The sequence below is a fragment of the Dipodomys spectabilis genome, unplaced genomic scaffold (genome assembly GCF_019054845.1).
Source record: "Dipodomys spectabilis isolate Male_0828 unplaced genomic scaffold, ASM1905484v1 ptg000108l, whole genome shotgun sequence".
Lineage (NCBI taxonomy): Eukaryota > Metazoa > Chordata > Mammalia > Rodentia > Heteromyidae > Dipodomys > Dipodomys spectabilis.
The window spans coordinates 20,010,590-20,250,621 of record NW_024870785.1 but is presented as its reverse complement, the minus strand read 5'-3'; the positions used below and the strand labels follow the sequence as shown (position 1 = coordinate 20,250,621).

Here is a 240,032-nt window from a genome sequence, read left to right as displayed (position 1 = left end):
GCTTTAATGAGCAAGGCTAGTGCCTTACTACTTGAGCCATACCACCTCTTGAACTTTTTGGTGGTTAATTGGAAGTGAGTCTCACAGACCTTCCTGCCTGAGCTGGCTTTGAACCTTGATCTTTAGGTGTCAGCCTCCTGAGTAGGTAGGATTATAGGCATTAACCACCAGTGCTCCCTAAAACTACTTCATTCTTAACTAGAACTTTGTGAGTGTGGTTATCTGACTTTGTTTACCTGTTACAGGTTGCTGGTGAGGAGATGGATTGTTGTTGAGGTTGATTGATTTTCCTCTTTTTTGGATGTCGCATTATCTAGCATAGGATTGGGCCTACATAGAACCTGGATGACTGGATGATTTACTCATTTAGTCTCCTATAATTTAGTTAAGTCTCACATAATTTATACTGTGTTCAACAATGAATAAGGCTGACATAACTGCATTATGTAGAAACTCTTTATTTTGTCAGTCATGGGCTTGAACTCAGGGCCTGTACACTATGCCTGTGCTGTTTTGCTCAAGGCTAGTGCTCTACCACTTTGAGCTACAGCTTCGCTTCCAGTTTTCTGGTGTTTATTTCAAGTTAAGAGTCTCATGGATTTTCCTGCCCTGGCTGGCTTTGAACTGCAATACTCAGATCTCAGCCTTCTAAGTAGCTAGGATTACAGGTGATGAAACACTTTTTTTTTAATGATATAAATTAATATGAAAAGTAGTATTTTGAGAATGTGTATACAACAATTTGGGGAAAATGCTTGTGTGTGTGTGTGTGTGTGTGTGTGTGTGTGTGTGTGTGTGTGTGTGTGTGCATGTGTGAGTGTGTACTGGAGCTTGAACTCAGGCCCTAGACTCTGTTCTTTTTCTTTTCTTGCTCAAGGTCGTTGCTCTATCACTTGAGCCACAGCTCCACATCTAGCCGTTGGTAGTTCATTGGGATAAGAGTCTTAGAGATTGCCCTGTGAGGCTGGCTTAGAATCTTGCTCCTCAGATCTCAGTCTCCTGAGTAGCTAAGATTCCATGCATGAGCCACTGGTACTTTGTAAAAATATTTCAATACAAGTAATCATTGCTGTAAGCATAAATCCCTTTGTGAGACTTATAAAAACACATGCCTTAAATGTTTGGATTTTCTAGATAGTTCTGATGGTGAGGATCATAACCCACTGTCAGATCATGTGCCAAAGTCCACATTTTCATTTTGGGTTTAGAAAATAAGAGTTTCTTCTCCACAGAGAGACTTCTCCAGACAGCATTCTATTAACCACTTAACTTCTTCCATGTTTGAGTCTTTTTATCTGGATGGAGCTTTCCTCAACTAATCAGAATAATGAAGGTTCACTATCTAATGACAATCATTATAATAGTGATAGCTAACGTTTATTGAGCTCTAGTCATTGTTCTGAGAGCTCTGGAAAGTCTCAGTAAATCCTACCTGGGCCCTAGGGGCTCACTCTTATAATCCTTGCTACTACTCGGGAGGCTGAGATTGGAGGATCACAATTAGATAGATGCCAGCCTAGGCAGGAAAGTACCTGGGACTTTTATCTACAACTGATCAGCAAAAAAACACAAAAATTGAAAAAAAAAAAGAAATGGATGTATGGCTCAGCTGGTAGAGTGGTAGAGCAGTAGCCTTGATTGAAAAAGCCAAGCAAGAGAAAGAAGCCCTGAGTTCAAGCCCTACTGGCAAAAAAAAAAAAATCAATGAAAAACACACACACACACACAAAACAGCCCAATAAATCCTAACAACTCTATATATTAGTATAGGCCCACATAAAAAACAGAATGTAAAGTACAAAGAGATAAAGTAACTTACCCAAGGTGATACATTTAGTATATACTGATTCTTACATAGATTATGACATGTTTGTAAAACTATCTTCTTATTAGTAAATTTTGTTTTGATGCCTCACTAAAAATAATGTAATATATCTTTACAAATGTTTGTTTAAGTATATGCTTATATATCAAAAGTTACCTGGTCTTGCAATCAAAATTGTTTTTTGTTGTTGTTCTTGTTGTTATTGTTTTGCCAATCCTGAGACCAGGGCCCAGTCACTGAACTTCTTTTGCTCAGAGCTAGCATTCTACCACTTAAGCCACAGAGCCACTTCTGGCCTTTTCTGTTTATGTGGTACTAAGGAACTGAACCCAGGGCTTCATGAGCAAGCACTCTACCACTATACCACATTCTCGGCCCCCAAAATTGTTTTTTTTTTTAAAATTAGTTTTGCAATTGTATTTGAAAAGTCCAGCAATTATATGGACTAGAAATATGGGAATGAATTTATAATGTATAACCTGAAAGGATTTTATAATGCAAAATAAATGCAGTTCAAGATAACTCAAAATGATGAGAATGACTCAGCCAAACTTTTATTAAATTTAATTTTATTATCTTCAATGGAGATGAATAAATTGGAAATTTATACTGAATATGACTATATGCAGTCTGATTTCACTACTCTTAAATTCTAGAGCAAATCTTGGCTGTATTAAACCTTTCAAGGGCTACTTATTAAGTAGATCTGTCCCCAGACTGTCAAAATAATCATCTTTGTTTAAGTAGAAAACAATATGCTTGATGGTCATAGAGATAATGGGTGACAGGTCATAGTTCAATATGGTAGATTGGTCCTATTTGAGAAGAAGAGAGATTAAGAAGTTGATCTCATTTCCTACCAAGTCTGGTGTAACATTTTGTATAGTACTTGTTGGTGATGCAATTATACAAACAGATGGGTGGTTATTAAGAAGGGAGGAGAAAATATCTGGCAGGAAAAGTAAAAGGCACTTGAGAAAGATTAAGGGAGCAATTTCATTCAATGAATCTTTAGTGAGTATCAGTTATGTGCAAGAGTTTGATTAGGTTTTTCAAACGAGAGAGGAAGATTAAACATTTGTCCAGTACCACAGTATGTGGCTAGCACTGTACAAGCAATTTACATACCATTTAACATGCCATTTTATTCTTGCCACCCTTCTGTAGCTGTTATTTATCTCCATTTTACAGATAGAGCAGTAAACATTTAAGAGGCTAAGTAACATTTCACATTTAATTTCTTAAGAAAAAGAAAGATTCTGGTTCATATATATTTAGAAACAAAGTTTACATTGATTCATTTTTTTTTTGTCAGTCACATAGCTTGAACTCAAGGCCTGAGTGCTGTCCCTGAGTTTTTTTGCTCAAGGCTAGTGCTGTACCACTTTGAACCACAGCACCTCTTCCAGTTTTGTGGTGGAAAATTGGGGATTTGAGTCTCACTGCCTAGTCTGCCTTTGAACCTCAATCCTCAGATCTCAGCCTTCTGATTAGCTAGGATTACAGGCCTGAGCCACTGGTGCCCACCTGATTCATTCATTTATCCTGAATTTTCATTCATAATTTCTAAGGAGTAGAGCAATTATTCTCCCTCTTTCTCTCTCCCTCTCTCCTCCTTCCCTCCCTCCTTTTCTCTCCCCTCCCCCCCTCCCTCTTTCTCTCTCCAGAGAAACTAGATCCAGGCACTGGTGGCTCATGCCTATAATCTTAGCTACTCAGGAGGTTGAGATCTGAGGATCATAGTTCAAAACCAGCAGAGGCAGATAAATCTTCTAGACTCTGATCTTCAATTAACCATAAAAAAGCTGGAAATAGAGGTGTGGCTCAAGTGGTAGAGTGCTAGTCTTGAGTGCAAAAGCTAAGCTATAGAATGAGGCCCAGAATTCAATGTTCCTTTACCTGTGAGTGTGTGCATGCATGCACACACACACACACACACACACACACACACACACACACAAATAACCCTAAAAACTAGAGTTCAAAAAATGTAGCTGATACATACAAAAATCATTTGACTAGTGTTAGAGCTAAGAATTATTTTTCAGCAGATTTTATTTTCTTTTATTTGTGTGGGTACTGGGGTTTTAACTCAGGGCCAAGGTGTTCCTCTTTAGCCTCCTTGCTCAAGGCCAGCACTCTATTTGAGCCACAGCTCCCTTTCCATTCCGGTAGATTTTATAAAGTTCTTGTTATGTAACAGTAAGGCCTATTTCATATGATTTTGAAACTCTTGTTATTTGCAGAAGACATACAGAAAAAAAAAACAACTTTTGACACCTTGGTGAGTAATCCAGTTCAGTTTTACTCCCTTGGGCAGTAATAGGCATAACTGCAGGAAGATATAGAGCTGCAAATACTAGAAAGAAAATAAGTTTAGAGGAAAGAACCCCTACCCAAAGAGTAGGGGCCTTCAACTGTCTATTGTATTGTTTTCAAACAATAGACAGTAAATCCATTTGTAGCAATAATTTGGACAAATCAATCGAAAGAAGCATATATTCATTCTTAGTTTTACAAAGAAATAGTAGGTATCTTCAGACACCAATCTGTGAGCCCCGAAGGCTTTACATGACAATTTGTGTTGTGTGCAAATGGCCAGATGTATCTGCCAGACTATGTTGCCCATCAGTGAAAAGATGCAAATTCTTATCTTTTGAATACAGTGCTTGACTCTGTGGGAATATCCCTTAGTAATCAATAACATGGGCTGGGATCAATATGTGAGTCCAGTTATACTAACAGAGAAAAGGTACCCATTTCAAAATGCCTGTAGCAACCCAGCCTGCAGATTGTTATTGGTGTGACTATTGCTGAAACAGGTGTTGGGTTCATAGATTTGCATAACAAAATGTTTTTCTTGTGGCAGCAGCCCATACAATAATTGGTGCCATCTGTATTTATCTGAAGTTTGGTTGCTAGCATGAAAATCTTGTTCCTGGTAGTTTCATAGTGCCCATTGGATTCTCAGAGTGCCTGAGATTGGAGTGAAGTTTAGCATTTCCAAGGAAAATATGCATTGAAGGAAAATGTTCAACTAATACTATATTGTTACTCCTTCATGGATTGTTTTCATTGCTCATTACATGAAATAAAATCAAAGCCATACCTTCAGAGCTTCTTCTTTAGCTCAGTTGAATGAGACAATCAAGGACAGAAAACCAGCATGTCCTGGTAGTACTCTGTGTGTGTGTGTGTGTGTGTGTGTGTGTGTGTGTGTGTGTGTGTGTGTGTGTGTGCTGCTGGCACTAGGGTTTGAACTCAGGTTCTAGGAGGTGCTTCTTAGCTTTTTTGCTCAAAGCTAGTGTCCCACCACTTCAGCCACAGCTTTGTTTCTGACATTTGTTGTTATGCTTGTGGTTGTGGTTTAACTGGAAATAAGAGTCTCACAAAAGCCAGGTGCCAGTGGCTCACACCTGTAATCCTAGCTACTAAGGAGGCTGAGATCTGAGGATTGCCATTCAAAGCCAGCCTGGGCAGGAAAATCTGTGGGACTCTTCAATAAACTACCAGAAAACCGGAAGTGACCCTGTGGTTCAAGTGGTAGAGCACTGGCCTTGAGTTGAAGAGCTCAGGACAGCACCCAGGTCCAGAGTTCAAGCCCCACAACTGACTCCCTGCTTCCCCCCCCCCAATAAAAAAAGTCTTGACATGGGGCAGCTGGGATACTCAAATCTCAGTCTAATCAGTAGGTAGAATTATTACTGTGAGCTACTGCATGTAGCCCTAATATTATTTTGAAAAGCTAGATTCTACTCAACCTTTCTTGCTGGAAGTTTTCCATTTTGTTACCTTAACCAATCTGTAGAACTTAAAGTCTAGTACAAATTTATTATTTCAGGCTCAACTGCTTTGAGATTTCAGAAGCCATTTCAGTTGTAGTTTTATCCTCTATTTCTAATAGTAGGGGAAATTGTATAAAAGCTTGTTTCTTCAAAATCTGAGAAAGAATTATGGAATATTTAGAACAAAGACTGTCCTAGAATCCCTGAGGTGATCTTTTTCAGTGAATACCACAGAATCATCTTCATGACTCTAGGAACCCAAGCATATTGCAGATTTGTAAAATAAATAACTGCTATAGATGTGTTCTGACAATATTTTGTATTTTTGTATAGATCCATGAAGATCTCCATCAATTAAAGGAAAAAATAACAAAATACCCAATTGATGAAAAAATACAGGCTCTAGACATTCAAAATCTTGAAACAGCCATCAGAAGGACTGAAAAAGGGTTAAAAGTAAGTAGAATTTGAGATAATAAGTAAAATACCAGAAAACAACAATGAAACCTTTAGAACAAACAACTTGTGATTTTCATAGGAGCTAAATCATTCTGTAGTAGAGGTGAGTTTAGAATTGAAATTCCTTTAGTTTTTTTTATATGGTAATGACTGCTATAAACTGACTGATTTACACATTTTATTCCACAAAATTTTTTTTTTATTGTAAAGATACTATACAGAGGGTTACAGTTACATGTGTGAGGTAATGAGTACACTTCCTCTTGACAATTGTTACCCCCTCCATAGTTTTCCCCCTACCATCCCCTCCCTCCCTCCCTTCCCCGAGGTTCTTTTTTTTTTTTTTTGATTGTGATTAAGTGATTACATAATTTCCGGAATTTCACAGTATTGTGGAATAATGATGCTCATTTAAAAAAGTTCATTCTAACTTTCCTGGAGCAAATTGTCTATCACAGTCTGTAACATATAACGGTGTTCACATGTTATATACCATATATATTCCACAAAAAAATTTAAAGAGAATAAATGCAAGATTCTGCAGTGGCACTTGTGACATGTGGTTTCAGTAAATAGAATTTTTTGGGGGGGGGGGGCGTGGTCCGGTCGTGGGGCCTGAACTCTGGGCCTGGGCGCTGTCCCTCAGCTCTTCACCTCAAGGCTAGCACTCTACCACTTGAGCCACAGCGCCACTTCTGGCTTTTTTTCCTTTTCGCTTATGTGGTGCTGAGGAATTGAACCCAGGGCCTCATGCATGTAAGGCAAGCGCTCTACCACTGAGCCACCTTCCCAGACCATTAAATAGAATTTTAAGAGTTTGAAATATAGTTTCTGTGAATCCAACAATATGCCTGACATCCCCAATAAAGCCTTTGTTGTTGTTGTTGTTGGTCATGGGGCTTGAACTCTGGGCCTGGGTGCTGTTCTTTAGCTCTTTAGTTCGAGGTGTGCGCTCTACCACTTGAGCTACAGCACCACTTCCGGTTTTGAGAGTGGTTTATTGGAGATAAGAGTCTCATGGACATTCCTGCCCAGGCTGGCTTTGAACCGAGATCCACGGATCTCAGCCTCTTGAGTAGCTAGGATTACAGGCTTGAGCCACCAGCGCCCAGTTCCCAATAAAGCTTACCAAAAGTAATAAAGATTACCAAAGTAATCTAGATCTACTGAGAGCTATGGCGATTCTAAAAAATAAGAGAGTTGACTTTTCTTAATAGCTTAAGTATTCTGAGCTATTTGTGTTTTTTTCAACACTTTCTTTTTTTTCTGTTTCTTTTTCTTTCTTATAGTACTAGAATCAAGCAGGTGAAAGTATTTCAAATCTGGAGTTAGATAAAGTAGTTAGAAACTTCACGTCATTACAAGCAGACCTAAAGACAGAGAAGAATTCAGACTTCAGGCAATGATAATATTCATTTATGAAACTAGTAGGTATTAGCTAATGGGGCTCATCTTCAAATAAGGCTCATTTCGATCGTCTATACTTTGACGCTTAAATTTTCAGTATGTCTGCTTTGGCTTTAGATCTGCACTCTGCTGTGTAATCAGCTTCATTGTTCATCTCCTGAGGCTGTGAGAAACGAGGAGTATTTTTAGTCTCACCAGACTAGCATGTCATTGTCCTGTGTTACCTGAATGTTACCTGAAGGCTAGACTTATCTGGAATATCTGAGTTGGCCATTTTAATCTAAAGGTCAAATGATGCAGGGTAAACCACTCACGCCTATAATCCTAGCTACTCTGGAAACTGAGATATCCTCATTTCCTAATTAAAAGCCAGCTCAAGCAAAAGAGTTTGTGAGACTCTTATCTTCAATAAATAAGTGAAATTCTGGAAGTGGAGCTGTGGATCAAGTGGTAGAGTGCCAGCCTTGAATGAAAAAGCGAAGGGACTGTGCCCAGGTTCTGAGTTGAAGCTTCAGGACCAGCACAAAAGAAATAAAATAAGGATCAAATGACTGCAAGTACATGGCTACACGTCTGTCATTCCTGGGAGATTTGATCTGGTTAATCCATAGCTTGACCATTATTTGCAGTTTTATTTGTGAAGAGCACTACAGGTGATTAACACTTTAAGTCTTTGTCATTTATTATGCTTTTGGGGAGAGTTGAAATAATTTGGCCTTAGGCATGTGGGTTGTTTATATTTTTGTTTTTGCTTAATTACATGATTCAGAGTGTTAATCTAAAGAAACAAATTAGCTGAGTATCTTAAGTCCAACCATAATGGCCTAAACTTTGACTTTCATTAACAGATTCATATTGAGAAGTATTTAGACGTTGTTAACCAGCATATGTCACTGACTCCTGTGGATGAAAACTTACGCGCTCCTCTGGTATCCAAAGGGTAAGTAAAATAGACAATTCATACTTCGAAGGTAAGCAAGAGAATGAAGTCCTGAGTTCAAGCCACAGACACACACAAAAATTGCTAGGCTTCTAAAGAAATATAAAAATAAACACTTTTTCAGATGATAACTACAAAGGCAACTTTTTAAGGCAACTTTTTTTCTTGGCTTTGTTCACATCGATTTTACCAATTGCAGTCCAAGTTTTACATGAAAATGCTAATGGCAGAATTTAGACTTGGAGTTCATTGGGGATTATTCCTGTTCAGTTGTAATGATTGATGTCACAGTTATTTCAGGGTCCTACATTTTGGTGTTTCTTACTTTATTTATTGCTTTTGGTGAAAGGCATTTAAAACTCAGCTCCTAAAAGAAACATTTTAATGCAATTTTGTTTTTACACTATTCAGAACCCATGGAACTCTGTTTAGTTTTTAGCCTGTCATGTGTGTTTTGTTGTAAAGATGATTTGAGTATCCATGGTAAGAAAAAAATACTAACGCTTGCTTGAATTATGTATCCCAAGAGATTATTTATTCAATTAATATTGAGTTAGAAAAGAAGAGGCCTTGTCTCATCCTAGATCCTTTTACACATAAGCCACCTGCATGTATTTTATATGTATTCTATATTTTTTTTAGTAAGGCTGACTTTGTTTTTCTGGTATTGGAGCTTGAACTCAGGTTCTGGGCAGTATCTCAGATTTTTTGCTCAAGGCTGGCACTCTACCACTTGGTCCACACCTCTACTTCTGGTTTTTTTGGTGGTTAATTGAAGACAACCATCTGATGGACTTTCCTGCCTAAGAAGACTTTGAACTTAGATCCTAAAATGTCAACTTCCTAGGATTACAGGCCTAAGCCACTGGCGCCTGGCTTTTTTTTTTTTTTTTTTTTGGTAGTTAAGTATTTTGTTTTGTTTTTTCATTTTAATTTTTTGTGACAGTCCTGGGGTTTGAACTCAGGGAGTGGGGGCAGAGGGGCTGTCCTTGAGAGGTTTTTGTTTGTTTGTTTTTTTTGCTCAAGGCTAGCACTCTATCACTTAAACCAAAGCTCCACTTCTGGCTTTTTTGGGTGCTTAATTGGAGGTAAGAGACTCATGAACTTTTCTGTCCTGGCTGGCTTTGAACTGTGCTCTTTAGATCTCAGTCTCTTGAATAGATAGGATTACAGGTATGAACTACTAGCACCTGGTTGTACTAAGTTTTTAAATCCTGTGCTCTTCTTTTTTTTAATTTTTTTATTGTAAAGATACTATACAGAGGGTTACAGTTACACGAGCAAGGTAATGAATACACTTCCTATTGAGCATTGTTACCCCCTCCATTGTTTTCCCCCTACCATCCCTTCCCTCCCTACCTTCCCCAGGTTCTCTTTTTTTTTTTAAATTGTGATTAAGTGATTACATAATTTCCCAAATTGTGGAATAATGATGCTCATTTAAAGTCACAAGTTGATTCTAACTTTCCTGGAGCAAATTGTCTATCACAGTCTATAACATATAACGGTGTACACATATACACCATACATGTGATCAGCAGCATGGGCATATTTAGTAGTGGTTCGACCAGATGAGTGAGAGTTCTTTGTTTCTTAAGTCCTGTTAATTTTGTCGTATCACCTAACATTTTGGATTTAACATCCACTTATCAGGGAGACCATGTACCGTTTGTCTCTTTGCTCTTGGCTTACCTCACTCAACATGATTCCTTCTAGCTCCATCCATTTCCCTTCAAATGCCATTATTTTGTCATTTCTAATGGCTGCATAATATTCCATTGTGTATAGATACCACAATTTTTGGATCCATTCATCTGTGGTGGGGCATCTGGGTTGTTTCCATATCCTAGCTATTGTGAACAGTGCTGCAATAAACATGGAGGTGCACGTGTCCTTGTATATTAGTTCCTGTTGTTCAGGGTAGATGCCTAGAAGTGGTATGACTGGGTCGTAAGGGAGGTCAATCTTTAGCTTTCTAAGGACCCTCCAGACTGCTTTCCAAAATGGTTGTATAAGTGTACATTCCCACCAGCAGTGTAATAGGGTTCCTCTTTCTCCACATCCCCTCCAGCATTTGTCGTTGGCTGATTTGTGGATGTGGGACATTCTGACTGGGGTAAGGTGGTATCTCAGGGTTGTCTTTATTTGCATTTCCTTCACCACCAGGGATGATGAACATTTCCTCATGTGTTTCTTTGCCATTTTTATTTCTTCATCTGAGAAGTCCCTCTTTAGTTCCCTTGCCCATTTAGTAATTGGTTTGTTAGGTTTGGGAGGGATTAGTTTCTTGAGTTCCCTGTATATACAGGATGTTAACTCCTTGTCTGATATATTGCTGGTAAATATTTTTTTCCCAATTAGTTGGTTGTCTTTCTAGCTTGGTTGCGATAGATTTAGCTGTGCAGAAGCTTTTTATTTTAAGGTAGTCCCATTTGTCGAGTCTCTTTCCAATTTGTTGTGACCCTAGGACTCTGTTCAGGAAGTTCCTTCCTGTGCCTATTAGTTCAAGTGTCTCTCAGAGATTCAGGTTTAATGTTAAGGTCTTTAATCCATTTTAAGTTGATGTTGGTGTATGGTGATAGGCTGGGGTCCACTTTTAGTTTTCTGCATGTGGCCGCCCAGTTTTCCCAGCACCAGTGGTTGAAGAGGCTGTGTTTCTTCCATTGTATGTCTTTGGCTCCTTTGTCGAATATCAGCTGGCTGTAGGCCTGTGGATTTATTTCTGGATCTTCTATTCTGTTCCATTGGTCTTCGGGTCTGTTTTTGTGCCAGTACCATGCTGTCTTTGTTATTATAGCTCTGTAGTAGAGTTTGAAGTTCGGCATGGATATCCCTCCCATGTTGTCTTTATTCCCTAGAATTGTTTTGGCTATTCTAAGTCTTTATCCTGTGCTCTTCTATTTGTGCCTTCTGCAGCAGAGGTGAATACTGTAGACAGTGAAGCCAGGTTTCAGGAACAATACCCAGAGAGTTATGGAAAGTTGGAATACCCAAAGCTCTGCTCCATACTACTGGGTGCTGGGATGTGGGTATGGAATCAGCCCAGATGCCTTTCAGTGGACAAATGGATCAAGAAATTGTGGTATTTTACTCATCCATTAGAAAGAACGATGTTACATCATTTGCAAATAAATGGAAGGACCTAGAAAAAAAAATGTTAAGTGAAGTAAGTCACACCAAGAAAGACAAAGGATACATGTTTTCTCTCATATGTAGAAACTAAAAGTATTTTACAGTGCATAAGTAAACACTTCAGGGTTGTATGTAGTGTATACAAATGTATTAACTGAGAATTATGAGAGAATTAGGGGGGAATTAGCCTTAGAGGGGCTCACAGTCCAACAAAATATTTTGCTTTTTGAGCTTGACTTGTTTCAATCTGATGTCTTCCAACTGCACCCATTTTCTGCAAATGACATTTAAATTTTCTTTATGGCCATGTAATATTCATACACACACACACACACACACACACACACACACACAACTATCTTCTTTATAGGTACTTTGGTTGATTGCATCATTTGGCTACTGTGAATAGTGCTACAGTAAACATAGTTATGTAGATGTCTTTCTGGTATATTACTCTCCTGTGGATATATGGTCCAATAGTGGTAGAGCTATAGGGAGGGTCTATTTTTAGTTTTTTGAGGAAGCTTCACACTGATTTTCATAGTGGTTTTACTAGTTTACATTCCCACCAACAGTGTATGAGGGTTCTTCCATGTCCTTACCAACATTTATTGTTGCTTGTTTCCTTGATGGCTGCCATACTGACTGGGGTAACATAGAATCTTAATGTGATTTTGATTTATATTTCCTTATGGCTAAGGATGTTGAACATTTTTTCCTGTATCTATTAGCTATTTGTATCTCTTCTTGTGAGAATATCTACCCAGTTCACCTGCCTAATTTATTAGTTGGATTATTTGTTTTCTTATGTCATTTAAAAAAAAATTTTCAGTGTATTTTGGATATCAATCCTTTATCTGTGGGATAGTAGAGAAGACTTTCTCCATTCTGTGGATTGTCCCTTGGTCCTGGTGACTATTTCTTTTGTGGTGTAAACGCTTTAATTTGATGTAGTCCTATTTGTCGATTCATGCTCCCATCCTCTGGGTTTCTGGAGCTAGAAACAGATATACAGAAGATATTTATCTATGCTACCAGAGTTTTTCCTACGCTTTCCTGTCATAGACTTAAAGTTTGCAATCCTACTTTGAGCTCTTTGATCCAACTGGAGTTGATTTTTGTACAGTGTGAGAAATTGAGGTCCAGTTTCCTGCAGAGACCCAATTTCCCCAGAACCATTTGTTCAAGAGGCTGTATTTTCTCCCTTGTATGCTTTTAGCTCCGTTGTCAAACATTATTTCTAGGTCTTTTTCATTGCTCTATTGATCTTCAGGTCTGTTGTTGTGCCAGTACCAAGCTACTATGTTTTTGCTACTATGGCTCTGTAATATAATTTGAAGTCTGGTATTGTGATAACTCCAGCAGTGTTTTTTTTTTGTTTTGACTTATTTTTGTTTTTGTTTTCAATTAGAATTACTTATGCTATTTAGGGTCCTTTATGCCTCCATATTTATGGATTGATTTCTCTAATTCTGTGAGGAATGACATTGGGATTTTAATGGGTATTACATTGAAGCTGTAGATTTCTTTGGCAGTATGGCCATTTTCATGATACTAATTTGTCCAGTCCATGATCACATGAGGTCTTTCCATCCTCTGATGTCTTCTTCAATTTCTTTTTTTCGGGGGGGTGGGGGGGTCCGGTCATGGGGCCTGAACTCTGGGCCTGGGCGCTGTCCCTCAGCTCTTCAGCTCAAGGCTAGCGCTCTACCACTTGAACCACAGCACCACTTCCGGCTTTTTTCTTTTTGCTTATGTGGTGCTGGGGAATCGAACCCAGGGCCTCAAGCATGCAAGGCAAGCACTCTACCACTGAGCCACCTTCCCAGCCCCTTCTTCAATTTCTTTTCTCAAGGTATTATACAGTTTCATTGTAGAGGTCTTTCACTCCTTGGTTACGCTAATACCTAAGTACATTATTGTTTGGGGCTATTACAAATTGAATTGTTTTCCTGATTTCTTTCTCAGCCTGTTCATTGTTGGTATATAGGAAAGCTACTGATCTGTGGGTATTGATTTTTGCATCCTGCCACCTTTCTCCTTTAACTTTTTTTTTTATTGTGAAAATACTGTACAGAGGGGTTACAATTAAATGGGCACTGCCACCTTTTTAAGGTATTTATCAGTTCTAGATTTTTTCTGGTGGGTCTTTAGAGTATGTAAAATACAGAATTACAGCTTCAGCAAATCAGGATAATTTTATTTCTTCTTTCCCTTTATGAATCCTTTTTATATCTTTATCTTGCCTTATTGCTCTGGCTAGGAATTCTAGTGCCATATTGAATAAGAGCGGGGAGAGTGGGCATCCTTGTCTCATTCCTGACGAGGGGAAGTAAGTTCCATTTTTCCTCACTTAATATAATGTTAGCTCTAGGTTGTTATATATAGTCTTTATTCCGTTCAAGTATGTCCCTTGCATTCCTGGCTTCTTCAGAGTTTTTAATCATAAAAGATGCTGTATTTCGTCAAAGGCCTTTTCTGCATTGTTCGAGATGTTCATGTGATTTTTGCTTTTGGTTTTGTTTATGAGATGTATTATATTTACTAATTTACATATATTAAGCCATCCTTATTTTCAATATCTTTAAATTCTTAAAAGAAATCATGATCAATCAAAATAAAAGTTAAAAAATGTGTGCTCTTGGCTTGAATATTAAAAATGTGCTAGTTCATACTGTTTAAATGTTTTGCTATTTTGTCTTTTCTTTTTTGTTCTTTTTTTTTTTTTGCCAGTACTGGGGCTTGAACTCTGGACCTGGACATTTCTGAGCCTCTTTTGCTCAAGGCTAGCTAGCACTCTACCACTTGAGCCACAGCATCACTTCTGGCTTTTTCTGTTTATGTGGCACTGAGAAATCGAACCTTGGGCTTCTTACATGCTAGGCAAACTACCACTAAGCCACATTCCCAGCCCTGCTATTTGGTCATTTCTATCTTTGGGACCATGCCTTGCAAATAGGTTAAAATAATGACTTGTAGATTGATCAATATACATATCCTTTGAAGACAAAGAATCTATAGGGAAAATTATAAAAGAGATTCTCAAAGAAGAAAATATTAGAAGTTACTTTGTCAACTCAGTATATGGACTCTTAATTTGATATCAAAACAATCCAATATGGCTAAGTATGGAAAAATACAGATGATAGCCAAATCAGCTATAGTAGAGAAAGTGTTTGTCAAAGGACCAAGCATGTAAGTGCCAAATCAACTGAGGTAAAGAGATGTCTGTAGCTGGGTGCCCGTGGCTCATGCCTGTAATCCTAGCTGCTCAGGAGGCTGAGATCAAAGCAGTTCAAAGCCAGCCTAGGCAGGAAAGTCTGTGAGACTCTCCAATAAACCACCAGAAAACCAGAAGTGGCACTGTGGCTACTAAGTGGTAGAATGCTAGCCTTGAAGAGCTGAGGGACAATGTTCAAGGCCCAAAGTTCAAACCCCATGACCAACGAGAGAGAGAGAGAGAGAGAGAGAGAGAGAGAGAGAGAGAGAGAGAGAGAGGTCTGTCACCAGCTGTAATGAAATAATCCAGTACATAAACTCCTATCTTCTTGTCTCAAGTTTTCTCTCTTCTTCTTCTTCTTCTTCTTCTTCTTCTTCTTCTTCTTCTTCTTCTTCTTCTTCTTCTTCTTCTTCTTCTTCTTCTTCTTCTTCTTCTTCTTCTTCTTCTTCTTCTCCTTCTTCTTCTCCTTCTTCTTCTCCTCCTCCTCCTCCTCCTCCTCCTCCTCCTCCTCCTCCTCCTCCTCCTCCTCCTCCTCCTCCTCCTCCTCCTCCTCCTCCTCCTCCTCCTCCTCCTTCTCCTTCTCCTCCTTCTCCTTCTCCTTCTCCTCCTTCTCCTTCTCCTTCTTCTTCTCCTTCTTCTTCATCTTCTTCTTCTTCGTCGTCGTCTTCTTCTCCTTCTTCTTCCTTCTCCTTCTCCTTCTCCTTTTCCTTCTCCTTCTCCTTCTCCTTCCTTCTCCTTCTCCTTCTCCTTCTCCTTCTCCTTCTCCTTCTCCTTCTCCTTCTCCTTCTCCTTCTCCTTCTCCTTCTCCTTCTCCTTCTCCTTCTCCTTCTCCTTCTTCCTCTCTCTCTCTTCCTCTTCTTCTTCTTCTTCTTCTTCTTCTTCTTCTTCTTCTTCTTCTTCTTCTTCTTCTTCTTCTTCTTCTTCTTCTTCTTCTTCTTCTTCTTCTTCTTCTTCTTCTTCTTCTTCTTCTTCTTCCTCCTCTCTCTCTCTTCCTCCCCCCCTCTCTCTCATGTACTGGTACTAGAGCTTGAACTCAGAGCCTCAGGCTCTTGCTTAGCTCTTCTTGCTCAATGCTAGTACTCTAACACTTAAGCAATATCTCCAGTTTGGGCTATTTGGTGGTTACTTGGAGATAAGTATCACAAAGACTTTTCCTCCTGGGCTGGTTTTAAACCAGGATCTTAGTTAGAACTTAGTCTCCTGAGTAGCTAGGAGTTTCAGGCATGTACCACTGGTACCTTGCTTGTCCTGTCATCTTGACATCTTGACATATAAAAAGAATCTGGCCTACAGGTTTGCAGATTATGAATGCTGAAAAGAGCTAACCAGATAACAATTGTTTCCACAGAAACCAAAACTTAATGTTTTGGGCACAGATCTTTTCTCATATAGTGCTTCTCACCTGACAAGGAGTTACCTTGCTTCCTTAGTCTAGAAGGGTAAAGGAAGACATTGACTATGGTGTGGAGTGGACACCCCAAAGTGGACTTTTGACCTCATCTTTCATTTTGAATATAATGTACAATCATTGGCCTTCCTCTTAGGAAGACGAGAAGCCTCTCATAAACCTGGAGAAGGTAGCAGGAGCATCTCTCATTCCTAGCTGTGGAGATGTGATGCCAAAGTGACATGTAATTCAAAATATACTAGTATCAGTCAAGGTAAAAAGCTGGAGAAAAGCCCGTCTAGGTCTTCAAGGAAATCCGACCTGTTCAATCTGATTTGTGTATAATCTCCCAATAGGCCACATGAGACTCTAGAACCAAACCTACTCATGATAGTCTTTTGGGGCAAATTCAGGACCAGCTGTGCTATCTACTTGTAAGCAAGCTGTCACTTACATGAATATTAAATACTTGTGCTAATTCTTTTGTCTTTGTCTCGTTCCTTCCTTCCTTCCTTCCTTCCTTCCTTCCTTCCTTCCTTCCTTCCTTCCTTCCTTCCTTCCTCCCTCGCTTTTCTCTTTGTTTCATTCTCTCTCTTCCTTTCATGCTGGTTCTGGAGCATGACCTGAGTGATGGCATGCTGGTCTTTAGCTCTTTTGTTCAAAGCTGGTGCTCTATCACTTGACCCACACCTTCATGTCCAGGTTTTTGCTTTTCAATTGGAGACAAGAGTCTGAAAATTTTTTCTAACCACACTGACTTTGAATCATGATCTTAGATCTCAGTCTCCTGAGTAGCTAGGGTCACAGGTAGGGTTACACCCTACCTATTACTGATTTTTATTTCATATAAATAGAAGTTCATACACTTTCCTCACACAACCAGTGCCATTCTATTATCATCTGGGATGTGAGAACCCTAATTGAGAGACCAAGGATTTAGGGTAATGGTTTGCAAACTTTGGTTTGTAATTCTCTTACTGGCTTCTGAGTGAGGTCCTTGGATGATCTGTGCCTGGAATCCATAGGATGATCATGGCTGTTTGTAAGCAATACTCTGTTGCTCACAGAGGATCTGCCTCTGGGTGATCAAGAGCCTGGTCTGTAATTCTGCTTCTTTGTTGCTAGAAATGCTGAGAGTAAGCTTCTTGCACTGGGACTAAACCAGGACTGGTACTGGAAGGTAGGTGGGCAGGAAGTACCAATGTCTGCTCAAACTCTGACAACAAGCATCCTGGGGTAGCAGGTCCTTCAAAGAATGATGATAGCTAGGCGCCAATGGCTCGCACCTGCAATCTTAACTATGTAGGAGACTGAGATCTGAGGAGCTTTGTTTGAAACCAGCTTTGCAGAAAAGTCTATGAGATGCTATCCAATTAACCGAAAAAAGTCAGAAGTAAAGGTGTGGCTCAAATGGTAGAGCACCGGCCCTTGAGCAAAAAAGCTCATGGATAGTGCCCAAGCCCTGAGTTCAAGCTGTAGTACCTGCACACACACACACACATACACACAGGCATATACACAGGAACAGACACATAGAGGCTCATACACACAGTCACATATACACACAAGCACACAGACACACAGACATAAAAGATATAAAGACACACACACACACACACACACACACACACACACACACACACACACACACACAAGGACTGTTGATCTCTATTGCTCCTGAGAATCAACCACTCGAATCTTTAAAGCTATCCTCTATCTATGGACACCAGGGAAATCAGAAAAGTCCATTCCAAGTGACAATTATCCTTGGTCAACCTATAAACAGTCTAGAACAGATGCACATGATAATTATCTTTGTTTTTTTAATACTTGACAGTTCACAAAGGACTTCCATTAAATGTATGAGATTGATACTCCCACCTTTTTTTTGTTATTTTTTAAAAATCTGTTTCCAGTCCCTTTTGAATGTATTGGGATTTGCTTTAAAGCCAATTGTTTGATTTATTTTGATGACCATTTTCTATGGTTAGCTGAATGGAATGTATATTCTCTAGATATTTCTCTTTCAACACTCAAGATGCATATTTCCCCTGTGAGGCAACTGAGGTATCTCAGGTGTGTGACCATCGTAAGTCACACAGTTGATCTATCAGTAGCAAGTCCACTTCTGTAATATAGTCCTTTCTTACTCTACAGCTGCCTAAAAACCAGGAAGTCCACTTTTCACCAAACATAGATTTCTTTTTTAGCAAGTAGTACTCAGAGAAAACCTGGTAGTTTTTCTAGTAGAAACAGAAACCAATTGATGTACAATGTGATCCTTGTTGCTAGCAATTGCAAGATTTTCCCGGCTGTCATCCTGAAAACAATGATAAGGATATTATCCAAAGTAGCATATTTTCTCCAAGCAACTCAAAGCATTTCTATATTGTTTTCCAAATAGATTAGTCCCGCTTTGGCAATGATTCTTCTTCTGTGGCACCACATGGCTCTTCCTCTCCCCTTTGCTAGCTCTCTCAGGTTTTATTGCTTGTGATATCTGCTCACACTGTTCTTAGTCACCATGCTCTGCTTGCTGACCCTAGGAGGGGGACTTCCATCTGTACCAGCATCATCAGAGCTGCACAGAACAATCTTCACTATATGCTCTGGAGTTGGTATTTGAAGGGGGTGGTGGTGGTGGTGGTGGAAAGAAACCAGAACAAAGCAAGTAATAATAAGAGCTGGTAGAAGGAAAGGAAGAGATTTCTGTTCAATGTTGAATATAGATGAGAAGGTTCATTGTCACTGATTTATTGAAGCACCTGGAGCCAGTTTATTCTGAGTTGTTCTAATACAGTACATAGAGTCTGGTAAGAATGAATGTAGCTATATTCTGTGCATGCATGCATGTGTGTGTGTGTGTGTGTGTGTGTGCATGCATGCATGCATACACACAAAGTCAGGCAGAAGATATCAACATTTGCTGTCACATGATGGACACATGGCTGTTCAGGGTTGGTTTTTTACAGATTTTTTTGTGGGTTTGAAAAATGGAAAAAATAATTTTTAGGCAGAATCATAAAAGATATTTTTAAAAAGGCATTTGCTGATATAATCCAAGAATGGCTAATACTGTGTTTTGTTTTGTTTTGTTTTTGTCAGTCCCAAGGTCTGAACTGTGGGCCTGGGCGCTGTCCCTCAGCTCTTCAGCTCAAGGCTAGTGCTCTACCACTTGAGCCACAGTGCCACTTCCAGCTTTTTCTGTTTATGTGGTGCTGAGGAATCGAACCCAGGGCCTCATGCATGCAAGGCAAGCACGCTACCACTGAACCACCTTCCCAGCCCTAATACTGCTTTCTTAAATATAAAGCGCTCTTGCCAAAATCAAATAAATGAAAAGAACTTGATATAGGTCAAAGGACATCAGACTACTCACAAAAAACAAAAGTGGGAATAACCAGAAAATAAGTGAGAAGTGTGTGACATCATTAGTAACTAATAAAATACAACTGAAACACAAAAAGTAAAGAGAAACTCAAATTGAACAATATATTTTTTCTTTACAAATAAGCGAAACACTCCAGTGCTGATGAGAGATGGGTATACTATTATTTTTATTTTATTTTATTAACTTTTTTATTGTAAAGGTAATGTACAGAGGAGTTACAATTATGTAAGTCATGTTATGAGTACATTTCTTTTTTAAAAAACATTGTGCTTAACATCTGTGTCTGAATTTGATTCTGAGGCATCTCATTACCCCACTTCCCTTACTCCTCCTGTTCATATGCACACTTTCATCTGAAAAACAAGAGCAAGAGTGACCTTTATAAAGTGCCTGCCACTTGAAAGCAACGGCAGCCATTCTGTGCTTTTCCAAGGACAATTATATACCAGAATGACTCTAAAGCATGAAGAAGCCATTAGCCCTGCTCCACTGATCAAACATTTTTGCCTCCACTCCAAATTGTTTTGCCAGTTACTTTTGCAGGCTCTTTTAGACTTCAGGTGGATTATTCCCTCAAAGCAGTCTCTTGTCACTACTGTGGGCTTCCTAAAGAAGGAATCGGTTGTTTTAGAGCTTACTTAACACTTGTATTATTCAAAACTCAGGCTCAAGGTATGGCTTGTGGCATTTTTTTTTCTAATGTACTTTATTGTTGTTTTAGAGGTGATAAACTTTAGCTGGGTTACATTTACATAGATCAGGTAATAAATACATTTCCTTTTGCAAAATGGCATCTGTTCCCCCAACTCTCTCCCATTCCATCCATACCATCTCCACCCATGAGTTGCATAGTTTACCTTCATCAATGCCCAGTGCACTCCGCTGCTATACTTTTTCACCCTTTCCCCCCTGATTCTGTGCCCTCCCTCTGCCTTCCCACAGAGTGCATGTGAATATACCATATATAAGGTAAAGAATTCAGTCATCAGAAAAAGAAAAAAACAATTTAAGAAAAAGTCCTTTGTGGGCTGGGAAGGTGGCTCAGTGGTAGAGCGCTAGCCTTGCATGCATGAGGCCCTGGGTTCGATTCCTCAGCACCACATAAGCAAAAAGAAAAAGCCGGAAGTGGCGCTGTGGCTCAAGTGGTAGAGCGCTAGCCTTGAGCTGAAGAGCTGAGGGACAGCGCCCAGGCCCCGAGTTCAGGCCCCACGACCGGACAAAAAAAAAAAAAAGAAAAAGTCCTTTGTTTCCATATCTTTGCAGTTCATCTCAGTATGTATATTATTTTATATACATATGAAGATGTGCTTGGGTACTGCACTTTTGTGATTCTTTCCTATGACTCTCCTCTTTTGTTCTCACTGTATGCGAGTATCTAGAATTCTGTGTAATCTGTCATATCCCAGTGCGTTTTAGATCTAACTTCCCCATATCAAGGAGAACATGCACTATTTGTCTCTCTGATCTTGGCTTACCTCACTTAACATGATTTGTTCTAATTCCATCCATTTCTCTGCAAGTAACATCATTTTATCCTTTCTAATGACTGTGTAAAATTTTCACTGAATATAGGGGATCCACTCATCTATTGTGGGGTATCTGGGCTGTTTCCATATCTTGGCTATTGTAAATAGCGTGGCAATGAACATGGCTGTGCAGGTGTCCTTAATATCCTGGTTCATAATGCTCAGGGTAGATGCCTGGGAGTGGTGTGGCTGAGCCATAGGGAACATCAATGTTTAGTTTTTGGGGGAACCTCCAGACTGCTTTCTAGAGTGGTTTACTAGCTTACATTCCCACCAGCAGTGAAGTAGAGTTCCTTTTCCCCACACCTCTACCAGAATTTGTTGTTGTTCAAATTCAAAATGTTGGCCAATCTAACTGGGGTGAGATGGAATCTCATGGTTGTTTTGATTTGCATTTCCTTTATTGCCAGGGATGATGAGCATTTCCTCATGTGTTTCTTTGCATTCTTGCCTCTTCTTCTGAGAAGTCTCTTCTTATCTCCCTTGCCCATTTAGTAATTGGTGTATTAAGTTTGGAAGGGGTTAGTTTCTTGAGCTCTTTGTATATATTGGATATTAGGCCTTTGTCTGATGTATTGCTGGTAAAGATCTTTTCCCAATTGGTTGGCCGTCTTTCTAGTTTGTGTCCCAACTGTGTCTTTAGCTGTGCAGAAACTTTTTATTCGAATGTAGTCCTGGTAGTCAGCTCTCTCTCCTATCTGTTGGGCCCCTAGGACTCCATTCAGGAAGTTCCTGCCTATACCTATAAGTTCTAATATCTCTCCTACTCTGCTTTGCGGTAGTTTCAGGGTTTTGGGTCTGACGTTGAGGTCTTTGATCCACTTTGAATTGATGTTAGTGCATGGTAACAAGCAGGGATCCACTTTTAGTTTTCTGCATATGGCTTCCCAGCTTTCCCAATACTAATTGGTGAAGAAGCTGTTTTTTCCACTGTATGTTTTTGGCTCCTTTGTCAAATATCAGATGACTGTAACTATAGTGTTTTATTTCTGGGTCTTCTAATCTGTTCCTTTGATCTTCAGGTCTTTTTTTGTGTTAATACCAAGCTTTTTGTTGTTGTTGTTGTTGTTGTTACTGTGGCTATGGAGCAGAGTTTGAAATCTGGTATTGTGATGCCACCCATATTGCTTGTTTTTGTGGCTAGAATTGGTTTGGCTATTGTAGGTCTTTTGTTGTTCCATATGAATTTTTGGATTGTTTTCTCTCATTAAAGAACATCATTGGGATTTTGATGGGGATTGCATTGAATTTGTATATCAGTTTTGGTAGTATAGTAATTTTCACAATATTGTTTCTACCTATATATGAACATGGAAGCTCTTTAAGTTTCCTGGTGTCCTCTTTGATTTCTTTAGATTTTTATAGTTATCTTTTTTTTTTCTTTTTTTTTTTTTTTGGTCCAGTCGTGGGGCCTGAACTCTGGGCTTGGGCACTGTCCCTCAGCTCTTCAGCTCAAGACTAGCGTTCTACCACTTGAGCCACAGCGCCACTTCCAGCTTTTTTCCTTTTTGCTTATGTGGTGCTGAGGAATCAAACCCAGGGCCTCAGGCATGCAAGGCAAGCGCTCTACCACTGAGCCACCTTCCCAGCCCCAGATTTTTATAGTTTTCGCTATAGAGATCTTTTACATCTTTGGTTAGGTTAATTCCTAGAATTTTTTTTTTTGAGGCTATTGCAAATGGGGTTGTTTTCATGTTTTCCCTTTCTGCTGGCACACTGTTGGCATATAGAAAGAGTACTTATGTGGGTTAACTTTGTATACTGTTACTTTGCCAAATGGTTGATCAGTTCTAGGAATTTGGGGGTGGAGGGTTTTTTGGGGGGTCCTTAGGTATACCATCAAGTCATCTGCAAATAGGGATAATTTAATTTCTTATTTCCCTATGTTATTCCCTATAATGTCCTTTTCCTGACTTATTGCTCTGGTAGAGAATTCCAGAACTATACTAAAGAGGAGTGGAGAGAGTGGGCATCCTTGCCTTGTTCCTGATTTTAGGGGAATAGTTTTAGTGTGATATTGGCTGTTGGTCCTTCATATGTAGTCTTTATTATTTTAAGGACTAGTCCTTCTATTCCTAGGTTCTACAAAGCTTTTAACATGAATGGACATTGTATTTTGTTGAAGGCTTTTACTGTGTCTTTTGAGATGATCATATGGTACTTGTCCTTGGCTCTGTTGAATTACATTTATTGATTTGCCGATATTGAACCAGCCTTGCATGTATGGGTTGAAGCTTACTTGGTCATATTTTGTGATTTTTTTTTTTTGTTTCTGAATTCTGTTGGCTAATATTTTATCGAGGATCTTTGCATCTACGTTTATCAGAGAAATTGGTCTGTAGTTCTTTTTGTTGGATCCTTACCTGATTTTGGGATAACTGTTTTATTGGCTTCATAGAATGAGTTTGGAATTGCTCCCTGTGTTTCTATTTCACAGAACAGCTTAGGGAGTATTGGTATTAGTTCATCTTTAAAAGTCTTATAGAATTCAGCAGTGAATCCATCCAGGCCTGGACTTTTCCTTGTTAGAAGACCTTTTTTGGCGGGTGGTGGTGGGGGGGGGGGGTTGGGTCCAGTTGTGGGGCCTGAACTCTGGGCCTGGGCGCTGTCCCTCAGCTCTTCAGCTCAAGGCTAGCGCTCTACCACTTGAGCCACAGCGCCACTTCCGGCTTTTTTCATTTTGCTTATGTGGTGCTGAGGAATCGAACCCAGGGCCTCGATCATGCAAGGCAAGCACTCTACCACTGAGCCATCTTCCCAACCCCTAGAAGACTTTTTGGTTATTTCTTTTACCTGGTTGTATGTTATTGTCTTGTTTAGCTAGTTTCTTGGTTCAGTTTAGGAAGTTTTTACATTTCTAAAAATTTGTCCATTTCTGATAGTTTTTCCTTCTTTTGTAAGTATAGATTTTGAAAATAGTCCTTTATACTCATTTGGATTTCTTAGTTGTTTTAATGTAATGTTGCTTGTGGCCTCTCTGATCTTATAGATTTTAATCCCTCTCTTCTTTTTTTTAATTAATTTCACAAATGGTCTGTCAATCTTGTTAATGTTTTTAAAAAACAAAACAGCTTTTGTTTCATTGATTCTTTTTTTTTTTTGCCAGTCCTGGGGCTTGGACTCAGGGCCTGGGCACTGTCCTTAAGGTTCTTTTGTTCAAAGCTAGTATTCTACTACTTGAGCCACAGCACACTTTCCAGCTTTTTTCTGTTTATCTGGTACTGAGGAATTGAGCCCCAGGGCTTTATGCATATTAGACAAACATTCTACCACTAAGCCACATTCCCACCCCTGTTTATTGATTTTATGTATAGTTGTTTTTATAGTTTCTATTTTTTTTATTTCTGCCCTAATCTTTGCTATCTTTTTCCATATAGTAGTCTCAGATTTGATTTTTTTTTTCTTGTTTCTCTAGTTATTTTAATTGCATCATGAGTTATTTGCTTGAGTTGTTTCTGTTTTATGTGTGTACTCTGGGCTATGAACTTTCCTCTCAGCACTGCTTTTGCTATATCTCAGAGGTTCTGTTGTGGTATGTTTTCATTCTTATTGAATTGTAAGAACTTTCTAATTTTTTCCATGGCCCAGGTATTATTATTCAGTAGTGTGTTATCAAAAGCCCACGTTTGAGTGCTTTCTCCACTCAAGTTTTGTAAAGAATTCTTTTTTTTGGGGGGGGGCATCCAGTTGTGGGGCCTGAACTCTGGGCCTGGGCGCTGTCCCTCAGCTCTTCAGCTAAAGACTAGCACTCTACCACTTGAGCCACAGCGCCACTTCTGGCTTTTTTTTTTCTGCTTATGTGGTGCTGAGGAATCGAACCCAGGGCCTCAAGCATGCAAGGCAAGCCCTCTGCCACTGAGCCACCTTCCCAGCCTCTTCATTCAAGTTTTGTTGTTGAGAACTAGTTTGATTTCACTGTGGTCAGATAGAATGCAAGGAATTATGCCAATCCTCCAGTATTTGCTTAGGTTCTTTGTGTGTACTATGATATGATCTATTTTGGACAATGTTCTATGGGCTGCTGAGAAGAATGTGAATTGGGTCATTGCTGAGTGGAATACCCTGTAGATGTCTGTTAAAGTCCATGTGGGTTATGGTGTCATTTAGTTCAGAAGCGTTTTTTGTAAGCCAGGTGTTAAAACTCCCACTATTATTGTGTTTTTATCTATCTTGCTCTATAAGTCCAAAAGTATTTGTTGCATGTATTTAGGTCCTCCATTATTTGTGAGTTCCTCTCTATGGATCATTCCCTTTATTAAAATGTAATGACTTTTCTTGTCTCTTTGTTTTAACTTTAATGAAAAGTCTATTTTATCAGATATCAATATGGCTAATCCTGCCTTCTTGCAGTGTGCATTTGCATGGAAGATCTTTTTCCATCCCTTCACTAAGGGTTTGTTTTTATCTTTGATTATGAGATGAGTCTCTTGGAGGCAATAAGTGGATGGATCTATTTTTTTCTTTTTGGTTGGTCGTGGGGCTTGAACTCTGGACCTGGGCACTGCCACTCAGCTGTTCAGCTCAAGGCTAGCACTCTATCTCTTAAGCCACAGCACCACTTCCTGGATCTAATTTTTTGATCCAATATTTTTCTTTTTCTTTTGACTGGGGAATTGAGTCCATTAATATTTAGGGTTATTATAGAGAGAAATGTCATGTTTCCTGCCATTTTTTGATTTTCTGTATTTTGCTTTCCTCTTCCTGTGCTTTCTAAATTGGTCTTCTAGTGATTTTTGTCTGATGTGTTTCCTTAATTTTGATTGTTTTCTTCAGATTGTTTACCTCCTGTTAGTATTCTTTGTAATTCTAGTTTTGTGTTCATGAATTCCTTTAAGTTTGTTTTTCATGGAAAGTTTCAGTTTCACCATCAAATGTAATGATAGCTTTGCTGGGTACACCAGTGTGATTGGCAGTTGCTGATCTTCAGGGCTTGGATTATACCATTCCAGGCTCTTCTTGCATTGAGAGTTTATGTAACGAGATCTAATTTTCTTCTCATTGTAATACAGCTGCTTCTTTGATTTTGCAGCATTTAAGATCAATTTCTTGCTATTCAAGTCTAATGTTTTTATTATGATGTGTTAGAAGTGTTTCTTCTTGGATCCTGTCTACTAGGGGTTCTATATGCCTCTGTTAGGTGAGTGAGATTTTCTCTCTTAAGATTGGGGAAATTCTCTGTTAATTTTACTGACTAGGTGTTTGATGCCTTTCATATTGAATTCTTTCTCCTTGTCGATCCCAATTATGTGTAAATTTGATTTCTTACCTAAGTCTGCCAATTCTTGGATTTCCCCTGGGTAGGCTGAATGTTTTTCTATACCTTTCTTTGACTTTTTGTTTAAGCTCCTCTGTTTTATCCTCAACTCCTGATACTCTGTTTTTTATTTCACTTATTCTGTTACCTATAGATTCCACTGTGGTTTGCATTGTGGAAATTGAACCATTTATGCTTCCAAGATCATTTCTTATAGTGTTATTTTTGTCTTTTAATGAGGTGTATAGCATTTCTATTTTTATTTCCATATGTTTTTGGTAATCCTGAATTTTCTTTGTCATTTCTTCTTTGTACTCTTGAAATTGTTTTTGCATCTCCTCTTTTATTTCATTGGACAATTCTGTCATCATTTATTTATTTATTTTGGGTCTAGTCGTGGGGCCTGAACTCTGGGCCTGGACGCTGTCCCTCAGCTCTTCAGCTCAAGGCTAGTGCTCTACCACTTGAGCCACAGCGCCACTTCCAGCTTTTTTCCTTTTTGCTTATGTGGTGCTGAGGAATCGAACCCAGGGCCTCAGGCATGCAAGGCAAGCACTCTACCACTGAGCCACCTCCCCAGCCCCTGTCATCATTTCTTTAATGATTCTTTTGTCCTTCATCTCTTCTTCTATCTCACTGGCATCCTTTCCTGGATTATTGTTGGCTTTTGGGTTTGATATGTTGTCTTAACTATTCATGAATCTTGTAATCTTTCATTGTGCTTTACACATTTGGGTCAGGGATTGTCAGGGCCATGGCCTGAACTTGGCTGGATATCATCTGACAGGTGGCAGCCCTTGTTTGGCCTGGATGAGTTCACACCAGGTGGTCTAGCCCACACTGGGTCCCCGGGCCAGAAAGAGCTTGTGTGTGCAGTTGGTCCCAGGCTAGCTGAAAGGAACTCAGGTCTTATGTACAGCTGGGGCTGGGAAGGATGACTTCAGGTCTCCAGGATAGGTGTGTACTTAGAAGTAGTGGGCTCCCATGGGTGCAAAAGCTTGTTTGTGCTTTGGCCTGGAGTTGGTTCTTGTCTCTTAGGTGGCCAGAGCTTGGCCTCTGGCTTGAGTGCATGTATGTTTGCAGCTCAGGATGAGGAATGCTTTGTTGGCAGCTAGGCACTTCGACCTGCTTGCTGTGGAGGGGTGCGGAGACTAACTTTAGGCCTCTGGCTGGGCACATGCTTCAGAAGGGGTGGCCGCTCACAGTTGCATGGGCTTTTGTCTGTGTTGTTTTCAAACAGGTCTAGTTTCCCTGCTGATAACCAGAGCTGTGACAGATGCAGGGTACTAGCACCCACCCAGTATGAGTCCCAGTGGCCTTCTCCTGGAAGCCAACAGGTGGAGAGGGAGGCCTGAAGAAGGGCTCTCTCCTCTTGGTCCTCTTCAAGTGTGGTGCCCCTTCTTGGGCAGGAGGGAGGGGTCCAGGTCAAGCTCTTTGTCACCACCAGTGCTGCTTTCCTGTGGAGGGTTGGGATCCCCAGCATAGTACTTACTGATCCTGGAATTGGTTGTAGGCTAACTGGTGATGCTGTGATAAATCTCTGTGTCTAAATGCTGCTTCTTGCTACATTGGTTATGTGCTGACCAGTAGTGCTATGGGAACTCTCCAGGTCTGGTTGTCGGGGTGTCTTACCAGTAGTCTCTGCATTTTTCTGCACTAACTGGGTCTGGTACTATGGGAGTTTTCAGCATCTGGATGTTGGAACCTGTCCTAGAATGCCAAGCAGCCACAGGGTGCTTTTGCAACTGCTGGCATGGGATGGAGGAATTAGGGAGGGCTCTTTGTGATTTTCCATCCTTATGTGTAGAGATTATGATTTTTTTGTTTTTTTTTCTGTTCCTGTGATTTATACATTTGTTGTTGTTGATCTCTTGGGGGAGAAGTGTGTGTTAGGATCCTAAATCTCTGTTTGGTTAGAGAGAGCTAGGGTTATTCCCTATTGATTCACGGCCATCTTCTTCTGGGTTGGAGTATATTCCTTTTGGACAGTGTCACCCCCCCTCCATGGGTATACTTTTATACTACTGGTAAAAGTATAAGTTGTGTGTGTGTATGTGTGTGTGTGTGAGCATGCACATGCATGCATCCTGGTACTAGGGCTTGAACTCAGGGCTTCACACCTTGTTTGACTTTTTCACTCAAAGCTACAACTTGAGCCACGCCCCCAACCTCTGGCTTTTGGCTGGTTAATTGGAGATAGAACATTGGCTTCAAACCTCAGTACTCAAATTGTAGCCTCTGGATTACATGCATTTTCTCTCTTGGCAAAGAACTTTTGTATTTTCTTCAGACGGGTTTCTGACAACAACTTCCCTTCGTTTCTGTTTGTCTCAGGATGTTCTTATTTCCCCCTTTGTTTTTTAAGGATAATTTTTCTGAATGTAGATTATAGGTTGACAAGTGTTTTCTTTCCACGTCTTGAAGATTTCAATCTATTCTCTTGGTTGCATGGTTTTCAAAAAGAATCCTCACTTAATTTTCATCTATGTTCTTCAATTGTAGTACTGTATTTTTAAAAATTAGTTTCTTGATAGCATTTCTTTTTCTTTAGTTTTCCATAGGTTGAATATGATATGCCTAGGTATAATTTTTTTGTGTGTTTTTCCTGATTGGTTTTTTGAACTTTCTGTGGTTCTATTTGTCTCATTTTTAGAAAACTCTCAGCCTTTATTCCTTAAATACTTTGCTGCTCTTTGTGCTTGTCCTCTTTTTCCTGGTATTCTCAGTATGTGTATGTTACTCCTTTTGTAGTTTCTCAGGGGTCTCACATATTCTGCTCTGTTTTGTTTGTTCTTTTGCTTTTTTTGCATTTCAGTTGTGGGAGTTTTGGCTTTGACATTTCTTGTTTTTTGTTTTTTTTGGTTAGTTGTGGGCCCTGAACTCTGGGACTGGACGCTGTCCCTGCGCTCTTCAGCTCAAGGTTGGCACTCTACCACTTGAGCCACAGTGCCACTTCTGGCTTTTTCTGCTTATGTGGTGCTGAGGCATCGAACCCAGGGCCTCATGCATGCAAGGCAAGCACTCTACCACTGAGCCACCTTCCCAGCCCTGGCTTTGACATTTCTTTAAGCTCATGGATTCTTCTACTGGCCTTGCCTGGTAAATTGATAAACACTCTGCTTTTCTTACAAGGCTTTCCATTTCTAGTAATTCCTTTTATTCTTTCTTACATTGTAAGCATATATACTTCCATTACCAATCTATTATTGTATATTGTCTATTTTTTCCCAGTTAGGGACCTCGGCATAGTGATCATGGCCATTTTAATTTCCTTATCTGGTAATTTTGAAGTACATCTGGTTCTGATGCTTTCTTTGTTACTTGAGACTGTTTCTTCTTGCCTTTTACTATATCTCATTTATTTTTTTAACATGAAATCTTGAACTAAGATAACTAGATCAATACTGTGGAGGTTCATGTTTTCTGACTAAAATTTAGGCAATGTTTATTATTTACTATAATTATAGAGCTCCAAATCTTCAATTTTCCTCAGTGTCTTTGATTTTGTCTTCTCTGTGGTCTTTGGGCTCCTCTAGAAATTCTTTATTAAATGGAGCCCGAACCTGCAGTTCTTTCCATTGTAATCCTCTATTACACTGGGGCTGTGTGGATGTGGTGGTGTAAGGTGTTTGTATGAGGAAAAGTGTCTACTTTCCCATGATTACATCCCATCTTTGTGAATCTTTGTCCCTACATAGTCACCTCTATAACTTTTTCACAGCATCTCTCTCATCCTTCATTCTAGCTTAAGTGAGAAGAGGGACTGAGGTTAATAAATTTCCATTCCCAGGATTAGATTAGACTTTGATAAAAATACTTTTCATTGATAGCTGACCTTCATTATAGGAAACTGAACAAAGATACTCTCTGGAGTATTTAACAAATAATTACTTCTTATTTCTCCTCCTAGAAGCAAGAGAGAAGATTTTTTTTCTTTCTGATCTTCATAGAGAACATAGTAGGGCTCCTGGCCTAAGATTTGCCCCTTCACAGGTTTTAGCTCACAAGCTTGTCTGCACCTAGCATTTTATCATTCAGACATTAATATATCTTGCCAAGACTGGACCCAGAAGCAGCTTCTGCTTTTCGGCTTCTGTCTCATTGAGCTGTGATTCTTTTTTTTTTTTTTGAAGATCAATTGGTTTTGTTTTAACATTTGCAGACACAATGCATCTTGATCTGAGTCACCTCTCCTGTAATTCTCTGTGTCCTACCCTCATTCAGTTTTCAGGGCAACATTTTGCCCTGTGACCTTGATTCTCTGGTGGGAATCAGAGAGATGTTCTTTTTTTGTGTAGGCATTTTTATTTAAGGAAATAATTTACCTTGATAAATACAAGAGATGTTTATGTATTCTCAAATTTGTAAGTAGCTAAAATAAGCATCCATTATTTTTTATTCAACAATATAATGTTACCAAAATTTAAAAATAAGTAGCTGCCGCACAATCTAGCTCTGTAGAGAGATGTTCTTCTTTTTTTTTTTTTGGGGGGGGGGGGGTCCGGTCGTGGGGCCTGAACTCTGGGCCTGGGCGCTGTCCCTCAGCTCTTCAGCTCAAGGCTAGCACTCTACCACTTGAGCCACAGTGCCACTTCCGGCTTTTTTTCTTTTTGCTTATGTGGTGCTGAGGAATCGAACCCAGGCCCTCAGGCATGCAAGGCAAGCGCTCTACCACTGAGCCACCTTCCCAGCCCGAGAGATGTTCTTTTAGTTTGTTTTTATTATTTTATTATTATTATTATCATTATAATTATTATTACAGGAGTGTCAACATTTAAGCTCATGATATTGTTAGGTAAAATCTCAGATGTGAATCCAGTCATGAGGAAACAGAAGCCACCTTTGGGGAGGTCGAATTGCAAGTCTTTATTGGAAGGTCAAGGTCTACATAGTAGATTATTTTCTCAAAGACCAGCAACCCAGAACAGAGTTTACACAAAGCTTTTAAAAGCAAAAACCACATGCATGGGCAAGAGGCACTCAAGCCCAACAAAAGCAGAGCTTATATGGACAGACTCAGGTAAAATCTCAGGTAGCAGCAGCAGAACTTTTCCATCTAGGGATTATACTGCCTCAACCTTCCATATAGGGGAAATCTTAGAGGCTACTCAGAGGTGGGTGATTTAAGCCTTTTAGGGTGGTTATCAAGGCAGAATCACAGCATTCTCTATGGGAAGCTTTCCTAAGGTTATAACATCTGCATTTCTCTGAAGCAGAATTCTCCTAGCTCACCTTGAGGTAGGTATCTGCAATTCAGTGAAGGGCCTCTTTCACTTCCAGGCTTTTCAGTACTGGGTGGAAAGTTCCCTCCACCCAGCAAGAGGCATCAGGATGGCTGTAAGAAGTTACTTAGACTCAGCCTCCTCACTTCAGTTGCATGTTGGGATAAACCAGAAGTGTACAAATTTCTTTTTAATTATGATTTTACAAGCTGGGAACTAGTGGCTCATGCCTGTAATCTTAGCATCCTCAGATCTGAAGATGCCACTTCGAATCCAGCCCAGGCTCATGGTCTGAAACTAGCCCAGGAAGACAAAACCAAGAGACTTTTTCTCCAATTAACCAGCAAAAAAATCAAAGTGGAGCTATTAACTAGTGGTAGAGTGCCATACTGATGCTAAAAAGTTAAATGAGAGTGTGAGGCCCTCAGTTTTAAGTCCCAGTTCTGACACACACACACACACACACACACGCACACGCGCACACACACACATACAAAAATAATGATTTTGCCAAGGTTGGTACCATAGTAGAATCGAGGTATTGAGTCATAGTGGTGGCTGAATTTGATTTATCTTAATATGTTGGCTATGTTAAAGAAAATGAACCCATTTTTAAGTTAAAACTTCTAGGATGTGACACAATGCACATACACTTATTTTTGTAAACTCACTTTGTTTTTACATTTCTCTCCCATGGAACTGTTCAGTACTTGGTAGGTGAAATCTTTCATAATCTTTGATCTTTAAATCTTTATTATTAAAATAGTAAAATGTAAACAATAAAAATATTGCATTCTTAGGGGCCACCTTTTGAAACATATATGCATATATGTAAAAATGTCTGTATTGTAGCAAAAATGTAAAAAATATAAGTATTATATTCTTAGGGTCCAGTGTGTGTGTGTGTGTGTGTGTGTGTGTGTGTGTGTGTGTGTGTGTGTGTGTATCACTTGAGCCATAGCATCACTTTGGGCTTTTTAGTGGCTAGTTGGAAATAAGTCTCACAGATTTCTCTGCCTTGGCTGGCTTTGAACTGAAATTGCAGCTTCCTGAATAGCTAGGATTACAGTGTGAGCTGCCATACTTGCCTTGAATATATTTAATATTGGTTATCCTGTAATTTGATTTTATTAAACAAAACACAACACTATAGGTTTTCTTCTACCAAGAAAGACTTACTGGTCTCTCAATATTATATTATAATCTATACTGAGCCAGAGATAAAACTTTTCATTTATATTATTATGGTCTTTATCAGGCTTGGAAGTTCTTCCACTTCATTCCACAAGTACAGTTTTACCATGGTTAAAAATGCTAAAGATTGTTCTCACTTATTTTAATCACCAACAGAATATTTCCTGGAGAATGTCATTTTCACTGGGGAGCATTGTTTCAAAAATCACAAATTGAGAAGCTTTTTAGATAACAAATTTGATTTTAATTTCTCTTGTTTTATTTAGTTTGGTTCCAAATGTTCTCGACCAGAAATCATTTACTTTCCCTCTGGAATCTGGGAGTAAACTTTGGCGACCCCATGCCTGGCACACTAACAGGCTATTGCCACATATCCCTCCAAAATCAAAGGTAGGAGCCCATGGAGACAGAAGGAAGTTGATGATTATGAGGTGCAGGAGGAGGGGAGACCAGGGAGTTGGCTTCCAGTTGGTATGAAGTTTCTTTTGGGAGATAATGAACATGTTCCAGAATTGCATTGTAGAAATGTTTACACAACTCTATGGATATCCTGCATACCTCCTCATTGTATATTTCAAAAAGATTAAATTTATAATTGTATCTCGATACAATTATAAAAACACTTTTTTTGGGGAGGAGGGTTCCGGTTGTGGGACCTGAACTCTGGGCCTGGGCGCTGTCCCTCAGCTCTTCAGCTCAAGGCTAGCGCTCCACCACTTGAGCCACAGCACCACTTCCGGCTTCTTTTTGCTTATGTGGTGCTGAGGAATCGAACCCAGGGCCTCAGGCATGCAAGGCAAGCGCTCTACCACTGAGCCAACTTCCCAGCCCCTTATAAAAACATTTTTAAAGAGTCCAAGTCGGGTGTTGGCTTTGTGTTCAAAATTGGAAAATAGGATGAATATATAGATCTGATCCTACAATTTATTACTGTTATTTCAGATCTATTCATGGTATAGTTTCTACAGAGAGAGAGAACTTTCAAAAGCGAAACAAATAAAAATATAAAACATTTAACTTTGTGAACAGAGAAACGGCTTTCTGACTTTGCATCCATTGGGTATTCTGACAACTTGCTTCCTGTCCTTCCTTGTCTTAGCTTAACCATTCTTAACAGAAGACCATGGGCTACCCAGACAAGACAACAGAAACCTATTTCTCAGAGTTCTAGAGGCTACAATTCCAAGATCAAGATGCTGACAAGATCTGGTATCCCCTGAAAGCACACATTCTAGTTTGGCTCTAATCCCAGTCATGAGAGCTCCACCCTCACAACCAAGTCACCTCCCAAAGGCCCTGTCCTGATGCTACCACACTGGGATTTAAGATTCCAACATTTCAGCAAGCTGTGGTGGTTACCCATCTGCAATCCCAGCCCTTGGGAGGCTGAGTCAGGAGGATCTCAAGAATGTATTTTGGTGAGGGCAGAGTATGAACACAAACATTCAGTTCATATAATTCCCTAACTCCTCCCAAAGTAATTCACTTATTTTGGGTACCAGATATTGTTGTCAGTGCTTTGGAAATCTCAACTAGTTTAACCTTGAGAATAATCTTAGGAGATATTATTATTAATGTCTTCAATTCAGCCCACTTTTAAGAAGAAAAGAGGATACTACTAATAATTATTTCCTTTAGAACCACAGAAACTTAACTTCCCGTAGCTACCAAAACTTTCATTCATTTACAAGTTATTCAATTATTCAGCAAATCAAATTACCTACTGGCCTCCAGCACTGTCCTAAGCATTAGAAAACTTATTCTCAGAATATCTTGAGGGAGACAGACAAACAGATGATTTCTTGGGTCATCAGAGACCGAGAGAAGCAGTCCACTTGTGATTAAAGGCCACAAGGTCTTAATTAATTTGGAGACTACAAGAGAGCAAGAGGATCCGTGATTACCCAGTGATTCAACCTAGGCCCTGAGTGATTGTGACACCATTCTCTGAGATGGGGATACAGGAGAAGGAGATGTAACAGTTCAGTGTTGGGTCTGAGGTAGCTGTGGAGCCTCCAAGAAATGACAAGTGGTAGCTGTGTGTACCCATAGACTGTGTGAGGATCAGAAGAAATTGTCTGAGAATGACTCTACATTTTTCTGGGGTGACATTTAGGGACTCAAGGCAGAGAACATAAGAACCCTCAAAGAGCGAGAGAGAAAGAGAGAGAGAGAGAGAGAGAGAGAGAGGCAGACCAAATTGAAGTGGCTAAATTGCTGCCTTGGAATCTTCACAAATTATAGTCAAACTCAGTTAATAAAAGGTTTTAGGTTAAAAGTGCATTAAATGAGCCAGCTTCCAGTGACTTACACCTGAAGACTAGCCACTCAGAGGGCTGAGCTCCAGAAGAACAAAATTTGAAATCAGCCTCCTAAAGGACCAGCAAAAATCAGGGCTGGAGGAAGGTTCAGGTAGTAGAGCATGAGCACCAGCCATGATCAAGAGAGCTGAGTGAGGGGATGAGGCACTGAGTTCAAGCCACAGTGTTGGCAAAATATTTTAAATGCAATGTATGCAAGATATTTCATATCACAAAATTTGAGTCTGAACTTTGATGCTTCTTACAATTCACTTGTGCCTGTTTGACCTTATTCCAGGCATCATCTAGCAAACCCTACTACAACTCTGATATGTGAGGTTCAAGTTTTTGGTCTCTTGATTTCTAAAAGAATTCTGTGACAGGGCTGGGAAGGTGGCTCAGTGGTAGAGCGCTTGCCTTGCATGCATAAGGCCCTGGGTTCGATTCCTCAGCACCACATAAGCCGAAAAAAAAAAAAGCTGGAAGTGGCACTGTGGCTCAAGTGGTAGAGCATTATCCTTGAGCTGAAGAGCTGAGGGACAGTGCCCAGGCCCAGAGTTCAGGCTCTCTACCGGACCCAAAAAAAAAAAAAAAATACACAAAAGAATTCTGTGACAGAAGGAAATAAATAATGGTGTTTCTTTTCATTGCCTTAATTGGTTGAGCTCATAATTTCATATTTTCCTTTTTTTTTGGTCAGTTGTCAGGCCTGAACTCTGGGCCTGGGCGCTGTCTCTCAGCTCTTCAGCTCAAGGTTAGCACTCTACCACTTGAGCCACAGCATCACTTTTGGCTTTTTCTGCTTTTGTGGTGCTGAGGAATGGAACCCAGGGCCTCATGCATGCAAGGCAAGCACTCTACACTGAGCTACCTTCCCAGTTCCTCATATTTTCCTTAATAGATGAGTTTCCCTGGAGTTAAATACTTCTTAAAATCAGCAGAAAACTTCTGTCAGGGAATTGCTCAGTACCTGATTGGTCGCATGAGTTACTGGTGCCAGCTCTCTGTGGTTTGAAAAACCTCAGAATCTATTCTACACATTTTGTTTAGCTGGTTTGTGACAGTTTCTGCTGCTTCTACAATAGCTTTTTGTCTTATGGCTGTATCCAAATGTAATCTGTGTGTGTGTGTGTGTGTGTGTGAGAGAGAGAGAGAGCATATGTCAATACTGGGACTTAAACTCAAGACTGGGCACTGTCCTTTCACTTTTCCACAAGGCTATTGTTCTGCCATTTGAACCACAGCTTCCCTTTTGGCTTTTGATGGTTAATTGGAAATTAGAGTCTCATGGACTTTCCTGCCCAGGTTAACTTTGAACCATGATCTCACAGTTCAGCCTTCTGAGTAGCTAGGATTATAGGTGTTAGCCACCAGTGCCTGGCTAAAATATAATCTTTTAAAAGGCATTAAAAAGATTAGAGGTCCTAGGTTAGTTTAAAATTTAAGCTAATTTATACTACTAGAGCACTAAACCTACTTGTCATGATAGCATGATTTTAATTTATTTGTAGTACAAGGAATTGAAATCCAAGGCCTGATCATATTAAGGCAAGTTACTGCCTCAGCCTTTTTGTGTTTGTTTTTTTTTTACTTTATTTTTGAGACAGTGTCTTGCTCCCTTTGTGCCTCCAACTGAAGATCCTCCTCCTCTGCCTCCCAAGTAACTGGAAACATAGGCATTGTACCACCACACCAGCCTACAGAGTCCTCATGTGTGGTTGAATTCTTACCTGCATAATATCACAGTTCACTTTTGTGACAGAAACATGCAACTTTCTTCTGACATGTAGGATATGGCAGGAAGATTTCAGAAATATTAAAGCTTGAATATACATGTTATCTTTGAATAGAAGAAATACAGCAAATATCAACACTGCTGTAGTAGATGCACCAAGGTGAAATCTCTGAGGCCCAATGGGAAGAATCTTCCACTTCAGACATTTAGATGCAGTTGAGAAAGTTATTTTCAAAATTTTATCAGAACTAAAAGGTGAAGATTTTTAGCATTCCATGGAACAATGTGATGAAAGGTAAAAGATGAAAAAAGAGTAGGTAAGAATTTTTTCAAAGATTTTCTTGCAAGTTTTTGACAGTACTTGGGTTTGAACTTCAAGCCTTGTGTGATTGCTTGGCTTGCTTGCTCATTTGCACAGTTGGCTCTCTATCAGTTGAGCCATACCTCTAGCCTGGCTTTATCCTGGTTATTTTAGTTAATTTTTCTCTCCTTTCTCCCTGGCTTTTTGGTGGTACTGGGATTTGAACTCAGGGCCTCCTGTTTACTAGGCTTTAACACTTGAGATGTTTTCACTTGAGTCATGCCTCTAGTTCTTGCTTTGGTATTTTGCAGATAGGGTCTCTGTCTCTGTATCTCTCTCTCTTTGCCTAGGCCTAAGCTCACATCACGATCTTCTTACTTACACCCTGTCTTCCACATAGCTGGAATTACAAAAATGTACCACTATTCCTAGCTTATTGACTGAGGTAGAGTCTCACTAAATTTTTGCCTGGATTGGCCTCAGATAGTGATTGCCTCTATCTCTGCTTCATTAGTATCTGGGATTATAGGTAGGAGCCATTATGTCCAGGTCCCATAGATTTTTAAAAAATTTACATATAGATTTTATTATTTTTAAGTAGCTGTACAAAGGATTTTTAATTCAACATGTCTTCATCAATGCTTCCATAGCTCTGTGTGTGTGTGTGTGTGTGTGTGTGTGTGTGTGTGTGTGTGTGTGTGTGTGTGTGTGTGTGTGTGTGTGTTTGTACTGGTCCTAGGGTTTGAACTCAGGGTCTGGGTGCTGTCCCTTAGAGTTTTTGCTCAAGGCTAATAATATACCATTTGAGCCACAACTCTTCTTCCAGCTTTTTTGCGATTAACTCATAGATGTTGCTTCTCAGTCTGGCTTTGAACCACAATGTTCAGATCTCAGCCTTCTGAGCATCTAGGATTATAGGCCTGAGTCACTGACACCTGGCTCTCCCATAGTTTAAAAAAACAAAAAAGCAAAACCCACACCTTTTTATTATGAAAATATTCAAACATCCTTCTAGCCAGGCACAGTGGCACCACCTGTAGTTCCAGCTGAAACTCCAGAGATCATGCAAGCAAGTTACTTTAACTAGGAGTTCAAAGCTATCCTGGGCAACATAAAGGGCCTCGCCCCAACAACAGAAGAAAATTTCTATAGAGTGAATATCTGTATTCCCTCATTCTCATGCTGAGACGGGGTCCTCTGGAAGGCCGTAAGTCCTACAGTAGAGCCCGCAGCAATGAGATCAATAAGTGATCTGGTGGAAGTATCCCCCACCCACTCCCTTTGCCCTTTCTCTGTGTGGGGATATGGTAGACAAATTGGTGCCTATGAACAGCATGTAGATCCAAATCTGCCAATGGCCTCCATCTTGTACTTCTGTCCTCTAGAACTGTGAGAAACAAATTCTGTTGTTGATAAGGCACCAGCCTATAACCCTTGGTTATGGCATTGCGAATGGACTGATAACATCGGAAGCAGTGAAGGATAACCAGTTCTCTATCACTTCAACTTCATTTGTGCTTTGTTTGTATCGAAGTGTTCACAGTGCAGACCCAGTGGCATTTTACCTCTTAATGTTTTTAACATGCATTTTTTAAAATGAGCTCCTTTTCTTCTCACATCACAATGGTCACACCTAATAAAGTCAGCAGTTCTCCAATAAGTGCCTGGTTATATTCAGATTCTCCCCGCCCCCCACCTTTTTTTTTTTTTTTTTTTTTCAGTCGTGAGCTTGAACTTGGGGCCTGGGCGCTGTCCCGGAGCTCTTTAACTCAAGGTTAGTGCTCTACCACTTTGAGTCACAACTCCACTTCCAGTTCTAGTGGTTAATTGGAGATAAGAGTCTCATAGACTTTCCTGCCCATGCTGATTTTGTGCCCTGATCCTCAGATCTCAGCCTCCTGAGTAGCTAGGGTTACAGCTGTGAGCCACCAGCACCCAGCCTGAACTTGAAAGGCAGACTCTATTTAATGTAGTACTCTAACCTAGACAGTTTGTAACTTTGGAGTGGACTCTGAATAGGCTAACATAGTGATTAGGATTATAGTTTTTTGTGGGGGAGAGAAGGAGAGGAACTGTCACTAGGTCTTTAACTTAGAGTCCCATGCTGTCACTTAGCTTTATTGCTGAAGGCTGGTGCCCTACCACTTGAGACACACCTCCACTTTGGCTTTTGGCTAGATAAAGGGAGCTAAGAGTCTTAGGAACTTTTACATCTGGGATGGCTTTGAATCTCAATGATCAGATTTCACCCTCCTGAGTAGTTAGGATTACAGGTGTGAGCCACCAGCACCCAGCAAATTCCCTTCATTTCCATGGGAAAAAAACAAGAAAAAAAAATCAGATGTCTTCTACTCCAGACCAGCCCTTAACAGCCTACATCTGGATTTCATATACATGAAAGGGCTAGAATTTGTCTCATTTCAACAACATTTGTTCATCATTCGGTGAGGCTCCTTTCCACTGCCAAATCTACCAGACTTTGTCTACATTTACCTTCTGTGTCTTCCTTCCTTTTCATAATGGGAGGAGCATTCCTCCTTCCTCTGAGAGTTAACTCCCTCCCTCTCTCCCTTCCTCCTTTTCCCCCCTCTCTTTCCCACTTTTAACAATATTATATTTTAAAAACACTCTTTTCAACTTCCATCCCATTTTGAGTACAAGTTATGAGTATGATAATGATTATTTGAAAGCCTTTCTCTATTCAGATCAATAATCCAAGTGCTCTCTGATTACTAGATGACAATAAGTGAGAAATGTAGGAGGAAGAGGAAGAAAGGATATAAGGTTTTACCAGTAAAGGTTTTCTTGCAATGAGTAATACAACTTGAACAGGAGATTTTTGAGCTGTAATCTAGAAACTGTTCCCCTGCAAAATACATTGTTTGTATTTGAAAATACAAACTCACAATAACTAGTAAAGATTAAAAGAAGGGCAACTTCTAGCATATCAGTTTGTAGTATTTTAAGAGAAGACTACATATTAAGGCCAGTCCTTCTGCACTTAGCCCATCATTAATCATCAGTCTCTTGCTTCTCTTTCATTCCCACATCTTGGTGTTCTCTCTCTCATTTGCTCACTCTCTCTTTCTCTCTCTCTCTTCTCCCTCTACCCCATGCCAGTAGTACAGCTTGAACTCAGGGCCTGGGTACTGTCCTTAGTTTTTTCACTCAAGGCTGGCACTCCAGCATTTGAACCACAGATCCACTTCCAGCTTTCGGTGGTTAATTAGCGATGAGTCTCACAGTTTATCCTGCTGGTCTAGCTGTGAACTACGATTTTCTGATTTCAGTACTTAGGATTACAGGAAGTGGTGCTGTGGCTCAAGCTGTAGAGCACTCTCCTTGAGCTGAAGAATACAGGGACAGTGCTTAGGACCAGAGTTCAAGCCCCACGACCGACAGGAAAAAAAAAAAGTACTTAGGATTACAGACCCAAGCCATTGGTGCCTGGCTCCCATTGTCTGAAAGCACTAATGGTTATCAGAAATATATATATGTCTATGTGTTTATTGGCTGAGACCTCTTGTTTCTTCAGGAATATGAGCTTTATGTAGGCAGGGACTTGAGCTGTCTTGTTCCTAACCCTTAGCAGGGTTGAGTGAGTGAGTGAATGAATGAATGTTTGGGAGCAGAAAAGTGGAGAGGGTTTGCAAGGCTGAGGAGTCAGGGAGGCTGTGCCTGATGACAATCAGGCATCAGTATAAGTGTGCCTAGAAGACTAAAGTGCAGAGAAGGCGTCCCCAGAAGACAGCAGCTTCACTCACAGAGACAGGAGACTGTTCATTTAGCATAAGTAGAGCATACAACTGTTTGGAGGAAGTGGAGGCTAGAGAGAAGGAATGGATCAGATCATTCCTGCTGTGGGAAACTTGCAGGATTTTAAAGAGGGAGGAGGTCATGCAAGAATGGATTGTGGCAATTCATGCAGTGATGGGTCGAGAATAGATTAATTGTATCTGTCCATTAAAAAGAAAAAAAGCAGGAAAAGCTGGGTGTTGGTGGCACTCGCACCTATAATCCTAGCTACTCCGGAGGCTGAGATCTGAGCATCACTGTTTGAAGCCAACCCAGGCAGGAAAGTCTATGAGATTCTCAGCTTCAATTACACTCCAAAAAGCTGAAGCTGGGGTGTGGCTCAAGTGGTAAAGTGCTAGCCTTGAACAGAAAAAGCTAAGCAAGACCTTGAGGCCCTGAATTCAAGCCCCAGGATTGGCACAAAAAAAAAGAAAAAAAAAAACGAAAGAAAACCTATTTCATGGTCTTAGCAACCACTGCTGCTGCTTACTTAAAGATATTATTTCATGAAGGACTGTAAAGCAGTAACTTTAAAATTCTGTCCTTTCAGCCTATGAAGAACTTTTCCTTAGTACTCTTTTGGCATGAATATGTATTTTTAAAGGAAAAGTAGGATAAATGCTTCATTCCATCTTTTGCATGTCAATTTTCAGATTAAAATAAATTTTGTCATTAGGTTTTTGAGGGAAGAAATTTTTATGCATATTTTATTGAGATTAGGTGATTATATAAATTTTACATATTTCACAGTATTGTGAAATAGTGATACTTAGTTAAAGTCACAAACACATTTTAACCTTCAACAAGGCAAATTGCCATTATCATGGTCTATAAAGTTTGTGAATTCTATGGGCTTTGACAATACAACTATTCCTTCCGCATCAGATGATGTTTACATTTCTTTCCTTTTGCTTAGTGTAAGCTGTTCCCTCTTTCCCTCTCATATCTTCCCTTCCCATCACTGTCTTTGGGTTGCTTAGTTCATTTTCAGCTATGTCCAGTGCAGCTGATGGGCCCCTCTGTTGTATGTTTTCCCATTTCCTTCTGATTCTGTGCCCTCCTCCTAGCTTGAGGGAAGAAGTTTTGAGAAGTTGTAGTTTTATATTTATAATGGTTCAATCCATTGCAGTTGTTATGTTTTGGCCCCTGTCAAGGTGTTCTTTGAATAGTATTTTATTATTTATAAGACACTTGACATACATCAGCCATTGGAACCTCACAGGTAATCCTGTGAAGTATGTTTAGAAATGACATTGAACTACAACTTGATGTCTATTGTTCTTACATTACAGACAAGAATGGCGACTAAATAATTTTCCTACCTGTCTTGTAACTGGATTCGAGATTTAATGCAGATGTCTTTTACCAGTAGGAATATGATATTAAGCAATATCCACTTTGAAAGACATTCCTTGTAGCAAATTCTGTTGAGAATAATGTTATTCTGATAATCCTGTAACTTAGTAACCTTGTTTGTGAAGCATTTCAATTTTGATTACTCTGTTTTCGAGCTACTGCTCAGATGTGTGTGGTTTTTATGGTCTGTCCGTGTCTGGGGAGCTGGTATTACATACTGCCTAGTGTTTTTAATTCAGAACTTCTTTCTAAAGAAACCTCAGCCTGTTATATTCCAACCCTAGCTTTAATAGCATAAGCTATTTCTCTCTTATATAGCTTTGTGGGCATAGTAATAAAATAAATACCACAAAATCACTGATGAGATGAAAATTGAGCTCCCTGCTTCTGTGCAGCCATGTAGGTAAAACGGTAATTGGCTCTGATAATAACTTTTGTTCTTACAAACCGAAATCTAAATGAGAGTCACATTTGATATATCTGCTTGTAATTACTATGAAGAGGAGAGAAAACAAAGTTTAGATTGTTCAGTACTCCAGATAAGTGAATAAATGACTGTCTTTTCTTGACCAATGTGAGAAAAAATTCTGGAATTATTTGTGATATTTATCTTACTGCTATTAAAAATATCATCTTCCATTGGATGCTTTTCTACTTAATGGAATAATTACTTACCTCTTTGGTTTTTAAACCTATAGTTGTTTTTCTTTAAAAAAAATCTTTATCGCCTGGCCTATATGGCTCATGCCTGTAATCCTAGTTACTTAGGAGGCTGAGATCTGAGTATTATGGTTTGAAGCCAGCAGGGCAGAAAAGTCTGTGAGACTCTTATTGTCAATTAACTACTAAAAACCAGAAGTAGAGATATAGCTCAAGTGGTAGAGCACTGGCTTTGAGCAAAAAAACCTAAAGGACAGTACCCAGGTCCTAAGTTCAAGCCCTATTACCAGCACACATATACAAAAATATCTTTATTGCCAGATCTGATAACAGCTCTGAAGCAGCCTATTCTTACAGGCATTTTCTTAACATCCCTGCTAATGTCTCTCTAGCTCTTAAGACAAATTTAGGTTCTGAATCTATTTGATGGTGACTGTCAATGAAGACATTTGATGTGCTAATACTGTCTAAATGTAAATGCCTTCAGGTAGCATCAAACCCAGGGCTTCTCACATGAATACCAGTACTCTGCTACTGTCCAATATGTTCTCAAAGAGAAATTAAAATATGCACACTATATATTATTATTTTAATATACATGTTTAATTAGGATGTTAATAATTAGTAAATATTAGGATGTTAATAATTTTAAAGACTTTTCTCATTGTATTAGAAGCCAACCATAAAGAATCAGTACCTATTGTTTCTGTTGGATTTCTATTGACATGTTGATCTATTTGTAGGATAAATGTGTCAGTGCCACAGAAAGGTAAAAATGGTAGAAAGCAACCCAATTTGAATGCCAGTTCTAACAGTGATCTGCTTTTGATCATTTCCTCCCTGTACCAGATCACCGAGCCAATGATCCCCGAATTACAAAGTTCTAACAAAGCTTACCCATGATAGATGAAGCTATTATCATCAACAGGATCCAGAATACACATTAAAAAAGCCCTAATTAAAGAAAGCACATCCAGTCGATATAATACATATTAGCAATTTCCTGATCCTTGGTAGAATAGAAATTATTCTGCAAGTTTAATTAAGAAGGAAAAAATATGTTCAGGTATTAAATTTCAATAAAAAAGAAGCACTCTGCTTCTCTGCAAAAAGGCTGACACAGTGCTGTGAGTGTGGCTTAGCCACAGAAGGAAACCATTTTTAAGTAGGAGCTACATTACCTTTAACTCGTTGGAGGTTCCTCATGGAGAGTTACCAGACTTGTCTTGTTTGCAGGCTGTGTCTCTGCGTTAGTTGAAGGAAGGCGACAGCCGAGAGCAGTTAGCTGGAGATTTGGTTATTAAAACACTATTTAAAAATAAAAGGAAGAGGGATATATGTTATAAAAGGCTGTACATCCAGAAGCCGGTGACTCATGTCTTATAATCCTAACTGTTCAGCAAGCTGAGGACATGTGCCTCAAAGCCAGTTTGAGCAGGAAAGTCCATGAGCCTCTTATCTACAATTCCAAAAAGTTGGAAGTAGATCTGTGGCTCAAGTAGTAAACTACCAACCTTGAGGAACAATGCCCAGGCCCTCAGTTCAAGCTCCAGGGTGTTGCACCTGTGCTCAAACACACAAAGCAGTCATACCAATATATTTGTTTCTTTGTGCTAAACACCATCACGTAAGTGAATTTTATTAATACAACGAAATTAAAAAGGAGTCCATTTTTGCTGCATCTATATTTCTTAGTGTTTGTTTAAATAGGCAATAAAATTATATATCAATATCCTAAAAAGAAAGATGCATTGTACTCATAAACTGATACGTTGAATTGAAACTCCTTTGTACTTAAAAATAAATTACAATGAGGAATAAGTTATTTGGAGGTTATTATGGAGGTGTTTTTACTTTTGTTTCTAAGGAAAACACAAATTATTTTTTGCAGCTGGCAAAATTCTCTATGAAGGAGTAAATAAATTTGTTATGGTAAATTTATCAGGTCCAGACTGAGATTTACCTGTTAAATTTCCCTGAAGAAAAGTGGCCACATTAACAGACCAAGGGAGCCCTCTACCTGTGTACTTGGAGTATAGATTTCCTACACAAGGTCTTTGACCTGGAAGCTAAAAATAAATGGAGATCAGGTATTCTTCTCCTTTGCCCACCTTGGTTGGCTTGTAGGATTATTTTTTTTTTTTTGAGAAAATAAATGATGCTTGAGCATGTATCTGTGGATATAATAGTGTGCTTAGGGGAAAATTGACAGAAAGTTCCCTTTCTTAAAGGACCGATTAGTAACCTAAAAGATCCAAATCTGTTTTCTTCAGTGAGAATTAAAAATCATTATTTTCAAAGAACTTTATGTTCTTCTCAGTATACAAAGGATTAGGAAGCACTTCTGTTCCTCTGGCATGAAAGTTTCATCGCTTCTTTGTTTCAGAGAAAGCTAGGCTTGAATGTGAAAATCATGCAGAATCCTGAAAACATCCACCACAGAGCTGCTGTGAATGCATACTATGGAATCAGTTTGCCACGTATTAACAAGAGAAAAGCATATGTAAGTAATGAGTTGTTTAAATGAGGTCTTAATTTTTTTCCAGAATTAAAAGTCGTTTCCTTAGTAGTAGAAGAGGGAATGTGGATTATAAGACTGTGATCCTTTTGTCCTTGGAATTTTATTTTTTTGTAAAATGAAAGGGAGTAGCTTTCATTCTGTCTAGAATTAGTAATAGTGAAGAAAATATAAATAAATCTGTTTTCAAAACTCTATTTTCATCTCATTCAGATTTCTCTATTTTTGGTTGATGAGCCTAAATAATCTAGAGCTATGATTTTTACAGGGAGTAAAATAATTTTACAGCCAAAAACTGAATGAGTAAGGCATTTTAAGTATTGTAGATCTTGAGATCTAGAATATATAAATAATAAATAATATAATATAGAATATATAAATAATCTAGAGCAACATTTTTATGAAGGAAATGACTTTACAACAAGAAAAAAAGAGAATGAGTACAGACATTTTAAATATTCTGTATCTTAGTTATAGGAGGCTAGAAAAACCCAAAGAAACAGCAGCATGGTGTATCCACCACTTCAAATGATGGATACTAAATAATAAGCATTGGATGCAAGCAGAGTCCAGCTTTTTATGTCAGCAAAATAATGAGAGGGAAAATAATCCAATGTAGGTTTGCATGACTAGGATCTCAGAATCTTTAAGTGCTTTTGACACTGACTTGCTGTTGTTAGTGTCCCAAAGCAAAGACTCTTTGTGTGTTGTTTGAAGTATAGTGCTTCATTTAAAATGGGAAATAGTTTGAGATCATTTCAGCATTAAAAATGATAATTAAGGTGCAACTTATACATTTAAAAATACGTTTTTCATTTTTGACATCTCTCAAAAGCTCTTAAGCATCTATTCTGACGAAATTAAGAATAACAGTGAGATGCGCTTTAGGATTAAATTGAAATGCCATTTCTAACTCCCCTAATAGTCTCAGATTAATCTTCCCAATTTCCTTCGTGAACATTTTCACCTTCTTTATTCCATTCTTGTAGCCTAGAAATATATTTTCAGTCTCTTTATGTGTGCTTTATGTTATTCTAGCAAGTTTAGCCTAACAGCATTTTATCATAGAAATACTTTCATAGCCTAAGAAATAGCCAGAAAGTTAGATCTTTTTATTCCTGCTGAAACTTTATTTAAAATGTCAGTGTGAATAATGTGAATGAGTTTTTATCTGCTTCCCATGGGTCCCAACACCTTTGAAATAAAAATATTTCTCTGGCTGTATAGACAGAAGTAGACTTCTCTTTTGTTGTGGTTGGTTTTCTCCTTGATTTAGAATTAATATTGACTTAGCTGATACAGTGCCAGAGCTTTGCAACCCCAGGCAACTGCTTTATTTCCTGAAAACTTTTCTTGATGAGTACTGAAGTTTTTAAAGACCTCCCTCAAGATGTAGTGAAAGTCATGTTTTGCTTATGACCAAGGTATAATTCAGAGTTAAATAAGGAGCTCAAAATTCAGGAAAGAATCTTAGATATTATATATATATATATAAAATTTCCAAAGAGAATGAGTACTTTGGATATTGTCCCCTGGTATTTTGAATAAAGAGGATTTGAGTAGGCACTTTGCCTTGTATGACATATCCATTTATTATAATATTCTTTTGAAAAAAATCGACTAAAAATCAACATCTGCATGCTTTATTTTTAATTTGTTTATTCATTCATTTGTTTATATTCTTATTAAGGTTAATAGAGTAAGTTTAGTTAAGTGAAAGGAAAGCTATGAAAGAAAGTAGTGAGACTCTCTATACTGAGAAGGGCCCAAGGAGGAGTCCCTATGTGAGCATAAAATAAGAGACATATTTTGCTCAAACTACTGGCCTGCCAATCACGAGTTAATCTTCTTATTGTTTGTTGTTAATCCATATATGTGACAACACCGAGAAAGTGTTTTCCTTTTGGATTTATAAAATAGAAGTGTTGTTTAAAGCAAGTCCTTTGAGGGAAGTGGAGTATTTGATTTTAAACAATCTTGTAGTGCATTTGGAGGTAAATACAAGTGATTTACCACTTACAGAAATATTTTTTAAAGCACTTATTTGGACTGAACCAATGTGTCCAGCATAGTGATATATAGTTAATTAGAAAAGCAGCATTGAGGCAAATTGCCTTTTAAATGGTCTCTTAATGCTCAAAGGGGATTAATATTATCTGGCTGCCGAGGGCCATGTATTTCCTCACTTCTTAGGAAACTTGTCAAAAACCCTGTAAATAATGGTAGGCATTTTTAGCCTAGCAAATTCGGATACATATCCAAGAGACAGGGTGAGTTCTGTGATTCTGGTGGTATTTTCTCTATCTGATGATCAGGTTCATCAGATCCCTGACCAGGAGCTGAGGGAAGAGTTTGGGCATTGACAACACACATACTCACTCCCTGGCCACCTCTTGCTTGCCTGGTAGTATTGACAATTTCTCAAAGAGTGTCATCTTACGTAACTCTGCTATATAAAATCCATAAGAAGCCATGAAAGTGAAATTCACTAATGATTTTTAAAATATCTTAAATCTTGCAAGTTAAAAGAGCCAAGTAATGTTCTAACATGCTTTTGAGATGGTTCTCATTGGCATGAGGAGACAAGTAGAAATTCAGGTACAGTTAACAATTAACAGTCGAGTTCCACGTAAGATTTCCCAATGAAGAAATACTAAAAGATCTACAGAAAATTTGACTTTGATTTATTATTATTATTTTTAATAAAAAAGTGTTTCTTAAAAGGCATGAAACATTAAATCTGTTCACATGAATTTAAAAATAACAATTATGAATGCATAACAAAATAGCCAAACCAAACATTGCTTAAATTGCTGCACAAATAACTCTGCTTCTGTTATGACCTAGAAAAGAATCATAAAAACATTTTTCTTTGTGGCAAGATCTGAGTTACTGTAGAATTATACCAGTTCTTTGGTCCCACTTTCCAAATAAATAAATAAATATACAATGCAATGTAAACTTAGAATCTTTTATTTATTCATGAGGTTGAATTTAATACTATGATGATTTCTAGGTTTTATGAGTCATATGTTATGGCACTGTTTTTCACTAACTTAGCTGGGTAGCGAGCACACTTCACAAATCATGCTTTCCTTCTTTACTCTTTCACTTGGGGTGTAACGTAGTAATCCTTCTCATGGAAAGCACTATTATTTCTCAGATGCTGGAGTAATGGGAAAGGAGGCAATTGTGTTAATGTCAAATGATTAGAAGAAGCACCAGAAGAAGGGGAAGGGAGGGGGGGGAGGGGAGAGACGATTTCAAAACATGATTGTGTTTTAAGCCCATGCATATGGCCACAATTACAGTCACAACATAATTTGGCAACGGGAGCAGAATTAGATTTAAACAAATTGATGTTACACTGCAGTAATTCAGAATGAGCTTGTTGCATTTATAAACCATAACAAGAAGCAGAGTGAATTAATAAAGCCTCTTGTCACTAAAAATAAAAAAGGGAATAATTGCTGAGATGGAGTTAACTTAACAGATGACTCTAGTCAGCATCCTCTCAGCCTAGCTGTGGGAAAAGTGAAGGTCACCCCCCAGCCATCTCAAATGACAAAGAGGGAACATTGCGTTGGTAAACAAATTAATCTTTTGAAAGGTCGCCATTTGTTTTAAGTTTTTATCCAGTCCTTGTCATCTGGAATCAGAGATTGACTGTCATTCTCACCAGGCAGGGGTGCAGTGGAGGCAGACAAAGCTGCTTCTGTACATATCAGCATTCCTTGACAAAACTCAGGGCCTGATTGGGATGCTATGGGCTGCTGGTTTACAGCTGTCTCCGGACAGGAACAGAGGCCCACCCTTGAATTCCAATAAGATAGGCCTGCATATTTCGCCTGCTGTAAGCTGGCCCTCTGCCCACAAGTAAAATGTATTGTAGTTCAAGCCAGCAATTATCTCTGTTACTTCCTTCTGTGCTGCTTCTGTTCCCTTTTTCCAAAAACAGATGTGGGTATTCACCCAAGTTCTGTGTCTATTCTTTCCCACACCTGCCAGGGCAGGATTTTGACAGAGGTAGAGTTGGAGGGAGGCAGCAGACAACGATCAGATGTAATTTCCTTGAGAGCAGTTTCAAAAGAAAGTGTTGATTTTTTCCTTTCAGGAAATGTGGAGTCAGCATCTTGATTCCCTCCCCCTTTCCCCAGGAGCATTTGGTAAATTAAATTAGTTGAACAAAAGGAAATAGCTTTAAAGACATTCTGAAATGCCACATCCTATTTATGACACACAGTCATTACCCAAGGTCTGAGATGGCATCCCTTCATCTATCCATCCTAGCCAGCCTTCTCCTCTGGTTTCATACAGGGAGTTTTTGAAAGCACAATGGCTCTTCAGAACTTTCCAGATTCATGGCCTCTAAAATGTATTTCAACATGGTAGCCGGGTGGTGATTGGTGGTGTGGTGCATTGCCCTTGTATGTTGTGGCCAAAGAAAGGGACTTGACATCGGCCAATGCACGGCTCTCTCACCAAGGCCCCCTGCTCTGAGATTGAGAAGAAATTGAAAGCATCTTTTCATTAAGTAATATTCATCATGCACTTGTCACCAGGGACCCGTGGCTCACACTTGTAATCCTTGCTACTCAGGAGGCTGAGCTCTGAGGGTCATGGTTCAAAGCCAGAAAAGCTCATGAGACTCTGATCTCCATTTAGCCAGTAAAAAGCCAGAATGGGGCTATGGTATAAGTGATAGAATGCCGGTCTTGAGGAAAAAAGCTGGTCCTGAGTTCAAGCCCCAGTAATGACCTCTGCCCTCCTCTGCCCCTGCCCCCATCTCAATCTAGCTGCAATGTGTTCGTTCACTTCTCTCAAACATTATGGCTCTTGAGCTTTTGTGCTAAAATCCCACGTACATTCCTAAAGCAACCCTCCGCTGAATTTGAAGCACTTTTCTGCACTCGGTATGGTGATGTTGTATCACTTTGCCTGGTTAGAACCCTGACTAGTCGAGCACCTCTTAGCATCAGCTTCCATCTCCTCATAAGTAAAATATCCTTAGGAAGAGTGTCTCATGGGATGGTATAGAGACTTACATGAGCTGATTCAAAGCATATAGCAGAGATTTGGGGGCCAAGAAGTGCTCTGAAAATATTTCTATTAGCAATCATCATGTATTGTACTGTTGTTTCGCTATTCCTGTGTTTGTGTTTGAACTCAGGACCAGAGTGCTAGTCTCTTAGCTTTTTCCACTCAACCACCCAAGCCACACTTCTGACTTTTTGCTGGTTAATCGGAGATAAGAGATTTACAGACTTTCCTGCCTGGGCTGACTTGGAACCATGATTCATATCTCAGCTTCCTGAATAGCTAGAATTGCAAGCATCAGCCACTGATGCCTGACTGGAATTTATAATCATTTTCTGTCAATTTTATATATTAAAAATAGAAGCAGCCACGCACTGGTGGCTCACACCTGTAATCCTAGCTACTTAGGAGGCTGAGATCTGAGGATCATGGTTTGAAGCCAGCCCACACAGGAAACTCTGTGAGATCCTTATCTCCTATAAACTATTTTAAAGAATTGGTGCTGTGGCTCAAGTGGTAGAGTGCTTGCCTTGAGCAAAAGAAGCTTAGGTACAGCTCCCAAGCTCAGAGTTCAAACCCCAGGCAACAACAACAAAAAGAAAAGAAAAGAAAATTGAAGGAGAAAACAGAAAGAAAAGAAAGGAAAAATAGAAGCACAGATAGCATCAAATTAGAACTCTCTGTGATAGACTATTTCACACAGAATACAAAGAATACATCAGAGCAAAACCCCTAAAAATTGCTGTATTTTGCATGTAAAAAACATCAACTTTTCTTAGTTGATGGCACAGAAAACTTCCCAAAAAGTGGGTATATGTAGACTGCTAATCCTAGATTTTCATAAGAATTGTTCTTTTATGGAACAAAATAGAGTTCATGCTTTTAACTATTTACTGTTTTCACAAGGAGGAAACGTGAACAGCCACAAAAGCAATAGTGCTTGCAATATTATAGTAAGTCTTCCATTTAAAATGAAGCAAGCAAAACACTATGGCAGGTTGCACAATATCATTATCCACAAGAGAAATGGGCCTAATAGAATTGTTTCTATCATGGCCCAGGTTAATTACCTACTAAGAGGTACTTGAGATGAGTAAATACAATGGCTGTTCTCCAGTTTGCTAGCCTATTGTTCCTTAAACTGTACTTGAGTTCAAGTGTACATTTCTAATCTTTAAAAAACACCTCTTTAGCAGAATAGAAGTAAGTACCACATATTAGAATGAGTCACCATACACTTTCTTGAAAACCTAGCCTCTGAATCCAAATGTGTAATGTAAACCCAGAAGATATTTATTTAGAGGTGGTTCCTCAGGCTGTCAACTTGAAGCAATGTGACTCTCAAACACTGCCTTATATAATGTTTCTCTGTCTCTCTCTGTCTCTCTCTGTCTCTCTGTCTCTGTCTCTGTCTCTGTCTCTCTCTTGTGCTGGTACTGAGGCTTGAACTCAGAACCAGAGCTCTGTCTCTCAGCTTTTTTGCTCAAGAAGGTTGGCATATGACCACTTGTGCCACAGCTCCCCTTCTGGTTTTTTTAGTGGTTAATTGCAGATAAGAATCTTATAAGCTTTCCTGCCCAGGCTGGCTTCGAACTGCTATCTTCATATCTCAGCCTTCTGTGTAGTTAGGAATACAGGCATGAGCCACCAGCAACTAAGAGGCTGTGAATACTTTAATAGAGACAGCCAAAGACCGAGAGTTCAAGGACCTGAGTTTGTCTTGTTCTCTGTCACTGCTAAACCAAGTTAGCCAAAGTATGGCACTTAAAGATTCCTCGTCTCCATCTGAGAAGGAAAATTGGCTCATTGAATGTCATCTTCTGGGACGCAGCCCTGGTTGTATGTGACTTTCAGCTCAGTGTTTGTTTGGTGCTTTGCAGATGTGTCTATGTCTTGAAGAGGCTGATGAGTATTAGCCTCCCAAGGATAGGGCTTAGGGGGACTGATGGGTGTGACCTGAGGAGCTATACAGCCAAGGTAGAGAATCAAGGAAGGTGGCTCAGACCTTTACCTAATCATTTTTGGAAGAATCAAAAGATGGATTTGGGCTAATTGATGGATGGCTTTGAATGAGCCACTGAAATCTAATTGTGTGATCACAGTCTGGATCATAAAAGGAAAGGCTTCAGGCAGATCTATGAAATTAGATCACTGCTCTGGCTGCTCTAACTGAAGGGCATCTTTAGAATTCTCCCAAACAATTCTCCATCCTTTGATATCCTCATTGATTATTACACTTTATTTCCTCTCCCTTTGGCTATAAAGCAATAGTACTTTTGTGAACCACATTATCTCCAGAACTTGCTAGATGTGCACGAAACTGCCTAATTAGAGTTCTTCAGGCAGTGCCTCTCCCTGACCATTTCCATACAGCTCTGTCTCTTTCCCACACACATCCAGTCTAGCTCAGTGGTTTGGATTTCCTTCCTACTTTCTGCCCTAATACTGCATGCCCCCACTGGGACCCCTAACCACAACCCCCACATTTCACTTCATTCTTTAACATCAACCAAAGCAGGACTTGTTAGGGTAGACTAGTGGTGACTAGAAAGCTGGATAGAGACTAGAGGTGGTTCATTGACAACCAAATTCTGTCCTCCTTACTCTCTCCCCTAGCACTACGTTCTGACCTCAAGCCCTGGTCAGCCTGACTCTCCCTGCCTCACCTCTCACCAACGCACTTTTAGTCTCAGTCACCTATACTCACCAATATCCAGGAGACTAGTGTTTCTGCCACATATGTCTTTCAAATTGTCACCTCTTATGCTCAGTGGGAAGGAAAAGTGGTGTTCATGTGAAATTTTTTTTTTTTTGCCTGTCCTGGGGCTTGAACTCTGGACCTGGGCACTGTCCCTGAGTTACTTTTGCTCAAGGCTAGCACTCTACCACTTGAGCTACAGTGCCACTTCGGGCTTTTTCTGTTTATGTGGTACTAAGGAATTGAACCCAGGGCTTGATACATACTAGGCAAGTACTCTACCACTAAACTACATTCCCAGCCCTGATGGCTTTTTATTTTCTGACTTTTTCCTGCTTGCAAGGTATAAAAACGTTTAGAAAATGTCTAGAGTTTTCTCCTTCTTTCCTCCATCTCTCCCTCCTTTCCTTCTTTCCTTCCTTCCTTCCTTCTTTTCTTCTCTTCCTCCCTCCCTCCTTTCCTCCCCCTTTCATTCTTTCTGTGTGTGTGTGTGTGTGTGTGTGTGTGTGCACCAGTACTGAGGCTTGAACTCAGCCTTTTGCTTAGATATTAGCTCAAGACTGGCACTCTACCACTTGAGCCACACTTCTATTTCTGGCGTTTTGCTGGCTAACTGGAGATAAGAATCTCTTGGATTTGACTGCCCAGGGCTGTCTTTTGAACCAGGATTTTCAGATTTCAGACTCCTGACTAGCTAGGACTTTAGGTATGAGCCACCAGTGCCCAGTGACATTCCTGTCACAACTGGGTACACCAGGCCAGACCTGACTGGGTATAAAGGCTGGATCCAGTGGCTGAGGCGTTGAACTGTGGAGTTCCTATAGGAGGCAGCTTACCTCAGCTAGATCTAGAGCCCTTTGCAACTACAAGATCAGGTTTCTTTTTCTTTTCTCTTTCTGAAAATCTCTTGACTTTTAAACATTAGCTGAGATAATTTTAGAAAACTTGTGTGGTTCCAAGAAAGAGAACTTCAAGTTATCCATATCTGTTAGGCCAATGATTTATACCCAGTGCTTTGGAAAGAGGAGGCAATATTGTGTGGGTTGTTTTTTGTTTTGGTGCCAGTACTGGGGCCTGAACTCAGGGTCTGGGCACTGTTGCTTAGTTTTTTTACTCTAGGCTGGCACTTTACCACTTGAACTATATCTCTGCTTCCAGCTTTTTGCTGGTTAATTGGAAATAAGAATCTCATGGACTTCACTGTTTCGAACTGCGATCCTCAGATCTCAGTCTCCTGAGTAGCTAAGATAACAGGTGTGAACAACTGGCCCTTGGCTAGAATGGCTTTGAATGTAGGAAGCTAGCTGGTAGCTCAGAGCCCTCTATAGTGCTTCTACTTTAGGACAGCCCAAGGTATAAACCTTTCAACGTTACAGGATGAGGGTTTGATTTTGCCCTGTGTGTCTAAATGAATTCTGAAGTGACTGATGGGTAAGCCGGAATGTGGCTGCATGTATTCTAAGGAGGGTTGTAATGGCCAAAAGCCCCATCAGAAGGCAGCTTTGTGAACAGGGAAATTGACTAAGGATAACAAGTTGGATGATTTTTGCAGCAAGCAGCATCACACATTGATATTCTGATGTATCCATCTGTGAAGCTACACCAGTCACAGGACAGGACTAGGTCCCTGCAAGGTGAGTGCTGTGTGAACACTGGAAATCCTGACTCTCATTCAACCTTTTATAAGTTGATTGATTTCATTTTGTGCTGGTACTGGTCTTAAACTAAGAGCTCTGCACTCTCATTTGACCTTTTAGTTCAAGGCTGGTTCTCTCCTACTTGAGCCACACCTGCACTTCTAACTTTGTGGTGGTGAATTAAAGTTAAGAGTTTCAGGGACTTTACTGCCTGGGATGGCTTCAAACCTTGATTGTCAGATCTCAGCCTCCTAAGGTAAGAGGCATGAGCCACCAATGCCCTTTTAAACCTTTTAAACAAATAGCTACTGGCTGCTTGGGTTGATCATGTGAATTACATTGAATTGTGCTGAGCTCCTTAATCCTCATGATACTGATAAAGAAACTTCAGCATAGAGATTTGCTCCAGTAATACAATTATTAGAAGAGTTGAATCCTGTCTGATTCCAGAGCACAATTGGCACCTGGTGCTCTTGACCATTGCCTTCCTGTTGATTGATTTCCTACTCTAAAAGACTCCTAGTTGATCTGTCATTTAAATCAGCTTCTACACAGAGCTGACCACTCAAGGTGGGAATGAGGGACACATCTAGTAACAAGTTTGTATTTACTACTTAAATATTGTACTATTGAGAGGGTGAGGAAAACCATAACGATATAAGAGGAGAGAAGCAAAGAGAAAGAGAAAGGCAAGAAAAGAGGCAAGAAGTCAGGTACCAGTGGCTCACACCTGTAATGCTAGCTCCTCAGGAGACTGGGATCCGAGGCTCGCAGTTTGGAGCCATCCTGGGCAGGAAAGTTGAATTGTTATCTATAATTAATCAGCACAAAGCTAGACATGGAGGTGTGGCTCAAGTGGTAGAGCACCTGCCTTAAGTGAAAAACCCAAAGGAGAGAATGAGGCCCTGAGTTCAAGCCTTAGTACCAGCACAGAGAGGGGGTTGGGGAGGGAGGGGGAGAAAAGGGAGGAAAGGGAGAGAGAGAGAGAGGAAGGGATAAAGAGAGAAAGGGAGAGAGGAAGAGAGAGAGAGGGAGAGAGAGAGGTGCCCTATGTGCGTAGTGGTCAGATTTAAATGTACTTGCACCTCCCACGAGCTCATCTGGGAACTGACCACTTTAAGACTGTTCTTAAGAAAACGCTTTTTTTGAGCTCCAAATGCCCTATTCCATTCCTAAGTTAAGGTGAGGCCAGTCCTTATAGAAGGCTCCTAAGAGAATCTGTAAATAAAAACAGTGACCTGGGAGACTGCAAGAAGCCTTCTAGCTTCCACCTCTCCCTGCATAGCTAATGCTGGTGTACTTAAATATGGCCATACTTTGGGGGAGAGCTTTCTCAGTAAGTGATTTTCAAAACTATATAACTCTCTTGCTTGTGAAATTGAAGCCTTACACTTTCTATTTCTTTCTACTGCTTTGAGTTTATTATTCTGTTCACCTGCACTTCAAGTGTAAAGCCTAGACTTTAATAGGACAGAAGGTAATTCCTTCAACATCCTCTACTTTCTAAACTTAAATACCAAGACACCTGGCTGTGCTTTTGCTCCAGGCTGTGTTGTAAACCGAAGCTCAGGGAGCACTGTCTAAGTGTTAAGCAATAGCCAGCAATCCTAAAGGTTTCTTCTGGGTTGGGCATGGGGTTTAAGTGCCCTTTATACAGGGGTGATCTCTTGAGTTAAGTACCTCTACTACTTTCATTTCATATTTGGGGAAACTGAGGCAAAAGTGGTTAAATGAAACTTGCCCAAAGTCACACAGATGGATCATATAGTTCAAACTCAACAGCCTGATTCCAAAGTGACCTTCTCATTTACTCCATATTGCTTCCCAAGTAGCTTTGAGGCTGGTGATTTGTTTGTTTTATTTATTTAATTAGGGTTTGTTGCTGTTTTGTGGTGTACAGGTGTTTGAACCTCAGGGTCTTGCCCTGGCTAAGCAAGGGCTTTACTGATAAGCCCCCTACCTCCAGTCCTTTTTCATGTTGGTTGTTTCTTTTGAGACAGAATCTCACTTCTTACTCCAGGTACACTCCTGGGCCATGATCTGCCTTTTATTTATTTGTTTTTGGTCAGTAGGGGGGGCTTGAATTCAGGGCCTGAGCACTGTTCCTGAGCTCTTTTGCTCAAGGCTAGTGCTCTATCACTTTGAGCCACAGCTCCACTACAGGTTTTCTGGTAGTTAATTGGAGATAAGAGTCTCACAGACTTTTCCTGCCCATGAACTGTGATCTTCAGATCTCAGCCTCCTGAGTAGCTAGGATTATAGGTGTGAGTCACCAGCACCCAGGACAATTTGTCTATTCTAGGCTTATGGGTCACATCTCATACCCAACTTTTTTTCCTTTGTCTCATGGACTTTTCTGTGTGGGAACTGTGGGCCTCCTAATCTCAGCTTCTCACATAGGTTAGAATGACAGGTGCATACCACCTTGCCAACTACGTGTAGAGGAGGGATTTATGAACTGTTTCGTCTGTGCTGGCCTCTGCCTCAACCATTATCCTTTTGTTTCAGACTCCCAAATAGCTAAGATTACAAGAGGGAGTCACAAGTGCTTGGCAGAGTATGGTGATTTTGACTTAAATTGGAGGGATAGCTCAGGTATTGAGTCTAGAATTTCTTCTTTAAGTGGCAGAGGAATTAGATGCAGAGATTTCTCTGCTCTGGTCGAGGATAGACATAAAAGAGCTGCAGTCACCAAGGTCTAGAATATGAGGAGCTAGTTCTTTTAAGATGGAAACTTTTCTACCTAGATTGTAAGTAAGCCTCTGTGAGGAGAAAGGATGGTATCTACTTTCAAGCATAATGCCCAGCATGGACAGGATCAATAGAAATTTGCTATTGGTTTGGGTGCATTGATTAATAACTTTGAATAATAACTTTGAATAATAACTTTGAATAACAACTTGTTCAAGATCCCTATAATTAGCCAGGCGCTGGTGGCTCACGCCTGTAATCCTAGCTACTTAGGAGGCTGAGATCTGAGGATCGTGGTTCAAAGCCAGCCCGGGCAGGAGAGACCGTGAGACTCCTATCTCCAATAAACCACCAGAAAACCGGAAGTGGCGCTGTGGCTCAAGTGGTAGAGCGCTCGCCTTGAGCTGAAGAGCTGAGGGACAGCGCCCAGGCCCAGAGTTCAAGCCCCATGACCGACAAAAAAAAAAAAAAAAAAAAAAGATCCCTACAATTAAGTTAAGCTGTTAGGTTAATTTAAGTAATAAAATACCATGGACTTCATTTGAGTACTCCTCTGTTGAACAAAACAGAAAAGTTAAACCTGTAATCCTAGCTACTCAGGAGGCTGAGATCTGAGGATTGCAGTTCAAAGCCAGCCCAGGCAGGAAAGTCTGTGAGACTCTTGTCTCCAATAAACCACCAGAAAACTGGCACTGTAGCTCAAGTAGTAGAGCACCAGCCTTGTGCTGAAGAGCTGAGGGACAGTGCCCAGGCCCAGAGTTCAAGCCCCACAACTGGAAAAAAAAAAAGTCTTCTCAGATCTCTTCAGGTAGATTTAATTTTCCCTTGCCTAGATCATCATAGTATGCTTTACTACATTTGCAGTAATACCTTGACTAGAATGGGTTTGCAGTAATACCTTGACTAGAATGGGAATTTTATATCTTTTTCCCTTGCTAGACCTCTGAGCAATCTCTTCTCATGTTCATATTCCCTATAGAGCTTTGTAAAATGCTTGTGCATAGGAGGTTCTTAATAAATGATTGACTTAATTGAATGTAATCAAACTAAATGTTTGAAGAGGAAGCTTTATATAGAGAAGCAAGGGTTAGGGAGGGTCTAGTCTCACTGGGCATGGTTTTGGGTAATATTTCTCCCATCTCTCCATCTCCAGCCCCAACTTCCAGCCCTATACTCAACTTCCCTTACCATTAATCCTAGAACTCATTTTTTGGGAGTGTGCACAGAGTCCAGGCAGTCACCATAGAAATATGAGTCTTGGGCTGGGAAGGTGGCTCAGTGGTACAGCGCTTGCCTTGCATGCCTGAGGCCCTGGGTTCGATTCCTCAGCACCACATAAGCAAAAAGAAAAAAGCCGGAAGTGGCGCTGTGGCTCAAGTGGTAGAGTGCTAGCCTTGAGCTGAAGAGCTGAGGGACAGTGCCCAGGCCCAGAGTTCAGGCCCCACGGCTGGACCCCCCCCCAAAAAAAAGAAATATGAGTCTTTGTCTACCCCACCATCCGTTTTCTGATTATGATATCCTTTCACATTCTCATAGTCTCTTAAAATATATATGACTTTGATCTCTTTAGCTTGGAATAATTATAAACATATAAGTAGATTCGTTTCCCATGTGTATATTCCTCCCTCCCTCCCTCCCTCCCTCCCTTCCTTCCTTCCTTCCTTCCTCCCTTCCTTCCTTTTTTCCCCCTTCCGTCTCTTTCTCTCTCCCTCCCTTCCTCATTTTTCTTCCTCTCTCTCCCATTCCCTTCCCTTCCCCTTCCTTCTCTCCTCCCTTTTCCTTCCTTTACCCTTTCCCTTCCCTTCCTTTCTCCTTCTCTCTCCTCTTCCTCCTTCTTCCTCTCAAATCATCACATGTAATGTACAGGATCTGCATGAACAAAACTCCAAAACTTTAATGAGTGATATCTATGAACATTTAAATAAATGTTAAGTTATATCCTGTTCCTGAAACAGAAAAAGATGCTTATAATCAAGGTATCAGTTCCCTCCATGTTAACCTTTGTATCTAATGTAATTCCAGTGGAAATTCTTATGGGTGTTATTTGGTTTGAGTGGAATATTAATCCTTTTCAACCTGCCACTGTTTATCATCTAGAAGAATAAATGTGTAAAAGACCTCATTTTTTTCCCTAAGGAAGATGAATGAAAGTGAACTTTCCCTACCACTCACTAAAGCATATGAGAGGATTACAGTAATTATAATAGCCCTCTACAGATATAAAAAATTCACAGGCAGATCAATGGAATAGAAAAGTGAACCTAGATATTGGCCTTTGTGTAAAAAACAATTTGAGTGCAATAAAGATGACACTACAAGTCAATGGGAAAAGGATGAATGGTGCTAAGTCACTTGGTAAATTATTTGGGGAAAAACGCACTAAGTTAAACCCCAACATTGCATTCTATACCATAAAAAATCCCAGATGAATTAAAGTAAAAGGAGAGAAAAACTTTGGAAACCATAGGGGAAGATTTTATGTTTTTGAAGGGGGGTGTTAGTCCTGAGGTTTGAACTCAGGGCCTGAGCTCTGTCCCTGAGACACTCTGTGCTCAGAGCTAGCACTCTACCACTTGAGCCATAGCACCACTTCCAGCTTTTTCTATTTATATGGTACTGAGGAATTAAACCCAGGGCTTCATGCACACTGGGCAAGCACTCTACCACTAAGCCATATTCCCACCCAGAAGATTAAAAAAAAACCCACCATAACCTCACACAATATTAACAATCCTCATGTGCATGTGGTTAAGAAAAGTCAGTGTTTATGTTGAGCTTCAAACCTAGATCTATCACTGATTTCTATGTGATTTTGGACAACTTAGTGAAATTTCTTGAGGCTTTGTTTACTTCTTTGTAACTTTATGGCATGGAATCAAATTACTTCAAAGACCTCTTACAGTTCTTATGTCCTTAGTTCTGTCTCTGGTCATTGTACTTTTTTTCGTATCCTTCCTTCCCTATGTAGGACACCACCATTCAACCTGTAAAGCAGTAAAGTCAGCCAAGAGAAACTGCCTGTTCATCTCATTGCAGTGGTAAAGTGCACAGAAGGTATTAGTGTTTTTTATTTTGTACTTGTTATTGCAACTGAGTACTTGGTGCATATCTGCTGTATAAGTCTTGTCCTATTCATTTTTTATCAATTTTATTTTATTTTAAAAAATTTAATATTTATTTATGTGACAGTCAGGACTGGGGCTTGAACTCAAAGCCTCGTATTGCCTCAGCTTTTTTGCTCAAGGCTGGCACTCTACTCCTTGAATCAAGCTCTATTTCCAGCTTTTTGGGTGATGAATTGGAGCTAAGAATCTCTTGGACTTTCCTGCCCTTGCTGGCTTTGAACTACAATTCTTAGATCTCAGCCTCCTGAGTAGGGAGGATTACAGGCATTAGCCACTGACACTTAGCTGAGATATATTTTTTTTTTTGAGATATATTTTTTTATTGACAATCAGATTCAGAATATAGGAAAATTATTCTGAGAGAAATTGTGCAAAATGGAAAAACTTACCCACACTTGCACAAGATATTGAGATGGTTGAAATGTATTTCTTAAAAGTCTATCTCACTGTTAAGTGAATTAATGTTTGTTTGTTTTTTAACAGACCTAATTTGTATTTGAGGTTAATTCATTTGTTGACTTCAGCAAAACATACCTGGTCTGTAAGCACAGCCAGCCCCCTGGCAGATTCGCTTAGGCATCTCCTCCATAGCCTTTACTGATACAGTATAGGAATTATGGCAGAGCCCAGTGGAGTCATTGAAGTCAGAGTCTCCATACTGCTCAGGAAGGGCTGCCAAATTAAATAACAAGAACCCAGCAGGTCGGCAGCTGTGTGCTAACTCCACTCTGCTGGTGTGAGGTAAACTAGGACTAAACTTCATTCACTTAAGACCCCAGCCAGTATTTAAACAACAATACCTAGAAGCCTGGCATAGTGTCTACAGCAAGAGAACAAATGCAATCATAATAGCAAATGATGAGTCAGCCATAAGATCTTTCTTTGATCTTAAGTGTCATGTCTACCATTGAAAGTCACTTCCTAGTGTTGTCTCAACTGAACACATTTTCTTCTGTATGTGACAGATGGAGATGTAAGCCAGGTCTTCTCCTTGTCAAGTGACTAACTTTGCTAGATTAAGATTTCTGTTGGGCTGGGAATGTGGCTTAGCGGTAGAGTGCTTGCATAGCATAAATGAAGCCCTGGGTTTGTTTCCTCAGTACCATATACATAGAAAAAGCTGAAAGTTTTGCTGTGGCTTAAGTAGTAGAGTGCTAGCCTTGATCACAGAGAGGCTCAAGGACAGTGCCCAGGCCCTGAGTTCAAGCTCCATAACCGGGAAAAAAAAAATTCTGTTGCAGGGGCTGGGAATGTAGCTTAGTGGTAGAGTGCTTGCTTTGCATGCATAAAGCTTTGGGTTTGATTCCTCAGTACTACATACACAGAAAAAGCTGGAAGTGATACTGTAGCTAGCCTTGAGCAATAAAGCTCAGGGACAGTGCCCAGGGCCAGAGTTCAAGTCCCAGGGCTGGGAAAAAAAAGAAAAAAAAAGATTTCTGTTGCAGTGCCACAAATAAATAAATAAATACCAGAAACATAGCAAGAAAAAAAATAGAACAAAAAAAACGTAAGTTTTTGTTAGTCTGAATCCATCAGAAAATTTGTGTGTGCGTGCGTGTGTGTTTGTGTGTGTGTGTGTTTGTGTGTGTGTGTGTTTGTGTGTGTGTGTGTGTGTGTGTATGTATACTAGGGCTTGAACTCAAGAATTTCTGTCTTGCTTGGCTTTTTCACTCAAAGCTGGTACTCTACTCCTCGAACCACACCTCCATTTCCAGCTTTTTGCTGATTAATCAGAGGTAAGAATCTCTCAGATTCATCTGCCTGGGCTGGCTCTGAACTACAATCCTAAGATCCCAACCTCCTGAGTATCTAGGATTACAGGTGTGAGCCCCCACTTCCAGCTCCATCAGTGTGTATAAAGTTTCTTTAACGTTTTATGTAAAATCAAATTATCACATAATTACAGAATAGTCTAATATTAACAAACTGTAGCAGTATACTTTTACTTATGCATTAGTTTAGTTCCCTGAAAAAAAAAAACCTTTGAGTTTATATTTTATAAATTGCATTCCAGTGAATGCTGGTTCCTTGGAATGTCAATGTTCCATGGGATATATAGTCCATGAAAAGATTGTTTCATAGGTCCATAAAACCCAAGGTTAAAGAGTTAGACTGGTATTTTACTTCTAGGCTGCCGGGAGTCACAAAACGGCTGTGAATTATGGCTCTTTACAAAGGTGCAGCAAAGCCAGGCGCCAGTGGCTCAGGCTTATAATCCTAGCTACTCAGGAAGGTTGAGATCGGAGGATCATGGTTCAAAGCCAGCCAGAGAAACAAGCACATTTTGATAAAAGTTGCGGAAGTGCTAGATTTATTGCAACTATTCTAATGGAAAATTTTCTAGACTTTATGACATTTTTACTGGAAGTTCCTGGTTTTCTTTCTTTCTTTTTTTGAGGGATTGGGGATAGCATAATAAACTGTAATTTTTTATGGGATGTGCTACACAGGGCCTGCATGCAGATGCTCATGCTCAGACTGCAGTGAGTTCAAAGTCACAATTCTTCTGGAATTTTCTTCATGCTCACCTCTGTTCACACACTCTTGGAGTCTCTGTTTACAGTCATGTTGTCACTTCTGCTGCCAACTAACCCTTTACCATCCCAATACCTCTTCCAAATCTGAAAGCTATGACCTCATATATGTCTTTTCTTTTTCTCTTTCCCCCCACCCCTCTCTCTCCCTCCCTCCCTTCTCCTTTCTCCCTTTCAGTGAAACCTTTCCATCCCTCTGGTCTTTGGCAACAGTGAGGCTTGACTATTATTAGAAACTGAGAAAGGCCACACTGTTTTCTCCAACTCAATCTCCCATTTCACAGAGTTGTTTTCACTTACACTTAGAAACTTTTCATCTCCTTCCATTTCCATACTTATACCTATGAGTATTTAGCTCAGAGTGACCCAGCAAGCACATGCCACTTAGTGATGGGCTTCCTTCTGAGTACTTGTAATAGAGATCATCAAATCCTAGATGTGCAGAAGGTGTGACTCAAGTGGTAGAGCATCCACCTAGCCAGCACTAAGCCTGAGATCAAACTCTCATATTGACAAAAAAAGAGAGATAAGCCTTGATACTGTAGTAAATGCCTAGCATATATGACACATACTTATCATACAAACACACACACACACACACACACACACACACACACACTGAACAAAACAACACATACTTATCACACACACACTGAACAAAACAACACATACTTATCACACACACACACTGAACAAAACAACAGCATGGGCTTAAATCAATTACAAGGGGAAAGTATGCAATCCAGAGCATGATAAGCACAAGGTATATAAGACTACTAGCAGTGTAACACAGCATAGTAAAGTTAAAAAATTTTTTTTCAAAAGCAGAACACTCCAAAAAGTATGGTATAGTGAATGTATAGACCAATCATCATAGTTCATTATCAAGTGTCATCTACCATATGTAATTGTATGTGCTCTACTTTTATATGACTAGCAGTGTCCTGACCGGTATAACCTATTTTCAATTTCATTATACTCTTAGGAGACTATCATTGTATTGAGCTCCACCACTGACAGAAACACCGTCTGCAGTACCAGACTCTCTGAGCTAAACAACTTGGCGCATTTCTATTGTATAATGCTCTTTCTCTCCCTCTGTCTCTTTCTGTCTCTGAATCTCTCTGTCTCTGACTCTCTCTGTCTCTCTCTGTCTCTCTCTTCTCTCTCTTTTTATGGGGCTGGTTCTGGGCTTGAACTCAAGGCACAGGTGCTGCCCCTGAGCTATTTTGCTCAAGGCTAGCACTCAACCACTTGAACCACAGCTCCACTTCCAGGTTTTTTGGTGGTTACTTGTAATTAGAGTCTCATGGACTTTCCAGTCTGGTCTGGCTTTGAACTATGATCTTCAGATCTCAGCCTCCTGAGTAGCTAGGTTACAGTTGTGCCACCAGCACCTGGCCTCTAGAGCATTTCTTTTTTTTTGGGGGGGGGGGTGGTTCGGTCCGTGTTGCCTGAACTCTGGGCCTGGGCGCTGTCCCTCAACAATTCAGCTCAAGGCTAGCGCTCTACCACTTGAGCCACAGCACCACTTCCGGCTTTTTTTTTCTGCTTATGTGGTGCTGAGGAATCAAACCCAGGGCCTCATGCATGCAAGGCAAGCGCTCTACCACTGAGCCACCTTCCCAGCCTGCCGCTAGAGCATTTCTGTGGTATGGTTTTCTCTTTTTTTTCTCTCTCTCTCTTCTCTTCTCTTCTCTTCTTTTCTTATCTTTTTGTGCGCAGGTTCTGGACTTGAACTCAAAGCCTGGTGCTGTCTCTAAGCTTTTGTGCTCAAGGGTAGTGCTCTACTACTTTAGCCATAGCTCCTCTTCCTGCTTTTTTGGTGGGTAATTGGAGGTAAGAGCCTCATGGACTTTCCTGCCCAGGCTGGCTTCAAACTTTGATCCTCAGAGCTCAGCCTCCTGAGTAGCTAGGATTAAGAGGCATGAACCATCCACACATTGCTGTTGTATATTTTCCCAATCTTGCCTTTTAACTTCATATATACATGTAATGAAGGTTTTACACTTTTTTTTTGGCAAACATGTATTGTTTTCACACATAAATCTCAACTCCTTGCAGTTTCCTTCTCTGAGACTAGTTGTCTTCTAGCATCTGCCTGCTTTCAACTTCTCTTGGTATCTTCAAATAGTGGTTTATTAAATATTTTTCCAGAGTTTATAACGGTTAATCTTTGTGAAATAAATTGCCTTACCACTACCAAAAGGCTATTATTTAATCTTACTATTGTATTACCTTTATCAAAAAGGAAAGTATTTGTTATTGATATGTCTATGCTCTTTGTTTCTTTGCAGTAAATCTTTAGTTATTTTTAAATTGTTTGCTGTAGTCATATAAGAAAATAAATCAGATGAGCTCTGAATTATGTAATGGCTTTGGGATGGTATACAAATCTTGATATGTTAAAATGTAACAAGTGAAATTTATTTTAAAAAGCTATAGAGACTCAGGAAGATGAGCTCAGAAGTGATTTCCTAAAAGAGGCCATCTTTAAACTAATTTTTTCAAGAGTGAAAGGGGGTTAATAGGAGATTTGAGAGACAGAACACTCTAGGAAGGAATATTACAAATAGTGGCAAAAAAGCAGGGGGCTAGAGGCTTGTGTCTCACTATTTACATTTATAGGTATAATTTAAAACAAAATCAATAGTTAAAAGTTCATGATGTGAACATGAATTTTTGTTGTTATCTGCAACCATGTGGTGAAGTCTGAAGGCAAAAGACAGGTACAAAAGAATTCCTACTGTCACAATCCATTCATGTGAAGTGTAAAATAGTCCATACGCAGGCAGTAGAATTCTGAATAGTGGCTGCCTTTGGGCTGTGGATTGCTGGGAGTGGGGCTCCTGGGGTGCTTGTAATGCTCTACTTCCTCTGGTACATGCTGGCTACCTGCAGTGTTCACTTGGTAAAAATTCATCAAGTAGTGACCTTAGAATTTGTACCTCTTAAAAAAGAAATGATGCTGGGCACTGGTGTCTCAAATCTGTAGTCCTGGCTATTCAGGAGGATAAGATCTGAGGTCTGAAGTTCAAGGCTACCCTAGGTAGGAAAGCCTGTGAGACTTTTATGTCCAATTAACCAACTAAAAGCTGGAAGTGGTGTTGTAGCTTAGTGGTAGATCACCAAACCTTGAGTGGAAACAGTTCATGGTGGCACCTAGCCCCTAAATTCAAACACTAGTATCAATACACAGACACACACTCCACATACATGGAACACTACACTTCCACAAAACATTTATGTTAAGTTCAAGTGTAGTTGGAAACAACTAGAATCTCAGCCACATGTAGAAAGATACAGGAGGATCACGATGTGAGGCCAGCTTAGGCAAAAATTAGTGAGACCTTATCTCAGAAAACAAGCCAAGATACTGTGGTTCAAACTACTCAGGAGGTAGAGGTAGGACTGTGGTTTGAGACTGACCTGGGCAAAATTAGCAGATGATCCTATTTAAAAAATAAATGCAAACCAAAGGGCTAGGGATGTGGCTCAAACACTTGCCTAGTAAACTCAAACTATCCATGATGTGAATTAATAAGTTATTGCTTTATATATAAAGGTTAAAACAAAGCAGATGCTATCTGAATACATTTAAGGTATATTTATGTTGAAGTTGCCTAGAGAGGCACCATGTGAGTAAATAAAAATATATGATTTATGGCTCATACCTGTAATCCTAGCTACTCAGAAAGCTGAGCTTCAAAGCCAGCCCAGGCAGTCTCTTATCTCCAATTAACCAGCAAAAATTCACAAGTGGAGCTGTGGCTCAAGTCTTAAAATGCTAGCCTTGAGTACAAAACTTCAGGGGCTGTGCCCAAGCCCTGAGTTCAAGCCCCAGGACCAGTTTACACACACACACACACACACACACACACACACACACACACCTCTCCCTCAGGAGAGGGGGTAGAACCTAAAAGATTACACATTTAACTGAAGCTTTCTAGACAAACCCTTGGGCAGCAGAGGCATGAAGAAAACCTGGAAAAATGAATAGTCACATGTGGCTAGGTGAGAAAGCACATGGCCACCTGAAGTGATGAGCCACTGTAACTGACTGGCTACAGCCTCATATTTTCTCGGTGTCCATATGGCTCCATAGCTAACAAAACAAAGAGGAGAGGGAAGGGAGGGAGAGTCAGGGGCTGCAAAAGACAGAGTCTGAAAGAGTCATAACTCAAGGAACAGAGGATTTTTTTTCACAGTTTTTACACATAATAGCACAGCTTGATATGGACATAAATTAAGGGAAACTAGAGCTCAAATACAAGATGATGGACTAGCAGAGTGAGATAAAAAGGGAGACTGTAGACATCCAAAAACAAATGATTTGAATACCAAAGTGCTTTATGGAATTAATAAATAAGCTATAAATAGAAGGAGCAGCACACTGTCTGTTCTGAATATTGAGATATCAATGTGGAGAAGATTGTAAGCACAGGGAATGTAGAGGGAAGGGGCAAGAGAATAAATTGAAGCCACTGGATCTGCAGATTGATTCGCTTGCAAACTATACTGCTGCAACAAAGCCCCCCAAGTATAATGACTTGAGAGTTTATATCTTCCTCACGAAGAAGGAGAAGCTCACATCTGGTGGGACAACTTTGCTTGATGTGATCCAGGATGTTGAAACTGGAGGTTTTATACCCCAAAGACCAGGAGTCCCAAGTTATATCTGACCCCATATGCCAAAGAGAGACACGGTAAAGGGCAGAGATTGATTATATGGCAGCCATCGGAAGACAGCACTATAGTACAACATCAGCTATCTTCAGGGGTACAGACATTGGCTTCAGTTTGTACAGGGAGAATTGGAGGCAGGGGGTGAGAAAGGTATGCAGAATTAAAGCTGTACAAAGTAGGCTGGGAACATGGCTTAGTGGTAGAGTGCTTGTCTAGCACGCACAAAGCCCTGGGTTCGATTCCTCAGTACCACAGAAACAGAAAACGCTGGAAGTGATGCTGTGGCTCATGTGGTAGAGTGCTAGCCATGAGCAAAAGAAGCTTAGGGACAGTTCTAGGCCTTCCACGGAAGCAAGATTGGTACCTGTGAATCTGATCTTTCTTCGACCTCATGGTGATTGCAAAGTTGACTGTAACAGAGGACACAGATACCAAGTAGGGGATTTTTTAAGCTGCCTCTTGCAATGTGGCTCCTTTGGTTCGGAGGCTCCATCCTCTCCTTATGTAAGTGGTTACAGGAAATTCTCATTCTCATGGTGGCTGCTGGCTCCTTTATACATTGAAGCCCATAGGATGGAAAATGATTGTCCAGAGGGTCATCCCTTCCAAGGAGATAACCCAAGGCTGCCCTCACATCTGGTGGGCTTAAATTTTGTCACAGGTCCATGGGGACATGCTGGGAAATGTAATCTAAAATGTTCTATTCTAAAAAGATTCACGCTTGCTGGGCACCAGTGGCTCATGCCTGTAATTCTGGCTACTCAGTAGGCTGAAATCTGAGGATTGTGGTTCAAAGCCAGCCGCTGCAGGAAAGTCCACAAGACACTTATCTCCAATTAACCACCAGAAAACCAGAAGTGGCTCTGTGGCTCAAGTGGTAGAGCGCTGGCCTTGAGCTGAAGAGCTCAGGAACAGCGCCCAGACCCAGAGTTCGAGCCCCACAACCGACTAAAAAAAAAAATCCATGCTTTAGAAAATGAATAGTTAAGTACCACAATATGAAAGACAAAGAGAAGCCAATAATTTAAGGCTATTCAGTGCCCCCAAAACAAATAACCCAATAAAGAAAAGAGAAGATGTATTCCTTGTTTAAAAAAAAAATAAGCTTGGCATCCAGTCTCCTAATATTCACTGTAGAAAACAATGGTGGTGTTTTTAGAACAGAAGAGATGATTCCAGATACAATTCAGATCTTAATTAAGTCTCTAGATGCAATTCAGGTATAGAGTACAAAGGTTCATGCCAGTCAAATACTCATGAACATTTGTTGAAAAGAACTATTTGTTAACCAAAGCCATCCACAGCTTCATGCTGGTGACTCACACCTGTAATTCTAGCTTCAACAGAGGCTGGTATCTGAGAACTGGTTCCAAGTTAGCCCCAGCAGAAATGTTCATGAGCAGCAGCAGCTACTGCTTCTTCTTCTTCTTCTTCTTCTTCTTCTTCTTCTTCTTCTTCTTCTTCTTCTTCTTCTTCTCCTTCTCCTTCTCCTTCTCCTCCTCCTCCTCCTCCTCCTCCTCCTCCTCCTCCTCCTCCTCCTCCTCCTCCTCCTCCTCCTCCTCCTCCTCCTCCTCCTCCTCCTCCTCCTCCTCCTCCTCCTCCTCCTCCTCCTCCTCCTCCTCCTCCTCCTCCTCCTCCTCCTCCTCCTCCTCCTCCTCCTCCTCCTCCTCCTCCTCCTCCTCCTCCTCCTCCTCCTCCTCCTCCTTCTCTTCTTTCTTTTGTTGGTCATGGGGCTTGAACTCTGGGTCTGGGCACTGTTCCTGAGCTCTTCAGCTCAAGGCTAGCACTCTACCACTGGAGCCACAGTGCCACTTGGCTTTTTCTGTTTATATGGTGCTGAGGAATTGAACCCAGTGCCTCATGTATGCAAGGCAAGCACTCTACCACTGAGCCACCTTCCCAGCCCAACATGATATTCTTATCTTAAATTAATCAGCAAGAAGCCAGAAGGGGAGTTGTGGTTCAAGCAGTAGAGCACCAGCAAAAAGCCAGGTGAGAGCATAGAAGCCCTGAATACCAGCCCCAGTACGAACACACACACACACACACACACACACACACACACACACACACACACACGTCATTCAGAATAGAGAAGCTATGGCAAAAAGAGTATTAGCAATCATTGGACCTATTTACATGCAGAATTAAACCACTGTGGCAATTATAGAATCAAAATAGAATATGAACATTGTAAAGCTTGACAATGCAACAATAATAATTCAAAATGGGAAATGAGAAGAGATGGGAGCATCAAGAAAACTATTAATGTCCTCATCTTTTGAAACTAGGATTTACTTTCCACAATAAAAACACATGGTTAGCCAGGCATCGTGGCTCACACCTGTAAAACTAGCTACTCAGGAAGCTGAGATCTGAGGATTGTGGTTCGAAGCCAGCCTGGGGAAGAAAATCTAGGAGACTTATTTCCAATTAACCTCTAAAAAAATAAATAAAGCTTAAAGTGGAGCTGTAACTCAAGTGGTAGAGCTGGCTTTAAGATGAAAAGCTCAAGGACAGTGCCCAGGCCCTCAATTCAAGCCCAAGCCCAAACAAAAAACAACTAAAGAATCCAATTGGTTAAAGAAATGAAATGTTTTTATAATTACTTTAAATTAACTGTACAACAAGGGCCCACAAACTATTGCCTGAGGACCTGTTTTCGTAAGTAAAATTTCACTGGAACATAGTATATTAATACAAACTTTGATAAACTGGGTGGCTCATATGAACAGACTTCTTGTTAATTTTTTATTATCTTTAAATAGCTGTACAAGTGAATTTCAATTCATATCACTTTATGACTAAAATGCATCTTGATCACTGTCACCCTTGCATTGTTCGCCGCCATCTTTCCAAACCCATCCATCCTCTCAAGTCACCTGGTTGCATTTTCACAAGTGTACATTGAAGATCATGACTGCATTCACCCATGCTTCCTTTCTCCATCTGCCTGCGCCTTTCTCCCCTGAAATTCCATCTGCCTTAGATAAAACATGTTTCAGCTTCCTGATACTCATTTCGTTTAAATTGTCAATTAACTGTTCAAAGGAGTTAAATTTATTTCTTATGGGTCTAGTAACAAGGAAGCCCAGAATCGATGCTGTTAGATTTGGTGTCTGGTGAGAACCTGCTTTCTGGGTCTTAGAGGTCACCTTCTCATGTGCCCTCACATGGTGCAAAGGACAAAGCCACTCTCAGAGACCATTTGTGTAAGATACCAATCCCATTTTTTGGGGGGAGGGCTCTCGGACTTTCCTGCCCAGGCTGGCATCAAACCACTATCCTTAGATCTCAGTTACCTGAGTAGCTAGGATTATAAGCATGAGCCACTGGTGCTCATGAGGGCCCTGTCTTCACTACGTAATCATCTCCCAGTGATTATCCCATTGGAGAGTAAATAGGTTTCAACATACGAATTTGGGGGACACAGACATTTTGGACTACAGAGCACAGATATAGATAGATATTGATTGATATATAGATATAGACATCTATATAGACATCTATATTTATATCTATCTATATCTATTTATCTATCTATCTATTCTGTGTTGATCTCTAGCAAGGAGGAGAGAGCTGCATAGAGCTTGTGTGCCTGATATATCTACTGTTCTATTCCTTTAAGAAAAAAAAAATTGCCAGTCCTTGTAAAGAAATCTTTTTAAGTTCAGAGGAATCCCGTGATAAAAGGATATTTATTTAAGGTTTAATAATTTATTGAGTTTAAATTCAGCCCTTTTCCTCCTAGTAAATTCATGACAAATCTGATAATGTAATTTAAATCCTAGTTTTATATACTGGTGAATCAGTCATACTAAAGATATCAAGGTTGATAGATCACCTAATGATATTTGGCACTGCTTGGAGTCTTTATAATGAATATATAAAATCTATATGAAAAAAAATAAAATTAAGTGGACTTGTATGTGTATGTATGCTGGTCCTAGGGCTTGAATCAGGGCTTGGGTTCTATCCTTTGGCTTTTCTTGTTCAAAGCTATTGCTCTTAACACTTGAGCCACAGCTCCACTTCTGGCTTCTTGCTGGTTAATTGGTGATAAGATTCTCATCGACTTTCCTGCACAGGCTGGTTTTAAACCACAATTCTCAGATCTCAGCCTCCTGGGTAGCTAGGATGACAGGTGTGAGCCACCTGTGTTCAGCTTGTAGTTAATTTTTTATTTGAAAACATTGGAAGCAAATATGCCAAGATATTAACAATGATTAATTTTGGTTGATAGGATGATGATTGCAGTTTTTTCTTTAAGCTTTTCTATGTTTATTAAGTTTTCAAAAATGAGAAGCTATTATAGAACATTTAGGATAAACTAGTAATAAAGTTCTGAATTATAGTTTTGGAAATGGTAATGAAAGATCAGACACAAAGAACATCATTAGGTCAGGCATGGTGGCACACAGCTATAATCCCTGTACTTAGGAGGCTAAGACAAGAAGATCTCAAATTCAAGGCCAGGATAGACTACATAGCAAAACCTTGATTTTAAAAAGAAAAGAAAGAATAAAAAGAGAAGAGAAAAGAAAGGAAAGGAAAGGAAAAAAAGGAAAGAAATAGAAAAGAAAAAAGGGTTGTCATTCTATTTTAAATGATTCATTTTATAACTATGATGCCTTTCCATATTATATTATTGTATGATATATTTCATATATTACACAAACTGCAAAGCATGGTTCTTACATAAAACATAATATGAAGTATAGCATAACTTAAGCAATGAACACTTTATAAAGCTGCATTGTTCCCAACCGACCTTCCCCCCTCCCCCCTGTTCCCTCTCCCCCTTCCCCCCCCCCTCCCCCCCCCCCCCCCCCCGTTGGTTATGGGTCTTGAACTCGGCTTGGGCACTGTCCCTCGGCTCTTCAGCTCAAGGCTAGCACTTTACCACTCTACCACAGTGCCACTTCCGGTTTTCTGGTGGTTAGTTAGAGATAAGAGTCTCACGGACTTTCTTGCCTGGACTGGCTTTGAACCGAGATCCTAGCTAGGATTACAGGTGTGAGCCACCGGTGCCTGGCTTCCCCTCTCTTCTTTTCTCCTTCTTCTGATTCACCCTTGTCCATCTACACAGAGATCTTTGTTGTAGGGAATCTCTTCATGAATTAGTTTGCTGTTTGCTCTGTCTTACCATTCTTTCTACCTAAAACTACATCCTTTTTTCCACCCTGTGTTACTCAATGCACTCTTTCAGTTACTGAATTACTTCTCAACCTTGGCCGAACATCACAATCACCCGGGTAGTGTGTTTGTGTGTTTGTTTGTTTTTTAAATACTGAGTCCCAGGCCCCAGCCAAGCTCTTCTTATTTAATTGTTCTGGGTTGGAGCCCAGGCAGCAGTATTTTTAAAAGACTCCCTGAGTGATTCTAAATATCTAGTCAGGACTGTGAGTTGCAGTAAAGCCTCCTGTAGTACCAATGGGCAGAGTTAATTAGTCCCTCTCCTGCTCACTCAACGCCCTGAGCTTCCACATTGCTCATGAAATTTAATGATCATTGTATTAGAGTTAGTGTTCATAGCAAGTGTTCAGTAAATGTCGAAGGTTCTCACATTCCTTCCCAACCAGGCTTTTACCCTCACCGTGGAACAGGGACAGTGGAGTGGGTGAGTGTTTCACATTCAGTGACACTGTGGGACTTCTTTGAATTTTGTATGACCCTTCCCTCCCAGCCTTCACACACACCCCTCACTGCCTCATCATCAGAGAACCTAGGTCTGGTGTTTTATCTGTTTAGACACCAGGCAATATAAAGAATTAACGTCTGAATCCAAACATTCCTGCCTTCTGTCTCCCTTCTTTGTATCACTGGCCATCAGTTTTGTTGCCGATCCTGCTACTTTAGCTTTCAAGAGCCAATTGTCAACTGTTCTTTACCAAAGGCCTTCTGAAAATCCAGACAAATTATGGTCTGTGCCCCAGACTGCCAAACCTCTAGGTTCCCAGAGGGGACCTTGTGAATGTGTGTACGTGGTGCATGCACACCAATCCTGGGTCTTGAACTCAGGGCCTGGATGCTGTCCCTAGCTTTTCTGTTCAAGGCTAGTGTTCTACCACTTGAGCCACAGCTCCACTTTCTGTCTTTTTGGTAGTTAATTGAAGACGAGTCTTACACACTTCCTTCCCCAAGCAAACTTTGAACCACAATCCTCAAATCCCAGCCTCCTGAGTGGGTAGGATTACAGTTATGAGCCATCAATGGCAGGCCTTGCCCATTTTTATTCATTGCAAGCTTCTGAAATGCTTTTTTCCTTTCTATTAGCATAAATTGTACAAAGGGATTTCATTGTGATATCCACACACATGTATAGATTGTACTTTGGTCAGACTACATGATCATTTGATCTCTCTAGCCTGTATAGGAGTTTTTAGTGAGTTTCATTAAGTTTTTTTCATGTATATCTCTTCTTCTTTTTATTTTTATTTTCCTAGTGTCTGGGCTTGACCCCCTGTCTTGCTCGGCTTTTTTCATCAAGGCTGGCACTCTCCCAGTTGAGCTACACCTCCTGTTCCAGCTTTTTGTTGGTTAATTGGAAATAAGAGTCTCAATGACTTTTCTGCATAGGCTGGCTTCAAATTGAGATCCTCAGATCTCAGCCTCCTGAATAGGTAGGGTTATAGGCATGAGCCACCAGCCTGCAATACCAAACATTGTTGGGCATGTACATATGCTGTCTCTTGGGTGAGTATCTCAGCCTCCCCAGTTAAAGGAGGAAATCCTAGACCCTAGTCAAATCTGCAGGGGAGAAGAGAGGAGGAGAGCTGAATATGAGAAAAAGCAATCCGTTGTATCAGCAAAACCAGAATCCCATAATACCACCTGCATGAATCCCTGGCTGTCAGGAAGACAAGGCTGGCAGGGCTTCCCCTCTTCAAACTCATCTGGAAGGAAGCAGAGTGCATTTAATTGCCTATGCTTTTCTATTAGAATACTATTTCTAACCAAGGGTATAGTTCAGGGGACAAAATGTTTACTCAGCATGTTCTTGGTCCTGGGTTCAATTCCCAGTACCCAAAACAAAACAAACAAATGAGAATTGTATTTATGTATTTGTTTATTTAATATCCTCAGCTCAGAAGTGTTGGGGTGTTGGTTATTGCTGCCCCTCAGAACCACAGCCTGGCAGTAGAGCCCCAGCAGTTGGTTCACAGAGGTACTTCGTTCATGAATATATTTAACTTGTAAGGGAAGTTTCTATCCTAGATTTCAGGAAAATTTCCCTTTCTCTTTTCTTAAGGTCACCAGGACATAATGAGAAATAAGGTGTGGTAAAACTGAGTCCAGTGATGAACTGCAGTATGACACAAATGGATTAATTTTAAATCTGAGCAACCTGTGTTTATCTTGTATACTTTTTGATCCTCTGAAGCAACCCACTAACCTTTCTGTCTTGAGTCATTTATTAAACAACAAACTATTGCCTAGTTCCCTTGGAAGTTATACAAATTAATTAATGTTTGGAAAATGACTTGAAAATTTAAATCGGTCTATAAATATCAGACAGTTGGATTTTTCCCTGCTGGGAGGCCCAGGTAATTCATAACCTCTTTATAATAAAGGTAAAAATAGTGTACTTGGGTTTACAATTAAATGTGATTTATATGCAGTTCATATAGTCTTTACAATCTAGGAACCATTTAACAGGAACAATGCATATTTCATAACTATAATAAAAGCATTTTATGACTTATGAAAAGTAATTATCTACTGTGTGACTGACTGATCTAGACCTGGTGTCTTCAACCATTTCAGAGCTCTTTGTGTCTACTCAAGGTTCATATTTAACCTGTTAATACTGACAGATAAGGTTATCTTTAAATCCTCACTTGACTTCAAGTTCTAATATTTATTTCCTGAGAAATCTGCCTGTATTCAACTTTTCTGTACTACAAACCTCCTATGTCAAGATTTATCACTTTTATATTGTAGTCATTAAAACTGAACAAAATCTTAATAGTCCCTTTATTAACTACCATACTGACTTTGTATAGTTGAAATCACCACATGTTAATTGGATTTAATTAACTATTTTAAACTACACAAAATCTTGACAGTAGACAATAGCACAGGGAACTCATGAGCAATAAAACTGGAGTCAATATTGCTACTTTATTAAAACTTAATGAAACTATTCATAATGTTATTTATTGTTTGCAAGAAGAAAACTGTGTTCGTTGTGAAGACAAAAATATCTACTGAAAACAATTTTCTTATCATCTAGGTGAATATTCAGAAATTAGTCAAAGGGTCCACCATCCCCAGCCTCACAGTTCTGCCATCTGCTCATCGCAATGATCCCCATTTTATCCCCGTACCGGTGTTACAGAGGGATGCCAATAAAGGTTAGTGACCCAATAGCCATGTTGTGATATAGCATTGCACTATAACCAAGGGCCTGGCTCTGGACTCTGGCTCAGTCACTAATTTTCCTTCCTGACCTCAAACAAGTCACACCCTCTGGCCTGAACTTGCCCCTATGTAAACAAGAATGTTGGATTCCTCGGTCACAGGTCACATGGTCCTTCCTGTCTTCAAAAGCCATCATTCTTGGGCTGGGAATGTGGCTCAGTGGTAGAGTGCTTGCCTAGCATGCATGAAGCCCTGGGTTCATTTCCTCAGTATCACGTAAACAGAAAAAGCCAGAAGTAGCTCAAGAGGTAAGGGGTAGTGCCCAGGCCTTGAGTTCAATCCCTAGGACTGGCCAAAAAAAAAAAAAAGACCAAATTCTTCAGGCTTAATATAGATTTTTAGATGGTAGTGTTGTGGTATATTAAAGTTACTATTGTGTTTATGTGATATTATTAGAAGATCTCAAGCTTTTGAGAAGTTTCTATTCTGATGTTATTCTGATAGCATTTAAAACTTATTTTCAGAACACTACCGGGCAGAAATTGAAAGCTAGAATTAATATAACTAGACATTATCTAGTATGTCTTTGTCTAAATTCTAGTTTTAGGAAACCAGTAGATTTCTCAGGGTTTTTTTTTTAATGTTGTTTCTTTTTCTTTTGTTTTGTGTGTCAGTATTGAGGCTTGAACTTGGGTCCAGGATATCCTCCCTTAGCTTTTCTCACTCTACCACTTGAGCCACAGCCACTTCTGGCATTTTGGTGGTTAATTGGACATAAGAGACTCACAGACATTTCTATCCTGGCTGGATTTGATCCATGATCCTCAGATCTCAGCCTCCTGAGTAGCTAGGATCACTGGTGTTTGCTACTGGCACCTGCCTATATTTCTTGTTTTTAAACGAAGTCTTATTGTCTCTTCCTCGGAATCCCTAGTTCCTAGAATTTTATCCAGCATTTTGTAGAACTGAAATGTTGATTGAATGAATAAACAAACGAAGACATAAGTGAACAAATGACTCAATTAAATGTCACAATGTAACCATCTTTACTTTTTCCTCCTGTTTAATTTAATAGGTAAATGTGTTAAAGAATGGCTATTTGGATCTCCTTTCCTAGCTTAAAGATAACTGAGAGAAATGGTCTTCAGCTATTTCTATCTAACTCCTTGTTGTATGAAGTATTTAGTACCCACAGTTAGTTCCCAAGGGTTCTCTGGCATCTGGGATTCAAAGTAATTTATCTTCAACTATTGTTATCTGTCTGCTGACCTCCCTCTGTTATAGTAGAGAACCTTGGATCAGGATAAGTCTCTGAATCTGTCGGGCTTCCCACAACTGTAATTATTTCTTTCCTAGTTATGAATCATTGCTCAGAAATCTTTGTGACACCTGCTTTCTAATTAGCTTATGTAATATTTACTTACTGGGAATACAGAATAATACTAATGGAGCTTCTATTCTGTGCTTCAATTTTATCTTGTATCTTTATTCTGGATCAAATTAGAATAAATGAAATAGTGAATGAATGAACGAATCCATCAATCAGCCCTTACAAATATCCCCTGTTGTCACAGTACTTGATTTTTGTACCCTGCATCTTATATATACATTTGTCTAATCTGGTGAGGGGAAGGGGAATAACAAAACGCTGAAACAAGAACGCAGGATGACCCATTGCAACAAGGATACCCACAGGACAGTATATTGGAAATGAACTTTACAACTTTGGAGGGGAGAAGGGAGGGGAGAGAGGGGAGAGGAGAATTGGAAGTTGGGGAGGATGTGGGACAACATGTGGAAGGGGTAACAATGACCGACAAGTAATATACTCATTGCCTTACTCATATAACAGTAACCCCTCTGCACAGCATCTTTACAATAAAATAAAATAAAAAAATAAAAATAAAAATTACTGCTTGGGGCCAGTGGCTTATACCTGTAATCCTAGCTATACTGAAAGCTGAAATCTGAGGATCACAGTTTGAAGCCAGCCCAGGCAGGAAAGTCAGTGATACTCTTATCTACAGTTAACCACCAAAAAAGCTGGAAGTAGAAGTATAGTTCAAGTGGTAGAAGACTAGTCTTGAGCAATAAGAGTTTAGGGACAGTGCCCAGGCCCTTAGTTCAAACCCTGGGACCAGAACAACAACAACAAAAAAAACCACCCAAAACTATACACCAAAGGTAATTATGGCAACTTGGTCCAAAAAAAACCCACATTTAATATGATTTTATATTTTGTTTAATTTTTTAATCATTTCATTAAAGTAATGATTTTATACTTGATATTAGTTTATAATTTGTATTAATTGTATTTTATATTAATATCTGTCAGGTGTTTAATATTTAATTACATTTAAATTATCTACTAGAGAACACATGGATTATCATAATAATCAGCTAATCAACATATATTTCTGGAGTGCTTGCCACAAAACTGTACAGTTCAATGTAATATGAGCATCTGCGAAGCACATGCCATGGAAATGCTAAATGGATTTTTCAAGTGTTCTTGATGTCCTTCCCCTTGGTCTACACAAGTCCAGCATGAGATAAAAGATTAATAACATCTACAAGCAAAACTGTTTTTGGAAAATCCACAATAAAACTCCCTATAATTTTCTGAATTATCTGATTAAATCCAAAAAAGAAAGCTTCCCTATCACCCAGTGGGTAAAGATACAGGTTTCAAGGTGCACCAATCAAAATTTCAATTCAGGTCCTGTGCAGCCTCAGGCAAGAGGTCTGGATAAAGACTGAACTTGTAAGTGAGGCAGACCTGACCCCTTCATCCTACATCTCCATCCCACACACTCTGCTCTCCAAACCCAATGGGGTTTTCACATCAGGTCTTCAACAAGGATGTTTAGCCTCTGCCTATCAAAGCTACTTTCTCAAGCCTCATCCTTTCCCCTTCACAGATTATTTTACTTTATAATGATGTCTTTATCTGTGAGTCTAGTTACTGTCCTCCCCTCTGGAAGTTCGACACTGTACTCCCAGCCCTCAGAATAGTTCCTGACACATAATAGATAGACCCTTACTTACAAAGTATCAGTTGAGTTAATGACAGCTGAACTTCCACGCTCTAATCTATTCAATAGAAAAGTAAGAGTGGAATAAGGTTATACATAAAAAGTGGTGTCAAAGAAAACATTTTTTTTTCTTTTTTGCTGGTCGTGGGGCCTGAACTCTGGGACTAGGCGCTGTCCCTCAGCTCTTCAGCTCAAGGCAAGCGCTCTACTACGTGAGCCATAGCGCCACTTCCGGCATTTTCTGCCTATGTGGTGCTAAGGAATTGAACCCAGGGCCTCATGCATGCGAGGCAAGCACTCTACCACTGAGCCACCTTCCCAGCCCAAGAAAACATTTTAAAACAAGAGAAATGATAACTCTCACACAAACATACATGTCAAAGATTTTATTTACTAATAAATTTAGAGAAGAAACCTATTAGCTAAGAACTGGTTTAAAGGAGAACTTAAAGAACATTTTTAGTAATTTTTAGTAATATTAAAATAAATTTGTAAATGGTCACAAAACTGGCATTTCAATAAGGTAGGAGAGAGGGGTAGGTATCTCTTCACCAAAAGGATTTTATGTTCATATTTATGGAAAAGAATTATTTAAATGATCACCTTTTACCAATTAATCTTATTACCTACTGAGTTGTAAAGAGTCTAATCTAAGTCAAATTCAGAAACTCTCTGGAGACTCCAACATTCCACTGAATGATTATCCAGTAAAATCTCTGTGTGTGTGTGTGTGTGTGTGTGTGTGTGTGTGTGTGTGTCTGGGGTCTTGAACTCAGGGCCTGGCTGTGTTCCTGAGCTCAAGGATGGTACTTTTGGCTTTGTGGGTAGTTAATTAGAGATAAGTGTCTCACAGACTTTCCTGCTCAGGCTGGCTTTGAATCACAATCATTAAATCTCAGGATTGCAGGAGTAAGCCACTAGTGCCTAATTTAGGAAAGTAATCTTTTGGTTGTTGCAAACCTTAATTTTTTTTTTTTTGGATTGTCATTATCTCCTCTTCTGTCCAAAATGATCACAAATAAAATTATTCACAAAATAAGGCTGGTCTTATTAGCTTTGGCCTAATTATTTTATATTAGTTCAGCAAGCACATCATTTACCACATAGACCACCTTAAGATTATATGGCTAGCAGCTTTCATAAAAAAAAAAATCTAAGATCAGTTGGGTGCCAATCTTAATTGGCAAAATGGCCTGCACCTATCACAGCAGCTTCATGGGAAGCAGAGACTGGAAGGATTGAGGTTCCAGGGCAGAAAAGCTTTCAAGATACCACCTACACAGCGGGACACTGGATGCAGTGTGCAGGCCTGTGATCTCAGTGAAGATGAGAGCTTAAACATAGATAGACCACAGTTCCAGCTTGCCCTTGGTAGGAATAAGACCCTGCCCTTAAATAACCAGTGAACAACAGGGCTGGAGATGTGGCTCAGTGGTATCATGTCAGCCTAGCAAGCAGAAAACCTCCAATACCAAGAAAAAAAAAAGAGAGAATCTAAGATTGAACTTTTAAATTCTCTTATTATTTAGTATCATGAGGCTAGGGAATCAAGGCCAAGAAACTTTATTCTTCAGATTTCAATTGCAAGACCTGTATAATAGGGCATTTTCTTTATTTACAAGATTCTTGGAGGATGTGATCTTTCTTACCATCTGTAAGAGTAATAATCTATTAGCCATGTATGAGACTAGTGTTTCTTGGAGAATGTGGTAAGCATTAGCTCTGTAAGGAAACTAAGTCATGAGGGTATCAGAATAAAGAAAGGGCAGAAAGTGAACTCAACAGATCAATAAGGTTATTCAGGAGTGAAGCCTGGGGAGACCAAACCTCCTTCAGCATGGCTGAAGGGGAAATGGTGTTCCCCCCTCCCCCGCCTTCACCACTAGAGCTCTTTAAATATTAGGCAGAGAGTGAAGTCAGTGGTGGGGTAGGGAGGGGAAGCCGGGTGAGATGGAAGTGGGGTGGGTGAGCAGGGTTATTTTGAGTGAGGAGTTTCAAGTTTTCAAAAGCATCTGTGTTCATCAGGGGCATCAGCATCAGATGCAGCCTTGGTCTCAGGCTCTCTTCCAAGACCACATTGGTCCATTTCTTCAGGGGGAAGGGGAGAGGACATGATTCAGAGGGGGTAAGCAGCAAGGTCAGTTCTAAGATAAGGCTGTCAGGGAGGAAGGTGAGTGCTTTAGGTTAAGTCACTTTCCAACAAGCTCCAGAAGCCCATACAGGTTCATCCTGATTCAATAAACATCATTCTCAAACCTGAAACACCAGGCAAGGCCTTGATTGCCTAAGTGATTTTTTTCCAATTTATATGTTAGTATAAGAATAGATTCTTACTGAAACTCTATGCAAACTGCTAGAAGTGAAGGTAAGGTGACTCAAAAGTTTCTGAATTTGAGAGAAGGGGGAAGCATTTTTTAAGTATTAAAAGTTCAATTTTCTGGGGACTTCAGGAATATCTGATTTATATAAGCACTTATTTATCTCTCTAAACTAATCAAGACAGAGCTCTTTTTTTTTGTTTTGTTTTGGTCAGTCATGGGGCCTGAACTCTGGGACTAGGCACTGTCCCTCAGCTCTTCAGCTCAAGGCGAGCGCTCTACTACTTGAGCCATAGTGCCACTTCCGGCATTTTCTGCTTATGTGGTGCAGAGGAATCGAACCCAGGGCCTCAGGCATGCAAGGCAAGCACTCTACCACTGAGTCACCTTCCCAGCCCAAGACAGAGCTCTTTTGAGAACTTTTTGATTTAATGTGCTAAGGCTAACTGAAGAGAACTTTCCACTTGGCCATGAAAGGTAGTAGGCTTTTTGAATTACAGATACACAGACATTTGGACACAGGGAGCATATAGACCCCACAATTTTTAGCCACATATGAAAAGCATACACAGAAACACTAAATCCTACCAGTACTCTCTTGCTTTGTGGTCATGAAATTCCTAGTTGGGGTGAGCTAAAAAATAAACAGACTAAGAGACTGTATTCTCCACTGACTTTCAACCCAACTGGAAATAGAACTCTTTATAACATTAATCCATCCACAGCAATCACCTAATTCCCAATCACTGAAGCTATCAACAGGAAATAATTTATCATGTGTAAATGAACCAAAAGAGAAAAGCAAATTAATAGAGGGTAGAATTAAAATTAAAAAAAAAAAAAAAGATTCAACGAAGTTTTGTCCATACTTTGAATTCACCATGGGAGCTAAGAATTATGTGCCTGGGAGATGAACCTCCTCTCCTCTCCTCTCCTCTCCTCTCCTCTCCTCTCCTCTCCTCCTCTTCTGTTCTCTTCTTTCTCCCCTCTCTCTCATTTTTTACTCTCTCTCTCTCCCTACCCTCCATCCCTACTCAGTTGTGGAGCTTGAACTCAGGGCTTGGGGGCTGTCCTTGAGCTCTTTTGCTCAAGGCTAGCACTCTACAACTTTGAGCCACAGTGCCACTTCTCGTTTTCTGGTAGTTAATTGGAAATAAGAGTCCCACAGACTTTCCTTCCTCTGCTGGCGTCTGAGTAGCTAGGATTATAGGCATGAGCCACCAGAGCCCAGCCTCTCTTTTATTTTCTCTCTTTTCTTTTCTTTGGGGTAAGAGGTATGCATAGTTAAATAGTTCCAATCACAGGTGTGTTCATGATCTCAGGTGTTAGTCTCAGCATCGGTTAGCCTTATTATCTCAAGAATCATTGATGTACAAAATAATATTTATTGAAACAAACTCCACAAAGTGGGAACAAGAGTTTTTTTTCTTTGTTGCTGTTTTTGTTTTTATTTCCCTTTGTCTTGTTTGTTCGTATATCCGTCTTTGGGAGGGGAAAGGGGGCACAGAAAGGGAGGGTCAAATGGTGAACAAATGCAGCAGTGGGACTCACTAGACACTATGTTGAAAATGAACTATATAACTTGTAGGTGGGATGGGAGGGGGAAAACTGGGAGTGAGGGAGGAAGGGATGGCATTGTCCAAAAAGAAATTTGTTTTTTTTTTTTAATCTGATTTACACTATAATCCCTCTGTACACCGTCTTTACTATAACAATAAATGAATTAAAAGATAAAAACGAGTGATTGGCACCTGAGGGGTAGTCCAGTTCTTCCTGGATTCCAAGATAGTAGCAGTGACTGTTGCTTTAAGAGGTTTTGGTCAAAGATGGGCACCAGTCCACATTAGCTCAAGGTGTTCCACGTTATCTCAGGCTGTTGGTGGCATCTGGTCATGATAAGAAAGCACTGTCTCTTTGAGGAACAGTTTCTTCTTTTGTTACATGATGCTTGTCATTAGTGCTGTCTTTTGGAGAATCCCAAAGTGAGTTGGATGGGGGCTGGGAGAGTCAGGGGGAAAAAAGGTTAAAGAGGCAGAAAAGGTGCAATAAAGCCAAGTATGCTGGTGTCCAGGGCCTTCCTTCAGTATGAGTTCTGGGAATTATATATAAGTAACATTAGTACTAATCATGTTGACCCATAAATGTTGGGCATTTAGATCTTTTGGTGATATAAGGAATATCTAGAGATAACTCTGTGCGCATGTGTGTGTGGCGGGGGGAGGTGGGCCCAGGGGCTTGAATTCAGGGTCTGGGTCCTCAGAGTCCCTGGGCTTTTGTGCACAGGGCTAGTGCTTTACCACTTGAGCCACAGCTCCATGTCTGGCTTTTTGGTGGCTAACTGGAAATAAGAGTCTTTCCTGACCCAGCTGGCTTCAAAACACAATGCGCAGATCTGAACCTCCAGAGTAGCTAGGATTATAGGTGTGAGCCATTAGTGCCTCTTTTGTTTTGCTTTTTTTGTTTTACTATAAAGTATGACTGATTATAACTAGGGGTAGGGTTTTAAGCATACATGTTTTATTTATTTCAGAATCAAAGATCTCTCTAGTTATTAAGAATGTGTGTCTAATTTCTTCCAATTTAAAAGAAGAGTAACAATATTAGCAGTTTGTCTTGAAATTATATATCTACCTTAAAAATAAAATTACCTTAGTGCAACCTTATTTCATATTACTGCTATTAGAAATGACGTTTTTCCTTGGGTTAGAATTTTAAGCTTAAATGAACACACATTGATGCTATGTTTTTGTGTGTGAAAAGAATTAAAGCACTAGAATATAGACTTACAAATAGGATGATGTGGGAAGTAAATTGAACCTGTGAAATCTTCAGCGCCCAGACTTGGAATTGCTTGGAGTTAAACTTATATTCTGTGAACTCTTCTTTTTCTTAGGAATCTTAAGTTTGTTACAACGGGGACTGATTCCTCCAACAGCCAGGATCACCTGGCAAAATCCACCGATCAAACACAAAGCAATTTCTCTGCATAGTTTTAAGGAAGCACACAAGGTCACACCTACAGGTAAGACAAGACACTCTTCGTCAGCTTTTGCTGGGATTTCACAGAAACTCACTCCCCCTAACCTAGCCTTCTCATAGCCAACTTTTATTCTCAATAATAGGATGAGAAGAAAGTTGTAAGTATTGAGTTCCACTTCAGTGAATAAAATAACCTCAGTATATATGGAGAGTCAGTGTTCTGTGTGTGTGTGTGTGTGTGTGTGTGTGTGTGTGTGTGTGTGTGTGTTATGTGAGGAGGTTGATATCTGCAAAAGGCTTGCAGTTTGGTTTGAGAAGCAAGGCAGATGTAATAAAGTTATGCAAGTAATCATTAAAAGCACAACAGGATAAATGTCAGTCAGATGTGGAAGACCAGTGCTATGGAAGTTCAGAGGAATGACTACCAATGGATCAGAGAATAGAAGGCAGCTTGGGAGAGGATGAAGCTGGATTCTGCCAGGAGACTCCTACACAAGAATCTCATGAGCTGCAGGACCTCAGGCAAACCCTTTACTTCCTCTGGGCCTCAGCTTTCTGTTATAGAATGAGGCACTTGGGGCTAAATTAATTTATCTGTTTAATAAATATGTATTAAAGTCTTGCATTTCAAAGTTAGCATTTAGGTACTAGATATCCAACAGAGGGTGAGTTAGATAACATTTTTGTGATTCTGGTGCTTCTATTCTAGTGGAAGATCCAGCCATAAGTAGGTAAGTAAATGAGAATTTAGGCTAGAGACCTAAATGTATGATTTAGAGAGTGAGAGTGAGGGGCAAAGTCAGGGAACGTCTTTCAGAAAGATACAAACCTTGAGCTGATAAGGAAAAGCCAGTCATTTAAATCTCTAGGGGAAAATATTCTAGGTACAGACCAGGACAGGAACAAAGGCTCCAAGGACTAAGAAGTATATGAGGAAGAAAGACAGGACATAAACAAGGGAGAGAGGGGAGAGATCAGACTGGAAAGATGGAGAGAGATGGCATGATGTAGGCTACAGCAGAAACTATGCCTTGCCCTCAAGGTTGGTTCTTCCCTTCTAAGTTAATATGGTTATGGGTAGGAACTAGTCAGCTTGATTAACTATATTTCCCAGTCTTCCTTGCAGCTGGAAATACCATGAGACCCAATTCTGAGGAGGCAAGCATTAAGCAAAAAGAGAAAGTTCTGGGTTAGAACTCCCTTTTTCTCCTCTCTAGCTAGCTGGGATGTGAATCTGACCATAAGAAATGGGCAAACACTTTGAAGCCATCATGTTCAGGCTGACAGAGGTACCAGCTGATGATCTGCCTTTTGATTGTATATGAGACAGAGAAAAAAAAAAACCCTTTAATTTGCTTAAACCACTCAGTGCAAGGCAAGATAGACTAGGGACATGGGAAATGAGAGCAAAAACCAAGGACTTAGAAACCAACAATGTATTAATGTATAGCCTAATTAGGAGTGTACAAACACACAGGTGGGCATAGTGATCAATGCCTGTAATCCCAGATACTGAGGATGCAAAGATTGTGAAGATCACAGTTTGAAGCCAGCTGGGCAGAAAGTTTAGCAAGGCACTCCTTTCAATAAATAAGACAGGTGGGATGTACACATTTGTAATCCCTGTATGGTGGTACATACAGCTAGTATAGGCATGGGTAGAAGGACTGAGGTCTGATGATCATCCCAAGAAAAAGCATGAGGGCTGGGAAGGTGGCTCAGTGGTAGAGTGCTTTCCTTGCATGCATGAGGCCCTGGGTTCGATTCCTCAGCACCACATAAGCAGAAAAAGCTGTAAGTGGTGCTGTGGCTCAAGTGGTAGAGCGCTAGCCTTGAGCTGAAGAGCTGAGGGACAGCGCCCAGGCCCAGAGTTCAAGCCCCATGACCGACAAAATAAAATAAAATAAAAAAGCATGAGACCCTATCTGCAGAATAACTTTTCAAAAAAGCTCTGGTGAAATGGCTCCAATGGTAGAATGCTTGTCTAGCTAACATAAGACCCAGAGTTCAAACTCCAGTACCACCAAAGGAAATGTATAAGCACCATTTTTTTGTCCTTTAAGCTTTATGCATTTTTACAGTAACATTAGTAAAAAAGATGGCTTCCCCACTTTATCCCTGCTCCAATTGGATATTGTGCCCTAGGATCCAGCACGAATACCTTCAAACTGCTGGGTACCCTCCCTCACTTGATCTGATAAAAGTCACAAGAAGTATAAGCCTATGTGGGAAGGACTAGAATTAACCTCTTTCTCAGACTTACTATCTCTGGCAGCTGATAATGATGGGGTTGTACCAGGTTCCTAGAAGAATGGGAACTACAGATCCTAAGGCATGTTCCACAGGATCCCTTTCTCACATCTAGCATTTACATCTTTCCCATTCGTCCAGGCCTGGCCTTGTGGTGTGTTTGTGTTTTCTGCTTTACTTGCTGAATCAATCTCTGATTGATTCTGTACAAGTGGAATCCAAAGAAAGCCAGAATAGTCATACTTTATCACATAAAACAGACTGATTCCAAGTTAGTAAAAAGAAATAGGAAAGGTCCTTTTATGATGATAATATTAAGAAAATAGTAATTCTAAATATACAGTGATCCCTCACGTATGGTGGGAGTTATGTTCCAGAGACACCCTCCCCCCCCCATGATAGGTGAAAATCCCTGAGTAGCAGCATTAGAGAGTCGTCCCTTCACGGATTTTCACCCATCACCAGGGTCTCTGAACTGTGACTCCTGCAGTATGTGAGGGATCACTATTATGCTTTTTTTTTAAATCACGACACAGTTAAGCTGCAGTAAGTGCATCATGAGATAGCTAGGGACAACTGTATGCACATATGTGTATACACATGTATGCATACACACACATATACCTTATATCCACATATATTACATGTACACATATGCATGTGTTAAATATGTTAAATATACACATACATATGTATGTATACACACACATATACCTTATATCCACATATATTACATGTGCACATATGCATGTGTTAAATATGTTAAATATACACATACATATATGTATATGTACACATATACCTTATATCCACATATATTACATGTACACATATGCATGTGTTAAATACGTTAAATATACACATACATATATGTATACGTACACATATACCTTATATCCACATATATTACATGTACACATATGCATGTGTTAAATACGTTAAATATACACATACATATATGTATACGTACACATATACCTTATATCCACATATATTACATGTACACATATGCATGTGTTAAATACGTTAAATATACACATACATATATGTATACGTACACATATACCTTATATCCACATATATTACATGTACACATATGCATGTGTTAAATACGTTAAATATACACATACATATATGTATACGTACACATATACCTTATATCCACATATATTACATGTACACATATGCATGTGTTAAATACGTTAAATATACACATACATATATGTATACGTACACATATACCTTATATCCACATATATTACATGTACACATATGCATGTGTTAAATACGTTAAATATACACATACATATATGTATACATACACATATACCTTATATCCACATATATTACATGTACACATATGCATGTGTTAAATACGTTAAATATACACATACATATATGTATACACACACATATACCTTATATCCACATATATTACATGTACACATATGCATGTGTTAAATATGTTAAATATACACATACATATATGTATACACACACATATACCTTATATCCACATATATTACATGTACACATATGCATGTGTTAAATATGTTAAATATACACATACATATATGTATACACACACATATACCTTATATCCACATATATTACATGTACACATATGCATGTGTTAAATATGTTAAATATACACATACATATATGTATACACACACATATACCTTATATCCACATATATTACATGTACACATATGCATGTGTTAAATATGTTAAATATACACATACATATATGTATACACACACATATACCTTATATCCACATATATTACATGTACACATATGCATGTGTTAAATATGTTAAATATACACATACATATATGTATACACACACATATACCTTATATCCACATATATTACATGTACACATATGCATGTGTTAAATATGTTAAATATACACATACATATATGTATACACACACATATACCTTATATCCACATATATTACATGTACACATATGCATGTGTTAAATATGTTAAATATACACATACATATATGTATACACACATATACCTTATATCCACATATATTACATGTACACATATGCATGTGTTAAATATGTTAAATATACACATACATATATGTATACACACACATATACCTTATATCCACATATATTACATGTACACATATGCATGTGTTAAATATGTTAAATATACACATACATATATGTATACACACATATACCTTATATCCACATATATTACATGTACACATATGCATGTGTTAAATATGTTAAATATACACATACATATATGTATATATACCCAGTATCATACATATGCATACATATTTGTGTGTGTATGTTATACCCATTATACATGTATACATATATACCCAATATTAGTCCCCAATATTATATACCATTTTAGTTGGGGACTGTCACGCACCGCTTTTAGCAAGGGATTACCCACAGACAAAATTGAGAAATAGCAGAGTTGAATGCACCCTAGAAACAAATACTGTATGGAACATCTACAGAATAGTCCATCCAATGGCTGATTATACAGTTACCTTATCAGCACATGGAACATTCTCCAGGTCGCAAAGCAAGTCTCAAACATTAAAAAAAAGAATTAAAATAATCAGAAACATTCCTAACCATAGCATTAGAGAAAAACTCTGAAAGCTCTGCAGTGCATGGAAATTGAACAATTTATATTTGAACAACCAACGGAATTCTACCCCAAATTCTACCCGGAAAAACTCTGGAAGCTATGAAGTACATGGAAATGAAACAATTTACATTTGAACAACCAATGGAATTCTACCCAAATTCTTCTAGAAAATAGGAAGAAAAATGTTTGAGATCATTTTATATAGTCAAAAATTCTCTGATGCCAGCCAGGTGCCTGAGGCTATAATCCTAGCTACTCAGGAGGCTGAGATCTAAAGATTGTGGTTTGAAGCTAGCCCATGCAGGAAAGTTCATGGGAGTCTTATCTGCAATTAACCACCAAAAAAAAATTAAAAAGCCAGAAGTGGAGCTGTGGGTCAAGTGGTCGAGTGCCCAAGCTCTGAGTTAGAGCCTCAGCACCAGCATAATAAAACAAAACACCCTGATATCACAAGAGAAGCAGACATGGTGGGGGGGGAGGGGAAGGGGGAGGAGGGGAAGGGATAGGAAGGGGAAACAAAGGAGGAGGCCACAATGCTTGATAAGAAATGTACTCACTATCTTGCCCATGTAACTGTAACCCCTCTGTACAGTATTTTCACAATAAAGAATAAAAATAAAAAAATAAAAAAAGAGAAGCAGACAAAATAACTACAGCCTAAATTCTTCCATAGCAAATGGAATCTGGTATGATTTTCAAATATTTTTACTTGTTCTGTGTGTGTGTGTGTGTGTGTGTGTGTGTGTGTGTGTGTGTGTGTGTGTGTGTGTGTGTGTGTGTGTGTGTGTGCGCGCGCGTGCCCTGGGGCTTGAACTCAGGGCCTTCAGATTTCAAACTCTTAAGTTGCTAGGATTACAGGTGTGAGCCATTGGTACCTAACTGTATTATCTTTAAAAAAAAAAATACCATGCGATTACCAGTTCTAGTGGCTCATACCTGTAATCTTAGCTACGTAAGAGGTGGAGACTTGGAGGAACATGTTCAAAGACAACCTGGACAGAAAAATCCACAAGACTCTTTTTTTTTTTTTTTGGTGTGTGGGGGAGGGTGGTCTGGTTGTGGAGCCTGAACTCTGGGCCCGCATAGATAAGTAGAATTACAAGCATACGCTACCAATGCCCAGCTCCCTGAACTTTTATTTGCCTCCAAATTGTGTTTATTATGTCACTATTTTTAAAGTTATCTGGTCAATATATTGATAGTAAGATTATTCTTTATTCATCTCTAGCTACATATAAGTTTTTTTTTTTTACCTTTTATTTTGCAGATATGCTTTTTTTTGGGGGGGGGTTCCAGTCGTGGGCCTGAACTCTAGGTCTCAGCTCTTCACCTCAAGGTTAGCACCACATAAGCAAAAAGAAAAAAGCCAGAAGTGGTGCTGTGGCTCAAGTGGTAGAGTGCTAGCCTTGAGCAGAAGAGCTGAGGGACAGTGCCCAGGCCCAAAGTTCAGGCCCCACGACCAGACCCCCCCACCAAAAAAAAGAAGGCAGAAGTGGGGATACAGTTTGTGGCAGAGGGTAGAATACTAGCCTTGAGGAAAAAAAAAACCTCAGGGACTGTACCCAGGCCTTTAGTTCAAGCCCCAGAACTGTTACACACACACACACACACACACACACACACACACACACACACACACACACACACAGAAAAAAAAGGCTGAAAATGTGCCTGTGGCCCACTTGAGGCAGTCAAAACTAGGGCTTCAAAACAGGACTCTGGACTACATCCTAACAACCCTTACTGGAATGCTGGTTTTTATCATGTTTGTCAATTCTTTCAAAGATTGTTGTTAGAGAACCAACAGAAAAAAAAAGGAATTGAGTTGAAGGAATTAAGATGAAAAAAACTTAACTGCTTTTACTCGATTAATCATTTATCTAAATTTTTTGTTCCCCTTCTTGAAAAGAGTAATCTAAGGATTTTTCTCCCTGGAGTATGCCAAGCACTGGCTGTTTGTAAAGGGGAGTGGAGTTTGCTGCAGGCGGCTAGGGAGATGGGATTGAAAAACCCTTAGCTAGCATGAAGGTCTCCCGCCCCATGCACTCAATATGTTCTCAAAAAGTGGTTGCTTGTAGATTTAATTAATTTCAAAAATAATCTTTATGGTGCCATGCACCTGTATTACTTCCCCAAGTCACTTAAAATTTTCAGTCATGTATTGTAAATAGCTATTATAAATAGTCTATCACATGCAACTCTATTAATTATCTTGTACATGAACTTGGGACTATTTCTATTCAAAGAAGCCTTAAAAAGCCAGGCATGGGTGGCTCATACCTGCAATCCTAGCTACTCAGGAGGCGGAGACCTGAGGATCACAGTTTGAAGCCAGCTAGGGCAGGAAAGTCTATGGGACTTGTCAACTTGTCCAATTAACCACCAAAAAGATGGAAATAAAGTTATAGCAGAAGTAATAGAGTACCAGCCTTGAGCAGAGAACTAAGGGACAGTGCCCAGACTCCAAGTCTAAGCCCCAGTACCAGCACATACACAAAAAACCTTATAGTGAAGTGTTTTGTAGGCCAACCATTACCTTCTAATTTGCCTGCTCTTTTGGATCTGCCTTTTCACATAGGCAGTTTGCAAAAGGCCAACTAACCTGGCATCTGATGGAATTATGGGACTCCCCTGCTTTGGCTTTCCCTTTTAAGTCCTTGGTCATTGATGGTTCATGGAATGGATGCGGGAAAGACTGACAGCTGGAGACAGTGCTATTTGACTTCCAGGGTGCAACCCTAAGAACATGCACCCTAGGCCTCCGTCCTTCTTTCTGAAAGAGGTAACATTGCCCTACCTCCATCCACAGCCCCCTTCAAGACAGTCCAGAAACCACCCCTGACTGTACCAGAAGATGCTTCCAAGAAGAAACCACAGCTAAAGGTATTCATATCTAACTTCAGAAAGGAAAACATTCTGATTTACAATATTACTTGTGAGATTATTTTTTAGGGGGGAGTATAATATCTGTATAGTATAGAGCAGCTGGAGCTGCTGCTGGGTGTTATATTCCATTGTGCTATATTGTTGTTTATGTTATGTAATGTTATGTTATACTTTGTTTTGTTGTGTTTTATGTTATACATTAACAGTGTTATTTTAATGTTTTCTGTTATGTTTCTGTGATGCTTGGGATAAAACCCAGGGCCTCCTATGTGCTAAGAAAGCTCTCTGTCACTGAGTTATATAGTTAGCCCCTGATTTTAGAAAGGGGGATTATTGTATCATTTGATGCCACTGTGACACTTATCAGTGAAATCTAAATCATTCAGTCCTGTCACATCATTGTGAGACTCACTAAGTGACTAAGTCAGCTGATATTAATACCTGGTCACAGTTCCAGGAGTCTAGGATATAAGAGCTATTGCTTACATGCAAATTTGTGTTGTACTGGGTGTGTCTCTGAAGTCTTGTGATTTTGTTTTTAAGCCTAGGCTAACAAGAAGGCCTCCACAAAGAAGAGGAAGGTGTTCTGTATTCTTTAACACTTGCACCCCTCACAGTACAATGTAATTCAATCCTGTGATGGCACCCCTAGTTTAAAGGTGGTGCACTTTTGTAGTAGGCTTTCTCATGCCCATGGGCCACAATCAGACTTGTGATCATTGAAACTTTTCACCACAAAAAGGAGATATCTGGCCATGTCATTTCTCAGCTTACCCAATGTGGTCTTGTTTTTGTTTATTTGTTTGTTTTCAGCTGCTCTCATAAAATAAATAAATAGAAACAGAAAAACAGAAAAAAAGAATTGCAGAGTGCCATCGAAGAAATTAAATCTAGCTGTGTCTCCACCGTCAATGGCTACCTGTTCTTCCTGGACCTTCACTTTCTAACACACAAATCTTCCTCAAGAGGCTCTCTGTATTTTTGGCACTGGTGGGCTGTTTCTCCTGAAAGAGATTTCCAGGCTGTTTATGTAGTAGCATACCATGTGATACCCCAGTTGCCAGGGAAAATATTTGTATTTCATGAAAAATGTGGGTAAAAAAAAATGTAAATGTGTAGATCCCAAGACAGACAGGCCTTCAGGCAGTGCTTGGCCAGCACCATTATTGTTTTAGATTCAGCTGTTTAACAGGCTGTGAGGTGGCCACGGGCTAATGTGCAGAATGGAAAGTCTGAGGAAGGCACCTGTTTTGATTCTCACCCTGTTTGGATGCGCAGATTCTACAGTTTCATAAAAGACATTCCTACAAGTAATACAAATATCATGACTAGGTTTTAGTCAGTATGCAGTTGGCCTCAAAAATATTTTTAATAATAACATTTTTTGAATGCTAATTAGCTCTCCTTTTAATCCCCTACTGCTAGAAGCAGTAATATTTAAAGACTGTGGTCCCAGATTGGTACAATATTTCTGAATTGGCTATTTAGTGTAGCTGTAATTATTCATATACTTGGTGGAAAATGGACTGGGCATGGAAGATAAGGTAAGTGAAAGATGGAACCTATAGAGATATAAGCCAGAGACTGCATAGACCTCTGAGACACCAGAGTCCACCACCAGCAAGAGTAGTGCTGTGTGAATTGTGCCTTGCCATCTGACTATACTTGTTTTTTGTCAATATTTACTTTGTCAAACTCTTTCCTCAAAGCATATGGGGCTTGGCAAGCCGAGCTCATTGTCTAGGGTGGGAAAGGTCTTTCTAATGATTAGCTCCTGCTTGTAGGGAAAGAGGGAACAGGCTGGCCCAGCAGGGAAAACAGGGAAAGGGAAGGGAGGGGGAGGGAGGCGATTGTAAGCCTTCTATTTGTTTTGTAAAATGGCCCTTGAGAGTCATTTTGATTTAAACCACGTCTTATTCTTCATTGTAGGGGAGAGGCAGAAGCATAACAGAATATCCTGAACAGGTTTGTAATTTGTGTGACTAGTTGAAATTTGGAATTTGTCACCTGATGTCCCTTGCTTTAGCTGCAGGGCAAAACTATGGGGTGGCAAGGGGTGGGGGCGGGGGGAGAAAGGCTGCCTGACAGCTGGGACAGCAACAAAAGTTCTTTTGGCTTCCTTTCCAAAAGAAATTGGATCATGCTTCAGGAAAAAAAAAAAAAAAATCCCACCATGGTTCACTTAAGGTGAAAAACCTCCCTTTTGCGGTGGATCTATAATCCAAACAAATGGCTCAGTAGCCTCAAAATGTGGTCAACTCACATCAGTGATCTGATTATTTATTTTGATTGAGGTTATAACCTCCACCAAAGAATTTCATTCTTTCAAAGTACATTTATCACGGAAAATGTTAAAAAATAAATTCAATTGTTCCCTAGCATGTGCTTCTATGTGTGCATGTGTACATGTGTGCGTACGCATCAAACAGGTACAAACCCAGCATTTGTAATTGGGGTGACCTAGGACATGAGACTTAAAATTTAAAGTTATGTCAACCACAGCTAGTAACAACACAAAAAAAGCTACAAAAATGTAGTAGTCCCCACAAAAGGCAAGCAGAAGCCATCAAGCAATGCTCCATTGGCTATAAACCCTGAACTTGAAACTGGAGCATGTTGGGTTCTTTTCCTGAGAGGAGATGGAATTAGATTTGGCAAGTCACTTAAACTCTCTGAACCCCATTTTTTCCCTCTGACTAGTGGGGTGACGCTGTTGCCTTTCTCATAATACTCCTGAAAGGACTAACTCGGTTCTTTTATGGGAGAGTGTTTTGAAAGTATAAAGCACTCTGGCCATAACTCAGTGGCTCATTTTAAAGAGTATTTTATAGCCTTTCTCTTCATAGTGATTTTCTTATCAGTAAAAATTTTAGAGGGAAGCCAGCTGCCAGTAGCTCACACCTGTAATCTAGCTACTCAGGAGGCTGAGATCTGCGGATCACGGTTAAAGCCTGCCTGAGCAGACAAATCTCTGAGGCTCTTCTTTCCAATTAAACTACTGGAAAGTAGTTTAAAAGCTGGAAGTGGATTTTTGGCGCAAGTGGCAGAGTGCCAGCCTTGACCGAAAAGAGCATGCAAGAGCCAGAGAACCTGAGTTCAAGCCCACGTACCAACACACACACACACACACACACACACACACACACACACACACACACACACACACGAAAATGACAACAAAGAGTTTCAGAGGCAAGTGAGCCACCTCCTTTCAAGGAAAGAGCCCACCTTTTGGGTACCCTTTTATGCCTACAGGTCTGTTACTAGATAGGACTGTGTTTACAATGATTGTAAACCGTCTTACTGAACCTCAACAAATTGCTTCTAAATAAAAATCAGTGCAATTAGATCTTCGTTCTCCTTCCATTGACTTCTTATTTTGAGGAAATTATGAAGCATATTTGCAAAGCTAGCTATGCACAAGTCACTAAACACCAGCCCTTCTGGCAACCCAGAGCCTCTGTGCAGTCATTACCCCTATGGAAAAGGGTTGATAGAGTGAGGCTTCAAACTCATTGCTCTTGGCTCATGCCAGGTTACAATCTTTTCCCTGTGGCCAGTTCGCCAAATACGACTACTACTGTCATGGCCACTGCTACTATTACTGTCTACAGCAACTAATACATACAGAGTACTTTCTCTGTTCTGGGCTCTGTTCTTGGCATCTTAAGTGGGTTACTTCACTTCATTTTTCCAACATCTCTATGCTATAGGTACCATGTTATTTTCATGTTACTGGGATACAGAGAGATTAAGTCATCAAGTAACTGAAATGACAGATCCAGTATAAAAACTAGACTAAATGACCCCAAAGCATTAGAAACATCTTCAAACCTCAATCATTTTTTTATGACAATCTTTCTAAAAATATATCACATCTCTGCCTACCTTATATAATTTAACATATTCTCTGGCCAATGTCATGTACAGAGATGATCGATTATTTCGGTATTTTTAAAATCACATCCTCTGATTTGTCTACTTGTATTAGCTCTAATGGTTACCAACCTCTTTCATTGTCTGGATTATTTAAACAAATAGCAAAAACTCGAGAAGTTGAAGTTTGAGTCTGTTAGGTTGATCCTAAGTTTTACAAAAAGTAAAACTATATTAGAGTTTATAACTTGTTATTTCAAGAATTTGAGGAATCTTTGCTTGATTTTTTGTCCAGTCCTGGGGTTTGAACTCAAGGCCTAGGTGCTATCCCTGAGCTTTTTTGATCAAAGCTAGCACTTTGCCACTTAAGCCACAGTTCCACTTCTGGATTTTTAGTGGTTAGCTAGAGCTAAGAGTCTCATGGACTTTACTGTCCAGGGCCAGCTTTGAGCCATGATCTTCAAATCTCAGTCTCCTGACTAACTAGGATTATAGGCATAAGACACTGGCATCCAACTTCTTTTTATTATCTCAAATCAGGTACCTAACAACTCCGTTAAGATTCTCTTAACTTTAATTAATATGGATAATTACTTTCACATGTAAAGCAAGTAAACAAATCTATTTACTAAATACAGACTACATTTGTAGTCTGTTTGCTTCTTGGGTGAGAGAGAGAAGAATGGGACTAAAATGAAAGAGGAAACCTCAGTTATCTATATCTATATCTATAGATATAGATATAGATATATATATGTGTGTGTGTATGTCCGTTTTATATTTATGTGTTTGTATAAGTCAGTTTTTATTTATTTTTTATCATAAATCTTAATATGAGTGTGCCTCATAGAAAGCAAGAATTAAAATGCATGAGGGAGTTTTTAATATTCTTCTCTGAATGTTTAAAACTTTTCCAAATTAAAATCCAAATTTAAGAAACAATGAGGAGAAAATCCTATTTTCTAAGCCAGACTCTATTGTAAAATTCCCTCTTGTATAAGAAGAAGACATTTGGATGGTACTGTTTTGGGGGATGGTTAGCAGGATTCATTTTAGTATAACAGGGTTAAAGAAGGGAGAAATGGGGAAGAGGGCAAAACATTTCTGCTCCTTGTGCGAGATAGGAGAAGTAAAGACACCAGGATATTTCGATATCAAGCTTGTAATCTCATTTAGTCCTTTGGATATTTTTTGCTATTGTTGTTTGTTTCTGCATATGTTTTTGTTTTGGGGACTGTGGGTTGAGCTCAGGGTCTTGTGCTCACTAGGCAAGCATTTGTGTTACACCTCCAGCCATTTTCCACCTACAGTCTCACTGTTTGTCCTGGGCAGGACTTAGATTGCAATCCCATCCCTAGGTCTTCTTTGCAGCGGGGATAGCAGCGGCTTACCAACACATTAGGATTATTTGTTGAGATGAAGATCCCATTCATTTTTTGCTCCGGCTGGCCTCTGACTTTAATCCTTCCAAACTCGGTCTCCCACAAAACTGGGATTATAGGCATGGGCTATCATGCGTCAACTTCTGTTTTCTCTCTTTCATGTCAAATTGTTATGTTTGAACAAAATGTTCCAGAACTTAAAATAAATATTTAAAGGTTTCCCAGATGATATATAATAGCAGTTTGGGTTTTAGCATATCTTGTCTGGTAGGGGAATGGCCTATCTCTTATAGTTGCTCCCTGGCAACTTTGTGTTATGGCACAATCTAGCAGAGTTTTTTGTTTGTTTGTTTTGTCTTTGTCATCCCTAAAAGGTTCGAAAGAGGGCAGACATTACTCTGATGACAAGAATGCAGCCTGGAACTATAATGTGAGATTCTAAAGCCAGAGCTAGGCAAGGTAGTACACAGCTATAATTCCACTGGAGGCAGAGGCAAGAGGATTGCAAGTTGGAGGCCAGTCCCAGCAAAGTTAGTGAGGAGACACTTATCTCAAAACTAAAATGAAAACAGATGGGCTGGCAGCACAGCTCAAGGATAGTGTGCTTGCCCACTATGAGGTAGACCCTGGGTTCATTCCCCAGTGCCCCAAAATGCAAATTCGAGGCTAGTTTTTCCTCTTTTAGACTTATTTTCTTTCATGAAACTCTATTTAAAAGTGAGGAAACAGAAGATAATGTATAAAAGGAAATGTACTCATTACCTGACTCATGTAATTATAATCCTTCTGTATATCACCTTTATAATAACAACAGAGTAAATAATAAATAAATAGAAACCCCATTTAAGGAATAAAAAGTGTATAAACTTTAAAAAAACTATTTTACCTATTTCATTAGGAATTACTATACTACCTACCTTCCTTTTTAGCATCAGCTTTTCAAAGTGAACTTAATTATATGGTTTTATTTGAAAAACAAGTATTTTCTTGCAAGATGCAATTGACTGAAGAAGGATTGTTTTTACAATCCTCACAGCACTGCCTAACTGCTCATTTTTATTGCCTGTGATTAATGATTTTACTCATGTATTCCAGAAAAAAGGTTAAATTATCAGCAAGCCATGAGATAATCTTTATTTTTTTAACTTTCTCTCTTTCATTTTACAAATTATGACCTGCTCATTCATGAGGAATTTGGAAAATTCTTGAAGGAGAAAAAAAGTACCAAAGTATACAAGAAATTTTTCATAACATCACAACTCTTGGGCATTAGCTAAGCTTTGCTTGTTCCTTTATTTAAATCTTATATGTTCAACTGTGGTTTTTACTCTCTTTACCTAACTTAACCCTTTACAGATATGAATTAGTACTCTAAAATATTTCAATGGCTATATAATATTCTATTATTATAATTTAATATATTAAAATATGCCATCATTTTCTTAGCCATTATCATATCATTCAACCTTGAATTATAAATGTCAGTGAACTCACATGATTATAGAAGAGTCTTGTGCTATAAAAGTGAATCCAAGTATCTATGAACTTAATTTTGTGTGTGTGTGGGTATGTTCTGGTACTGGGACTTTAACTTAGGGCCTGGACACTGTCCCTTAGCTTTTTCCACTCAAAGATAATGCTGTAATACTTGAGCTATACTCCCTCTTTCAGATTTTTGCTGGTTAATTGGAAATTAGAAGCTCATATAGACTTTCCTGCCTGGGCTGGCTTCAAACTACAATCCTCAGATCTCAGTCTCCTGAGTAGCTAGGATGACAGGCATGAGTCATTGACATTCAGCTTGAACTTAAATCTTAACACATTGATTCATTCATTCATCAAATCTTCCTTGACTTTATACTGTACCAGGCAGTGGGGACAGCAGAGAAAAGCAAACCAAGTCCTGGCCTCTTAAGACCTAGAGTCTAATAAGGGAGGCAGATAATAAAGAGACACCTAATGCCATGCCAGAGAATGATAAATCCTCCAAACAAAGAATAACAAAAAGAATCCTTATGCATCAAGATGGAACATTAAACAAATTCTGCAAGCATTCTTTAAGTAACCGATCATCAATAGACTTGTTCTAAACTAATTTTTTTTTGTAAAGATACTTGCAGTTACATGAGTAAGGTAATGAGTACATTTCCTATTGAGTGAGCATTGTTACCCCCTCCTTTGTTTTTCCCCTACCATCCCTTCCCTCCCTACCTCTCCAACTCCTCCCCTGCCCCCAAAAATACATTTACTCAGGAAAATCAGAATTCCAGGCTTTACTTTGGTAGCCTTTTCAAGCCTAGCCTTTGCTCCTTTGCCTACAGAGAAAATAATGGGGTATATTGGCTCAGGGATCAGGGAATGGGGTTGCTTGATTCTTAGCCTGTCAGGCTTCCTTTACATATCCCTGACAGGTTCAACCCATCCATAATCACTGTCCCAAGTGGTCCTCAATTGTGTCACATTCTCTCAGAGACTATTCAAAGGGTAGCAGAAAAGACGAAATCAATGCTGCAGTAAAGTAACATTGCCTCTAGAAAGGGAAATTTCACATTTGACTGAAAATAGACTCCATCTCTTTAAAACATCTTCCTGGTTCTGTTCTGTTTGATCTTCCATCAGAGTCGGATCTGTTTGTGTTTCTGTTCTGTGAAAGCACATCTATGGGTAGAGATTTTCTCCTCAACATGTGTTTTAGAGTTCAGCAAGAGTCATTTGAATAATGACACCTTTCAAAGCAATTGCAGAAATTATTTCTAGAAAATTGCTGCTGATCCAAGTGGCTTTTTATACTTAGTTTTCTTCCTTTATGCCTGCTCAATGAGTTCTCTATTTGTGCCTTTTATTCTCTTTATATAGATTAAAGAATCTGGGTCTTTTTCCTGTGGTTTGACCTCAGGGTTTCAAACTTGCTAGGCAGGTGCTCTACCATTTGAGCCCTTACCCTTTTTGCTTGGTTATTTTTGAGATAGGGTCTCACTTTTTGTCCAAGCCAACCTGGACTTTGATCTCCCTTTTTATACTTACCCCCCAAACTGGGATGCTATTTGGTTTTTTTCTATTGGGATGAGTCTCACTAGCTTTTTTCCCTGGATTGGCCTCAAACCCATGAGCCTCATGATCTGAACCTCCCATGTAGCTAGGATTACAGATGTGAGCCACCACAGCAATTCTTTGTTGATATCGCAGATGAGAAACTCAGATTTAAAGAGGGCATCAACTTGCCCAAGAGTGTGTAGCAAATAATGACAGAGTGTGGATTTGAACCCCGTTTAGGATTTCACTCTCAAGCTTTGTTCCCCTGAGCCCATACTTGTCTACTGAGCAAAAGGCAAGGTCCCCTGTTTTTGTTTGTGCAGGTTTTGGGGCTTGAACTCGGGACCTGGACACTGTCCTTGAACTTCTTTTGCTGGATTATTAAAGATCTGAGTCTCACAGACTAATCTTACCTGGGCTGACTTCAAACCACAATCCTCAGATCTCAGCTTCTTGAGCTGCTTGGGATTACGGGCATGGGCCATCAGACCCCAGCAAGATCCCCATGTTTTAAAATTCAGAACTGTGTTTATGTTGACTCTGAATCATGGTGAGGCCAGCTTCTATCTCTAAAAACCATGTATATCTCTTAGATAATTGTAGTCAGTTGAATACTGATATTTGTTTTTGTACAAAGATCAACACATCATGGCCATTTATCAAAACAAAAAAAAAAACAGGGTCAGATAAATGACATCCTGTTCTGACTCTATCTTTTGGGAACACTGTTCATTCTCTTAATGTAGGCTCTTATTTAGAATCATAATGTGCAGGAAGAACTTATTCTTTTCTGTTTGATAACAACCTATTCTTTGTTATTCTACATTAATAATACATGGGACTTTCATTCTGATGACTCCATAGATGCATACAGTCTACATTGAGCCAATTTATCCCATCTATTATATTCCTTTTATACATTGAAGTTACTTAGAATGACCAAAACTGAATATGTTTTGGTATTTGGATAATTGAACATTCAGTCTGTCTGAAGAAAAGTTATGTTCATTTTCTAAAGGTAAAGTCCTATCTTAATAGTTGAAACTACCACGGGAGATCTTGTTCTTAAACTATATCTGATTTAGGGATAGAGTTTAATTCTTCCTCTACATGCTGTCAATATAAATGAAATTTCATAAAGAAATTCTTTATCCTATGTGGTGATATATACTCAGAAGGCTGACACTGAAAGTCAAATTTGAAGCCAATCTGGGATACATAGTGAGGTCTTGTCAAAAAAACAAAAAAAAGCTTGGAAACATCTTCCTTTTTTCCTGATAGCATTGTGTGTGTGTGTGTGTGTGTGTGTGTGTGTGTGTGTGTGTGTGTGTGTGTGTAACACTGGGCTTTAACTCAAGGCCTGGGCACTGTCCCTTAGCTTTTTTTTTTTTTTTTGTCAGTTGTGGGGCTTGAACTCTGGGCCTGGGCGCTGTCTCTGAGCTCTTCTGCTCAAGGCTAGCACTCTACCACTTGAGCCACAGTGCTGTTTCCAGTTTTCTGGTGGTTAATTGGAGATAAAAGTCTCACGGACTTTCTTGCCCAGGCTGGCTTTGAACTGAGATCCTCAGATCTCAGCCTCCTGAGTGCCTAGGATTACAGGCATGAGCCACCAGCTCCTAGCTGTCCCTTAGCTTTTTTTTGTTCAAGACTAGTGCTCTACCACTGGACCCACAGCTCCACTTCTGGTTTTTGAGTAGTTAATTGGCAATAACAGTCTCACGGGAACTTTTCTGCCTGAGCTGGCTTCAAACCTCGATCCTCAGATCTCAGACTCCTGAGTAGCTAGAATTACAGGAGTGAGTCATCAGTGCCTGGCCTTCTGAAAGTTTTCTTTATGCTAGTTATTCCTACATTGTTGGATATAATCCTGTGCCTGTCTGTGTTTGTTTTTGGTTTTTGCTTCCCATCAGATCTTGCTAACACATATAATCATCATGTTGTCTTCCTGCTTCCTGCTTTAGACTTACATTTTTCCCTAAATAACTGTTTCAGGAATTCTCAATGTTACCTAATTAGTGATTACACTTTGCAAATGAAGTTTAGGAATCTCACAAAGCAAAAGGCCTGGTCTTGGTTCCAAAAAGGGGCAGGTGAGAAAGGGATGTTTCCAGGCATCCGGTTCCATCAGAAGGAAAAGTTTGCTATTGGGTCAGTAATATCACACTAGGAATGCAGCACCTTGTAACAAAAAGGAGGGAGGGAAGCAGCAGGGAGGGAGGAAGGAATGATGGAGTAAATAGAAATAACAAATTCCTAGGTAGGCCAAGGAAGGAAGGAAGGACAAAAGAAGGGAGGTGAGAGGGAGGGAGAGAAGGAGGGAAGAACGGAAAGCCAACAAATAATAGTAGCCAAGTCTATGGAGATAAATAATAGAAGACTAACATAAGGAGCCAGAACCTCAAGCACGGCATGACCTTTAATCAGGGCTTATTCCTAGCAGTCTGTGAAGCAGCTTTGTCTTTACCTGCTCAATGGATCTCACAATGCTGATGCACTGCTTTAATTTGGGAAGTCTTTCTCTTGAGAGGCATGCCTGTTCTTGCTCTAAGTCTAAAGTGCTCCCACATGTGGCATTCTCTGTGACAGATGTACTCCAGTTATGCTTTAGCTGACTCAAAACCCATAGCTTCCCAGTGCCTGAGTGGTCTATTTGATGTCCAAGTGTGTGTTTCCTTTGAGATCAGGTCTTTGCTGGAGTGTCATCCAAGAAGGTAGGAAGGTGCATTCCCTTTGTTCTAAAACAGCCCCTGTTAAATTCTGCAGCCCCAGCCCACTCAAGGCTATTTTATCAAGAGGTCTAAAACACATTTGCTGATGTACATAGACACCCCAGGAAAGGCACAGGCCAAGAAAGACTTGAGTCCTCTGGCTTCCGAACTCTCTCCTTCCCTCAGCTTGTTCCATTTTTATAGATGGTCTTGCTTCTACGGGATTCCCAGTAAGGCTAAGGAAATTTGCTCTCTCTGTCTCTGTTTCTCTCTCTCACTCACTTTGTCTTTCTTTCCTTCTGTATTTCATGTGTGTGTAAGGGCCAGGATGCTGTCCCTTAGATTTTTCACTCAAGGCTTGCTTGCTCTCTACTATGTGAGCCACAGCTCCACTTGGAGCTTTTGGGTAGTTAATTGGAGATAAGAGTCTCACAGATTCTCCTGCCCAGCCTGGCTTTGAACCTCAGTCCTCAGATCTGAGCCTCTTGAGTAGCTAGGATTACAAATGTAAGCCTCCTGTTCCCAGCTTTTTTTTTTTTTCTTTAATGATTTATTTGAGCATAAAAGAGTTAAAATAAGAAGAAATTTAAAAAGAGAGAAACATTTCCTTGCTCCCCATACAGGAAATAGGAGTTTCTTAACTCCAAGGTAAAGAATTTCAAAATGTGTTTCCTGTCTCCAAGGAGACAAGCGTCTCTGTTAAATCTCCCATCCATGGCTTGGCTTGTCAGGGTATTCTCAATGACTGTATCAAACATGTGACCAGAAGAACCCACCAGCCCCACACATGTCCATCTGTGAATATTTCGCATATTTATTCCTCACTGAGGACATTGCTCTTTTCTGACCTCTAACCTTCTCTTGATCTAGACCTATCCTTGAAGGAAGGCAGAAGCAAAGTCATGGCCCACTTCCGATGGAACATGCCTCTTGTCTTCCGCTTGGAGTCACAGCTCTTTCTTCCAGCATCAATGTCTGCCTAAAGGGGCTTTACTTCTGTCTTTCCTGCCCATCCAAGGGGAAGGAATTTGCTTCTATCTACCAGACAGTTTGCATTCTTTTGGTGTCCTGATTTGATCAGAAAGGTCTTTAGTCTTGGTGAGGAGGCGTTTCCTATCATTCTCATCCCTTGTAACAGCTCTTAAGTTAAAAGCATACAAAAGCTCACTGCTATTTAAAGATATCTTCTAAAACTAAAGGACTTTTTGGACTTGATATTAGCTTTTTAGCATTTTCATTTGTGTTGACAGTGTAATTATTCCACTGCCCAGAATCTGGAAAAAGAAAAAGAATTTGAAGTTGTTTTTGTTGCTCATTTGATTGCTTGTGTTTACTTATTGGGCTTTTATTGTCCATATATTTCTTGGCTTGCTTTTCTCTCAGATAGCTTTCTGCCTAGTATTTTGTTAATTACTCTACACTAACATTTATTTATTCAAGACAAAGCACAGACAATGTAACATTGCAGTTCTTATTCCACATAGTGCTGTGGCACAATAGTCATTGATAAATTAACTGGGATTTTTTTCCTGGAATTTTTTTTTCTTTTGAATTTTGTGAAAAGTCTTTCAAATGCAGAGAGCAATACAATCCTATAGTTTGGTAGAGAGAGGCTTATGTATCTGACATATAAATGCACATTTTGAAGATAATTGATTCCTTAAATCCCCAGGCAAAAAGAAACAATCATTGTAGTAAGTTAATACCTGAATTACTGAGCAGAATTAAGAACCTCAAACTTTTCATGCCTTCCCTCTTCCCCTAATCCCTCAGGCCTTTAGATATGTTTAGACCATGGGGTAGAGTGTCTTTATTTTTTCCTTTTTTTAGTGCAATAGTTTACGTGATTGAGATATAGTTATTTGGCAGTGGGCAGCAGATTTTCCTTTTTTATGGTAATAACATTATGTGTTGCTACTGTCATCCAAATCTCTTCTAATTTTATTTTTAAAATAAAATTTATTGTTTTTTATATAGAAAAACATAAAGAAGAAAAATATTCTCACCATCTCCTTCTTGCCATTAGTAAATAAAAGTAGTATATTTACCTGACTGAAAATTTCATTCAGTATAGACAGGAACACAATGAAAAACAATGTTCCCTTGGTTTTATTGGTTATGGAATTTCTGATTTCAATCTACCCATGTATAGCCCTAAATATGTTCCCTAAGAGGACACCATATTTAAGAATAAAGATTACTTGTCAAGAGCAAAGTAGAAAATGACAAGGGTGATGATACACAGCACAACAGTTCCTGTTTAAAACAAAACAAAAAAACCCACCCTGGTGCTAAGACAATATGGCAGAAGTAGTCCAAAATGCTATAAAGTGATATCTGTTAGAAAGTCAGAGCAGCTCTTAAGGAGTGTATTTGAATTATTCTGAGGACTGCAAAGAAAGCTTGACTCCTCTTTTTAGAGTTGGTAGGTAAGTTACCAATTGGGAATCAGCAACATACATCTCTAAGGCCATGTGTGCATGTGTAAAAGGTAAAAAAAAAAAAACAAACCAAAAAACCAAGAGATCCTGGGGTCAGCTAAAAACATAAACTTACATGATGCTTTTCCTTGAGCAATTTTAGAGCACTTTATTTTTTTTTTTTTAAGAATTCATAATCTCTTAATAGCCTTGAGTGATCTCTAAGATATCCTTGTGGTATGGAGTTTTGATGACATATGCCAGCCAGACTTAGGTATTACAATGTGCATCTGCTCAATCAATGCTAGACTCTCTCTAGCATTGAGAGACAGTGATAGCGTGATGTGTGTTGCTCTTACATCTATACAAGCTCACAATCTAGTTCATCTCTAACAAACTTTCTTTCCCCAGGACACGAAAATTACATCTTCTAGAATTGTGAAACCAGCATGGGAGTATGACTTTTATATTTATGATGGCAACATAACCCAGACAGCCCCTGATTTCCAAGCATTCAAGGAGCATTTCCGCCTCGCTTGGGGGAGTATATTTTCTGTCTTGGAACAAGTTGTGAAGTTTCTTCGGGACTATGCAATACCAGCGGTCAAAGTGAAAGGGAGGAATTTGATATGCCTCCTTCCAGAGTTTGAGCTGAAGAGTCAACTTAACAGATATGACATTCTGTCAATTTTCGAGGACCCACTCCACGTCCAAACGCTGGTAAACCTCCCAGGACAGAGGTTCAAGGGTCAGAATGGAAAGTTGGAGGCTGTCAAGAAGATCCAAGCCACGTGGAGATGCTACAAAGCCAGAAAGTTTTTTCTGCTCTTCCGCCGGCAGAAGTGGGCTTCGGGGGTGATCGCCATCGCATGGCTTTTACACTGCCATAAGACGAGGCTCAAGAAGATCCTGAAGGAATCGCGTCAGAGACACCTGGAGAATTTCCGCATTCGCGCCAAGGTGCACCAGGCTGCCAGCTGTTAAAGCAGACCGCCTTTGCTAAACATTGCCTGCTTGAACGACTGCAAGTCTCTTTATCTGTTCCTTTCTCTCTCCAGCTGCCCCCTCCCCTTAGCCTGTGATGCATTAATCCCCACATTTGTTTATACATCATATCTTAGCCCAAATCAGAAATCAAGTCATTGTGCCTGCAAAAACCTACTGCAATTTCATAGACCCAAATCCCTTCATTTTGACTTTATACTTGTGCCGGGGTAGGGGGGTGAAGGCGGGGGGGAAATCACTATTTTAACTGCATTACCTTCTCTCCCTCTATATATACCTTCTGGCACTTTTAATTTTCTAAGAAAAAAAAATCCTCTCCTGTCTACATTGCTGTCACCACTTTGTCAGAAAGTATTTAAGTTTGTAGACAGCCTTTTAATTAGTGCTCACAATTTCATTTATGTTTGCTTTCTCTCTCTCTTTTTTTCATTCATATTCTGTTAATTAAGTGAGCTGCCTCTAATCTTCCCCTGCCAGTAGCATCATGTAGCCACCTAATTAAATTAATTGGGGAAGATGTTTTAAGTATGTAATTAAATCAATTAATATAATTTATGCCTGGCTTAAGTGTACAGTGGGAAAAAAAAAACAAAGCTGAAGTTTGAGTAGATGAATCCACTACAGCTTCCTGTCACTGATCAATGCTCTTCTTGATTTTTAGCATCTGGAAGCCAACTGGAATCGCATCAGGACTTCCAGGCGGACTATTATCCATATCCCGTCATTAGGTATAACACTTTTGCCTGCAAATCTATCAGCAACCTCTATTACCCACCACATTATGGCTCCTTGATTGAGTTCAAGGAAGGCCCCTTGTTTTATTCAAATTGGTCTCGGCAGGAAAATGTTCTCGACATGATGAGAGTAATAACACAGGGCCCTCGCTTGAAACGGCGTTTAATTTGGGGATTAAGCAAATAAAGTCATTAGGGGGGGGGAGGACTGCTATTCAGTGGAGAGGTGATTTGCTGTAATTCGCTTTCATCTGTATGAAATGAACTAAAAAGTTGTCTTTTTTTTCCCCCCTGAAATAACAGATAATGTTTTCGATCTTCTTTAATGATAGAAGAACACGGGCTTGTGTGTGTTGTTGCTGTTACGCCAGTAAGCCAGGATATTGCTTGTACACTGTTTTTAATCAAATGTGCAGTCAAAATGATAAGCTACATTCTCTGAAATTATTTAGTTCTAATTACGAGCAGATGGGATGCTTTATTTGCACCTAGGGCGCCTGAGCAAAAGGAAATGCTGTGTGAACAAGAATAATTAAGAAGTTGAATAGTGTTTTTTGCGCTTAAATAATCTGCAGTTTCATGTTAATTAGCACTAATGTAATTATTTAATTACATTTATGAATTGGGGGAACTTAAAAGCTGTTGTCTGAAACACAGTGGTAAAATAGGTATGCCAAAATGACAGAGGGAAATTCCGAAATTCACATTGGAAGTGCTTTGAAAACATGAACTGCCATCAAAATGTTTGGTTTGTTTCTTTGCTTTTCCTCACCACTACCTGGTATGTTAAATTTCCTGGATGAAGCTAAATTTTCTATGCTTACTCAGTAGAGTTTTTGAGAAACAACAAAACCCACTAAATCTCTTTACTACATATCAGCTCTTTGTTAAAGCCTTTTAAATATAGCAGTGCAAAGCTGGGCGCTATGGCTTATGCCTGTAATCTTAGCTACCCAGGAGGCTGAGAAGTGAGGATCACAGTTTGAAGCCAGCTTGGTCAGGAAAGTTCATGAGGTTCCGATTAACTTGCAAAAAGCTAGAAGTAGGGATATGGCTCAAGTGCCAATCTTGAGCAGAAAAAACTAAGGGACAGTGGCCTGACCTTGAGTTTAGGCCCCAGGACTGGCACACATGCTAAAATATATATAGCAGGGCATCAAATAATGTAGTGTTATAGAATTCTAGATAATAATTTTTTTGCGCTCATGTGAATGTTCCTGTTTGTCTTCTCATGTGAAATATAGAAACAAATACAATTAAATAGTACTATGAAAAGAAAAACACCAAAGTTATATGATATGTGACATAATTATATAAATATGAAGATTACTTTTAATTAGTAAAATATTAATTGTGTCAAAGTAAAACAAACTTACATTGGTTCTGGAGCATGTGCTTAAAAGAGCTAAGTACTTGTAGAAAGGTTAAGAAAAATCTATGAGTTGTAAAGATCTTTTAGAGTTGGTTCTGCTTCATGGCTTTTGAAAGGAATTTGTTTTTTCTTAGGATGTGAGTGAGGATGTGAGACTGATCTGAATTTTGTTTTAACTTACACTATTGTTTCGATAAGACCACTTTTGCACACAGAATTGGTTCACACACAGGAATTGTGCTTGTAATTGATTGCAACCCAAGAGAGGCTAATTGCAGACCCAATTAACTGACTTGGGTCCTTCAAATAAGGTGTAAGAGAGCCTTTGCTTCTGCAACTAATTGTGGATCTGACCTGATACTAAGTGATGGGTTTTGGTTTGGGTTCCCTGCTTTACTCAAAAGTACAAACATGAATAGGGCCTCTGATTTACAGTGCTGATAAACACTAAGGTGGTATAAGTAATGAGTACGAACTTCTTCCCTCCTCCTCTCCACTTCTGACCCTTCCAAATAGCCTCCAACAACCAGTTTTGCAGGGAAGCCCGATAAAAAGGCGTTTCCAAAGAAGTAAAAATCAAAAGCCTGGTAATGTAAAATAGGTAATAGAAATACTTTTAATTAAAATGTCCTGAAATTTTTAAAAGGGCTTGTTGACTAGATATTAGGTGCCCGAAAAATCTGATCAAAGAAATTAGAATTAGCATTACTCTACACATCATATTAAAACAAGCCCTCTTGTAGATTATACATACTCAGTTTAAATAAGAATATAATAAATATGAAGGTCTTTATTGCGATTTTTTTTTGGGGGGGGGTCTGGTCATGGGGCCTGAAATCTGGGCCTGGGCATTGTCCCTCAGCTCTTCAGCTCAAGGCTAGCGCTCTACCACTTGAGCCACAGCGCCACTTCCCAGCTTTTTTTCTTTTTGCTTATGTGGTGCTGAGGAATCGAACCCAGGGTCTCATGCATACAAGGCAAGTGCTTTACCACTGAGCCACCTTCCCAGCCCTGCGATACTTTTGTTTGTAAATAACACAATAGTATTTCAAAGGACAACTGCTAATTATATATATATATATATATTGGTCATGTGGCTTGAACTCTAGGCCTAAGTGCTGTCCCTGAGCTCTTCAGCTTAAGGCTAGTACTCTACCACTTGAGCCATAGCACCACTTCCAGCTTTTTCTGTTTATGTGGTCATGAGGAATTGAACTCAGGGCCTCATGCATGCGAGGCAAGCACTTTACCACTGAGCCACCTTCCCAGCCCCTAATTATATATTTTAAGAGTTAAAGACAGCTCTGGTTTTTTCCCAATGAGGCATTTAAAGAATCTAATTGTGAGAGGCAATGCCTCTGTGTCTCTGATCTTATAAAATACCATTTATTGATATGAATTCCAGGAAATGGAAACAAGAGGGTTTTTTTCCCCCTTTTTTTCTTGTTTGTTTATTTGTCTTTAAGGGTCATGGAGGGACAAGGGTGAACAAATGCAGCAGTGGTACTCACTAGACACTGTGTTAAAAATGAATTTGTGAGCGGGAACTAGCGGGAAAAACTGGGAGAGACTGAAGGAAGGGATGACATTGTCCAAAAAGAAATGTACTCAGTACCTAACTTATGAAATGGTAACCCCTCTGTACATCACCTTTCTAATAAAAATTAAAAAAATATTTTTTTTTAAATTTTATTTTATTTTATTTGTGAACATACTGTACAGAGGGGTTACAATTACATGGGCAGGATAATGCGTACATTTCTTACCAAGCATTGCAGCCTCCTCCTTTGTTTACCCTTCACCTCCCTTCCCAGCCTCCCCCCTCTAAAAAAATATTTTTAAAAAAATCTGTATTTTCACCAGAGAATAAAGCATAGGCTTTGATAGTATGGAATTGATTTCTACATCTGTCTTGTGGACATTAAAATCAGCTTAAATAATATTAAGCAAATCATCTCATACCTATTCCCAGGCAGAATTTTTTAAACTCTTAAATTACACCTTTTTTTTAGTTGTATGGGAGTATACTTCTCTTATTTATCATTTCTAGGAATATGCAAAGATGGAACCAATCCAACATGGCATCTTTGTCTCATGGACCAAGAGCTTAATACATAATATGTAAAAATAGAAGTGGATGAAACAGCAGTAATTAATTTCTCTAATTACGCTGCAAAAAAACCTCCAGTAAAAACCAATCTTTCCAATGAAATAATTTAGTTTTCAGAATACAGGCAGAGTCACTGGTCAAAGCAGATAATAGACTGACAGGTTCAGGTAGGCACCTCAGGCAAATTGCAGCCTTGCCTTCTTTTTCTCTTTCCATAAAAATTTTTTTCCTGTAGAATCATCCAGAGGTATAGTGTGCCACCAGCCAACTGGGGCTGTACTAGTACTTGAACCTTGCAAGATAAGTACCAATACCTGAAAAATAAATTATACATGTAGGCATTTGTTTTTTACTACACAGGTTATTTGCACATTCAGGCACAATTACATATTTTACTACCACGATCCCAGAAAGAATGGCCTATAAGGAACATTTTTTTACTACAAAATATTTTTGTATGTATGCTGGTACTGAGGCTTTAACTCAAGGCCTGAAGCTGATACTCTGTCCCTTGAGCCACAGCTCCATTTCTGGCTTTTGGGGGGTTAAGAGAAGAATAGAGACTCACAGACTTTTCTGCCCAGACTGGCTTCAAACCTTGACCCTCAGATGTCAACCTCCTGAGTAGCTAATATTACTTGCTTGAGCCACCAGTATCCAGCACTATAAAACCTTTACAATGAATATTTAATTCTAGAGTAAGAAAATATGAACATTAAAACAATTATATATTGCAGAGTAACCTCTGTAAAAGGGAGAGTTATTCATCTGGTTGATGGTTCTATATTTCAGGTAGTCTTCATAGCTATTTTTAACCACAGAGAGGTGGAATACTGTTGACTAATTGTCCAAAGAAACCAGCCTTGTAATTGTATAAAATGATAAAAAAAAAATCATTTCCAGAATATATAGGCCCTCTTAATTGGATATTGCATATTTTATCATTTTTATTAATGAAATACAATTATAACAAAACAATTTACCATGGTTCATAGCAGGAATAAAATACCAGGGTCTATTTTAAGTAAAATATATCAATCAAATAAGAAAAAATGCTAACAAAGGATCCTAATTGCTCTAGAAAATAACCAGAGAATCTAAATAAAACCTGTGAACTAAATCTGCTTCCAGTTCCTTTGGCCAGATTATTTCCTATTCTTCATTTAATCCTTGGGCTGCTTTATTAGAGCACATCATTTGTGTTCATCTTAAACTCAGTGACATTGTAAAATATGTTGATATTAAATGAGATGTGCCAATTACTAGATTCTGAGGCCAAACGTGGGTATTGCCAGCCATTTAAAGTCCTAGTCATGTGTTTCCCCTCTCCCTTCTCCCTCTTTCAAAATAAATAGGAGGGGCTGGGAAGGTGGCTTAATGATAGAATGCTTGCCTTGCATGCATGAGGCCCTGGGTTCGATTCCTTACACTATATAAGCAGAAAAAAGCCAGAAGTGGTGCTATGGCTCAAGTAGTAGAGTGCTAGCCTTGAGCTGAAGAGCTGATGGACAGCCCCCAAGCCCAGAGTTCAGGCTCCTCGACCAACAACAACAACAAAAAATAATTAATTAGTTAATTAATTAAAGTGGGATTTTTTCCCCTTTTTTTCCATGTAATGTTTTATTTCATTGTCAATTGACTTAATGACTAAAAGCAACACACTAGTTTGGCTTTGTATTTTTCTCTCTGCATTATTTCAGCATATATATAGATGTGTGTGTACTATATTTTATATATATATATAAAATTGTGCACATTCTTTTGCCTTTATGCTAACTTCAGCATTGGAAATATTGTGAGGTGAAATGTGAGATCTCAGTTATATTAATAAACATTTTGTGTTTTCCAACTTGGGAGAGAATAGATTGAAAAGGGCAAATAACATCTTAGTTTCATTTTGAAAATAGTTTTGACCTTGCAGAGCCCTGAAATGGTCTCAGCACTCCCCGAGGTCCCCAGCCCACAATCTGATAACTACTGGCTTTCGCTGCGTGCAATACTGTACCAGCCAATGACAAAAAGTTGAAATAACAGAAAGTTCTTATCCTTTGGAAGGTGACTCCATTTTGCCAAATTAGCTGAAGAATGTTTCTAAAACTCAGCAAATATACCTGCCATGTTTTTCTGTATTTTTATAATAAAATTCCTTAAGTTTGGAGCCAGTGGGTCACACCTTTAATTCTAGCTTCTCAGGAGGCTGAGATTGAGGATTTAGGATCAGAGCCAGCCTGAGCAGGAAAGTCTGTGAGACCGTCATCTCCAATCAACCACCAAAAAGCCAAAAGTAGAGCTGTGGATTCAATGATAGAGAATCTGCATTGAGCAAAAAAGCTAAGCAAGAGCTCCAGGCTCTGAGTTGAACCCCTAATACTGATGGGTGTACACATACACGTAAGTCAAAGAAGAAAAGAAAATTGGATTCTCTGATCTGATGAACTTCTGATGCATTCTAAATTTCCAAATACTAAAAAATGGGATTTTTAGATTTTTGCATATCTAACTCTGCACAGGAAAACCAATCAACTAACCAACCAGTACTGGCAGAAAGAGACCCACTTTCTTCTTTAAACAGGAACATACCCTCTTTCCTTATGGCTATCCTCATCACCTGCAAAACATTTCTAGTCTGATAGAGTTCTCTATATTAAGTAGTTGCAACATATTCCCACCTCCCCATCACATCAAAGAGGGCGACGTGGCCACTTTATCTCAGGTGTGCATCAGTGGTTACCTACAATCATTTCCTCACTTCTACCTTCAGCATCTTTCCCATTCTACTCCCACATGAACACCCGTCAGGTGACACCAGTTTCCTCTTGGCATCCAGCAGACTAGCTGTGCTGGTGCTGGCTTTTCTCAAGAGTATGAGGAAGCATGATCAGTGGCCAGACCTCCTTGGCATGCAGGTATGCCTCTGAGACAGCTTCCAGTAGTGTAAGAGACCAGTGGTGTTCCTGAACACTTGGCCTGCTGACCTGTGCTTGACTCCTAGTTTCTTTTTAAGACTGATTCTCTAAAGTGGTACTCAAGGCAGAGAAGGAGTTAACGAAAGACTCCTGGTGACCTCACAGTTGCTTTTCATCTGCTCACCCTGGCCGGTGTGATGGTTTGAAGTAGTAATTCTCAGACTTTTTCCCATTTCAAAACACATGATCGATGATTTTCAGTGAGCCACATCCTCCCTGTGGCACACACAGTGTAACAATAACAGTGCAGTAACTCCATCCTTTTTCCTCCACTCAAGAAAGCATATTGAAGCCGGGCACCAGTGGCTCACGCCTGTAATCCTAGCTACTCAGGAAGTAGAGATGAGGAATGTGGTTCAAAGCCAGCCCCGGCAGGAAAGTCCAATTAACCACCAGAAAACCGGAAGTGGCGCTGCGGCTCCAGTAGTAGAGTGCTCACCTTGAGCTGAAGAGCTCAGGGACAGCCCCCAGGCCCAGAGTTCAAGCACCATGACCAAAATAAATAAATAAATAAATAAATAAATAAAAATAGTATATTGGAAGCCCAGTGTTGTTGGCTCATGCGTGTAATCCTAGCTACTCAGGAGGCTGAGATCTGAGGATCACAGTTTGAAACCAGCCTGAGCAGTAGATTATGAGATTCTTATCTCCAGCTAACCACCAAAAAGCTAGAAGTGGAGCTGTGGCTCAAGTAGTAGAGCACTAGCCTTGGTCAAGAGAGCTCAAGGACAGTGCCCAGGCCCTAAGTTCAAACCCCAGTACTTGCACAAGATGGAGGGAAGGAAGGAAGGAAGGAAGGAAGGAAGGAAGGAAGGAAGGGAGGGTATTAGGGTTCTGTAGTTCAGATGTTTAAAGGTGCTAAAAGCAAAGTATCAGCAGAGCTGAATTCCTTTCTGGAGGCTCTAAGGGAGAAAAGAAGCCACTCACAAAGGAAGCACAAAGGAGGCTCTGTTTCCTTCATATTTAAGGCCAGCAGTGCTGCCTTTCTTCTGAAGTCATCGCTTCCTTCACTTCTACTCTTTGCCTCTCTCTTTCATTTATGTGTGCCTGTGTGTACCAATTATGAGGCTTGAACTCAGGGCCTGAGCACTGTGGCTTAGCTTTTTTACTAAAAGTTAGCATTCTGTCACTTGAGCTATACCTCTACTTCTGGCTTTTGGGTGGTTAATTAGAATAGGATGAATCTCACAGACTTTCCTGCCTAGGCTGGCTTTAAACTGGGATTCTCTCTTAGATCTCAGCCTCCTCAGTTAGGATTACAGGCGTGAGCCACCAGCACCTGGCAACTCTTCTATTTTTAAGGACTTTTATAATTATATGAGGCTTAGCCAGGTCATTAAGGACAGTATATTTATTTTCAAGTCAAATGATCAGTAACTTTAGTTTCACTTACAATTTTATTTCCCCTTTGTAATGCTGCCTAATGTATTTACTGGTTCTGGAGATTAGAATATGGGCATGGTTGAAGGGCTATTCTTCGTACCACAGCAAACTAGAAAATTAAAGTCAAAAGAATTCCTGCTTTTTGCATACTTACATTGGTCACAAGTACTAAATATATAGTGTCTGAACCAGATGATAATTTATAGGTTTATGTGGTTTTAGACAAGAGATAAGGTGCTTACCCTGACTTTTACATGTATAGCAGGATAAGTCTTTCGACACTTCCCAGTGTTCCTGGACTGAGCTTTGAAGTACCCACGTTTTCAGAAATGACTACATTTCTTATCACAGAATTCATTGTTGTATGCTTTAGAAATTCACCTAGCTTGTAAGATCAAAACGCTTGACATTTATACAGCACTTCACAGTCTTGAAAATATTTTTCTATATATTGCTTTATGCAATCCACCATAACAATGTTCTAAGTTCGCTCACATGCAATTCTGTAAGATGAGTATATTGGTTAGGCTGAGTAACTATGTCATAATTCTGCAGGTACGGTTAATATGCATCTTTGATCAGCGTTAACAGGTACTAAGTAATTTGTTGGGAAACTGACCTCAGGCACTTGAATATAAGCACAGACTTAAACACTCACTGGATGCATATACAGCTGCAAAGTGATTGAGCATCTTTTATATTTCAAATTGTACATCCAATTAATAAGACATCCTTTTTTTTTTTTTGGGGGTCCGGTCGTGGGGCCTGAACTCTGGGCCTGAGCTCTGTCCCTCAGCTCTTCAGCTCAAGGCTAGCGCTCTACCACTTGAGCCACAGCCCCACTTCCGGCTTTTCTTTTCTGCTTATGTGGTGCTGAGGAATCGAACCCAGGGCCTCAGGCATGCAAGGCAAGCGCTCTATCACTGAGCCACCTTCCCAGCCCCATTAATGAGACATCTTATGCTAGCTTTATATTTTTTTAAAGAAAACACAGCCACAGAATGCTCTCAGGCCCTTGATTGTCCTTCTTCCTTTAGGACTTAAAAAATACATTCTTTGCATCTTTGTAAACATTTATCTGAATATAGACTTATGTATGCAAAATCTTAAAGGTGATAATATTGCACTCATACAAAAAGATAGCATTGAAATTATACCTGTCTCTGTTAGCTTTCTATATAGACCAGCTCTCTAATTATTGAGAAATTAATAATTTTTCTATATAATTTCTAATAATTTAAACAGCTCACTAGCCTGTCTGTCTCTTTAATTCTTCCACCATATACTTAAAACAAAGAGAGACTTGGATTAATTGTAAAGTCATTTAATTTCCAGACATCATCTAGTGTTTTAAACACTGACATCAAAGCAAAGAGCCAAATTATCAGAGTTCATTTGGTCTGTAGCCCTATTTGATCTGAAGCCCTATCACTTGAATTGCTATAGTTTTCCTTTATGCGAAAAAAGGACATCTGTGTCACATCTTGAAGATATAATCCATAAAATCACATTATCTCCAGCAGTTGAACTTGGGCTCAGTTACCACAAGGAGGCATTGAAGCATCTCTTCAAAACGTGAAAAGCAATTTTATTTTTTTAAAAAAAGTTGCACTTCCAATTGCTGAATTTCATATAAGCAGTTCTACCTGCTTCTAGATATGCACACATGCATTGAAAGTTTATGCTTCGGTCCACTTTTTTTTAAAATTTGAAATATCAACAGAAAGTATTTCTGATACTAATTCTTGCCTGGATTTTTTTTGACAATAATAATCTGTGTTTTCTTTCTATTCTGTTTCCAGTAGAAACGAGGACAAACTAAAGGACTTTCTTAGTACTAGCAAAGTAATTATTTTAACCTTTATCGCTCTTTGGAGGCTAAAAGTTGTTTTGACTGATAGTAGAAGCCTATTTCTTTGATATGAAAATTCTTTAAATACGTACTTGTGACAGTAGGTAATAAATTTATGTAAGATCTGTGTTGGTATAAAACAAGTCTGGGATACTCTTTGAAAATGTCATGTAAGTTAAAAAGCCAAAATAAGCTGGGCACTGGTGGGTCACTTCTGTAATCTTGGCTACTCAGAAGGCTGAGCTCTGACGATATCCTGGGCAGGAAAATCCACAAGATTCTTATCTCTAATTCATTACCAAAAAGCTATAAATGAAGCTGTGGCTCAAGTGGTAGAGTGCCAGCCTTGAGTGAAAAAGCTAAGGAACAGTCCTTTGGTCCTGAATTAAAGTCTCAGTATTGGGTGTGTGTGTGTGTGTGTGTGTGTATGTGTGCGCATGAGTGCTGAGAAGTGTATTTCTTTGATATGAAAATTTCTTTTTTATATATTTTTATTGTGAAAATACTCTACAGAGGGGTTACAGTTACATGAGCAAGGTAATGAGTATATTTCTTATCCAGCATTGTTGCCTCCTCCTTTGTTTTTCCCCTACCATCCCTTCCCTCCCACCTCCACAACTACACTCCCCTCCCCACCCCCACCTCCCGCCTAAATTGTAAAGTTCATTTTTCAACATAGTGTCTTGTACATATCTGATATGAAAATTTCTTAAATATGAATTCCTGAAAATAAGAATGGATTCGTGTGAAATTATGTATATATTTTTATTTATTTATTTTTTATTGTGAAAATACTGTACAGAGGGGTTACAATTACATGGGCAAGATAGTGAGTACATTTTTTATCCAGCATTGTAGCCTCCTCCTTTGTTTACCCTTCCCATCCTTCCCATCCTCCCTCCCCTGCTACCCAATCCTCCCCCCCCCCCCCCCCGCAAGTTGTAAAGTTTATTTTTGACATGACAACTTGTACTTCTCATTGTTGCAACAGGTCCACCTATAAATTATGTATATTTTATAACCCAAATACTAGGACACATTCTTTTTCTTTTTTCTTTATTATTATTTTTTATTGTCAAGGTGATGTACAGAGGGGTTACAGTTACATAAATAAGGGAATAAGTACATTTCTTGTCAAATTTGTTGGCCCTTTCCCCATCTTTCTCCTTCTTTCCTTCCCCCATCTCCCCTCTTTTTCTTTTTCTTTTAAACCTGGCATATTTATTGTTACAATCTCTACTAATAATACATAATGTTTAACCCTACTCATGTTGTATAATAGATATTGAGATTTTTTTTTTTTCTCTTGGCTCATTGAAACTTTGTACAGTTTTTTTAATGTCAGTACTGGGGCTTGAACCAAGGCCTCATGCTTTCTCTTGCCATTTTGGAAACTGTTTTCAAAATGGTACATAGGATGCACACATTGAAATGCAAACATTTTTTAAAACACAGCATAATGTTCTTACCTGCCATTATAAACACTCAAGTTCCATGTCAGAAATCTCCACGTGTGTGCCACGCAGATTCTTAGGAGCTGTGTTGATATTGAAAACTTTAAACCTCTCTCTACACTGGGCAGAATCATACTAATCCCTTGAGAAGCACAGACCTTGTTCTTGGGATTTGTAGTGTGTTTGCAAGATGCTGCAGAGGGAGTGTGGGCCGTGACATTTTGAACTCTCTGCTCTATGGACTTGCTCTCTCTGGATTTTGCCTTGTAGGATACCACAAGACTGTTCGAGAACACATTGCTGATTTGGACACACTTCAGAATATGCAGCTGGGGAGGTTATGTGACATCAAAGGTACAGATACTTACTTTACACAAATGACTGCAATTTTTATCAGTGGATGTTGATCAAATATTTCTTTTTTCTTTTTTCCCCCCTTTGACAAGGATTTCTAATCTTTCCTAAAGATCCATCCATCCCATATCTCTCCATTCTAAGCATTTAGGAGTAATTGTAAATATTTTGTTTTACATAACAGATTGACAGTAATGTCAGGTTGATATTCAGATAGCTAGTCTCTTTAAGTTATAGAGGAACTGATTTTTGGCCAGGCACCAGTGGCTCAATCCTGTTATCCTAGCTACAGAGAAGGCTAGAAGCTGAGGATCACAGTTTGAAGCCAACCCAGTCAAGAAAAATCTGTGTCTCTTTTTCTTTTCTTTTTCTTTTTTCTTTCTTTTTTTTTTTTTTTTCAGTCGTGGGCCTGAACTCTGGGCCTGAGCACTGTCCCTCAGCTCTTCAGCTCAAGGCTACCACCCCACCATTTGAGCCACAGCACCACTTCCAGCTTTTTCTGCTTATGTGGTGCTGAGGAATTGAACTCAGGGCCTCATGCATGCAAGGCAAGCACTCTACCACTGAGCCACCTTCCCAGCTCCTGTGAGTCTCTTGTCTCCCACTAGCCAGCAAAAAGCCAAAAATGGAGTTGTGGCTCAATCTGTAGAGCCTCAGCCTTGAGCCAGAAAAGCTAAGGGACAGTGCCCAGGCCCTAAGTTCAAAGTCCCTGAACTAGCGTGTGTGCACACACACAGAGTAACTAATTTTGCCTATTGACCAGCAATCAAAGAAGCTTTCATCTTCATATCAGTCCCTTTCCAAAATAACTTGTTAAAAATAACATGAAGCCGGGTGCCAGTAACTCACATCTGTAATCCTAGCTACTCAGGAGGCTGAGATCTTAGGATCGCGGTTCAAAGCCAGCTTGGGCAGCAAAGTACGTGATACTCTTTATCTCCATTAAACCTCTAGAAAACCGGAAGTGGCGCTGTGGCTAAAGTGGTACAGTGCTCGCCTTGAGCTGAAGAGTGCAGGGACAGCACTCAGCCCAGAGTTCAATCCCCACAACTGACAAAAAAAAAAAAAAAAGAATAAACACTGGCCTTAATTGATGACTTGGGCATTTTTCTAAATGCTGTTTGCTATAGTTGGGGATAGCAATTTCTTTCCTACAGAAAGAAATCTTGATTTACTGAAGTCTTGCAATGAATGAGATCACAATTTTATATCTGTTTCAATATTGTCTATTAGGTTATCTGGGCATGAGTAGATGATGTCAGAAATGAAGCATTTCATTTTTATTGTAAGAATAAGAAATTAAGACAGATTTTTTTTAAAAGAAGCATTTCAATAAATACAGAACAACTAGTCATTAGAGAACAAAGTCCTCAGTGGAGGAAAGTCTTAAATGCAGACTTGGATGGGTAGATCGATCTTAAGAAAAGTCAAGTTCTGAAACTAGTTGGGTCTGTTCACAGTCAGATCTGGGTCTAGGAAAATGTCAAGGTCAGAATTCAAATTAGGCCTAAAAAATACAGATTTGCAAAGGTTTTAATAATCAGTTTATGAACAACTAGTAAAAGATGAGGACATGTAAAAAATAATTTTTTATTAGTTATCAAATAAGAATTTACTTGTTTTGTTAAAATACAGTTTTTTTTGGCCTTTATTTAAGCAAAACAAGAAAGAATTTTAAATTATCAATGGCCAACTTTGCTGGCTCCCTGGAATGACATACTTTACATGATTCATATATATTTCAGCATCATTATTATTTTATAAATGCCATTTGGTAACAAAAATACATCAGAACTAGAAATTTACAGTGTCCTAAAATAATAATAGTATAATTGCTTTAATCTGTTATCTAGGCACTAATATTGTTTTTCAGGATTGCAAAAAATAAAATTAATGACTTGAGATTGATTTGTTAGCACTGAGCTATTTTAACTAAAAGCTGGCTGGATGGAGACTACTAAAGGGCAGCAGAGGGCAGAGTTTGCTTTAATTTATTTGATTTTTGTTTGTTTGTTTGTACTGGTACTGGGGCTTGAACTGAGGGCCTGTGCACTGTCCTGAGCTTTGGGGTTCAAGGCTATCAGTCTACTACTTGAGCCACAGCTCCACTTCTGGCTTTTTGTTGATTAATGGAAGGTAAGAGTGTCATAGACTTTCCTGCCTGGGCTGGCTTTGAACTTCGACTCTCAAATCTCAGTCTCCTGAGTAGCTAGGATTATATGCATGAGCCCACCAGTACCCAGGTAAATTGAATTTTTTCTTTAGCTTTTAAAATCTATCTATCTATCTATCTGAAAAATCAGTCTGGGAAGATGACTCAATGGTAAAGTGCTTACCTTGCATGCATGAGGCACTGGGTTTGATTCCTCAGCACCACATAAGCAGAAAAAGCTGACAATGGCTCTGTGGCTCAAGTGATAGAGTGCTAGCCTTGAGCTGAAGAGCTGAGGGACAGTGCCCAGGCCCAGAGTTTAGGCCCCACGACCAAAAAAAAAAAAAAAAAAAGAAAATAAGAAAGAAAAAGAAAAATTACCACCAAAGAATATATATACATATACATGCATACATATATACCTATATGTATATATATATATATATATATATACACACATACATATATGTATATATAAATTTATACTTTTTACAAGATTCTCCTTTCTGGAAAGACCTGGAAGTTTTAGGCCTGTATTTTAAATAATCCAGTAATTCAGTCTGTACCCTCTGCTAAGAAAAATTTTGCTAACCAACATTTCTGAGAGATTATGCCTTTTCTTGGTATATTGTCTTTATGATATAGCAATGTAACTTTAAAAGGAATAAAGATTTTAAAAAGAAGTAGATTGGGCTAGGTGTTGATGGAAGGTGGTTATCAGGCAGATAAAGACTCCAGGACAGCCTGTGGTGGAGGTTGAAGGTGGGGGGTAGGGGGACGTTTGTAAGACCCTATCTTAACAAAAGCATTTGGTTGTGGTGGCATGCACCTGTAATTATAGCTAATTTGGGAAGTGTAAATAGGAGGACTGCTGTTCACACTAGCCTAGGCAAAAATGGGAGACCCTATCTCAAAAATAACAAGAGCAGAAAGGACTGGAACCCTGGCTCCCAACAGTGCACCTACCTAGCAAGAGTGAAGCCCTGATTTTAAACCTCAGCAAGTAGTAGATAGAAGAAATTTGCTTGTATATAGAAGTGCTTGCTTCTGAAATAAAAATGTCAAGAAACTTAGAAAAAAACCAGTAGCAATTCTGTAGAAGAATAAATAACTATCATTTCAATTTCATTAATTGCTAGTAAAAAAGTGTTGCTTTTTCTGGTTATTCAGGGGAAAATAAAGACAACACAATTCTACTGATAAAATTTGTCACTTGCTGCTGGCTATGAAACCAGGACTTTGGGTACAAACTCTAATAGCTAATCTCTTCAATTCCTAGATAGTCAAGCTAAAGAGTAATTTTGACTATTGGCCAGCAATCAAAGCAACTTTCATCTTCTTATAGCTCCTTTCCATAATGATTTGTCAATTAATAGTATTTATATCTTCATAATGAAACCATACTAATACTGTATATCACAGTAATATATATCATTTTCCAGAAATTGGCAAGAAAAAATGTAATTAGCAATATAGTTTCTTATCAAGGATTTCTTCTCAAGGAATTTCTTTTCTTCTGCTCCTGAATCTATAAGCGGTTTTTGTTGCAGTTCCCACTGATATTAATGGTAGTTGTGGTTAAATCTCTGTGTGTTATTTGGAAGCTCAGACCTCCTTCGTCATCATCAGTATTATTATTGTTTTCTTCAAATAGTTGTAAGAGCAGTTCAGATTTAAACATGTCCATTTGTGTGTAGAAGGCATCTCGATCAATCATCCCTTCCATCATTCTGTCCCCTTCTCTCCGACCTCTCCCCATCTCATCAGGTTTCTTACTTTCCTTTTCACATATGTACATTACATATTATGACAGCATTTGTGTACCATTCCTCTCTCCTCTGGGGTCTGGTCGTGGGACCTGTACTCTGGGCTTGGGCACTGTCCCTCAGCACTTCAGCTCAAGGCTAGCGTTCTACCACTTGAGCCACAGCGCCACTTCCGGCTTTTTTCTTTTTGCTTATGTGGTGCTGAGGAATCGAACCCAGGGCCTCAGGCATGCAAGGCAAGCGCTTTACCACTGAGCCACATTCCCAGCCCTTATTTGCCTTCTTAAGGCATGACTGCGTATACTTTGTGATGTTGTTTTTTCTTAGAGAAATGTTAATGTGTAAAAAAAAGCCACAGTCTTGAACAAAAAGGTAAGCAAGAGCCTAAAGGCCCCATTATTGATATACCAAAATAATAATAATAATAATAATAAGTGGAAAAGTTCTTTAGCCAAGCACCATGGCTCACAATTATAGCTACTCAGGAAACTGAAATCGAAGGCTCAAGGTTCAAAGCCAGTCCAGGGAGGAAAGTTTTTGAGACTCTTATCTCCAATTAGACACCAAAAAGCCAGAAATGGAGCTATGGTTCAAGTGGTAGAACAATACCCTTAAGGAGCAAAAGTGAACTGAGAGCCTGAGGCCCTGAGTTCAAGCTCCAATATTGGCACTGAATAAAAATAAATAAATGAAAATAAAAATAGATGAATAAAATGAATGAATGGATTGAATAAATAATAAGCTGAATAGCTTGCTTGAAAAAGCTGTCTAAATGAACTTCAGTATGGCATTTTGGATATGCCTTTTTATTTTTTTTGGAGGGGGGTCGGTTGTGAGGCTCGTACTCTGGGCCTGGGCACTGTCTGTCAGCTCTTCAGCTCAAGGCTAGGACTCTACCAATTGAGCCACAGCGCCATTTTCAGTTTTTTGTTTTTATTTCTTTGTCAGTTGTGGGACTTCCGGCTTCCTAGTGTTTATTGTAAATAAGAGTCTCACAGACTTTCCTTCCCTGGGCTGGCTTTAAACCATGATCCTCAGATCTCAGCCTCCTGAGTAGTTAGGATTACAAGTGTTGAGCCACTGGCACCTGGCCCATTCCCAGTTTCCTGGTGGTTTATTGGAGATAAGAGTCTCATGGACTTTACAGCCCAGGCTGATGTGAATTACTATCCTCAGATCTCAGCCTTCTGAATAGTTAGGATTACAGATGTGAGCCACCAATACCCGGCTGGATATGCTTTTTATTTTGAACTGGGTGACATCAATTAGATGCCAGAGTTCACAGGGTGATTTACCGTTCTGTCAGTAATTAACATTGTGCCTGTTGATTTTTTTAGATATCAATGTGAATGTCATCTACATCTCCTCCCACCATATGAATGATGAGTTAAAGCTATATTACCAAAAAATCCTGAGTCTACATGCAGCTGTCAAATCGGGGAATGTGAATGACAGAAGTGACCTGAAGAACAGGCTGAAAATTATCACCCCCGAAGCTGTAGACTTCTTCACAGTGAGTTTGTCTTCTAATTACTACGGCTTCAGGGATGCAGTAAAATTAAATTGGAAATTTTATAACTTGTAACGCTCGGCTACACATCAGTGAAATATTATTGCAAGTTTAACAGCCTTACTGATTAGACTACCAGTTGAACTATAAGGAGATAAATATCCCAGGTTTAACTTTCAGACTTAGTTGAGCTACTTCTGTCCAGTTTCTGTGACTGAAGCCCAATTTCAGTTATTGAGTGATACTATCAAGTAGGTGAATTTATAACATCTATCACCCTTTTATCTTAATTTTGTGTGGAGGCCACCAGGGCAGAAACAGACATGGATTGCTTTGCAGTCACAAAGCTACTCAGGGACAGAATCTCTGGTCTCTGACTTCCACAGAGATTTTTCTGATTATAGCCCCTACCTTGCCCCATGGACCCTAATAAACAAGGTTTAGATCTTCTCTTATTCTTTTTTGTTTTTCTTTTCTTCTCATCTTCTTTTCCGTTCCTTCTTTCCTTCCTTCCTTTTTCCTTCTTTCCTTCCTTTTTCCTTCTTTCCTTCTCTCTTCCTCTTTCTCTCCTTTCTGTAACAGTCCTGGAGGTTGAACTCAAGCCCTTGCACTCCTAAACTTCTTCTACTCAAAGCAGAGTCTCTGCTTCTTGAGCCATACCTTTACTTTTGGTTTTGTTGCTGGTTAATTGGAGATAAAAGTCTCATGGACTTTTCTGTCCAGGCTGGCTTTGAATCATGATCTTCAGATCTCAGCCTCCTAAGTAGCTAAGATTACAGGTGTGACCCACTGATGCCTGGCCAGATTTTTTAATGTACTGATTTTTAATGAATGAAATGCATCTTGAGTAGAAACCTATTACTGAACAAGAGCCTTTGGGAAATTTATGGGACCATGAGGTTTAGGGTTCTAGAAAAAGGCATTTCTAGCCAAGCACTGGTGGCTCACACCTGCAATCCTAGCTATTCAGGAGGCTGAGGTTTGAGAATCAGAGTTCAAAACCAGCCCAAGCAGGAAAGCCCATGAGACTCTTATCTCCAATTAACCTCCAGAAAACCAGAAGTAGCACTGTGACTCAAAATTGAAGAGGGCTAGTCTTGAGCAAAAAAAATCTCAGGAATAGCACCCAGGCCCCAAGTTTAAGACCCAGGCCAACAACAACAAAAAAGGTATTTGTTTGTTGGTGTGCTCAGCCATTTGTCACCCAGATATATTGTTTACTATCAAGATGAAGAGCTCATAAATCGACAACTCAGTATTTTCTCCAAAGCCCTCTACACAACTGTTTCATTGGTACCTTTGGTTTTTTCTTGTTGTTGTTGTTGTTTTTGCCAGTCCTAGGGCTTGTTCAGGGTCTGGGAGCTGTCCCTGAACCTCTTTGTGCTCAAGGATAGCGCTCTACCACTTGAGCCACAGTGCCACTTCCAGCCTTTTCTGAATAGCTTATTTGATATAAGAGTCTTGCAGACTTTTCTGCCCAGCCTGGCTTCAAACTCTGATTCTCAGATCTCAGCCTCCTGAATAGCTAGGATTACAGGTGTGAGCCACCAGCACCTGGCTTCATTGGTACGTTTGATAGTGGGAAAGGAAGGCAAGGGCAGAAGAAGGGGAAGGAAGAGAGAGGACAAGGGGACAGCTCATAGCCACTTACTTGTGTTCTTGGGAACCTTCCCCGTACTTCATCAACACAAGGATCACTTTGGTGATAACTACTCATTGCCCAGCCCTGATGGCAGAGTTACTGTGGACACTAGGAAGCAAGGAAAAGAAAGAATGATCATTAGTGTTTAGTTACATTTGTCAGAAAGAAGTTCATGCCTGTTAGCTGCCAAAAAGAAGTTTCTGTACATCTGAAATGTTCACAGATGTTGAAAAGGCAGAGAGCAGTGAAAGGGATATATAAGGAGGAAATTGAGTAAGGTAGACTTTAAAAAAATTCTTAACAGGGCTGGGAAGTTGGCTCAGTGGTAGAGCGCTTGCCTTGCATGCCTGAGGCCCTGGGTTCGATTCCTCAGCACCACATAAGCAAAAAGGAAAAAGCCGGAAGTGGCGCTGTGGCTCAAGTGGTAGAGCACTAGCCTTGAGCTGAAGAGCTGAGGGACAGCGCCCAGGCCCAGAGTTCAGGCCCCACGACCGGACCCAAAAAAAAAATTCTTAACATATAAAGCCAGGCACCAATGGCTGAGTTTTGAGATCAGCCAGGACAGACAAATCCGAGAGACTTATTAACCAGAAAACAACAACAACAACAAAGCAGAAGTAGAGGTGTGGCTCAAGTGGTAAAGCCCAGCCTCGAGCTGAAAAAGCTAAGCAAGAGTGTAGGACCTGATTACTGTGATTTTTTTTTTAACCCAGTGCCTTCTTACATACATGTTCTCCTTCGAGCTCAGAATAATGCAATAAAACAGAAATGATCGCTTTCATTTTGTGGCTAGGCAAACCTAGTTCACTTTCTCGTCCAAAGCCCTAGTCTGTCTACCCTAGAATACCACCAGCACTGCTTTGTTCTTGGATGACCAAGCACCTTTACTCTCTGGTCCTTCTGTTCTTCATCTATAACATGAGGTGATAAATTAGATAATTCCAAAGTGCTCTCCAACTGTATATTCCTATTATCTGGGAAAATTACTCTTGCAGTTGGCACTCCCAAATGTAGAGTTCCACTCAGAGTGTAGGTCTATTGCTGAGCAGGAGCAAGTAGACAAGGTAGTCAGTACTTAATATTTCTTCTCAAAGCTTACATTTAAATTAGTTGAGTAATTAATCATTCATAGGCAATCAACATTTTAAAATACAAAAATTAAACTCTCACTTTCAAATCAGTTTCCGCTCATGTCTAGCTGCTCCTTAATTTCTTTTTAATGAGTTTGAGAGCTTGTATCAGTGCTGATTTTCATTCAAATGGATGACTTTGAAGAGATGTTTTTTGAAATGTGCCAAAATCTTTTTGTATATCTCTCCACGCTACTATTCAATGCTTGGATTTGTAAGGGTAAATGCGCTTCTATAAAAGTGATCATATCAGCCGGGCACCGGTGGCTCATGCCTGTAATCCTAGCTACTGAGGAGGCTGAGATCTGAGGATCACAGCTCAAAGCCAGCCCAGGCAGAAAAGTCTGTGAGACTCTTATCTCCAATTAACCACCAGAAAACCAGAAGTGGTGCGGTGGCTCAAGCGGTAGAGAGCTCACCTTGAGCTGCAGAGCGCAGGGATAGGGCCCAAGCCCAGAGTTCATGCCCCGCAACCAACAACAACAACAAAAAAAAGTGATCATGTCTATTTTAGGGCACTTGAAGTTTTTTTTTAATTAAGACATTCTAAATAACTCCCTTTTGTCTCAGATCAAGAAAATAAATCAATGGTGATCAATTAAATGTGACCGTAACACAAGGGAATCGGGAACATTTTAGATTTTTGTCATCGGTGACCTCCAGTGCCTAGAAGTGATTTTTCTCTAAATGATCACATAAGATCTGCGGTCAGTAATGTGTCCTCAGCTATCATTCACTCACATTTGCATCTTTATTAAACATATATCAGCTACAATACCATGGTCTCATCCTGCCTGAACATGAAAGCATGCCCATAGGACATTGTAATGTGGAGCTGAAGAGAATACTTGCCAATAGAAATAAGCAAACCTAGAGAAGACAGGAATCTGTCCTAGCTTGAAATACACTCAGAACTCTATAGTTTCTATTGCTGCATCTGCTATCCCTCTTTGTAGCCCATAAACCCATCCAACCTTCTCTGCTCACACCAGAAGATGGGGAAAGGGAGTGGTGTGGACCAAATGAGGGACTGCATGGCAAAGGCTTTGACTTTGCCAGATCATAAGAAGATGGTACCTTAGAATACCTTGGACATTGTAACTTAAGTTCACCTGGGTGACTAATTACCATTGGCATAATTAGGGAAAAGCAATGACAAACCAGATAGGAAACAGATCCCACCAGATGCTACCCCTGGCCATAATCTAGCAGAGGTAAGGATCCTTACTGCTGCCAATGGTCATTTAGACATCTATAACACCATTTAAGGGCCAAACAAGACATCAATCCAGGAAGGTAGCTGAGGCATCCCACAAGGAGCATTTATGTCTGTCCTGTCATGGATTGGGGGCCTTATATGACAGGGCCCATGGGCCACAGTTTCTCCTTCCCTGGGTGGGATATTGATTTCACTCTCAGAATACCTTTTTCACCTTCTATGTTTTATTTGTTTATTTTTTAATACAGAATGTGACTGTGTAGCCCAGGCTAGCCTCAAACTAGTGATCCTCCTGCCTCAGCCTCTTAAGTGTTAGATTTGCTGGTGTAAGCACAACATGGAGCTCAGAAATACAGTTGCCAGAGAGGAGGGCAGTAATGGAGTTTGAATTTAGGGTCTCATATTATAATAGGCAGGAAGTCTCCCTCCCCCACGGTATAACCCCTGCTCTCACTGTATTTGATGTTGGTATAATTTGTGGAGGGGAAGGGCAAAATTCATTTAAGTAGGGATACAGGTAGACCCATTGCAACAATGAGATGTACAAGTCGTTATGTTGAAAAACAAACTTTACAACTTTGGCAGTGCGGGGGTGGGGAGGGATGGGAGATGGGAATGGATGGGAAGGGGAAACAAAGGAGGAGGCAACAATGCTTGATAAGAAATGTACTCATTACCTTGCCCATGTAATTGTAACCCCTCTGTACGGTATTTTCACAATTAAAAAAATAGACAGGAAGTCTAACATGTGAACTATGTATAGCTCCCAGCTGTTTTTTACCTTAGTTATTTTTCAGGTAAGGTCTTGGAATGCTGGGAGTTTTTTTACTTTTATAATTGGGTAAAAAGATACATAACATACAATTTACTATCTTAACCCTTTTTAAGTGTACACTACACTTGTAATACACTGATCTTGTTATGCAAGCATCATGACTATCTGTTTCCAGGACTTAACATTATCCTCAGGAGAAACTCTATACATGTTAACCACTAAGTGCAGAAGAGCTCTTGTTTGGAGAGTGTTGTTTCAAGAGCTGGAAGCACCCTGAGGCCTTTAGCCCAACCTCTTATTTGAAGATAGGGAACTGAGGCTCACAAAAGTCCAGTGTGCTCATTCTTCTAGCAAGTTACAAATTCAGGCAAACCTTGACATCCAGCGGATCTTCCCAGTCTAACTCTCTTCTCCCCATACAGAGTGTTTTTATACTCTTCAACAGTCTGCAAACTGGTATACTAGATCTTCCTCCAAACTAGTCACTCCACATTTTTATACTAACATATTAGAAACTTTGCATGAACATTGAAGTAGCTACTGGCCTATAAAACCCTTGGATTCCCTTAAAGTTCTGGTACCTTTGCTTTACATTATTGTATGACATTTTAATGGGTGTGTGTGTGTGTGTGTGTGTGTGTGTGTGTGTGTGAACTGGGGCTGGAACTCAGGGCCTCACACTTGCTTAGCTTTTTCACTCAAGGCTGGCACTCTGCCAACCACAAGAGCCACACCCCAATTCTAGATTTTTGCTAGTTAAGTGGAGATAAGAGTCCCTCTGATTCATCTGCTAGGGCTTGCTTCCAACAGGACACCTCCTGAGTAGCGAAGATTCTAGGTATAAGCTACCAGTGCCTGGCTTGACTTTATTTTTAAAACAAGGTTTGCTCTGTAAAAATAATCATTACTATTTTTTAACTATTGGCCCCAAACCATATATCATATTAGTTATTTTATATTCATGATCTTATTTTAGCCTTGGAGCAAAATATGGGTGGGTTTTTCTCCCATTTAACAAATAAATGGACTCACAGAGACTAAGTCACTTGTCCAAGTTCATGCAGTTAGTTTAGAAGTAATCGAGCTGGATTCAAAGCCAGAACTGTCTGACTTCAAATCCCCATGCTGCCCTCTTTAGTTAAGGAAGTAAACAGTACTGGTTCTAATGCTCTATCCTGGGAGAATACCCTTCCCACCCCCATTTTCACCCCAGCTTCTTTCATGATACTAATACTACCTAACATTCATTTCTGTTGTGTCCTATGTATTATTATAAATGATTTATATGCATTATTTCATTTAATCCTCACAACTTCCCTATATGAAAGGTCCTATTATACTCATTTTAAAGATAAAGAAACTAAGGCATAAGGAAAACAAATACCTTAGTTTTTCTTTTCTTTTCTTTTTTTAATTTTTATTTTTTATTGTGAAAATACTGTACAGAGGGGTTACAATTACATGGGCAAGATAATGAGTACATTTCTTATCAAGCATGGTAGCCTCCTCCTTTGTTCCCCCTTCCCATCCTCCCTCCCCCCCCCCCGCTCCCCCCCCAATTCTCCCCACACACCCCCACCAATATCTTAGTTTTTCAGTTCTCTCTACCAGCATATGGCCTACGCCTTTCTATTTTATGCCTCCAAAGCACTATGTAGCTACCTATGGCTCTTATCTACCTTGTATTAGTTATATATTGCCTATCCTTATTTATGTCCCCATTTCTTGAAAGCAGAAACACAGCCATATTAGTTCTGCTGTGTGATGACCACCTGGCTCTGTCCTCTGCTATTTAGTCATGAATAGAATTACTTATTTAATAGAGAAAGTCACAGTCATTGCTGAACTAGGTCTAACTACTCAAAATTAAAAAGAATTTGAATTGGAAAATGAATCTGAGTCATGCACAAAATTTCAAATACCTTCTATTCATGAGGTCTCTCCAGAATTATTGGCTAGAACCACTGAGAACCACAATTAAATGGTATGTTATCTGAAATAGATTTTGCAATGGAATTTCGGCAAGAGGTTACCCAAGTCAAGTACCTTTTTCTTACTAAAGCATTTGAAGAGTTGCCAGATTAGGAGTAAAACAGTGAAGAATTCTGGGGGTTTTTTGTTTTCTTCATTTTTTAGTATTGATTTTCCAGATGCTTTAGTGTTAAACCATGCCAGAAGTGTTGCTGAGATGAATCACTATTATCCAAAGGCCGCCAGCCTCTTTTCCTTCTGACAGAAGGATAATTCCACGTGGATCAAATAAATACAGATGTGTAGTAATTAGTTCTATTCCCAGCGAGCCTATTTCCAACACACTAAAGATGTGAGCCATTATGGAACCTCACCCCAACAGCTTTTATCAATTTAAACTGCTAAACAACAGGATAGGTCATAACCCAGCCTGCTATTAATAATGTATTTATTATGTGCAACATTATAAATTAAGTGTATGGATTAGAAAAAGAAAAGGGCACCTCTCTTAACAGGCATTATATGATCTTCCCACAGAATCATCACATGTGCCTGGCCACTCACCTGAAGTACAGTCCCAAGGCAATCAAAAGAATAAAAAATCTCATCCAAGGAAAAGAGGCCTACATTGTGGGTGGTTTTCTCCACAGAGATGATTTAGCTGTGGCTGATATGTTAAATGTACCCATCCTGGGCTCAGAGCCTGAGCTGGTGCAACTTTATAGTTCCAAGTCTGGCAGTAAACGGATCTTTGACAAGATCAATGTACCAATCCCTCCTGGAGCATACGACATTTATTCAAATGATCAGGTACGTATGGTGACAAGATGCTGCTCACAAATTTTACAGTGAAAGTTGTATTCTTGAGTTGATTTAAGGGGTCTACATGAAGCCTGTAGGTTTTCATGTTTCTTTCTAATTGTCTTACAGAAATTGCTGGAATTTCCAAAATATTTACCCTTAAGGCATTTTAGATTGTTAAAAATTATTATTTGGGGGCTGGGAAGGTGGCTCAGTGGTAGAGTGATTGCCTTGCATGCATGAGGCCCTGGGTTCGATTCCTCAGCACCACATAAACAGAAAAAGCTGGAAGTGGCGCTGTGGCTCAAGTGGTAGAGCACTAGCCTTGAGCTGAAGAGCTGAGGGTCAGCGCCCAGGCCCAGAGTTCAGGCCCCACGACTGGACCCCCCCCCAAAAAAAAAACAAAAAAAATTATTATTTGGGCCAGGTGCCCATGACTTATGCCTGTGTTCCTAGCTGCTCAGGACACTGAGATCTGAGGATCTGAGGATTGTGGTTCAAAGCCAGCCTGGGCAGGAAAATCTGTGAGACCCTTGTCTCCAATTAACCACCAAAAAAGCCAGAAGTGGAGTTGTGACTCAAGTGGTAGAGCTCTAGCCTTGAGTGAAAATCCCAGGGAGAGTGCCCAGGCTGAGTTTAAGCCCAGGACCAGCATGTTTCTCTCTCTCTCTCTCTCTCTCTTTCATAGTTTGGGTTAATCTGCATCAGTATTGAATACCTTATCAGCCAGTCAGCCATTAATTTAGCATAGGATCCTGAGAAACATAGAGTCAGTTTTGCCTGAAAAAAAAAAAAAAGCTCCAGGAAATGAACTTTCCTGCTGAGTCAGATTGCAGAGAGTAGCTGATATTCTCACCTCTGGGGGAAAAATAAATAAAAATTTAAAAATATGTATGGATGGAAAAATATGTAAATATACATCTAAATAGAAATATATATGGGGAAATAAATACATATATATTTTATATATTCATATATATATGCACATATATATGTATTTGGCTCTCCAGAAAGGGCCCTGAAAGGAGAAGGATAGAAAAGAACCAGGAGGGAGGCATGAAATGGCTCAGGAATGAAACTACTGCTGGTTTTGCCTTGAACCAGGGCCGTGGCTCTGTAATTCCAGCAGGCCCCAAATATTTGGAGAGATTCATTAGCTGCTAGAAATGTTTTCTCTTTGAGTGAACTCTGGCAGGTGTTCTCTCATTTATCTGCCATCTGTTTTCATAATAAAGAAAATTAAAAGACAAATGGCTGTTAACATTTCCTAACCTCTGTTTTAGTACATCTCTTGACCGTTACTCTGAGCCAATCACCAATTATCTCCACTCTCCACTTCTAGGGAAACTGAAGAACCATATACAATGAGATAGTTTGCCAGGGACTGAATTTAGGGAAGCCCTTCTAAGAATCTCAGTTGCTTGCTCATTATGTTGTATACCACACAAGTCATGAGACCCCCTCCCCCCCAAATCAAGTCTTTCAATAACTGATACTCTGCAGAGACATGATGGAAGAAGATACAAGCTTATTGAATTTCCCTAAAGTCTTACTAGAGTGTTTTTGTTGATACCTAGGCTCATAGAAATAGCATGATCTGTGAAAAGGCCCAGGGAGCTTTTGTGGATTAGCGAGGCTCCCTCTGAGCTGCTGGATCACTTTCCATGATCATTAACCTACACTGGGCTTCGAAAATAACAAGGAAGATCGCTCAACTCTGTTTCCCAGTAAAATTTTTGGGCCACTAAGCTTAATAAAAAGTGAAATACCCATTAGAATGGTACAGTTTTATTATTATTATTATTAAGCAATCTTCAAGACTTTAAAATGTATGTGCAGTATTTAAATTGATCCTTGATTTCATCTTCACTGATGAGAATTGAGGCATTATTCTGCTCTGAAGTATTTAGGACTTTATATGTTAATTGTGGTTAATCTCCGAATTGTAGTACAGCCTCTGTCTAGTGATTGTATTTAGAAGGAGGATTAAACATTTTCCTGGGTACTGGTGGCCTATAATCTTAGTTCCTCAGGCGGCTGAGATCTGAGCATTCTGGTTCAAAGCCAGCCAAGGCAGGAAAGTCCATGATATTCTTAACTCCAATTAACCAGCAAAACACTGGAAGTAGAGTGCCATAGTGCTAGCCTTGAGTGATAGAGTTTAGTGACTATGCCTAGGCCCTGATTTCAAGCCCCAGGACTAGGAAAAAAAAAAACAACTCATAGACACATCAGATTTTAAGGATACTATTTGATCTATGGTATATATAAATACCATAATAGTAAACTGAGTTATAACTGAGTCTGCTTTTCTGAAAAACATGTTATCTGCAACCATCAAGAGCCGAAGTACTTCACAGAGATTTTGTACGTAGTTACTACCCTACCTAATCAATCTCAGTGTATTAGTATTTTGAATCTGCAAATGGTAATTAATCAATAACAATGATTTTTTTTTCACTGATGTGCAACATAAAAACAAACCTGGTAAAACTCTTTTTTTAACAAGTAATATTTAGGAAATATTCCTGAGTATTAGTTGGATTTTCACAGTAGTCATTTTTTCCTACTTTTATTCTTTGCCAGCATAAAAGAATCACAACAACAACAAAAAAGGACCTTTTGAACAGATAGACTCAAACAGACAAAAACAAATGTTTGGAAATAGCCTAAAATCACTTGGTTGATGATTATTAAAAAAAAAAAAACCCAGCATGAGTACAGTGAGCATTTTCTGATTCAGTTCATAAAGTAACCATGCAAGTTTTCTTTCTGGCCTCTGCTTCGCATGAAATATTGACAGCTTTAGTTAAATAATCAAAAATGGCAGTGCTATTTTAAAGTACTGTTCAATTTTCACTTAAAGATAGCACATAATTCTTTCCAGTGGCATAGTCTTTACAATCCTATTGATCGTTTTCATTACTGTAGGGGACCTATCAAAGACACCTATTTATATGCTTCTCAGAAACAACAAATAATAGGATTTGGAAGAAACAGATAATTCTATTAGTATTTGAAATCTCCAAATATACAATACACTCAAATGTATGATTTAAAAGACTGCCAGAACACCTTTCCTTACAACAGCAGAATTTTTTAATCTAACATTAACAGGGTGAAGACCATTTCTACAGCAAAGAGTGACCACAATGCCCTAAAAATATGATTAAATATAGAATCTGTCTTCCCTATCCATTAAAGAAAGAAGGAATGCAACTTTAGAAGACATATTTAAAGTCTTCCTAAGCTATGTTCATTGCCACAAGATATATAAATCAGGATACCTTGATTAAACATCCAAATTAGCTGGGTGCCGGTGGCTCATGCCTGCAATCCTAGCTACTCAGAAGGCTGAGATTTGAGGATTGCGGTTCAAAGATAGCCAGGACAGGAAAGTCCATGAAACTCTTATCTCCAATAAACCACCAGAAAACTGGAAGTGGCGCTGTAGCTCAAATGGTAGAGCTCTAGCTTTGAGCTGAAGAGCTGAGAGACAGGGCTCAGGCCCAGAGTTCAAGCCCCATGACTGACAAAAAAAAAAAATCCAAATTATCCATAGACATTATTTGATAATTAGGGAGTCAAAACCATTTCATTTTCACCCTATCAGAATACATAATTACATAAGGTTTCTGGGGACCTCAAGTGTGAGTATTTGTTATTTTTTTCCCTACAAATTCCATGTAGCATCTCCAGGAACATTTGATGGAGAGCCATAACTCAAAAGAACACATCATGCCTTTAAACAAAATAGATTTACCTTTGCAGTTTCAGATCCAAACTATAAATATTAAATTCTTTCACACTTTTTAATGAGGAAAAAAATAGGAATCTATTGGTAGGCAAAAGAAGCCATCAAAAGAGAAGAAAATAAGAGTGTCACAAGAAATATACATACAAGAGGCCATAGCCAAGAGCAGCATGGGTAGATTCATGATGCCTCATGTCAGTTTGTTGGCTTCAAGGAAGTACAGACTGAATGCCTGTCCTACTTACTCAGTAAGCTAAGATCTGAGAATCATAGTTCAAAGCCAGCCCAGGCAGAAAAATCCATGAGACCCCAATTAACCACCAAAAACGCTGGAAGTGGAAGTGTGGCTCAAGTGGGAGAGTGGCATCCTTTAAGTGATACAGCTGAAGACAGTGCACAGGTCCTGAGTTCAAGCTCCAGTGTAGCACTGTATATATGTGTGTGTGTGTGCAGTTTTTTCCAAGTTTGTAATATAATTTAAGTAGACTGGCTATAGAAATTCGTGTGACTCATACACACTCTCAATGGCACGTTGACTGTGAGGCAAGTTGCTTTTCTTGTTCCTCTAACTTTTGTCTCCAGTTCATTTATCTCTCTTGCTCCCTGGACCGGGTAAGAAGTGTAAAGTTGGAATCAAAGCAGGCTGGGAGGTGCCTTGCTCTGCCCCACATGCTGTGTGATCTTGTGCAAGTGGTTTAAGTTAGCCAGCCTCTGATTATATATAAAACGGAACCATGAATAGTCCCTACCTCATGGGTAAGTGTGAGTACTAAATGGGAAAGTCCATGTGGAAAATTTATAAGTCAAAGGCATGAATCCTATAAAGGTCAGTAATGTCAGTGTTATTATAGAGGGTTTCAGCTCAGTAATGAAAACATACTTTCTAAGTATCAATTCAATAATGGCAAAGATTTTGTTCCAAAAATAGTATCAAACTAGGTTTTTTTTGTCTATTTTGTCATCAGTTGTGGGGCTTGAACTCTGGGCCTGGGTGCTGTCCCTCAGTTCTTCAGCTCAAGGCTAGCACTCTACCACTTGAGCCACAGCGCCACTTTCAGCTTTTTCTGCTTATGTGGTGCTGAGGAATCGAACCCAGGGCCTCATGCATGCAAGGCATGCGCTCTACCACTGAGCCACCTTCCCAGCCGCGGGTTTTATTTTTTATTGACTTTTCCTCCATTGGTTCATTGGAAATCAATTCTATTCCTTAAATATCTGTGTTTGAAACCAGTTCTCGAGGGAGTATGTTTCTGATCAAAGGTAGGTTAGGTATTCATTCCAGAAAGATGGGTTCTATGAGTATTTTCTTTCCTTTATCTCTCGTGGGTTTTTTTGTGTATGTGTGAAATTGTTTTGCTATTGGATTCGGGGGAGGGGGGTGTGTATGAGAGAGAGCGAGAGAGAGACAGAGAGACAGAGACAGAGAGACAGTATACTGGGGCTTGAACTCTTGAACTCTGCCTCATGTTCTCACTTGGCTTTTTTGTTCAAGGCTGGCACTCTACCACTTGAGCCACACCTCCACTTCTGGCTTTTTGGTGGTAATTGGAGATAAGACTCTCATGGAATTTTCCGCCTCGGCTGGCTTCCAAAGGGAATTCTCAGATCTGAACCTCCTCAGTAACTAGGATTATAGGCATGAGTCACCAGAACCCAGCAAGATTATACTTTTTAAGCATGTCTTTGATCTCATTGCTTAATGGTTATTTTTTTACAACATAAACACAATACTCTTCTTTAGCCCGTCTTAAGGAGAGGAGAACCAAATGAGAACACATGCAAAATTTCACAATCAAGTCAATGAGATAGACAGGATGAGAACTCTGAAATGTTGCTGTCTTTGCCTCGCAGATGATAGAACAGTTGACCCAGCTGGTGACTGATCACCTGCAAATCCAACGCTGGCTCTTTAAAATGGACCTGGAATTTGGAGGGAATGGGACTGCCTTTTGTGACATTTCTTCCCATCTACCATGCTACAAGTGGGTAGTAAAGGAGAGCAACAGATACGGGTGTGAAGGCTGGAGTAAGAAGTGGGCTCATGTAAGTATTCAGTGGCAAATTAAACCATAGGTTACGAATTACAAGGCTCCATTACCAGATAAAAGTTCTTTCTTTTAGACTCAGCTCTGTGACTTACCCATAGTTCCTATCTTGGGCTTGAGTCCCTGTACAGAAAATGAATTGAATCATTGGGTTATTGTTGTTGTTGTTAATGTTATATTATTATTTTGACATACTGAGGTTTGAAATCAAGGTCTTATACTTGCTTGGTAGGCACTTTACCACTTGAGCCACTCCACCAATCTCTTTTTTTTTTTTGGTTGTGGGGCTTGAACTCTGGGCCCGGGCACTGTCCCTAAGCTCTTCAGCTCAAGGCAAGCCACAGTGCCACTTCCAGTTTTCTGGTGCTTAATTGAAGATGAGTCTCACAGATTTTCCTTCCCAACCTGTCTTTGAACCCAGTCCTCAGATCTCAGCCTCCTGAGTAGCTAGGATTATAGGTGTGAGCCACCGACACCGGGCCACCAACTTCTTTTTTGCATTCTTTTTCTTTGTGTTAGTACTGGGGCTTGAATTCAGATCCTCACACTTTGACTGGATTTTTTGTTTAAGGCTGGCTGTCTATCACTTGAGCCCACTTCTACTTCCCGCTTTCTGTTGGCTAATTGGAGGTAAGAGTCTCATGAACTTTTCTTCCAGGGCTAGCTTTAAATAATGATCCTCAGATCTCAGCCTTCTGAGTAGTTAGCCAGTGCTGGTGAGCTGGTGCTTTTATTGGTTACTTTTGCGATAGGATCACGCATTATGCCCAAGTAGCTTGGACTGCAATACTCTTATTTTTGTCCTCCATATAACTGAGAAAACAGAGGTGTATGTCAACTTCACTTAGACATTGGTTGAGTCTTGTGATTTTTTTTTTTCCCCACCTTAACTTCAAACCATTACCCTCCATCTCTGCCTTCCAAGTGGTTAGGATTACAGGCTTGAAACACCTCACTCATCTGAGTCATTGGGTTATTTTAAATGTATCTTCTTTGGTCCCTAAAAATTGTCATTCATGGGCTGAGAAGGTGGCTCAGTGGTAGAGCGCTTGCCTTGCATGCCTGAGGCCCTGGGTTCAATTCCTCAGCACCACATAAAGAAAAAAGCTGGAAGTGGCACTGTGGCTCAAGTGGTAGAGTGTTAGCCTTGAGTTGAAGAGCTGAGGGACAGCGCCCAGGCCCAGAATTCAGGCCCCACGACTGGACCCCCCCAAAAATTGTCATTCATACCTTCAAATTGATTATGATAATTAGAAAATTGTTCTTTTTTCATATTCAGTAACATTACAAATTTCATCATTTGCCCAAAGTAAGTCTTGATCATGTGTTTCTATCAAATGTTGTTATTAAGCTAACTGTATTTTATTATGGGACAGAAATTCTATTAGTGAGTGGCTGTCACCTGGAAGCTAACATATGATAGCATTTTGTCAGCAGTCATATGTTTTTAAGACAGTCCAAGGAAATTTATATAACTGCTGGTCCCTGTGAGATGCTGAGAGAAAAAAAAAAATAGGAGTACATCCCAGCAGAAAATCTCTCAGCAAAAGCAGAGCAGTAGGTACAAGGTCTTGGAATATGAATAGAGATATATAAATTTTTCCATGCACATTGGTAAGATGAATAATGTAACTAAGTCTGTTCTGCATTTGCTTAATGATTAATTTTAATTTTAAATTATATCCGCCACTAAAATACTAGGCCATTTTGGGACCAAGAGACCTAGTCATGTTTGGCTTTTCTTTTCCCCTATCAATGTTTAGGCTGAGTTACTGGCTAAAGGAAAATTAAGAGGCAAGTTATCTTAGCTGGTTAGCAGTGGGTTGTACAAGGTGATTTTCATCTGCTTTGAGCATCCCACTAGAGAAGTATATGAATCAAGGCACAAGTGTTAGAGAGGGAGGGGCAAACTAGAGGGATCTTCATTGCTCTTGGGAATGCGAAATGATGGCTAGATCTAGAGAACAGTCAGGAGAGAGAGTTTCCCTTGAAAAATGGTACCGTTCTCCTCATGACCTATTCTGGGCTTCCTTGCTCTCCAACAGTGGCTACACTAAATACAGTACCTGTAATGGCCAGCTTTTTACATATTATTTAAAGGATACTAAAGTGAATTACTCTTTAAGAAAAAGAAAGTGAAACAAAATGTATTTAATTTTGAGGTTCATAGTGGCTTCTCTTTTGTTCTCTTTGAACTGGATTTTATTTCATTTGTATAGAGCTGCTTTTGGAAGCAAGCTGTTGAGATTAAATCATGAAAATATCTGAATTTTTTTTTCTTTTTTTTGGGTCCAGTCATGGGGCCTGAACTCTGGGGCCTGAACGCTGTCCCTCAGCTCTTCAGCTCAAGGCTAGCACTCTACCACTTGAGTCACAGCGCCACTTCCGGCTTTCTTTCTTTTTTTTGCTTATGTGGTGCTGAGGAATCGAACCCAGGGCCTCATGCATGAAAGGCAAGCGCTCTACCACTGAGCCATCTTCCCAGCCCCTGAATTTTTTTTTCCTTTAAAAACTTGAAACATTAGCGTGCAAGGTTGGTGTTGGCCTCAGTCATTCCAATGATACGTTTCAAAGCATTCTCCTGAAACTAGGCTATAATAAATTTGAAATGTGTGAAATGTTTACAGTGGGGCTCTGGTGGTTCACATCTGTAATTCTAGCTACTCAGGAAGCTGAGATCTGATGATTGTGGTTCAAAGCCAGCCTGGGCAGGAAAGTCCAAGAGACTCTTACCTCTAATTAAGCACCAGAATCCCAGGAATGGAGCTGTGGCTCAAGTGGTAGAGTAATAAAGCTAAGAGACAGTACCCAGCCCCTGAGTTCAAGCCCCAGCATTGGCACAAAACAAAAATAACATTGAACATAGGACTGAATTGTATTTAGAAACCACACTGTACATTATTTAACTTCAATTATTTCAAACTATGCCATTTTCAATTGTCACTAAATTCATTTGGCACTGTTGTTAATGTTATTAAATGTGAAACTCTTGAATAATTGATAGCATAGCTAAATCATTTTTAAAAACTGTTAACAAGTACAAAAATTATTCAAGAAATCTTTTTGCAGTCTGAGGCCTGCTTTGCCATGATGTGGTGAGAAGCCAAAATAATTAAAATGAAAAGAAAAGCAGTTCTGCGAAGCTTTGATATTCTTTTTTGCCTTCAAAGTGAAATGGCATTTGGAGTGGAGGTGCATGACAGTCTCTATTGAGTGTAGCTATTGAGAAATTAGGATTAGAATTCTCCTTTGTTCCATAAGACCATTGTACTTGTGTACATTTAGACATCAAAGCATTACTTTATGAGCACAGACATGTTTTAATGTCCCATTACAGTTTGTAGACCTGCTTCTTTTGATAATGAAGATGATGTGTCATCAAGCCTAGCCTGGCACATACAAAACATATGCTGGCAGGTTATTAAAAATTTCAGCTTCTTGATGAAAGACTATCCTGCAGGCTAAGAGTCCAGAAAAAGACTCCATTCCAGGAGAATTATTAGAAATGAGAATATGACTGTAAGCACTAAATTATGTTAATACTTACAAATAGCATCATTTGCATAGCAGTTTAGGACACGATACCATGATTTTTCTCATTGGTATGTTGCAGGCAACAGATTAAAACAGAGCTGTTTATGGGAGTTGGAGCGGTTTTGAAGCTCGAGTGTCTTATGAAGATATTGGTTTTAGAAGTAGGCAGGAGTCCATGTAGATTTAAGTATTCTCTTTTTCAAGTTTTAATTTCCAAGGAGCGTTCCTTGGAAATTACTTTTACTTTATTTCAACTTAAAGTCATGGTGTCAACAGACACCAAAAGGCCATAGCCATATTTAGAAAATCAGTGTAGACAAGTAGGGAAGTTTGGAAAAGCAGAATATCAAAGAATGGGCACAGGGAAAATGAAGCAGAAGTCTTTTTTTTTTTTTTTGGAGACTTGGTCGCAAGTCTATTCTCTTCATACTATTGGACCCTTCTGTCTCTCACACCTCACAGATCACTTAGGGCTCAGTATTTAATTAAGGCTGAGGATTTGTTTTCATTTCGTAGACAAAGACTCACATGGGCACACCCATCTGAGACAGTCCAGAGAGATACTGTACACTCAGGTACTACCAGTCCTTCTTATGGCTTCTCCTCCTTCTTCTGCTTCTCCTTCTGCTTCTCCTTCTCCCTCTTCCTTTCCCTTTTTCTCATCGCTATCATCCTCCTCCTCCTCCTTCTTTTTTTTTTTTTTTGGTCCAGTTGTGGGGCCTGAACTCTGGGCCTGGGCACTGTCCCTCAGCTCTTCAGCTCAAGACTAGCGCTCTACCACTTGAGCCACAGCGCCACTTCCCGCTTTTTTCTTTTTGCTTATGTGGTGCTGAGGAATCGAACCCAGGGCCTCAGGCATGCAAGGCAAGCACTCTACCACTGAGCCACCTTCCCAGCCCTCCTCCTTCTTTTTTTAAAAGGGCAAGTCTTCCCTCAATTCTAGAACATGGCACTACTGGTGACATTGTACTGGGAAGACAAACTCTTTGTAGAGCAGCTCCTCTGTGCAAAGACATAAAATGGTGGTTTGCTGTCAGGTTTCTCTGGTGGTCCTTTTCTGGGCCTCAGTTACTCTGAGATGTGGAGGTCTTATGGTCACTATTTTATCACTTAGCAAGAGAAAGGAAATGGATCTGCCTCAATGCTACTGTTAAACAAATATTTTAGCCTTTTGAAGAGCAATTTCACCTCTCTTCCTCCCTTCCTTTCTTTCTTTCTTCCCCTTCCTTCCTTCCTTCCTTCCTTCCTTCCTTCCTTCCTTCCTTCCTACTTTCCTTCCTTTCTTGTGCCAGTTTTTTTTTCTTTTGGTTTGGCTTTTTTTTTGTCCATTGCGGGGCTTGAACTCTGGGACCTAGGTGCTGTCCCTCAGCTCTTCAGCTCAAGGCTAGTGCTCTACCACTTGAGACACAGAGCTACTTCCAGTTTTCTTGTGGATAAGAATTTTCCTGGAGATTAGAGTTTCATGGACTTTCCTGCTCGGGCTGGCTTTGAACCATGATCCTCAGATCTCAGCCTCCTGAGTAGCTAGGATTACAGGCGTGAGACACCGGTGCCTGGCTCTTGTGCCAGTTTTTTGAGGCTTGAACTCACGGCCTGAGCTCTGTCCCTGAGCTTTTCTGCTCAAAGTTAGTGCTCTACCACTTGAGCCATAGCTCCACTTCCAGCACCAATTCCAGTTTTCTGCTGGTTAATTGGAGATAAAAGTCTCAAGGGGACTTTTCTGCCCAGCCTGGCTGTAAACTACTATCCTCAGACCTCATTCTCCTGAGTAGCTAGGATTATAGGTGTGAGCCACTGGAAACTGGCCACTTCCACCTTTTTGCCCAAGCCCAAGCTGGCTTCAAACTGAGATCCTTAGATCTCAGCCTCCTGAATAGCTAGGATTACAGGCATGAGCCACTGGCATCCAGTTTCTCAAATAGGAACTTTTTCAAATAGGATCTCACTTTATTTTCAGACTACCTTTGACCAAGACATTCCAATGACCACTTCCTGAGTAGCTAGGATGACAAGTGCGTACTTGAATGCCCACCGTTTCATTGGTTGAGATGGAGTTTTGTGAACATTTTGCTTTGACTGTAAGAGAACCACAATTCTCTAGATCTCTGCCTCCTGAGCAGCTAGGATTATACGCATGAGCTGCTGTACCGGGCTAATTTTTGTTGTTGTTGTTTTTATTGTTATTTCTGTTTGGGGTTTTGTTTTTATTTTTGTGTTTTGTTTTTAGTGTTGGGAGAGAAAAAGGGAAAAGAAAAGCTTTGCCTGTGTAAAGTTTTTATTTATACCCCTTTTTGCTTCTGTTGAGTTATTTTCCTTGGAGAAAGACCTGTGAGTAAAATGTTTTACGACTCAAGTTATATGTTGTTTTATTTCTGAGAGAGTACCAATTCCCCAAACAACAAAATAATAGAGAAAATAAGCATACCAGTTTTTAGTACAACCTTATCAGCATGAATATCTTAAACAGTTTTTCTTTTAATTTTAAATAAAAAATGCAACTATGCTATTATTGACTTACTTGCAAGGAATAACTTTTTTTAATTTTAATTTCTTATTGGCTATTTATTTGAGACAAGGTTTCACTATGTATTCAATGCTGGCCTCAAACAATGATCTGTGACACTCTTATTGCTGCCTTCCTAGTGCTGGGTTACAGGTGCATCCTACCTCACCCAGTGACAGTATTTTTTTTACATGTTCTTCTTACTTGTGTTTTTATAATAAATACAACATCTTGGTGTTAAGAAAAATCTAGGTTTAAAAATGTAGAATATATTTTTTTCCTAATCCTAAAACTTCATACAAATAATGATTTCATTTTTATACTTATTTTTTATATCTTAAAAGCTTGACACTTCAGATTATCTTTATGTATTTTGTAGCTACCAGAATGCTGGCCTACACATGGGTTTTTAGGCATTTTATAGAATTGTATTCAGCATTTTAATAGGCTTTTCATGATTTTATAGAACCATAATACTGTTAAAAAAAACAGTCTCAATATTTTCTTGTATTTAAAAATAATAAATTAATCTAAATCTCAGGAAAGCCCTAAGAATTCTACTCATCTACTTTCATAGCAGTTTGAGAAGGGAGATATCCCCCATTTACCCCTGGAGAAATTGATGCTCAGGAATTTGTGTGTTTGCCTTTGACCTGTGGAGTGATAGATTTCAATACCTTTCTCAACACACCATCATGTTCACTTGGTTAAATCTATAAATCTTCTAAAAGCTTTGAGTAGGTTACCTTTGCAATCAGATGCAGCATTAAAAATAGTGAACAATTAGCTGGGGGCTTGCTAGCTCACACCTATAATCAGGATTCTGAGATCTGACTATTGTAGTCTAAAGATAGCCCTGGCAGACAAATCCAAGATACACTTATTTTCCATTAACCAGTAAAAAGCTGCAAATGGAGGTATGGCTCAAGTAGTAGAGTACCAGCAAAACCTTCATGGAACAAACAAGCTAAACAAGAGTGGGAGGCCCTGAATTCAAACCCCAGTACAAGCACAAACCCAGACAAAAAGATAATGAACTATTAGACACTTTTTCTTTTTGCTTAAGTAGCCATTTTATTCATCTAGGTATTCCTTTATTAGTCTTCTGTTCCAGGTTGACATGGTGAATTCCCTTTTAAGCAGTGAGTGTTCAAACAGGCTAGTCTGATAGTTCTACTCTCTACTATTGAGCGGACAGCTGGAGGCATAGCTCAGTAGTCTGAGTATCTGTTAAGCAAGTGCTAGGTACTGAGTTCAAACCCCAGTGGTACCAAATAAGAAAACCAAATCCTATTTCTTGACCAAGGTATATGTAGGTTTGACTCCTCCGCTTTCTAGGAGACTAGATACTTGGCATACTAGAACAATGCTACCTTTTATTATTAATATTACCATAAATTTGTATGGTAAGAAAATAGCAACACCAAGCCAAGTACACACAATTTGATTGCTCTTTGGTATTTAGGAGGTCCTTAAGGATCTTGTAATCTTCCAGAATATTTAGCAAGCATTGGTTATTATTACAGAAGATTATAGCTGCTGCAGATTCAGCATGATGATTCAATTGTGTCTATGGCTTTTCTTGATAATGCCTTAAAAAGAATAAACCTTCATTAGCAGCATGATATCTTATCATTTGGAAGCAGGAAGCAATTCATATATTGGAACTTTCTACGGGTTGAATTACAAGACTTGATAGAGATCACTCTGACCAAAAGATCTGGTCTGGTTTCTTCATTTTCTGGTTCCAGTTGGTGTATTTTCTAATTAGTATAGCAGCATGTCACCACAATCCCTGGGAAAATGGTAATCATTTACATATTTTTCCTTAGCTCTGAGAATGACTTAGAACGTTTTCTTCCAGCTCAGTGGTTATTTTCACGACACTGCCAAGGTTGAGTTTGAGGGGTTTCTCTGTGCCTGCGGAAGAAGACAAGAGAAGGAAAATTGTCTCCCCAAGTTAAATGAAAGCCAGGGTACCCCTTCCGAGGGCCTATAATAATCAGCTCTACAAGCTGTGGGTTTGTGTGTCCTATTGATTTAATATGCTTCTAATCAGTACATAAAGCTATGGGCCTGCAGTGCTAATTTTTCATATGCTTACAAAGTACCCTTTGATTTTCTGTCACTCGTTAATTACAGCGGTTTGCCATTAAATAGGAAGCTTTGTGTAAACTAATTACTAGGTAATCATTGTCTACTGCAAGCGCGCTGTTTTGTACCTTTTATTTTATTCTAAAAAATGCACAGTTCTCACAGTCTGGAAACACTCTACCTTCCAGCCATTAGCTCTCACTAATTCATAGCATTATTGTGGTGAGAGTGGAGGAGTTGTAATTGTTGTGGTATCAGAGCTGTTAATTACCGGAGTAAACAGTTGAAATGGTGCCAAGGTCTATTGTAGAAGGCAGAGAAAAGGAGGTTTAAATGTTACTCCCGCCATCTGGGGACTGGAGGAGAGGCAAATGCTTGGAAACAGCAGTGAGGCCCTAGCACTGCTTCAGCTCTAGGGTTGGCGGCCATATGGATCCAGAATATTTTGAATCAATTGAATTTAACTGCCAGTTCCCCCCCCCCCCCATAACAGCGTGGAAGGAAGGAATAAAGCAAAAGATGAGAGGAACGAGAATCGGTTAGTGTTTTTGCATCCAGGAAGTCCCCGTTGGAGTTCTTTTGGAAATGTCTGCTCTGCTGAAAAGCATAGAGCAAGCATGAGGATTTTGGAACAGATTCAAATTAAGGGTTTCCCCCCTCCCCTCTCTTTCTCTCCCTCTTTCTGTCTCCTCTGATGGCAACTGTGCCATTTGCTTCTGGTCGTCTGTCCTCGGTGAGCCCAGAGATGCCCTTGAGAAGACATGGGCTTTCTTGTCACCATGCCAGATCCAACAACAAAAGCAAAACCCTCACTTTGGAATGTACTGATTTATTATCCTGGTGTGGTCTATAGAAAGAAAGCCACCAGTATACAATGTGGCTGCATCTGCCTCTGGTGCATGCATCGACAGGTTTAGAAAGATCAAAGGAGGTCCAGCTCCTCACTCTGATGAAGAACTGTAGCTGTCTGCCCTTTCTTACGTATAACATCAAAATATAAAATCTCCCAATACTCTGATTTCATTCCACCCAATCACTCTTTTCTTCCCACTGCTCAGATGAAAAACCAAGCCCAATGTGCACACATTTTTCTCTTGTCTTCGTTTTTTTTTTTTCTTTTTATGCCAGTATCGGGGCTTGAACTCAGTGCCTGGGCACTGTCCCTTAGCTTTTTTTGATCAAGGCTAGAGCTCTGCCATTTGAGCCACAGCTCCACTTCCAACTTGTTGGTGATTAATTGGTGATAAAAGTCTCATGGGCTTTCCTGCCAAGGCTGGCTTTGAACTGTGATCCTCAGATCTCAGCCCCTTCCTGAGTAGCTAGGATTATGAGTGTGAGCCACCGGTGCCCAGTTTAATATATGCGGTTTTCTTAACCAGTGATATTTAGAACTGGGAAGAAAGAAAGCTCTTATAGTAATAATAATTAGGATCACCTTTACAGGTTGATTTGAAAACTGCATAGTTTCAACTTTAAAATATAACATAATCTTTAAAACATCCATATGTATTTACTCTTAGATTTAAATAGAACTTCCTTAAAAACTGTTCTCCACTGTTAAAAATATTTCTACATCACCAGCCACTTGTTCCTGTAACTACTTTTAATATTGTTCCCCAAATGTGATCATATTCTTCTCTTTTTAAACCACTCTGGATTACTGTATTTATTTCTAATTGTTCCTTTAGCAGATGTTGAAGTCATTCAGGGTGTAGGGTAAAGAATGCTTTCAGAGAGAGGGAGAGAGAGAGAGAGACAGAGAGAGAGAGAGAGATCATAGCTACACCACAAACTGCGAACAGTGTTCGTCAGCCTTCTATGGGTGGCAACTTTTGTGTTGGGGAAAATTTGTGTGTGTGTGCGTTAGTATATGTGCAAAGTTTAACTCAGAATTTCTAGAAGCATTTGATCTTTATCTATGGAAACTCCCAGCATGCAGCACGACAGGGTGAGCCTAGAAAGGAAAGCGCAGCTCCCTGCAGTGAGGGGAAGAGAAACAGCAGCATAAGTGCCAGGAAGTTGGAGAAAATGAACCTCTCTTGTGTTTTGGTCGGGGGGAAGAGGCATTTGGGCTACGCTTTGGAATAGAATCACAACATATGTGCCTCAGTTGGACAAAATGCTTCTCAAGTCAAATCAGCTGCGAGGCCTGCATGTCAGTACAAGGTGGAAGCCTAGATAATGAGGGCCAGACTCCTCGAGAAGCAGCCAGTGGATAATGCTACCCAAGTATAGAATTATATACCGCATTTTCGCCATTCTGTTTAATGAGAGCCGCCACCGCAGCGAATCACTTGCCACACACCCGAAATGGGCCATTAGCTATCAAGGGAAAATTGTCTTTGCTGCTTTCAGCAGATGGAGCAAATATTTTACAAAGCAATTTTACATACCAAAACCATTTGTGTGCCTTGGAACGTGGGTTGTTTTACATTACGGTACCTTCCACAGCAGCATAATTTTCCATCTCATCGAAGGCAAACTTGGCATTTTTGATTTTTTTAAATTCTCAATTAACAATTAAACATAGAGTATTAAGGCAGTCCTTAAACTTTAAGTAGGTGTGGGAAGTAGTTTATGACTTGCAGGATACATTTTCTTTCTTTTTTTTCTTCCCTTCATTCTCTCGGTGTATGTTTACACTCTAAAAAGTGACTGTTTCTAATGATCTTAATGGAAAGAAGTGAATGAAAACTTCTCTACAGGATAAGAGTACCAGTACATTGGGTGATCGGAGAATTTGCTGGCTTAAAACATCCATCATCGATTGTAGGAACACAGTTTGCTCTCTTCTCTCATTCATATCAGTTAAAAATGTTGAAAGTTATGTAACAGAAACTCAACTCAGAACAGCTTTAAAAATAAAGAGATATGAATGCTGGTGGCTCAGGAGGCTGAGATCTGAGGATCGTAGTTCAAAGCCAGCCCAGGTTGAAAAAGTTTGTGAGACAGTTACCTCCAATTGAGCACCAAAAAGCCAGAAGTAGAGTTATGTATGGGTCAAATGATGAGTATCAGCATTGAGTGAAAAAGCTAAGCAATGACACCCAGGCCCTGAGCTCAAGCCCAAGTACCAAGACAAAAGAAAGAAAAGAAGGAAGGAAAGAAGAGAAAAGGGAGACAGAGAAAGGAGAGGGAGAAATAAATGAACGTAAGAAAGAAGGAAAGAGACAGGAAGGAAGAAAGGAAAGAAGGAAGGAAAGAGGAGGGAAGAAAGATAAAAGAAAGAAGGAAAGAAAGAAAGAATAAAAGGAAGGAAGGGGGAGGGGGAGGAGAAAGCACTTACTGTCTCAGGTATCTGAAAATCTAAAGATTGTTCTGGCTTCAAACAAGCTTAATCCAGTAACTCAATGATGTACCTGGTTTCTTTCCATCTTTGCTATGCATGAGGATGGCTCAACCTAAGGCTAGCTAGCCACAGGCTTATAGCATGGCTGCCAAGTTATTCCTAGAGTTTTCCCTTGGTCAAGGCAATAGTAAGAGAAGAGCATGCTGCTCTCCCACAGGTACCCCAGCCCCCAGAGGCCCTACTATGTGCTTTGTAACATTTTATTGACCTCAGTGGTTCATGGCTTTACTAGTCAGGGGCTCATCTTGGAAAGTGAGGGTGGAATACTTCTAGGTCATCTTCAATAGCAAAGAGTAATTGGAGGGGTAATTCCTGAAAGGAGGTTTGGAATAGTATTGCCCTGAAGAAGAGCCATTGACACTGCGAAGCCAACAAAAGACGTCCACCCTACCTTTTGTTTTATAACAGTTCAGATTTAGCATCCTCTGTGAACGATCTAATCTGACCCAGATTGGCTATTTCATGCCCATGGATGGCACAGTTACTGGTTACAACTAGATTTGAACCCAAGTTTTTCTACATACTAGCCATGTGACTGAAATTAAGATGACAATACCTACTTTAGCTAGTGGCCATGAGATAATAAATTATTTTAGTGTAGCTGGGCACCAATGGCGCACACCTATAATCCTAGCTACTCAGAAAGCTGAGATCTGAGGATCACAGTTCAAAGCATAGTTCAAGCAAAAAGCAGCCAGAACTGGATTTGTGGCTCAAGTGGTAAAGTACCAGCCTGTAGTGAAAAAGCTCAGAGACAGCTCCCAGGCCCTGAGTTCTAGCCCTAATACTAGCACATATACACACACACAAGGGAAAAATGTAGTTTTACACCACTTATTTGTTATTCATAAGGGACTGATTTATATATAATTAATATATATCATATATAATATATAAATAATATAATATATTAACATGATTTGTATATAATGCCATGATGTAGTAGTAATATAATGATTGTTATATATAATATAATAATAAATACTATATGTATTTCTATTATATATATATAATTTTCCCTCTTTCCATACTCCACACTCTCTAGATCACTGACCATAAGTGATGTGCTCAAGTAGATGAAAGGTTCTCTGAAACAGACATAATTGTCCATCAATGTGACATTACTCACTGAAAATAACTCCTAACTACCCATCTCACACATCTGTAAGATAGGAAGGATGCCCCCCTATTTCCGACTTATAAGACATCATATTACATATGTACACATCTCCTTACTTGAATGCTGCGGATATTTATGATTATTATTTTGTCAAGGTGTGAGATCAGTTTTTTTCCTTGGTACTAAGGCTATTCCTCAGTACAATCTCTGTATTCCCCATCAGAGATGCTTTCAAATAAAGAAATGAATTAAACAGTGAGTACCATCCACTCCCACTGCTTTTACTCCTCTCCACGTCTTTTTCTTAGAGAGCTAATCATGGCCCCAAGCTGCCCCTGTGGACTGCAGCATCACACACTGGTGTCACCCTGCCAGGGCCTTCAGCTGTGTACTTCTCACAGTGGGCCATGATGAACCCCTCCACCCCACATTCCTGCTGCAGACTTTCCCCTAGGAATCTACTCCCTTGCTGTGTCTTTGTGCACAGTACACATGTTAAGCATTAAGTTGGAAACGGCTCACTTTGTAAGCAGAGGCTGAGCTGGCACACCTGGCATCCTGTCCAGATGCCTCACACAAGCCACAGCCTTACGAGTTTAAAATTGGCCCTCACATAGCATATTGCCTCTGAGGTGGTACTTCAGAAATGTCCCCTCATTCATCTAACTGATGCCCTCAGAAGTAGAAAAATCCCATACAATCCGTCCAGGAATACTTTGTCCTGGGCAACAACGAATGAGCCTGTTAAGAGGTTCATATTTTCTCTTACTCTGTAACTGCAGCTGTTAAGGACTTTGTTCCTGTATTTACCACCATTGTGATTTGTCCCCAAATAGTATCTTCTCTGTGCTGGGCATTCAGGAGTCTGACCTTAAAGCCAATATCTTTGCCAAGACAGTATTCACACAATTCCCCCACTTTGAGAGTGAGGGAAGGGGGGTCAGCACAGAATGCTTCCTGGAGGAGATGTGGTTAGAACTACCTTAGAAAGGGTTGAGGAGTCAGCTAAGGGAGAAAGGAGGAAGGCAGTTTGCAGGAGGCTGGAGCTGCGGAAGGAGAGGTAGGACTACTGTAGGAGTAGAGGCCAGGTCACAGAGGCCTTCAGTAGTAGTATTGAGGAGTTAACGCTTGATCCTCAAGACGGAGAGCTAGTTTCAGGATTTAGGTAATAGGGCTTTGACTTCTTTCATTACTTCTTCTCCATCTCCTCCCTTCCCAGAAATAATTTCCCCAAAATAGACACTTTATTCTCTAATGCAGTTATTTAAATGGCCGCATAACAATAATCATATGACGGGATAGATGGTTTCACACTTTCAGAAATGAGGCAGTAAAGGTCTTTCATCAAGGCAGAGCAAAAAAAAAAAAAATCCCACTCTGGGGTATTTCATGAATCAGGGTTGGCCAGCAACCCTGAGAGTAGACTGGTAAAGTCCCTAGAGTAGACTGGTTTTATCTGACACATAGGAAATGAAGAACTGCTCTAAGTTGTTACAAGGAGGGTCCTAGACTGTTCGAATTGCTCATTGCATGTGCCTGTATGTGATTTAGATGCAGGGCATTGGAGGAGGTCAGGTCGTATCCATAAAGATCAGAGCAAAGATGTGCAGTGTGCAGGATACAAAGGGAAGGAAAGCCTGTTACTCTGACAGTGATCCTGCTTGCCTCCACACTGCAAGGCAGAGGGGGACTTGCTGGATGAACTGGCTTCCCCAGTCCTCCTTAGCATGCCTCTCCACTCTGTGCAGAGGAGACAGCCTGATCCCGCTGAACCAAAGGTGGGCCAGGGCGTGCTCCTCCATTTCTGTGATGCTTGTCAAGAATTTACTAAACTCGGGACTGGGAAGATGGTTCAGTGGTTGAGTGCTTGTCTTGCATGTATGACACCCTGGGTTCTATTCCTCAGCACCACATAAGCAGAAAAAGCCAGAAGTGGCGCTGTAACTCAAGTGGTAGAGTGCTAGCCTTGAGCTGAAGAGCTGAGGGACAGCGCCCAGGCCCAGAGTTCTGGCCCCACGACTGGCCAAAAAAAAAAAAAGAATTTACTAAACTAACTAATGAAATCCTCCCTTCTACCAGGACTTGCTGGATATTTCAGAAATTATTGATTGGACTGCTTAGCTGTGTACTCTGAGATATCTATTATTTTTTTTATTATGCATTGGCAGTGGGCATTGTACCCACAATCAAACAGATGTTCCAAGGAGCTGGTAGAGGGAGGAGGGGTAGGGAAAGAAAGAGGACAATCACTTTTTAATGTTAGGGAAATTAGAAATAAATGAGATGTAGATGATTTCAAAAATTACAACCAACCCCACTGCCAAAGCCCATTCCTACAAATTCACTCTTGGATTCAGAAGTTCCCCTGCCACCCAAGGCAAGTCTGAGCATCCCTTGCCAGGGTCTCTGTTTTGAGTGTGAATACTATCTAACTAATGCCCTATCCCACATCTGGCAGAAGTAACAACTGAAATATGTTTTCTATTTGAAAACTCTTGAAGAAGAACATTATAATGTATGACATCCAAAAACAATGTTTTGTTACTGGTCCTGGGGCTTGAACTCAGGGCCCAAGCACTGTCCTAGACCTTTTTCTGCTCAAGGTAGTGCTCTACCATTTTAGCCACATTTCTACTTCCAGCTTTTTTGCTGGTTTATTGAAAATAAAGAGTCTCATGGAATTTCCTGCCTGTGCTGTCCATGATCTTCAGATTCTCAGCCTCCTGAATAGCTAGGATTACAGACATGAGACACTGGTGCCCAGCTCAAAAAAAATATTTTTTTTTCTAGGAAACCAAGATGTTTTATATGAATGACCAGATTTGTCTCTCACTAGGGAATTTCCTCATCTTTCAGTTCTGACAGGAGTCTCACCCCATGGGTTACTTCGCTCATGATAAGGAGCCTAGGGAGATATTCAAGATATTGAGTCTGGCTTCAACAGTTCACTTCACCTAAAATTCCATAGTCCTTAGTTTAGGTTCCCATGACAAATATGCAGATATCTACCAACAAATATATGTGAATGATATGCAGATATCTACCAACAAATAAGACACAGACTAAAGTGCCAAAGCAAGATTTTATCAACTCCATTATTTCTCCTAGGATCAACAATTAGAGTCATAGGATTAAAAAACAAATATCCCAGGGGCTGGGAAGGTGGCTCAGTGGTAGAGCGCTTGCCTTACATGCATGAGGCCCTGGGTTCGATTCCTCAGCACCCCATAAGCAAAAAGAAAAAAAAAAAGCCAGAAGTGGCGCTGTGGCTCAAGTGGTAGAGCACTAGCCTTGAGCTGAAGAGCTGAGAGACAGAGCCCAGGCCCAGAGTTCAGGCCCCACAACCAGACCCCCCCCCCCAAAAAAAAATATATATCCCAAGGATCTTAGGCACAAGCCAGTTAGTCCTACATTTTACATAATGGGAAACTGAGGCCATTTTAGTACATTTTTCAAGGACACTCCACTGGTCTGTATGCAGTAGATCTGAAACCTGGGTTTCCAGACACCCAGACAGATGAAGGCTTTTGGAGACAAAAGATATAGTTAGCAACCATTTTTTTTAAGTAGGCCAAAAATGACTTGGAAATATGAACACTGAAAATGGTTGGAAAAATAGAGAAAAATGTTCAAAATGGCTTTCTGACTCTGGGTAAACAGTAACCACATTTTTTTTGCCTGTTGGAGGCCTGGTTTTTAATCACTCCACAAGCAGTTTTCATTTCTGTAGTAAAATTGCTTGTGGTTCTATTTAATTTGTTTCTGCAGGAGCCAGCTTTGCTGAAGATCTCCGAGGAGCTAGCGGGCGTTTTAGCACAGCACGCACAGCCAGTCAATGGGAAACGGTTCCCGACATGGAGGAAATTCCTCCACGCATTTCTCAGTCAAGGTAAATAAGACTGTAAAGCTTCTATTGAAGATCAATCTACACAGGCTTGGGGTTGTCTTCTGGGGTCAGCCCAGGCCTATTTAAATACTCTGTATTGCCTGTGTTGGTTTTAGCCAAGTGTGCCTACAGCTGACTCTTTCTTCTCCAAGCATTGCCTAAATATTTATCTTGCACCCAGCCTCTTAAGTAAACAGGAACTGAGCACACCAGCAGGCCTTGTGTATCTCCAGATTCCAAGCTTTTTTTTTTTTTTTTCTCCTGAGAGGAGGGCTTTGCATCTCCACCTCATTCATGACCTGGAACAAGATTCTAAAGCACTCAAAGACCCCGTTTTTTTTTTTTTTTCACCCTAAAGCATTTAATACAGGGCTTGGGTGTGGCTCAAGAGGAAGCCTGCTTAGCCAGCACAGCCCTGAGTTCAACCTTACCACTGACAAAACAAAAACATACAAACAACACTTAGAACCTATGGTTGCTGGGGGAGAACTTGGTGAAATAGAGATATCAAAGTGTCTACCAGATAGATACACAAAAGGCTTTAAAAAAAAAAAACAACTCAATTAAGCTGGGCACCAGTAGCTCATGCCTGTAAAATCCTAGCTACTCAGAAGGCTGATACCAGAGGATCACAGTTCAAAGCCAGCCCAGACAGGAAAGTCCATGAGACTCTTATCTCCATTAAAACCCCTAGAGAAACTGGAAGTGGCACTGTGGCTCAAACGGTAGAGCACTTGCCTTCACCTGAAGAGCTGAGGGACAGCGCCCAGGCCCAGAGTTCAAGCCTCATGACCGACAAAAAAACAACAACAAAGAAAACCCTCAATTTCCCTTTCTGTTTTCTAGGAGAACAGAAATGGCCTCGTCCAATTCCTAAGGTAACATTTCCAAATTAAGAATCCTCTATAAGCTAGGCACCAGTGGCTCACGCCTGTAATACTAGCTACTTAGGAGGCCAAGATCTGAGGATCCCAGTTCAAAGCTAACTAAAGTAAACAAATTTATGAGACTTGCATCTCCAATTAATCAGACCAAAAAAAGCCAGTGGTGGAACTGTGGTTCAAGTTGTAGAGCACCAGCCTTGAATGAAAAAGCCAATGAGAGTTGAGTTAAAAATAAAAAATCCTCTACAGTCCAAGAACAAAGCCAACATCCATTCCTTTCCTCCTTCACTTCTTCCTCCTCCTCTTTTTTTTTTTTTTTTTTTTTTGCTTTTGGTTGTGGGGCCTGAATTCTGGGCCTGGATGCTGTCCCTCAGCTCTTCAGCTCAAGGCTTTTTTTCTGCTTATGTGGTGTTAAGGAATCGAAACCAGGGCCTCATGCATGCAAGGCAAGCACTCTACCACTGAGCCACCAGCCCAGCCCCCATTCTCATTTCTTAACAACACGAAGTGGTCCATGACTGATGAGGGAATGAATGGAACAAGTAGACTTTATCCCTTGGTCCAGAGGTGGCCCTGGTAAATGAACTCAAGACCTGGACACTGTCCCTCAGGTTTTCATTTAGGGCTAGCACTCTACCACTTGAGCTTTTCCTGGTTAGTAGGAGGTAAGATTCTCATGGATTTGTCTGCCTCAAGCTGGTTTCAAGTGATTCTCAGACCTTAGGCCACACCTATGCAAGGGCCTTCCATCTGTTGGAGACTGGGCTTAGAATACATATATTCACCCATGTGAGCCACTTAACAGATCACAGAAGGTATTTCTCCACTCTACTCACTCTTAGCCAAGTGATCATAACACTAATGCTATCGCATAAGTGTATCATAGTGAAATGATGTTATGTCAAAGGACAGCAGCATCCATGTCTCAGTAATGATAATAGCAGATGTTATCCTACTACACAATTATCTGCCAGTGCTCAGTATCTGCCAGATGTTACCCTAAGTATACATTTATTCACTTATTTAATCTTCATAATATCCCCACAAAGTGGGTACCATTATCAATATCACAGGGGAGGAACCCGAGGTACAAAAGATTAATCCACCCCAAACCATTCTGTCAGTGAGTAGAAGAATCGTGTACTATCTCTGTGTTTGCTGTGGGAGTCTTGCTGAGAGTCAAGTGTATGGGAGAGGATCAAGAAGGACGGGCTTTTAATTGTTCGATACACTTACTGGGCCTGGGCAGGGTGTGACAAATGCTCTGCTAGGGTATTATGTATGCCAAGGGTTGGATACCAGTGATCTAACAAGAGTGCTGAAAAGGGCTTTATTTTTTGAAGGAGGGAGGGAGGTGCTACATTACTCTAATGTCTTCTCATCTCCAAAGGTCTGCATGTCCACAAATTCCCTCATTGCCCACAGAGAGGAAGGTAAAAATAAGGTTAGTACCCACATAAATAAATGGGAGACAATAAGGTGCTTCCATTCAAAATAATGTTCAGAATATGAGATTCTCCTCCACCACTGGTCTTTTTAAAAATTAATTTTTAATGATCTTTAAGTAGGTGTACAAAGAGTTTTCAATCCAATACGTCACTTGATGAGTACATCCTGAACAAAGTCATCCCTTCCCCCACTCTCCCCCATGTCTCCCAACCCTACTCATTTCCTCCATTTACTTGGTTCCATTTTTATATATGTGCTCAATGAGACTGCATTCTCCCACTCTTCCTCTCTCTATTCTTCTGCCCCCTCCCCCTGCCCCCCTGCCCCTCTGGACAACACATGTTCAACTTCATTTTGTTGAACTGTAGGTAAGTTGTTAAAAGGAGTTAGACCATTGGAACCCTCTTCTGTGTGTACCATACTTTAATTGATTTGTTGGTGTATATATGCATATGACCCTGTAGATGTTTTCGTATATGCTTATAATTAAGATCTAATTTCCACAAATGAGAGAAAATATATGCCCTTTGTCTCTCTGAGACTTACTTTCTTTTGGTGCCAGTCAGTCCTGGGACATGAACTCAGGGTCTGAGTGCTATCCCCGAGCTTTTATTTGCTCAAGGCTAGTGCTCTACCATTTAAGCCACAGCGCCAGTCTTTTTTGATAGTGAATTAAAGATAAGAGTCTCAAGAATAATCCTGTTTGGGCTGTCTTTGAACTGTGGTCCTCAGATCTCACCTTCCTGGGTAGCTAGGATTATCGGTGTGAGTCAGTGCACAGCTCTGAGACTGTCTTACTTCATTAGCATGTTTTTTTCAAGTCCATCCATTTCCCTGTAAATGACCTAATATCATTCTTCCTAATGGATGATTTTTTTTTTTAAGTTGAATGGAGGGGGACCATGAAGATCTCTATATGTTAGGAAGTTTCCAGATCTTCCAAGGTCAGCCTACAAAATCTTCTTGAAAATTGTTTTTCTATTTTGTTCCTCAATCATACTGTGCTTATTGATGGGAGGCAGGGTAAATTTGGTGTTATTTTGGTGTGTGTGTGTGTGTGTGTGTGTGTGTGTGTGTGTGTGTGTGTGTGTGTGCTGTACATCCCATTCTGAGCTTTTTCATTCACTTCTGGCACTCTACCACTTAAGTTCCAGCTTATTACTGGTTAATTGGAGATAGAGTTTCTCAGATTTGTCTACTTGGGTTGGCTTCAAACCTCAAAATTCAGCCAGGTACCAGTGGCTCACGCCTGCAATCCTAGCTACTCAGAAGTCTGAGATCTGAGGATCACAGTTCAAAGCCAGCCCAGGGAGGAAAGTGCATGAGACTCTTATCTCCAATAAACCACTAGAAAACCAGAAGTCCTACTGTGGCTCAAGTGGTAGAGTGCTACCCTTGAGCTGAAGAGCTCAGGGAGTACCCAGTCCCAGAGTTCAAGCCCCACAACTGACAGAAAGAAAAAAAACCAAACCCCTCAACTTTCAGATCTCAGCCTGAGTATCTAGGATTACAGGCATAAGCCACCAGCACCTGGTCTCAGAGTAGACTTTATTGACCCAATTTCATACCTAACAAATTGAAATTTGGAGATGCAGAAAGTGACTTGGGCAAAATCACACAGCAGGTGGGTGGTGACTGGGATTACAAAGTTAAATGCTATGATTTTAGTAGGCCTTAAAATCTTGCTTTTGTCCATCTCATGTTTTCAATGGCTCTGCTTGGCTCCGAGCCCAATGCATACAGCAGGTCCTATGCCATTTCCTACCTCGAAGCTTCCCATGTCCTGCCAGTTCCCACTAGTGCCTTTTTATTCCATTTCTGTTCTTTCAAGTGTGCTTCTGGCTGTCTTATGTGCTACAGTGTCATAGGATAATATGAAAAGCTATGCCTTTTTGTATGTGCCTGTGCTGGGGCCTGAACTCAAGGCCGAGGCACTGTCCTTTAGGTTTTTTGCTTAAGTCTGGTTCTCTACTATTTGAGAACTGCTATTGTGCTGTTTCTTTTGTTTAGAGAGGAATTCATTGCTTGGAAAGGAAAAAGGGGAAAGGTTATGGTTCTTTTCTGATGCTGATGCTAAGAAGATAGTATAAATAAGCTTCTTATTAAATAATCTAAAGTAATCTAGCAAGTAATAAAAATAATGATAATATAGAGGCAACTAGGCCCACTAACTTAACTGAATCAGAAAGACACTAAAACTAAAAAACTAAGCTTTGTGGATTTTTGCCATCGTTTTGTTGTATTTACATGGCTAACTGTCCATGGACTGGTGTTCAGGTGAACTCACACACATTTGAAGAAAAACACATCTTTGACCTAACCAAATGAATAGGTTAGGGGTTGAATAGGTGCTCTCCAAACCAGTTTTCTTTCACTGAAACTTGGCATTTAGTAGGCAACTACCTCTGACCAAATTTATAGACATTTAAGGAACATGTCTTTGCTTGAAACACAAGATAATTGCCTTTGAGGACTGCTGAGATCATATATATGTGCATGCTACTCATAAGCCTGTGGCTTATACTACAGGCAGAGTAACCTCCTGCCAGCCCTCTACCAGCAACTTTGTTCATCTGTCAGATTCCAGAGGCCTCCTTGTCCAGAGAGCACATAGTTGTTTTTAACTTTATTTATTTTTGTGACAGTTCTGGTAAATGAGCTCAGGGCCTGGACACTGTCCCTCAGGTTTTCATTTAGGGCTAGCACTCTACTACTTGAGCTTTTCCTGGTTAATAGGAGGTAAGATTCTCATGGATTTGTCCGCCTCAAGCTGGTTTCAAGTGATTCTCAGAGCTCAGCCTTCTTACTGGTTACAATTACAGGTATGAGCCACCACTTCCAATTGTTTTTATTTTTAAATTAAGTAATTATCAATCTTATCAAAAAAAGGGGGACACCTACAGTAAGACTTACAAGTTAGACTTGAAAATGGTGATGTAATTTCTGCGGGCACTCCTAGATTAGCCTATAAAATTCACTAACAAAATACTATTGTTCAAAAAATTACAAGATTCATGAACAACCCAGACAACAAACAAAATCAAAAGCCAACAACAATCCAGGAAAGGGCCCTAGTGATAGTGACAAAGAGATGGAGGACAAAAGAACCATTAAAGAAATGATGACAGAATTGGTCAATGAAATATTGGGGAGGAATAAGATGCAAAAGCAATTTCAAGAGCACAAAGTAGAAGTGACAATGAAAATCCAGGACTACCAAAAAGAAATGGAGATAAAAATAGAAATGCTATACACCTCACTAAAAGACAAAATTATCACTATGAGAACTGATCTCGGAAGCATAAAAGGTTCAATTTCCACAGTGAAAACCATAGTGGAATCCATAAGTGAAATAGAAAATAGAATATGGAGCCGAGGATAAAACAATGACGCTAGAACAAAAAGTCAAAGGTATGGAAAAGCATTCAGAACCTACCAAAAGGGAAATCCAAGAATTGGCAGACTCAGTTAAGAAATCATATTTACACATAATTTGGATCGATGAGGGGGAAGAATTCAATAGTAAAGGCATCAAAACCTATTCAGTAAAATAATAACAGAGAACTTCCACAATCTTAAAAGAGAAAAATCTCACCCATCTAACAGAAGCATATAGAACCCCTAGTAGACAGGATCCAAGAAGAAACACTTCCAGACACAGCATAATAAAGCATTAGACTTGAACAGCAGAAATCGATTTTAAATGCTGCAAAATCAGAGAAGCTGGTATATTATAATGGAAAGAAAATCAGAACCACTGCAGATCTCTCCACACAAACTCTCAATACAAGAAGAGCCTGGAATGGTATAATCCAAGCCCTGAAGTCAACAACTGCTAACCCAACCTGATTTACCCAGCAAAGCTATCATTTACATTAGATGGTGAAACTAAAACCTTCCATGACAAATAAAATTAAAGGAATTCATGAACACTAAACCAGCGTCACAAAGAATGCTAAAGGGAGGTTATTCAATCAGAAGGAAACAATCAAAATCAAGGAAACACATCAGACAAAAATCACTAGAAGAGGGGCTGGGAAGGTGGCTCAGTGGTAGAGCTCTTGCCTTGCATGCATGAGGCCCTGGGTTCAATTCCTCAGCACCACATAAGCAAAAAGAAAAAAGCCGGAAGTGGTGCTATGGATCAAGTGGTAGAGTGCTAGCCTTGAGCTGAAGAGCTGAGGGACAGCGCCCAAGCCCAGAGTTCAGGCCCCACAACCAGACCCCCCAAAAAAATTTAAATCACTAGAAGACCAATTTGGTAAGTACAGGAAGAGGAAAGCAAAATACAGAAATCAAAAAATGACAGGAAACATGACACTCTATAATAACCCTAAACATGAACAGACTCAATTCCCCAAGCAAAAGAAAAAGAACAGCAGATTGGATCAAAAACATAGATTTATCCCTTTGTTGTCTCCAAGAGAGCTATTTCACAGTCAAAGATAAAAACAAACTCCATGTGAAAGGATAAAAGATCTTCCATGCAAATACACCATGCAAGAAAGCAGCAGTAGCCATATTGATATCTGATAAAATAGACTTTTCATTAAAATCAGTACAAAGAGACAAGGAAGGTCATTACATATTAATAAAGGGAATGATCCATGAAGAGGAAATCACAGTGGTCAGTATGTGTGCACCAAATAATGGGGCACCTAAATATGTTCAACAGATACTTTTGGACTTACAGAATGAGATAGACCCAAACATAATAATAGTGGGAGTTGTTGGGGGTGTTTTGAGGGAGTGGTTGGTTTTTTGTCGGTCATGGGGCTTGAACTCTGGGCTTGGGCGCTGTCACTGAGCTCTTCAGCTCAAGGCAAGCACTCTACCACTTGAGCCATAGTAGCACTTCTGGTTTTCTAATGTTTTATTTGAGATGAGAGTCTCCTGGACTTTCCTACCCGGGCTGGCTTTGAACCATGATCCTCATGTCTCAGCCTCCTGAGTAGCTAGGATTACAGATGTGAGCCACTGGCGCCCAGCAATAGTGGGAGATTTTAACACCCCACTCTCACCAAAGAACAGGACAACCAAACAAAAGTAAGCAAAGAAGCCTCTGAACTAAATGATGCCATAACCCAAATGGACATTAGCAGACAACTACAGAGTATCCCACCCAACAATGACCCAATTCACATTCTTCTCAGCAGCCCATGGAGCATTGTCCAAAATAGATCATATCACACAAAGAACCTAAGCAAATACTAGACGATTGACATAATTCCTTGCATCCTATCTGACCACAGTGAAATCAAACTAGTTCTCAACAAAAAAAAAAATGTGAGTGCAGAAAGCATTCAAACACATGGAGGCATAATATCACACTACTGAATAACATGTGGGTCACAGAAGAAATTAGAAAGTTCTTACAATTCAATGATAATGAAAACATCACAACAGAACCTCTGGGATATAGCAAAAGCAGTGCTGAGGGGAAAGTTCATAGCCCAGAGTACACACATAAAGAAAACAGAAACAGCTCAAGCAAATAACTCATGATGCAATTAGAAAAACAGGAAAAAAAATCAAATCTAAGACTACCAGATGGAGAGTGATAGCAAAGATTAGGGCAGAAATCAACAAAATACAAACTTAAAAATAACTATACATAAATAAGTGAAACAAAAAGCTGTTTTTTTTGAAAAAAAAACTAAATTGACAGACCACTTGCAAGATTAATGAAAAAAAGAAGAGAGAAGATTCAAATCAATAAGATCAGAGAGGCCACAGGAAGCATTACAAGCATCCAAGAATTCCAAACGATTATAAAGGACTACTTTCAGAATCTGTACTCACAGAAGAAGGAAAACCTTGCAGAAATGATGAATTTTTAGAAATGCACAAATTGCCTAAACTGAACCAAGAAGAAACAAACCAGCTACATGAACCAATAACATGCAACAAGATAGAGGAAGTCTTCCAACAAGAAAAACCCAGGTCTGGATGGATTCACTGCTGCATTCTATAAGACTTTTGAAGATGAACTAATGCCAATAATACTCAAGCTTTTCCATTAAAGAAACAGAGGGAGAAATTGCAAACCATATATATATATATAATTATATACTTAATATATAATTACATATTATATATATATTTATTATATATAATATATTATATAATATATATATAAATATATATAAACATATATATTTATATATATATATATAATATATATATATATGGATCATCCCAAAACCAGGTAATGATCCAACAAAAAAAAAGAGAATTACAGACCAGTTTCTCTGATGAACACAGATGCAAAGCTCCTCAATAAAATAATAGCCACTATGGGAGGGGATGGGAAGGGGAAACAATGAGGAGGAAACAATGCTTGATAAGAAATGTACTCGTTATCTTGCCCATGTAATTGTAACCCCTCTGTACGGTATTTTCACAATTAAAAATAAATAAATAAAATAAGAGCCAACAGCAGGCGCTGGAGACTCACGCCTATAAAATAGCTACTCAGGAGGCTGAGAGCTGAGGATTGCAGTTCAAAGCCAGCCCAGACAGGAAAGTCCATGAGACTCTTATCTCCAGATTTTAACCACCAGAAAACCGAAGTGGCACTGTGGCTCAAGTGGTAGAGCATTCAGCTTGAGCTGAAGAGCTGAGGGACAGCTCCCAGGCCCAGAGTTCAAGCTCCACGACCCACAAAAAATAAATGAAATAAAATAAAATATTAGCCAACAGAATCCAGAAACAACTTTTTAAAAATCATACATTATGACCAAATAGGCTTCATCCCATAGATGCAAGGCTGGTTTAACATATGCAAATCAATCGATGTAATTTACCACATCAACAGAGACAAGGACAAGAACCACATGAACATATCAATAGATGCAGAAAAGGCCTTTGACAAAATACAGCTTCCATTCATGTTAAATGCTTTGGAATAGAAAAAAAAATTCCTTAATAAAGACAGCTGGGCACCAATGGCTCATGTCTATAATCCTAGCTACTCAGGAGGCTGAGATCTGAGGATCACAGTTAAAAGCGAGCCCAGGCAGGAAAGTCCATGACATTCTTATCTCCAATAAGCCATCAGAAAACCAGAAGTGGTGTTGTAGCTCAAGTAGTAGTAGAGCACTTGCCTTGAGCTGAAGAGCTGAGGGACAGCGCCCAGGCCCAGAGTTCAAGCCCCATGACCAACACAAAAGTAAATAAATAGATAGGTAGATAAATAAATAAGTAAATAAATGCAGTCTATATATGACAGATCAACAGCCAATTTCATAATGAATAGGGAAAATCTAAAACCATTTTGCCTAAAATCAGGAACAAGGCAAAGATGCCCATTCTCTCCACTCCTCTTTAGTATAGTTCTAGAATTCTTTGCAATAAGTCAGGAAAAGGACATAAAAGGGATTCACATAGGGAAAGAAGAAATTAAACTATCCCTATTTGCAGACGACATGATATTATTCCTAAAGCACCCAAAAAACTCTGCCTCCAAACTCCTAGAGCTGATCCTCCACTCTAGCAAAGTAGCAGGATACAAAATTAACCCACAAAAATCAGTAGTCTTTCTGTATGCCAACTATGTACAAGCAGAAAGGAAAGCCCATGAAAACAACTTCATTTGAAATAGCCTCAAATAAAAACAACTTAGGAATTAATCTAACCAAAGATGTAAAAGATCTTTATAGTGAAAACTATTTTAAAAAATCTGGAGACAGAAAACAAAGAGGACACCAGGAAATGGAAAGACCTTCCATGTTCATAGAGGGGTAGAATCAATATTCAGAAAAGAGCCAGACTGCCAAAAAAGATATACATATTCAGTGCAATCTCCATCAAAATACCAATGATGTTCTTTACTGAGATAGAGAAAACAATCCAAAAATTCTAATGGAACAACAAAAGACCTAAAATAGCCAAAACAATTCTAGGCAAAAACGCAATGCAGGAAATATCAGAATATCAGATTTCAAACTCTACCACAGAATCATAATAACAAAAACATCTTGGTATTGGAACAAAAAATAGAACCAAAGATCAATGGAACAGATTAGAAGACCAAGAAATAGAACAGCACACAGTCATATGATATTTGACAAATGAAGAAAACATAGCCTCTTCAACAGTTGGTGTTGGGAAAGCTGGGCAGCCATATGTAGAAAACTAAAAGTGGATACCTGCTTGTCACCATGCACTAACATCAGTTCAAAGTAGATCAAAGACTTCACTGTCAGACTCGAAGCTCTGAAACTACTGCAAGAGAGAGCAGGAGAGATATTAAAACTATAGGTATAGGCAGGAACTTCCTAATAGAGTCCCAGGGGCCCAACAGATAGGAGAGACACCCAACTAGTGGGACTACATTCAAATAAAGTTTCTGCACAGTTAAGGACACAATTAGGACACAAACTAAAAAGACAGCCAACCAATTAGGAAAATATCTTTACCAGCAATACATCAGACAAAGGCCTAATATCCAATAATATACATGGAGCTCAAGAAACTAACCCCTTCCAAACTTAATACACCAATTACTAACTGGGCAAGGGAGCTAAGAAGAGACTTCTCAGAAGAAGAGGCAAGAATGGCAAACACAGGAGGCAATGCTCATCATCCCTGGCCATAAAGGAAATGCAAATCAAGGCTTCCAGTTAGATTGGCCAACATTTTGAATTTGAACAACAAATGCTGGTGGGGATATAGGGGGAAAGGAAGCACTGCTGGTGGGAATGTAAGCTAGTACAACCACTCTGGAAAGCAGTCTGGAGATTCCTCAAAAAACTAAGCATCTTCCCTACAACCCAGCCAGACCACTCCTAGGCATCTACCCTGAACAATATGAGCCAGGATATAAGGACACCTGTACTATCCATGTTCATTGCCACACCATTCACAGTAGCCAAGATATGAAGACAACCCAGATCTCTACAGTAGATGAGTGGATCCAAAAAAATGTGGTACCAATACACAATGAAAATTTACATAGCCATTAGAAAGAACAAAATAATGTCATTTGTAGGAAAATGGATAGAACTAGAAGAAATCATGTTAAGAGAGGTAAGCCACAATCAGAGAGACAAATGGCATATGTTCTGTCCGATATGTGGAAGTTAGATCTAAAATGCACTGAGATATGACAGATTTCACAGGATCCTAGATGTTCACATACAGTGAGAACAAAAGAGGAGAGTCTTAGGAGAGAATCACGAAGGTGCAGTGCCTAAGTGCCTGAAGTGAACTCCAAAGATATGGAACAAAGCTCTTCACCTTATATACAGTATATTCGTGTGCATATCTGTGGGAGGTTGGGGGAGGGCATAGAACCCAAGGAAAAAGGGTAAAAACGTGCAGCAGTGGGGCGCACTGCACATTGATGAACGTGAACTATATAACTTGTGGGTAGAAATGGGAGGAAGGGAACGGGAGAGAATGAGGGAACAGATGACACTATACAAAAGGAAATGTACTCATTATCTGACTCATGTAAATGTATCTCCTCTGTATATCACCTCTATAATAACAATACAAATATTGTTGTGGTCAAGCACCTGACTTGCCTCTGATTATTGGTATTCAGAGCAAAAGATAAAATATGATCAATTGTAAAGCTCTGACTATCAGCAAAACAACACTGTCTCCTGCTTCTCTGGTCCTGTTTTAGAAAATATTTTTTAGCCAGCCACTGGTGGCTCACACCAGCAATCCTAGCTACTCAGGAGGCTGAGATCTGAGGATCATAGTCTAAATCTCCAATTAAACAGCAAAAATGCCAGTAGTGGTAGAGCATCAGCCTTGAGTGAGAAGTCTAAGCAAGAGCTGTAGGCCATGAGCTCAAGCCCCAGTATTAGCACAAAACATAAATAAATACATAATATATGCACGCATGCTTAGATACATACATAGAACTGGCTATATATAGGAATCTTGTGGCTGGCATGGTAATCAAAGTTAATTATTTCTGTTTAAAGCCCAAGCCTGTCAAGAATGACAGAAGGGGCACTAATTTCACCAAGATATAAGCAATTGACTATTGACAGTTAATTCCTGTGAGAGGCTTGACCAGAAACCGTAGGTTTCTGCCATGAGTATGTATAAACATAGTATTTACAGTCTATAATTACAATAAGAATCCAAGCCACCACTCATTAAGCCTTCCTACATGCCAAGCATTGGGCTAAATGCTGCAGATACAATCTGATGAAGAAGGCTTTATGATGTTCGTTTTACAGAAGAAAAAGAAGTGCAGAGCTTGAAGCTGCTTGCCCCCAAAGTCTCCCAAGATAATGGCAGGTGCAGGAACTGAGTCCACCAAAGCCTAGCCTTTTTCTTCCCACTCTAAGTTGGCGCGATTTGCTTGATTGTTCCATGTTTTTCCCACCAGGAGGCATGATTGAAGCATTCCCACCTGCAGACAGCATCACCAACCTTACTGTGGACATGCTGATAGAGCCCAGTGGAGAAATCACAATGCTGTCAACGGGGGACCAGTTTCATGCCGAAGGCCCCTTTATTTCCTCTGGTACCACCATACCTCAGACCTCTGTGGATCCCAAAGTTCTCAAGTCTTTGTGCCTCCAAATTGGACAGGCCTGCAGAAAGAGAAAAGTGACTGGGTACTTTTCCATCGACCTGGTGACTTTTATTGATCCAAGCACCTTGGAACAGCGGGTAAGTTGAACTGATACGCCATAAAATACTAAAATTTGTAATGAATCTATACCTTCCATGTCCATGCAATAGACATATGAAGGAACTTCTAGAAGTTTCTGTGCTCTGAATCAACTCCTGTAAATCTGCTTCTAAAAGGGTCTATGTCAAACTGTGCAAGACTAGTCTCTATGTCTAGAAATGCAAAGCCAAAATCCTTACATATAGGTACATTTGGAAGCCAAACCACCAACACAAGACCTACATAGCTATTGGCCAGGCTCCTCAATTCTCTTCATTAGTTATGTTTGTGCCTGTGGAGAAACTGTGTGTGTGTGTGTGTTCTGATACTGGGACTTGAACTCAGGGTCTTGTGCTCTCACTTGGCTTTTTTGCTTGAGACTGGTACTCTACCACTTGAACCACAGCTCCACTTTTAGACAGTGAACCTATTTTTTGGGGGGGGAGGGGTTCAGTCGTGGGGCCTGAACTCTGGGCCTGGGTGCTGTCCCTCAGCTCTTCAGCTCAAGGCTAGCGCTCTATCACTTGAGCCACAGCGCCACTTCTGGCTTTTTTCTTTTTGCTTATGTGGTGCTGAGGAATCGAACCCAGGGCCTCATGCATGCAAGGCAAGCACTCTACCACTGAGCCACCTTCCCAGCCCAGACAGTGAACCTATTTTATAACACCCAGTGGTTCCATCTATTTAAAGCCTGATATTCTTAAATAGAAAATCAATTACTAGAAAGATGAATTTTTGTTTTGATTCCTTTACTTAGTAGTAATTTACTAAGCAACTTAGGTTGACAATTTTTTCTTTTCATATATATTGGAGGCTAAGCCAGGTGTCAGTAGTTCATGCCTATAATCCTAGCTACTCAGGAGGCTGAGATCCGAGGATCACAGTTAGAAGCGAGCCTGGGCAAGAATACTTATGAGACTCTTAACTCCAATTAACCACCAAAAAGCCAGAAATATATAAGTAACCATATAACAAATGCCAAGGGTCCTCATCCAGAAAGTATCATCAGTACCACCTCTCGTCCTGTGAACTCCTTGCTGAACACATGGTGCTGAGGACAAGTGGAAGCTTTTCTCTTATATTTGGGGGTTTTGATTGCTTCCCATACCTTTGCACATGGATACACCCAGAAATAAAATATAGTTCCATTCTGCATGTTTCTAAGCATTTCAGTGATTGTAACATCCCATATATTGTTAGGCTACAGTGTGCTTTCACTTCTCCAAGAGTACATTTGTGTCCTTCCATGTACATGGCAGGACTAAATAATTATAACCTTTTTGCTATGCTTTCTCCCCTTCTTCCAAAATGGTGACATTTAAATTCCCTATAACTCTATAGGATTGGTGATTGGAAGTATTCAGTTGCTTCTCTTTCTCCTGTCCGGTGTCCAGACTCTGCCTGAAAGGTTACAGTGGTCCTCCAGCTTCTCTCTCTCCATATCCTCTAGTCATCCAGCATTGCAAATACACTTCAGATGTTTTAGATTCGTTAGTCTCCGTTTTATGGTTCTCCATTTCAGCCAGATGACGGCTTCATAGCGAGAGTTTATGGTTTTGGCAGTTTTCAGCTTGTTCAATAACCATTTTCCATTTGTCTTTCCAGGCCCTTCATTGGTTTTACATTCTGTTCTCAGACCCACACACTTGAGAGAGAGGGAAGACAGACTGAAGGGCATTCAGAAATCCACTCAGGCTGGAGGAAGAACAGAAACAGCGCCCCCTGGAGACAGAGTTGGGGAGCAGACACAGAGGCAGGAGGGACAGGAGAGGCCCTGGCCAAAGCATTTGTCATGAGAATGGAGAATAGAACCCATGGCTTCTGAAATGGTAGGGGATGGATAGCTGGAATTTGGGAGACAGCTGACTTGTTGTATTTGAGTTATGTATACAGAGACCTGCACACAAGAGCGTCACCTTACAAACACAGTGCTGGTTCTTCCCAGGGCTTACAACCCACCTGGGCTACTGGGGAAAAGATCTACTCTTCACTTGGCTGGTGCTATGCACCCGAGCAGTCCTATCTCATTCAATTCTCCTTCTCCTTCTTTCTTGTCCATCTGCCCGGTTTCTCTTACTCATCATACTACTGTCTGCCACAGAGTCTTAACACCAGCTGCTCCACTGCCCGAGATGCTTTATCTTTTCTGCACCCTTCTCCTTTCCCTCTTCTTTCCCTTCCTCTGCTCTCTCCTTTTTTCCCGCCACCATTCCTCTCCCTTTCTCTATGTTTGTCTCCTTCTTCATCTCATTACATAGCCCAGGTTAGCCCCAAGCTTGTAATTCTCCTGCCTCAGCTTCCTAAGTGCTGATAGTAGACACACACTACCATGCTCGACTTATCTCTTTTTTAAAATATATTCAATTATGAATGAAACCCAGTGATTTTTTGGGGGGGTGGAGGGCACAAAATTACTAGTCCTTCTTTCCATCTATCATATTTCATTCAGCTCAGGCCAGTTGCAGTTGCTCTGGGATGCTTTTTCTGACTTCCCTGATAAAGTCTCTTGTTTGAAGGTTGCTGTTATTGTTGTTTCCGGTATTGGGGCTTGAATTCAGAGCCCAGATGCTATCCCTCAGCTTTTTTTCCTCAAGGCAGATGCTCTACCTCTTGAGCTACAGCTCCATTTATAGCTTTTTGGTGGTTAATAAGTTTCTTAGATTTCCTGTCCAGCCTGGCTTTGAGCCACGATCCTCAGATCTCAGCCTCCTGAGTAACTAGGATTATAGGTAAGAGCCACAGGTGCCTGGCTTCATTTGCCTCTTTAAAAATTGAGCTATAATACAAACGATGATTTGTAGAAGCTCTTTGTATATAAAGAACTCATTCTTTGGGCTGGGAAGGTGGCGCAGTGGTAGAGCGCTTGCCGTGCATGCCTGAGGCCCTGGGTTTGATTCCTCAGCACCACATAAGCAAAAAGAAAAAAAGCTGGAAGTGGTGCTGTGGCCCAAGTGATAGAGTGCTAGCCTTGAGCTGAATTGCTGAGGGACAGCGCCTAGGCCCAGAGTTCAGGCCCCACGACCGGACCCCCCTCCCCAAAAAAAGAACTTATTCTTCGATCTATATGTTGGGAATACCTTCTCCCAGACTGTCCTTGAATGGTACATGTGTTTCCCTACTCCCTGTAATAATTTTCTGCTCCCCACCCAAAAAAATCACTGGGTTTCATTCACAATTGAATAATAATACTTTTTGTGAGATGTTCTAAGAGTACCACAATATTTTTTCCTCATCAAATTCATCATAAACCTAGCCAATCCAAGTCTCTCTCTCTCTCTCTCTCTCTCTCTCTCTCCCTACCCTTCCTCCACCTTCTTCCCTCTCTTCCTCAGGGCCTCCAGCTGTCCCATTTGCTCTTGGTTTTGGTTTGGTTTTGTTTTTGTCCAAGACTAGTGCTCTACCCCTTAAGCAGCTCTAGTTCTGGCTTTTCTGCTGTTAACTGGAGATAAGAATCTCATGGACTTTTCTGCCTTGGCTGGCTTTGAACTGTCATCTTCAATTCTCAGTCTTCTAAGTAGCTAGGATTACAGGTATGAGCTACCAGCTCCTGGCTTGGCCAAGTTCTATTGAATCAACTACTCCCAACAACAGTGGCAATTTTCTCTTCCCATCCTTTCTCTAGTCACAAGTTGTTAGTTTGCTTCAAGGGGGAGGGTATTCCTTCTCTACCTTTGCTACATGTTTATCTATTTATGTCAATATGAACTTAGAATTGCTATTCTACTTAACAGGTTGTATGTTGATTGTTTCATTATTCTCGTGCTAAAATAGTCCCAGGTTTAGGCAGCCAGCGATCTTTAAGAATAGCTTTGTATTCTTTTGACTTGTCCTGGTGATCACTGTCTTACTCTCTGGCAAGTAATGTTCCAGATTCATTTTATATTCTTCTTACCCTAGAAATAGGATCAGCCCAGAAGCCTTGGGTTCCTTAATGGAGGATAGCCCAGGGCCCTTACTGCTGTCATCACTGACTTAGTCCAATCTACACACTGCACACATGCATTGATAGCTATGTCTGTATCTGTAAGTACATATGAAACCACGAATTTTTGCCTGTTTTAACCCATCTCACCCCTTTACCTTTTCCATGCTTAAATAACTTCTTCAATTTGTTCCTTTTGGAGGGACAGGGGGGTTGGTCATGGGGTTTGAACTCAGGGCCTGGATGTTGTCCCTGAGCTCTTTTTCCTCAAGGCTAGCACTCTACCATTTTGAGCCACAGCTCCACTTACAGTTTTCTGGTGGTTTATTGGAGATAAGAGTCTCACGGTCTTTCCTGCCCCAGCTGGCTTTGAACCCCAACCCTCAGACCTGAGCCTCTTGAGTAGCTAGGATTACAGGCACAATCCCCTGGCAACTTCTTCAATATTAACAAACAAGGACTCAGGTCCTTGAACTTGTTAGGTAGTTGCTCTACCACTTGAACCATGCCCCAGGCCTTTTTTTTTTTTGCTTTGGTTACTTTTTGAATAGAGTCTCAGGTTTTGTTCCAGTCAACCTCAGACCGAGATCCTCCTATTTACACCTCCCGTGTTGCTGGGATTATAATCATATGCCCTCATACCTAGTTTGTTGATTGAAATCAGACTCACTAACTTTTTGCCTTTTAGAACTGTGATCCTTCTGATCTCTGCCTCACAACTGTTACAAGTCTATGCTACCACATCTGGTTAAAAATCGGAGTCTCTTTAGCCTCAGTTAAATCTGTTTACTGTAATCAATTTTCCAGCCATCTCCTTTACCTAACACATGCCTCCATGCCTTGTGTGCCTAGCTTGTCAAGCCTGCCATTTGTGTCTTAAGTTTCTTTGCCATACTTTCCTCGCATTGAAGTGTCAACTAGTCAAATCAAGTTATGTTTATTACTAATTACATGAAATTTTCACTTTCTCTGTCTTGTGTCTTCTCAGTTGCAGAATAAATAAGTTAGCTTTCTTGATTTTTTGAGGAAACAGTTCAAAAGCAATTATTTATTTCAATTGCACTGTCATAGCACTTACTATATATGTCAACAAATTCAAAAGTCACTAACAAAAAGAAAATTTCAGGGCTGGGTAGTTGGCTTGGTGGTAGAGTGTTTCCTCCCACGCATGAGGCCCTGGTTTCCATTCCTCAGCACCCCATAAGCAGAAAAAGGCTGGAAGTGGCGCTGAAGCTCAAATGGTAGGGTGCTAGCCTTGAGCTGAAGGGCTGAGAGCAGTACCCAGACCCAGAGTCCAGCCCCACGACTGACCAAAAATAAATAAATAAACAAATTCACATTTTAAAATTTATCAAAAGAAAATAATCCCACAGATGTATGAAAACACATTGATCAGAGAAGCTAAAATTGCCAGATGCTGACTCACATCTGTAATCCCAACTACTCAGGAAGCTGAGCTCTGAGGATCAAGGTTCAAAACCAGACAAGTCAGGAAAGTCTGTGAGACTCTTATCTCCAATTAGCCATCAGAAAACCCAAGTACAGCTGTGGCTCAAAAATAGTAGAGCGCTAGTCTTGAGCAAAAATAGCTCAGAGACAGCACCCAGGCCCTGAGTTCAAGCCTCATGACTGACCAAACAACAACAACAACAAACCAGAATTATGTCAAATGCCTAAATTCCAATACTTAATTTTTTTTAAAACAAAGTATGATAGATGGATAGAATTGGATACTATGAACACATTCAAACTAACTTGTGTGTGCATGTGTGCCAGTACTGGGGCTTGACCTCAAGGCCTCTTGCTTCTATTTAGCTCTCCAAACTCTAATTCCCCAACCCCACTCAAGGCTGGTGCTCTAGCCACTTGAGCCACAACTCAAGTGGTACTTACGCTTTTGGGTAGGGAGGGACTGACATGCTCCTTGAACAAACACTTTCTGCCCCCAGGGGTTGAGGAACAGCTGTGTACACACCAACTCTTCCCCATCATCCAAGTCCTTCCAGTGCAGGTGCACACTGAGTTTCATATGATTACTGGCCATAACCTAACACTGTCTCTGTGAATTTGTAGATCCTCTAGAAAATACCCTAGACACGGTTTTTTTTTTTTAACTTCTCCATGATATTTAACACAGTGATGGTTCCCTTAGGCCAGCCACCTAATTATTACTTGTTAATTGATGGACTTTTTATTGTGCATACTTAACTTACTTTTGGGAAAGGCTAAAGTAAACAACAAATCTCCCTTAGGTGGGCAGTGCCTGCCCTTAAGGAGTTCACGTTTGTAGCTGGGTAGATAAGCTTGAACATGAATTATGAATAAATGTTTCAGTGGCAACCACATAAAACAGCTAAAGAGACACCAAAACGGACCAGGAGAGAGGTAATGCACATCTGTAATCCTGTATTATACCTGTAATACTCAGGAGCTGAGATCTGAAGAGTGCAGTTCAAAGCCATCTTGGGCAAGAAAGTCTGTGATACTCTCATCTCCAGTTAACCACCAAAAAGCCAGAAATTGAGCTATGTTCAAGTAGTAGGTAGAGCATTATCCTTGAGCACAAAAACAGAGGGGCAATGCTCAGGATTTGAGTTCAAACCCCAGAACTGGCACAGTGTGTGTGTGTGTGTGTGTGTGTGTGTGTGTGTGTGTGTGTGTGTGTGTGTGTGTGTGTGTGTGTGTGTAAGAGAGACAGAGAGAGAGATCAAAAACGTAATGTCAGTTTCATTGCAAAATTATTTGTTACATAAATTCAAACAAGAGTATGAGAACCCTTCTATTTGGAGACATAAGGAAAGGGTTTTGGGGGTTTTTGTTGTTGTTGTTGTTATTGTTGTTGTTGTTTTGGTGCCTGTCCTGGGCTTGAACTTGGCCTGGGTGCTGCTGTCCCTGAGATTATTTTTGCTTACAGCTAATTCTTTACCACTCGAGCCAACAACTTCACTTTAGCTTTTTCAGTAGTTCATTGGAGATAAGAATCTCCAGACTTTCCTGTTCAACCTGCCTTTGAACTACAATCCTCAGATCTCAGCCTCCTGAGTAGCTAGGATTACAGGGGTCAGCCACTAGCCACCTAGCTGGTAAAAGTTGTTTTTGCTTTGGTTTTAACAAAGTAGGTATGAGTTGAACTGGAAGATAATTAGGATTTGAAAAACCGTTTTAAAAAAGATGCATTTTAAGTAGGAAAGAGGTTGTGAACAGTGATAAACACACACGCATAAAGGTAAAGATGATAATCTGACATGCAAACATCATGCCTAACTGCCTCACATAAAATTTATGCAACGTTCTCCAATTTCTTTCCTTTATATAAAAATCTCTAATAGATTGCAAAGATGCTTTCTGTTAAAATTCCCAGATTAAAATTTTTGTTTTTAGTGTTAGGCACTTGTGGCTCATGCCTATAAGCCTAGCAATTTAGGAGGCTGAGATTTGAGGATTGCAGTTTGAAGCCATCCCAGGCAGGAAAGTTTCTGAGACTCTTATCTCCAATTAACCACCAAAAAGGCAGATGTAGAGGTGTGACTCAAGTGGTAGAGCACTAGCCTTAAGTGACAAAGCTAATAGAAAACACCCAAGCTCTGAGTTCAAGCCCTAGTACTGGCACACATAAACACACAAAAACTGTGTTTAGATAGTTGTCAGCCCATGTTAGAAAATCTGAAAATGTCTTATTCATAATGGCAGATGGGGCAATCAACATATAACGCTTTCCAAAGGTCAGTAGGATACTTGAAACAACTCACTTGACCTCTGTGGGCCTTGTGCTCATAGTTAACAAATAGAGATTCCCTGCCCTTCTCCTCACAGTATGTTGTGAGAGGCTGAGCAAATAGATAAAAAGGTGTTGCTCTTATTATTAAATCAAATGGCATAACCACATGTAAAACTGTCACTGAGGCCCTCAGCAGGTTCTCAAACTGTGAGTGGAATCTGAATTGAATTAGCATTACTTTTAAAAGTCACTGAGCATTATCATCATCTCAAAGTGATATATGCACATCAAAAGATGAATCATTTATTTCAGAGAATGCAAAAACCAAGGACTGCAGAGATAATCATAATTCCTTCTTGCCCATTTCTGTATACTCAGCACCTAGCACCCTGTCTAGCTTGTAATATATGCTCAATAAATATTTATTAAATGAATGAATGAATGAATGAATACTTCTCTCTGAGTCCCTGTCTACCTCTCATTTGCAAGACTTCCCTATTTCTATTTTCATGATATATATAAGGAATCCCCAAGGGAGCTCTATGAGATTTACATTTTCTCTTTAGGGAAGGTATTTTGTTTATATATAAGAAGGTTAACAGTGTATATCTAAATTAAAATTTAACAGACCTTTGGCATAAACAGAAGTGCCTATTAGTCAGTGTTTTTAAGTGCAATAATCACAACTTAATACTTAGTGAAATGAAAATAGATCCCAAAGGATTTTGAAGAACTAAATAAAATACCTGTCATTTTAAAAGGTCTGCATCTTTGTGTCACGGAAAGAAACCTGCACTATAAAGTAATTGTAATGATGATGGTGATGGTTGGTAATGTGTAGAAGAAGGATGAGGCCACAGCAACAGATTTTACAGTGAAAATAACAGTTCTCCTTCTGAACACAGATAGTGCAGGTGAACTAGCATGATTTTACCATACGTAACTATACGTAAATGTTTCATTAACATCCCCACATTGTAACCTTAACATTTAGGGGAATTGAACCCCCAGCCCAAACCTAGTTCTTAGGAAGAATGTCAGTGGGTCTGTAGATAGCAAACATCATCACCTAGATTATGCCCAGTTGTCCCTCCCAAGACTTCAGATACCCCTCTCTGCCTGGAAGACTTGACTTCCTTTCAAATGAAACTAAGAACATGTCTCTCTTAGTGATCTATGATCTTTCATCACCAGAGACATTGACAGGACAGAGGAAGTCTGAGCATTTTTGCCCTTCTCAGGAGGTGCCACACAAGCGCACAACTCAGAAGGGCATAGGCAGGCCGAAAGGATGCGGCTCCCCACAAAAGCTCGGGATGATTCTCCATATCCAGATGTTCACAGCTCGCCCTCAAGAGCCACAGACAAAGTTGAAGTCTCCTTCCGACTTCCCGCTACACCTGGGACCAACACTTTCTGTAGAATAAAATTTCCCAAGCACAGTTGTTCTTCCGTGCTAGGTGCCTCACTTCTGTAGTCCTAGATACTCAGGAGGCTGAGATCAGAGGATCAATGTTCAAAGCCAGCCCAGGCAGGAAAGTCTGTGAGACTCTTATCTCCAGTTAACCATCAAAAAAATCTAGAAGTGGAGCCGTGGCTCAAGTGGTAGAGTGCCAGCCTTGTACAAAAAAGCTAGAGGAGAGTACCCTGGCCCTGAGATTATGCCCCAGTACCAGCACACACACACACACACACACACACACACACACACACACACACGTGTTTAAGGTATACAGTATGATATTTTGATATGCATATTGAGTACCACAATCTAGCTAATTAATCTATTCATCAAGCTAATTAATCTATTTATCATCTCACAAGGTTTCCTTGTTTGTATGTTAGAGCTAGTTTCTTACCAAACCTCAAATATACAATATATAATAACCAGTCACCATTAGGCTTGTAGATTAGGCCTATAGAATTTATTCATCCTGTCCTGCCTGTTGGCCATTTGTTTATATTCACTGGAAAAAAAATCTCTGTTCAGATCCTTTGCCCATTGTTTTACTTTCAGTTGTTTGTTTGCCATTGAATGTATCAACTCTAAAAGATTGTTTTTTTTCTTTTTCTTCTTTCTTCCTTTCTTTCTCCCCCCTTCCCTCCCTCTCCTCCCTCCCTCCCTCTCTCTCTCTTTCTCTTTCTTTCTTTCTTTCTTTCCTTCTCTCTCTCTTTTTCTTTCTTTCTTTCTTTCTTTCAGCACTGGGGCTTGACCTCAGGACTGCTTAGCTTTTTGCTCAAAGCTGAATGGATCCTGCTTGAACCACACCTTCACTTCTGGCATTTTGGTGGTTAATTGGAAATAAGAGTCTCAACAGACTTTCTTGCCCAGGCTGGCTTCAAACAGCAATCCTCAGATCTCAGCCTCCTGAGTAGCTAGGTTACAGGCATGAGCCACCAATACCCAACCTCTTCCCTAGTTCTTAACAGCCCTGCACACCTTTCCCACCATCTGGCACTGTTTTCTCAGTGATCACATCCTCCAGAACATAGCGAACAAGTGTATCTCCTCCTACCTCCCACACTCGGCTTCATCGCTACAAGTTCACTAGCAGACAACTTTCTTTCCTTCAAAAATATGTTTCAAAATCCAACTCTACTTAGAAATGTGCTTGAATTAGTCACCCTTCAATTCCACTTTATTCTCTAGTCTCTTAAAGCTGAGGTACAGTATTGGTGATCAGAATAATTATTCTAACCCTAATTGTAAATGGCCTCTAATTAACAAGTGAGGAAACTGAGGCTACAGTGTGGCCAAGCTCACACAGCTATGACACGGCAAATCCAGGGTTCTCACCATGACTTGCCTCTGTGCCAAGCCGGGATCTTTCTTTCCCAGTAACACTGGAGAAGCCTTGGATTGATGGCAATTTCCTTCATAATTGTCTTTCCCTCCACCACCATTAACACCAGAGAAAATATATGTTCTCTTGTATTTCCTCAATATGCTTATTTAAATTGAGTCAAACAGCTTCTTTCTTTAAAAAGAAAAAAAATATACATATATATACATGCATATATATATATATATATTCCATCTTTGTGCTCAGCACATAAGGTAATCATTAAATGTTAATGACTAAGCAAAATGGGATAAAATCAATGTTGTGGTAGTCATTTATAAGCTTTAAGCGTTTAAATGTGTAGCCCATATCCAAGCCACAGCTGGGAGCACCATATTGCCATTAAGCCAGAAGGTGGATTCATGGGATGGAAACATTGAAAACAGACACCACAAGAATGGTTAAGTCGCTTTTCCAACCCACTTTCTACAAGTAGCTGCTGATTTCCCTCCCATAATAATTTCACAATGATTAGCCTACTAGGTGAAAAATCATAGGCAAAGACCTAAGTGTTAGAGGAGTTTTAATAACCACTAAGATGATAGGTCAAAGTTTAGAGGTGAATGTGGACAATGGTAGAACCATTCCCCTCTAGTAGATGAGAGATGTAACAGAAGCCAGGTGCCAGTGGCTCTTGCCTGTAATTCTAGCTACTCAGGAGGCTGAGATCTGAGGACTGCAGTTCAAAGCCAGCTAGGGCAGGAAAGTCTGTGCGATTCTTATCTCCAATTAATCACCAACAAGTGGAAATGTCCTGGGGCTCAGATGGTAGAGCACTGGCCTTGAGTGAGTAGCTAAGGGATATTCAAGCCCCAGTACAGGCACACACACAAAAAAGAAAAAAGTAAGAAATGTCATCCACATTCTATTATGGGCTTATCTTTCAGGGTATATGCCTTTTTTTCTTATAATTAGACTGCTGGCATGAAATCTCACATTTCAACACATATAGATATCAAAATGTGCATTTTAAGAGGTGGTGTCTTATGTTACAAGTTGATGCTCCCTTACTCAAAGCACAGAATTTCCCTAACTTTTTGCCCAAACCTTACTATGTAGCTAGCTTTTTAACTTAATTAAATATATAGGCAATTACTGACACCATCTGTCTTCATAGAAAAAGAACAAGAAATGGCACACAGGACTAGAATTCTGAATAGGACCCTTTAACGTACAAAATCTCCCACCTTGACTAGAATACGATTTATTTTTTAGGAGCTCTTTTTGTTATTTTAAATTATTTATATTTTTCAAAAATAATGAAGTTGAGCTAACTTAGGAGGGTGATGACATTGGGATGACATTGTACAAGGAAAAAATATATATATATATATCAAGTAATCTATTGCTTTTTCAGTGAAACAAAAACTTAAACATGTCATTGAACATCTGTTACTACTACAGTCTTACACAGCACTTAAAATTCTTTAAAATCCCTGAAAACCTTTATAAAGTTACATGAATCTTTTGCATAAATAGAACTGTTTTAACAATATGTATATTCTTTTAAACATATATTTTGCTTTCCAAATGCTTATGAATGAATAAATGGGAAGACTTCTCTCCATGAGAAAGCTGATCTTTCCTGGTCATGTGACACTCCTAATACACTGTAGGGAACATTCATTACTTAAATCTTTCTTTTAACTTCTTTTTGGTGGGGGAGGAGGGTGGGCAGGGAGGGATTGTCCTGGGGATTGAACTCAGGGCCTAGCGCTGTCCCTGAGCTTTTTTGTTCAAGGCTAGCACTCTACCACTTGAATCACAGCTCCACTTCCAGCCTGTTGGTCGTTAATTGGATATAAGACTCCATAGACTTTCCTGCTTGGACTGGCTTTGAACCATGATCCTCAGATCTCAGCTTCCTGAGTAGCTAGGATTACAGCCATAAATCACAAGCACCTGACTTGTCTTTTTAACTTTTCAAAATTTTTTCCACAAATGTCTACATATATTAATGGTATAACCAACCCTAACCAACCCATAGATATTTAATAAGGTAATATAAAATACAAGTTGAAACAAATCCACAAAATTTACCCCTTCCATATGGAAAAGATAGCCAGGCAAAATATGGAAGAGCATAGAATTCTTCTAATAGTGATGGTTACCTCCAAGGTGTTGACTGCATCCCCTACAACTCTTTCCTGGCCTGCAGCAAATAACAGAGGTCCCTCCTTTTGTGTGTGCCAGTACTTGGGCTTGAATTCAGGGCCTAGCTTTCTTCATTCAAGGTTATTGATCTACTACACAGTTCCACTTCTGTCTTTTCAGTGGTTAATTGGAGATAAGAGTTTCATGCAATTTTTTTCCCTGACTGGCTTCAAACTTCAATCCTCAGATCTCAGCCTCCTGTGTAGCTAGGATTACAAGTGTGAGCCACTGGTACCCAGAAGAGTTCTTTTTTTTCTTTTTCTTTTTGTCAGTCGTGGGGCTTGAACTTGGCCTGCCTGCTATCCTGAACACTTCAGCTCAAGGCTACCACTTGAGCCACAGTGCCACTTCCGGTTTTCTGATGATTAATTGGAGATAAGAGTCTCATGGACTTTCCTGCAGGGCTGCGATCCTCAGATCTCAGCCTCCTGAGTAGCTAGGATTACAGGTGTGAGACACCAGCACCCAGAAAGAGCTCATTTTTAAAGAAGTCAAGACAAAGACTCTTTCCAAAGAAATAACGATCTAAGACTATTCATATTAAAGACATTTAGTGCATCAAAGAATATGCTATTCCAGAGCTTTGGTGAAATATAGTTCATATTGTTAAATTTTTTTGATGAAGGAAATCTGAAGAAAGTAATGTCACAATTCTTTTTACATTATTTGCTTCAAAGATTATATAAGATGCTTAGCAGATATAAGCAGAACAAAAACGAAGATTTTACATTTCTCTGCCAAGAGTCAAGATCCTGCTAGTCACCAGGCGCACTTGTGACTCCTGCTTTTAATCCTAGGTAGGCAGGAGGCTGAGATCTGAAGCGAAAGGTTCGAAGCCAACCTGGGCAGAAAAGTCTATGAAATTTTTCTCCCAGTAACCAGCAAAAAGCTAGATGTGGAGCTGTGTTTCAAGTGACAGAGTGCCTACCTTGAGCAAAAAAGTTAGGGACAGTGCTGAAGCTCTAGTTTCAAGCCCTGGTACCAACACACACACACACACACACACACACACACACACACACACACACACACACACACACACCTGCCAGCCAATTTTCCTAAGAGGAAACTACATATTGAGAAACAGTGCAATGAATTTTACCGGAGGCAGAGGAAGGATGGGGAGAAAACACATCTCACCTTAGTGCTATTTCATTACTTGCTAGACATTACACCAAGGGACAGATGGAATCGAAGGGGCCCTCAGGTGCAAGCAGCCTCTGGGGGACATAGCAGCAGCCTGAGGCCTCCCATTGCAGCCCAGCCTGGTGGTAGGCAGGTAGAAGGAGGGACTGATGACACTTAGGAGGAACTCAGGGCCATTTCCAGTCTTCACATACTCAACTGGAATGTTCCTCGGGGCTCTAAAATGCTCCACCTACCCACCTCTTTCTCTGGAAAGAGCTACGGGACTTTTATTGATCACAGGTAGAAGTCTGGGCTTCCTGCCTATACTGGTGGACACTAATTCCTTGCCTTCCTACAGCTTTTACACTATAGGCTGTTAAAGTACTTTAATGACAAAGAATGAAAAAGGTGAGGTGTTAAGTGACTAACCCAAAGTCCCCCAGTAAATTAGAGGCCTGCAAGGCTTCAGAACTATCTAGTGTGGGTGGAGACAGGGATGTGACCAGGGATTTCTCACACTGAGCTGAAACTTGGAGTTTAAGCCCAGCTCTGCCATTTAGCTGGGAACTGGGGCGCACTTCTTGGATTCTATGAGCCTCCATTTTTATTTCTATTCTCTCTTCTTTTCACTTCTGAAAAAAAGAATATATAAAATGTATAATACAGCTGGACTCTAGTGGCTCAAGTCTGTAATCCTAACTACTTAGGAGGCTAAAATTGGAAAATCATGGTTCAAAGCCAGCCCCAGCAAGAAAGTCCATGAGGCTCTTATCTCTAGCCACCGAAGATCTGGAAGTGGAGCTGTGGCTCACGTAGTAGAGCGCTAGCCTTGAACACAAAAGCTCGGGGACAAAGTAGGGTGCCAGTGGCACACGTGTAATCCTAGCTACTCAGGAAGCTGAGATCTGAGGATTGCAGGTCAAAGCCAGCCCACACAGGAAACTCCATGAGACTCTTATCTCCAGTTAACTACTCAAAAAAAAAGCCAGAAGTGGATCTGTGCCTCAAGCAATAGAACACATGCCTTAAGCAATAAAAGCTGAGGGACAGCTTCCAGGCCCTGAGTTCAAGCTCCAGGACCAGCACAAGTGCGTGTGCGCGCACGCATACGCACACACACACGCACATATACACACAAATATATTCTTTATTATATATAATATACAACATTACATATATAATATATTATATATATACAATTATGTATTTATATAGTTTATGTATTTATATAATTGTATATATTGTATAATATATAATTATATATACAATAATATTATATATCATATAGAACATGTAACATATATATAACAAATATATAATGTGATATATAATACATTATATAATATCAGTATAAATCCTATGAAAATGTATTAATATCTATCTTGTTTATGCTGATATAAATATATATAACATACTATAATGTATGATATCTAACATAGATCAGCTATTATATAATGTTTTATATATTATATATTTATATTAACATCTACCTCACAAGACTTTTTTGAGGACAATATGAGAAAATACTCAGAACAGTGCCTTGTACTTCCCAGACTTCTAGTAAAAAGTTTCCCTTTTTCTTCCTTTTCCTAAGTGTCTTTCCTATAAGCTATTCAACTAGGAAGCTTTCTAAATATAGCTTCTTTCAAAAATGATGACACAGCTAGGAGCAGGTGGTTTTGCCTGTAATCCTAGCTACTCAGGGGGCTACAATCTGAGGGTCATGCCTCCAAGCCATGCCCAGGCAGAAAAGTCCAGGAGACTCTTATCTCCAATTAACGGGCAAAAAAAGCAGAAATGGAGCTGTGGCTCAAGTGGCCAGCCTTGAGGGGAAAAGCTAAGAGGCAGAGTCAAGCCCTACTACCAACATACACACATAGACAATGAAAAAAGCAAGAAAAAGAAAAAAAAAGATCAAATATTGCCTTGATAGGGTGCTGAGTCCAACCCCAGAGGGCCCCCACCCTCCTGGCTAACCCCAGAGGGCCCCCACCCCCCCTGGCTAACCCCAGAGGCCCGCCCCCCCCCCCTCCCGGCTGGGCAATGAAAGCAAGGTCGTGGGCTCTCAATGGCTCCATTACAATAAACGATACATGCAAATGTAGGGTCCCTGGCCCCTGCCTTCCATCACCAGATGAGTTAGTCGGGATTGGTTGGATTAGTGGGCTACCCTTCTGTGGATGAGGAAGAGTCCCTGAGGAAGGTGGCTGATGAGCAAGAAGGAGGAAGGAAGGAGGTATTAGTGTTTCAGACAAAACCTTCCAGTGTTGGGTGCCTGCTGCTCTCAGTAGCCCTGCCTCTCTTCTGTACCTGTCCATGCCCCACCCTCAGTCCAAGAGCTGACACAAATGAAAAGCTGCAGTAGGGACTAGAAGGAGGTAGACCGAATTTAGCCGCGTTGCCAAGTTCCAGTGGCTCATGCATATAATCCTAGCTATTCAGGAGGCTGAGCTGAGACTCATGGTTCAAAGCCAGCCTGAGCAGGAAAGTCCAGAAGACTCTTATTTCCAAAGAGCTGGAAGAGGAGCTACGGGTCAAGTGGTAGAGCTCCAGCCTTGAGCAAAACAATCCCCACTGCCAGCATTTTTTTTTTTTAAATAGTGACTCTATGTTCTCAGAGCTAGTTGTGTCTTTTTCTGATATACCTATGCTAATGTGCTATTATCCTTTCCATCCATGAATTTGCCCTCACTAGGCACCAGTTTGCTTTTTTGTGTGTGTAGCAGATACTTGTTAATGAGACATGGTAAAGCATTTGAAAGATTTGATTTGAAGAATTCCTAGATGAACCTCAGAAGGCAGTTTGGGAGGTGGGTTCTCACAGGTTCTTTCATTCCATTATTATTTATATACTCAAATAAGGGGACTCATCAGCTGTGGAGGTGTTCATCCTACAGTGGGGTTTCTGGAGTCTGGGTTTTGTGTGCGCTTGCGTGCTTCCGTATGTGTGTGCGTGTGTGTATGTGTAACAGCTTTATAGATGCTATATATTATAGAGTTCATCTTCTTAAAGTGTACACTTCATTAGTTTGTAATATATTCACATACTTGTGCACCATCACCATTATCAGGTTAGTTTTTGTAAGATCATAGTTTTTGTAAGATCACCCCAAGCAAAATGTGTAACTCCTTAGCAGTCATTTGCCACACATCTTTTCTGTAGCTACTGGAAACAACTTTCTGGATCTCCAGATTTCCCTATCCTGGACATTTTATTTAGGTGGTACATTCAATGCATTGTCTTTTGTGATTGTTTTCTTTCTTTTACAGTGTTTTAAAGCCTCTGTCATGTTGTAGTATATATTACATGTGTAAGTCATTATTATAATGGCACTATAATATTTCAATATAAGTGAACATGTTTTGTTTATTTGATTATTTACTTGGATTGCATCTATTTTTTTACTTTGTGGATGATGTTGGTATGAACATTCATATTCAAGTTTTTCTATAGAAGATGTTTTATTTATCTTGACAATATATCTAGGAGTAGAATTGATAATCATTGAGTAAACATCTGACAAGTTTAATTTTTTTGTCAGTTGCGGGGCTTGAACTAGGGCCTGGGTGCTGTCCCTGAGCTTTTTTGATCAAGGCTAGCACTCTACCACTTTGAGCCACAGCTCTACTTCTGGTTTTCTAGTGGTTAATTGGAGAGAGGAGTCTCACAGACTTTCCTGCCTGAGCTGGCTTTGAACCTCAATCCTCAGATCTCAGCTTCCTGAGTAGCTAAGCTTATAGGTGTGAGCCCCCAGTGCTCAGCAAGCTTAACTTTTTGAGGAACGTTTTTTTCCAAAATGGTTATACCATATTACAACCTCACTAGCAATTTATGAGGATTCTAATTTCTCTGTATCTTGGCCAACACTTGTTACTTCCACCATCTTTGAATTGTATCTCTCGTCTGTGCGTTCAAAGACCTCCCCACCTCCCCGTGTTATTTAATTGAATCATCCAACCAAGTTTTATTGCCGTTACTTCTATCAAGTGTGCTATGCTAGACTTTGAGCAGGATGAAGGTATAGACCCCAGAGGGTTCCTGCCTTGGCCTCTAGAATTTCCCCAAAATGTAAATAGACTTGCCCTGGACTTGAAGAACTCTGAACTCTGGTTTGAGCTTTGCTCCTAATTAGGTTTGTTCCCTTTCAGGGAGCCATGTGCCTAGGATTGAAGGAGGTTGGGACAAGATCAGCTTCAAGGCCATAGGTTTGATGACACATTTTTGTTACTGTCTATGTATTCTGGCACCAGTTTGTCTTTTTGTTACTGTTCGTTTGGGGGGTTTTTGCCAGGAGGGGTTGGTACTGGTACTGACAGTGGAGTGTGAAATCAGGGCTTGGGTGCTCTCCCTTAGCTTTTTCAGTCAAGGATGGCACTTGAGCCACAGCTCTATTTCCGACTTTTTGCTGATTACTTAGAGGTAAAAGTCTCATGGACTTTGCTGCCCAAGGTGGCTTTGAATTGTGATCCTCAGCTCTTAGCCTCCTGAGTAGCTGAGATTACAGGTGTGATCCACTGGAGTTATTATTTTTATGCCCTAAAGAACACACATAGTAGTAATAGGAACAGAGGGAAGGCCCTGAGATAAACACCAGGAATCTGTCCCACATAGCAACAGTGGCCCTTCGTCCTTTTTCCAAGAGATTGCGCTATCCCAGAAATTGCCACTAGGTGGCAACAGGGCAAGAGGCTGCATTCCCCTCTGCCTGGTGACTGATTTTTTTTTTTTTAATGTATTTCAAACAACTCTTAGTATCGTCATCATATCAATATTTTACTAACTGAAAATCATTACAGTGCAGTATACTAGCTCCTTTCAAATTAAGAAACAGGTGTTTAGCACCAAGGACAGCAGGCATTTCAATAATCTAAGGTGTGGAGGAATAAAGATGCCATTCACTATCTAATAGAGCACATCCTTTGAATAATTACTGGGATTCTGGAACCTGGTTTTTCTCCTAATCTTCTAAGAAACAGGCGAGACTACAGAAAGTCAAGGGCCAGTATCTGAGTTCTCCTGCCTGCCTGGGCTTTGCTCTCAGTAGTCAGAAAGGAACAAAGGATTAGGGCTCAGGTTTGCCCAGCAATGTTGTTCACATCCTATCTCTGGAGTGCTCCAATCAGCTCTCAGGGATAGAATCTGGATGGCAACAGATAAGAGGGGAAGGAAGTTGCTTCAGACCAAGCAGCAGCCAGGGTAAGGCCAACATTCCCAGCCAGGCCTTGTAACTCTGGTCCAAAGGCCATGTAATGTTTTCCTGTCCAAGAAGGCCATTCATGTCCCTTAAGCCACAGTCCTCTCTCTCCCCTTTAATTGCTGTCACTTCTGTCTCCCTTCCTAACTCCCCCATCCTTTGCAACCTTAGTTCACACTGGCCTAACCAGAAGCAGAGTAACTTATTTGTTCCAGAACCCAGGAGAGCCTGAAAGTCCAGGTTGGAAAACCAAAACAGGAAAGACTCCCTCCCTAGCCTGCTTTGAACCCACAGTGCTGCACATGCTCCTGAAAATTGAGTTAGAAAGGAGAAGAGGTGCCCGAAACCTAAAGTCACCCTCTCAGATGCTGTCCAGCAAACCTTTGACTTTGATGGTTACCCTCTAAATGATTCCCTTAGCTCTCTGTTCCACCCAGGGAATGGTAGCTTTATTCTTCCATTTTCTGCAGGAAGACATCTTTGTTTTTCTCTTTCTCTTTCACCCCCCACATCCAGCCCATCATCAAGAATCCTTCAGGGGCTGCTTTTCAATGTATCTGTGTATACAGGTTTGCAGTGACATAACTCCCTCAAGCAACCAACTCGTAGGTTAACAAAATGAATACCAGGAGGCTGAAATGTGTTGTCAGGAAAGAGGTGAGGTCAAGGGGAGGAGGGAAAACAAATGGAGAGAGAAATAGTGGGTCAATATGTCCATAATATTTGATGTACATATATAAAAATGGGATTCAGTAGCTTGAAGGGATAGGGGTAGACAGAATGGTAGAAGGGGTGACATTGACCAAGATATATTGTACTGATAAACTGATATGTTGAATTGAAACCCCTTTGTATAACTATTTAGGGGTGTGTGTGTGTGTGTGTGTGTGTGTGTGTGTGTGTGTGTGTGTGTGTGTGTGTGTGTGTGTGTGCTGGTCCTGGGACTTGTACCCCTGGACACTGTCCCTGAGCTTTTCTGCTCCACCACTTGAGCCATAGTCTCACTTCCAGCTCTTTGGTGGAGATAAGCGTCTCACAGACTTTCCTGTCCAGACTGGTTTAGAAGCACGATCCTCAGATCTCAGCTTCCTGAGCAACTCAAGCTACAGGCATGAGCCATTGGTGCTTGGCTAAAGATAATTTTTTTAAGGGGCTGGGAAGGTGGCTCAGTGGTAGAGCGCTTGCCTTGCTTGCCTTGCATGCCTGAGGCCCTGGGTTCGATTCCTCAGCACCACATAAGCAAAAAGAAAAAAGCCGGAAGTGGCGCTGTGGCTCCAAGTGGTAGAGCGCTAGCCTTGAGCTGAAGAGCTGAGGGACAGCGCCCAGGCCCAGAGTTCAGGCCCTACGACCAGACCCCACACACACAAAAAAGGATAATTTTTTAAGATGTATCTGTAATATAACCCCCTTATCTCACCCCCCACAGTTACATACTAGCCCAGCCACTAGTATCCTTTATCTGAATTGTGGAAATAGCTTCTTAACTGGACACTCTGTCTCCACCCTTACTCCTCAGGGACAGAGTAACCCCTTAAATAAAAGTAGGCATTGGCAGAAGGTGTCCTCCATTGAATGCCCAGCCTCCACAGTTGTACATAGGAGACAAGTCCCTTCCTTTGTACTCAGTCAAACCAGACTGAGGGAGCCTCAGTCCAATGATGGCTGAGTTAATCCAGCACACAGGGAAGCTAGGTGTACAACCTGCCTTCCCCAACCTAGCGTGGGGAATGATGAATCTGAATGGTAGCTTTCAGCTCTAAGACAAAACAAATGGCTAGATTTGGATTCCATTGCCATTTTCTTCCTTTTCTTCCTCCATTTCTCTTTCTTTCTTCCTCTCTTCCTCTCTTTCTTTCTGTTTCTTTTTCTTTCTTTCTCTCTTCCTCTCTCTTTCTTCCTTCCTTCCTTTCTTTCTGCCAGTCCCCAAGGTTTGGGTACTGTCCCTGAGCTTTTTTTTTTCACAAGGCTAGCACTCTACCCCTTGAGTCACAGATTTACTTCTAACTTCTTTGGTAATTAATTCGAGATAAGAGTCTCACAGACTTTCATTCTGGGCTGGCTTTGAACCACAACCTCAGTCCTTAACCTCCTGAGTAACTAGAATTACAGACATGAGCCAGTGGCAGCTGCTATTCAATACTTTGAGTAATGCTGGGCTGAGTATCTTTGTATTTATTGCTTGTGCTCCTGAGGCTTTGCTGTAAATCTCTTTTAGCTATTTTTAACAAAATTATTTTTAATATTATCAATCACACAATCGCCAACAAGTGATTTCTGACTGTGAGTGGAGACCCCTTAAGTTCCTGCCCTGTACTTTTGATACCTGATTCTGTGAAGTAGCGCAAATCACATCACTTTCCACACCATAGTTCTCCACTTATAAAGTAAACAGATCATGTTAGGTGATTGTTAAGGGTCTTCCCAACTCTAACCTTCAGCAGTGTTTTTCCCTCACCCTCACAGCTAATCAATGAGTCTGACAAGCTAGTCATTATCAGTCATTATAAGCAAGTCATGTCAAAGGCACCATTTTAAAACGTCCAAGCCCATCCATCTAGTTCCAGCTCCTCTAAATCAAGATATGGGTATTCACTGTAGAAAGAGATTTGCTTCTAAATTTAATATGGAGGTCTACAATCAAAACTAAAATAAGACATGTGTGAACGCTCAGGGCTGGCACACGGGATGTGCTCGATGAAGATCTGCTTCATTTGAATCCGTGCCCAGCCTTCCAAGGTTAGGGAGCCCTCTGATCTCCTGAAAGGCTGCTGGAGTTCACAGTGCAGGGCTGGAATTGGGGATGCACCCCCACAGTGAGCCCTGCCCAGCACACTGGGTGCTGTGGCAAGACAAAGACTCATGCAGCTTCCCCTAAAGGGCTGACGATCTAGAGGGGGAGATCAGAACCCCTGTACACGAAACAAGCATGCCTCGGGCGATGTCTTCAATGGAAAAACCAGATGGAGAACAGAACAATTATCAGAGCAAATCAGGCAAGCCTGCTGTTGAGGAAAAAAGCTTAAGGAAATGTGTTCTGTTTCCTTTTTAAACCAAGGTGTTAGGGAAGACTGGAGAAGCGAAGCCTCTAGAAAACCTAGAGCAGCTCTGATCTCAGGTAAACCATGGGGCAGCTTTTATTTTTAATTAGTTTTCTACTTGTTCTTGATTTATTTTTGTGATGCTGTTATAGAAGCCAGGGCCTGTGCATGCTAGATAAGTGCTCTGCAACTCTTGGCAAGTCCAGCCTCTCTCTTTGTTTTTCTTGTTTTTTTTTTTTTTTTCCTTTTCTTTCAGTTGTGGTGCTTGAGCCCTAGGCCTGGGTACTGTCCCTGAGCTTTTTTGCTCAAGACTAGTTCTCTACCACTTTGAGCCACAGCAACACTCCCCATGGGACAGCTTTTTTTTTTTTTTTTTTTAACCTCTCAGTGTGCTCTTGTAATACCAGCCTTGCCCCAAATCCAATCACTTACTCCAATTGAGTTTTTGCGATATTGGAGCAAACATTTACACCTGGGCAAATGAGTTAGGAAATGGGGGGCAAAATAATCACTCTGTAAACGACAGAAAATGTGCTTCCTAAGAATCTACTACTATTGAAAAGAATGGCTCATAAATGATTATGAAGCTATGTTACTTAAGAATAACATTTGTATAGAATTTTTTTTTTTTTGGTCCAGTCGTGGGCCTGAACTCTGGGCCTGGACGCTGTCCCTCAGCTCTTCAGCTCAAGGCTAGTGCTCTACCACTTGAGCCACAGCGCCACTTCCGGCTTTTTTTTCTGCTTATGTGGTGCTGAGGAATCAAACCCAGGGCCTCATGCATGCGCGCTCTACCACTGAGCCACCTTCCCAGCCCCATGTATAGAATTTTATCATCTCTAAGCCCTCCTCCTCCCTCTCTCTCTACCTCTCCTTCTCCCTTTCTTTCTCTCCCCCTCTTTTTCCTTCCCCCTCCCCCTTCCCTTCTCTTCCTTCTCCTTCTCCTTTCTCCTTCTCCTTCTCCTTCTCTATCTCCATTCTAGGTCTTGAACTCAGGGTCTAGGCATTGTCTCTGATAATTTTTTATCAAGATTAATGCTCTACTACTTGAGCCACAGCTCCACTTTGTGTGTGTGTGTGTGTGTGTGTGTGTGTGTGTGTGTGTGTGTGTGTGTGTGTGTGTGTGTGTGTGTGGTTAGAGATAATAGTCTCACAGACTTTCCTGCCCAGGTTGGCTTCAAACCATCCTCACATCTCAGCTTCCTGAATAGCAGATTATAGGTATAAGCCTCCAGTGCCTGGCTGGCTTTTATTATTTTTCAGTTTTTTGAAAACCTGTATAGCTCCTTTTGACATTTCAGGTTACAAAGTCTGAGAGATCCACTGAGGCTCGTTCATGTGTGATTTGGTGGGGTTTCCTTATGAGGGTCAGCGATAGGCTCTCTGGTTCTCTAGTTCTTTCTAGTGCTGCTTTCCCATGAAAATCTTTATCTCCAAACCATTAATATTTTAGCATAAATGTTCACAGTATTTTAAGTATGTTTCCTTTTGAGCAGGAACACACACACACACACACACACACACACACACACACACACACACACACACACACAAAGGCTAGCCCAAGTTTACTCTTCTTTTGAGGGAATGGTAGCCATCCCTATCTGATTTACATTTCATGCCATACAGCAGGAAATAGTTAAGTTGACAAATAGGATATTTACAACTACAACAGCTACTTGGCAGTTAGTTTTTAACAATTGTTGCAAATGTGATTTATTTGCTATTATAAAAGGGCATTACTGTGCGAATATGATCCTGAAATTAGCTTCAGTTTAGCAAAGGGGCCTTGACAGCTTGACCCCCCTAATATCCTTCTAATGACGCTATTTACATTCAATGCTTACTCAAGTCCCTCCCTGCTCGATTTGTCTGAGAGTCCACTCTAAGGCAGATGCATTATGTATTTTAACATAGCGAGTTGGTGAGTGGGGCACTTGTAGACCTTCTTAGAAAGAAAAAAAAAATTCAATCAAGTCTTCATGAAAATGTGTTAGTTTCCAACTTCCTACAGTGAAAAGGCATTACTGCTAATTACAGCACACTCCAGAAATACAATACTTCATGTTTTCTCCACAAGACATTTCCAGGGCATGGATTATACGAAACAAGAACATGTTCTGATCCACTGCAACTTTAGCTTCTAATTTGACCAGGGCATTACTAGAAGATCAGCGTCAGCCTCTCTGGCAGGAGCTGGAAGGTGGACTTGGAACCAGGCAGAGTTGGGTTCAAATCCCTGGGCCCTGTGCTCACCTTAATTCTGTAATGTGGGCTGTGGGTTTTGAGGTGGTTACAACTGTGAGAGATGTTTGTGAAGCACCTGACTTATCGGAGGTTCTTGATACCTCGGATCCAGTTGTGGTCTGACTGCTTGCTTAAAGCTCAGAAATGTCACCTTCGGGAGGTAGCCCTGATCTCACTAGGCAAATTCAGCCTGTCTTTTCTGCTTCAGCCACGTTTCCTTCCATCCTACTGTGAGATTACATATTACATCGTAATTGTTTCCCTCCATCTCACTGTTACATTACATATTACATTATTATCAGCTGAATACACATGTATCTGGCTTTACCTTTGACCCCCAAGGATTAGCAGCGGCACGTCTTGAGCATTGAACCTAGGAAGATTCTAGGGGTGTTTCTGTCCTCAGTGTAGAGGTAGAAAATGACAAGGACAACTAAAGTCAATCCAGCATAAGAGAAAGAAGAGATAGCTTATGATCTACCTTTATTGTTGCCAATTAATTACGTTGTAGCTGTTCAGTAAATATTTGTCAGAGAAAATAATGAACATCACTCAGTTACCCAGTAGTGGACAGTAATGTATAACTAACGTTTATTTTTCTGTGTGTTTACTGGTCCTGGGGCTTGGTCTCGGGGCCTGGTCTCTGTTCCTGACCTTTCAGCTCAAGGCTAGTGCTCTACTACTTGAGCCACAGCTCCACTTTTGGCTTTTTGGAGGTTAATTGGAGTTAAGAGTCTCGTGGACTTTCCTGCCCAGACTGGTTTTGAACTGCAAATCCTCCAATATCAGCCTTCTGAATAGCTAGGATTACAGCTGTAGGCCACTGGTACTTAGCAACATGTATTCTTTTAAGCACTTTTAATTTTTATTGCATCATAGTGTTTTTCTAATTAACCTGTAACAGAGCATTCTCACTGACTGATAGCTAAGTGTGCTGTGACATGTTAGTAGTAAAGTGAAATCCTGTACTCGCCTAGCAAGCTAAGACTTACAGGCCACCGGTATATTTCCCTTAAGTGTCATATTGAGATTCCCGGAGAGACCAGCATTGCTTTTTTCCAAGTCAAGACAAACTACCTCATTCATTTTCACTCACCCTTCACTATTCACTTTAGTTCTCCACCCTCTGAAGCTCCTGTCCTGTCTCATTTTCTCAGTAGAAGCCAATGCACTGATACCTCTGAAATGACAAATCACCAGCAGAAAAATCAAAGTCAACATGAACCTTTCAAGAGCCAACATTTCTGTTAAAATTTTTTAACCTATTTATTATTTTTTAAAAAATAAGTCTATTTGAAAGTGAAAGGAAAACTGTGAAAATAAGTAGTTAAGACCAACCATCTGGAGAGGGGCCCCAAAGAGGAGCCCAATGGAGTCCTCCAGAGAGTGGTTTTTATAGTCCAGGCTCCACCCATAGCCCCTCCCCTTTGCACTGATTGCTTGATGGCGCACACATGCACCACCCTAGCTCTTTCCATTGGTTGAGTGGGCACCTAGGGCATTATGCAAACAAGAAACATTTGTAGCCAGGCACCAGCGGCTCACACTAGTCATCCTAGCTACTCAGGAGGCTGAGATCTGAGGATCTTGGTTCAAAGCCAGCCTGGGCAGGAAAGTCCGTGAAACTCTTATCTCCAATAAACCACTAGAAAACTGAAAATGGCACTGTAGCTCAAGAGGCAGAGCCCTAGCCTCGTACTGAAGAGCTGAGGGACAGCGCCCAGGCCCAGAGTTCAAGCCCCACAACCGACAAAAATGAAAATGAATAACCAGAAACAAAAACAAGAAGCATTTGTGTGGGAGCTCATATTGTAAGAAGAAGAAGTAATTGAGCAGGAGCCCCAGACACTATGGGAAGCAGAATCTCCACGTCGGGTGGGACGCATGTTATCTGTCACCTGCACCGTCTACCACTTTTCCCCCTCTATCTAACAGTTCCCCCTTCTTTCCTTCACTTACCTCTCTTGGATGGAAACCCTAACTGCTATTAGGAAACAGGGGTGATGACCTTTCCGTGAAAGGCAGAATGGGGTACAGCAATCTGGGATCCTACAGGAAGGGTCTTTTAGACAGGCATTGGTTTATGTGTTCATTCCCTTAACCTTAAATGTTCTGATTAAAACCAGGCTTCATCCTTCAGCTGAACAAGCAAAAGCAGAAGCAAAGATATCCACTCCATAAAGTCCCAAAGCTGTTGGTTTGGCTTGGCCTGTTGTGGTTTTGTCTGGTTGAGGTGTGGAGGGTGCAAAGGGATTTCTTTTTCTTGTCTGCTTCCTAATCACGTCCTCACTTCCTTTTTTTAATCAGTTATGGGCAACAGACCTCAGCCTCACTTACAGTGACCAGTTGGCTCTGACACAGCTCACTCTGTACCTGACAAATGGCAACCTGGATTGCAATTTGGGCACCTTCGAAGTGCCCTGCTCAATCCCGAAAGACAAGGGAAAACTGGAGTCCAATCCCCTTCTGTCAACACTGGTAAGCAACAGATACTTCCTGACTGTTCTGAATTTTCCTGATTGTTCTGCAGTGCTCAGCCACCACATGCTTGTTAGGTTTTTAAAAAGAAATAGCCGAGTAAGAACAGCAGCACCTCGGTTCGAATCCGAGTCACGGCACCATTTATGTTAGGTTTTTAAAAAGAGTTGGCCGAGTAAGAACAGCACCACGCACGTGGTATTCAGGTAAGGGGTAGGTTTATTCAGTAGACCTGCTGGGACCAGGCAAGATTGGCATTCCACGCGGCTGGTGGAGCGTCTGGCCCCGGGTTAGGCTTTATATAGGGTAGGGGGCGGGGGAAAGGTGTGTCCAGGTAAAGGGAAGTGGGATCAGGTGGGAGAAAGGTGTGGCCACATCAGATTAAGATGTGACCTCAGCGGATGCAGGTGTGACCTCTTCCAGGTGTCCCAGTTGCCTAGGTAACGCAGGTACTGGGCGAGGTCTGTTCGCCGTCCAGGAATGGGCCTTTACAATGCTGAGCTCAGTCTGTTTGCCAGGCTCTTGAATAGAAGAAGAAGAAAAAAAAATGAAACCGGGTTTTTAGGCTCCAGGCCCAAAGTCCAAGAGTCCCACAATAGGTCTGGCCACTCACCCTCAAATGCAAAAAAAAAAAAAAAAGACATAGTGGAAGGCAGGAAGGAGGCCATAGGAGGACAGCACTCAGTACTTCTTCCACCATCTTCAGGAGTTCAGGTATTGACTTAGGTTAAATAGGGAGAACTTAGAGAAAGGGTGAGAAAGGTATGCAGAGTAAATAGGCCCAAGTCACCAGTATGGCCTAGTTGGCCATTAGTTCAGTCTCTTATCTCTGGAGGAGTTCTAGAGAATTAATTTATCATTTCACCACTAGAACAGAACAGGAACCAGCTACCTAACAAATGGTCTCCTGAGTTCTGAGCTGTTTCCTTTCAGATAATAAGAAGATGATATTGTCTGTTTGAGGTGCAGTTTGCCTTCTGTCACAGGATACTTATTGGTGAATCCTATTCTTCCAAAAGCCCAAGGATTACAAAGGGACTGCACAGAGGATAACTCAAATCCAAGGGCACAGGGATAAAATGGGGAATAGGGCAGAGTGTCCATCAGCTTTTAATTTATAAGGGCAACAAAAAACATGTTTTAGGCTGCTGCTTACAAACACTAGGCAAGTCACAGAACTGCTCTGAAACTAGTTCCAGACATGTGAAGGTCTTGGCCAAAGGAGAGGGAAGAGGTCCTCCAGGAGGAAGAGGAAGCAGTATGTGGAAGTGCCAGGTTTCTCTTTGGGTCCTCCCTTCTCCACTGGCCAAGTCTTTTTGCTTATTCCCATGCGGAAGTAAATGTAAATGGCTTCCTTGACTCTCTTTCTGACAGTCACCATATTTTTCTAGCCCCAAGTGCTTTGAGTTTCAGACTTCTAGATCCAATATTCTACAGAATTCCCCTGCTTGAAGTTGTCATGGGGAACTACTCAAATCTACCTTTCTGGCCCCTATGCTTGCCTTGTGGGAGATCAGGCCAGTGTCTGATAAGATATACCTTAGCCCATTCTCAGTGGGCAGCTGGTCACACAGATTCTAGCTGAGGTTTCCCCTCCGTCCAGGAAGATCTGTCTTCATTTCTGCTTCCATCACCCTCACACTAGTATTCTCATAGCTCCTGGGTATGACCCCCTGCCTCCTGCCTCCCCTTCAGCCTAAATAAACACTGCAGTCAAGACCATCAGGCCAAAAGCAAATCTATGCTGTTCCCCTCCTTGGGATTTCTATGCTGGCTCCATTCACCGTCAGGAAACACCCAACTTTCCATCTTGATCAAGGATGCCTCTAGTGATCTGCCTCATTCTGCAGCCACAGCCTCCCTTTCAGTCACTGGTCCTGTGCCAAGTGTGACTGGGACCAGACATTCTAGGCCCCTGGGTTAGAAAGGCTAAGTCTCTGGGAAGGTGGGTGCTTGGTCAAACAAGGTGGTCATGGAGAGAAAGAACAAAGGTCAAGAGGACCAGATGGCCCTTGGAGCAAGTGAATTGGGTTCTCTGCCACATTGTTCTGATGGCAGACAAAGGGCTTCTGCTGCTGCCTTCTACAATAGTAGGTTATGTTCCCTTTTGTGTGTGTGTGTGTGTGTGTGTGTGTGTGTGTGTGTGTGTGTGTACTAGAACTGGGGCTTGAACTCAGGAACTAATAACCTCTTACTTGGCTTTTTTTCACTCAAGGCTGGCACTCTACCACTTGAGCTACAACTCCACTTTTGGCTTTTTGCTAGTTAATTGGAGATAATAGTCTCACAGACTTTTTGTCTTGCTGAGGGTAGCTTTGAACTATGATCAGATCTCAGCCTCCTCAGTACATAGGATTACAGGTGTGATCCACTGGTGGCTGGTCTGTGAACCCTTTCTGCAAAGAAGTTCTACTTGAAATCCAAATATATTAGAGATAAAAGAGGACACATTCTAATATTCTACACACATTTTTCCAGAGAGTTTTCTCCAGCCTCTACTGGGCCTTTCCAGGACCCTGGAGGGTCCTGGGTTTAAAGGGCCTGTTTGACAAGGTCTCCACAGTCCTCCAACAGAGGGTACCTGATGCCTTGTATGTTCATGCAGCTACTTTGCTTACCTCTTCCTCAATCCAGTTGTCCTGTGAGGCACCAGGTAGGATGTGGCTCATGGGATCCCCTCCATTTCTGTTTATTGAGGAGCAGAGTTAGACTGGGCAGAAGAAACAGACTTCTTTTAATCAACCCCAGGACATTGCTGAGAATCTCCCAGGACCATCTCTACCTGTGGCCCCTATCTTCATCCACAGGATCTGCAGGAGCCTAGGTTCAATGCTGGAGGAAGAGACAGCAGTAAAGTTTGAAGCCTCATGGCTAAGAAACCAGCTGCATGTCCTGTCTTAAGGGGACCTGGAAGCTGACTTAGCATTCAGCATAAGCCTTGTAAAGATAATCTGCTGCATTCACATGCAGACTTTTAGAAAGCCCTCTCAGAAGCAGTGCTTGGAATTAGAAGCACTCTCCCATTCACCTCATCTTGCTTCTGGGTTTCATTCCTAGCTATAGGCCACATACAGGACATCTCCGGTGATCAAGAATGTTTAAACAGGAAGTGGAGCTGTGGCTCAAGTGGTCGAGCGCTTGCCTTGAGCTGAAGAGTGCAGGGATAGTGCCCAGGCCCAGAGTTCAAGCCCCACAACCAACCAAAAAAAAAAAAAAAAAAAAGATACGTTTAAACAGCTGGGTGCTGGTGGCTCACACCCATAATCTTAGCTACTCAGGAGTCTGAGATCTAAAGATCCCAGTTTGAAGCCTGTCCAGGCAGAAAAAATCTGTGAGACTCTTATCTCCAATTAATCACCAAAAAGCCAGAAGTGGATCTGGGGCTGAAGTGGTAGAGCTGCAACATGGAGCAAAAAGCTAAGGGTCAGTACCCAGGGCCTGAGTTCAAGCCCTAGTATCCGCACAAAAATAGATAAGTAAATAGTGTTCTGCCACAATTAACATAAAGCATCACCTTTTTCTATCATTTTTACTCTTCCCCACTTCCTGGACCCTCCAACCCATGGCTGGTGAGTGGCCAAAAGGAACATCTTTGCTAACACCTTAAAACAACCCCCATTTAATCCCCATTTTAACAGACCATGATCTGTAATGAATGATTAAGTAAAACCTTTTGTGTTAAATTATGATTTTAATAATGATTCCGTCTCCTGTAATTTATTACAAATTCTCAAATGCTTCGGGTTTGATTTTGATAGAATGCAACAACAACAGAGTTTATGCGATGACTTTATTTTTAGAACTCCTTCTTTTGAAGACGCACAACCCCCCCCCCCCAACTGCTGCTACTGTAATTATGTACAAAACCGATCACTCATTAGAGTTAGGATACATTATCTTCTAGACAGATGAGGCTAAATAAGCAACACATTAATAATTCAGAGAGCAGTTCATTATGCATGTGGATGCCTGCTTCGTAACTGAAATAAGAACCTCATCAACCTCTGCCAACCCTTAAACAATAGTTCTGTGTTATTGCAGCCACATTCCAGTTTACGCTTGTTAAACTGCTACTTGGATTATTTTATCAAACATTCATTTATTTGTTGTCCCTTACTGCCGAGAACAGATTTTGGAAGCTCCTTTTTTAAGTTAATGATTTGAGCAATGGGTGTTATTAATTCTCAGAATATTATAAACATGATTAATTTTCAGGCAGAGATTTATTACATAAGGATTTCAACTATGTCAACTGAAATGCATCACTGTCAAAACAAGTATCATGGCGAAAATAGAATATGCTCCACACTTCAAGTGCTGGTGCTCAGAACTAAATCAATTTAAATTGTGGCTGAAGCAAAATTATATTCTCCAGTGAAAAGGAGTATTTCCAGCTTCCTTTATTTAGCTTGAAGCATTCTTGTTAGATTGTGATTTAGAAAGGTAGTTTAATAAGACTAGACTTCTACCAGTGTTTTGTGTTTTATTTCTTCCTGTTTTAGTGGGGAAAGCTCACTCCTGAAACTTCTGCACATTCCAGATGTGGCCAGGGGGGGATCTGGACTGAAGAGCACTGGTCTGGGTGTCATAGATCATGGATTCTGGTTCCTTTGTAAAATACAAAGGAGGACAAAATGATCTCCTAAGCCATTTGATTTTTATGGGGCTGGAGGAACAGGGCTCTCTGCACCAGGCCTGGCCAGGCAGCTTCATGTATTGAGGAAGGCTAAGGGTTAGAACACCTCCAGTGATGGACACAGGAAAGGCCCATGCTTCCACACTGCAGCTTCTCTCAAGAAGTCTTTTATTGCTGGGTGTCGGTGGCTCATGCCCATAAGTCTAGATACAGAGGAGACTGAGACCTGAGGATTGAGGTTAGAAGCCAATCTATGCAGGAAAGTCTATCAGACTTGTATTGCCAATTAACCAGCAAAAATCTGGAAGTGAGGGTGTGGCTCAAGTGGTAGAGTGCCAGCCTCCCGTAAAATAGCTAAAGGACAGCAGTCAGGCCCTGAGATCAAGAGTAGTACTGGCACTCATGTGTGCGTGGGCACACGCGTGTGCATGTAAATGCACACACACACACACACATACCATCCCCTGTTATCACTGATTTTTGCTGAAATTTTTAGAAGGAATAATCTTGTGATAACAGCTCCTACCCTAAGTTTTCATCAGCTCATCACCTGACCCCTGACCTCTACCAATTAATAATGGTTCAGGAAGAATCAACTCGAAACTGAGCTCTGGTGGCTCACACCTATAATCCTAGCTACTCAGGAGGTGAAAATCTGAGGATTAACATTTGAAGCCAGTCTGGGCAGGAAAGTCCACGTCCACGAGACTCTTTTCTCCAATTAACCACATACACACACACACACACACACACACATCAACCCTAGAAGTAGAGGTGTGTGATTCAACTAGTAGGGCACCAGACTTGAGTCGAAAAGCTAAGGGACAGCACCTAGACCCTGAATTCAAGTCCCACTGTGGTACTAATAGATACATAAATAAATAATAAAAAAGCATGAGTAGACATGGAGCAGTTTCCTAAATAAAAGCATCTCCTATATTTGACATTTATTTATAGCAAACAGCAAACTTGGACCAAGAACCATATTTGCTAAAAGTGTTTACATGCCCAGTAATACACATGATATATACACTTTAGCTCTTCAAAATCAAGTTTTTTAAGAGAAAAAATATATTTACATGATTCAAAAGACAAATTATTTCTTTAAATTTTTATTTATTTATTTATTTTTGCCAGGCACTGGTGGCTCACACCTGTAAATCCTAGCTACTCAGGGGGCTGAGATCTGAGGATCCCGGTTCAAAGCCAGCCCAGGCAGGAAAGTCTGTGAGACTCTTCTCTCTAATAAACCACCAGAAAACCGGAAGTGGCGCTATGGCTTAAGTGGTCGAGCTCTAGCCTTAAGCTGAAGAGCTGAGGGACAGCGCCCAGGCCCAGAGTTTAAGTCCCACAACCGAAAAAAAATTATTTTTTATTGTTGTTATAAAAGAGATGTACAGAGGGATTACAGTTACATAAATCAGGTAAAGTACCTTTGCTTTTGGACAGTGTCACCCCTTCTTTCACTCTCCCAGTTTTTCCCTCCTGTACATACCCACAAGTTATATAGTTCATTTTGAACATAGTATCGAGTGAGTACCACTGCTGCATCATCCACCCAAAGACAAATTCTTCTGAGCTAGATCTAAAATACACCAGGACATGATAAATTATACAGGACTCTAGGCGTAGTGAGACCAAAAGACAATACTCTTAGAGGACAAATACAAGGTGCAATGCCTCTGTGCATCTGATTACAAAATAATATTTATTGAATTGCAAAAAGATGAGTCCTTTTGATTAGGGCCCAGTTCCCACCACACCTGAAACAGTGTGCCAAGCAAACACACAAAGAGAAGATACCTCTTCCCCTTCTATATTCAAAATGCAGCCGAGAATACACACACATAGTTCCAATCTTTTTTCTTTGGAGAGCTTTCAATACCAGTTCCCAAAGAACACTGTTGTTTCCTTTTACCCACAATATATTCCATTGTATGCATGTGCCGTAATATATTCATCTTTTCCTCTATGGTAGATTTTTGGCTCCTTTCCATTTTTCATATTATGAACTGCTATAGTGAATAACTTTGTGTATGCATCATTGTGTGCTCAGTTTAGGTTTATCTGAAAATATATTCCAAAAAGTAGAATTGTTGGATCAAAGGAAGGACTGCATAATTTTAATACATATTTTCAAATTGTGGATTTGTTTTCTTGGCAGTACTGGGCTTTGAACTCAGAGCCTTACACATGCCAGATAGGTGCTTTCCATTGAGCCACGCTTCTAGACCTTCGTTACACTGGTTATCTTTGAGATAGAGTCTCACATCCTGCTCAGGCACCGTAGGGCTGTGATCTACCTTTTGGGAGGCTTTTGAGTATAGCTGAGATATCAAACTCTGTCAGCATGCCAGCTCTTGGGTGAGGAGGGATCTCAAGAATGTTTCTAATCAGGCTTGCTTCAAACCTTGATCCTCCTATTCTGAGCCTCCCAAATAGCTAAGATTAGAGGCTATGATTTTTTTTTTTGATCTTTGGCAAAGTTAACTGGCCACATAATACCAGAAAAGAGTGGATTATACAATATAATGTTTTCGTAATGGTGTTTATCATTTATTCAATGAATAATGCTTTAAGTTGACATGAATTTATTTTATTCTAAAATGTAGACAAGGATTTTTATACCTATTTTACAGAATAGGAAACTGAAACTAAGGAAAATTGTTGGCTGCCCAAAATTATAAAGTGAACAAATAGCAAAGCACAGGTATTCCTTCCTTCCTTCCTTCCTTCCTTTCTTCCTTCCTTTCTTTCTTTCTTTTTTATTTTTGTCAGTCATGGGGCTTGAACTCGGCCTGGGCACTGTCACTCAGCTCTTCAGCTCAAGGTGAGCGCTCTACCACTTGAGCCACAGTACCACTTCAGGTTTTCTGGTGGTTTATTAGAGCTAAGAGTCTCTTGGACTTTCCTACCCAGGCTGGCTTTGAACTGTGATCCTCAGATCTAAGCCTCCTGAATAGCTAGGATTACAGGTGCGAGCCACCTGTGCCCCGCCAGATATTCCTTTTTGATAAAAGGCTTATTTGGTTCATTGATAACTTGTTATTTTAAATAACTGAGAGAACATGTTTAGTTCAATAGGTGATAATAGCTAACGTTTACTACATGCTTTCTATGTGCCTGATGCTGTTTTAATACTCATCGACTCCTAACCTCCATACTCCTAGCCCCTGTGTTATCAGGCTGAATAAAAGAGAATCATAGACAAAGGGTTTTCTTGTAGGCACTGTGGAGTTGGTTATGTCTTTCTTTAAAAAGCATGTGTATTTGTAGGTTTGTCTTTATTGCCATACTGTAATATACTTATCAAGTGCTTATTATATGTACCAAGAATCTCACCAAGCCTCGGGAAAGATTTTTAATAAAATCCCTGACCAGGAGGAGTTGCAAAGGAGATATGGAAGAGATGTAGATATTAAAATAGACATATCAACCAATTGCCAGTGGCTCACACCTGTCATCCTAGCTACTCAGGAGGCTGAGATCTAACAATTTCGGTTTAAAGCCAGCCCAGGTAGGAAAACTTTATGAGATTCTTATCTCCAATTAAACACCAAAAAGCCATAAATGGAACTGTAGCTCAAGTGGCAGAGTATAGCCTTGACAAAAAAGGAAGGTCAAGGGCAGTACTCTGGCCCTGAATTTAACCTCCAAGGTGGGCAACCCACCTACCCCCAAAAAATACAAAGAAAAAAATCACAGGCCTCCTATCGGTTCCTTTGAGTGGCAGGTTCTCCACCTACTGCCAGAGCCTTAGGCAGAAGATAACTATGGATGGACAAGTACAGGTGACATTTGGCTCAGCCTTACAGAGTAGGGCTGTCCCTAAGTGGTAAGAAAAGAAGACCTCCAGCAAAAGGGACAGAAACTAAAGAGAAACTGTGGCCTCTTCAGTGTGAAACATGAACACAGAACCCGAGAAGAAAAACCTGAGTGGGGAGATCCGAGGGGTTGGGATGGTGCACTGGGCAAGTTTGAGAGGATCTTCCACCAAACAAGACTCTAGAGGTCATCCTGAATGAAAAGAGGGGGACACTGAAAACTTCTGTGGTGGAGAATAGTCTTAACCAACTTGGATTTGGGGAAAACAATCTGGGGACAACACTTCATAATCTTACAAGATGAGGGATAGGGTAAGGAGAGAGAATGTGTCACCAGTGAAAGTTAGAACAGCTTGAGAAAGCACATTTATTGAAATTTCTAAGTCTTTTCCAAGGAAACAGCAACAAGAAATAGTAGCTACCATTTATCAAGTTCCAAGCATGATGCTAGTTAATTATCAAATGTCAGAGAAGCTAAGTGACATTTAAGACCACACAGATGGGCAATGACCAGCCAGATGTTGAACTGTGGTCTTCCTGATTCTGTATAATCACTACAGAAGTCCTTGTATCCTTAGGCCATCGAAGTCTAGTCTGGGATGGCAATTGTAACAGAAAAGAAGTGGCTGATAGATATACCAACTACCCTGACTCTTCTTTCAGATTCCTTATGAATTATAAGCTTAGGTCTTAGATCAACAGAGAAGTAGAGACCTCAAGGCATCCTGTACTGCAGGATGTACTGCAGGACAGTGAGCTCTTATGCTGGCATTTGTGGCCTCCATCCACAGCACCGAAGGGGGACCCTGCTACTGGGTGCCTGCCTGGCCTCTCTTGCTAACCGGGACTTGATCTATGCTTTACTTATCTACTATGGCAGCAGAAGACAAGTTTAGAGAACAAAAATAACCTTGGAATTATCTTGTGAATTCATGGCAATTACCATGTAATTACATGCTCAGTTGCTACACGGAATTCCAAAGTATTTACAGTTCACCCCAAGTGCCAAGGCTCAGGCTTCTGGGACAGGAGCATCACATGGTGGGTTAGGCAGAGCTGACGGTCATACCCCTCCAGACTCTCTAGCCAGACATCCAGAGCTTCTCCTAACTGCTTCTAGTCACTCTAACTAGTCACACTGTCCTTTTGGTCTCAAGGCCTAGAGGGACTGTCCTGCTTTGTCATTCCCTGGGCTTGGTGTGATGCTTTGAAACTTACCTGTTTCTACCCCAAAGCACATATCCACAGACAATCCCTAAGCTCTCATAGCTTTGAAGCCTCTTAAGTCAGAAGGAAGGACTTAGCCAGGAACCCTGTGGCTCATGGCTATAATCATAGCTATCCTGGAGGCTGAGATCTGAGGATCCACATTAAAAGCCAGTCTGGGCCAGGCCCAGAGATCAAGCCCCACAACCAACAACAACAACAACAAAAAGCCATTCTGGCAGGAAAATCCATGGGACTCTTCTCTCAATTAACCACCAAAAAGCTGAAAGTGAGGCTGTGGCTCAAGTGCTAGAGCACCAGCAGAAAAAGCTAAGGGACAGTGCCTGGGACTTGAGTTCCAATCCCCAGTACTGGTACACACACATGCGTGCACACACACACACACACACACACAAATTTAAAAAAGAGGAAGGGCTCTCCACCTAATTGGTTTTATTTATTCACAGACTCTGAAGGTCTGTGCTATGTGAACATCGTGCCTAGGTTCCTGGAGATTCAGAAAGAGAGCAGGGGCTGACCCCAGAAAATCCCTAGTCATATGGGGAGACGATCAGGGGAACAACTCAGGATAGGATGGAAACAGTTTAGGGTTGCACAACATAGAAGGGTCAAGGAGATTTTCTTCTGTTTAGAAATAAATCCTTAAGGAGAAGGTCAGGAGAAAGAGGTTGGTCAGTGGTATTAAGTTACAATGAGACAGGAAGGAGCAAGAGGCGGTGGCACTGTTTACAGGGTGACACAGGAGACAGGAATGTATTTTATCCCTCAAAAAGCCAGAAATAAAGTAAGTCTTTGCCATAAATAAGTGATAAATGTTTGAGGCAATTAATACTTTTAATTTGGTTTACACATCATGCAATGTGCACATATTTAAACATTACACAGTATACAACATATCCTGTTAGTATGTACAGCTTTATGGTTTTTGTTTGTTTCTATATGCCAGTAATGGGGCTTGAACTCAGAACCTGGGTAATATCCCTTAACTTTTCTTCCTTTTCTTTTGGGAGGGGGGGCCCCCGGTTGTGGGGCCTGAACTCTGGGCCTGGGCGCTGTCCCTCAGCTCTGCAGCTCAAGGCTAGCTCTCTACCACTTGAGCCACAGCACCACTTCTGGCTTTTTTCTTTTTGCTTATGTGGTGCTGAGGAATCGAACCCAGGGCCTCATGCATGCAAGGCAAGCGCTCTACCACTGAGCCACCTTCCCAACCCGGTTTTTCTTCCTTTTGTTTTGCCAGTCCTAGGGCTTGAACTCGGGGCTTGGGCACTGTCCCTGAGCTCCTTTTGCTCAAGGCTAGCACTCTACCACTTGAGCCATAGTGTCATTTCCAGCTTTTTCTATTTATGTGGTACTGAGGAATTGAACCCAGGGCTTGCTAGGCAAGCATTCCCAGCCAATTCTCCTTTTTTTGCTCAAGGCTAGTGCTCTACCACTTGAGCCACAGCTCCACTTCCAGCTTTTTGGTGGTTAATTGGAGATAAGAGCCTCATAAACTTTTCTGTCCAGGCTGGCTTTGAATGTCAATTGTTACATCTCCACCTCCTGAGTAGCTATGATTACAGGTGTGAGCCATGGGTACCTGGTCAGCTTTATTATTTTGTGTATCAGTTAAAAATAACACCACAGGGCTGGGAAGGTGGCTCAGTGGCAGAGCGCTTGCCTTGCATGCCTGAGGCCCTGGGTTTGATTTCTTAGCACCACATAAGTAAAAGGAAAAAAGCTGGAAGTGGTGCTGTGGCTCAAGTGGTAGAGCGCTAGCCTTGAGCTGCAGAGCTGAGGGACAGCGCCCAGGCCTAGAGTACAGGCCCCACGACCAGGCCCCCCAAAAAATAATAACACTACAATGGTTACAAATGGTTCAGTACTAATGGAGGTACACATCTCAAGATGCATTAGCCCCCTGGGGTTCTTTACGTTTCCATAGACACAGATTCTGACTGCCTGTGGGAAGAGCACCTTACAGTGGTCCCCAATAGGACCCTCAGATTCAGCATTTGATGAAAACACTGCATGTGGGGGAATTATGCCACAAAAGTGAGTCAAATGTGTGTGTGTGTGTGTGTGTGCATGTGTGTGTGTGTGTGTGTGTATGTGTGTGTGTATGTGACAGACAGACAGACAGACAGGCAGACAGACAGAGACAAGGAGAGAGAAATACAGATAGGGAAATGATGTCCATTATTTGCTGTCACTTAGCCCCAGCTCCCTGAAGACCTCAGAGACAGAACCTGAAATTTCACTGCAGGTTAATGTCAAGATGCTAGCATCTCCCGCAGCCAGCCTCACCTCCTCTGCCTTCTCTTAGTCTAAATCACTATGCAAGTCCAACCATCTAGTTTTCTAGCACCTGAAGATCCCCCAAAACTCCAGGTCTTGACTAAGAACCTTTATTTCAAATATCCTAGCATTGTCCATAGACCTATCTGCAGTTCTTCAAATTTCTAGCTATCCCAGGAGAAACAGCTGATTGTCAAAGGTAAATATCATACACAACAAATGGCAGGCTACAACGTCATTAGGATCCAATACTTCATTTTATGCGCAATGTTTTTTTAGGAAATAGATGAGTAAAATTCTTTGGGCCTACTGTAACCAATCTCTTTGGGATAGTGCTCACTAATGGGTAAAGCAAGAATAGCAGTTTCCTAAACAAAGAAAGCAGGTTGCATTAAAGTTCTAAAGCTATCTACCTCAAGAATGTGGGCTACGTTTAGTGCCTTGTTTCCAAAAAAGTATAGTAGGGAAAGGGGAAAACATATCATTAATATCATCAATACCTCAATATCATCAATACCAAGTCATGTCACAATCCTTGATGTCAACTCTTACAATAACAAAATACTTATGGTAATTAACCTATATAACAAATAACAACCTCATTTGTTTCACTCACGGTTTTGGAGATTCTAACTGGTAACCAAATGACTCAATTACTTTGAGCCTTTTGTGGAAGTGATGGGTATCCATACCAGGGAGCATGTAGCAGAGCAAAACCATCATTAGCCAGGAGACAGAGGTCTAGGCTCCATCATTCCCTTCCAGGTCATACAGCCAGTGACCTGATAACTTCCACGAAGTCCCCTCTTTACATATTCCCCTCATAAGGAACCTCCTACAGGTTCTATTTAGTGAGGATCAACCAACACAGGGACCTTTAAGAGACATCCAACATCCAAGATTCTAAAATAGCACAGACCTTTGATGAAAATGGCAGATTGGCTATGTGGTCTTCTCGCAAACATGAGAAAATCAGTCCCTCAAAGCAAGGGACGTTTCACAAAATTCCTGACCAGTACTCCTCAAACTTGTCATTTGTAGCTTATACCTGTAATCCTAGCTACTTGGGAGGCTGAGGTCTAAGGATCTCAGTTTGAAGCCAGCCCAGGCAGGAAAGTTTATGAGACTCTTATCTCCAATTAACCAATATAAAACTGGAAGTAGAGCCAGGGCTCAAGTGATAGAGCACTGGCCTTGAACAAAAAAGCTTAAGGACAATGCCTAGGCCCTGAGTTCAAGCCCCAGGATGAACCCCCTCAAAAAATTGTCAAGATCACCAAAAATAGGGAAGTCTGAGAAACTGTCACAGCCCAGAGGAAACTAAGGCACTGAGATGAAATTCTAGAACACAAAAGGAGACCTGGAAAATATTAATGAGATGAAATCTAAATGAAGTGTGAACTTACTATAATACAGCAGTTTGGTTCCACAGCTCAGTCAAATGTTAAAGAAAGGGCAAGCTGAAAGGTTATGGTGAAGTAAGGATATGAGTCCACCAGCAGTCCTCTGGCTCTTCAATAAACTCATAATTTGGCCTTTTAAGTGGTGGCTTCTGTTTCTCACAACTGAGTTTCCTTACTACAATGGGAACTCTCATTATTATCTCTGTAACTGTTCTGCTAATCTATAACTATCCTAAAGTTAGAAGCTTATTTAATGGGTGGCTCACAATTATAATTGTCACTACTCAGAAAGCTAAAATCTGAGGATCCTGATTTGAAGCCAAACCAGGCAGGCAAATCCAAGAGATCTGTACATCTTAGTAATCAGTAAAAAGCTGAGAGAGGAGGTATGACTCAAGTGGTAGGAAGCTAGTTTTGAATGAAAAGGCTACAGAAAAGCACAAAGCTCTTAGCCGAAGCCCCCAGTACCAGCGCGCACGCGCACACACACACACACACACACACACACACACACACACACACACAACCTTAGTTAAATGTTTTTCTCTAACTTTCAGTTTGATCTTTTCCAGTCATTGGCAACCAGTCGTTACGCAGTGATGACCACCCAGCTGAAGCACAGCAATCTCTCGCTAGTTTTCTACTATGTGTTTTTTCAGATGTGTAAGGCCCATGGCATTGGCTATGACCTTGAGGTATGAAGGGCTGAACTAACTGCAGACCTGTGGGTGATGTTGGAAGCTAACAATGTGTGTCCCTTCAAGCAGATATTCTTGAAGACTAGTTTGATGTGTATGTAGAGAAAGGCGGAGCCTGTGTGGGGAGAGGGGAGAGAGGCAGCTCTATCATAGGGGGTAGTACTCAGCTCACCCCCACAATCCTCGCTCCAGATTTCCACACCTGCCTTCGTAAAGCACAAGTCTTGCTCGTAACTAGATTTTTGAGGTATTTGGGAATCCTTTTCTTGATTCTGAAGCACACCTTGAGTTTCCTAACCCTTGTAAAGTGGCATGCCAATGAATTTCCTTGGGCTGGGCATGATGGTACATGACTATAACCCCAGCTACTGTGGTTTCTCCAGAATATCCCCACTTTGGTCTCTGTGCACTTTGGTCTCTAACCTCATGTTGTTGCTTGGAAAGAGGACATTGCATCTCCTTCCTAAACCACAGCCTCCATTTTATGTCTAGAGACTCTGGAGAAACAATTCTTTATTTTTCCCCTTGGACCCAGATTTTCAAACCTCTGCTATGCAAGGCTGACCTAAGATCCTGAGCGACTCCATGAGCACTTCCTTGTGGAAGACCCAATCCCACATCACGTCAAACCTATTAAAATAAATTCACCTCCCACATCAAATATAATGTATATATAATGGCATAATAATTGAGCAGTTGCCAGTTGATTGAATGTTTTGATTCGTAGGGATTCCATCCAGTATCTGTTCATTTCAGTTTTCATTCTGGAGAACCAGTACAATTTCAAGAGTCAGATATTTTTAGAGGCCCTTGAAAAGAATTTAAAGCGTAAGCTGGGATAGACTGACAGAATGGCAGGGTGACGCCTGCCAACCCTCACCACGCTTCCAGAGCACGGTTGCATGAAACTTTTTGGTTAGACTGATTTGTGCTGGTTACAAATGTATATAAAATGGAGTTTGTATTTTCTTTGAAAATTACATTAAATTTGATAAAACACAGGAAAGAATGAAAAGGCCAGATTGAACCAATTCACCCGAAGTTAGTTGTTGAATCTGCGACACACAATCCTTTTGGAACTAAATTGCTTTTAGTCCCAAACCAATCAGACTGAAACACTTCCACTGTACCACAAGGTGGCTAAATCTAACTGCAGCATCATTTGAATCTATTTTCTACTAAAATATCAAGGTAGAATAAACTTTAAATAGGCATAGTTGGCAGTGAAAGTCTCGTGTCCAAAGGAAATATGCTGTCTTACTTTCTGTTGCCTGAAATCATTTTTTTGGAGATTTATTCTTGGGCTAAAAGCTTTGAACTTGATTGAAGTTCTGTCTTTGTTTCTTGAGTTAACCAGAGCAGACTTTAGCTGGGAAATGAGATCACCCTGGCTCAGGGGAAGCAGGTGGATGGCATGGAGGAAGAAGGTCCACTGAGAACCAGGGTGCTTGGGGCTGGGAAGGTGGCTCAGTGGTAGAGCGCTTGCCTTGCATGCCTGAGGCCCTGGGTTCGATTCCTCAGCATCACATAAGCAAAAAAAAAAGAAAGAAAAAAGCCAGAAGTGGCGCTGTGGCTCAAGTGGTAGAGCGCTAGCCTTGAGCTGAAGAGCTGAGGGACAGTGCCCAGGCCCAGAGTTCAGGCCCCACAACTGGACCAAAAAAAAAGAACCAGGGTGCTCAATACAGGAAAGGCAGGCAGACAGGCACCAAATACATAACCGGCAGTGCTTCACAGACTCACCTCCAGGCGCTGTGCCAAACAGTTTATAAAGGTAAAAGGAGGGAATGAGGGAGAAAAAGAAACGTGGATTGGGGGGCAATAAAATAATGCAAAATAATGGAACACAAAGAAGAAAAGGATATCAAAAGCAGTGAGAAGGGATGCGATCCAGAGACTGGAAGGCTTCATTTTGTACAAGAAGTTGGGGTAATCAGAGAGGGGCAGAAACAAAGATAGAGACAGAGACAGAAAGAGAGGAAGGAAGAGGAGGAAAAGGAGAAAAAAGAGGAGGAAGAGGAGAAAGAAAGAGGTCATAGAAATCTGAAATGAGGGCTGGGAAGGTGGCTCAGTGGTAGAGCGCTTGCCTTGCATGCATGAGGCCCTGAGTTTGATTCCTCAGCACCACATAAGCAGAAAAAGCCAGAAGTGGCGCTGTGGCTCAAGTAGTACAGTGCTAGCCTTGAGCTGAAGAGCTGAGGGACAGCGCCCAGGCCCAGAGTTCAGGCCCCATGACCGACAAAAAAAAAATCTGAAGTTAGGAAGTCCTATGACCCCATAGAGATTCTCCAGCAATAGTGTTGCCTTATTTTTCCTGAGATTTGTTGTAATATTTTTAAAACCTGGAATCCATGTCTGATGAGGAACGTCTTGGTTTTTAACTGCCCTTTCTTGAGAAGGCAGATGATAAAACATTTATTCAGTACCTACTGTGTACTGGCAATGACTCATTTGTTCCTCATGCTGTGCGGTAAGGAAGTGTTATTTCTAGCGTATCAATATGAAGATTTCCCAAGGCCACACAGCTAGCGATATTATGGAACTGACATTTGAACTTCACTATGAGGTGAGACATGTTTCTTTCTCTTACATCAAAGTATCCCTATATACCTCTGCCTCTTGAGGACTCTCTCATTAATTGAATATGATCTCTGACCCAGTCCAAGAGTTCTAGGATTCCTTTAAAGTGAATATTCTGCCTACACGTCCCTTACATGTTCTTCAGTTGGAAAAGCACCAAACTTTTTTTTCCTGGCCACTGAGAATTCTCTACCTTACAGAAGAGGAAGAGATAGGCTTAACAATTAGTTTCCCACTAATAGATGGTGTCTCATGCCTATAATCTTAACTACCCAGGACTCTGAGATCTGAAGATTTCGATTCAAAACCAGGCCAGGCAAGAAAGTCCGTGACGCTCTAATCAAGCACCAAAAAGTTGACAGTAGGGCTGTGGCTCAAGTGGTAGAATACCAGTCTTAAGTGAAAAAGCTAAGGGATAGAATCCAGGCTGTAAGCTCAAGCCTCAGTACTAGCGCACACACACACACACACACACACACACACGCGCGTGCGCAACCCACAACCATTCACCTCTTTAAAATTTCATTGCCTTTGGGGTTATATTAAATCTAAAAGAGCAAATATTTACCTAAATTCCACTATATGCTCTGCTGCCTGTTGTCAATGGTTAAATTTAAAATGGGTGATTTTTCCAGCTAATAAAAGCAACATTAGCAATACATCACTCAGCAAAGAAAGCCCCCTCTATTGTTGTTATTTATTATTTTTCTTCCCATTATTATCATAGAATTTCAAACAATGTTTCCTGTCCAAAGTCGCAGGGGAAAGTGGAGGAGGGGAAACAGATCGGCCTGTGGCTGTTTTTCCTTAATGAATATTGGAAGGAAGTGTTGCTGAGTTTGTGAACAAGTTGGTGGATCTCAACCCTGGTATTTCCATAAAGCTACAGAATCCCCCCACTGGTTTCCTAATGAAATGAAGTTGTAATGAAAGCCATATGGAGGAAGGCATCATACTTCCTGCGTGCGACAGTGTGGGGCCGGGCTGGGCTGTTGAATGGCTCCACAACCACCAGCAATCATCCATTCTGATCAGGATGTCGCCATTGTGGGAAGCATTAGGGATGTTCACAAATACTCTGTCTCTCCTTCCAAATGCATAACAGAATGACACATCCTTAGCCCTCCCCCTAGAGTTAGGCATGGCCACGTAGCTTGGTCAGTAACATATGAGCAGAGTTGACATATGTTTTTCCTAGGCAGAACCTTTCAAATCCACATCCTTTTTCCTGCACTGGAAACTGGCTGAGACTGAGTATACCCTTTGGTCAGATCCCTGAGGTTAACAACAGTGATCAGAGACACTTGCCAACCCAAGGGAAATAGAGGATGCACTCTAATGCAGATTTATACTGTGGAAAACAACCAAGAACCTGGTTTTAAAAATTATCACAAGCCAATCACCAGTGGCTCATACCTGTAATCCTAGCTACTCAGGAGGTAGATCTGACGATGGTGTTCAAAGCCAGCTGAGGCAAGAGAGGCCATGAGACACTTATCTCCAATTAAGCACAGAAAAAAACCAAAAAACTTAAAGTAAAGGTGTGGCTGAGGTGGTAGAACCCTTGCCTTCAGCAAAAAAAGCTCAGAGATAGTGCCCAGGCCCTGAGTTCGAGCCTCAGAACTGGCACACACAAAAAATTAAATAGGCCAGGCGCCAGTGGGTTCATGCCTGTAATCCTAGCTACTTAGTAAGTTGAGACCTGAGGATCATAGTTCAAAGCCAGACCAGGCAGGAAAGTCTGTGAGACTCTTATTACCAATGAACCACCAGAAAACCAAAAGTGGTGCTGTGGCTCAAGTGGTAGAATGCTGACCTTGAGCTGAAGAGCTCAGGGACAGCACCCAGGCCCAGAGTTGAAGTCCCATAACTGACAAAAATAAAAATAAATTAAAAAATTAAATAGAATAGGAAAACCTTAAAAGCAACTTAAAAAAGAAAAGAAAGCAGGAGCTGGCGGCTCATGCCTGTTATCCTAGCTACTCAGGAGGCTGAGATCTGAGGATCATGGTTCAAAGCCAGCCCGGGCAAGAAATCTGTGAGACTCTTATCTCCAATAAACCACTCAGAAAAACAGAACTGGCACAGTGGCTCACATGGTAGAGTGCTAGCCTTGACAGTGTTCAGGCCCAGAGTTCAAGCCCCATGACCGACAGAAAAAAAAAGAAGAAGAAAAAAAGACACTATTCAGAAACATGCAATAAGACTGATAGCAGACTTTTCAGCAGAATCTATAAAGGGTAGGAGACAATTGGATTGAAATTTTAAACTACTGGAAAAAAAAAATCCCTTTCACTCAAGAATTCTGTTCCCAGAAGGGAGAAGAATGCAATAATGTGTTCACAGGCCCTTAGAGTGACATAGCGGTGAAACTTCATATGGGGATTAGATTCCAGATAATCACTGATGCTCTTTCACCATACAGAGTTATCTGAACAAAGGGAAAAATAAAATTCTGAAATGAGAACCACTTATTAGAAGTGATTTGCTATATTAATAACAGAACCCTAGAATGGCACCATCCAAGACCAAATGTAAGCCACATTAATTTAAAATTTTCACAGAGCAAATTTTCTCAGAGAATAGGTAAATGGCACATTTTTATTTCACCATAATGAAATGAAGTTTTCATTTCATTTAACCTAATTAGTGTAAGCATTATATTAATTTGAAATAATTACAATTGGCTGTAGTTTATAAATTTCAAGTCTTTGAAAGTTACATTTCAATTTGGACTGCTACTGTTTCAAGCTTTCTTTAGCCTCATATGGCTAGGGGCTACCATATTAGATTGCAAAGACAAAATGGACACAAGATGGACATGATGGTTCAGACCTATATTCTTAGCTACTCAAGAGGCAGAGATTGGGAGAATCAGGATTTGAGATCACAGCCCATCTGAGTCAGTAAGTCCAGCTTATTGTTTATACTGCTGTAATCACAGCTACACTGGCAGCTGGAGATAGGAGGATCAGAGTCTAAATACTGCTCTGAATGAAAACAGGATACCTACATTTTTTTACTAAAAAGTTTTTAAAAAGGGGGAATGGGTCATAAGTTTGAGTGGTGGAGTACCTTTTAACAGGTCCCGTGGGGCTGGGAAGGTGGCTCAGTGGTAGAGTGCTTGCCTTGCATGCATGAGGCCCTGGGTTCGATTCCTCAGCACCACATAAGCAGAAAAAAAAGCTGGAAGTGGCGCTGTGGCTCAAGTGGTAGAGCGCTAGCCTTGAGCTGAAGAGCTGAGGGACAGCACCCAGGCCCAGAGTTCAGGCCCCACGACCAGACCCCCCCCCCCCCCAAAAAAAAACATGACAGGTCCTGAGTTCAAATCCAAATCACAATGGTATAGAGAAATGACAGAGAGAGAGAGAGAGAGAGAGAGAGAGAGAGAGAGAGGAGGGGGCAGGGGGAGGAGACTCTCAAAGACCTATTTGGCAGTTCTCAGCCCTGGCTACTCATTTGGATACCCTGAGTGAGGATAGATGCCCATAAGTTAGGGAGAGGCAGTGAGGCACTCATGCTAAACACAAAATTTAAGAAAGCACACACACACACACACACACACACACACACACAAAACTCAGCAATTGGGCTGGGAAGGTGGCTCAGTGGTAGAGTGCTTGCCTTGCATGCTTGAGGCCCTGCACCACATAAGCAGAAAAGGCCGGAAGTGGCGCTGTGGCTCAAGTGGTAGAATGCTAGCCTTGAGCTGAAGAGCTGAGGGACAGCGCCCAAGTCCCAAGGTTCAAGCCCCATGACCGACAATAAAAACAAACAACAAAAAAAAACAACTCAGCAATACAGATAAATAACGTTTAATACTTTAAGAAATCTGTAATTAATACCAGAACTTCATTAAAAACAGGATCTGATTGCTGGTTTTTCTTTTCTTCTACCTCCAGCTCCAACACAACCCAATGCTCAGGACCCAGTGTAGACCACATAAACTGGTATCCCTGGAGGTGGGATCCAAGCAACCTATTTTCTTTTTTTGTGCCAATCCTGGAGCTTGAACTCAAGGTCTGGGCCCTATCCTTGAACGTTTTTCTCAAGATTTGCACTCTACCACTTGAGCCATACTGGCTCCACTTCCAGCTTTTTGGTGGTTAATTGAAGCTAAGAGTCTTACAGACTTTTTGTTCAAGCTCGCTTCCACCCACAGTCCTGAGATTTCAGCCTCCTATATAGCTAGGATTACAGGAGTGACCCACTGGCATTCTATTTTTAAAGATATTCTATTTTTAAAGCACCCAGATGGTTCTAACATGAAGAGGCAGTATTAAGGGCCTTAGTTCTAGCCCAGTGGGGTAGAACTAAGGGGGCAGTTAACCACTAACATCATAGAATTGTGCCATGTGATTTCTTTCACCCAAACCTCCAACTTATCTATAGCTTTCCATTGTGGACTTCCAGTAATGAGGAGTTCACAACTTTACAGGTCTGTCATTTCTATTATTGGACAACTGTAGAGCAACTTCTTGTTTATTTAGGGATAACTATTAAAATACAAGTTCAAAACAAGGTAAAGCCATATCACATACATACATAAAAATAAACATGTTTGAGATTTTACTTAATAAAGGGAATGAGGAAGATATTATCACCAGTTCAGAAGAGAATCCAAAAATCAGACATTTTTATACATCAGGAATATTGAAAAAGCCAGGCACCTGTGGCTCATGACTATAATCCTACCTACTCAGGAGGCTGAGATCTGAGTTTGAAACCATCTTAGGCAATAAAGTTTATAAGACTCTCATCTGCAATTGACTACTAAAAACCCAGAAGTAGAACTGTAGCTCTAGTGGCAGAATGTTAGTCTTGAAGAAAAATAATTCAGAAACAGTGCCCAGACCCTGAGTTTAAGCCCCAGGACTGGCATACACACACACACAAAATTGAAATAAATATGCAAAGAAAGTAAGCAGATTTTTCACAGGAAATCAAGGGAGGGAACGGAACTGAACTTCCATCAAACTAGGCAGACTGTGTCTACGCATCCCAATATGTACCAACATACAGAGTTGTTCAATATGAACCTTAGAATCCATTGATGAGGCTCTAGGGTGTGCTAGAGACAACATCTGATTTTCCATCCAAGTAAAAATTATTTCTACATAATTTATTTTTTTGTCTGTTGTGGAGCTTGAACTCTGGGCCTAGGTGCTGTCCCTCAGCTCTTCAGCCCAAGGCCAGAGCCAGCCACAGTGCCACTTAACGGTGTTCTGGTAGTTAGTTGGCGATAAGAGTCTCATGGACTTTCCTGCTCAGGCTGGCTGCAAACCTTGATCCTCAGCCTCCTAAGTAGCTAGGATAACAGGTGTGAGCCACCAGCGCTCGGTTGTGAGTTTCTTATCTCCAATTAACCACCAAAAACCAGAAGTGGAGGTATGGCTCAAGTGGCAGAGTGGTGCCAGCCTTGAGCAAAAAATGCTTAGGATCAGTGCTCAAGCTCTAAGTTCAAGCCCAATTTCTGGCACACAGCCACAAGAAAAAAACATACCTCCTCTGTGCTCCAAAGATAGCAGGTACAAACATGCATCTCACTGTGTTTGAAGGGACCTCTACATCTCAATTCAAATCAGTCTTAGAAATACACTTAGCTAAATATATTTTCTTTACTTTGCTTTCTAGATAACGTGCTATTTCTTTTCTCCCTCCCCCCCTCAACTCTTGCAGGACAAAAAAGGAACTGTGTTTGTCCTATATGAACACCTGAAGAGAAACCAGATGGGCATGTTGTAAGTATGATGTGTATCTATGAGATAATAATAAGGTAAACAAATAAACTACAGTGGGAGTCATGGTATTTCATGTATTTTAATTACAATGCTGATCTAAGATGGAAAGCCTGTCTTGGTTTACCTACACCTTCAGGTATTTTGTACAGAGGCTTTAGATGTGTTGGTCTGGGCTTATAATTTGTAATTATCCAAAATTGTCAGGTAAGAGTCTACACTTAATCTATTCTATTCAACAGCATATACATACCAAGTATAACAAATTTGACTGACAGCCACTTCAGTCCCAATTGTGGAAAGCCAGTTATCATTCTGGCACGATTAGAAAAGTGTTCTAATGATTTGGAAAGCTGTTCCTCTGGGAGGCAGAGTCAGACCCAGCTCCAGCTGGAACGCATTCTCCTTATGATGTTTATATGAGAATAATACAACACAATTTTGAGTAATACATACATATGTACATAAGTGAAATGAAATATTCCTGGACCCCCAAACCAAAGATCCTGGATTCTGACCCTGTGATAATGAAACACAAATGTCTGTTCAAAATTACAGCTCTGAAGTTGTCTTTGTCTTATTATTTATTTTCATAAAAGCAGAGACACTGCTGCTTAGCAGCTCAAAGTAGTGTCATGCCTAGATTTGGGGAATGTTTATCTCAAAAAGTTCAGAAGCACTAATGCAGTCCAATTCCTTTATTTCAGGGATTAAAAAGAAGAAGAAGAAGAAAGGCAGGTCTAGGAAGGTGGCTCAGTGGTAGAGCGCTTGCCTTGCATGCATGAGGCCCTGGGTTCAATTCCTCAGCACCACACAAGCAGAAAAAGCTGGAAATGGTGCTGTGTGGCTCACGTGGTAGAGCGCTAGCCTTTTGCTGAAGAGCTGAGGGACAGTACACAGGCCCAAAGTTCAGGCCCCATGAACAAAAACAAAAAAGACCCAGAAAATTTAAGTCGATTCCTGAAAACCTGTCAGTGGCAGGAGTAAGAGTTGTCGCTTGTCTTAGTGAGTGGGAAGCTTTTAGGCAGTGTCACCCTGACTTAAACCTAAGAATTCGCTCTTTGGTTCATTCCAAACTGATCCAAACCTTCGTCTTAAGGGAACTTATTTAACATGAAAGAAAAAAAAAATCCCAAGTTTGGAGGAAGGCTGTTTCTTTGTTTGTTTTTGTTTTTTCATTGCATTTTCTTTTAGCTGCCTTTAGGGGCAGCTCTTTATATTCACTCTCTCAAGACAGAACAATTATTATAAATGAATCCATTTACTTAACCTTCTAGTTTTCCTTTGACAAAGAAAGTTTTAAAAAATAGCTAGAAAAATGCTCTGGAATTTCCAAATTGAAATATGAAATAGCTGGGTGCCAGTGGCTCACAATTGTAATCCTAGCAACTCAGTAGGCTGAGAGCTGAGGATAGCAGTTCAAAACCATCCCAGGCAGAAAGTCCGTGAGATTCTTGCCTCCAAATAACCACCACTACCAAAAAACACAAAACAACAACAAACTTGGGGGCGGGAGGAAACTGTTATTGGAGCTGTGGCTCCAGTGATGTGTACCAGCCTTGAACACAAAAACACAGGGACAGCTTCTGAGTTCAAGCCCCAGGACAGGCACAAAAACAAAAGAAAAGGAAAAAAAAAAAAAGAAATAACCTAGTTGTTTGGGAGTGTTCACCAGTCACTTTATCATTCTACAAGATGGTTTGTCTCTAAACTCTTCTGAAAGTAAGGTTCAGCTATATATAGAGGCTTCTTCAGGATTGGGGTTCACTGTCATTGAACCTGAGCAGGGCACTGTCATAAGTGACAGGAATATTTCTTGTACACATGAAACAGAAAATAAACCCCGAACCAAAGTCTCCAGGGTCCAGAGAGCTACAAATGTGGAGAAGGAAATGAATGACAAGGCATGAATGACAGCAATAATTCTCTTCCAGGAACGTAAAACAGTTTAAAAAAAAAAAAAAAAAAAGGAAGTGAATACCACTGGCTCAGAAGTAGGCCGTTTTGCAAAGAAATGACTGAAGCTATTGCTTTATTCTGCTGTTGATTAATAAAAAATATTTATTACGCAAATCCTTTTTGTTGACAAGTTAAAATGGAGCCTCATCTTTCATATCTCCCTGAAGATTGCCACCTTGTGAGATTGAAAATACTCATTAAATTCCATCAGCAGAAGCACAAATGAGAGGGCGAATTGTTTTTAAGCCTGTAAGGGGACTCATTGGTAAACTCATTTGTTTGGATATCATTAACAGAACAATCGGTGTGGATCTCCAGGGGGTCCTCATGACCTTTGCCCGCAATCTCTTCATCATCCATCAAGAGATATCAGCACCTAATATGCAAGGCGAGACCAATTTTAAGGTGAGGTGTTAATTAACTAACGATTCTGGTTAATTTCTAGAGAGGCCTGAAAATACCTCATGCTGTATTGTAAACAAGTGCTAAACCATCTTTCCTTTCCTTTCCTTTCTTTTCTTTCTTTCTTTTTTTTTTTTCTAAGCAGCACATATTTTACAATGTGCAGGGTCAGTTTTGTAAGGTCCCCACTAAACCCGTTAGTTAAATTTAATAGTTTGAAACTTTTTCTTTGAAATATAGGAAACTTGTTTTAACTTGCTGCCATGTTCAAACCCTAAGCTTGTAAGACCAGAGCTTTCTGATGTTGGAAGTGAAGCTGCCATGTCATCTTGGAACCAACACAGAGACTGTCACAACCAAAATTTGTGAATGTTACCTATCTATATTTCAGATAATAGTGTGTCTGGCTAGTGACTCCTGTGGAGCCTCAGTTTCTAGAATCACAGAAGATAAGGCTCAAGAAGGGTAATGTGGGGATGGGAAGTTGGCTCAGTGGTAGAGCACTTGCCTTGCATGCTCGAGGCCCTGGGTTCGATTCCTCAGCACCACATAAGAAAAAAGCCGGAAGTGGTACTGTGGCTCAAGTGGTAGAGTGCCAGCCTTAAGCTGAAGAGCTGAGGGACAGTGCCCAGGCCCAGAGTTCAGGCCCCACGACCGGACCCAAAAAAAAAAGAAGGGTAATGTGTGCTAAGAAGCAGAGAAAAATTCCAGCATGTGTGTGGACATCCACTCCATTCCATTTCTCCAAAGTATAGACGGGTGCTCTGCCACTTGAGCCACACTTTCCATTTTTTTAGTATCGTTATTTTTTAAATATAGTCTCACATTTTTGGCTAAGAGGATCTAGACCAGGATCCTCCTCCTTTTTTTTTCTTTTTTGGCCTTCATGGCTGGGATAACAGGTATGGGCTACCAGGCCACCATGCCCAGCTTTATATTTGCTTGAGATGATGAATCTTAAACTTTTTTTCTTGTCAGCCACAGGGCTTGAACTCAGAGCCTGGCTACTGTGCCTAAGCTCTTTCTGCTCCTACCAATTTGTGACACAGCCCCACTTCCCGTTTTCTGTTGGTTAATTGGAGACAAGGGTCTCATGGACTTTCCTGCACAGGCTGGCTTTGAACCGTGATCCTCAGATCTCAACCTCCTGAGTAGTTAAGATTCCAAGCATGATCTACCAGTACCTGATTTTGAAACCTTTTTTGGGGGGGGGAGGGGGAGAGATAGGGCTAGCCTTAAACTATGTTCCTCCCAATCTCAGACTCCTGATTGCAGATAGGACCTCTTGCACTCAGCTTCACATTTTTGAAGTCTCTGTATGGCCTCTAACGATTTTTAGTCCTGCCAAATGTCAGTGATTCATGCCTGTAATTCTAGCCCAAAGGGCTAAGAAATACCATTTCTAAAATAACCAACAAAAATCTGGACTGGAGGCAGAGCTCAAGTGATAGAGAACCAAATGAGCAAGTTTGAGGCCATGAGTTCAAGCCCTCAAATCATGAAAAAAAATCTTGGTCAGTAAAATATTGTTATGTGTAATTCTAGAATACAGAGATAGGGCGCATATGGGACATGTGTGTGTGCATGCGTGTGTGTGTGTGTGTGTGTGTGTGTGTGTGTGTGTGTGTGTGTGTGTGTGTGTTCCTGTCCTGGGCTTGAACTCAAGGCCTGGGCATTGTCCCTGAGCTTTTGTGCTCAAGGCTAGCACTCTGCAACTTGAGCCACACCTCTGTTTCTGCCTTTTTGCTGCCTAACTGAAGATAAGAGACTCATGGATTTTCTTCTTTGGGCTGATGTTTAACTGCAGTCCTCAGATCTCAGCCTCCTGAGTAGCTAGGGTTACCATTGTGAGCCACAGCACCAGCAATGCATGAGACTTTTTGAGATACTGGCTGAACAGAGCTGATGGCTTGATATTGATCATATATAGATCTGATTCCCAGCATCACCTTCAGCATGCTTCATTAAGGCAAGTAACTGAAAGGACTCACTGGAAATCACATATAATTTTCCATCTGAAACAGAAAACCCAACAAAATCTTGTTTAAAAACAACAACAACAACATAATTTTAAGCCGGGCACAGGTATCTCATACCTGTAATCCTAGTTACTCAGGAGGCTGAGATCTGAGGATCATGGTTCAAAGCCAGCCTGGGCAGGAAAGTCCATGAGACTTTTATCTCCAACCAAACACCAGAAAACCGGAAGTGGCTCTGTGGCTCAAGTGGTAAAGCACCTGCCTTGAGCTGAAGAGCTGAGGGATAGTGCTCAGGCCCAGAGTTCAAGCCCCACAACCAACAACAACAACAAAAACAAAAAGATTATTAGGCTTTTGTCAGAAAACCACGCAGACATCCAGGTACAAAGAACAAAGAAAAGTTTATTGCCAGCAAAGGGACAGGCAAGACCCCTTCTCACAAGAGAGGAGTGAGAAGAAGTGCCAGCTATTGTCTGAGGTGCCCTATATGACCTACTGAGCCTAAGAGGGACTAGAAGGGGCTAGGAGGTAGAAACCCTGGTGTAGACCTGAGGACCAGGGGCTTCATCATGACAGACTAGGATTTATGGCTGCTGTCCAAGTAGTAGAGAAGGGGCCCTGCAGCTGCCCAGACCTGAAGGTCATTCTAAGGGGCTCTTGCTCCCTTATATGGTGGTAGCTGTCCCAGAGGAGTGCCATCTCAAGGCAAAGGGGGGGTTGGAGGCTGATTTATTTACTGCCTTTAATAAATGGGCCTAGTGTTGCCTAGGAAGGGAGCATGCCAAGCTGTGGAATGGGGAAGGAGCATGTTAAGCTATGGGAAGGGAGCTCATTGGGCTAACATTCCCAACTCTTTGATTTAATAATTGAATGAGGGCACCAGGTTGGGAGCATGGGCAAAGGTTTTTTCTGGAGCTGCTTCCTGCTGAAAAGGGGGTGAGATGGTCAATGGCGATACCCTCCTAGGAGCATTTGACTGATGGACTAATTGGTGATGTCTCTTCTTTTCCATGAGGATATTCTGCATGTACCCGAGCAGGCAAGGCAATATTAGTATTAGGCAAAACGTTGCAGTTAAGGGACCCAAGATAGGTATGTACCAGGGAGTAAGCTGCCCGAATAGGTCCCATCCCCCTTCATTCTGCTGGATTTTTTTTTTTTTGAGTTTTCTGAGATGTTTGACTTGTTTTTTGATGGCATCGCTGCTATCAGTTAGATAAGCAGCACAGGTTTTTTTGATCTCCCTGCACCCTTCGTAGTGGATTAAGAGTAATCAAGGCGGTGGATAGCAGTGCATTGGCAGAGGAGGTGTAGCCAATATCTTTTGCCACTATGCATGCCAAATATATAACACCCTTATAGGCTCCTACCACCAGCCCTGATATCCCAAGCAAGGAAAAAGTGAAGGCAATGCACAGTTTTTATCCAGCACTAGACTTCTTGTTGTTGAGGCTGGAAAAGCTCTTTGTGGAGTGGTACAACAGCTAGATGGCTTAGGCAGCACTGGGCGTTATGACGCAGATTGTCAGGGTTGTAGTTAATTATTACAGGTAAAAACCAGGCATTAGGTAAGGAAATGTGGCCCTTCACATATAAGATGCGTTCATAGTTGGCCCAAGTAAAGTTGCCCTTCTTCCGCTCTAGCAGTTTGGGGTACAATTTCGAACCTGGGCACAGGTGTTATTTTAGGAGTTAGCTTAGATGGTATTTATATTAGCCACAGATTTGTAAACCAGAAGCAGGCAGGGCCTGAGCACATGTCCCATCTCTAGTCCCTGCCTCAGGCACAAGTGTGGGACAGTAGATACAAGATGTTACAATGCATGTGGTCCTGCAAGGACTCCAAGTTGGAAGATCCGCCATATTGGTATTTTAGGTTGTCAATATCTGATGAGGCAGGGGCTAGTCTGGCAGGGCTGCTGTTCCTAAACCAAGAGGAAACGAGTTCGATGTTACTTGTTTGGGGTGGATAGGATGGCTGATGCTGTTGTTTCTGCCCTCAATATCCTTAGCGTCTGGCTTTCTGTGACATGAGGGGGACTGCATGGATCCAAGTTGGTTTGTCTGGTCTGGTAGATTCCGGACTGAGAAGGCTGATTAGGCTGGTGGTGCTCTATGTGCCAAGATGAATCTAGTAGTAGGGAAGCCTTGGATCTGTATGGACAGGGACTTGCACAGGGCTTTTTACTGGTGGATCTAACAAAAACAAACAAGCAAACAAATATAATTTTATTATGTTTTTGACTCAGGCTAGAGCTTGAGTGAACAATACCATGAGAACAATGTTTTACTCCTCAACGTGATCTAACTTGCTGGGAGAATGATCATTGTTCTTCCTTCAGTGTAATTGAGAGCCCAATTTTTAAAAAATATACCAATAAGTCAAAATTGACTGATACAAAGGGATTTGCAATGGTTTGGACATAGTTCCCCAAAGGCTTATGTGTTGGAAGTTTGGCCACCAGTTCCCCAGTGAGAGTTGGAATCTTTGAGAAAGTAGAGCTGAGTGGGAAGTCGCAGGAGCAGCACTTTGAAAGAGATTGGGGTAGTTCTCCTGAGACCCTGTGTAGTTCTTACAAGAGGGTTGTCATAAAAACAGACTGGCTCTATCCACACTCTGGCTTCCTGTCATGCATGTGATCTCTTCTTTTTTTTTTCCTTGGTTTTTGGGTTTTTTTTTTTCTTTTGTCAGTCATAGGGCTTGCTTTTGTGCTTAAGGCTAAGGCTCTACCACCATTTTGAGCCACAGCGCCACTTCTGGTTTTCTGGTGGTTAATTGGAGATAAGAGTCTCACAGACTTTCCTGCCCGGGCTGGCTTTGAACCTCAATCCTCAGCCTCCTTAGTAGCTAGGATTACAGGTGTGAGCCACCGGCATCTGGCCCACCGTGATTTCTTGAATAAGTTTCTGCCCTGAGACCATATTGCAAGTGAATAGATCCTTCCTCTCTGGAAGAGTATACAAATAAAGCTATGAACAGTGGAAAACTTGAACAAAAGAGGAAATTAATTGTAAGGTGAAAGAAAAAAAGCCACTCAAAAGAGTAAGTAGTGGGACCTGGAAATCAGTCAGTTTTGGCTGATGGGGTAGAAGGGATTTTCCTTTTATCATCTCTCACCCTGAGTCAGAATCCACCCAGGACCTATTGGTCAGTTTGACTTCTGAATATGAGTTCAACTAGCAGGAGTAGTTTTGGCCATGCTCCAGGAGCTGGGGTCAGTATGCAGGAGTGCTGATGAGCACTTCACCAGGAGCCTCCCGGCTGGCTTCGGAGAAAGACTAGCTGGGGAACGGTTGTGAGCACTCAGTATGTAGAGGATCCTAATGAAGCCACCAATAATCTATGACAATCTATTAACAAGTTAAGAAAAGTTGCAAGACATATGATCGCTACATAAAAATCAATTGTATTTATAGTAAGAATGAAAAAAAAATCTAAAAATAAAATGCAAAGAAATTCAAATCACTATCAAGGTGGGAGTCAGTAGCTCATGCTTCTGATCCTAGCCACTCCAGAAGCTGAGATCTGAGGATTGAGATTTGAAGCCATCCTGGAAAGGCAAGTTTGAGACACTCTATCTTCAATGAACTGGCAAAGAATGTAGACCAGAGGTGTGGTTTGAGTGGCAGAACACCAGCTATAAATGAAAAAGCAAGGTATACTGGCACATACACACAAAGTTACAATAGCATCAACACAGTTTAAAGACAGATAAATTTAAGAGAAGAAATACAATATTGATGCACTAAAAATTATAAGACATTGTTAAGAGGTTAGAGAAGATCTAAATAAATGCAGAGACTGTCCATGCCCATAGTTTGGAAGTCTAAACATTGCTAAGACTATGTACTCCTCAAAGTGATCTCTCCATCCAGTTAACTTCCTATCCAGCCACATCTGGATTTTTTTTTTTGGAAGAGTTGTCAGGATGATCCTAAAATTTATGTGGACAAGTAAAGAACTCAAAATTGTCCAAGTAACCTTGGGGGAGGGATGAAGTTGGAGGATTCATATTTCTCCATTTCAAAACTTACTGCAGAGCGACAACACTCAAAACAGTGTGGTACTGGCATAAGAATAGGCAGGTAGACAGTCATACAATGGAAAGACCAGAAATAAATCTATACATTATGACCAAGGGATTTTCAACAAGGGGGCTAAAATTATTCTGTGGGGAAAGAATAAGTTTTCTTAATTTAAAAAAGGTAGAAGAAATGAATATTCACACATAAATTATGAAGTAGGATTCCTACCCGACAACATGTATAAAAATTAAGTCAAAATGGATCAATGAACTAAAATTAAGAACTAAAACAGCAAATGTTTTATAACATTGAAGAAAGCACAGGTGTTGAGTCTTCCTGGCCTTGGATTAGCAATGGTCTCTGAGTTATGATGCCTCACAAGCAACCATGGTGAAAATAAGTTGGATTCCATGAAAAAAAAACCCACATTATAAATTCAAAAGAACCATCTATAGAATGGAATAAATTATTTGCAAATTACATAACTGAAAAGTTCTTTTTTTGGGGGGGGGATCCGGTCGTGGGGCCTGAACTCTGGGCCTGGGCACTGTCCCTCAGCTCTTCAGCTTAAGGCTAGCACTCTACCACTTGAGCCACAGCGCCACTTCCGACTTTTTTTCTTTTTTGCTTATGTGCTGAGGAATCGAACCCAGGGCCTCAGGCATGCAAGACAAGCGCTCTACCACTGAACCACCTCCCCAGCCCCATAACTGAAAAGTTCTAATACCCAGAATATATCAAGTACTTACAACTCAAGAGTAGAAAAACAGATAACTCAGTTGAAATTTAAACAAAGGGCCGAGCGCCAGTGGCTCACGCCTATAATCCTAGCTATTCAGGAGACAGAGATCTGAGGATCACGGTTCAAAGCCAGCCCAGGCAGGAAAGGCTGTGAAACTCTGATCTCCAATAAACCACACACCCACACACAAAAAAGGAAGTGGTACTGTGGCTCAAGTGGTAGAGTGCTTGCCTTGAGCTGAAGAGCTCAGGGACAGCGCTCAGGCACAGAGTTCAAGCCTCATGACAAAAAAAAAAAAAAATTAAGCCAAAGATTTGAATAGACATTTCTCCAAAGAAGATATATAATTGGCCAGTAAGTATGTGAACTAATGGTTAACATCATAAATCATTAGGGAAAAGCACATCCAAACCATGAGACACCATTTCCCCCACTAAAATGACTTATGGAAAAGGAAGACAATAATAAGTATTAAGGATATAGAGGAAATAGGAGCTGGAACTCTCATGCATTACTAGTTGGAATGCAATAGCTTTGTGAAGTTTACCAATTCCAAATTACCATATGATTCAGCAATTCACACACAAAAGAATTTAAAGCATATATGTACACACAGTTCTGTTCATTGAAGCATGATTCATAATAGCCAAAAAGTATAAATAACCAAAATGTCTATCAACTGGGAAATAGTTGAATTCCATAATATTATACGGATAATATTCTTGCAATGGAATATTGCTCAGCCATAAAAAATGGCAATGAAGTACCCTTTGTAGTACTATTGTTACAGCATGAATGGACATTGGAAACATTATAGGAGGTAAAGAAGCCAATCACCAAAGAACACTGCATAACCTCATTTATATGAAATGTGCAAACAGAAAAATCCACAGAGACAGAAGGTAAATTAATGGTTGTAGGGTTAGAGAAATGGAGAATGATGGCTAATGGTTCAACATGATTTGAGGTAATAAAAATGTTTTGGAATTACATAGTGATGGTGGTTGCCTAGGAATCTTTTTCCTTCCTTCCTTCCTTCCTTCCTTTCTTCCTTCTTTCCTTCCTTTCCCTCCTTCCTCTTTTTTCCCTTCTTTCCTCCTTCCCTCCCTTCCTTCCTTCTTTCTTTCTTTGTTTCTTCCAGTAGTAGGGCTTGAACTAAGGGCCAGAGTGTTGTCCCTAGATTTTTCACTCAACACTGGTGCTCTACTACTTTAGCCACACACCTTCATTTCTGGATTTTTGCTGGTTAGGAATGAATCTCACAGACTTTCCTTCCTGGGCTGGCTTTAACTGTGCTGCTCATACTCAGCCTCCTGAGTAGCTAGGATTATAGGTTTGAACCACTGGCACCCAGCTGCTTATGCATGTTCTAAAAACCATTCTGTTGTACATTTAAAAGGGTATTATGTGAATTTTTCCTGAAAGGAAAATAAAGTAAAATGGGAAAATGTCCTTTTTCTTCTCAGAAACTAATGGAAATAAACATCCCCTTCAATGGATTGGTCCTCATTTTAAGATGTCCCAAATTATCTGTGGTGAAGAACTTGTTTTGTTTCTAATCTATCATGGATCTAAACACTTGTGTAAAATACAGCAAAATTGAATTAATAGAAAAATGAAATAAAACATTAAAGATACACAAATTAGAAGCCTAATGCTTTTATTATTGGGCTTCATAGACATACAAATTCTAGGATGGTTTCCAAGTGATTTCTCTTAATATTTTTACTCACTTCAGCAAGACTGGTAGCCAATAATTTATAGATGGCGACTCAGTCAGTGAAACTTACTGTTGAGTAGAATTTACAGATACCATAGTAAGCTCTAGTAAGGAGCCATGAATGCTTGGGGATTGGAGGTCATAAGAGGTCTTCAAATAATGAATATTGTTTTTGTTATTTACAGACCACCATTCATGATGTTGAAACCATCCTAGGAGTAACAGAAGAAAACAAAATAAGATTTGAAGAGCTACAGTCCAAAGATGATAAAAAAGCAATCCATGCTTGATAAGTAATCCTGAAATAGCTTACAATTTTAGATCCCTGTCTAGAGCAAGAAAGAGCAAGATTTCTTTTGCTTTTAGGAATAAAAGTAGGAGAAATTAATTTGCCTTGTTTGTTAAGAGGTGAATCCAGATGAATTATATTACACTGTAATTTTCTTTTTACAATTGATTAAGAGATCTTATGTTACTCATTAAATCAAAACCTATTGGTGGTTTTACTTAATAGTGCTAAACCAGCTCTTCTTCTCAAATTAAGGAAAAGGTAATCTGTTAAAAGAAGAATGTCATGTCTTCTTGATATCACTTCTGCATGTACTCCTCTATACACTTCAGGATTGTGGAGCCTTCATTTGTTCTACAAATATTTCTCCTGTTCCAAAGAGTAATTAACTCCCGTATTTAAAACATTTAAAGCATAAAACATTGCTATTTGGCAAAACACATTTGTCTTTTTCTCCCCCAAAGAAAACTATATGAATATTTTTTGTGTGTGCTTGAACTCAGGGCTTGGGCACCATCACTTAGCTTTTTTTGCTCAAGGCTATCACTCTACCACTTGAGCTACAACTCCACCTCTGGCATTTTGGTGGTTAATTGGAGATAAGAGTCTTATGGACTTTCTTGCCTGAGCTGGCTTCAAACCACAGTCCTTAGATCTTAGCCTCCTGAGTGGCTAGGAGTTCAGGCATGAGCCATTGGTGGCTTACTGCATGAATTTTGAAAGATGATTCTTTATTATTCACTGTACTTTCATTGTACACAGCCCCTTCTATTGTTTGCTATTGTTGCTATTCTTCAAGTAGGAAAAGCTAACATCTAATTAACCAAAGCATCAAAATGTGTCTAGGTGGCAGTATCTGCTCTTAGTTTAGGATATAGTTCAATCAAGCCCTCTAGCTTCAACTTGTGTTCTCTAGTTCTCCATTTAAGCTAGTATAGGATTTTTACAAACTGAAATCAACAGTATCTTTTAAGAGGCAAGTTGTGTGTGTGTGTGTGTGTGTGTGTGTGTGTGTGTGTGTGTGTGTGTGTGTGTGTGTGTGTGTGTGTGTGTGTGTATGCCTGTACTGGGGCTTGAACTCAGGGCCTGGCACTGTTCCTTGGCTTTTTGGCTCAAAGTTGATGCTCTACCACTCAAGTAACAGCTCCACTTCTGGCTTGTTGATGGTCCAAATGGGGAGAAAATTCTCAGGGATTTTCCTGCACAGGCTAGCTTCAAACTGAGATCCTAGATTTCAGCCTCCTGAGCAGCCAGGGTTACAGGGTAAGCCACTGGCACCTGACCTAAGAGGCAATTAGTAAGTAATACAGTGGTGACACAATCGACATTTGCTTCATAATTGCCCTCAGAAAATTTTCGTATTAATCAGCTTTGCTGCAGAATGCAAGGGGTAACACCAAAAGTGTTCAACTCTAAAGAATGACTTTTGTAATTTTAAAAACTACTTGAGTGTATTGGCAAAATGAAAAGTATTTTTTACCTATGGAATTCCAGCAATCTTTAAACTGTGTTCCAGCCACAGGCTTAAAGTTTCTGCAATGAATTGAACATTTCTGCCTATATCAGCCTTTGATCTGCCGTAGCTGAGCATACATTAATTAGCCAGGTTTCCTGCCTAGGTACAGGATGACCTCTTTTTCTTGTCCAATCTCTCTAGTCCATATGAGGGGCCTACTGTCCAGACACTTGACAGATAGGAAGTACTTCCTACCCATTAGAAACATGCTTCTATTGAAGCCAGAATAACATAAGGTCCAAGAGACTCATTAGTTCACTGGCACACTCGTGTCCTGAGAGTAAATGGAATCCTCTGTCTCCTTATGGCTCTCATCTGCTCTGGACTTTAACAGAAAACTGTCTCTGTTTTGTTCAGCACAGCAGTGGATCATTCCTGTGGTGAAAACCCTCTGCTGAACAGTACCAAAGTATTAAATCCATCCAGAAAGAAGAGTTTTATTGTTGCTGTTGGTTCATTTGTTTGCGCATGTCCTGGAGCTTGAACTCAAGACTTGGGTGCTGTCCCTGAGCTTCACTGCTCAAAGTTAGCATTGTACCACTTGAACTACAGCTCCATTTCTGGCTTTGTGCTGGTTAATTGTAGCTAAGAGTCTCAGAGACTTTCTTGCTCAGGCTGGCTTCGAACCATGATTCTCAGATTTCAGACTCCTTGGAAGCTAGAATTATAAGCTGGTACCTGGCTTAGGGAAGGTTATTTTTCGGGGCGGGGGGTGGATTTCTTCATTTTTTTTTATTTTTTGTGAACATACTGTACAGAGGGGTTACAATTACATGGGCAAGATAATGAGTACATTTCTTATCAAGCATTGCAGCCTCCTCCTTTGTTTCCCCTTCACATCCCTTCTCAGCCTCCCCCGGCCCCCCCACCTAATCCCCCGCCCCCACCAAAGTTGTAAAGTTCGTTTTCGACATGACAACTTGTACTTCTCATAGTTGCAACGGGTCCACCTGTATCCTTAAACGACTTGTTTTTCCCCATCTCCTCCACAAATTATACCGACATCAAATATAGTGAAAGCTGGGGTTATACTGTGGGGGAGGGACATACAAAGCAACAAAGAAATAATCTTATAAATGAGTTAGAAACAAATGCATGAAAGAAAAAAACGTTTAAATACATATCTAAGGGTTCGGGGTGTTTTGATCTCGTGGCCTGGGTGCTGTCCCTGACAGCTCAAGGCTAGTGCTCTACTACTTGAGCTACAGCTCTGTATCCAACTTTTTTGGCGATTAATTAGAGATAAAAGCCTCACAAATAATAAACCTTTTTTTTAAGTCTCAGGAAGTGGAGCTGTGGCTCAAAGTGGTAGAGTGCTAACCTTGAGCAAAATGGATCAGGGACAGTGCCCAGGCCCTGAGTTCAAGCCCCATGACTGACCCAAAGAGAGGGGGTGGGGATAGGGAAAGAGAGAAGCCTCATGGACTTTCCTGATCTCAGCCTCCTGAGTAGCTAGGATTACAGGCATGAGCCCCTATTATTCAACTGTAGGGAAGAAGTTTGGGGTGTAGAGTTTTGATTAGAGCCTCAAGCTGCTGGCAATAGTAAAATGAACCCGTTCTCCTGAACTAGTGTGTGTGTGTGTGTGTGTGTGTGTGTGTGTGTGTGCGCACGCACGTCTGGGGCTTGAACGCAGGGCCTGGGCTCTGTCCTTTAGCTTTTTCCACTGAAGGCTGGTACTCTCCCAGTTGAGCCACAGCTCCACTTGTGGCTTTTTGGTAGTTAATTGAAGATCGTCACGTGGACTCTCCTCCCTAGGCCAGCTTCGAATTGCAATCCTCAATTCTCTGTCTCCTGAGTAGCTAGGATTTACAGGTGTGACCCATCACACTCAGACTGAACCTTTTCTTTCATCCACATAATTGGCTTCTCAAACAATGCCATTTGCCTCCTTTGCATACATCCTTATCATCCTCCACCAAAGGCACGTTTCAAGTTCAGGCTTTCTAGCCAGGCTCACTCACTTTTCCCTTACAAGTGATCAGGAGATGATCAGGGAGGATCTCTGCTGAAACACCTGCAGCTTCAAAATGAAAGGCAAAAAAAAAATAATGGTATAATAAAACAATCACTTCAAGTAATTAAATGGAAGAAGCCAGAGGACCAGATTAAATTAGTGAAATGCTTTAATTACAGAATATTTGAAAAGACGCATAGTCCATTATCTTTTCAGCACATACATGTTACACAGATGCTGAAGTATTGGTAAACTAAGTTTGAAAATATAATTATTTCTATGTGCCCAATGTCTAAAATATCCCAGGCATAACTTAGTGAGTTTTTACTATTTGGAAAAGAAACTATAATGTTCGTTGGCATAAGAATTCTTAGAAAAATGACATGAATTTTTTTTTCAGGAAGTTTTGGAACGAATACATTGAATAGTAGAGTTATCTTTGAATGAGGGATGACCCATTGTTTAATGTCAAGTGTTTGCAATCGGTGGAGAAGCAAATTGTAGTAGCCATTTATTATTATTGGGGAAGCATGTCCTTTAAGGCAGCATCCCTTTTTCCTTGCTTGTTTGTTTGTTTGTATTAGTATTGTGGCTACTCAAGTGGCTAAGATCTGAGGACTGAGGTTCAAAGCCAGCCCAGGCAGAAAAGTCTGTGAGACTCTTATCTCCAATTAACTACTCAGAAAACCAGAAGTGGTGCTGTGACTCAAGTAGTAGAGCACTTGCCTTGAGCTGAAGAGCTCAGGGACGGCTCCCAGGCCAAGAATTCAAGCCCCACGACATCGACCAAAAAAAAAAAAAAAAAGCCAGAAGTGGAGATGTGGCTCAAGTAATAGACACCCATCTTGAGCAAAAAAAGTTCAGGGACAGCACCCAGGCCCTGAGTTTAAGGTTCAGTACCAGCTGAACCTTTTCCAGTGAGCAAAGCGAAAACAGATGCTTCTTCCCCCGCCTCAACCTCCACCCTCACATTTTCTTGGCAAACTTAATTTATAGTTTGCCAGATAAGATTTACTATGATTAGTCTATTTAAAGAGTCGAACAAATGTGTGCTGTGCACATTAAAGCCAGAGGAACAGTAAAATAAAACTAATGAACATTTACATTTTTGAAAATATAATTAATGTATGCTTGAGAAATTTTGAAAGATAAACATTTAAGTGTTAAAATACTTATTACCTTCCCCACAGGGACAGGATTGGGAATTAATGAGATAACAAATGTAGAGTGCTTTGAGCTCTTTAGAAGAAAGGTGTCAGATGAATACAAATGATTATTAATTGTTAAAGCTATCAGTTAGTTACTAATATATTACTTATGATAAAATATATGTTTTAATCCTTAAAACAGAATGGTTACAATTACTAGGATGACATAGCTGAAATAATGTCCCCAACTCCTCCCTAGCTCGTTTGCATGATGTGGAGTCCTATCCCTACCCTTCCAGGATTTGGGGGTGGAGGGGTGTTTGTTTTCTTTTTTGGTGCTGGCACTGGGGCTTGAAATCAGGGCCTGAGCATTTTCCCTGAGCTTTTCACTCAAAGCTAATACTTTACTGCTTGAGCCACAGCTCCACTTCCAGCTTTTTTGGTGGTTAATGGGAAGTAAGAGTCTCATGGACTTTCCTGCCCTGTCTCCCTTCAAACTGAGGTCCTTAGATCTCAGCCTCCTGAGTAACTAGGATTTCAGGCCTAAGCCACCAGCGCCCTAGTGATAAATCTTTAAGAGGTAGAGTCCAGATAGAGTGCTAGCCTTGAGCTGAAATGCTGAGGGACAGTGCCCAGGCCCAGAGTTCAGGCCCCATAACCGACAAAAAAAAAAAAAAAGAGATAGAGTCCAGTGAAAAGTAATCAAGTGACCAGATGAGTTTGTGCAAGAGTAGGTTGTTATAAAACAAGGCTATTACACATGCTTGACCTCTCTACAAACAGCTGTTTCCCTTCTAGTTCTCTGAAATGTGTGGCACAGCTAACGGAGCTCTAGTCAGATGCTGGCACCTTGGTTGGACTTTTGGGCCAACAAAATCACATGCCAAACAACACTCTTATCTTTAAAGAAACCAACATCAGGTATTTTTGTGGTATTGTTGGTGTTGGTAGTGGCGGTGGTTTCAGGGCTTGAACTCAGGCATTGTCCCTGAGCTTTTCTGCTCAAGGGTAGTGCTCTACCACTGTGAACCACAGCCCCTCTTGCAGTTTTCTGGTGGTTAATTGGAGATAAAAGTCTCATGGACTTTACTGCTTGGGCTGGCTTTGAACCATGATCTTCAGATCTCAGCTTTCTGAGTAGCTAGGATTACAGATGAGCCACAAGCACCAGGCTCAGATATTTTCTTATAGAAACAAACAAATGAATTCAGACACCATTCCTTCCATAAGGCCTGCCACAAAAAGTATCCAAATGCTTGAGGCAAATCAAGCTACTGTTTATATCACTGATTAATGATTCCATCAAACATACTAGAAACCCAGTACATTCCACTAGGAATTATATCCTAGGGTCAGAATAGTCAAGGCCAGAAACTTGTCTCTGTGGCCCTTCCCCTCTCTAGTCTAACCAGATCTTCTTCAATTTTCTGTGTAGAAAACATGGCAGATAATACCTGCTCCTTAGGGAAGCAGTAGAGATTAATTGGTCAGTGGGAAAGTGTTTCAAAGATAAAGTGTTCTACATAAATGTTTAAATATTATTATTACATTGCTCCTTCAAATGGAAGTTCTAACTTTGAAATGTGATTATACACTTTCCAGATAAAAACCTTCATAACCACATATTTATATATTTAGGGTTTTTTGAGTTTTTTTACTCCCACAATCTAACTCATGGTTGTGAAACTTTATTACACTTGATGGAGGGCCTTGGCTTTTATTAGTTTTAAACTGCTGGTTCCTGGGTATTTATGTAAATGAGGGAAAGATACCAAAACAGTAAATAATAAGAATGTCCCTGCTGCTTAAAAAATCTGTTAGTAAAAAAAATATTTTTTTTATTTTATTATAGGAAGACCCTAAACATAGCACAGGAAAATAGACATTTGACATTTATGCATAAAATAGATTTGGAGTTTGGTTGTTTTTTTTTTTCTTGGTGTGTCCTTTTAGCTTGTTTGTTTTTTGTTATTTGGGTAATGGCTCTTCCCTCAAGTGTTTCTGTGCAATCCTGTACAGGATTCCTTTTATTGTCAAAGGAATTTTTTTTTTTTTTTTTTGGTTGTGGGACTTGAACTCTGGGCCTGGGCACTGTCCTTCAGCTCTTCAGCTCAAGGCAAGCACTCTACAACTTGAGCCACAGTGCCACTTCCGGTTTTCTGGTGGTTAATTGAAAATGAGAGTCTCACAGGCTTTCCTTGCCCAGGATAGCTTTGAACCACAATCCTCAGATCTCAGCCTCCTGAGTACCTAGGATTACAGACCTGAACCACTGGCATCCATCTAATAATGGTTACTTCTTAATGATGGGAAATTTTCTCTATATTTTCTATTCCATATGAACCTGTTTTTAATTAAGGAACAAGTAAGACCAAAACCTAACAGGATGGGAGGCATTGAGAAATAAAAATATTTGAATGTGGTATCAGGTCTACCAAATGATAATGTCACCTCCAAGCATCTGAAGATGTCACCAGAGAGTGCCAGTCACCTGGTTTCTTGGGAACTGTTTTCATTCTAAGCTTACCTTCCTTATTCTGGATATTGTAGAATTCATGCCAGACTACAGATTTGATGCCAGTAAATGCATAAATGGGTTAATGACCTAACTCACCTGCAAAAATTTGGAAAGGCAATTATGATCCTGTGACATTTGTAGATTTTCAAAATAGTATAGAATATATGTGACATCTACTTTAGCGTTAAATGTCTTACTGGATTCTGGTTCCCACTCTTTTTGTTAATAGACAGATAATTTCTTCTCTCTGTTGTCAGATTTCTCACACATACAACAAGGAAGTAGAACTGATGTTTAAGTGTCCATCCAGTTGCAGTGTTCTGGGTCTAGGCGCCATCATCCAGTATCAGAGAGCAAAAGTTTGCGTCACAGAAGGAAGTGGCCCTTCAATACTTCTATCAATACTCTTTTGTTTATTGGAAGAATAATGGATAGAACAATAGATAAAAAATATTTTGGGAATATTTTTGCAACTTTGTATAGCCTCTTATTCTTCCCCCATCTACCACTACTACATCTTCTATATCCATCACATCTACTGTGATTTTCTTTTGTTCTTTGTGCCAGTACTGCAGCTTGAACTCAGAGCCTAGCATTGTCACTTGTCTTTTTAGCTCAAAGCTGGAGCTGTATCACTTGAGACACAGCTCTACTTCCAGTTTGGGGCTGAGTAATTGGAGATAAGAGTCTCATGAACTTTTCTGCCCTGGCTGTTTTTTTAACCAAGATCCTCAGATCTCAGCCTCATGAGTAGCTAGGATTATACATGTAAACTACCAGTGCCCTGCAAGAAGTGTGATTTTTAATAGTTTTTTAAAAGGAGGGGCTGGGCATGTCTCACATGGTAGAATGCTTGCCTAAGCATATAAAACCCTACGTTCAATCCTAGTCCCCCCCTCCTCAAAAAACTAGTTCATTGTGATGAAAGTTTTTTTTTTTGGAAAGAAGAAAAATCCTTTTTACTGAAGCCAAATATAGTACATGGTATTTTACATGTCTGTCAGGTTTTGGAGTTTTAACTCTTCTCCAAATTGGTTTTTATTGTCTCTCACCCCCCAAAAGGATTTTTTCACCCATTGTGGGGCTTGAACTCAGGGCCTGGGTACTGTCCCTGAGACTCTTTGTGCTCAAGGCAAGCACTCTACCATTTGAGCCACAGCACCACTTCCAGTTTTCTGGTTAATTGAAGATCAGAGTCTCTTGGAGACTTTTCTGCTTGGGCTGGCTTCCAACCATGATCCTCAGATCTCAGCCTCCTGAGTAGCTAGGATTACAGGTGAGAGCCACTGGTGCCCAGCTATACCCAACAGAACTTAAGTTTAAAGATACTGATGTTTATAAACATAAATGCACATTCATAAATTACTTAAGTATTAGTATTAAGAATTGTTCAATGAATGACTATTGCATTTGTATTTTATCAAATATATGTTAAATTCCTATTAGGTAGACTTTTACTTTTATGTGTGTGTATATATATATATATATATATAATGTATATATGCATATATATATGTATATATGCATATATATATATACTTTTTTTTTGTCAGTCATGGGGCTTGAACTCTGGCAAGGTGCTACTCAAGGCACTAGGTACTGTCCCTGAGACTCTTTGTGCTCAAGGCAAGCACTCTACCATTTGAGCCATAGCACCACTTCCGGTTTTCTGGTGGTTAATTGGCGATAAAGAGTTTCACAGACTTTCCTGCCTGGGCTGGCTTGAACTGTGATCCTCAGATCTCGGCTTTCTGAGTAGCTAGGATGAGCAGGCATGAGCCACCAATGCCCTGCGTGTATATATATTTTTAAATACGATTATATAAGACATATTGTTTTACAGATTGTGTTTTACATTTAGTAATAAATTATGAAACCACATAAAAAATTCTGATAGCATAAAGGTTGTTAAAAAATACTTCATAATTAAGAACAGGCATGGACATTCTGAGCATCCAACAAATGTATATCATATTAATGTCAACCAGGTAAGAAAGCTATCAATAATATTAGTAATGCCTTATATTCATATGATACTTTATAGTTTCAAGGTATTTTTATATTTATTTGATCCTTAAACTCAAAGAGGCAAAGCAGAAAGATTAACTAAAGATGAATGTGGGAGCACAAATTCCAGAATTTGAGAAACTGAGGCAGGAAGATGGAGAATTGGAGGCCAGCCTGGACTACAGAAAGGGAGAAAGAGGGACAGGGGAGGGAGATACAGAGATGAGGAGAAGAGATGGAGGGAGGAGGAGGAGGAGAGAGGGAAGGAGGAGGGGGAGAAGAGAGAAGAGGAGGAGGAGGAGAATGAAGAGGAGGAGGTAGAGGAGGAAGAGAAAGAGGAAAAGGAAGAAGAGAAGGAGGAGGAGGAGGAGGAGGAGGATATGGTCCAAGGATATAATGAAGGATAGAGCCCCTGCATAGCAGATGTGATTGATACCTAGGGTTGAGAATCCCCAGCATTGAAAAAAGATGACAGACAGACAGATATATACAAACATACATAGGTAACAAAAGGATACAGATAAGAATCGAAGACTCCTGACTCCCTGCCCAAAGTCCTCTCAACTGTACTGTATCTCAACTACATGCTGGCTCAGTAAATTAGAAGAAGAAAATTCCTAAATTACCACAGAGCTAAAATGGCGACCAATACATGCTGTTATACTTCTCTGAAGATTACAGTATATGTTGGCTTGGTGCTGCGAAGTGCCAACCCGATGACACTTGCCATCCCAGACTATTTGATGTGGCTGGGAAGCAAATGAGATCGGGGTACCCCTGTGGTGCCTAGGTGCTCAGCGAGTGTTCCCTGCGTGGCGGGGAAGTGCCCTATATTTACAGTATTTGATCCAGTTTAACAGCAAGATCGAATGGTAAAATTAGCCTTGTAAAAGTTTTTACCCTCGTTCACACAAAAACAAGATTCTGAGATTATGACTAGCAATTTTTCAAGAAGTTGATTTATCTGACTAAAACCTATAAGGTTTTGAATCATTAAGCATTCGATTTAGGAAGGAAAAAAAAAAAACAACCTTGTGTGCAGAAGAATAAACTGAGAAATGGAACAGATTTGTTTCTTGTAATAATTATGAGCAATATCTCAAACTCAGCATCCTTAGACCATTGAGCTGTGTAGGATGAATGTGCTAATTAATCAATTACTACCCAACAATGTACCCTGTTTATTTACTGAAATGCACCAGAAATGTGTGCAGAACTGGTAATTATTAATCATCTTCAGTAACAAATATGACTCAAGTTCACCTTCATATAATTAATAGAGCATGGAGTTTAGCTTTAACATCTTGCTTTATTAGAAACAGCAATAAAGAATAAACAGAAAGAGCTGAACTACAAGTTATGGTTCACTGAAATGCTCGCATATTATCCACAGCTGCAGTACTGCTCACACCCATCTAGATTATGCTTAGATGCTTTCACCATTAAAATACAACTTGAAAAGACTAAACTTTGAGATTGGAACAAAATTCTAAGCTTATCAAAACAAACCAAAAAAAGTTGGAAAAACAAATTCAGAGAGCTAGCCCACACTTATCACCTTAGCTAACTAGGAAGCTGAGATCTGAGGATCAAAGTTCAAAGCTAGCCTAGGCAGGAATATACCTGTGTAAAGTATATATAATATACCTGTGTAAGGTATATTCAATAGGTAGCTGATTAAAAGAACACCACCCACTATTCAGGCTGCAAAAGAAATTTATTTACTGAACTGCTGCTTCTGCCATGCGTGGTGGAGAGGCATGGCTGAACAGGAAGGGGTGACCCACCCCTGGGCCAGGACTTACATAGGCCAGGGACAGCAAGAGGTGTGGCCAGGTGGGAGAAAGGTGTGGCCACACTGGACCCAGAGATGACCTCAGGGTCTGGGACCCTCCAAAGGTCAGATGAGAGACGTGTGATCAGAGGTGGTCCAGGATTTGATCTAGCAGGAGGGGAGGGGTGACTGCTTCCAAGTCTGCCAGTTACCCAGTAACAGATATTGGGCGGAAACTTAGCCAAGAGATAGGGAGGTGTCCCTGTGCAGACCTCACAATCTGTAGGACTCTTATCTCTGATTAACTGCAACCAAAAATCTGGAAGTGGAGATGTGGCTCAAAAGGTAGAGCACCAGCCTTGAGCCAAAAAGATAAGGGATAGCACTTGCTGTCTCTTATGGTCAAATCCCCTGACCAGCACACACACACACACAAAATGTATATAATATAAGAAAAGCTAGCCGGGCGCTGGTGGCTCACGCCTGTAATCCTAGCTACTCAGGAGGCTGAGATCTGAGGATCGTGGTTCAAAGCCAGCCCGGGCAGGAGAGACCGTGAGACTCCTATCTCCAATAAACCACCAGAAAACCGGAAGTGGTGCTGTGGCTCAAGTGGTAGAGCGCTCGCCTTGAGCTGAAGAGCTGAGGGACAGCGCCCAGGCCCAGAGGTCAAGCCCCACGACCGACAACAAAAAAAAAAAAAAAAGAAAAGCTAGAAGTGGAGCTGTGGCCCAAGAAATGCTAGAGTTCCGGCTTTGAGCAGAAAAAGCCAAGTGTGAGTGTAAGGTCTTAAGTTCAAGTACAGTACCTGCCCAAGCAAAAATCACCACATCCTCATTACTCGGGTTACCCAAATAACTTTAGGGTTTCACTTGGGGATTTGTTTTTTGAAGTGTCCAAAGTCCACAGCACATGACACACATTTTAAAGATACCTTTAAAGTACTTTTCAACAGATATAGACATAGTACTATGCCAGTTATCTGGCGCTTTTTCTTTTTTGTCTGTTGTAGGGCTTGAACTCAGGGCTTCAATGCTGTTTCTGAACTCTTTTTTTTTCTCAAGGCTAGTGCTCTACCACTGAGCACAGTTCCACTTATAGTTTTCTGGTGGTTAGTGTAAGGTCCATTCCTGGACGGCGAACAGACCTCACCCAGTACCTGCGTTACCTAGGCAACTGGGATACCTGGAAGAGGTCACATCCGCATCCGCTGAGGTCACATCTTAACCTGATGTGGCCACACCTTTCTCCCACCTGATCCCACTTCCCTTTACCTGGACACACCCTTCCCCACCCCCTACCCTATATAAGGCCTAAACCGCGGCCAGACCGCCCTCTTTTCCTTTTGCCAGCTGCGTGGAGTGCCAACCTTGCCTGGTCCCAGCAGGTCCACTGAATAAACCTACCCCTTACCTGAATACCACGTGCGTGGTGCAGTTCTTACTCGGCCACCTCTTTTTAAAAACCTAACAGTTAGTTGAAGAGTCTCACAGATTTTCCTGCCCAGGCTAGTTTTGAACTGCTATCCTCAGATCTCCACCTCTTCAGTAGCTAGGATTACAGGTGTGAGCCACCAGTGCCCAGTTAGTAACCTACTTTTGAAAAAAATCATTCCTTTGGTTTGAGAGTCAGACCCCCAAATTTCCTTAAGGCCAGTCTGGACTAGATAGATACTATTTTGAGTCTAGAAGATTTATTTCTTGTGTCTGTAGTAGGTAGACCCCTATTCA

The 240,032-nt window shown here is 40.4% G+C and overlaps 1 protein-coding gene across 1 annotated transcript; it reads left to right on the top strand.

Annotated features, from left to right (window-relative positions):
• The first annotated feature begins 8,339 nt into the window (after nucleotides 1-8,339).
• Nucleotides 8,340-227,566, top strand: Iqch (IQ motif containing H). The gene is made up of 19 exons (XM_042687745.1): nucleotides 8,340-8,416; nucleotides 33,009-33,132; nucleotides 45,276-45,392; nucleotides 76,055-76,175; nucleotides 84,429-84,557; nucleotides 92,211-92,284; nucleotides 94,217-94,252; nucleotides 106,118-106,666; nucleotides 107,373-107,439; nucleotides 118,853-118,936; nucleotides 124,192-124,367; nucleotides 131,639-131,911; nucleotides 137,508-137,699; nucleotides 154,070-154,190; nucleotides 166,875-167,161; nucleotides 193,715-193,885; nucleotides 216,207-216,268; nucleotides 218,521-218,629; nucleotides 227,279-227,566. Exons 1-19 carry the CDS (start codon nucleotides 8,364-8,366, stop codon nucleotides 227,381-227,383), a joined length of 2,850 nt encoding a protein of 949 aa, XP_042543679.1. The 5' UTR covers nucleotides 8,340-8,363; the 3' UTR covers nucleotides 227,384-227,566.
• Nucleotides 227,567-240,032: the final 12,466 nt, after the last annotated feature.

Coding starts and splice junctions, on each gene's coding strand:
- Iqch (XM_042687745.1), top strand. CDS start 8,364: ATGTCACTGACTCCTGTGGATGAAAACTTACGCGCTCCTCTGGTATCC. Junction 84,558..92,210: donor ACACAAGGTCACACCTACAG/GTAAGACAAGAC, acceptor CTCCATCCACAG/CCCCCTTCAAGACAGTCCAG. Junction 107,440..118,852: donor TATCCATATCCCGTCATTAG/GTATAACACTTT, acceptor TTTGCCTTGTAG/GATACCACAAGACTGTTCGA.